The 284,383-nt window shown below is 46.3% G+C and overlaps 2 protein-coding genes and 3 long non-coding RNA genes across 10 annotated transcripts; 4 read left to right on the top strand and 1 right to left on the bottom strand.

The window, feature by feature from the left end:
- Positions 1–14,231: 14,231 nt before the first annotated feature.
- Positions 14,232–20,864, bottom strand: LOC129209810 (uncharacterized). Of its 2 annotated transcripts, none has more exons than XR_008578233.1 (4): positions 20,750–20,864; positions 20,299–20,404; positions 17,866–17,969; positions 14,232–15,643 (listed from the first exon to the last, which is right to left on the bottom strand). It is a non-coding gene; the product is annotated as an uncharacterized LOC129209810 (long non-coding RNA). The 2 variants fall into 2 exon arrangements; XR_008578234.1 differs by having other exon boundaries at positions 20,710–20,839.
- Positions 20,865–20,919: 55 nt separating this feature from the next.
- MFSD1 (major facilitator superfamily domain containing 1) lies at positions 20,920–34,919 on the top strand. Of its 2 annotated transcripts, XM_054835410.1 has the most exons (17): positions 20,920–21,111; positions 21,192–21,244; positions 21,530–21,642; positions 22,005–22,047; positions 22,578–22,645; positions 23,488–23,596; positions 24,725–24,827; positions 25,369–25,467; positions 26,172–26,283; positions 27,264–27,320; positions 27,758–27,914; positions 28,548–28,645; positions 28,977–29,089; positions 29,595–29,642; positions 30,208–30,268; positions 33,421–33,535; positions 33,796–34,919. In XM_054835410.1, the coding sequence occupies exons 1-17, from the start codon at positions 20,952–20,954 to the stop codon at positions 33,853–33,855; spliced, it is 1,569 nt and encodes a 522-aa protein (XP_054691385.1). In that variant the 5' UTR covers positions 20,920–20,951; the 3' UTR covers positions 33,856–34,919. The 2 variants fall into 2 exon arrangements, with proteins under 2 accessions (XP_054691385.1, XP_054691386.1); XM_054835411.1 differs by lacking the exons at positions 33,421–33,535; positions 33,796–34,919 and adding an exon at positions 32,434–33,228.
- An 8,299-nt stretch (positions 34,920–43,218) lies between these two features.
- Positions 43,219–53,466, top strand: LOC129209995 (uncharacterized). The gene is made up of 3 exons (XR_008578278.1): positions 43,219–43,421; positions 47,581–47,716; positions 53,248–53,466. It is a non-coding gene; the product is annotated as an uncharacterized LOC129209995 (long non-coding RNA).
- A 14,769-nt stretch (positions 53,467–68,235) lies between these two features.
- On the top strand, positions 68,236–70,775 carry LOC129210045 (uncharacterized). The gene is made up of 3 exons (XR_008578291.1): positions 68,236–68,885; positions 68,993–69,137; positions 69,635–70,775. It is a non-coding gene; the product is annotated as an uncharacterized LOC129210045 (long non-coding RNA).
- Positions 70,776–88,435: 17,660 nt separating this feature from the next.
- SCHIP1 (schwannomin interacting protein 1) lies at positions 88,436–271,734 on the top strand. Of its 4 annotated transcripts, none has more exons than XM_054835280.1 (11): positions 88,436–88,551; positions 137,634–137,698; positions 138,578–138,658; positions 141,794–141,944; positions 229,370–229,891; positions 262,743–262,861; positions 266,228–266,345; positions 267,004–267,201; positions 267,750–267,873; positions 269,357–269,450; positions 270,936–271,734. In XM_054835280.1, the coding sequence occupies exons 1-11, from the start codon at positions 88,543–88,545 to the stop codon at positions 270,985–270,987; spliced, it is 1,533 nt and encodes a 510-aa protein (XP_054691255.1). In that variant the 5' UTR covers positions 88,436–88,542; the 3' UTR covers positions 270,988–271,734. The 4 variants fall into 4 exon arrangements, with proteins under 4 accessions (XP_054691255.1, XP_054691256.1, XP_054691258.1 ...); XM_054835281.1 differs by lacking the exon at positions 88,436–88,551 and adding an exon at positions 105,145–105,165; XM_054835283.1 differs by lacking the exons at positions 88,436–88,551; positions 137,634–137,698; positions 138,578–138,658; positions 141,794–141,944; positions 229,370–229,891 and adding an exon at positions 251,016–251,471.
- The last annotated feature ends 12,649 nt before the right edge of the window (positions 271,735–284,383 follow it).

Raw genomic sequence — 284,383 nt, 5'->3', positions numbered from 1 at the left:
CATGGCATTAGAGTACTCGTGTGCTGCAGCTGTCCCTGTTCAAGGAAAGAAGCTAAAACCACCCTGCACAGCAGTGTCACAGTCACGGTTTTGACGCCTTAGGTTTTGAGGGAGTTCAGAGGCTTAAATGAGAGCTAAGAGCTTAAAAAGAGGTAAGAGCTTGTAGACCTGGCTCTTTGTCACTCAGGCTGGAAAAGCCTGCAAACCCCTGATGTCTCAGGACTGAGCTGTGAGGCTTTGACCCCATCCATGACTTTCTATGTACTTCCTTTTCCCGCTTATGTTCTCCTCCTTTTCCTGCTTTCTCTGTCAGCATCACTGTCAAGTGATATGGTTGTTTCCTTCCTCCCGAGTGCAACAAAGAGGTTGTGAGTAAACGAGACCCGAGGGTCAGTATGACAAGGACAGAGAACCTGTATCACAAAGCAGGGACAAGAAGGAATTTCCATGGCAATTTCCTAAATTGTTGTCGAGATTATGTTGCTATAATTTGCTGTTGATCAAATGAGACTCTGAATTTATCAAGCATTTTGACTTGGGAAAAGAAAAGCTTAAATGCTGAATAGGTCCAGGTCAGGGCTGGAGAGACGTTCCTAAATATGTACAAACACAGGCATTTGCTGCTTCCCCAGCATTTAGAAAATGTATTTATTTTGGGTCCTGATTTTACGGGGCCCTTAAAAGCTGAAAGTGTGTCCTCTGACAGCCAGGCCTCAAGCTCATTTGCTTCAGACTTTTTGGTGACAGTAAAAACGAAGCTCTACAGCGTGTAACAGCTCAACAACAGGAACCAAAGTGAGTGATCTAACTTGAAGTGACATATGTATTCTAGTTAGCTAGAATGCAGTGCATTTAGGTTTTGTCCTTCTCTAGTATCTTTTTACCTCTCATCCCAGTTAATTTGGTCCAGACTCAAAGAGGACAGTGGTGGCGTCAGTTCCATGTTAGTAAGCCTCTCTCACTCTTCTCTGTTCTTCTTTAGCAAACTGCATGTTATGGTAAATTTCCCAACGTTAAGATTGTGCGACAGTTTGCATCATGCTTATGTTGCATTTGACTTGGACCCTTTAGAAATGGAAATGAGGGTTGTCTCAGGCAGCTGGTCTAAAAAGCATTCCGAGGTTTTCATTTTTCATACCATCTTTTTTCATACATCAAATGCTTGTTTAGAGGCCAGTTATTCCTAATTTGTTTCATATTTGAAGACTATTTCTATATCCTTTGTAAGCATTTTACAACAGACCTCACTGGCTCATGATCACTAACAGATGACTGTAATGTAATACAACGAATTTGGACAAACTTCAGTTTATTTTGTTTTGCAACTTTTCCAGTTATAACTTCAGCATCTTGCTGTAGTTAAAAACAAGCTCTGTTGCTTGAGTGTAAGTGAATTTTTTATGGCCTTTCCTCTCCCCTCCATCAATAATTATGGCTTGATTTTATTGCCAATAATTAATCACAAGAGATTATTTTCTGTGTAATTGGTCTCCAATTTTTTTGCTGGATAACTCAAGCTTTGCATAGGTGATCTTCTAATGCATTGCTGGGCTGCCCTTGCTTATGGTTAAGCATAGGCATAAAAATATGTATGTTGTTTTTACTGTGGCTCTTTTTTTCCCCAGGGAAATTTGGTCTTGAAGGCTTCTGACTATTTTTAAATCTTTCTGGTTATGGATAGGATTTTTTTTTAAAGACAAACATATACCATCAGTGTCAGCTGCCATTCTTGCATGCCCAGGTAACAGAATTTTCCCAATGGATGTTATATATGTGACTCAACACAGACTGTGTTTCCTGCAGGTGTTAGTGCTCAAAATCTGGGATACGTTGCATTTTTACAAAAGGGCAGGCTATGTTAAAGCCAAAAAAGAAGTCTCTTACGTTTTGAGTGAGTGTACAGTAGACAAGTTTTCTAAAAACCTGTGTATAATAGGTGTCAATTGGCCCATGGGGAAGTTTGCTGTATAGCTGTGATAATTCCACAGGGAACTAATAGAAAATTAAACGAGAAGAGAGAAAGCAGTTGAAGCCAATAAATACTCACTGTGACATGAATTACCTTCATGGCCTTTGACTTGGTCTCCTGTTAAACTTACAGGATTGTTTTTGATCAGAATTGTTAGAGCCAGGAAATGAAGAAAGCTGAAGGGACTTGAAAGCCATTACTTAAATGCAAGTTATTTGGATCAGTACAGCAATACCACTTGTCACGTAAGGGACTGCGATATCCGTGTCAGTCAAGAAGGTCTAGTAACCCCTTCTGGCCAGAAACCTGCAAATTGATTGATCCGTTTCCATTATTTTGTATATTTTTATAATGCTTTTAAAATGCATGCCAACATCCTGTAAAGGTGAAACAGTCACAACTAAGCTTCAGAGTTCTCTTTTAATGGCTCCTGTGCTGTTGACAAACTTTTCCAGTAAACAATCCATCAGGACTTCTGGTCTTGTTGCTTGGAGGCTCCTCCAGTTCAGAAGCAATGTTTGATGGTGTAAATTACCTTTGTATTCTCCCATTGTATTCTCTTTCCCTAACGTGTGAAGCAACGTAGCATTTCATTCAATCTACTGAAGCTTTAGTGTATCAAATCAGTAACTTTTACAGCATCAAACAACTAAGTGCAGAAAAAAACCCCTTTGTGCAAGTTTTTAGTTTCTTAACCCTCATCAAGTGTACCAGACTGATGCCACACGTGTCTGGCAGAAAAGCTGCTCAGTGTGTCGGTATGAAAAGTTTGGAGGGTATTTCTTGGGATGGACTTTGCTTGGGGGTTGCTGGGCTAGAGAAATGAGACGGGCTTATAGCAGAGGGCTAAATTTCAGAAATAAATAATGGAATCAGAAATTATATTTTGCTAGAAAATTGGAATATATATGAAATGACCTAAAACCCAAGAAAAGTGAAAGGCCATATATTATAACCAAGGGGAGTAAATCATTGCAGATTATCACCACTGTTATTTTAACATTAAAAGGATACACAGAACATTTTGCTAACCTATTTGGATAATTTTGATTATGGAACAGGTATGGAAAAGGGAAATCTTAGTTTATAGAGTGGCCCCAGCAAACAAATCCCTTACGTGCCCAGTGAGATATAATCACACAGAGCCAAGCGTAAACACAAGCAATAAATAATGCCTATCAATAAACTGAAATCGCAATTCTGCCTTGTAAAACTATAACAAATGGATCTTGGACACATGCTCAGGCCTGTTTAAAAATAAATAGAAATTAAAGCAGCCATTTAAAGATGAAATGCTGATAGGAATACACACCTATTTGATTATTTTGTACCACTGATGGCTGTCACAGAGGAACTCAGCTGAAAGGTTGGGCAGAGCTGTGAAGTCTGGTTACAGTCTTTCCTTCCCTTGCACAGCGCTCGCAGCCACACTGCCTCTCCAGAGATGTTTGGGCAGTGCTCCAGATCCCCAAAAGAGAGGGTCTAAAATGAAGCCTCTAAAGCACTGCTTATGTTAAATTCCTCCCAGCAGATCCAGAGGATGCTAAGCCATGACCCCTCACGCCCACTCCCCCAAACTATTTTAATTTGTTTGTGGCTAACATTTACTCATAGCTGATAGCAATAAAAATCCCCTTGAAATACTGGCACTTTTTTGACACCAGTTTTCTAAAGATTCAATGTATGTCACTGTTAAATAACTATTGCAACAGAAGAATAATTCCTGAAGTGTTTAGTTGCACAATGTTTAAACAAGGCATTAAATATTTGCACAATAAGGGAATGACAGCTCAGTTAGTGTTTTAAATAAGGTGGGGACAAATGAGTGAAGTCTAATGCTAAATTCCACAACATTGTATCACAAACTGTTTTTCTTGCAAGGTGAGTTATTTGAGAAGATCCAGAAGTCACAATTGAGAGGAAACACATTTTCCATGTCTTGCTCACTATATCCTGCCCTTTGTCCTCTCCTTTGGGACCACTGCTCTCTGTCCTTTGCAGTGACCGTTTCCAGGGCTCGGCTCTGCCTGGGAGCTGTGGATGCTGAGCTGTAAGGTCCCTGGCTCCTATCAACGAAAGCCAAAATGGGCAAAACACTGGTAGAAACACATTTGGGGACAATCCTACACTGTCACTCCTGAACAGACCGTTCTGGGCAGACAGACCTAAAAGGCGATCCTGACTTTTTTATTTTTATTTTTTTTTTTTTCATAATTCCTGACATCTCTCAGGTGTTCCCTTGATTAGCTAGGTATGTTATTTAGGCTGGAAAAAAGGTAGAATTTATTGTTAATTCTCTAGTAAGAAGAAGTTTTTTTGCAGGGAGATGTTTCAGACATTAAATGATTTATGTGTGGCATTTTATCTTCACATATTGAATTTTGTACTTACTTTTTTTAAGATTTCCTCAAAGTTAAATACTGTAATCTGTATTTATGTTAGTAGATATATTACCCAATTTTCAGCTCACACCTATAAAGTGATGTGATGACAACTTGCAGGTCCCTAATTTTACTCTTCTGTAGGATTTCCTATGACATGAGATGATGCAGTCCTGAAGCAGGCTGACCATCTTGACAGCAATAAAGGCAGATTACTCTTCAGGACCTTCTAAGACCATATTATGATATTTTTTTTTTCATTGCGAGGCTGATATTTGGTTATTGTAGATACTACCTATGTGACATAAAAAATAAACCAGAACTATATATTTACTCTGAGCATTAGATGAATATGGAATAAAATCGTTAGAGCAACTGTCTCCAGTTGTTCAAGTAATTCATATATATATTAGCTCCTTTACGTACTATGGAAGGGTTTATTTTCTGACCATGTCTCTCATTGGTCAATGACAGTTTTCTTATCATTGCTCCATCTCATGATAATCTCATTTTCTCGGTTCTGATTAGGAATAATTCCTTCTTTGTGCTTTCCTGCATCACCATATGTTCCCAGAAGTTCTGAGAAAATGATCTCTTTCTTGATTAGTCATACTGTTTTGACAAATACGTACTTGTTTCCTCACGTAAGCGTATAAGAACTGTTGTGTTTATTTCTCCACATTGCGTAGTTTGGCTTAATCAGCAGGACGGTGGTGGAGTCGAAATGAAAATCTGTTAGGTTTAAGGATTAAAGAAAATACGGAGAAATAACATCGCTTACAAGGCCCAGAATTCAGCGTGGCCAATGTAGAACTTTTCATGAGCATTATAGTCACTGAAACACTGTTTATACTGAAAAAAATCCAAGTGACAACCAAAAGCTATGATCTCAGCGGCGCCTTTGATCCTGTAATAAGACTGACTAAAAGACTTTCAGCCATTTAAAGCTCAAGGAAAAAAACATTTGTGAAGAACAGTAGAGGAGCACTAAACAGTAATTTTCAGCGACATTAATTCAACTTTCATTGCCATTAAATTTAAGTGAGCTTGTGTAATCTGGCAAACCTCTGCTGCCATGAGCTGAACGCTGCACAACTGCATCACGCTGCAGCAGGGAGCGGGCTGACCACTTGTGCGGTCACCTCTCACTGCACGCCATTGTGAAAATGGGTTTTATGCGTTTGGTCCAACATGCTGGACTAGGCATTGATTTTTAGCCTTTTTCCTTTATATTAGGAGTTTCTATGAGAAACAGAGCAAATGAAAATGGGAAATGTTTTATGTCATGAATAGTCTAAATGGTAATTCTGGTCTGGGAAAACAATCCCTTGGTATATTCAAATGTTCGAGATATTTTATCACATTTTTTTTTAAATCTACACCCTGGTCTCTAATTTTACACATCAGCAGATTGGTAGGTCAAGACGTAAGAATTTTATGGATTTTTACTGATATTTTGCTGATGGGGAATGTAATATTAAATCAGTTCCCCTGGAAATGATCGCCATATTAGTATGGATCAGATGTTTATGCTCAGCTCCAGCACAAACCACAGATGTGTTTGTTGGGGTAGGTTGTTTGGGGGTTTTTTCATATCTAGATCTAGACATAATGGCACTGAGCAGTCACCAGCTTTCTCCTGCAATTTGTAGAACACATTATTTTTCACCTGGTGACCAGCCTTTCTAGCACTGTGTTCGTTATCACTAATGAAATGCATCTAGCTCATTAGCTAAGCTGCTTCTGAAAAGGAATACAACATGATCTGGGAAATGATTCTGTTGTTTCATTAAATCAAACTGAAATGTCAGGGATTTGGGTTTGATACCCTCCCAAGTCTTTATGAAAATGCAATTTATGGCAGAAATCAGATTAATATTCTATATTTTACAGATGCAAATTTGACATTTTCTGTTGGAAGATCTCTGGTTCTCCTGCTGACACTAATATATTCGCACCAAAAGCCTGGGATAGGGTAAATTCTGATCAGATGTTGTATGCGATGCATCAAGCAAAACTGCCATTTTCCTCTTTTGGGGGAGTCGCTTTTTAATGTCAGAAAGTATGTGCTGAAGCAATGTTAGCATGAGCTGCAGGATTGGGCTTATAATGTAAAACTATGTTCAGGGTAGTTTTTTGGATTTTTTTTTAAAGAAAAGGTGCCTTCACAATTGTGGAATTTTATTCCAGTGTTATTAGGTGTTGTTATGATGTGCTGGAGTGTTTGTATCAACATCTCAGATGAAATGATTTGCTGCCAGTTGAAAAGCCTGATGTTATAATCCTCTATTATGTAGGACTGGGCTTCAGATCTGTAATATGTTCACGAACAAAACGTATCATCACATGTATATGAAGCAAAGATAGATATATATATACACACACATGTAGACAGAGGTGTAACCTACATCATTGAAGTATTGCTGTGAATATTGTGTTTAAGATTTCCTTCCTGAATCCCTGAGCACATCTATTTTCCTTTTGAAAGAATTTTTAATTGAGGGTTGTATTCCATGCTTGGTCTTGTCCAAACAAATCTCCTAGAAGATTTAAGGGCAATTCTTGTGTAAAAGAAAAAGGGGGAGGACTTTTACTTCTTTTCTGTGTAAGACATGACAATTATTGCAGTTTTCCACGCAGATAACTCAAACCCATATTTACATTTTGGTTTAACTTTTTTTAAATAGTCCTGGCTGACCTTGCTTCGAAAGGTGAATGTAAAAACAATAGCAGGGGAGTGAATGCTGAGTGTATTTACAGCACAATAATGGGAAATGCTGATGACCTCCCATTGCCACGGAGTCCTTTTCCTTCCCTTGGCAAAACCTATGGCTTGTCCCCACCACTGCACTGCTGGCCTCTGGTTGTGTGAACCTTTTCAGTAAGGTAACTGTTATCAATATTAAAAACATATATGTTCCAGGGGTAACATTTTAAGCGCACAGTGAAATACCATCACAACAGGACTAAGATACACTTTTTAAACACATTCGTTAAGTCGCTGCTTATAACAGAGACACACTAATTTTTAACAGTGGATTTCTCTCAGTGGTGTCTTCCAGTGTCATTTCTAATGAATGTTTGGTTAAATACTGTTAACGCTGACTTTGAATGAAAATATTGCTCATTGTATGCTTCTTGGATTTTTCCTCTTCACATTTTTGGGAAACAGGAGATGAGGTTCGTCTCCTATATATTGGCTTCTATACAATAATTGATCAATTTTAATTTTAATAACTGGACTTTTGTACTGACTTGAGTTAAAGTGTTTTCCAAACTAACTTGATGTAGCACAGCCATGATTTAAATTGAGAAGCTGAATACAATTCCTTTATTGCTGTGGTTTCTGTATATTTTGCTAAGCCATATTCTGGAGGCTCTCTTTAGAAGGTTAAACAGGTATTTTTAACTGTTAGAACTGTTATGCCTCTAGCTGTTTTTCACAAGTGATGTTACAAACTAGGCACCCTTTCTAACTCCTGGTGTAGACAAATAAGACATATTTTTCTTTATGCAACCTTGCAATTATAGAGAGACCCAAAATCCACTGGAATAGACTAGTTTTTGCTGAGATGATACAGATGTTACAATTTAGGTATTTATTCTTAATGAATTACTTTTTCTAGCCTTCTGGATTCTAGTAAGTAACTTTGCATATTTGTAGTGAATGCAGGATTTTAGAAGGAGCAGAGTAAGTTTGACTTAGGCATAAAAACTTGTTTCTTAACAAGACACTTAAAAAGGAGGGTGTTTTGATACTAATATTTCACTTATGAAGGCAGCCTATTGATTGGAAGAGGAAATGCTTGGCAATCCCAGTGAAAGAGTCACAAGTACCTGATCTTACACAGATTTTTGGCAGGAATGATCTAACTACTCATGGTAAGTGTGGTAGAAAACATTTTCTTATACAAATAATGAAGATACCTAACAGAAGAGCGTATCATGACGCGACTTCACTGAAATTAAAGGAAGTTTTAAATGACCTAGAGAAGGTAACAGAAACGTGCTGTTATATTAAGAAAATGTGAGATGGTGGAAGATCAACACCAAAATCACAGACAGTGAGATGGGAATGGACTTGGGGAAGTCATGTAGCCCATCTCTGACTGACTGACTCTCCTGAGAATAATGTTTATTGTTTATCACAGGAACAAGCATGGTTTTGTCAGGATAAAAGTTATAAAAACCTTAACTTATGATACAGCACCTGATTTTGGTCCACAATTTGCGTGACTCTGGTGCGGGCTGCATATGTGTGTTTGTGCACATTTGTAGAGAGATATATATATGTATGTATATATCAGATACTATAGATATTAATTGTTGAGTCTGCAGGTAGCTATATCAGTTTATATTCTTTGTTGGACACTGTACAATTATACCTGCCAATCTAATTCCTCTCTGTTTTGTTCATGAGGTTTGTGCTGTGAGGATTTAGTGTGACAATGTTCTTTTCTAAAAGCCCGCTTTCAAGAAAAAGTCATCAGAAAGCTTGAGAAAGGAACAAAATTTTAGATATGAAAGCAAAGGTACGATCTAACCTATTGAGATATTTACAATCCATCTTGAATATTAACATATAATACTTTCCACTAGTTCTGTGAAGTGTTAAAAAAAGGAATTTTTTTCCCTTCAGTAATTTTTGCTGTGTTTCCATCTGCCAGCAAAGTAAAGAGGGAACATGAGTTCAGGACAACCTTGTTCAGGACAGTCTTGCTGACACTTGAAGCAATTCGGGTTTCCCCAGTCAATCTGTCTAATAAATAAAACCACAGAATTTAAAAAGGTGTTGGATATTTTTGCATTTTTCTGAAGTAGGCTGCGGTAAACTTTTCTCAGACTCAAAGACGACCTGTTTATGAAGCCAGTATGCGTCCAGGGTCTGCAGCAACTTTGCAGTTGTTCATCAGAAAAGGAATTGCAGACATTAACTCCTCAGTTTTGCCCCTGTTTTTTCTTGCTTATCCTGAGCTGAGAGGCGATGACAACAACCAGCAGCCCCTCTGTGCTCTCAGGAGCGCCCTAGGAGGGGCTGTTTGGGAGCTGGACTTTCCATGAACTGTTGTTGGCCTCTATGGCTTATCCTAAGACAACAGCATCAACAGTAAATTGTCACTTCGGGGCCAACATTTAGTACTAACTCAGAGAAACTGCAGGATTGCTGTGGCAGATATTAATAGTAAGCATACAAAATAAATCTTGAAGGAGGAGCATATCTTAGTTTAACAATGCCTGGTTGCTAAATCTATTTGCTGAGTACCCAGTGCACACATAAATGAGAAAAGCATTGCAACAGCACAAAGATATTCTTACCGATTCAACACATCGTGCTGCGTCAGCAAGACTGTTTACTGCTGTTTCTTTTCTTACAGACCCCCCACCCGCACTCTGACTAAGCCAGTTGCTGTGCACATCAAGATCGGGGTTGTATGATTGTAGGCTGAAACACGGTTGTAGGCTTCAGCAAAGGGTCCCCCTTGGCCCCCAGGGAGCCAATTATGACATTTGGACCTCGTTTATTTTTCTGACTTCCTTGAAGATATGTGTTGTGAGCGGTGATTCATCTACCAGTTCTTCCCAGTCCCGTGGGACCTATGAGAGGGTTTTTAAAAGCTCTGTGTTTCTTTTCCATTTCCTGGAAGCACTCGGTGTTTAGGGCAGGTTGCTGGGCTACACGCTGCTGCTGGACACCTTCCACAGCCGTGCCGGGGCCAGGGCTGGCTATCGAAACGTTGTCTCCTGGGCGTAACGTCCGTGACATTATCTCCCTGAAAATCCCAGCGCTTCACGTTTGTAGGAAAATTACTTTTCCTCTGGGGGACACAGAGTGTGAGGCTGTCTGTGGGAAATATTCCCAGGCTGTGAATGTGCTGAGAGCAGCATTGCTTTTTCAGGTGTTGGTGTAAGAAACTTATAAAAAACTTCGTGCTTGTTGAGCAGAAAGTGCAGTAAAATGGGAGCCAGAGCTAGGAAAAAGTGGACTAAAGGCTGAAATGATGTAGGGACAGCGAGGTATGGAGGCAGGAGGGTCCTTTGTGGAAGATCCATACAAAGAGTCACACTTGAGTGAAAGCTTATATTGAGGTGTTTTGTTTTGCTGTTATGTACATTCATGAAAAAGCAAAGCCTGAAATGTGTGAAAGCCTAAACCCAAAGGCTGTGTTTTCTGCTAAAGCCTCTTTTGCAGACTCCCTCTTGCAGGGTTAGTGTTACAAGTGCCTGGCTTTGCTTTCTTTTTCTGTGGGGCAAAGTAATTTACAGTAGCAAGTAACTACCGCTCACTTCCCTTGTATGCAAGCTGAACAGAAGTGCTCTGCATCATGCACGTCTTGTTTAAAGCACCGCTGCTGCCTGGGGATCAGTGCTCCATCCCACCTCCCGCCTGGGATTTTTTCATGTCACAGCTCTGCCTGGGCTGATGCATTTCTCCCCTCCTTTCCTTGCCATAGTGACCCCTCTGATAATCACCAGTTACCAATCTGGTAGTGGTAATAATCACCGATGTAATTTTGTTTTGGGTCAATTCTTCAACAAGGCTTACAGCAGATAGGGAGCTCAGGGTGCCGGAAACGTTTTTCACTTTGTCAGTCAAAATATTTTGGCATGTGTAGTATTTTTAATGATCATAAGGGATCTGTTTGAGTGTACTAATATACCAAGAACAATTTGATCAATGCTCAGCAAGAAAAGCAGAGCTGGGCATAGTAACAGGCAACTTGAAAATATACGTTCTAGGCAAAAATGTATACAAAGCTGAGAAATTCTGATTAGTTTGCAGTGTGACTTTGGTACATGCGAACTCACTTTGGAAAATGAAATTTTTTCCTCCCAAGCGGTGCAGATTTTGAACACTTGACTATCAAAGCTATGTTTTTGCTCAGTGTGAATAGTTGTGATATTTCTTCACTAAATCATGTAAGTCCAAACACTAAAACATCTAAATCTTGTTCAGACATACAGATGTAGATCCTCAGTCACACTGAGGTGCCTTTCAGGATCCAGGACTAAATTATTGGAGGAAAATGTAATCTTTGGGAAGTGTATACATGCTACTCTTGGCTTAGGAATGACCAAAGACAATGCCACTTTTTATGAAATGTAATGACATTAAAAAGGTCATTGCATAATGTTCCTTTTTTTAAAAAAAAAACATATGACCCTGGCTCCTCTGTGTCTGTGAGGTTAGCGCTGTGCCTGCAGCTTGGCTGTAAGAGAAGGAAGCACGGACACTTTGTGCTTGCTGGTGCCACCCCTCCTCCACAGCCTGTACCACAGCAGGGCTTAGATGTGAGTGCCTTGTTCCACCCCTCTCACCTCCAACGAATCTACCAGCTCTCTAATTCCCTGGGATAATCAGATTTTAAGAAGTTATAAAAGCACTAATCATTTGTTTCTTCTCTTTGTGTAGTGATGTAAACACTCCCATGCAGCACAGAAAAGCCATCCAAAATACCACAGTGCTTGGAAAGACTCCGAGGGACGCATTCCCCAAAGAAATTAAGAGTCAGTTCTTGTTCACCAGTGGGTTATATGTAAATTGGATAGCAGGGCATTTAATTGGAGATCTCGGCGCCTAAGTCTGCCCAAAAGCACTTATTGTTTAGAGTGTAACTATAAGCTGGAAGATTTTATACAGTTTGCCAAGGGAAGCAAACTCTCCAGATCTTGTGGGGGGCCAGGATGGGATGTTGTTACTTGGCATCATTCTCAAAAGCAAGATTTTATCTATTCCCTTTCCTGACTTCAGTTTTCTCTTTCCATTTTACATTCCTTATAATTTTACAAAGCAGTATGCTTGGCATTTGTTGTTAGATGTTAGGTATTTGAAATGTGTCACAGCAGTTCACTGCCCTGTATTTTGTTTGAATGCTTTGTGGTTGTGGATCTCATTGTAGATACGTCACACAAACTGACTGCTCATGTTTCCAGGAAAAAAAATTCGCATTTGCTTTCCAGATAAAAGAAAAGAAGAAAACTTTGTATTTTTTTTTCTTCAATTTCTTCTAAACTAAGCCTTCATCTAATGGTTACCACGCAGACCCTGGGCTAGATCTGTGTGAGCAAAGCATTGAACGTGCAAGGGAACTCTGGACAGGGAGCTGGTGTTCCCCCCTCTGGGCAGGCTGCAGAGCACATGGGCAGGGCAGGAAAGAAAGCTGAAGCTGTTACTCATGGAGTATGCTGTCATTTACACGTGGAGCACCTGACAGGGAAGGTCTTGAGCAGCTCGGGATAGACGAAGCCAGTACAAAACTTTCCAGTCCATCCCTCCTAGGCCGATGGGGAACACTGGGAATGTTCAAGAGACAAAGAGGAGTGCTCAGTACTTTGCTGTACAGGCAACTGCATGGTGTGAGCCCTTCTTTGAAGGTTAGTTTTCTCCCCAGAGTCTTGGGCTCTGTTTAAAAAAAACAAACAACCTGTTATAGCTCGGAAGGGTATCGGCATGTCTGAACAGTGTGTAATCAAAACCAAGTCTGCAGGAAATGTCCAGAGCCAGTTCAGTGTGATTGGCCAAGTGAGATGGTGGTTCATATGTCCAGTTACAGTAATTTAAATATTAATGTTATTGGGAATTTCATTCCTGATGGAAGCAGGGAGAGGTAAGGTTGCAGCCTTTCCGTGTCACTGGGGTCAGTTTCTTGTTCTGTTGCCCTACTGCTGGTGTTCAGAGGTGGGTGTAATTTAGGATTTGCCAAAGTTGAAGAAGTTAATATCTAAATAAAACAAGTTGTAAGTGAAAGATTATACAAGCATAGCATAATTTCCAGTAAGAACCACCTCAGAACTTTTGCTTCACCCATTTTATTCATTACTCTCAAATAAGGTTATTCCCAAAGATGTCTTTGTTCTTTTCCTCCTTTCCAAAAGGAATCACCCACATACCATCTATGGATATACACAGAACAATATATGTAATATATACAGAGCATGCAGCATATGCAACAACGGATGCGTGCATGCCACTAAATCATCCTCTCCATGAGTCCCTATGTTGCAGAAAGAAGCCAAGCCTTGTAGGTCTCATGAGAAACAAGGTGTCCTTAACATCAGGTAAAATTTTCCAAGCTAACAGAATGACCTTTCATTGCAACTCTGGCCTAGGGATAACGTTGACTTTAATACACATTTACTCAGTATTGAGTACCTCCGTGTATAGCCATCATGATATGCCTATAGTGCCAGGAAACATTAGTGTAATATTTCAGTTAGTCACCCATATAACTTGTATTTATTCACTTGTCATTTATGTGGAAGAACATGAATCTCCTTGATTTTTTTTTCTAATGCTATGAATAATATTTATGAAGTTGTTTGTACTTCAAAACCACAAGGTAGTGAACTCAGAGATATAAAAATGCAAAGAATCGTAATCTCTAAGGAATGAAAATGTGAAATCAAGTGTTGAGCAAGATGCTTCTAAAGGAAATAATATATTTTCTGAATTATATTACAAGTGATTTTCTTGCTGTTCAGAATAATTTTTCGTTCCCTCTTTGAAGGAAAGTAAAAAAGAAACCTGTGCATTTCATCCACCTCTCCAGCCCCTTACTTTAACAAATGCTTAGGCAGAATATCTTGTCCTCAATCTATTTTTGGTGATCAGTTTGGGAAATTTTTTTCTCCCCTCTCCAGGTAGATAAACTGCTAGTTTCCAATTCTTTGCCAATGAGGAGAGAAGTATGCCTTTTTTTTTTTCTATTCCCTCTTTTTTCTTCTAAATGAGAGCTTTTTGTGATTTTTTTCCCCCCCCCATGGTATCACTTTCTTGGGGTCATGAGACAGAGCAAAGCCTCATATCTCAGAGATAAAGCTCGATATGTAAAGATGACTCAGAATTACTGGAATGATACTGTTTTTGCATTTCTTGGCTCTTTATTTTGAGAGGTCTCGATTCAGTAAGAATATTTAACATAACCATGTCAACAACAGCTATAGAGGTCTAGTTGTTTTTTTTTTTTTTTTTTTAAGAAACTTATAGGTGAAACTACATCAAGCTTGTCTTGATTATTTGCTGCTCATTGTGGACAATCGTGCAAGATCAGTGAATTTTGAGAATTCCTGCAGAAGATGAAATATCTACTTATGCTGTGCCACCTGCTAAAAGTGTTGCAGCCAGAATAGGAATTTACGTAAATGCTGGAGCAATGGAGCAAAGGGGAAGTGACCATAAATCAGGAAACCAAAAATTGATAGCAGAGTGTCTCCTGGAATAACAATTGCTGGATAAGAGTGTATGTAAAGTGGGGTAATAGTTATCAGGGTGTTGTCAGGAAAGAACTCATACTCTGCAGCAGGTTGTACCTAGATAAATAGGACCTCAAGTAGAAGGTTGCATAGCGGAAGAGCTGTTTCCAACAAATACACTCACACGCCAGAAGTGGAAAGCAGTTCCTCAGACCTGGGGCCTAGGAGAGATGGTGAGAAGCGAATTGCACAAAGGTGAGAGGATCCATTTGCAAAGAAAGGACAGGAGTGATCGGGTGAATCAGCAAAGGAGTTAATCACAAAGTTCAGGGAACAACGGTGCCACTGAATAAAGCTGTTTGCTTGGAAAGTTCTGCTCAACTCTGGGCTGCAGCCTGCAGAGAGAAGGCAAAAAAACCCAATCCACCTTACCCATGTCTTGGAAGTTCTCCAGAAAAGTTCAATAACTTGAGAGTGGAGGAAATGCCTGATGAGGAACTGCTTGATGAGCATAAAATACTCAGCCTTGGGGGGAGAAAAAAAGGAGTTTGACAGGAGATCAGCTTTTGGAATGCAAGTAACTGAGGGAGATACATAACTCCGGAGCGAGGTGGGGACACCACGAGGATTTATGCTGCAGCTAGAAAGGGGAGGTTCTTGTTGGGTGCTTCAAATGTATGCCAGCCTGCCAGCCAAATTACCGGGCTGTAGTAATACACATCAGTTTAAGAGCAGAATGACATCTGTGTGGTGAACTATGCACATTGTATATTTACAGGGCTATTAGGGGCATACTGCAAGGGAGTCAGTGGGAAAGAGTTTCTTTCTCCCGTCCCTTTCCGCATTTCTATATGCTTTCATTTCAAAAGAATGAAAAGTCCAGCCCTGGTGACAAAGAGTGCCTTTGCACCGCTTTCACTTGGTCTTCAGCCAGAGGGAGGGAAACAAAGCCCTTGTCAAGGGTGTGAACTTCCTTCATTCCCTGGGCAGCCCGGCCAGCGAGAGGTGGCAGCATGTCGCACCAGCCGTTGAGCATTTTATTCAAAATGAAAGCTTCCTTCTGAAATTGCTGGGCTTACTTATAAAATACTTCATGTCCATCCTGCTGAAAGAAACAGCAGAGTTTTAAAAAAGTTTAAATGTTAAGAGAATGCATCTTTCCAATGATGAACTATCCGGTAAATGTGTTGGCATCTGTAGTTGTTCAGTATTTCAACCAAGCAACCCAGAGATTTTGAAAACTTAGCACTGTTAACATGTAATGCGACTGCGGTGAGAGACAGGAATGTGTGTATCCTGAGGAAAACGTTTGCAGGCACTAAGAGAAACTTGTACGTTGAGCGAAGTAGAAGTGCTACTAGTAATTCATCTATAGTCCTGAAAGCCAAAAGTTCTGAATTCCCTCTTCTCTCAACTGTCGACACTTTATTATTTGGCTCTAGACTCAGATGTATATGCTAAGCAGCCTCTGATAAACTTTTTTTCCTTAGAAGGTTTGTTAGACTTAATAGCTGTTTCCAAAGCAAAAACCACTTTGAACTTCTCCAGGTTACACTTCGGAGAGCTGAATTAAGCTCTGGAGTACACAGGCAGTGCTCTCCTGCAGGGTGCTGAAGTTACACAGCTCTGCTCACTCCTGTCTCTGCTGGGATGTGCAGAGAAAGTGGGAAGCAATCTCTCAGAGCACTGCAATACAGCAACCAAACCCAGCAGCTGGGAAATGAGCCGGCTTCAAAATTACACCTGTGAAGATGAGACCGTGAAAAACAGCAGAAAAACTATGCAGAAATGGTGATTTCTGAGGAAAGCTGCTAGATCCAGGGACCTTTTATAGGAAGAAATCATAACATGTCCTGCAGCCACCGCACTTAGCGTTACACCACTCTGCAGTGCTTTGGCCCGTGTGTCCTCCCTGGAAGCCGGGCACCAGCACCTGCCTGCGTTTCTGCCTGCCCCCGGGGTTCAGGCAGTGAGACAGCCCCATGGTCAGCTCGCTTTGCTCTGCGCAGCACTGAGCACCCACCTCTGTGAAATGTCGCATTGGCAACGAGAGCAGATGGGTCCCCAGGGCATGGAAGCAGCCAGCTGGGGCAGCACGGTCCAGAAAGGAAACGGCACACAAAGGTTTAGAGGTCTCCTGCGTCGCGTTATTTCAAATGATAGCCAGTTCATAGGAAGTTAAATAAAATTAATTAGCAGGTATTTTAGCAGTTTGCTCTGATTCTTTTTTTTTTTTTTTTTTTTTTTTACATCCTGCTAGGTCAGAGTACCCAGGGAGTAATACTAAAAAAAAGCCTACTGAAAGCACTGGCGTGGCTGAGAGGCTACACATCATTAATGATGCTCTCACGTTCTCACTGCAGGTATTTTTTTAGACATTACCTGAGCAGGTTGGGCTCTTAGAGATACAGCCCGGTACCTGCTCGTCTTGGGGAACAGCGAGGGGCGTTTAGTAGTTTGGGGGAAATACAAAGAGCAATCTTTCTTGATGAGTGTACTTAGAAAAAGGAGCAATAAACCCACAATGCTTGGTGCTGTGGTCTGTCATCTGACTCAGCTGAGAGTGGAGGAGGTGTTTCCTTTGGCAGAGTATCCTTTCGAACCTCAGGAGGTTCCTTAGGCCAAGATCTTTGGTCTCAGACAGATTTATGGTGCAAAAATGCTGCTTCAGCCTTTTTCCAGCTGTTTACAGAAATTTGACATGTCTTAAGGAGGTTGTATACAAGTCCAATAATATTTCAGTGAGACAGGAAGAGTACAGGACATGGAGACTTTTATAATAACACATTCCTTACCACATGAAGTGATTAAAAAAAAATGTTTGCATGCCTTTCTGTGACAGATCTTCCGTAATAGGTTGCTAATGCATGTTGGAGGCAAAGCACAAGATTTTTCTTGCAGAGAATGGGTAATAGTCAAATGATGGTGAAGTAAATTTAATCATGTTAAATGCAGTTCCTGCTTCTTTGCAATTCTGTCATATTTTGAAGCATCGTTGCTGAAGACAGTAATAACTTAGAAGAACTAAACTCTGAAAGCTAATCGTTGTTTCACGTGAGTATTTACTATCCAGAGTGTTCAGAGGACTTGATTGATCTGGGCAATGCAAAAAGGTGAGGCCAGAAGCACAAGAATTTTATAGCCCCTATAAAGTACTGTATACAGTTTTTGCTCAATTTTATGCTGTTAAACTAAGCATTTGGTATCATATGGCACTTTAAGTACTTTGATTTATGTGAAGACAGAAATTGCATCTGTAATAAACATTCTAAAGTATGAGTTTAAGAGCAATCTACTGTATTTATTTGTGACATAAACACTCACCTGCAATGCATTTGAGAATCATCTTCGACTTAACTCACACCGCACATTACAGCCATTAAGCTTCAGGCAGAGCAAGGTCATATCCAAGGTGAAGACGGAAGTGACTGGGAAGAAAGGGGTGGCATGGCAAATATTTTGAAACAGCAAATGGAAAAAATAGTCTTTTTCTCCTGTTAAATATTCTGGATACATGAGTATAATTTCTTCCTCTACTATAAAGGGTCCTATGTTATACCAAACACCATAAAGTACAAATCCAGTCTTGTTTAATACAAAATATTTAAGCACACAGCCATGAAAATAACATGAAAAACCCACTGACATCTTTGAAAAGAAATATAATAAAAATGCATGTGTTTCAGGTTTCTGAAAACGCCCTCGAGGATGAATGAAAGCACAGAAACCCTTTGTTGTCCTGGAACCTGCCACGACTGTGCTCCATGCGAAGAATCCTCCCACCATGACATTTACTATTTTGGTATTGAATTAATTACACTCCGTGGAACCTGCTTAAGAGTAGCATAAATTAATAATTTTTAAATTATTTAGGTAGTTTTTTAAATAGCTGAATCCTTCCCATCTTTGCATATTTTTGAATGACAGTAATAGAGCATAGGAGAGTGGCAAAAACTTAACATATCCTTAGGAATGAATGACAAGGCTTCATTGGCAGAGCGGGACGTTCCCACTCATGCATTTATTTTTTAGGAAATCATAGAATGAGTAATTCAGATGGATCTCTGCTCTCCCAAGAGCAGGCAGGAGAGAGGAAAAGATAAAGCAAGACATGTTATGAAATCATGAACTTGAAATTTTCAGGATAACACAGCTCGTTTGGGACATGACTTAAATAAAAAAGACAAATCCAGGATTCTTTAGTAGGAATAATAAAATTACTGTTAGATAACCTCTCTCTATTCAGCCTTTGAGGTGGTGTGTGCTGAACTAGCCTTGTCTCACTGTTTTTACAGGAAAAGGAAGGAGACGCTGTCTTTTTTGTTTGTTACATATCGATGCAACAGCGGCGCTCTGAATTTCTTACCGTAAGGAAGACTTGGACTGTAATGGTACAGAGATTTACATAAACTGAATGGGATAAAAAGATGGGAAAACACTGCTTAAAATCCTACTGCTAAGGTTGCAGAGAGTCAGGATGATATTCTTTGCTGAGCATTTATTTTTCCAGGAATCCTTTGTCATTGTACTTGGCAGCGACAATCTGCCACAATTGTCAGAAGCTCTCACAAATACTTTTGCAGAGTGCATTTTTTGGTCTTTAGTGTACCAAACAGTGCCACAAAAGTACCCAGGATGAAATCCTGATCCACAAGTCAGCTCGAAAGATTGCGGGATATTTTTGTGCTAGTTAATTGAATAATTGAAGTCAACCAAACAAGAGCTTTGGTGAGGGTATCCCCAGAGCCTCTGAGAGCTCTTCACTTGCCATTGCATACACAGCTGAATCTCGTCATAATATTATCGTTGTAAAATCACAAATTGCAGTTTAATGTGTTTACTTGCTGTGTGGTTTTGCCTGTTACTTTGATTATGGGGCTAGAAAGCCTTTTTGAGACTTAGGAGATACAATCTGTTTTACTAGCTCTTCCTTTAGATATCCTCGCTGATAAAATTGATCAAAGGTTACACAAGACAGTTTCTATGGGATCCCTTTGTCAAAGTGCTGGTGGCGTGCCCATGTGAGTTACATGTTAGATTGAACTGAAATTGCTATGGGAGTATTGTCATTTAAAGAACAAAATCCAAGAACTCCTGCTCCAGGCAACGATAAAGTGTTAAAATGGCACCTGAGTGTGTGCTGCTTACCCCTCCTTCAGCTTGAACTACCCCTCTGTATTTACCTGTGCCTTTTGCAACAGCCGTATTTGTGTCCTCGAGGGAAACTAGAGTGTTTGCATGAAAAAACCCACACATTTTCTGCAAAACCCAGAGACCTGGGAAAGCACGACAATGGTGTCCTGGAATAACTGGGCTATTAGCTAGGAAAAAGGCTACATTTTTATTTCCGTACACAGGCTTTCACTCTGCTCTCCAAAGTCTTCCCTTTTATCTGTGTATATAAACTATCTCCTGTTAATTATGGCCCCTATGAAACTGGAGGTGATCTGCACAGCCAGGCATTACCTTTGAGCTCCCTCAAGCGGCAATGAAAACCTCAAGTTTATCGCACGGGCGCTTTTGCCGCGAAGATTTGCAGTTCAAGGCCGTGTTTTTTAGGGGAACTCTAGTAAACCGACAGAGCTGCTCTGCTTTCAACGCACCTAGGCTGGTGTAGGGCAGTTGAAAATGTGACCCCGTAATTATCTTTTGACAGACCTGTTAAAAGACACACATTGAGCAAAAAAGTAAGCATTTTATGCAGTAGTAGTTTGCAGCAGATGCTGCACGCGGTACCAGCGTGTTTTGAAAACTTACTTTGATTTTCTTGAATGGTTACTGGCCAAATTAATGAGAGAGTAGCTGGAAAGTGGACCTCTTGGTTCACAGCACGTCAGGTAAAACTCAGCGCTTTTCTATCATCCTGAAAAGATAAATAAATCCTTCAGCTTAAATAGCTTCTGCCCTCATTAAGAACATATTTTCATCAAAAAGCACCATCTGTCACTCGATGACGTGCACAGGGGATTCAGGTCACCTTTGGTGTAAGAAGGTGACATTTGCAGAAGGCTGGACCTTTTTACAGTGAATAAGTAGCTTTTTCAAGGGTTTGTCTGATGCAGGTTTGTCACCGCTGCAATGCTGGGCACGCTACAGGTTGCTAATGCCCTCCCCATACCATGAGGTACGTTTCAGGGGGGATTTGAAGGAGTTTTTTGCCACTGTTACCTTCCTGTTTTAACTCAGGAAGCCTTGTCACTTGCAGTACCTCACGCTCGGGATCTCACACTTCTCCCGTCAGCGGGTTCCCCGTTTCTCCCTGAGGCGTGTGAGGGGCTTTAGGGCCCGCGGCCGCCCGCCCGGGCCGCTGCCATAGCAACGAGCCGCGGCGCATTGTGGGCAGGGCCCGCGGCCGCTCACGTGACGCGCGGGAAGATCACGTGACAGGCGCTCACGTGACGGCGGCAGCGATGGCGGCGGAGGAGGAGGAACGGGCGCTGCTGGGCCCTGCCGGCGGCGACGATGGCGGCCGGTCTCCGGGCTCCCCCCGTGCCCTGCCTGCCGTCTGCGACCCGCGGCGCTTGCCGCACCGCCTCCTTGTGCTCGCTCTCATGTGCTTCCTGGGCTTCGGTGGGTGGCGGCGGCGGGCGGGGGTGCTGGGGCCTCGGGCGCTGGGGGCAGAGCTCTGAGGCGTCCCCTTCTCCTTGCAGGCAGCTACTTCTGCTACGACAACCCGGCGGCGCTCCAAACGCAGGTTCAGCGGGTGAGTAGCTGCCTGGGGCAGGAGCAGAGTTAGGGAGCCGAGGGGGGTACGGGCGGCGGCCCGGGTAACCCCGGGGGAGCTCGGAGCGGGTGGGAGGGTGTGAGGGGCTGGGTTGGAGGCCCCGCTCTGGTACCTCTCCCAAAGCATCGCTGCGGCAGAGCGGGTCCCGAGCCCGGTCACAGTGTGTACCTACTGCTAAGAGGTTCTGCCGGGATACTTATTCTGTGCCCCTGTAATTACCTTAGGAGTAACTATTTTTTTTTAATTTCCTCCTCCTTTATGTAGGATATGAAGGTGAACACAGCGCAGTTCATGGCGCTCTATGCTTGGTATTCCTGGCCCAATGTGGTTCTTTGCTTCTTTGGAGGTTTTCTGATAGACAGAGTATTTGGAATACGGTAAGTGTGATGTCAGTGTTGTGCATGTTCAACGGAGGGTAGGCTTAAAATGGAGGTGTAGTATAGGTTTTATAATATAAAGTTTTTTCAATTTATAATAAACTCAATTTTTTTTCCACATGCTCTAGAAATTTCTACTGTTATAACTGAGCTTCCTTCCTTTTATGGCTAAAATAAAATGACTTCAAAAATGTCGGTCTGCACAAACTTTTTTTAAGGAAGCCGTCAAGATGTAGCATTTATTATGGGGACCTTTTATTGCATGTCAGCCTCTCTTGTTTCTTTGCTGTAGGTCTTATAGTGTTTTATAGGAAAAAAGAGTCTAGCTATGCATTAAGTGATTTTTTTAATTTGTCTTACAGGTTGGGCACTGTAATATTTAGTATCTTTGTTTGTGTTGGGCAGGTAAGTGCAAATGAGAGGGTGAAGAGTGATACGTGTCTGAAGCTTCTCTACTGGGCGTGGGGAAAAAGCCCAAATAGCTTCTTGTGTAGTAGTATAGGTTTCAAATGGGAGTAGCAGGTGAAGAAAACTGAGAGAACTGTGAATTGTCTTGGGGTAACTGGGAACCGAGGACATCAAAGGATGAGTGAAATAAGGATGTGAAGGAACCAAATGTTTTATCTGTTTGATGTGAAACCACTATGTAGGTGTATTTGGGTGGGGTGTGGTGGTGACACGAGTTGAGCCTCTAGAAGTGTTTTCTGAGTGTGGTTTCAGGGTGGGCCGGGTTGGATATTGTGTAGCCAGCGGGATGATACGTAAGAGATGCAGGGGGAGCAAAGTCAAAAAGCTAGGAGTAGGAAGTGGGTGGGAAGTATTTCTGCAGGTCTGGGGAGGGAAAAGCATTTTTGTTTCTGTTTTGAGGTGGTTCTAGTCTGTTCCATATTTCAAATGTAAAAACCATAATTTCTCCCCAAATGTTTACCTGGCAGGTGATTTTTGCTTTGGGAGCACTAGTTAATACTTTCTGGCTGATGGAGGTGGGCAGGTTCATATTTGGGTAAGTCTAGAAGAGTATATTGTGTGCTCTCTGGGGTAAGGACTGTCTTTCTGTGTCCTAGAAAACCGCTACCATGTTTGCACTCAAACAGAATTGTTGTGTTTTGAGGCATCTGTAAAGTTGAGGCATGCAAGATCTTCAGTTGCATTCCCAGTCTAAGTTAAAGCTAGAAAACAAAAACTATGACTTTGGAGGTCTTATTGAATTCAGAAGTTAGGAAACTACCCAAATAAAGACATGCAGCAAGCCACTAAAACTGTTAGTCCTCTTTTCCCCTTAATTCTTACTTTCCCAAGTAAAAAGAATTGTTAGCAACAAAAAAATACAACAGGTCTTGTACACTGGCAAAAAATGAGAGCAAATGTCTGAGGAAATACCTCCAAGTTGTGAGCGTGCCGCAGCGTAAAGATGTTAGAAAACCTGACCAACTGTGTTGAGGGGTGGGCAGATGACTCTGCTGAATTCAGACTCCAGGGAAGATGCTTGCTTTTGGTTTCATTTGGGTCAGGATCTATACTGCTTGGTGTTTTAATGCAGGAGAGAAATGAGAAGCCGCTGCCCATTGATTTAATAATCTGTAAATGACCAAAGGCAATTACCATTCCTCCCGAATGGCCTGACATGCTTTGTACTCTTGATTGTTCTTAAGGCACTGCAGTTCTCTTTGGATTGTCTTTTAAGACTTGTATTGCTTTGCATATATGCATCACATCTACCTGTACATAGATAAATTTCTCTGAAATGCTGTCATCTTGGTATTGCCAGCAGCTGATGGACTGCTTCCTCGTTGCTTTGCATGTTGCAATTAACATGTTTTCTTTTGTGCCTTCCTTCTTTTTTAGAATAGGCGGAGAGTCCTTAGCAGTGGCACAAAACACGTATGCAGTCAGTTGGTTTAAAGGCAAGGAGTTAAATCTTGTGTTTGGATTACAACTGAGCATGGCCAGAATTGTAAGTGTAAAACTGTATAGCTTTAATTCATAGATGTTAAGGTCTGCGACTTGTCTTGGCAGTGAGACAGATGGAAAGCAGCATTGCTAATGCTCCCTGGGGAGGTTTAGTTAAAATGGATATGAAATTTAAATTTAAAGGTTAAAAATTTGTGGTAAATAGACAAAGGATACACAAGGGAATGGGTTAATAAGACTTCTTAGAACCTGTCAAACTTTTGCAGAAGCCTGATGGTGTTATTAGCACGGATTACTGGGTAGGACAGTCACGGTGCTGCACTTCATCAGACTAATTCATTCTTGGCATATCATAAAACACTGGCTTAACTGGGTGCAGCCTCTGATAAAGGAGTTGGGATGGCTGTGCTAAGAAACTCCCATCCTTTGCTGCTGCTGCAAGATTTTTTCTTTTTTTTTTTGTCCCTTTGCTGTGTGACTGCATCTCAGCTGTGCTGTTTCGGTTTGATGTAATCACTTAAACTGCTGCTAGAGGTGGATTTACACGAATGCACCAGGCTGTGAATGAAGGGAGTGGATACATGCCTCTTCTGTTAGGGATCCTCTTCAGCAGCCTGTGCTATCTTAAACTGCTGCAGGTGTTTACCTTGGTAAAAGAGAGTTAGCTGGGTCTGGGTTGATGTTCAGGCTGTTGCTAATTAGCAGTTGCCTCATCTTGGCTGCACTGTAGTTAACTCTCTGTTGTTAGCTGTGGGACTGCAGCCATGGATCCCCTCCCCAGGGGGAAAAAAAATGTACTTCCTCCTGGTGCCTGTCAGGTGGGAATCCTCTTTGTTTTAACATGTGGTATTAAATTCAATTTGGTTTATGAGCTAATGCAGTGTATGATGTGGATTTTATGGCACTTCTAATATGTCAGTTGAAACACTGTTAGAGTTGCCTAAATTCCAGTTTGTGATGGTATATTATTGTTGCAACAATTAGTTTGCTACAAATGCTGACCAAACCAGCAGAGAATAATTTTATCGTTGTTGCTGGTGGTTTATGTTCCCTGTGTAGTTCCTTATGTGTTTGTTTTAAGCTCTGTTCAATAAACAGTCTGCCTAATGTTCCATTTGAATTAATATAATTGTGAAATACGTTATTCTTCACATGAGTCTGTTCTGCCTAGGGGAGCACAGTGAACATGAATATCATGGGATGGATATACTCTAGAGTTCAAGATCTCCTGGGGTATACTGGTCCCAGTACTCTTGGGTTAACTCTTATGATAGGTCAGTAATGTTTTGAATTGATGTTACCTGCTATTTTAGGCTTCTGAATTTGAACAACGTGCATATGTGTTCATGATTTCTTACTAACTTGAAGGTAGGACAAATATATTTGAGACTGGAAGAGCAATTCAAATACTGTTTGTAGTATCGATGGCTAATATTCTTATGCAGAATACGTGATTACTGCATCTGATAAAATGCTGTGTGATTTTTGTGGCTGCCAAATTCAAGTTTGTATCTTAGAGATGAAACATTTAACGTGCTTTGAGTAAACAGTCTTGAAAAATTTTTGAAAGGTTATCGTGTCAAATCTTGTATGTACTTGTCTGTGTAAAAGTGAAATTTGGACTCCCTTTGGATCTGTGTTCCTTTGCTTTACACCTTACTCTGAGTTGTACGGCTATTGAGTCTTATACAAAAGACAAGCTGGTGCTAAACTTAGTTTGTATTAGATATGTAAAGGTACGCTACACTAGTTGTGCTTAAAAGCCAAATTACTGCTTGAGTCAACAACTAAACATGTTGCATTACCTTCTTGCAGGTGGTGTAACGTGTCTGTTTTCACTGGCCTGTGCATTAATCCTTGCTTATCTGGACAGGAGAGCAGAGAAGCTCCTTCATAAAGAGCAAGGGAAAACAGGTGAGTGGGGGGGGTGGCTGGACCTACCTTGGGCTTTGTTTTTCTGTTCTGGAGCAGACCCTTCCAGTTACTCAGTGCACTCTGTGCATTTTACGTAATTCAGTGGCTGAATTTTAGTTATAAAATACAAAGAGATGATATTTTATTTATAAAGCATGTGGAGAGGCTCCTACTTCACACCAATTTGATCCGTGCCATTGCCACTAGTACTTTGTTTTGTTGGAATTGGTCTTATTTCCTTCAATAGGTGTGCAAAAACCTGCAGCTCTTCTCCATCAGTGTGGTGTTTTCAGTTTTCTGTGAGGGAGAATTCTGACCAATTAAAAATAACCTAAATTTGAGAGCCGAGTAAGAGCATATAGCATGAGGCTTCAGACATGAATTTTGCTAGCGGTTTAAACATTTCCTCGAAAAAGTGGTTTGTGTTTAGTTCTGCTGCATCAGACTTTTGGAGGCTTTAGGGAACTTGTACATCCAGCTTAATGTGGGAGAGACAATTTGTTCTTGACTTTGGCACTGTTGATTTAGGACTTGTATATTCTTAACCGACTCTCACTGTGTAAACTTTTAAACAAGAGAGTAAGTAGTGGCAGGAATATGTGCTTTAGTAGTGACTTGTGATCATCTTAATGTTCATTCAGTGTGGATGAATTTCAGATGCACTTATGCTGACTGAAACAATATTGTCTCTTGCCCTGCTCCAGGTGAAGTGATTAAGCTAACAGATGTGAAGGACTTTTCTTTGTCCTTGTGGCTTATATTCATAATCTGTGTCTGCTACTATGCAGTGGTTTTTCCTTTCATTGGACTTGGAAAGTAAGTGTCTCTCACGTAGTTATTTCCCTTGAATTTGGCTAGGGTTTTAACTAGCTACTCGCAAAGGGAGAGGTGCACTAATATTTAAGAATCCCAGATGGCTGCAGAACCACTGGTCTCCCAGCAAGTCTGTGCTGTGGTTTCTCATTTCTTCTGTGGCATTGTTAGCTATGCTTGCAATACAAATAAGGAACCTCCAAGAGTTGTATTTATCTGCTGAGTTTTGTGGGAAACACCATTGCTTAACATAGGCTGAGGTGTCAGGACTCAAAAGCATAATGCATGCTCCATTTCCTGATTATAACTTGGTACAGATTTAACGCGTGGCATGAGTTTTGGCATGGAAAGCTGTAGTCAGCTGTCATGTAGAATTTTTTCCGTACTCATAAGCTATTGACTGAGTGTGGCGTGGGGGCTTAAACGTAGTTACAACTTTGGACTGAAGTTCTCTGTGCTGACTTTGGTATATGTGAAGTTGAAACCTGAAGCGTTCATGTGTAGGTTTCCCTGTTGAACCACATGATCTGATCTAATAGCTCAATCAAATGGGTTTTGAATATACTTGGAATTAGGAACAGATCTCTTGAGCTCAGTGCATGTTTTACATTGATGTGCAGAGGCCTTACAGTCAGCAATGGAGAGGCCTATTTTTTTTCGCTTGTGCACGTATTCTAAAAAGTCTCACTCTGGTCTCTTACAGTATGCTCATTGCTAATGTCTCATTATTGAGTTACAGGTTGGTTACGTACTTTGGATGTTTTCCCCAAAGTGTCATTTGAATAGTCCATAGACAAAAAATTGTAGAGTCTGATAATAAGCTCCTAAATGCATTATAAATGAGAGTCTGTGGTGGGGTGTGTATGTCAAAGCAATGTTTAAAAGTTTTCTGTAAACGAGGTTCTTGTGTCTTTACTTTGTCTAGCTTAATTTTTCTTTCATGTCATACAGGTGTGGATTTTTCTAAATCTTTTTTTCTTTAGGGTTTTCTTTATTGAGAAATTCAAATTCTCATCTCAAGAAGCAAGTGCAATTAACAGGTATATTGTGGTTGATTTAATGAGTAAATGTGCTACTGCTGTGTGTCTTTGGGTGTGTGTATCTTTGGGCTCTGACCATGTGGGAGGAAGTTGGGGATCTGCTGTTGCAGGTGGTGACTTGCATTTAAGTGGACAGATAGATTTCACATGGCCCAAGGAATAATTGGGAGGTGTGAGTATTTATTTAAATAAAAATGTCTTGGATGCTCACATTGAGGAATTGGGAAGAAAAGGCTCTGAGAGAATTCCTTCTCGGAATTTTGAGTTCTGGAGTCTTTTGTTTGGGTGGTTTTTTTTCTTCTTGGTGTGGTTTTTCTTACGGCCTCACAGGTAACAAGGGAATATGGTGTTTTGTCGGAGGACGCTTGTATTGTTTAACACCTAAAGCTGTCCGTACCTAGATAATGTTCAGTTCTCTTATTTTTATTCTTTTGTAGTATTGTGTATATCATATCGGCACCCATGTCCCCAATATTTGGACTCCTGGTGGATAAACTTGGAAAGAATATCATCTGGGTTTTATGTGCAGTAATAACTACACTTGCTTCTCATATTATGTTGGCTTTTACCTTCTGGAACCCTTGGATAGCAATGGTAACTAACGCTCTGAGACCTATAGCTAAATGTGATAAAGTAAGAAATGGAGTTGATGAATTATTATAACATATTATTACTGTGCTAGGTGCTTGTTTTTCTCCTAAAACTTATTCTTTTGATGTAGTTCTGAAGCTTATTGCTATCATATAATTAAGGCACTTTCAATGATTTTAAACCATCTCTAACATGCTGTATTGGATAGTGTTATACCTCAATAAAAATCTTCGTTATTGATTTATTCTTCCTAGGGCAGATTCACTGAGAAATTGTTTTTGAACCAAGGTTTTCAAGCTTAAATATGGTGTTCACCAGTGTGTCAGGGTTAAAAATAGGGTCCTTGGTTTTCAGGTATTTTTCTAGTGATTTGCAGCATTGATCTCTTCCTCTGGGTAGTCAGGTCAGGCTCTTAGTGCTAGTTAGATAGGGTTTAGTTTGTGGGGCACTCCTGGAAAAAGTTTTCTCTCCTAAATGTGTATGTTTACGTAGACCAGTATTGCAAAAAGTGTTCCTTTTGCTTTTTTTTCCCTCTTTTAGGGGAAAGGGAAAACTGATATGTTAATGTATTAGAACTTTACAGCAAAAATGCATCTCATCAAACATCTGTTTACTTGTTCTTATTTATTTCACCAGTGTTTGCTAGGAGTGGCCTACTCACTGCTTGCCTGTGCCCTCTGGCCCATGGTGGCCTTCGTTGTTCCAGAACACCAGCTGGGAACTGCCTATGGCTTGTAAGTACTTAGGTCGGCCTGTGCTGCTCTACAGTCACCAAGTCCTGATGCTACTGAACCACTGATTATCAAGCAGTTCTAACACATTAATGGTTAATAATTCCTCCAAGCTTACTCTAGCAGGAAGTCTCGTGTAGTTTCGGCATGTATATGTGCGGTTGAGCATGTGGTTGTGGTAGCTGCACAGAAACTTCTGCAAAAATGTGGAGTCATGACTGTCGTATATGCCATAACATATGGGGAGAAGTTAATCTCATTGCTCAGTAGCACTAATGATGTTTTCTTTAACAATAAATTTCTGCACAGTGGTAATCCTTTGTTTATGTGTTAGTATGCAGTCTATCCAGAATCTTGGTCTGGCCATTATTGCTATAGCAGCTGGGATGATTCTGGACACAAGAGGATACTTGTTTCTTGAAGTCTTCTTCAGTGCTTGTGTTTGCTGTAAGTAGTAAAAACACTGAAAATGATTCTGTACGTTCAGGATGCTGTATTAGGCTTTTCAATATTTCCTGTAAGACAGTAATAACTTCTTTCTTACTATGCCATTGGATCAAGGTTTCAACTGGGGCAATGTTAAAAGTAACTCAAGCCTAGTGCAGTGTTTTGTGGCTTTCTTGAAGTGATTTTAGTGCAAGTAGTTTCAGTGTTTGGAAAAAATAGAGTAAAAGGGTAGGTGAATGATACTTTTAAAGGCTATGTTTGAGGGCTGTTATTAATATAACTAAAACTAAAATAACCTTTTCTGAGTTACATGCTACTTATGAGCTTAGGGGAATTTTCAAAAGCAGTTAAGAGATGCTACTGGCAAAAATCTCCTCTCAGTTGTAACTACCATGAAAAAATCTTAGTTGTTGCTTGGTTGTGTATTAAAGCTGTTGTTCTGTCATTATTGTAAATAATTTATAGTCAGCTAAAACTGACGTTGTTGTTGTTGTTGTTGTTCCAGTGTCACTAATAGCTGTAGTCATGCTGTATTTTGTGAATCACCTCACAGGTAAGTGTTCCCAGCTTCTCTTGATATTTGTTTTTATCGTAATTCTTGACGTTATCAAGCTGAATGTGTACAGGTGCTATTGTAGAGTCCTGTGGCAGGTGCTGTAGGTCATGGATTTGGGAACAGGAGCATCTCTTGATGAGGCCTGTCCTTGTAACATCTTCATGGATGCTGTAGTGTGTAATTCCCTGAACCTTGCTGTGATGTTAAATCTCATCACCGGGACAGTGGTACCTGGTCCCTTCAGCTAACTTGAGCAAATGTGTAGGATATTCTGCAGCTTTTTCTAAACTGTGTATGAAACTTGACTGTATATCTACCTGTGAATAAAAAAAACCTTAATTTTGTAGACTTTCCTTCAAATAGCAGTGTTCTTTCTCTCTATGTTTTGAAGTGGTAACTACTGAAAGATCTGGAAGGGATATTAATTTGTTTCTTTCCTTTTGTAAAATTACTCCACTGATTTCTTTTGTCAAGTGGTCTGAGAATTTCTGTAGTGAGGTATATAATCAACTACAAAAAGACCAATTTTAAAGTTTCAAAGTATATATTGCTACTGTTGCAGGTGGTGATCTCAACTGGTCTGCAAAGAAAAGGGAAAAACTGCAAAAAGTAGCTGCAGCTGAGTAAGTAGAAAGAATAGTGTCCTTATGAAGTGTTTAACTTGAAGTAATTAAGTAGGTTACTGTCTGAACTCAGTCTCTTTTGTAGGTCTGCCATTTATATTGAATGTTGTTTTCTTTCTTACATGAAGTAGCGATTGACCACATCTCCTTTCCTGGCACTCTTGCTTCCTGTTTCTCTTTATTAATTTCAGTAACCCCAACTGAGTGGAACCAAAGTGTTTAAAAAAAAAAAAAAAAAAAAGTACTGCATCACTTTTTAAAAAATGTATATGTGTCTTCATTTATATGGTGCAAATATTACCTGGATGAATGTCAGGTAATGCATGAACCACATATTTATTTTAAGCATCATATTAAAAGATAGATCTCTCTTCGGAAGAAACTACGCTCCAGTCACTTCCCCTTCACTTTCAGCTTGGTCCTCTTGCTGTCTTGTTTAGAAGTCTTAGTTCAATTTGTCTGTGAAAACTGTGGCTTGGGTCTAAATTGCAGTGTGTCATAAATGTTACTGATTGCAGTGAAGTTTCCATTTTTAGAAAAAAAAAAATGGGGCAGGGATATTTCCATAAAAAGGAATCAATTTCCTTTAAAAGGAATGGGTGGGCTTAGGGCAGAAATTGTTGAAATAAGCAAATTTTGACAGTGTGTTGTTTGACCAAATGGGAAGGTATCAGTCACCTGCTGTTGGGATGTTCCCGGAGGTCTAGGGCACTGGATTTATCCCCTCTGCACAGTAGAGAGTTTACTTGCTTTTTTTGTTTGCTGTCCAAGAATGCTGAATGAGGGGTAAAAGCTCTTGGTGGATATGGAATGCTTACAAGGGAGTGAACACTGGGTCAGTCTTGCAACTTTCAAATAATTGCCTGGTACTGGGGGAAGAGGAGAGAAAAAGTATTGTTTGGCAAAGTCCATTAAGAGATGTCACCTTAAAGGCAAAAGAAAAGACCCTTCCACTCCCACTTCTCTGTTATCTACTTAACTGTCTAGAAAAACTGCTTTTTTTTTTTAAGTAGACATAATGTAAAGTCTGTCCATCAGACTGAGTTTGGGCAGCCTGGTTTCTGTCCTGATGACCTTGTTGAAGACACTTCTAGTAGTGTCTTGGGACCCAAAAATTGTGTTACCTTTTCCTAGTTCTAATTAGTGCTGTGAGGATTAGAAATAAACGTATTGGAGAATCTTATGTCAATGGGGATGAAGTCTTGGTTAATTTATTGATTATTTCTTTTAAATGTATTTAAAGCAAATGTTTAATTTGCTTAAGGGTAGAACCAAGTCTAAGAAATCTGAGGTTCTGCTCTTCCGATTTGAATTTGTTTTGGTGAGAATGTGATTGAGAACTGTTGGAGAGGGCATTTTGTGACTCTAGTCATAGTTTAACATTTTTCCTGTGAAAGAGTAAGTCAATATGCAGCTATGTCACAGCTTTCAAAATAACATCTGTGGAATTCAAGCTGCTTGTGCGTGAACACCACTGAATCTTTCTCTCTTGAAATGCTTTCTGTTCTGACCTAATTCAGCTCAGTGAGTCTCTTCAGATCTTGAAGTTCATTTGCCTGTAACGTTGTTGGGTTTCTTTACTTTTTCATAGGTAACTAGTTTCATCTGCAAATATTGTACATCTCACAGCTTATATATGAGTTTGTTCCAGATCAATACTTTTCTAAGACGACATCTCTTATAAATGGACTTTATGGATTTCTTTAAAAGTGGACTTGTAGCAGTCCATAGGGTGATACTTAAGTTAGTCTTGAGAAAAATCAAAACTCCAGTCAACAGTGTCTAGACAGATGACTTGTAGTGGGGTGTAACGTGGTTTTGATTCTTGTCCTAATTCGTGGGTTTGTTACACCTCAGAAAACTCAAGGAAACTAAAACCTCACCAGACCTGGCAAGCATGTGAGCTTAGTTGCGATGTGTGTCATCCTAGAGCCAAAAAGTTGCAGCTGGTTTTTAATACAAAGGTGACAAAACCCACCTTGTACCCAGGAGCAGAGGAATTCTGTGTCTAAATAGAGCTGGTCTTCAGTGTGCCTGGCCCGTGTGGGATCTGTGTAATGCTTCCAGTATTTACTGTGAAAGATGGCTTTGGATTGGTGTATGCTGTGGGATATAGTGTCTTAAAACAATATTTTCAGTAATTCTTATTACAATGTTTTTTGCAGAAAAGAAATTTGAATAGCAAATATCATCCAGAAGTGGGGAGCATTTGATCAGCATCATGTCAACTTGAAGAATTATAGTGTTGTTTAGCTTGGTGGTCAGCACTGGACAGTAGTTCTTTGGAAAAGAAACTAACGTGCTGGGGATTTTTGCAGCAAATGGCTGAATTTTATGCTTTGTAACCAGTTTTAACTAATGCCAAATCACCTCTTAATTTGAACAGAATGGTTTTACAGCGTTTTACACTGTGTTTAAGCTCTGTCACTGGAGAGGGTACTCTGCAACCCAAGACAACCATGGTCATCTTAAGATAAAGACTAGTCTAAAGCGTCTCCTATGTGCAGCACTGCCACTTTGGTGGGGGCAGAGGTTTCTTAACCTAATGGCATTTTATGTTCTTTCATTGCCTTACAGAGCTTAGAAACAGGTCACTGTTACTGCCTTTGACACTGTCTTAATGCAACCCACTGTCTGAAGCTGAAGTGTATTTAGAGCTCTGTTTTGTCCTGTTTCGCCTCGAGACTTACGAGGAAAATGAGCGTCAACGCTCTGGTCAAATATTGCCTCTTTTGTAGGAGACTGCTATTAATTCTGAAGACTGCTGAGCAGTCTTTTATTTGCATTTTTGACAATTGATTCTTTTTGTATTGTAATCTTTATTTTAAGGAGCGAAAGCTTGTTTAATAAAGAGATAGTAAAAAAATTGTTACAAAAGCTCACCGAGCATGTTGTAATCTGTGAAAGGTTTATCTTTCTACCGAAGTCTTGCAATCTAAATAAAAGGAAACTGCAGAAAACAGCCTCTCTCCTTCTTTACACTGAATTAGAGTAATCCATATGCACATCTCTTAGTCTCTTTTAATCTGATATCCAGTATTCATCTATAAACATTACAAGCTTTTCATAGTGATTAAAACTAAAACTGCACACGGTAGATGAAGTTGCTTGGGTTTGCAGTGCAAATATCTTAAACCGATTTTCTTTTCCAGAGTGGAAGAACAAGAGAGACTCAGACGTCAAAATGAAGATGACTTGGCTAAATTACAGCCAAAAGCTGATGACTTTAGTTTAAGGAATAAATACCTCTCCAAACTAGGCGCTCAGGTATTAGTAACAAAGTAGAGGTTTTAATAACTAAGAGTAGAACAACAACCTGTTTATTTTAAGAACTCGGCTTATTGTTTCCAATAGCCAGCAAATCAACCTCTGATTAAAATGCTGAATGTGTGCTTGTTCTCAGAAATGAAGTCAGCAATGGTAATTAAAAATCTGATGAAGAAAATGAATCAATGGCTGGCGAACCAAATAACTGAGGAGCAGGCTTATTATGATGCATGATTTTTTTAATTTTATTTTTTTTGCAGCTACCAGGTAATTACTCTTCCTATTTATCGACAATGGCCCACAGAAGCGTGTTGAAATAGCATCTTGCCCCACTTCCAAAAGCAGAAACACACTGAAGTTCCTGGTACACAAAACTTTGTTTCCTGCACTGACCGCCACCACAGCAAAAGCAGAATGATGCACCATAATTTTCTGCAAGCATAGATCCTATTTTTAAAATAGTTGGCTTAAGCTCCCCCTCCACACCATGGGTAAATAACACAGATACCTCTGAAGAACCATCTGGTTGTTTATTTGAACCCATGAGCTATGTGCTACACTCTCTTGTCTAAAATACTCAGTGAGTAGCTTGAGTCAGTAGGTAAGACTTGATCTCTTCAGCGATGTCTGAAATGTGAAAGCTTTGTTTCAATAATCAAATCACTTCGAACCGAGCCTTGAGGTAGGTACGGGTTATTTCGCCTCTCAAGTTGGACAACTTGGTTACCATGTTGGAAATGGTCTGTTTGATTTTTCTACAAGAAAAATGGAAGGAAAGACTACTTTTTTAGTTTGGTCTAAGCAAGTATTTCGAAGGAAACCAAACTACAATTTCAGTGTTACGGTTCAAAAAGTGAATTCAATGCCAGTTCACAGGCTTAGCAATAAACCTCATGTAAGTCCTGATTAATGTGAAAATTGATGTATTTTTAAGAGGTTGTGACTACAAATGGTGAAAAGAGTTAAATGCAAGAACTGAAGTTTGATGTTCAGTGGAAAAATGTTCAATTTCATAATGAAACTTAACACTTTCCCATAATTTCAGTGGAAGGCTTGTTGCTGAGCAGCTAGTTCCTCGTAGCTCCTGCAGATTGCATTTTTCTTTTTGTTACTCGTAAAGGCTCACTTATGTAATTTGGACAAACTATTCCTAAGTAGGCTAATCTTACTTTAGAAGGCAAGAACAGCTGGCTTTCTGGAGCTCTAGGTACACCAAGCGAAGAGCTGCTACTCGGGTGGAGGATAAGGTGCACGGGGGTGAGTGGCCTTTCCTTGCCCGACTTCAGGGAGTCCTTGTGTGCCACAAAATGCTGAAGAGCCTTTGAGTTGCTTGACTGCAGAGAAAGTAATTTATTATAATAAAAATGTTACATTATACCTGTAATGTTTGTTTGCCTCCAATAATTTCAGCAGAACTGCTGGAACTCATGGTCTTAAGGGTTTTTTGAAAAGATACTTTTCAGTAGAGATTTCTTTTGTGTTCCTGAAAACCTAAGATCATCTTCCTTGAAAGAGTAAGCCAGGGCTATTTTGGTTAATAGTTCTGTATTTTGAAGAACAAGCTGGGAAAATGAAGTAGCAGGTTGTGAACTATGCCAGGCTTAGTGCCGAAGAGGCGTAGAGCACCGCCCTGTGATAGCTTTTGTCGGTGCTTTCTGTGCTCCCTTTGAGACCAAAACACTATCAGCTCTGAGAGTGGTTGATGCCAGTTGGTTTATTTTTCCTTGTAGACTTGTGAGTTCTGGGTCCTTTTTAATAAAAGCTTTAAATGGATGATGGCATCTGTATTTTTCTTACCGGTTTAGTGATGTGTTTTTGCCCTTGGTGGTTGTTGAGACTTACGTGTGTGTGTGTGTTTTTTTTTTTTTTTTTAAATAAACATGACTTCTGCTTTTCCCTGAGAAATACGTAGAGTTTCTGGGGAAGTGTAACTTTGAGGATCCAAAGGCGAAGTTTCCCCCAGTTCCCCCACTGATGGGTTGATGCATTTTTCTTTGTTGGGGAAGGAAGGAATGAGATTCTTATTCTTCTGTTGCTCTTCATCTCCTTCAGCTACCTGCTTTTCCTCCAATTCTGACGTGTTACGGTTATAGATAGCTCTTCTGCTCTTACCTGTAGGTCGGCATTTTGCGTGTGACATGACAGACAGCAACTGTGCGCTTAATGTCTTGTTGAAACTTTATTTTCAGTTCCTAAATCCTCTGTACCCTCGAGCATTGTGCTGTGGTGGACTTCTGTAAATGATACAACTTCCTGTGTCATCTCGGCTCCAAATGCTCTAGCCTTGCCTTTCCTTTCCGAGGGATTTTGGCCCATTGATTTCCTTCATGTTGTTTTTTTTCCACTTGTGGATGTGACACGTAGGAGCTATCTGGCTTTTGTTCCCTTATCCCCCAGTAAATTTCTGGTAGGATAGAGCCTTCCTCTTGCTATTGCCAGCCTTTTTGCTTCCAGCCTGGCGTTAGAAAGTCTCGTTTCTGTGTTTGTGCTTCACACTGGTCAACACATACTTCATGGGTTCAGGTTGATCATCAAGAGGAAAATGGATCTTTGAACTGTGAAACGCAGTTTCTTTTTGATAGTGAAAATCGGGTTGTGATGGTTGCAGGAGGGATGCAGGCAGCGGCTACAGCAGCGAGCGGGCTGCCCGCCTTGGCTGGCCGAGGGACTGCTTGAGCACGTGCTGCTGGAGTAATTGTTACTTGGTGATACTGCATGAGTCCTGATCACAGTGAAGTTGGGATGGCTTGAGCTGAAAGCTGCTTGTCTTTATAAGACTGCCTTTTTTTCCCCCTGCAAAATTTCCCTTAATGGCTTCTCCCCCAGCAGCCTGAGCAGCTGTTGGTTGCAGAATGGCTTTCCTGACTTCTTTAAATGCAGAGTTTATGGCTTGGGTACCGCTTCTGGACTGTAATGGTCTGACTAAATCCTGCTGGTGCGTAGGCATGCTTGTCTGGAGATGTTTGTAGAGGCGTTAGTAAATATGGTAGTAAACAGGAGGTCAATATAGTATTTTATTAAGTATATTGGGGCAAATTTGAGGGAGGTGTAACTTATGGAGAATATGAACGATGTTACTCATCTCTGCTATTACTTCTGCCGCTCACATGGGGTACCCCCAGGCATGGGGGACTCCAGAGCTGCTGTGGCTTGTGGGTGGTTCTGTTCCTTTCCATTGGGTGGGGGTTTTGTGGGGGTGTGGGGGTGTTTTTTTGCTTTTCTTCTTTTTCTTCTGACATGTCTTTAGGGGTTATTGCTGGACGTTTCAATAGGCTTTCTCATTTAAAAATAACTGGTTAACATTTCATTGCGCCTCTCACCACTATAGGTGTTCTCTTACTACTTCTGTTGTGCAGATGGTCAAGCAAAGAGGCAAAGCAGAGCTGTTCAGACAAGCTGCATCTCTAACGTGAAAATCTCTGCCCCTAGAAGGTTCGCACTCTGTTCCGTTGGACGGGACAGATGTGCATTGGCGTGAACGGGAAGCCAGAAAGCCTTAGACTTAAGTACACACAGTGTGCTGTTTGATGCAGACCTCTTCAGAAGGAAATCTTTAAAGCCTAGAAATACTGTGTAAATATTTAAACTTGCCATGCATGTGAATCATGAAATATCTCTTTGAAACGTTCAGTAATGCCGTGGCTGCCCAAGTGACAGTGCAGTGCTTCAGGTTTCGTGGTGTTCTCCAAGCATGCAAATGTTTTTGCACGTTTGAGATTTTTTTTCCTTAAACACTGGTCACTAAGAACAGCACGACAAAAGCATTTGTGCCATAAAGATAGTACCTAGAAACAAGCTTTTTATCCTTCAGCAAGTTTTATAACAGCAACAATAGTGAACTGTTCTTCACCCTGAACCTCCCCGAAGGTCTGTCTTTGAGGCGGCCCCGGAGCAAGACAGCAGGAATAGTTTTGTTTGTCATTACCCGTGAGGAACGGTGCCGAAACCAGCTCACGCGGCCCCGCTAAACAGCTGTCAGAAGTGGTGGATTTCTGTTGTTACCAACCTCTCCTGAATTTGAATCAACAGATTGGAAATTCAAGCTGCGCTGTCTCGTCACCAAGCCTCCGTCTGCTGAATGTTAGAGAAAGAAATGGAAGCAGCCTTGGCTGACGGGGTGGTTCAATCTGGATTCCCTGTTTGAGTTCGCCCGTGTTACTGGCGTTACACCATGCTCGGGAGGAGGGAGAGAAAGCAAATGCACTTCTGCCCAGAGTTCCGATGGAGGGGATCTGGAACATCGGAACTAAAGGGTTTGAATTTTGTTTTATTTAAATAAGGAGAAAATATTCATAAAATAAGTCACAGTAGTTCTGTCTGTTTAGTCTGGGCTCTGGCTTGTGTCAGCATATGTGAAATTGGATAGCTGAAGCAGTTACCATGTCCTGGCCATCTGGTCTGTCCTTCTGAGAGGAGCTGCTGCTGCTGTTGCAGAGATGACTTGAAAAACATGGGTTTTAAATTTTCTTTCCCCCAAGTTCCTTAAAGTTGAGTGTTACAAAGAGGTTATGAACAAACCTTGCCTTGTCCTAAGCTTGCTTTCTGCTACCCTGCTGCTTCTCAGGTGTATACCATGACTGCTTTTCTTTTTTTATTCTGATGCTTGCGTGGATGCAGTCAGCCAGTGTCCCAGCTAGATCATTCGTTGTCAGCCTCTAGGACAATTCCTCTTACTCTCGTAGTGTTTTCTAGGTCTCGTATGGCTGGCAGCTCCTGTTGTCTTACCTTGCTTCCTCTGAGTAATTGCTGCTCCCAGCTGGCTTGAAGAAGGGGTGTAACTCAAACGTTGTGGGCAGCGATGGGTCTGCAGTTGCCTGTAGCTCGAACGTGGGGTTGGAAGGGACGAGCGCTTTCTAGGAACAGTATCTCAAGTTGTATTTCTGTTTGGTACCTGCCGAGGTCCGTATCAGGTTCTTGCATGTTAAGTTTTGTACAGACAGTCAAAGCTTGTTCCTATCCCGTGGTGCCCACAGCATTTAAACAAAACGTAAAGGGGTTTGGCGTTGTGGGAGGGAAGAAATCAGAAGCCCCCCATTCCTCTGAGCACCGGGTTAGCTGTTTTACTGAGCTGCCTTTGCAGGGAGAACAGAAGGTTTCTGAGCCAGACCTTTGCTGCAGCGCGGCGAGCGTGCCCTGAGCGCGGCATTAAGACGTGACCGTGCGAACAGCGTGTTCACATTTCTAATTGCCTTATGTCGGGCAAACCCCTACTTCTCGGCTAGCGAACTCCCCAAAACCTTTGGCTCCTCCTGCTGTTGTGATCTGCAGGGCAGCGAGGCTGTGGCTGAAAGTGCTGCGGAGGACAACTCTGTTACCTTCTCGGAAATACGCTACGTGTAAGGTAAAAGCATTTGGTGTGAAGAGTCCTGGATAGCTACGGAAGGGGTTGCTGCCCTTCAGTGAAGGTGCTGATGCAACGGACCCCGCCAAGGAAATAGTAGCAAAGTGGTAGTTGTCCTTGAAGTAGCTTTTTGACGTATACTTACTGTATTTAAAAATTTTGTTACCTAACTAATGACTGGAGATGACTGCTTGCCTCTGCTCTAGTGTCTTCCCCAGTTACTCACTATCATATTTATTTTTTTACAGCTAGGAACAGTAGATGTGCCTTTTGGAAAGCATTTCAGCTTTATTTGGTCACAGCTGGCCCAGGAGGTGCTGACAACTTGCCCCTCAGTCCTTCATAAAAATACTTCCTTTGTTCTTCACCCAAATTTGTCCTCGCTACAGTTTGAATGGTTCGGATCGACTTGGCTACCAGCGGGGTCGGTGTCCCCAGTGATCATCAGACAACGGCAGGCTGAAATGCCGAGGCAAGGAAAGGGGAAACCAGATGCAGCTGGAGCCGTGCCGTAGGGATGGTGGCTGCCGAGGTTCTCGGAGCTCGTCGTGTTGTAGCAGACGGTATGGTCTTGTGGTTTAACAAAGCAGGCGGCCGAACACCACGTAGCTGCTCACTCACACACCCCCCGCAGTGGGATGGGGGAGAGAATCAGGAAAAAAAATAAGTAAAATTCATGGGTTGAGATAAAAACAGTATAATAGGACAGTGAAGGAAGAGAAAATAATAATGATAAAAGAATGTACAAAACAAGTGCTGCATAATGCAGTTGCTTACTGCCCGCGGACCGACGTCCCGAGCCGTGATCACTGCCCCCCGGCCAACTCCCCCAGTTTAAATACTGAGTGTGACATCACATGTATGGAATATCCCTTTGGCCAGTTTGGGTCGGTTGTCCTGGCTGTGCTCCCTCCCACCTTCTTGTGCACCCCCTCGCTGGCAGAGCGTGGGAAGCTGAAAAGTCCTTGGCTTAGTATAAGCATTACTTAGCAACAGCTAAAACATCAGTGTATTATCAGTGTTATTCTCCTAGTAAACCCAAACTACAGCACTGTACCACCTGCTAGGAAGAAAATTAACTCTACCCCAGCCGAAATCAGGATATGTGGTTATGGATAACGCCAGCACGAGCGTAGATCGAGGCGGGCAGGAGCTGCAGGGACACCAGTGCCCAGGACGTAGCTGTGCCAGCAGCAGCCAGGCGCTGCGTAGGGTGGGGAGCGGATGGAGTAGCAAACATTTAGAAACTGGTGGACGCTGATGCAAGCTAAGCAGGGCAAAGAGAAGATGTAGAGCAGGTTGACCACAGCCAGGTTCACCAGGTAGGTGAAGGTCTGTCCTTGGCACGGCAGCAGCTGAGCCACAGCATGGCTCCGTTGAGGAGCAGCCCCAACTGAAAGATGGAGCTGTAAGTCAGTGGTAACAAGATGTTTTTGTAGCTTTCCACGAGAGGGCACAGAGCCTTCCCGGACAGGCTGTTCCCCATTCCCGTCAGCCCCTCCGTTGCTTGGGTGCAGCTTTAGGCACCACGCGCTGCTCTTCAGTTGCTGTAAAGCTCTCCCTGCCAGAAATAGAAACACGAACACCCGGCAGTCATTTGTCACTCTTGGCCCTTGACACCTCAAAGAAATGTGTAAAATTCTAATTAAAGCAGGCACAATGCTCTGAAGAGACGAAACCGCGGTGGAAACAGCGCGTCACTGTTACCACTTGAATTCACCCAAAGCAGCGACTGCTGCAAACGCTTGTTGGCATGCCCTTGGGCACCGGCGCTGTATCGCCAGGGCGGGTAAACAAAGTTTATTGCAAATACAGGCTCTGCCACGCACCAAAATTCCTCTGAGCTTCGGTTCCTTTAGGGGGGAAGTTGAGGGAAGGGCTCAAGCGAGCACACGTTTTGCAAGAGGCAGCGCCTGGGGCTGCTACTAGTTTGGCGTTGCGTGCAGGTTGGTTGAGAAGAGGCGAACGTACAGCTTGCCCATCGCAGCACGAAGAGAACCAACTGGACGGACAGCCGCAGGCAGCCTCGCTCGCCGGGGAGGGGTTTGCTCAAAATGTGTGTTTGCTGCAATCCAAGAAAATACGGATGTGATTTCCCTTTTCTCAAAGGAGTGGGGAAGAGATGGTTTTTGCCTTTCTGATGTCCTCTTAGTCCCATTTGGAAAATATTAATGTGATTTAGGTAGCTTAAATTTTTTTTTAAAGTTTGTACCCAGAAAAGCAAGGGAACCCGGAGGAGTTCATTAGCAGGCATCTTGCTCTAAAGAGGGCAAGGATCGAACCAAAGAAATGACTGAATGGCTTTTTGTTCTTAATTTAGGGAAAAGCTCGGTAACTTCTGTGTGTGGTCACCTGAGCCAGAACTGTTGAAGAGTTTTCTCCTGGCAGGACCGATGACGTGCGTGTTTGGTGAGCCTCTCTGATTTTATCTACCTGGGATGCTGTTTCACACTCTCCTGCCTGGTCATTGTCCCTGCTGCAAAACCCCTCCAGGCATGCACCGGCCCCCGCGCATGGAAAAGGGGTTTTGCCCTCACTAGGGAGTGACGTGAATAACTTAAATATCTCAAAATCTCTAACTCACTGCTTGGCTCTTGAATTTTTGCACCAATTTCTTCATAATCTGCTTTATGTAATTTGAGTAGCTGCTCACCCTCCAAAGGTATAGGGGACATGGATCTGGTCTGGTGGGAAGAGGGGAGAAGTGAGGTTTATCCCAACAAATACTCCTGTTTTCTGGGTTATCTGTCGCTAGAGGTCAGCACTGTAACATTAACATACAAGAAACGTTTTCTGTATTGGGATTAAAAAGTCTTATTTCAAGGCTGCAACTGCTGTCATTCATTTCTGACAGTTATTTACGTGATTTTGGAGGTTGGTTTCCAAAGACAAATATTAAAACCAACAGTCTTTGGCAGGAAGAGGTCGCTTTTATTTCGTATGCAAATAAAATAGGGTAGGGTGACCAAACTTGCCTCTTTATAAAGCTGAATCGCAGAATGGTTGAGGTTGGAAGCAACTTCTGGAGATCACCTAGTCCTGCTCGAGCAATCGGAAACGTGGGTGTCTAACTTTCTGAAATACTGGCCCATCTGTGTTCCCTGCCAGCTGCATGAGGCTGCCGTGCTTTGCTGCTCAGACTCTCCGACAGTTGCCTTTGGTCCAATTTTTGGAAAAAGCGCCTGTTCCCCACAGCTCTGGATAATCTGGTGGAGATGATAACTCCCATCCAGCCCAGGGCAGAACTACCTGAAGCTTCTGCCATCCCACCTGATACGAATGCAGTGATGGCTGCGGCCGTTGTGTCGTCTCTTTGGTGGATGTGCAGCAAACCGTGGCTCCTGGTTCGCGCAACGGGATGGGTGGCACCGCAACTCCCTCCACAAACTGGAGATCTTGACTGGCGGCGCTGGCATCCTCAGCAAAAAATCCTTTTGACCCCAATTAAATGTGTTTTGTGAAGCCTGAAGTTGTGTAATATGATGTAGGGTTTAAATTCTAGCTGGAGTGATCCCGCCTGTCATCCATTACATACACAAAGCAAAGTTATTTAAAACAACTTTCAAAAAAATCCAACCCTCTGGATTGGATGGAGAAGGAAGGAGTGGTCAAAAACATCCTGAAATTTTGCAGTCTAAGACCTAAACAGAGTTCTCCATAGAGAAGCGTTATGTGTGCTCAGTGGTTTCTTATCTGGATGTGTGTGTTCAGGCATGGGGAGCACTGCTGACCCCTTTCATGATCAGGGCTTGGTGTTCCCATCACAAACCCCTCTGATTTTCTGTAATTGCACTTCTGTCAGGAGCTTATTCTGGTCGTACAGTCTTGGTGGGCTGCAGCAGGATAGAGAAGTTTCTGCTGCATGGAGTCTTGGTCCAGCCAGGTAGTGACATCCCAAAAAAACCTTAGTTCTCTTAAATTGACTTTTTGTTTCCAAGCTGGGTAAATTCTTGGTCTTCTCCATTTCCTTAGGAGTGATTCGGTCCACATCCCTTAGGCTGCTGGCCTGGAAGAGTTTGTGTCGGAGACCGGCGCGTTGCTCAGTGTGTTACTGAGCGGTTTTGGGGTGTGTGTCATGGGACAGCTTTGTCTGATCCGGCTGGAAAGGTGCCACTGGAGAGGTTTCATCTGGGTCCTGCGCCTGGACCCGACCTTTGGAGGAAAGCCTACGTATCCGCCCTAGGGCATCTGGGCATTCAGGGCTGAAATCGCTTTGTTCTGGAAGGAAAAGGTGGGGCCTTTCCAGCAAACAGAAGGAAGGAAATAGCTCCTGTTCTGTTTCCTCTGAACAAGCAAATTTCACTCATTCTGGTATTTTTGTACAGCATCTGCAGATCTGCAAACATCAGGCCATTCCTCAAATTATTAAAATCTATTTTACTATAGTATCTTAATTAATTGACTTGTTTACATGTTTACAAAGCTCTGTCTGTAGATATAAACCAGCTGTTAATGTCAGGAACTCAGAAATAGTGGAGTTGGCATCCTGCATTTCTCTTGTCAGCTGAAATGATGATTGAACATAACTGGCCACTTCAAATTAAGGTAAGTGAAATAACTGTCTTATAGCAGCTGGGGTGAGGTGGCTCGCTTGTGGCTGTTGCAAATTGGTGAAAAAAATCTCCGATGTCACTTAAATACTTATGGGAACTTGGTTACCCTAATTAATACTAAAGACTTAAGGACTTTCTTAATTCTACTTTATTCCCAGACCCAGCGAATGTCTTACAGGTGATTGTTATGTTTTTATTTATATTATTTTATATTTTTTAGCTACATATATTTTGAGTTTTAATTTATAACATAGCAGTGGGAACAAATCAACTTAGATCTGTTGGTCAAGATGGGGTCTGTTGGGAATTGTCTCTTAAAACGCCTTCCTGGTGTTCCCCATTGGCCTCTTCCATGCTGGACGCTTTTGCGTGGCTGTTGGGCGATCTCTTCCAGGCAGGGTTTCTGGGTAAATATCTGCTAACCCGATTTTAAACCAATCTTGTTTGGCTTTGCCATTGCTTTAATGTGAACAGGCTGACTCTGGGTGACCCTCGTTTACTGTCCTGCAATTCAGACCTACCTTGAACGTGTGGTTAAGAGTAAAACCTCACTTGTGAGGCGTAGGCTATCGGAAACTATATTGCTTATAAAAAGAGCTCCCAAAAGCAGATTTTCCCAGTCTTTGTATATAAAATTCACTTAAAATAGTTTTTAGTGAGACTAGAGGTGATATCCCAGTGTATGAAATCTGTCAGAAATGATCGATACACATATGAGAAGCTGAGTGAAAATTGAAGGAAAGATATGGCATTGCCAGGCTTCATTTAAATATGAGCTATGCATTTAGATTGATTTATTTTTATGCCAATAGGTTCTGACATAAATATAGTGATACATAATGTGTTGACTATAATGTCAACATTATTTTAAAGCTGACTCAAGGAAAAATATCTCATTGTTAGTGCTGAACTATAGTACTTTGTTCTGCTGAGGGGGGAAGCCTAGGATCAAATAACCTCTTTCTTAAGACCCTTTGTAATGGCTCTTAAAGTGAGTGAGTAACCACAGAGGTGACCTGTCCTGAAATTGTTTTGGGACTTCCAGGACAAGAGCAGACTATGAATAGGAGAAGCGTGTCCCATAGCTCACAGGAGGTGAGGCTGTGGCCATGCTTAGGTTGGCCATGAGGTTGGCCATTAATTTTCAATGCTAATCATCGTTTTGTACCAAGCACTATGCTGCTTGTACTTTGTTAAACTAATGGATTACAAGTCAGTGGGCAAGGTGCTATAGGCCACAGCCCATGCTAAGATGTCAAATGACCTTATTTGAATTTTGCTTTGAGGACTTTAATTTTTTTTGACTTGTTTTAGAAGTACCCTTGCTAGGGGTAGCAACCCTTGCTAGGTGTTTTGAGGTGAAAGGATAGCTATTCATTGAATGAACAGTCCAACGCAAAGGGGATTCATGCTTTTTCTTTGTTCCCTCTGCTCTTTACCTTCCATTCTGAATTTTCCAGGTCAAATCTCTGGATATTGAGGCAAAGTGACCTTCAGGACCAGGTTAATTGGCGTTGCCTGTAGCCACTAGAAGGAAGCTGCAGGCTCGCAGTGGGGCTGCCTTTCTCCATCCATGCTCCTCTTGGTCCCCAGGAGGAATCTTCCAGCCCACTTCTGAGTTAGATCTACTTCTTCCACATCCTTCTGTATTTGCTTTACTTGCTTTGTTTAAAACAAACAATACAAAGCAAAACAAACAAACAAAAAGGCAAAAAAACCCCCCAAAACAAAAAGTTTCTTTTCCAGTAAAAGCACTTTGCAGCATTCAGTTGACTGATGCCTACACCTCAGTGTAGGTATGAGAGCTTGGCCGTGCAAATAACGGTGGTGCTGGCACAAGGCTGGCTGCTGCACGCTGGACTCATGGTGTGGTTCTGCTGTAGCCCGTGAACTACAATGGCAGAGAGAGATTGGATTAACTGAAGGCTTTTCTTCTATTGAGTATATTGCTGCTTAACTTGCATTTAGTCTGCTTAAATTATGCCAAACTCTATCAGTGTAGCTTGTCTACCTTTGCAAATTTTACAAACTTTTATCCTTTTTTTACCCTTAGCATCTTTCTAGAAACTTATTCTCGGGGGGCGTGTTGTAGCGAAGAGGCAAGGCACTCTCCAGCAGTTTTGCTTGGAGCCTGCTGTAGGTGCACCACTTCGGAAAGCCCCCTAGACCGGTAATGCCGAGTTTCTCGACTTAGGTGGGCTCAAGGTGCAGATGTGCTGAGCACCTGCAGCTCCAGGAGTGGCCGGTAAAAGCTCCACCTGATTGTCACCTCTTCAAATCACTGCTAGGTAGCTTCATCCCAGCACCCACAACTCATGTCTACATTGGGTTTAGGTTGGGTTCAGCCCACTGGCGGGGAAGGGCAGTTGTCGGGAGCAGGGGCTCAGCGGAGGACTCGTGGCTCCCTGGCTGCGTGGGAAGCCCTTGCAGCGGGGCCGGGGCACTGCCGGCTGCCCAGGAGAGGGGGGATGCTCAGGAGCGATGCTTCCACCTGGGGCTGGTTCTGCCTTAACCACCGAACGTTGCATTAATAATTTCATGCACGCAGCACTGCATATGACTATGACGGCATTACGGTCACTTCTATAACGCTATACCTATGTGTTTTGTACATCGGTGGCTGCGATGTTTCTATTCCCTTATGAGTTGTTTTAAAAGCGTCAGATGGAGAGTGCTATACACGGATGTACGTTTTTTCCCTTGGTATGAAACTATTTTTTTTCCTTTCTCATTTTCTCCTGTATTTTTTTACTTTCGCTTTGTACAGGCTGCTGATATAAAGGGTTTATTCATGAGGTTAACCTAATTACTGTCTTCAGAAACAAAGCCTGTTTCTGCAGCGAATATCCTTTTGATATCCATCATCTGAATATTGCCTAATAAAGTTAGCAAATGGCCTCCAAATGAACCAAAATGATTCAGTATCTCATCTAGCAAAGAATGTATTATGGTTTTACCGATACTGACAGAAATGTTTAAAATTCTCAATGCATTGCTTTGCTGGTGGATTAATATGCATTTTTTCTGTCTTGAGATGGAAAAACACCATCTGGATTTAATGCAACGCTTACAAAATTGCTGATGTGAGTCTCTGTTAGCTATTTTATAGACACACTGGAGAGTTTACTGGAGACAACTGGAAAGTTCACTTTGAGTAGCTCCGGTACTCGTAATCAGTAACTAAAATGTATTCGTGGAGTTGCAAGACCAAAAGGCATGAATTTAAGTGCCTTCATATATTTTCCTTGCATGGAACAAAGGTGATACATTTTTCATGTAAGCAAAGCTCCTTGGAGTTGAGTATGCTCTGGGGAGATAATTAAGGGAGATCAATATATACGGATTGATTGAGTTTTGACCTGAGTACACACTCCCTGTCTGCGTATCGTGTTGGCCAAGCCTTGGACTGCGTGGCTGGGTCCCTGGGCTGGCTTAGCTGCTGCTGGAGTCATCTCGTGAGACTGTTGGGTTGACACAGGATTAAGATTTCTCTGGCTTTCGTGTGAGTTTTGGGTTACAAGCCTGACATAAAATCCCATTTCAGTCGTTCCTAGTACTTGTCTCAAGACAAATATTCCTTGCTGTGCCCCTTCATTTGTCTTTTCTTTCTGGTGAGAAGCAGAAGTGGTAAGTAGGGAAAAAAGGCAGGTTTTGTCTTTAAAGATCATCATTCTATTAAGTGAATTCTTGGATGTCAAAATTTAGATTTAGCTTGTCTCCTCTGAAGCAGAAACCCAGCTAATCCTGTTAAAGAGCATAACCAGCAGGTTTTGGTGTTCTCGCTGCTGCCGACTTGCTTGGTTCTTGCAGGTATTCATTGAGAAGACTGTGGCAGTCTTTATGTTCTTAATCTTCTGTCTCTACTTGGACTGGAACTTTTGTAAATAATTTAGCTTAATTATACTATATCTTTATTGGAAAATATTGGTTTACAGAAGAACATTTCAGAAAGCATACTGATGAACTGCCTTGTTCCACTGAGTGCAAAATTCCAGCATTAAGCTATGATGATGTTTGATGTGTCCAAAGGAAAATCATTATTTCAGTTACTTCTTAAATAGCTCTCTGGCTTGGAAAAGAGTATTTGAGTTAATGGTAGTTTGGCATCGTTATGTATTAATGAGCTGCATCTGATTTATTTTTTCTGGCAGTTATCCACTTGCACGACGTATCACTCCTGACCGTTCCATTTCCCCCGCTATTGAGTGGTAGATGGTGGATTAGTACCTCGAGCCAACGAGAGAGGCTGCACAGGGACACAAACAGGATCTCACATCGTTTTTAATGGTGAGTTACGGGCTGTCGCGCAGAATATCTGGACACACTTAAAACTTTCTGACGACAACTCTAACAGATGTAAAGGTACGTGTTGTCACTGAGCTGCTAGAGAGGCAGGCTCCTGCTCGACAGATGCTGTTACACTGCGCTGAGTTGCCTTTGTACATATTTTTGTAATTACAAACTTTTTCCTAGCTCCAGTAGTGCTTAAATAAAAAATTGATCCCATGGAATTATATTGCTGAATATTAAAGTCGGTATTTATTTGCAAGAGTCACTTTGCGGTCCCTAATTTGTCCGCGAGAGCAAGGTTTTCTGCTCAGGCTGCAAAATGGTGCAATAAAAATCAGTGATTGATGTTTATTATCAGATTAAATGGTTTAGCTGTGGGGATCAAAGTTATAAATTACAGCCCTCCCCAAGCTGTGATTGGCCACCAGAGATCTTTCGAAGTGCCAGCGATTTTTAATGAGATCGTATATTTTCAAGCCTCTAACAGTATCAACTTTTGTAGTTTATTGAGACTGTGTTTAAAATAACAGCTTACCAGGTGTCAAAAATATTAGATGTGTTTTGTATTTGCTTGGACAAACATCCCCAAGGGAAAAAAAAAAACCCCAAACCATGAGCTAAAAGCGGGGATTTTGATTCCCAAGCAAAGTCTGAGGACTTCAGGAGCGTGAGGGATGTCATCCGCTGGCTCGACACTGGTGTAACGTTTGCTGCTTCTGGTTTTTGGTCGTTTCACTATAAACACGGGGCCTCAACATGCAGCAAATTCAGAAGCTCTTGGGCTCTTCCTCAGGCTGCCGCCCCAGCATGCTGCAAAGGGGAACCATGACCTGGTTATTTGTGGAAATTCAATGTTTTCCTTCCCGGGTGTCACGGAGGGACTGCAGCACGAGTGTGGTGTAGGTTGGATCAAAGCGTAATGGTCAGCTTCTTCCCAGCTGGGAGACTGGCCCCGGTGACACCAACGTTTTCCCCCGCTGTTCATCAAAGTGGAGGAAACTGGAGATTGCTCTAAGTGGCAGGAAAATCTAAGCACCCTAATATTATTTGCTTATTATTATTATAGGGCGTGCCATAAATATCAAAAGCAAAAAATTCAAATAGACATTTGATGAAAGGAATATTGAAATAATCTCATTTTGATTGCTCTAAAACTCTTTATTTGAAAACTAGCAGTCAAAGAATAGCTAAAGATGGCTAAATTATATTTTGCTACTTGCTATGGGAAATTTATAATTGGGGTAAAACCTTCACTGTGAAAGCATTAATCTCAAGTACAGTATTGCAGCATCAAAAGCACACCGCTGGCTTCCTGTCCCCAGGATATTCTTTGTTAGAAAATCATTTGTTTTACTCACAGGAGGTCTTTTTTCTTTTTACATTTAAAAAGTTGGGTCTTTTTTTCCTCGTGGCTGCCTTTACTCTTGGGACATTCTGATTAAGCAGCTCAGTTCAAAAGAGTTTGCGCTGTACGGTTGGGTTTTTTTTTGGGGGGGGAGAAATCATTAGGCGTGCTGTGGGTACCGCAGCTGCTCAGCTGGGGGGGTCTCAAAGCAGGCGCTCTTCTTCCGTTCCTCCTGCATCAGCACATCGGATGCTTTTCCCCGGGCGCCGGGATAAACGAGGAGCTTTTTCAAAGGTTAGAAAATGTTATTTAATGTGATGTACAAGTATGGATGGCTTGATTTGCAGCCGGTCGTGCAGGTGTTATTTCCCTCGTTGTACCGCTGTGGGAAGGACTTGCCCAAAGCCCACCTCAGCACGGCGGGAGCCCTGTTTCCGCACCCTGCTTGGCGCGTGCTCGCGTCAGCAGCGCTGGGAGGACGTCCCTGAATGAAGTAATGCTCGCCGTAATTACGACAGGCTCATCCACGGAGTGAGTTGGTCTGTCGAGTCAAATTGGCCTGGTTTGGGTTTTTTTTTTTGTTTTTTAAAGGCTAAAATGAGCGGAGGCAATCTGTGAGTGTTTGGCGCAGGCAAAGCCTGGTGTGCAGCAGAGATCTGCGCCCAGCGACCGGGCTCTGGCGCGGGGCTGTCGGGGAAGCTGGTGCTCCCTCCCTGCGAGGAGCAGCCCTTGCTGCTGTAATTGCACCTTTACCTTGCAAGCCCTGGTGGAAAATAATTAAATTTCATAAAAGCCTGTCTCGTTTTGAACCCCTGAGGGTATCAATTAAATGTAATAATGGTAACTGCAGCTTTTAAGCAAATATGTAGATTTTTTTTTTTTTTAAAGAAATGAGGTGAAGCACAGCGTGGAGCTGAAGACTTTATTTCCCCGGTCCCCCCGCTGTAAGTACCACTCCTGTAAAGTCTCAGGAGGAGCCATTTATGCCCAAGAAACCGAGGCGGGGAAGATGTTCAGGGGTTTCTTTGGTGGCCAAGGGCAGGTCCTGGAGGTACCGAGTGAGCCCGACGTTTTACGTTGCTTGGCTGGGACACACCGTACGTGGTGACCTTAAACTGCCCGGGCCAGCTAGTGCAGTTCATCATCTAGCATCTTTAGGGGTAAGGCACCATAGATTATTTTTTTTTTTTCTAATGTCTTGTCACTACTTGAATGCACCCTTCGCCCCATGCTCAGATGTGATGCAAGGATTTCTGTACCTCGGGATATCTGCTTAAACAATAAATTAGCATGGACTACAGCCCTAATGCAGAGGTTGGCCCCTTTGGAGAAGGGGATGCTCGTTGCTGGGCCGCAGCTCCGTTAGCAGCGGCATGAGCTGCTTTATGGGAGCATTGGAGAAGCAGCATACACCTTCTGCAAGGTTGCATCAGAAGGAAATAAACCACTGAAATTATCCTAATAAATTATAATAATTGTGCCTGGCAGCATGCGGTAATTTAAAATAGATTAATCTAACAAGCTTTAAATATGAATAAATAATAAACATCTTCATGCATTGGAAATCTTATTCTACTTAATTCTGAATGAATATTAATTACCCCTCATAAACTCAATGCAAAAATCGATCCGTGTGGAGAAAGCACAAGGTATTATGTATACCAAATTGGACAGAGCCCAGATGAATATTCTCATCATCAATTAAAGTCGGATTACACTGCTGCTCAACTCTGTGCTGCCGTGGTTTATATTCAATTTTGTATCCCTCGTTTCCTGGCAGGGTTGGATGGCTGGCTTACTGCGGGGCGGGAGGGCTCAGGAATTACCTACCGTCCCTGGGAGAAAGGAGGAAGCCACAAGCGATGCTTGGCCATCGGGATGGGTGGCTGGTGCTGGCAGCCAGCATCCCCACCTGGGCCACGGCACGTCCTTCATCCCATCTGCGTGCGAATCCCTGGGGCTGAGAACCAGGAGTCTCGCCCCCAGCTTCTGCAGGGATGAATACCGGAGAAAAACTGTCTCTCCTGGCAAAATGACCCCTCGGGCCATGGTGACATAGCAGGGAGGGAGACATGCCATCTCCCGGGTGGTGGTGCGATGCGCTGGTGCCTGTCGTGCTGCCCCTCGTGTGTGCAGAGAGCGGGGATTTCAACTGGAGCAGAGCTGAAGCCCTGCTCGGTTTTGAGTTGGAACATATGGAAGATGGATGAGAGGGAACATCTGCACCATCTGCTGCAGGGGAGCTCTATCCTCCATCCTCGCACCTCGCCGCGTTGCTGTTGTGTTGGGATGATATCCTTCCTTCCCTCCCATCATCGCTGTTCTCCGAAGGCCAGGTCTGGCTTCGGCAAAACGCTTTGTTGAGCCGGAGGCTGCGCTGGGAGCTCCTGCACGGAAATTCCCTCTGCTGCCTCTCGCTGTGCGTGGCTTGGGCAAATATATTTTGCCCGCACAAGCGAGCGCTGGGATCTGGGTTTCGGTGAGCGCACGCTGTGTGCCAGAGCGTAAAACGAGCTGGGGAGGATAACTGGGGTGTTTGGAGATGCAAGGTCACAGCGGGGCCGAGGCGGAGAGCCGGTGGGAGATGGTGCCTGCGGCATGGGGCTTGGTACGGCAGGAGTGATGCTCCTGCAGGAGATCGGTGGGTAAAACTGCGTTTGTGCACGGGAGGGGAGCGCCCAAGGCAGGCACATCGCCACCAGCACGGTCCCGGGGATGCGAGGACGGCGTTTTGCATCTTGGTTTAAATCGTAAAGCCTGGCGGAGTTAAATGAAGGTCATCGGCTGTAAAAAGCGACAGGGACATTTTAAGGCTTATCGTAAAATAAACTGTAGCCTAGAAAAAGCTTAAGATGGTATCTGCTGCAGGCTTTGGCCTCCATTTTAAAGCCGCCTTGATCTTTCGACATGGAAGCGATTTGCTGCCGTTGTACCACGCCTGAGATCTGCAGATACTGTACTTAAATGTGTTTGGAGGCTGCTGGTATCCTCAGGGTTTAAAGATAAGGGGGAAAGGGAGGAGGAAGGGAGAAATACGTCCTTGTGTCTTCCTGAGCCAGGCCAGGGGCTTCTTTCAGGTGTCTATCGAGCTGCTCGCGGACCAAAGTGTGCAGTAAAGGGCAGGCCGAGAGGGAACGGGTGAGGAGCACCGGGGGATGTTGCTCGTCTCCCTGGGGTCTGTTTGCAGGTTTTTCTGGGACTGAAAATTCCAGAACGCTGCTGGTTCGGTCCAATACCTGAAATTAGGTGGCTGTCCGCTGCAGGACACAGCGCATGGGTGGTGGTGGTGGTGGGGATAAAACCAGGCTGGCTGGGGATTGCGCAAAAATCTTTGCGCTTTTCCTCTGCCCACGTTGTCACTCTTCGGTAAGTAGAAAGGTCGTTGCCATTTACTGCGCAGAAGAAGTGTTATGAGCTAATTAAAAAAGCCCATCAGCCCCCAAATCTAAATAGTTCCCATTTCCCCAGGAACCAGCAATTAGCAGATATCTGTCTTGCTTTTACCTACAGCGTAACTACCAAAGAAATATTTTCCCTACTTGCAGCAAAATTTGAGAAGCATTAGCAATCAGCTTTCTGTGCTGCCTTGCATGTTAGAGATGGACAAATACAGCAATGTTTGTTCCGGTTTATGAACTGGATCTGCGCAAGCGTCTCTTCTGAATACTTAATAAAAGTTTTCAGAGACCCTTTACACTAGAAAAGAAATTTTAAATGGAAATGTGAGACCCAAACTTCAACATGAAGTGAGAACCACCCTGGTATCAGCAGACCGGGAGTTAGACTTAGAATATTACAAGAATAACAGATATTTTGAGGAGCTTGAAAATACAGTGATTGTTTTAATGTTTGTATGAATTTGATGGGTTTGTGTATTTCTACTTATGGATATTTTCCGAATTTCCTGACGGGTCTTACGGAGATTACAGATTCTTTGGGTTAGTGCCTTTGGGTTGTGAAGAAAATGCCCTTTTGGTACACAAATGGACTTGTTAAATAAAAGCACTGCGTAAAAAGACGACAAAAGGAGCAGACGACCTATGGGCCAGTTTCCCTTCTGCTCAGAGCCTGCAATAGCATCGTTTACCATTTGTCACCCTAAGGACAAACTCTAGCAGCGACAGGTACACACGTTTTTGCCAAACCTGACTTTTTTCATTTAATACGTTTCCCCAACCGGCAGATATTGCATTTCTGAGGAAGGACGGAAAAATCAGTATTAACATCTGTGGAGCCCGGGCATGGACAAAGGTTCGTTGAGCTTTGGACCCAGAGCAGCAGATGCGTCTCTGCAGATCTCCTCACCCGGGGAAGGTTTCCCAGCCCCTGCCCTGGGGAGCAGAGGGATGAGGGATCCAGGAGAGGAGCAAGCGGCGGCTTACGGAGCATCCTGAAAGGCATGTGCCTGCGGTAATTAATCGATATCTAATATCACCCGCGGGAGTGGAATTGCCAGCTGGCTTCCAGCTGGTTTGTTTCCGTTGCTCTGGTTGCAATGTTTTGTGCATGTTTTGAAGCACCCGTGGCACGGGAGGCAGTGACGGCACCAGCCCTCGCACCAGCTCCGCAGCAACCGCGTGCTCCCAAAAGCCACCGGTGACAAGGGCCAGCAATTTAAAAAAAAAAAATAAAAGACAAAAAGGAGGAGGGGATAGTACACAAAAAGGGAGTTGGAAGACTGGAAGCTTATAAGTTTACCAGTGCCTTTAGAGGATTTTTCGTTGTAGCTTTAAGGCATTAAGCGTATGGCATCAGGGTTTTTTAAGATGGGGAGTGCTGGAGCAAGGGCTGAGTTGCAGCAGCTCACGTGAGCCTCACAGCGTCTGCGCTGCCTGTGAGGCAAACCGGCCAAAGCATGTACAAGATAGAGTAAATTTTAAACATAATTATAGAGTAGCTTGTTTTCATCCAGGGATTTCTGGAAATACCTTAAATCTTGCGGGTCCAACTAAAAAAATAACTTCTTGCCCTCCATGCTAACATGGAGACATTTTTTTACAGCGCGGGGACACGGCTTGATGTCATGGGGGACAGAAATCACTCGTGGGCGTTTTTTTCATCCCGCCCATGGCGGTGTGAGCGATCGCTGCCCGCCGGCTTGGCCCCTGCTTCAGTCGCAGTGCCACGGCCAAGCCACGCTTGCGATGCGACGGGCTGAGCTCTTGGGCTGTTGAGCACAGCCTGCAGCGGGTGACGGTGGCATTGACAGGGCGTCACCCTGAAAGCTGCCTGTAACCCGTCCTGTGGTACAGGGGAGAATTTAAGTAGCAGCAATATTGGTCTAGCTGGGGAGTTTTAAAAGCATTTTTATATAGATCCATTACTAAGGGCTTCAAAGAGATTGCGCTTTGGTCTTCGCTGCAAAGGGAACAAAGTGTTATGAGTTTGCCCTGTCTGGAGAAGCTGTTCCTTTGCCTTGCTGCCAGGCAAGATTTAAATCCCGCTGCCGTATTGCATTGATCCTGCATAATTGCTTTGATAGCGGTCCGGGTGTAAACAGTGAGTAGGTTTCTGTCACTCACGTAATGAAATCACATATATTTTCGCTGTGAAAGAATTTATCCCGCAGCTCAGTGTTGTCTCCCCAGGATGAGGAAGCTCCTCGGTCTGAGCCCGGGCAGTACGAACCCGCGTCTCCCAGGAAAAATGAATTAGGGGGAAAGATGTGGGGAGGGCAGAGGTTCGGGGAAATAAATTCTTTAAAGTATCAGAGCAGTTACTTCTGTTAGACAAGAAAATAACGGGTTATTGCTTGTGTTGTAGGCTGTAATTCCAACAAAACATCTCATGGTTTCTCTTTGTCTAGGTGCCTTTAGTAACACCTGGTGTGATTTTCCTCTTGTATGAGTAGCGGCTCCCCACTTAGGGTGATGCCTTTCACTTGATCATATGTAAATTGTATGGGTTTTGATTAAAAAAAAAAAGTTAGCGGCATCTTTCTCTTCCCTCTCCATCCCAGTCTGCTTTGTGACCAAAGGCAGACTGCTTCTTGCTCCTCCCATGACAATCTTGTATTTATTTAGTTACGTTGCTTTACGTTTCTCAATTTCCAGCAGCGGGTGAGAAGCTAACAGAATTTGTAAGGTGGGAAAAGAGTAGTTTATGAACCAACGATCCAAGTTCAAGAATACAAAGCACATCATCCCAGCTCAGCAAGGTGAGCCTTTGTTCTGCCAGGGCTTTGGGAGCTTAGTTTCTTTTTCCTTTCCTCATATTTTTAAATACACACGAGGCACTTGGAATGGCCCAGCACGCAGCCCGGGCTTCAGCCCTGCCATTGTGCGAGTGGATTGCTCCTGGTGAGAAACTAATTTATGGCACCTGCAAGTTTGTCCAAGAGTTTTGTAGAGATATTTACCCTTTGGCAGAAAGCAAGTGAAGAAGATCCTAGCACAAAAATAAGACTTATAAAGAGCCCAAAAGGGAAACCATTACAAAACTACAGCAGTCACAGCATCTCCACATATAACAAATGCCTTTTCCTTGAAAGAGTGATTTGCAATACAGCATTAACTGTCAAAATGTGTACACTTGGGTCATAAATTCTCAGTAATATGGAGCTCTAAACAGTTAGCAAAATTCACCGCATCTTTATAAACTGTGGAAGTATAGTTAAAGTGTGTATATATATGTATTTTCTGCAGCGCAGTAGTTTCATATGGTTTGATCTACTGCATACAGGCAATTTGCATGTGATTTAGTACAATATTTATGCCAGGCATTTCATGTGGGTCCCAGTAAATGAAGTAGTGCTGGCAATGCTTTTCATTATTAATACCGCTAGAAGTAATGATTTTGTATACCAAGTTGCAGGTTTTCAGCGAGCAGATCCCTAGTTAATGTAATGCGTTTGACCTTCACGCTTAGCGGGGTGAGCTCTGATAGTCTATCTGTTGTGTAATTGCCTTTTGATTATTATTCACCAACCCTGGTATTGTTTAATGGGCAGATTAGTATCTTGCTTGTGAGCTTTGGTTCATAACCACGGCTCTACTAAACATTGTGCTATTTTGTCCTTAGTGAAATCACCATAGTAACATTGCAGGGAAAATAGTGCGCCTTATATTTTTATCCTATGCTGAAGTATCAGGGCTGGCTAATATTTTTTCCTACTTTTGTCCAGCTCTCATCTTCATCACTTGAGGAAGCCGGAGAAGGTTGTACCTTTGGCTTCAAGATGATCGCAGTTTCTCCCGTGGATGTGGATACAGCTGGTCCGTGCAAGACCCCGTGATGCTCGTGGAGCGTGGGAGCCCGTTGTGCAGCCACTCCTTACACCACGCTGCTCTTGATCCCTTGGGCTGACCGCTACAAGCAAGGTGAAAGGTAGTCCTTGCTTCAAACAACTGGTAATCAAACGGCACAAACCCAAACCTTGATTTACGCACAGACGATTGAGAAACCTAATTGTAAAGTTATTTCAGGGTACGGTGTAGAGCACTGGGGTGGCGTTGTGCCCTGGGGGTTTGCTTCCTGCAGCAGGTCTCTGGTCTGTGGGTCCTGGAGATTAATTAATGAGAATGAGCCGTGTTGAAGAAGCATTTGTCTGTTTAGATGGGTGTCTTCGAAGGTAACCTTGCTTTCCCCCATTCTTTCAAGAGGACTAAGTTTAGTTCCCCAGCAGATCTGTGCATTTTGGGGGGAATGTGACCGTGATTTTGTTGGCAATGATTGCTGAGCTCTGTTACCTTCAGGTTCAAAGGCACGGACTATGCTCTTGCTCCCAACGCAGCACACGGTGACCATGAGCATCCTTGTCCTGGGGAGGAGCGGGGTCCGGGATCGGTTGGCCCATCCTGGTGCCCGTAGGTGCTGCGTGCCTTTTCCCCGGTACCCAGCTGTGGGGCTCAGCTTGGGTTTCCCCGCTCACTAAAGCGCACTCCGCTGTGTTACGTGAAAGGAGAGAAAGCTCTTGTTCAGTAATGCATTGATAAGTCAAACTCTGTGATTCTGCAAATAATAATTGGGTTGCCAGTACGTGTTTAAACAAGGGATAAATTATAAGTGGTTTTTGGCACGCAATTTCACCCCTACTGGTCCAGAAACTCATTACAAAGGTAGGAGTGATCGCTAGCCAAGATTTCCAGCTTCCATTCTCTTTCCAATAAGGCTTTATACTATTGCCTTATAATCTTCAGCTAATATCAGCATGTATCATGCCCTAACTGCCACGGGTGATAAAACATTTGACAGTTTTCCGCATCCCTGTTAAATAAAACCCAGTAATGGTAAATCATCCGGAGCAGCGTCGCTTGGCTGGGTACAGAGCATGTTGTTTTTCAGCCTGAACCTCTCTGAGATGTGAGAGGTGATAATGTGCGTTTCCCAGCCCCGTGAAGCATCTCCCCTTTCCCCAGAAATGCTGGGGATGGGTTTGGAAGCCCTTACAGTTGCTATTACGGCCCCTAAGCGAGGGGGATCCTCCTGCAGTGATTTTTTCCAGGGAAGTCCTGCTGTGCGGGCAACCAGCCCAGTGCGGCCGAGCCATGGTGGGAGGCTCCTCTCTGCAAACTTTAATTCCTTCCCTACACCCCCCGGCAAATAGAAATCATCTGCTCTACTTGAGTTGTTTGGCTTTGATATGGAGAAGAATACATTACATGTGTTCCTTGGACTGTGGCTGAATAGTGGGTCAAAACCGTGGTGGTGTTTTTGTTTCTGATCTGAAAAAAAAATGACTCTCTGGGGTGTATGCTGAGAGGTCTCCTACATACGGCTTCCACAAACAGAGCAGAGCTTTGGCAGGGGTTAGAAATCCCTCTTTGGAACGATGATTTGTGACCGCGTTGCTGTGTTATTGGGTTGTCAACTTGAAAGAAAAAATACCCTTCTGCTTTCATTTATTACGACTGGAAAAAAGGGCCCCTGTTGCTCTCCTTGCTCTTGTCTTGATTCATCACGACGTCTAACCCCGAAGCACGTGGGGAAGGTTGGCTGCGTGCTGGGATCTCTGCTGCTCTCCTAAATGCTTCTCTAAGTTATGGGTTCACTTATGGCAAAATGAGAGGTGAAACCTGGTCTCTTCCAGCTGCTTGCTTGGCATTTTTCAGGTATTTATGGGAGAAAACAGAACCCACACCTTTGAGGAAGAAGGCTGGGATATGAGGTTATGGGCTGGGATGTTCCTTGTAGAAATTCAGAGAGGGGGATAAAATGGGCCACTCTGGGCTACCTTTGGCTTGAATTTTTCTGGTCCCGTGCAGAAGAATGCTATTGGAAGACAAGGGCCCAAAATCATTAACAAAAACCATCTGCAGACCGTACGTTGGCACAGATGGTCGTTTTGCTTCAGTTCTTGATTAATCAAAGTCAAAAGTGTGTGTTTCCCTGCTCCTTATGAAAAGAAACTGCTCCGTAGGGAGCATTAAAGCTTGTTTTGGTGCTTGAAGCAAAACCTCTTCTCATCCTGGAGCAGCTTGCTTGGTGGTGTGACCAAGGTCAAGACCGCAAGTGTGGGACGGGGCCGGATGCTGCGAGTTGGGGAGGCAGGGGAGATGCAGCTCCTGTCACAGCAAATATCTGTGCAAGGAGTTTGTAGTTTGGGTTGAAATAGTTTGAGGTATAGATCAATAATAGAAAAGCACTCAATAATTGCTTACTATCAGGATATTTATGCATCTTTGCTGTTATTAAAATAGTATTACGTATTACTCCTTATTGCCTTTCTTTCACTTACTGTTCTTATTGCCTTTTTTGTGTGTTGGTTTTTGGAAGATACATTTTTAACAGGCTGCTTCAGCAAACAGGTGTAAATTGACAAAAGCTCCACTACATATGTATATATGTATAGTATAGTAAAGTGTGTGTGTGTATATATATATAGTAAAGCATACATACTTTTCATTACTTCCTCTTTTAAGCCCGGGTGCTTTGGATTGCTTGCACAACTCAGCATTAGTAAAGTCTCTCCAGGCAACACACTGAAAGAGATTTCCTTAACGTAATGTATTCAAAATGGGGTTTAAACATCCTGCAGAAAAAAAAAGGTACCACGTGTGATTTCATTCCCAGGTCACGTTAAGTGCAATTACATTTATGTGGCTCTGAATCAGTTTCCTTAAATATCTGGGCTATATATTTAACTTCCCAATGAAATGGCTTATGCTGTAAATATTGAGGCCATCCAGGGTGATTAAATATTAAAAATGACATTTAAAGAAAGCCCCGGTTGCCGTGTGAGCTGAGCTTTGCTGGCTTTTGGCAAAGTGCAAGCTGATAGCCAAGCTCTGCATCCGGCCACTGGTGCTTGTTTCTGTGGAAAAGGTGGGGAAACCCCCAGGAACTCCCACCCGGGGGTTAGGGGCGGGTGTCTGAGCCCTCTGTGTCCCCAGGACGAGGGCAACGGGTCCTGAGCTTTAATGTCTTTTCACTTCTCCCTTGCTCAACCAGCACCTAGCAAAAAACTTCCAGCATCGCAGAGGGAAAAAAAAATAAAGTCCCAGGGCGGTCCTGGTGATGGGATGGCTTTGGTGAGCTCAAAGAGGGGGAGAATGACCCTATTTTACTGCTGATGTGCAGGGGGCTTCTGCCTGTGAGCTGGACGTGGGCATGCCATGGGGCAGCAGTTTTACTAGGGGAGCTTCCAAAGAGCAAACCGAACCGAAACACCCCAACCCCCCCGCAGAATGCTGACACCCCTGAGGCGCGTGCTGGCTCCTTGGGCAGGAAGGTGTCTGGCTGTCCAAGGCTCCTCTCGCAAAACGTTGTAGCATCGCTGAGGGCACTGGTGGGGGTCCTGCTCTGCCGTGAGGGTTGTTGAAGTGAGTCAGGCAGTGGGATCGCTCTGATATAAAGCACTTGGTAAATTCAGTCCTATTTCACATAGCATCTCTCCAACAACTGGCATGAAACTCCCGAAGAAAATATACGCATAGAACAATTGCAATGGTCTGTTCAAACGCTGCTGAAAATGAAGCGGATTTAAGGAGAAACCTTAAACCAGCCTACTTGCTTCAGGTATCACAAGGTAATTCATTCCCCTACGAGGAGCGTGGTAATAAAGACTAAAGCTCTCCTGGCCAGGGTTTGACTTCTAGAGGTCAGGACTTTCACAAGGAGAGGAGTTGCAGAGTAATAATTCAGGGAGAAGGCGCTTTACCCGAATACAGAGTCTTTCTATCTGTAATAAAAATCCAGTGTGTGTGCAGCCCTTGGCTCCATTGTAATCAGAATTAAATAGCCTGACAGATACCGTTGATTTTTCAGAATTACATTTCTACTGTACTATTAAATTCCACAACTGACCTAAATGCGAAGGGCAGGGAGGGTGGGTCTGTGCGCAGTTTGGCAGGGTGGTACCCAAGCGAGGGGGGGCTCGTGCAGGAGCAGCTGCGGGCGGTAGGAATGGGGGGGGAGGTTATGGTCCAGCTCAGCTTCATCGCTGCCGTGGCCATAGCGGTGCACCCCAAATCCAGCCTTGGAGACCCCTGCCTGGCGAGGACGGGGGCAGAGGCACCAGGAAGGCACTTTTCTGCATGATCCGGTGACACCAAGTATAACTTTCTTAACTACCCTCTCTGACAAGGCGTACTGTTTGTCAGTCTTGAAATAAAGTAGTATTAAAAGTCAGAAATTTATGGTATCTGTGCGCCTGTGGGAAGGCTGTAATTTCAGGCCACTGATTTAAAGGGATATAAATCAGGAGGGGAAAAATAAATGGAGTAGCTATCAACTTTAAGGTTGCAGGTGACGTGCGTTTTATTTGGCTGGGACTTTTTTGGAGGAGCGTATAGCCATCATTTGCTTTAAGTGGAAACGATACAAATGGATTGCACGCTGATCTCTGTCCGAGTGGAAACGAGCTCCTGTCCACGTCTCATTTATTATCCTGGAAAACCCAAAGGGTCTCTGGAAGGCTCGTCGGTCTGAAGATAAGTTGCTGCCTCTGCCGTCTCTCATGACTCCGAGGTACTTGTAGTTCACTTTGTTCAGCAAGATAAACCTGTAGTAAGCGCAATGAAGGAGGCAGCGCATAAAGAGACCCGTGATGTCTTTGGACACTGGTCCTGTAACTGTTGTGTTCACCAAAGCAGAGTGTGTGGAGAAGACAGAGAAATCTGTGGCTTCCTAAAAAAAACTGACCCCAAACCCCAACAGCCAAACAACCCCCAACTGAAAGGATCCCCAAACATACAAATGACAGCTGTCGTGCTATCACAGAAGCCATGTACCAAATCTGAAAATACCCAGCACAGCTAAAATTCTGAAATAAATTTTACAAACCATGGCAGAGAATAAACAAGTTGGTTTCCTTCCATGTGGGTGGTGAAATTCAATACAGCTCTGCTCATATTAGTGGCTTAAGTGACACGCGGTGAATGCATGCTAATTTTAACTTTCCATCTGGAAACACCGCAAGTTAAATGGTCAAGTGTCCTCCTCACGCTTTATTTCAATAGGAAGGTACTTGAGGGTTTTGGAAACTTCAGATTTGAAAAGACATTTGCAGAGTAGCTGAAAACCATTTACTAAACCAGTATTAATGTGCACGTTAGTCTTACGGATCTACCCATGGAGCTGGAGGTCTGCAAAGCCAGGTGCAGAGGAACGCTCCTCTGCATGTCTGCTGAATCACCTCTGTTATTTGTGACAACCTGGTATGTCCCCAGAGGTCAAGAAATATGAATGTGTGTCCCCTTCAATGGATTCCCATCAGGGACAGTCATGAAGAAGGCCTTTTCGTCTCTCAATTTTTTCCCAAAACCCTGGACGTGTTTTGACTCAGCAGGTGAGTTGCCTCTTAAGTTTATCCACCAATGGTCCTAAGAGAGACTTTTGTAATAAAAGTCAGTATCTGAGATTAGCGAGAGGTTTCGTTTGGGTTCCTGTTGGGTGCCCGATTGTTTTCCAGCCAAGAGCAGGTATTCCGTTTTGGCCTGGATCTTGCACTGGAACATAGGGCTGCCTACAGCTCCTGGTGTTTTATTTATTTCCTACCGCCCTAGCATTGAAGTCATTGAGCCACTCATGAATATGGTGAACAAAATTTTTCATGTGTTTTTGTGCCAAATGATCTTTAGATCTGCAAGAGAACTGTGGGCTTTTTACATTATTGGCGGGGTTGCACTGCACCCTAATCAATCTGCTTCTCCAATAACACTTCCCAAAGCTGGGGATAATATTTCAAAAGCCTGCTCTGAAGTTAACCCTTTCTTTTCGTTGCTTTAGCAGATCAACCAGGTCTGCATACAACCTCAAGCTGGGAACCATGGTAATGTAAGATAAATTAAAGATGATTAAACACTTTCCTGCTTCCTAGGGTGAAGGGCAAGTTGGGACACCACAGCTAACTAGTTGGTCCTGGGTTATATAGGAAACTTGTAGTAGAGGAGGTACTTGAACCCATGTGTGAGGCAAGTGTCCTGTAATTGCATCTTCAGCAGGCTGTGGATAAATCTGCCATCAGTGGGATAATGGACTTGCTTGTTCCCTGCCCTCCTCAGAGAGCAGGATTCAAGGCGTGTGTTACTATGACCACAAAAGCAGTAGAAAATAGCGATTCTTCTTGCTTCCTCTCGTTGCAGCTGTGATGGTTTGAAGGTGGAAGCAGTCTACTGCCTGTCCTCCAGACTGGAAATAACGTGCGGTAGAGTTGATGGACTGACCGTGGGTGTGGGAAGCCCTAGTGCAAAACCTGCTTTTTACGAGAAAGCATCGGTGGAAGAGTTGTTAATTTGTCACTATCGAGAGGCTCTGCCACGTCTGTTGTGCAGCAACGTGGTGCACGTGGTTCCCCCGTGCAAGGGCTGGAAGTCGATGTAGGTTTGTCATGTCTGTGCTTTTAGGAAGACTGTAATGGAAAAGGGAACAGATGTTGTCACTAATTTTTTTTTTTTTTGTTCATTTAAGCTTCTCATCTCAAATGTCAAAGTATTAAAATCTCAGTCCAGGAAGTTATAGTAAGAGAATTGAGCTCGTAAGCAAAATTTTTGCCTTGGCTGCTGCTACGTGTATTTCTCTGCAACTGAATTTTTATTTTATTTTTTTCTTAATGGGACTTGAATTCTACTACTTAACTTTGTTAAAAGAACATCCAAATACAATATGCCCTTGAATTAACAGGCACCATCGTATCCCCCCAAAGCACATAAGTAGGTTGCAATGTACTGCAAGCTTGCACCGGGGGCCGGCTCAGGTGGAGGGCTTGCTTTTGAGTTCTCCTGAGCAACAAATGAGCTGAATGTGCTTGTATGCAAATCTCTTCCCCCGAAGATCCCCTCTGCACCGCATCCACGCAGCTCATCAAACGGAATAGCTGAGATTGTGTATGAGCTGCTGGCCCCTTTCTGCAGTTGGCTGGGGAGATGGTTCTGCAGTTTGTCCCCGGGACGCAGGAGGGGGGTACCACCCCGCTTCTCTTGCACCCACCCATCGCTGTTAACAAGGGGACAGCTGAATGCCACTTTTGGGGGGATAGCTTTCTTCCGTTTGCACGTGTTGATTTGAAAATTTGGTAAGAAGCTGTGCTAACAAGTTTGAACTTTCTAGGAGTGCAGCACAAGGAGAACCTGTTGGTTATGGGTACGTGGGGAGGGGACACGAAACATTCGAGGTGAATTCGGCAAGAAGCCACTGAAACCTCGGAGCTGGGGAGCACGGTGCAGCCTGTGAGACCTCCCCTCCCGACCAGAGGAAGCACCCGCAAGCTGGTTTTTATTTACTTGCCCTTCCCTTCTGAGGTACGTGCGGTTTTCCTGCTCTCTTCAACGCCCCCCGTCCCCTCCGAAGCAGCCCATAAGGCGGCCACGTGTGAGCCAGCCTCGTGCTCGGCTTTGCCAGCTGCAAAGGGCGCTGACGTGTTTCCTTGCGTGGCCTAATTAGCCACAACCCCATGAAGCGACGTTTTGACACGCTGGGAAGCAAGCATCGGTTTTGTGCGGTGAGAAACCGTTGTTTTGCTTGGTCTGCACGCTCGGCAGAAATAAATCTGATTGTCGGTTTTAACGGGGGCTTACTTAACGGCAGACTTTCTTCTGCCATTCACTCCCCATCCACTCCGTGGTACCGTTAAAGGAGAGGCTGAATAACACCCACAAATAACATCTCCCCAAATCTGTGGACATTGCCTTTGCCCCAATGCCACCCATTCCATCAGCCTGGCCCCTGGCTCCTGCCTGTCTCCTGCCTGCGGGCAAGAGATACCGATTAACTCCCTGCTGTTAACTAAGCACACACAAGATGGAAAACGCCAGCTTTATTTTAATAAATGCATTTGAGTAAGTGCTTTTGGTAACACTCAGATATATGTATATTTTTTTTTTTTCTCCTTACAGGGGTCTGTGACACTGCAGAATCTCCTGGGGTTGTTAATATGGTTTAAAAACAAAACTGAGCTAGGTAATAGTATTTAATCCAAACACTGCTATTTTACATGTGAAGTTGCCTCTGGCTTTGTTCCAGTATGAATCTACCTGGCTATTAAATCTGCCATGACTGATGCGGTCCTTATTTTTCAAGGATGCATTAAGGGAACTGTGATTGAAAGACGACATAAAAATTATGTGGTGTTACTGCTGAGATATCTGTGATTATAACTGCCTTTTACATCTTCTGTAAATTCCTGTGTTCGCTGTATTATTTCCCTGCAAGGGTTTGTAAGTATTAAATTAATTTGGTGGCGTGAGGTTCTAAGAAACAGCAGATATTCACATGCCAAGAAAAACTATAAACACGACCTTACCTGAACTTCATCTCTTCCTCCGAAGCCTTGCTCCTGCAGCAGGTGAGACCTAATTCAGGATGCGGTTGTGGGAATGTCGGCTGATTGCAAGAGGAGGCGATACAGCAGAAATGGATTTGCTTTAGTTAAAGTTCATTTTTCCTTCCGTGGTTTCCCTGAAAATCTGGGGTTTATGCACAGGGCATTGCAGACTATACGTCTATGTGTGCGTATGTTCATGTGCTTCGTTTGCTAGCTACTTCTGCGGGGTCTGTCTTTCCTCTGATGGTTAGGGCATGGAGCGGCGCCAGGAGGATGTGAGTTTAAGATGCAAATGATGGAGGTCACTCAGGTGTTTATAAGTGGCTTTCCGACCAACTTCTGCACTGCTGCAGCCTGTTTCAGAAGGGCGATGCCAAGTAAGAGGTGAAGGTTGGAATTGTGTGATTGAAAAATAAGGCAGAAACAGCATCTGGTTTGCTTTCTGCTGCAGCACAGGACTTCACCTCTACCTTGCTAAATAGCTCTTAAGAGAGATTATCATTAAAACCTGGCAGTGACTCAGCTGGAGTACATCTGTGCGGCGTGAAATCAAATCTTTATTTGAGTGCGGAACGCTTGGATCAGCTGACTGCCTGCTTTGTGGGTTAAAAAAAAGAAATCTATAGAAAAAATATTAAATAAACCCCATTTTCAGTGTAAAGCTGGAATGGTGACGGTCACTGCAGCAATTCCTCCTTTGGTGAGGGACCAGGAAGGAGCAGCGGCTGGGTGCCCGGCGCTGCCTCCTGCCACGGCTCCTGTTTGCCCTCGCACTCCTGGGAAACCAGCTCAGGAATCGCGGAATTGTCGTAATCCAGTTTTTCCCACTGCAGGTGCACGTAGAAATACGCCCCCGCTATAGAAAGCCCTTCCCGGGGCTGTTCCTCTTCCCAGGGCTGGATGCCACGAAAGGATGGCTCGGGCTGGGGCGGGGTGACCAGAGCCCAACGATTAACAAATGAATGCGGCAGACAGAATACTTGTAACGAGACACAGGACATAGAAACAGAATGGATTATTAACTAGTCTGTATTTGAATAACATGCATTTTATTGCCTTTGCATGTTTTATTTAGCAGAAATTCTTCTTAAATTAGGAAATTAACTGATGTATTGACTGTGACTATAGATTCTTACATTGCTGGATCCAGTATCCATACTTAAAACAATTCAATGAATTATTATTTTGAATGAAGAATTCTTGTCTGATGGAGAACATAGTGATTTTTTTTTTCTTATCATAATGCCGTTGGGATCAACGATGTTTGCTTTTAAAATATCAAAGCTGCTGGCTTCCAAATTGTGTGCCTACAGGAACGGGAATGTCCTCGGTGTGAAAGACTCTGTAGAGCGATGCTTGGCATGGTCATGCCTCGTAGGGTTAGACACCAAAATCGCACCTTAGGGTGGTTCTGGCCCGTCAGACCTAATTGGCAAGTGCAAATGGAAAACAATAACTGCCAGCAGAGAGCTATCCATTATAATCCCTGCAGTGATCTCTTCTTGGGGTCTGTCCTGTGTCATTGCCTTTCTCCTGTTCTTCATATTCAGTGACAAAATGAAGGGGAAGAAAAGAAAAAGCGGTAAATGATTGAAGAGAAAACAGTGAAATACAATTTTTCTGTTTACACATTCACTAAATATTTAAATGAAAAAATCTATTTTTAGATACTACAGGTTTTTTTCTGTAAGTAATATTTTTTCCAGTCATCTCAATTCAAGTGTATTAGATACAGTCCAAGTAGTTACTGTTCTTCTGCATAATAACAATCTGAAGAAGCTAAAATGCTTGCAACTATTTTTTCCAGCAGAAATAAACCTGAATTTTGCGGATACTGAAAGTTATGAACTTGATGCGTGCAATGAGGCAGAATGCTATTTTTTTTTTTTTAGGCACTTACTCATTTAGTGGTTGAAAACAAGAAGTGATGGATGAACAGTACAGTTTTTGAATAAATATTATTCCATTTCCCTCAATAATTCTTGACCTACTGCAAAATTTCTTGTTGCAAAGATTAGGTCATTAATTATATTTAAAAAAAAAAAATAAAATCCCATTACATGTCCTGTCTTTAAAGAAGGAACATGTGGAAGTGTAGAAGCTTGGAAGTAATGGTTTTAATTTTCACCACGGCTTTAATGCTTCACGAAAGATTTGCTTTCTGTCACCACAAGGCAGACGATGCCCTTTGCTTTAGAGGAGTGCAGCCAACTGTGGCTTCTGTTTAAAGTTAGGAGTTGCTGCCGTTAAACAGCTCTTCTAACACGGATGTGTTACTGATATCTTCTTTATCCTGTTGGTGAGGAAAGATGCAGCTGCCTGGGTTGGCGAGAGGCACGGTCGTGGTTTCTGCAGGTTGTTCCGGGGGTGCTGCGCTCCTGGGAAGTCACTCAAAAAGCCGGTGGTTCATCCAAAGCGTTGGCTTCAGCAAGACCGCGCTCATGCATGTGAGAGAGGCTCATGGGTGTGCAAGAAATGACATGGTACGTGGTCGAGGTGTGCCAGACGTGCTGTTTGCACCAAGCAGTGCTGCTCTGTGCGCTCGGTCCCATCTCTGAACCCAACGCTTGTTGAGATGAGAAGACCATAGTTTGCTTGCCATCAAAAAGACACGTTTGAAGAGGTGTCCTCAGCGCCGTGAACCAATAAATGTCTCATGGGCTACAGTGCTGGTCAACAGGATGCCGTTACGAGGAACAGCATGCCTGTCTTGGGATCAGTTTCAGGAGGTCTGTCTCTGTGTAAACACAGTCTCTGGCATTTTCTCCTTCGCTAGGAAGGACATAAGTTTCCTTCTGAGACTCCCCAGGACTCCACAAGCTTTAATGCACATTAAAAATGCATACGTTTTGGATTCCTGCTTCATCACCTTGTCAGCTGCTATTGAGCTGCCATGGGGAAGGGGAGGGATGGTTCTGCGCGTGTCAAGCAGTCGGCTAAAAATGCCTCGGCTCTACGGGGGGTGCTCTGAATGAGGGCTTTGCAGTGCAGCACTAATCGCTTTGGGAGGAAAGATTGAACACTCTTTAGCTGGGAGGGAAAATTATAAATACAGATATCAGAGCAAACACATTTTTGATGACAGAGGCTTTAAGACCCCTTAGAGGCAAGAGATCCAAGTCATGATAGGGTGCACCTTGTCTCTGAAATTAATTGCAGGGCAAATGAGAGGGAAGGCTAATGTCTATGGAGTCCTTGGTGTAACATATCATTGCTGAATTCCTGGGAAACATGTAGCACTGTCTTAGTAGTGAGCTTCCAAAAAGCTAAAAGGATTAGATTGAGGGAGAAAGAAGAGATAAGAATGATTAGGTAGCTGAGGAGCCCGGTGGAGGGGGTAATTGCTCACTGTAGTTGAGGAGGAAGATCAAAAGAACTTGACATGACTACTTGACATGACTGCTTGACTTAAAACAGTGGGAGGAGTTATGGAGAGACTTTAGAAAGAGTAATTAATAAGGGAAAAATTTCTGTCTGTTTTGTAGCTGGAAGAGGTTGTTTAGACATTTAGTTGGTCCAAAGACCTTTTACTCTTTTTCCTATAGAAAGGCAATTCACCGTCCCCTCCAGTCATAGGTAAGAATTTGGTGTAGGACAGTTTGGCTGCTTGCTCTTGCCAGAGGAGCAAGTCACGCTTTGTGGTGCATCAGCTTATGGAAGACCATATCAAACTACATGCAAACTACTAAATTATTATTTATACCCTAATTACTTATTGGACCAAAATTATAGAATTGGGTAGGTTTGAAGGTTGGAAAAGAATGTTACAAAAAAGATGGGGGAGAGAAAGTTCAGGAAGAGGCATACAGTGGGATAAAACTTCTCATTGACACTTTCAAGCTGTGGAACTGCCCCGTGAGAGTAGCATGCTCAATTAAAGGCTGGAGTTCGATGTGCTTGCTTATGTTGAGTAAGCACTCTGATCCTGTTGATCACAGCGTTTAACCACCGTAACGCTCTCACCTTGCCCCTTTCACAAAAATATGTTCAGATCCTGTCACTGAAGTATTACTTGGGAGTACGAATGCTTCCCTTGGTGCCATCAGCTGTTCCCTCAAACGAAGCCAATATGAAGAGCTTCCAGTGCTTATTGCCTGTGTCTGGAAAGATCTTGTTTGAAGGTAGATTGCTTTAGACATTTTCCCTTTGCAATGTAAGAACTTGCTGCCTTTGAACTCTTTGTCTTCGCCGTGTCCTCCTGGCTGATGGCACGTATTCACCTCTGTAGGTTTGGACCACTGTGGTCTGCACTCGTATTTGTGTGTGCTGAGGCATGGAGATGGCCCCAGAGCACCCAGCCTTCTGCCGTTGTCTCCTCCCAGCTCTGAACAGAGGGTTTCCTAAACGGTTTTCTAACAGCAATGAGTGAGAAGGTCAGTGAGATGTGCCCTGCACCCTATATGTGTGTATGGATGTACATACATACACCTACACAGAGAAATCAAGACAAAGGCCTTGTATGTATGTAGATGTCTGTGTTTGTTTATGCCTATAGATACACATCAATACGAACCAGAAGTCATCCTACAAAATGACTTCTGTTCCCTCTTGGCAGAGCTTCTGTTCTATCTTTTTCTCTGTTCATTCTTTTTTCCACGGCAGCCACCACGCCATAAGAGCTTTCAGAGACGAGTGTTGCACTTCGGGCTGGATGGGAGGGTAATGAGGGACTTGTGTAGGGCTCCTTCTGGAGGTGAAAATCAAAGGAATAGCTAGCTTTTTATTTCCCCAGGAAAGGATTTATGCACATTGTTCAGAAGACAAAGGCAGATCAGTAGATTGGGGATGATGATGGTATTTGAGATCATAGCTCGACTTTGGATGCTTATTTTCCTTTTCCTTTTTTTTTTTTTTTTTAATGTGATAACAGAAGAGCCGCTTTTCTGCAATCCTGGTGCAGAGACAGAGGGTCGTGGCTGCATCTACACCTACTCCCTTCTGAGGATAAAGCACAAGGTGACTAACAAAAAGCTGTATCACCCACTTTTTGGAGCTCGAGCGCGCACCTTCTCGAAAAGCCTGCAGAGCCTAATAATTCATTGCACATTTTTACAGATCTGACTTGCGTTTTTTCTGCTGTGGCAGAATGGACAAGCCGGTGCTCAACCCCCCAAGTGATCGGGGCTTCAGGCACAGGTCGGGGTAGGCAGCGGGCACCCAACAGCATCCGCTTCCCAAACTGCCGCCCCAAGACCCCCCCATCCTGGAGGGGTGACAGTGCTCGGGGCGAGGAGCCGCCGTACCTGTCCTCAACATGCATGGGGCATTGTGCGAGCCTGCCTTCCTCCATCCATCCCTTTGGATTCAGTTCCCGCACAGCAGCAAGACCAGGGCTGTATTACAAGCATTTAAAATTGTGAAAAATTTTGTCGCATGCATATGTATTTTTAACGGCTTTGAGTTCGGTTTTGGGGGTTGAAATTGGTTTCCTACCCAAGGTTTCAGCGCTCTGCTTGACTCAAGCTGGCCTGGGAGCCTCGACTGGCATTTGCAGTTACAGCATTCTCAGTCGACAGCAGGAGACCATTTGCATGTTTTGCTCTCATTCCTTCCATCTTCGTGTCTGGAAAGCAGATCACTTTCTGGGAAACGGTAAGTGGCACTGAGAACAGCAGAATAAAGAAACTGGGGGCAGGTTTTCTCCGTTCGCAGGAAAAAGTTAATAAATGATCTGACAGGATGGAGTGGTATGAACATAAGTCCCTTTTGATCTTCACTGCTGGCTTACAAATCATGTGAATTTAAACAAACTCGATTATACCTCAACCTATTAGTGATACGTGCTGTTGTTACAGGTCTTTTGCATTTCTGTTTATAAAGCCCTATTTAACATACAACAGTCAAACTGTCATCAGACAGCCAGAGATTCATTGTTCAAACCACGGTTCATCACATATCTTGTATCTTCCTAGACACTTCTAGGTTTGTATACGAATCTTTATTGTTCGCTAACGAGAGTTGTGGGGATTTGCAAAAGTGAGATCTCGTTCACCTTGGCATTGATGAAATGTCAGTAGCAATAAATACAGCACTTGTTTCCTTAACGAGTTAAGATACAAAGGTAAAATAAAGAAGCTGTCACAATTTTTTTTGATACATGAATTAACTTGTTATTTAACGTTGCTTCTGTACGTTACCGTCCATGGCAATTTCGGTTCGGAAGCATCCATAAGCATTTTAATGCAACCCAACGCCCAACTATCTCTTTCTACAGAATGAAGCATCTATTTTTAAATAGAGTCTTCCATTTAAATTCTATCGATATTTGGTGTAACCACAGATTGCCCCTTATCTGTATATAATCTTCAGTCTGTTGGCTATGGTACTTGAATCATGTAGTAAATTTGAAAACAATTAAGTATTGCTATAGCTGTTAGACGATGTTGGTCTTCTGTGCTTGACTTTGGGGAGACTTTACCGCTTTGTCCGTGGCTCTCATCCAAACCCTTACAACAGATGATTTCGTATATAATTTTTGTGAGGGATTGTTCAACAATACAGGCACAGCAGGCTAGTCTGATGGTGAAATGATAAAACAGTCCCCAGAATGAAAATAATAATAATAAAAAATAATCCAGGGCTCTATAAAGAAGAAGCGGTTGTACTGAGAAAGGGCAGATTCTTCACTGTAAATATCAGAGCTGGTAGAAAGTCAAGACTATAGTGGGTAATATGCCAATTGTTAATTTTAAACAGGGCTTTAACTACTTGGCACTCCGTGCTGGTTGCCGCTCAGTGTCCTGGGGATGGTGGAGGTTGAGGGAGATGCTGAAGAACGTGGCTGGGAGCAGGTCCCTGCCGGGCAGGGGCGGGGGGCCAAGCTGGACAGCCCTGGAGGTTCTCATCTACTCAGAAATTAATTTTTGGGGTAGTCACAGGGGAGTGTGAAGTCAAAAGTTAGCATTTTAGAGTAAACGTGGAAATCCGTGGCTTTAACTTTAGTTAGGCTTTAGGGGTATGCGTTATTCAAACTGCTGCTGCGTAGAGAATATGTTCAATAAAATGGTCAGAATCCTGATGAGGATAAGCCTGAAGGAAGCTCAGCTGTGGATCCTCATCCAGGTTAATAGCATCGGCCTCACCTCTAGCGAGCTGTGATGTGTTTCCTCACAGTTCGGAAGCTGAGCTGGCTGCAGAGTCCGTACCGTACCGTGGTAGTGTGCAATGTCTGCAGCAGAGCCATGCTTGTGTTTTGGACTACTGCCGTTAAGTGCAGATGGAGGTTTATTACCATTTAAAATAACAATAGGATGAAGTGAGAGTTTATCTGGGGGTTCGTTATTACGTGCTACCATGGATGGAGAAGTATCTCGCTGCAGTGCAGCAGCAGGACCGCACAATGGCTTTTGTCCCAGGATGTTTCATGGTACGTCGTGAGGCGCAACCCGACGCATGTCCTCCTTGGCGTGTGACTTATTGAAATTCATTTGACAGAGGGAGAAGAGGAGTAATTTCAATTAAGGTGGACAGGAAAGACAATTAGAGAGACTGGATCTGAACTCACATTAATTTGTGGGTGTGTGTTAATTTCTACATTTAGTGCTGCGGCTTACCCTACTTCGTTTTCCCCATCACGCCAAGGAGCAAGTGTTGAGCGTGATGCTGGGCAGGGATGCGGGAGGCGAAGGCACCGCGTCTCGGCCCCGGCGGGGTGCGAAGGCAGCAGCGAGCCTTGCCCGGGAACTTGCCTGCTGGGGGGACCTGCGTGGTCACTAGTCGTACTGTGTGCAGGGCTGGTGTCCGGCTGGCGTCTGCGGAGGTGATAGGGCTTAATAAAACGTGGTGGGTTTCAGCAGCGCGCCGTCGCACCGTGCAGGAGTACGTGCGTTTTTGTAAGCCGCTGCTCTGCTTGGTGGAAGCTGCTTAGCAGCAGGTTACAACTTGGGATCTGAATTTTAGTTCAAGGAATCAAAAGAGGCTCGGGGGATGTCCTAATTTGAGATGATTACATGTTGTTGAACATCAAGCGAGGTTTGAATTAGAAAAGATGTTACGACGGCTCAAAAAATGTCTTATCACTATTTTTCTAAATTAGAGCAGAAATTGCAAATTTTCCCCGGGTGACGTTTAATTTAAATAAAAAAATAATAAATTCAAAGTTTACTCATCTATTATTCTGTAAAACAAGGTGCACTGCATTGCTCACATCTGGCTTTGCTCTGATTGTATTAACGAACTTGTTGCCAGTGTAATACAAACACGTTGACGGGCGGGCAGAAACCTTCCTGCCCCGCGTGGAGCTGCGGCCATGCGGCAGGAGATTTTGCTTGGAAGGGGAATTCAAAATGAGACGTTTGTGGCTAAAAGTTTGAACCCCTATAGAGAGGTGCTATGTTTTTTATAGGTTTATATGCAAATCAAAATACTCTATTTTCACCCAGCTGAAATGATGATTTTTTTTTTTTCTTAGCCCATCACGTAGTACGTAGTAACGGATTGCCTCTAGGAAAAACTATCAGTGTTGTGGTGTGAAAGCAGTCTCTTGCATTAATCCAGACTGATCTATATGGATTAATGTATTGATTTTAGCCTTAAATAATGGGAGAGTTTCTTGCAGGGGTGATGCGTACGAAGAGATGTGCAGAAGCTGGTGGTGCAAAGGTCTTTGTTCAGTTTGCTAAAACTCATTATGGTCTTTCTTGCATAATCTGGTATTATGCAATTTCATTAAAAAGAAAAGTTGAGTATATCTAAGGGTGGTTCCTATAATTACTGAATTTCTTTGAAAACTCAATTAAGCAGCCATCTGGCCTAGGGATTTTATTGACCTGTCACTGGCTAATTATGTTGAAAATTTAATCTTTTATGATTATCATTAGTAACTGCCCAGTGCTCTGAAAAAACCTTTTTGTCTCCAAGTGTTGCCATCTTTAAATTTCAGAAAGTAATGAGGGGAATGTTTTTATAGCATTAGAGGAAATGTTCTCTTAAGAGTGAAATCCAATATATTATAAATATAATTGAAAAGCACAGCAGTCAGGAAATGTGAAAGCTTGTTTTTGAGAGCCCTGATTCAGAAAACACATGGAAGGGGTTGAATATGCATGTTCTTTCCCACAAAAATATCTTGAGACCGCGGGATTCGGGGTCGGTACTTTCTGTGCTTTGGCAGACAGGGATGTCCCGTGTCCTTCTATGTGTCCCTTCTTCACAGAGTGTGTCCAAGGTCGTGCAGACGTCTGCAGGCTAGAAATGAAGCCAAACCTGCAGACCAGTGTTTTTGGGAAGAACACCGTTGGACTGCGGTTGTCATCTTGATTTTGTTTCATGCCTGCATGCTGTCGGTACTTCCCCACGGCTGCCAAGCCCTCGGCCCTTTGAGCGGCACCAACTATGTGAGCATCGGCAGATCAGCTTGACGAACCCTTGCGTGGGAATAATGAATCTACATGTGAAGTATGAATGGAAATTCAAAGTATGCTGAATTTTAGGTGATGGATGAGAGATGCCCAGCCTGCCTATTCTGCCGGAGCTGCCGCCCAGGGATGCTGGAGGGACGTGCCACCACTCTTCTCCTGTTCCCTGGTCTGGGTTTTGTCTGTGTGAGCTCCTAACACCCCTTTGGGTTGTAGCCTAAACACGCGTATCAAATCCTGCCCAAGGGGAGTGAAACCCCACTCACGTCCTGGAGCTGGAGAACCCAGGCGTGACTCTCCCTGCCCATCCAATACATCCCATCTTACAGCATCGCTGGGTCAGCACAGATGGTTTTGGCTTTGGGCAGAGTCTGACCTGTCCCCATCAGTCACCAGGAGACAGCGTTTCTTGTCTGGGACACCATCTGGAAAGCTCCATCCCCCCTTTCACTCCTTTGGCTCTGATGATTTTCCGTCCTGCCCTTGGAGCCCATGAAGAGTTCCTCCATCATCTTGCTATTAATTATGGATAGTATGCCAACGTTCCTGAGTGTAAACCAATTAAAATAAATTACATTCAGGTGGGCATCAGGGCATATCGCTTTCGTTTCCCTGAAGCATCCTCCCTGGGGATTTTCTCTGCCTGTCTTGCATGGAGAGCTTCCCGTGGCATCATTTTAAATGGGATATTTCCACTCTTGGTTATTCCTCAGCACGTGCCTTCTCTACCGCTGCCATCGTTTTGGAGGCACATCGATGTGAGGCAGCTGATAACCATCACTGTAGAGCCTGGGACCGGCTGGGTGATAGAGGAAGTTTTTATGTTGGGGCCTCCACAAACAGGTGGATTGTGGCAAATTATTAAGCAAGGAAAAATATTTTCCATCCCGCTTACCCTTATCCAGACAGATGCTTCTTCTGTATAAGCAATAATTTATCAAAGGAAAGTACTGTGCTAATCTAGTATCATTTGGTAAACCCATGTTGCGTTATATCCCATTGTCCAGCCTTTTCTTGCCTTTTAAAATCTCTTTTGAAGTCCCACGTATGTTGGAGGTCAGACTATATCAGGTCCCAATCACTTTTCCTCCGTGGCTTAGAGATAAACTGTGCATTTGAAATTCTTCGGTGGAATAGGTGGAAAGCCTCAGTTTACCAGATAACAGTAGGAAGCATTGAGTTCTGGGCTTGGTTTAGGATATATTGGATTAAAAAAATGTTTACCTATTAATGACTTCTTATCCACTGGAGTCCTTTAATATCAATTGCTATTACCAAAGAAGTACTATTTTATCTGGGTTTACAGTTAGCCTTCCTCCATTGGCTCCTTAGTGCAGCTAATTTAGCAAAATTGCATTTAAATGAGTCCCTGATGAGAGACCCAGAGTTCACATTTTTCTTTTAATAGACACGTTAGTCTTCCTGCATGCTAAAATTCCATAAACGGCTCTTTACTCTTCGCATGCGAGACAGCTATTATATATCAGCCAGTGCATTATATTCCCGGCCTCACCTTGGGGAATTACCGAGTAGTCATGGTGCTGCTTTGAGCTGAAGGACGGGCTTTTTAAATTGGATAATTTATATTTATATAGTGGTTGGTGTCCTTTATCAGAGACGTCTTGTAAAAAAGCTTCTTTCAACAAAGTTAATTTCAAAAAATAAATTAATTCAATACAAATAAGATTATGTCTTTCTTCAGGCTGAAGCCTTTGAAAGTTAAATTGTTTTAATTTTGGGCTTGCTGTTGGCGGCCTATTACGTAGTCCTGTGAAATCCCGCAGTTGATCCGTGAAATACTGTAGCTGGTGAAAATATTGGGATGTTGCAGGGATTCTCTCCTCCTCAACCTCAGTCTGACTTCTGTGAACACACCTCTCTGGCTAGAGGTGAAAAAACGTGTGAGCGCGGTGGGTAACCGTGTCCTTTCTCTTCGGGCAGGGGAGCTGCAGGTGGCAAAGCCAGCTGGAATAAAAGGAAGGAAGCCACAAAGTCCTCTGCAGGGTTTTGCACCGTTTCACGTGTGAGAAGAGCATCTGCTCTGCAGGCGAGTGGGTCTGCGGCAGCTCTGGTGCTGGTTTAGTAGCAAAAGTTTTAAGCCTAATTAAAATATTCCTCTTATTCCTGCCTGACCAGTAGAAGTCTGCAGCTGCTTTTTGGTGCTGGGAGGAAAAAACCTTGCTTTTCTCTAACGAGCTCCTACTCACAGCAGTTTGAGCTGGATTCTGTGCTTTGTGGGGTGGGATATTTTCTGGGAGTTTAGCGCAGTGATCTCAGCGTGGACCCAAAGTCGGTCCCTGAACCAGACCCACCTGTGCTGCAAGAACCAACCTTTACTGCAATATTCTTAATTCGCTGCGTGCTCTGATGAGCGAGAAGAACATGGTTTGGTCCTGATTACTCAGGTGCAGGCTTTGCCTTGCCTGCAGGAACGTGCAGAGGAATTCGCCTTTTATAGGTGAAGAAAAAAATAGTTGGGCAGTTGCCATCCTGTTTGCACGAGAAGAGGGGCTTTGCATCCCCACAGGACATATTTTTTTTCAGATGGCCCTTGGCAAACAGAGGCAAAATGATCTAAAAGGGGCAGGTTGTTATTTTTATTTTCTATCTACAGTGGCTTACATTCAATTTAGTAAAAAATTAAGAAATAACGTCAATGAAATATCTTTTTCTTACTTGTGACTACAACATCTGTGCTATTGATTTTGCAAATCTATTCACAAAGTTCTCATTGAAGGCAAGGTGCGCTCTATTCTGTAACATTTGCAATTTTAGGGGCGGGGGGAGTTTTTGCCCCAGAAGCTGTGTTTCTGATGCACGTGAGAAGGGTCACCGGGGGAGGACGGAGGGGTGATGGTGGGACGTAATGGTGATGCGGGACGCTGGGGCTGGGCAGGAGACAAGCCTGTGTCCCTTCCTCATGCCACGGACACGCTTCCCACAAAATCCAGGCTTTGAAACGGGAGTCTCACGTCGGCGCATCAGTTGTGGAAAGAGGCGCCCGAGTCCTTCCTTACTCGAAAAACACAAGTGAAGGCAAAAGGTGGGTACAAATGCTACGTTTCTGTTAAAATTAATTTTATTTGTGACACGAATGCCATATTTGGCACAGATTGGCCATGTCAAGTCCCCCTGTACCTCGAGGTCACCTGAGCGGTCTCTCAAGGAGAAAACGCTTAAATTGTCTCTGTAACGTCAAAACCTCTCGGGCAGCTGGTAGAGCTGCAGCAAATGGTTTGGCTGCTATTCCTTGCCCAGACAAAAGGGAGGTATGGATCAAGAGAAGTATTTTATGAATTCCTATGAATTTTGTTTCAATGCTTCTGGTTGGGAAAAATTCTACACAAAAGGCTTAATTTTGATATTTTGAAGGAAAACATTGATTTATTTTGTTTTTTCCTGTTCCCAATTGTTTTATTTCTAGTGTAACCATCCTACAGGTTAAGTGCTGGTATTGACCGTGGAGTTCTCGTGAACCACGTTAAACTGGCTTTGGCAGATGCTGATGTCTATATTAAAAAAAGAAAATACGACAACATCCTGCTGCAAAGAGGGACTTTGCTGGTGTTGCCTTCCCTGCCCGGTGGGTTTCTGTAACAGCCTCTGGTAGCCCTTTATGGTTTAGTTACACGTTGCCACCAGGACGATTTGTTTGCAAGGCTGGTGCCTGCTGCTGCGTCGATGTCGAGATCTTTGCGGCACCGTGAAGATGACGCCGATTCCCGCAGCGCAAGGAGCGCCGTTTGCAGGGCACAAGCTCTGCCGCTTGGCATGTGCTCCCAGGGAATGCAGATGAATCTCCCCTGCTCCTTATTTGAGGGGTTTCCTATATATCTGGAGTACCGTGCTGGCAGCGGGGCTCCTTGTCGTGGTGCACCTTTTGGAGGAGGCTCCCCGTCGATGCCCTCCAGGCTCCTGCAGCAGCGCATCAGTCAGGTCCAGGCGCAATTAGTGATAATCCAAGGTTTTACGTTGTTTAGACTGATGCAATCTTTTAAATTTTATAAATCAGGAGAGACCATTTATCTTATTCCCCAGGCACCACTAATGACTAATTAAAAACCATAATTAACTGGAGCAAACCCATGAGAAATTGCAAGGCAGCGGAAAGGCAGCTCCCAGCCACCTGGAAGAGGCTTTCTCCCCGCACTTGCACCCGGAGGGCTGGCCTGAGCAGGGGGCGGACAGAGGAAATGTAATCATCTTTTTTTACTGTTTTCTCACAACATAAAGGATTAGTATATAAATAAGATGATTAATTTGTCCAGATGAATTTTAGCTCAAAATTCAGAAAGGCTGATGCACTTCAGTTGATAGTACTAAAGCAGTAGAGCCAGCGAGCAGACCTGCCCTGAACGGCGGTGGATACCCACACACGTATACGATGATGTATATACGCAGTTATTCAAGGGCTTTGTCTCTCACCAGCAGCCAAACCCTCACGACCTTTTATTAATGCACCACTAACATTTACCCACACACAAGACTTCGCGCTCCCTCGCAGAGCTTTGGTCTTTCAGCTGGCTGTAATCCTGCCGCTCCTGAAGGCACGGGCTGGAGAGGGCATTTTAAAGAACTTGCATCACGTCGGTAGGAAACGGGACGGTGTTTTCAAGTTTTTCCATTCATTCCTACTTCAGAGTGACAGATGCAATGCCTGGATTTGATCTAAGCTCTCTGGGAGTCAGTCAAGATTGGGCTTTAAATGAGCAAGGGCATCTCGCCGAGTAGCCTATGGAAAGACAAATGTATTTTCCAAGCGCTTTCACTCGTCTTGCACGGTGCAAGGACGTTCAAAATAAACATTTTTTTTTTGAGATAAACGAGTTTCTAAAATATATCATTCTCTCAAAGTACTGTCAATCATTGCTCTGGAAAACTTCTTGAATGAAAAAAAAAAAAAAAAGCACTGTGAAGCTTTAAATAGAGCAGGATTCACAATAAAACCAGAAAGGGGAAGTATAGCTGAAATAGGTCTTGGGCAGGTTAGTTAATTACGAATGACAGCTAATGAAAGGGAGAAGAATGACAGCACTGAGTTTAAAGAGGAATTAATGGGAATCTGCATTATTTCTGCTCCTTTTCCTGGGCAGGCTGGGCTTTCACCGTGCTGCTTTGCTCTGGGATCGTAAAGGGGGTTTTGTCCTACAAATTTGTTTGTTTTAGAAAGGAGATGTTGAAAATGTACCATTATTTCAAAAAATGTGGAGACTATAGTTGGACCAATAAATATATAGCAGACTGAACCAGGAACAGTATCGGGGACATGGCTTATAAATTAGCCATGGTATTAGAAGAATAATTAAGCAGTATTTACTTACAGTTATATCCAATAACTTTTTTTATGCGGTGATTAATTAAATTCTAAGATTTCCTCATAGTCTCCGCATATATTAAACATGGAAATTAATTTTCTCCAACAACTCATTAAGGTCCTGAAATGCTGTGGATTCCACTTTAATCAGTTATTCTTTACTTTGCATTGTAAATCTTTACATGCACATCAATCAGAGCTCCCAAACAGAGCCAGTGGGGAGCTGCAAATTATGGCCAGAGCTGCTGAGCTCTGCTTCTATACAGCAAATTCCAGCTCTGTGTCTTTTGAGAAAATACAACCACTTCCCACTTAAACCATTACAATTTTTTTTTTTTGAACATTGGGTTTTAGTAATCTACCGGGTTCGAAGGGGGGATTTCACACCGCCGAAACGCAGGCACTGAAGTCAGCCCCTGACGTGGGTGGGAGCACGCAAAGTCATCTCCGGGTGCTTTCATGCCCAAATCCAGCATTTGTCAGGCGTTCTTATGTGGAATGATTTTATTTTAAAATAATTGTTTAATCATAAAATCTTATTCAGTTACACAGCTGCTTCTATCTCATGCATGGAATAGGTGATTTCTCTGTTTTCATCCAGACGAGGAAATCTGAAGTAAAATGGGAGGTCTGAGAGCGATGAGTCCTGGGGGAGCTGGGATTTGGGCTCTGCAGCCTGGGCGCATCGCATCCTATCAGAAAAGGTGGGGTCCGGTATGTACCGCTTGGCCCCCTCAATCCCCTTCCCCAGGCAAAACGGGAGATGACACCAGTGTCTTCATTGGTGCGAGGAAACCGCATTTTCCAGGCTTAAAATGAAACCAGCTGCTTTGAAAGGAGTTACAGATTCATCCAGATACCCCCACGTGATAACGCCGCAGCGAGCCGCAGCCAGGATCCGTTTCTGTTGGATAAATACGTCTGGAAGCGACCGAGTGCGTGCGGGATGAGACAACTTCTGCTTAGTACAATATTTGAATTAGACAGTTCAATAATTGCATTCTTAAATATATTAAAGTCTGTTTCTTGAAATTTGGTGAAGGCTGTTAGAGCCGTCCAGTAGCTTTTGTTTGGCTGTAGTATCTAAGAGTTGAAATCCCAGACAGATACAGTACGAAGAGATTGCTGAAAATTTCCAGCAAGTGTTTCTGCACTAATTAGCTCCCCAGAGGTATGAGATTTGAGCAGAGGGAGCCAGCTTTGCTCTTCTTTTCCATTGGCATTCAGGGAGAGTAGAGCTTAAAATCTCAAGCCATAGCTGATGGCCATAAATGATTAACATGCTATTTATAGGATACCATTTCTTCGGTATACAATAGGCACGTTTTAGACATCCCTTCAAGGCTCTTAAAACCAGATTACAGCCAAAGACTGCTTGTTAGGTCCAGCGCTGGTCAAAACAATTCAACATCTAGCCTTACAGTCTTGTGAAGATGTATTGGCAGAGCAGATACGACACACATCCCGTCTGATGATGTCAAGGACAGACCTTACAAATCCCTTTTCTTTGACAGGTGACGGATTGCCCTGTCCGTGGCTCGGGAGGAGTTGCCTGTACCGCAGATACGCCCCGGAGAAGAGGGGTGAGATGTGCCCAGCTCCTGCCCTGAGAGCTGGGGATGCCAAGGGGCATCTTGCTCCAGCCGGACCACCCTGCTCCAGCCGGACCACCCTGCTCCAGCCCTGCCCAGTCAAAGCACCGCGGCTCCTGAACCACAGCAGAAATACAGTTAACTTCAGCAGATGGGAACTGCTTCTTTGGAAAAAGCTGGTTAAACCATATTGTCCCTAGTTTAATTATATGTATATACATGTATGGCTGCATATATATTTAGTGTTAGCTCTGTAGACCACATTGCATGTCTCTTATCTGGCTAATTAGCTGGGTGAGAAAAGTACTCCTTTAGCTTTGCTGATTTAATTCCTGCTTTTAAGGCTATTTACAAAAGGGTTCACAGGTATTAGGTGAGGCACAGGAATGCAGGAACTCTTGGGTTTGGGCTGACTGGCTGTCTTAAAATCTGCTAGTCGGGAAGAGAGCCCTCATTATTTAAAGGAGCAAATGGGAATTAAGCAGATTGGATACAAGCAACTCGCACAGACCCTCGCTTTCACAGCTATGGCTGTTCGCATCCATCCTGCTCTCCCAGGCACCAAGCAGGAACCAGCTCTTCTTCCTTTCCATCTGCTGTCCCAAGGCCGTCCATCAAACGCTTGCCGCGGCCGTGCTGCTGGGCCATCAGCTCGTGGGAGCGTGGGGAAGGGCAAGCACGGCTCCCGGGGAGAGCAGAGCGGCTCTTCCTGCGCGGGGAGGTGGGGAAGAGGGGCGGAAGCACAGGACACCAAATAACTTCATGGAGAACTGGGTTTTGGGGGTGTGAAGAAGCACCGAGGGTTGGTTTTCTTCTCTTGGCATCAGTCTTTGGAGTCAACCGAGAGGACTGTAGTGCCCAGTGGGGGAACTGTCAATCTTGCCAGCTTTATTTTGTGCTGAAAAATCAGAGTTTCTGGCTGAGAGCAGATGCATGTGTACCCTTTGTGTGGCATGGTGGGAGGCGATCGTGCAGCCTGCTGGGGAGGGTTTCACGGTGCCTTGCCTGTGGCTTGCAAACTTTCTTGAAAAAGGCTTTGAGATGGAATTTTTGGGATGAATTTGCTCTTTTTTTCCCTTTTTTCTTTTTTTTTTTTTTTATACTCAGGTGATAATGTGGCAAGCTTAACTCTTGTGAGGCATCATCTGCAGCATCTGGAAAATGTCATACCTCCGTGGTGACTGCAGGGCAAAGAAAGTCCATCAGGTTTCTCAGTAATTCTGTTCATTCCTCCTTTAAACAAACTGGGTGTTAAAAAATCAGCATCTTCGCAGTGGCTGTCAAACAGCAGTGCTCAGGCTTCATTTACAGGAATAGGTGAATATTTATTTCCTAATTCACACAGTTGATTATGAAATTAAAAAAAAATGCTCTTAAAAACTAGGTTTGCTGTAGATGGAAAGGAGAACTCTCACTGCCCTGCGTGGAGGGGGGTCACCCCACCTGCGAGGGGCTCAGAGGGTGCAAAGTCCCCCGGGACCCCCAGGCAGGGCTGGAGGGAGGGCATGGGGAGGGGAGGCGGTTCGTTCTGCATCGGAGGGAGCTGGCATCATCATAGAAAATAGATCCTCCTTGCCTGATCTATAATTAGCTGACTTTGAATTATATGAAACCGCAGTTAATTTTAATTTCTGATAAAAATTGGCTAATAAAAATCGGATCTTTTTCTAATGGCGCATTATTATCTTACAGATAGAGTAATTCAGCTTATTAATTATTCCAAGATACCCAGGGCTTCTTTTCTTTAAGAAGAAGAAAATCCACATTTCTTTTTTTTCTCCGTGATCTTGTCTAGGATTAGTGAAAGCTGTCGCGGTAGGTCTCGTGTAACCGTGTTTTGCTGCAAAGCCCGGTTTGCCATCCCTCTCTTGGAGGGACACAGCTTGCGGCCATGGGATGCGCAGGGTCTGCCAGGAGGACACGAGTGCTGCGACGGGGTCACGACAGCCCATCCGTGTCTGGAGGAAGAAGCAATGAGTGCCATCAGCTGCCTAAAAAAAAATTGGGGCTGATGTCCAGGCAAAAAACCTGACTTCCATGAGGAGCCACCCAGTCATAACACGGCGAGGCGAGAGGAAAGTCCTTTTCCCTCTCCGCGCGTGGATTTGTGCATGAGATGGCTCATCCGTGGTAGGCAGATGGTTCAAGATTGCCGTTTACTTTGCTATTTCTTTCTTCTTCTGAATTGTCTTTATTTTAGTATGTGAAAAAGCAATGATGAACAAAACCTCACAAACCTGGTTAAACCCAAATCCTTCTGACAGAGCGTATAAAACGGAGCTGGCTGTAGCGCAGCAAGCAGGGGGTAAGCACGGGCGCGTCAGGGCAGCTGCAGCTCTGCCCGAGACCTTGGGTCCTCTCTTTTTTGCATAGGCAAATGACAGAAATGAGAGCTGGGATCTTGATAAAGCACGTGGCTCAAAGAGAAGTTTTCTGGTGATCTTTTTATTTATGGGAAAAATTAAATCTTTCTCTAGCCAATATTTTCCAGATTAGATAAGCACCTTTTTATGGACATAACTTCAGTGTTATTAAAAAATGAGCATGCCTGGAAATCAAAATGTGAACCAAAGACTGAATTTGGAAATGGTAAGGTCAGTGGAAGCTGCGGGGGGGGGGGGGGGTGCAACGTCCCTGGGATGTCCTGGGGAAAGGGGTCCGGCGCTCCCCGAGCCCCTGGCACCAGTCGATCGCAAATTTTTGGCACTGGAACTGGGTTTTGACAGCAAGGGAGAAGCGCAAACGACTCATTTTCATTCGTTAGTTATGTACCTTATATTATATAAGTCTATACAAACGATACTGCTCTCTGCAAAACTGCTCAAAGAAGGGAGACAGAGGTTTCAAGTCAATCATCTGCTATTATAAATCGAAAGGAACTTTGTCAAGTGTCTAAAGGCAGAAATCCAACGCTCTGAGAAAAAAACCTCGGGCGCACATAAAGGACGTGTAGCAGAGACCTTAAAGCCGTTTCAGGCCAAGGTGTTTTGAGTTCTGTCTTTGCTGTGAGAAAAACAATTGCACGTCAAGCTAGATGAAGAAGTGCTGGAGCTGGAAGTTCCGGCTGTGCTGGCGCGGTTGTTGGGGCACGCTGGCTAAGAGAAGTGATGTGCACAGCAGGCTGTCAGAGAGAAAATACAAAACCAGCAAACCCCCCCCCCCCCAGCCTCAAATGACATTAGCTCCGAGCAAAACATGCTTCATCAGCTCGGCAACTTTCATCACCTATTGGCAACGATCCCTCTTCAGTCACAGGGAGACAGAGGACAAATTAAAAAAAAAAAAAAAAAAAAGAAGTAATCTGCTGGGCATGTGATACATTTCAGACTTTGAGTGCAATATGTAATTTAGGCAGAATCCAGCTGAGGAAAATCCCTTGTACAGCTCATACTCACGCGCTGGTTCTCTGCTACCGCTCCTTCCTCTGCGCAGCCCCTCGGCGCCTGTAGCTCTAACAGGTTATGACAGGTTCAGCACCTTCCCAGTCAAAAAAAGCGCGTGTTTCTTTTCACATGCCAAAATATTTGACAGAAACGGATGTTGTAAATGCACCAGTGTAGGCTGAGGACGGGATGCTTTCCAAATATTTACTCGTGTTCGTTGCGAGGTGATGCTGGGTCCGCGTGGCTGCATCGCAGGTGGCAGGGACTGCACGTGGAAAAGTCTTGTGGTGCAAAGAAGTAACTCGGTGAGTTAGTTTTGCAAAAGGCAGAGTTGTTTGTGTTGGGACAGCTTTCGTCCCCAGCTCTCCCCACGGTGTGGAGGGATGCTTTAAAATTGATGGACTCTTGCACAAAACCCAGGAACATTTTCCCATGGTGCAATTACTCCACGGGTTAAATCCTGCAAGCGATAGGAGAGTCTTTTTAATTTCAATCCTTAGCAAGGACCATTGATCATCTGGTCTGACCTTTTCTTCATCACAGGCCATTAAGCCTCACCCGGGTGCCTCTGTATTAAGCCCACAGACATCAGTTAGACCAAAGCGTTGCAGTCCTTGAGAAACTCCCTGTGCCACAGGGGCGCGAGGTGCCTGGAGGGGCAGAGAACTCCTCAAATAAGATGTATTATCCTACCGTTCCCAGGTTTCACTCCCTCCGTGCAATCAGAGATTTCATCCGTTTATATAACCCCGATGTGTTTTCTTAATTTTTGATGAGGTTGCTTGCTAGATGGTGAAACTGTCTGCTTTGGTCTTTATGTCATAGAATCATAGAGTCATAGAGTCATAGAATCTCCTGAGTTGGAAGGGACCCGTAAGGATCAGATCTCCTGCCACAGCACCGAGAAGGGCTGGGGGGAGCCGCTGGTGTTACAGGGGCTGTGAGTGAGCAAGCGCAGCTATTGCTTGTGGTTAGGGTGGGAGAATTATTTTAATAATATGGATTATTATTATTTAATAATAATTTTAATAAATGGGATGCAGGAAGTGTGATGCAAATCAATGCCGCCAGTGAAAATACCTCTCAGGTGAAGGTAAAAGAAGATGCATGGAAAAGCCAACTCACCACAAAAAATATTCCAGCAAAAGATGGGTTAAATTCAATGAGTTCCAAACTGAGAAAAATAATTTGGGGAGAAACTGAGGGAAATGTGGAGTGTAAATGGGTGGTAAATGAGCACGGAGGAATTGTTAGAAAGTCAACATGGATTCACGTTAAAACCCACAAACGCGAGAGGTGTGAAAAGCGGATGCTGTCCCCCGCCTGCCTGGCTCCCTCGGCCGTCCCCATCCCAGGGGCACGCTCCAGGGCGGCTGCTGCCAGTACCTTTCTCTTCGTTATTTATTAATAAATAAGGGAATGGGGCTTTGCTGCCGCTTTGCGTGCGAGTCAAAGCAGGCTTGCTCTCCGTTCAAGCACTGCAAGCTCGGTCTGGCCTTGGGAATTCAAACTTTGTTCTGTTTCCTACTAGCTGCCAGCAACGAGATCCCCGGCCGAGGAGCCGGTGGGTGACTGTGCTGGTTGACCAGGCAGACGAGGAGACAGCTCGCCCCGCTGCAGCATCCCGCGCTCTGCCCCGAACCCCCCCAACCCGGGATCCTGCCGGGAAACCCTGCGTGGGTTTTAACCCGGTTCCCAGGTTTCAGCCGACGCTCGCTCTGTCGCTGCGTCAGTCTTCAGTTTCCGACATTCATGTTGTCAGCCTGCGGTTTGCTTGGTAATTTCAGTCCAACTTGGGGGGAGAAAAAGGCATCAGCCCCGTGGTCAAAGTGGGGCTTGCCAGCAGCTTTAGACAAAAATGTCCAGTATCAACCCGAATGCAATGGTACGTGCAGTCTGCAAATCGCCGCTTTTGCCTTCGACACGAGTGGTGCCTGGGACAGTTTCTTCATGTCCCGAAATGCCTGATCTTCCCTACTCCGTTACAGATACCGCCTTTAGCTCGTACTAACGATGCTGTTAACAGCCAGGTTATCTAGCAATACAAATACCAGTATTCCCTGGTGCGAAATGCAGATTTGCAATGCAAACCAGAGAGTAAGTTTTGGACAGAGTCCTCAGCTTGTGTTTCAGGAGCTGTGTTGCGGTGGGTTGGTTGTTCAGCCACCACCAGGACACCTCCTCCTTCCCAGCCCACCCGTGGCTTCAGTGTGCGTGTCCGTGGGGAAGAAACGGGCTGCGATGCTGAGCGGGACGCGCAGCCAGCCCCAGGATCTGCAGCATCCCCAGCCAGGATGCTTTGGCCCGGAGCTCCCCTCCAGCTGCAGCGTGCCGCCGCCTTTGGGGGCAGAGGGTACGAGAGAAGAGCAATGGGATTATGTGGAAAACGCCTTTGTGCTTATCCGGATGGCAGATGGAGGTGGCCGGTGATTACCAAACGCAGCCACGTTCCCAGCGCCGGGGCAGCGGGGACAGCCTGGGCTCCGGCAGCCGCACGGTGCCTTGCTGAACTCGACATCGACACAGCTGGGCACAGCTGGCGCCTCTCGGCCGCTCCATCTGCAGGGCTGGAGCTGAAAACTGGAGATGAACCAAATGCTGTAGCGTCACTGACGTTAAGGGTGTTTCTGCTTCTATATATCCAGAAATAGGTGGCAAATATTTTGCTCTTTGTCATGGAGCTCTTCTGCCTTCCTCGGCATCGCCGTCTGTGTCACTAATGAATTCTTGTTTGTTTGTGACTGTTTGATTTTCTTCCCGCAGAGGACTGATTTATTAATAGGAAGAAAACAAGCAATAAAGAATCCCTCCAGTTATTTAGCTTAGCTTGACTTCGTACTCTTCTTTGTTAGCTAAATTAAAGCAATCCAAAGCTACAGGAACCTTACTTCTAATTTGGAGAGCTGTAATTATTAGCAGCTATATTTACCAAGACACCGTCTGAACTTGTAACCAGATTTTAAATGAGTGCATTATCAGGGTAGGGAATAAAAGAAGCTGAATTCAGTTACGCGGTTTAACCCACACTGCGTGGAGCCTCTTTTCCCTTTTTATGCCAAGAAAGTGTTTATTTACAAATTTTCCATGAGTTGACATTCACTTTGCATACACGACTGCAAAATATCTAAACACAGCAGACTGCACATCCCTGAGACGTGCTGGAGCCGGGGTTCAGTGCAAAACATCAAAAATTAAACATAATCACTACCAGCATTTAAAAAAAAAAACCCACCAATTTTTGCATTTTCCGCAAATTCAGATTTAAACACTTTCTTAGTGATCGTGGTTGCTTACACCTTACAGAGTCTTTTGACCTATGAGAAATTTGCAGCTAGCAATATTTCTTCCTTATTTTTTATTATGGACTTGTTTATTTTCCTTCTATTGGCTGAAAAATGCATAAATGTTTGGACAAGTCTAGTCTCAGTGTGTTGCCACGTGCTTGAAAGCATCTGAATTATCTCTGTAAAATGTCTTGTAGCTTCCTGGCAGTACTAGGACCAAACCTAAATAAATTTGTTTATGTGTCTAAAGCAGGTTATAAACCCCGGTGAATCCGCTTTGATACATAACAGGAGTTGCCACTGTACCTCTGTGCCGGGTTTAATAAAATTCACAGCGAATAGCTGACAGAGTGAGCCATTTGAAGTTTGTGCTGGCACCTTGGCTTATAGATACACGTATATGTGTGTGTGTACATACCTACCACGCTGGTTAATTTTCGATCCAGCATTGTTCCTAAATGAGCCTCGTAAAAATCAGCTGAGCCGCAACCTGCACATCTTTGCGCAACGATTAGAGCAGGATCCAAATCCACCTGTAAATTCAAGTTTCCCTTCATTTCCATCGCTATACGTCTCTGAATGACAGCGAATTCATCCCTGCGCTGGAGACTTGCCAGAAGTTTCTCATCTTGCTGTCTGTGGGCTGCTCGCTCCCGCTCTGGCTCTTTTTTTTTTTTTTTTCTTTGAGGTTTTTCTGATGCCTATAGAGTGAGCTCAACTCAAAGGTTTGCAGCTTCGCTCTCGCCTGCTATTCTGTAAGAGCCAGCCTGGGCGCCGGTACAGTCAGGAATAGTGCGTGAACGTCGGATTTCTGCCTTATTTCCCTGCAGGTGACTCGGAAACTTCACAATGCGGCTGGTAATGTATTTCATTTTCTAAATAAATACTGAAGCGTTCCTCTTGTGCAGCTTTGTCAGCTTTTGGATAGACTGGCTTTCTTAGAACTAATTAAATGACGAGATGTCGGGGGGTGGCGGATGCCTACTGGGACATGGATGCTGTTTGTTTTACTCGCCAGCCAGAGATGTACAGGCAGATTTCCTCAAGCAATCTTAAATCAAGCAGCACTTTTTCCTTTCAATAAGGAGGCTTGAACAAACACAGAGCAGCAGACGCGATTCCTAATGCGCACAGAGCTGCAGTAAGTTTATTAGGGAAACCAAAAATTTAAGGCTGTGTTATGTTGTCAGCTTGGAAAGGAGAGAATGAGCTTCATGTGCTAACAATTTAAAAGCGTGTTTGAAAGAGATGCCTGAGGATTCAGAGGGCTCTGCTGAGCAGTGGTCATGCTGCTGTGGCAGAATTTCTGTGGGTTTAACTGCCCTTTTCTTTTTGCTCTGCAATTATTGGGAAAGACCGCGGCTACGGTTCATGGGGTAACCCTCCAGGGCTTTTCAGCTCCGGAATTCAGCGGGCGTTTCAGCTCCTCTAAGCACAAGCCCTTGAAGAGGTGCAGATCAACGCAGGGCTCCTGTAGCCAAGAGTTCGGCTGTTTGTCAACATGTGAAATCTCCCAGCTTTTGTCGGGTGCGGTACGGGCAGCGTGCTAGATTCGTATGAAGTCATCCAGGAAACGCTGCGGGGACCAATCCTGGCTCTGACAGTGGTTAAAGGACTGAAGTAATTAATCTCAGATTGATTTTTTTTTTTTTTTTTTTTTTTTGGCATTCCTAACATAGTAGTTGTGACAGGCAGAGATTTAGTTCGGGGAGGGTAGTTGTACGTATTTAGCATCAGCCCTCTTTTAAGAGCAAATTCTGTCTGTCTGCCTTTAGCAGGACTTCCCTCAAGAGCAGCTTGTGCAGTGTGTTATCTTTACACCTGATGCAAAACTGTACCTCAGCTCAGCACAGTGCAGAAATAGCCCCCGAGGCTTTTTCATTTTCTTCTGCTTCCAAGCAGACCGCTTAAATGTTGTATGCGAGCTTACAAAGCTATCCATCAGAAGACAATGTATTGAAATGACTATATGTAAACACCGCGGGGTAATAAATAAAACGAGGTGCTATTAACTCTGAAGAGATAGAGCGGAGTAACGTGCTCCTGAGACAACGCATGGGAGTTAAAGGGAATTGTGGTTGGTAGCTCAGGCATTTCACGGCAAGGTTTCTGACGCAGCAGGTGAGGATACATCCTGCACAGGCAATTCCTCACCGCGCGGCATCCGCTGCTTCTCTTAATTCAGTGGGAAAGGAGGAGGAGGTTTAACGTGTCGTTATTGATATATCTGACACGGCACAGAAGATATGGCTCTTAGTTCTCGTGTGGGTGGATGTAAATAAGCAAATATTGAATTATCATTTCACAAAGCTGAAATTAATCTGAGCTTTTATGTTTTCCAGGACAACTTGTCAGACAATGTAAACTAATTTGCTAAATTGCACAGGAAAAAAAGAATGCGTTAGGAATATCTAATTTACGGAGAGTCGAATATATTTTGATTCCTTTTATTGCCTGTTTCAAGTTTTTCAGCTTTCCAAAAGGCTAGATAAGCTCTATAGGTAGTCTTCTAAATTAAAGACAGAATTTACCTTTGTAGTAAGATGCTAGGATTCACTTAACGTTCACCGCACAGCTCTGTAAAGCCTCGCGCATTGTGTCAAATACTTTTCTCACCAGCTTGCATTTCGAAGTACAGATACTATAGGAGACCTTCACTTGATTTAAATCTCTGGTCTCTTAAAATGCTGATTTTATGTTACTTAAGGGTCCTTTGCGTTCTTACTCTTGCAGTTTTTGAACTCATGTAATCTTAATAAAACCGAGGAGACTATTTATATGCCCAGAGGCTAGATCATCTGTTTTGTGTTTAAAAGCTTGTATAGACCTGAAATACAGAAATGAGATCAAATGCAAGGAAAACATTTGTACTTATAGTAATTTCCCTGGATGCCAAAGAAAATACAGTAACGAATGCCCTTGTTTGTTAGTAAGCTCTCTGAAGGTGACGTCTTACTCTTTCAGAATACCTGTAACTATTGTGCAGGCTGGTAACTGTGTGTAAGCTTCACAGTAAAACCAATATTTAACACTTTTTACATCTGAAAAGCCTGCGTTGTAGCATCCTGGAGTATTAGAAAGGCAGTAACTCAGGTGGGTGGGAGAAGTGTAGCCTCCAGATGTTGTCCCAGGTCGCCGTGCTGTCCACTGAGCAACGGGGGCTGTTACCTGGGTCCAAATACACTCCTCTACAACAGGTTGGATAAGTAAACGCAGTATGCAAAATCACCCGCAGCAACGCCAGGGGCAACATGAAAATTTCTCATGAAACAATGATGTCATGGGGACTTTAACTGGAGTTTGGTCATGAGACAGATGGAGTCAGCTCTGCTCTCCCTGGATTCGGCAGAAGGCAGATGTGGAGACAATCATCTCATTCAGCAGGGTCAGATCCTTCGAACAGTATATCATGTGTTTTTTGAGAAAAAGTAGCGTTTGGGGAAATACCTGCTAGGCAAGGGTAATGATCAGGTCTCTTCTTCAACATCTCTATAAGAATGGGAGAGTCAACTGAACTTAGACAATACTTCATTTAAAGGTGCGTCAAATAAATGAAGATAGACGTGGCCTAAAATTGTCCTTAGGAAACTTGTGAACGGTGATAAACTGGTGCTGGTAGAACCAGGCTAACGTGACATGGTTTGTATGGAGACGCTGAAATGGGCCGTTAGACTGGACTGAACGATCCAGACCGAGCTGTTGGGAGACAAAGTGGAAAGAAGCTCCCAGCCTGTACGACCGGGTGCGTTTCCCAGGCATTCTGCATGAGGGATGTAGAAACCCCCTGAAGCAAAAGGCTTCAAAGCGGAGGCAGGTACCTTTGGAGATGGCATTTCACCCCGAGCATCGCCTCTAACAATGTCAGTCCTCCTGCCCACCACGATGGCTCGGACGAGCTGGATCCTGGGAAGATCCTAAAAGTGAAATTCATATAATTTGACTAAATGGGAAAGGGTTGGGAATATAAACCACTCATCGGTCTGGAACTCTGTAGTTTTCAAGGGAGGGAATTGCAAAGAATTATTTACCATGGTAGGAAGAGATGTAATGAGTAAGACGATAAAGGCATAGTTATGCTGAGTATAGGCAAATTTCCCCGTTGTAGGGTCATTTTTATGGTACACAAAATAACCTCTACAGGGAGCCAAATGAAATCTTACTACTTAAGCTCTGAAAAAAGAGCTGTCACAAGCCCTGTGCCCAAATGAATATGGCACACATTGGATCGGGTAACTGGATTCATTTTAAAAAAAATCTCTATTACCATTCTGTGGCAAAAGGAATTTGTAGTAAAACTTGAAGTTATTTTCAGAATTCAATGAGGTGTTTAAATAGGACTATTAAATTATGAGTGTTTAAAACACCTATAAAATGTGGGTCTTCAACAGGATTGTTAAATGCAAAGCATAGCTGTGGTGCATTTCAACATCAGCAACGCTGTCCAACCTTTCTGGCAAGAAATTAGCACAATAAAACCAGGAGAACATGGTGAACTTCTCCAGTAATTCTTGCCCAGGACTGAGAATATTGTATCTGATGTTCTGTGCGAGCCAGCTGGATGTGGAGATTGGTGCAATCAACCCACCGTGCCCAATTTTAACTGACATATCTGAAAACAGCTAAGCTACTTAAATGCAAAGGCATTTGCAGGAAAGCGCTCCTGAGCCCTTGGCCTCTCTGAGGGGTGGCAGCACGGTTGCCAGTCACTTTATGGAATTACCCGAAAGTACTTGTAAAAACACTTTGTGGTAGCGGTACAATTCGCAGCGGCACGAATCCACCGCTCCCACCAGCAAGAGGTTTTGTTGAACTTTCTCTGCCCCAATCTCCCCTTCCCACCCAGGCAAACAGCAGAGGAGCAAGAGGAAATTAAATGTGTTGGTGGTCTCCGAGCACGTTTCCTTCCCGGGAGGTTTAGTTTTTGCAGCAATTCTGAGGTTTTATGAAACACTCTCATCTTAGTCCATTGAATACTACCTCAGTGCATTGAGCTAAAACTAAGAGAAGCTTCTGCTGCAGGGCTTTCTGTTGTAATTACTCTTATTGCTGCACCTGAAATACCTGTAATTAGCCCCAGCCTGGCTGGCTGAGGGTGTAGGAAGCCAATTACTGAGGTGCCAGCATCTCCACCCCAGTGGGGTGGGAGCCAGTGCTGCTCCCTTCCTTGCCTGGCCCCTTGGGTAGGAGCCAGTGCCTCCTGGAGCAGGGAGAGGGCAGGTTTGCCTTTCCATCGCCAGATGTTAGAGCTGTCCTCTGCCTTCTGTTTCACCGTTGTACTTGAGTGGTGGTCGGAAAAAACAGGTAAGAGAGTGTTATTCCTCTTCTTGGAAAGGCTGGGGACGTGAGTGCTGTGCCTGCTTGCAGGGGAGGGCTCTCCTGCGGTTATTTGTCTTTCACACTTGCACCTTAAAGGAAGGAATACTAAAGCGTGTTGGGGGGGGGGGGGGTATGTGTAACTTGTCATGTAGAAATAACGCGCAGACTCTGGAGAGAGAGGGCTGCTTCTCTCAGGTGCTCCCTGCCTGCACGGGTCCCGGGTGGGTCTGGCGTGCCATTGCCTTCATGCCGTGGCTCTCTGGGAAAGCAGGCTTGCTCCCCAGGTTGTGGCGAGGTGGGAGTGGGAAAGTCTGTTGAGATGCTGTTGGGCAGCACCTGCTTTTCTGAGCAGGCAGGTTACAACCGTGTTGGCTACGCAAAGCTTCTGTGACTCCCTGGACTGGACTTTGAGATTGTGACCTAAAGCTGAGTTACCTCCACAGAGCCTACGGCCAGCGCGTTTCCTTTGGTTAGATGTCAGTAACGCGTACCTGACCTGGCCTCGGCTGCGGTACTGCTTCCAAATTAATGACTGATTGATAAAAGTTTTATACGAGGGAACGGGCAGCACTTTGTAATGTTGTTCACATGGTATGTTTGTCTTCCTGAAGAACACAAGGAAATATTTTTCCTTGGGGACAGATATTTGCTAAACTCCAGATTTGAGAGGAAGCACTTTGCCCTGATCACAAACTGGGGAAAAGAGGGGGAAAAAAAAAAAAAAGCCTTTTGTTCTCAACTATACCAAATGCACAAAGCTAGTCTGTTAGTGTGCGCTGATGCTGGGAATGTTGCTCTCGTCCATGCTCTCCATCCGCTATGGCCTCGTGAAGGGGTGCTGCCAGGGCCTCCTGGGCATCGATGGGACTGAGGATGGTCCCACCACAGGTCCTCCCCGATGGAGCAAGAATCACCAGGGACGAGCTGTGACCAGGTCTGGAAGGGACCAGGGGTTTAGCGAGGGAAGGGTCTGAAAGCTCCTGCCTCTTGGTCCAGAAGCTACATACCATTTTGGTACCTGGAGATGGTGTGATACCTGTTTGGTACTGTTCTAGTGAAAGATCCGTGGTACTGGTGCTTCCAAACCATGAGTGCTGTCAGAAATTTTCTGATATTTTTACAGAACACAGTGTTACAGATGGGTGAGATGGGGTGCAGGTATGAATTGTGATCTGTAGTCCTGCTGAATCTTTTAGTGTGGGCAGGGCTGGGGCTGGAAAGCTCATGGTGGTGAGACGTGGCTGCACCCACGCGTGGGTGGGTTTTGGCCGTGCCCGACACTCCTGCCAAGGGAGTTGGGTCGTGACAGTAACAAGGACACAAAGGACACCATGATATTCCATCTGGTGGTGTTCTGCTCCAAGCCATGGTCATCCTGCTTGGCGTATTTGGAGTGCCAGCAGCGTCTCTCATCTCGTATCTCACGTTGTTCTCTGCTGTTTCTCTCTCAGTGCTGAGCAATGGCAACCGAGTTTGGGAGCTTGGCTAGCGTTCCCAGCGGCATCAGCTGGTGTAAGGAAGGATGTTAGCTCTGCTCACAAACTTGCTCTCTCCCACAAGAGGAAAAATAAACAAACACACTGGGAAGTTGAAACAGGTGATTTTTTTCCCCCTTTAGTTTCAGGGCAAAATATTTTTAATTTTCTGTACTAAAGCTATGTTGGGCAGTGCTGTGCCTTGTGGAAGTGTTGCAGGGGTTACCTGCAGCCAAATTTAATCGTAGATAAATGAATGCTGTTTGCAAGCTGCTGCACAGTAATGTTTGAGTGAGATGTGATGTGGTACGGTACTGTAAAGCTTTTAATCATCTTTGGATACTCTTTTGAGGGATGCTCTCCATAAAATATTAGTCCCTGCCCTTCAGAGCTTCAGCTTTCCTGCTGGGTAAATTGTACGGTAGGAAATATCTATTTCCAGGGGCTCACAATCAACTTCTACTGGTTTGAGAGTAAGTCGCAAGGACTGCGTGTCTCCTGTCCAGAGGCAGGTCTGGTTGCAACTGCTCAGAATGGAAGCTTTTACTTATAGAAAATATAAGTTGTTCCTAGTCCAACAGGAGTGTTTTGAGAAACTCCTAAGGAAAAGGTAAATCAATTTGTAAAAAACTGAAAGATACTTTTAATTTTATTGAAAGAAAACCTAACAGACTCTCTTGCAGGATTTTCTATGCTGGCTTTGTTTAAGGAACAGAAGCATCTTTATACAGTGCTGGAATACATTAAAAAAAATACAGTTTCCAACACCTCACAACTCTGATCTAATGATCAGAAATAAGGAAAGTCCTTCTGGAGTGACTTACCCTCCACCTTCCGCAAGTCCTACCATACGTTCATCCATGTTAGGAGTCTTAACTCCGGTGTGTTAACTTAGAGCATCTTGCTTATTCTTGATAAGCACGAAACAAATTAGGGCACGTTAACAGCTACTGCAGCCCTGCCTCAGATCGCCTCTTGGCAGATATCCTCGCATCAGTGTCTGCAGTGCCGGAGGTAGCTGAGCTCGATCTTTCTTTTGCCATCCTGGGCGTAATCCCAGAAACATTAGGTTTGGAAATCTTTCAGCAGAAATGGCTGGTGATTACGCTAGCTGCCTGTCAACACGTCCCTCGCCAGGAAGCAGCAGGAATAACGGCCACGCCTCAACAAATGGCCTAACGAGACGAATGCACGGCCATTTGGAAACAGGGTAGGCATGAGTGCAAAGCAAACCCAACAGCCCTTGTATTTCCTTTTAGACCCTTAACACTCTGTTTTCTTGCTCTTGGTAGACCAGTTTTGAATAAGCAACTACTACTGGTGGTGGTACTTGAGTACCAGTCAGACACTGGTGTTGCGGGAGGAGCTCAAGGGCTGATGATGGGTGGCCTTTGCTAGTTCCCGAGCTGACCCATCTCTGCTGGTATGATGTGACGTGGCCAGCTCTCCCAACAGCCCATCTTGCGTAATGTAAGATATTGCAGGCTTTCATATTTAAGCCAGGAAATAAATGACTCTTATGAAAGCACAAGAAAAAAAAGTACCTAGAATGCAAGCTCAAAGGATGTGGAGATTAGCAGGGCATCACAACCTGTAAAACAGTGAAGGGCAACCAAGGATGTTCCTGGTGAGCTATTCCCATCGCTGACCTGTTGGTACCCGCTCCAGACAGGAGTGGGTCACGGTGGACGTGCCTCTGTCACCAGCTGTAGGACTTGTCTTTTCCTTCTTGTTTTCACATCCTTCTCCAGGATGAAGCTGCAGCTGCAAAGGTCACCAGATGTCAGATGCCGCAAGTCGGTGGTGTTATCCTTGGAAGAAAATTGCATCACTTAAGCTAATGACCAAATGGCATTTCTCCTCTGAAAAATTACATACCTGGGCTCTCTAGGAACACAGAGTGCACAGCTTTGAAAGCAAAGTCGTTCCTAAGGCATTTTGAGCGATGTGATTTAGTTAACCTACTTCCTAAAGCACAATTAAGTGTAGCTGAATAATGGCTGTATAGGGATGACCTTTCCTCAAAAAAATCTGGTCCTCATGCATTTGGTATTTCACTAAGAAGGTTTTCACAGCAGCTAGCATATGGTCAATGCTCAAAGAGCTACCAAAGTCATTCCCTGAGAGGGTGGGCTACTCTCCGCTCTTGATTTCATCTCGGCCGCAGAAGGGTTAGCGTGCGTGAGCTGCTGCCAGAGCATCCTCCCTTCAATTCATCAGCTTCGTGGAAAGCAAAGGAATTAAAATCTTTGGAGCTCTGACACAGTTTGAAGGCGTGGGGAAGCAGGGGTGTTTGGGAGCGTTGTCTGGTCTGTAGGTATCTGCTGGAGGGGATGACAGGCAGAGCGGCTTCCAGGTTTTGTGGGCTCGGTTTTTGATGCTTTTTTTTTTTTTTTTTTTGCTTTCCCTTCCTCTCCCCCTGTTGTAAGAGGATGAGTGAACAGATGTTCCCCTTTTGTATGTTCCCAGCAGTTCATATCTTACTCTGGTTTCATATCAGTAAAAGTTTGGTCTGGTTTCTGAGTACTTTCAGGATGCAAAATTCTTAATTCATCCCTTTCTTTTCTGTGACACTTCCACATCATTTCTTAATAGAACTCCTCTACTCAGTGCAAGTGAACAAGTTTTGAAATGTTGTAGTCAAAAATGTGACCTCAGCTCTGATTTCCCAAACTGGTGGGTCGTCTCTGAGTCTCTAGCGTGAATCCCAAAGGCAGGCTTTAGCATAGCTCTATGCCATCAAAAAAAGTACTGAAAGAGCAAAACCTGAAAAGGGAAGATTGGCTAAAATTGCACTTTGCAGATTCACAGAGACTTTTGCATCCGATCTGCTGGCGGGGTCAGATGAGATATTGTTGATGCATCAGTATTAAGAAGAGCTTGCTGTTTGTTTTCCAGCTCCACTTTTCACAGAAATATTCTTGCTTCACATTTTTGATGAAAAATGTATTTCTGGCTGCCTGTGTTTGCAGAGGGTAGCTTACAAACGTGAAGCCCAAAGGCTCAAAAACCCCAAGGCACATAACGCACCAGTATTTACGGCTGTTTAGAGTCACTCTTTTTTAATTGTTTCATGACATTTGGTGGTTTGGTTTATGGATTTTGAATTACAACATGCTGGTTTTGAAGTATCTTGCAAATTACTAAAACTGGATCAGATTTTGTAGGTTAATAGTAAATGCTATAAACTGCCATTTGAAAAACATTAATTTTTTTAAACATAGAATTATCTCAAAACAGGATTTATAAAATATATTTCCTCCCATCTCACAAATTACTTGGAAAATATTTAAGGAAAGAAGAAATAGAAAGTAAAATTGAAAGCTTTGATGTCAGTTTTTCTCTATTTTTATCTTTCTCCTCACTTTTTATCTCATTCCCATTCCAAGTCTTTCATGCAGTGACTGAGGACAGCATTCCTTGTCCTTTATATAAAATGTAATAGATGGCTTATTTTTAACTATTTTGCTATATCGTGTAACCATCTAGATTTACCAGCCACTATGTGCGTTATACCGGCAATGGGCAGTCTCAAGGAGAGAAAAAAAAATAATCTTTCTGTTCTTACTTTCTTTTTGTTTATTTTTTTTTAAAAAAACCTGTCTTTTACTGAAGCCACAGGCTTGGGGTGCTGCACTGGCCATTGTGCAGAAGTGTCCCCAGCGCAGCGGTGGCAGCAGTAGCCTAGATCCCAAGCAGTGGTGGCCGGGACAGGTGACATCCTCTTAGGTGAACCTCACAGTCCAGAGGCTTAGGTGGGCTCACATCCTTCTGTGGTAACCTATCCATCACGTTGGCCTTTCTCCCTGTACCTCTAGACCTGTCTTGCCCTTGGCATACTGCTGAGCTGTATGTTCTTCTGCCAAGGAGCTCCTAAGCTCAGGTCCCATTGAGTGGGACTGTATCTTCTGGTCATATTTGAATTTGCCACTTTTCAACGAATGCCAATATTCAGTCTTGAAAGCTGCTGGCCTACTGTCCCTGGGTACCACTCCTCTCCATCCTCTTTTGGGTGGGAAAATCTCCAACGCTTTCTCTGCGGATGAGAAGTTTTCTCCATAGCCTGGCCAGTCTGGTGACTCTTCTGCAGGCTGTTGCTTCTCAGTGAAGGAACCTGGGCCTAATATTCCAGCTGTAGGAACGTTGCTACTAGGTTTGCATGTAAATCTAATTATAGCCTCCAGTGTCTGTTGCATTTTGCTCATTAATGGTAAGTTTAATCTGCTCTCAAGTTCACCAAATTTCAGCATTCTTTACGGTCTTCGTTAGGTTTGACTGAATATTAGTACCATCTGCAAATCTTGCACCCTTGCTGCTCATCTGTTTTTCTGTATCATTAATAAGAGTAATACTATGGAGCTCTGTCAAGCTTTTTTCAAGCTGTGAAAGTTTTGCTCATTTTATTCCAGAATGCTACAGATATGTCCTGATATTCAAGCAGGGAATTCATTTACACGCCATGTATAGCTCAGCTACCCCTCAGCTACTGCCGTTTTGTCCCTCTTTCAGAACACTATTTACACTTAAAAAACAGTTGAACAATATTTGTCTAAACCAGTTTATTTAAAAACCCAATGTAAACCAGCCGCTTTAAGAAATACATAGATGCTTCAGAGGAGTTTCCTGTTAATACTTTAAACAGCTTCAATTAACCTGTTTTTAAAGCATTTAAAGTGTTTTATATGCTCATAACTGAATAAATGAGCAGTTCTTTAAGCAAGCTTTTGTTTAAGACAATATCTGCAGCTTGCGCATCTCCTGTAGAAACACACAGTTGCTGGGTGAGAGTAATTTTTAGGTCATGCTGCATTTGTGCTCCATGGCAAAGAGTCTTGATTCTGGTAAAAGGTTCCTGGATTTTAGGCATATCTTAAAGAATTTATTTTCCTTTAGCAAAAGCTCGTTGCACAAAGGTAATTTGGTACCAGCAGTGCTCCTAGGTGGGCAACTTTTGATTTATATGGAAATAAAAGTGGCAGAGCAATACAATTTCCTACCTCAGGAAGCATCTCCCCTGCCGTTCTCTTGTCATTCTGAACGAGGCCACTCTCGCTGGTTCTCACGGCGTACGCCGAAGCGCTCAAACCCCTTAATGTTGCTGGCCCTGTGGCATCTGTACAGAACTTGAATTGTTCACTTGCCAGAGCTGATGCAGGGCTTTGCTTCACGTGGGAAACACGTGTTGTCGTTGCTCTCTGGTCCACGCATTGCTCATCGGAATTTCACGTACATGCATGTGATACACAAGGTATGTAAAGTACCACCGTCTCCTCACCGTGTGAGAGGGAGCAGGGAAAAAATAATTCTCTGAACTCAAATGAGCAACAGAAACTCAAAGGCTTGTTCTGTCTGTTCTCATGGAAAGTAACGTTGTCCTTAACAGTAATGTGGATTTCTCTGTTAACCTGAGCAGGAACAGGCCGAGGCAAATGCTGAGAGCATTTAAAATTCCCTTCCGTATATTTAAAATGATACTACGAAAGATCTTAGCATGAAAAAAAAGTGTGTATTTTTTGATCTTAGGATTCCAGATTTACTACAAAATTTGTCATAAATCACACAGCAGCTGAGTTATCTTCCCACTTTCTAAGAGACATACATCAACATCGAGCCAGTCTGGCATGTCCTACCTGTTTTCATACCACAAGAAGAGGTAGAAGGTGCTTTGTATAGCTAGGCTCGTCTCTCAACTATGAAAGTCTTACTGGTTTCATAGACTGAGTGGGATTTTTGCCCTTTAAGTTCTGTATTTTCAAATGTAATCAGAATAGGTAGTTAAAAATAGTTAAAAATAATTACCTTCAGCAATACTTTGGTTGGATGCTAGCTCGGTATGGTTTTGCATCTTCTCGTGGTGTGATGGACAGGAAAACCCGGCTGGGTGAGCAACGGATCTGCCCTGTGGCTCATCCCTCGGGAGCCAGCAGACGCCTTTTGGAGCCCTTGCTGGGGCTGGGGAAGGCTTTTGGACAGCCCATCGTGTGTCCACTACTTCTGCTGTCTCCTCACCTTGTTCACCACTCTTGCTTGGGAGGGAGCAACCTGACTTTATTCCAGTCCTTTCGCCTGTTTATTTTTGTTCTCTTGCCTTGGATGAAAATTGTTGGTCAGGGCAAACGCTGTCTTCAAGACCCCGTTTCATACAGGGAGGGTAGCTGCCTTTTGGGCGCTACTGTAATGATTGCTTTTTGTTTGGTTGTGGGGTTTTTAAAATTTTTTTTTTTAACACTTTATTTTAAATCCACAACAAGAGATCCTGGAGGCTATAACTTCCTATTTGACTAGGAACCCAGAGAGTATAGCATTCAATTTTTCTAAGTTAGCACTTAGTTAGGTGCCTAAATTTTAAGGTAATATTTAAATAGTCTACCTTTTTCTTTTTCCTCTTCCCAAAACATTCCGAGCTACTAGCCCCTCTCTTCTTTCTATGGGGAACACAAGAGGCAACCCGATAAAGCCAGCGGTGACTGATGGGGCGTTTTCCATCCAGCAGCAACGTGGTGGTCATTGATCTGAAATGTGGGCAGCGGCATGACCGCTTCCAAGCAGTGATGGAAAATCCTCACTCGCAAAGGAAGAGGTGTAAAAGCTGGCTGGGAATGTTCGTGGGTTTTAGGCTCAGCAGAGAGTCAAGGGGTGTACGTGAGTGTAAACCCCTCTTGGGTCGATTTTTTTGGTGTTTTGGCAACCAATTAGATTTGTGTCAAACTCCTCACCCCGCTGGTGTTGCAAAAATGGGATCTGCTTATACATAAAAATAAAGACCCAAACTGGGTAAAATTAAACCGGAGTGTTAAAACTGAAATGTGTGTCCCAGGAAAAATGATTGATCTGAAATTATCCATTTAAAAACATTGCTGCTAATTGAAAATGATTCTCAGTGGAGGCCTGAGTTAAATGCAGTATCACAGGAAGCATGTGCACGCAAAATGTAACTAATTTTAAAGTGACTGTGACTTTGGGCAAACTTATCCTTTCATGAAATCTGAAAGGAAGGTAACATCATCTCTTCCTTAGTACAAAGAGCACCAGCAAATTAATGTCACTGAAGCAGAGAATTTAATGGCTGTTCTGCAAATTAAAAGCTACTTTCTCCTTAGGTTTATGATTTGAAGTAACGTTCCTGAGTGAAGTGTTGTAATTAAAAGTAAAACAGAGGCCTGAGGATGATAGATGTGACCCGCGGCGCTCGCATGCTGAGAAGTCTGTCTAATTTTTCCCCAGCAGAAGGTAGATGGGAGATTCATCATCAGGGCAGCAAACGTATTCAAGCCGGGGTGGGGGAAGCAATTACATAGAGGCCTGTCACTATGAGAAGCCTATGAATATTCTTACACCAATTTTAATTTAAAATATTGGTTTAATTGTCTGTTGGGGAACCTCGTGTTCGCTTCATAAGCAAAGCAATGAGTTGGGTGATGGATGTGCCCCATCTGACTGGGAGGTGTTCTTCTCTGCAGGAAGACGAAGTGGCCTAAGACACTGAGTACTAGCGGTGCCTGTCACAACCCTAAACATAACAGCATTAAGTAATTTAGCATCTTACATTTATAATTGAGTGCGACCTATCCGGTGATCTCTGACAGTGTAAATTGTATTGTACTAGGGCAGCTCAAACCAGTGGGCAAGATTAATGGTCGTATAATGGGAAGAGAAGTCTGAAAACACTTTCTTCATACAGAAATTAAGAGGCATTAATTTAGATATAAAAGGCATAAATGTTTGAAGACATTGGCTTGCTAGGAGTGATAACATGTACAACAACAGCACTTTTCAAGTTTATTACTGTTTTCAGTATCACAGATGGCTGCAAATTGTAGGGCGCTCTTCTATTGTGTCTTTCCCCTCTGCCAAATTAACAAAAGAATGTTAAATCTTGGCTAGCCTTAATACGGTGCATATGTTAACGATGGAAATTGCTTCATTGTGCTGCTAAATTGATGGAAGCAAGACAAGACGTGGGGAAATGTGTGTGTTTTAGTTGGTACTGGGTATTATTTTGGGATTCAGACTTATGTTCTGTACATAGTGGGGCTCTCTGGAAGATGAATACATTTGCATTTCGTGTTTGCCAGCACATTTCTGTTTTGAGTGCTTTCATGTTTCAGTTGCTACTGGGTATATTTTGGGACAGAAACTTATGTTTGGTATAAACTGGAGCTCTCTAGAAGGTGAATAACTTCATATTTGGCAGTAGGTTTCTGTTTTGAGTGATTGCATCCCAACTGGCCACGCAGACACACATTTCTGATCAACGTGTTGCTCTGAATTATAAAGAGGCGGTTGCCCTCGTCTCAGCCTGGCTTCTGGTGACTGGAGAGGCAGACTACGAACACGTCCTGGAGATAAAGCAGGGCTACAGCATGCAGGAGCTTAGAGCTGGCCGAGCCCTGTGTCGCTTGTTGTGGATTTTGGAAAGTGTGTAGGTGAGACGAGGGACTGCAGACAGACGAAGAGCATTCTCCTAGCTGATGGGTTTGAATGCTATGGGGAGGTCTTGTCCTCTGAGCTCGTCTCAATGACAGCATTTGTGTGGGGGTCACTCGGGTCATGTTTTGGAGATCCCAGTGTAATCTTTGCTCTTCTGGATGCTCAGTTAATGAATGACTTTGGGGTCTGAGCAGTCACTCGTATCTGAAATCTGTAAGTATATCGAAGTATTCCCCAGTTCTTGCCCCCTGCTCCCTGCTCCAGACTGTGTACCCGAAATGAAGGAAAAGCTTTGCTCTTGGTCTCTCTGCACCTCTGATTCCACTCTGTGAAGTGGAAATTGCTTCCACTGCTTCCCCAGGCTGGATAATGAAATGCCCTGATGATACTGCGATGAGCATATACGAAAGGCCAGAAAAAAAGTAGCGATTTGGACCGAGGTTTGAAATGTATGTGCAAAGGTGTTGGTTCCCTCCCCAAACAACGAGGGGAAAGCAAGCTGTGTGGAATAGAATATGACTTATAGAATAAACCAGCTTTCTGTGGTATAGTTTTAACTTTGACAGACTTCATCCTATGGAATAGGGTAGAGGTGGGGTAAAGTTGAGTTTCATAGAAAAAGTACCGGGAATGCATGAGAGGGCTGAGTGTTTGGGTTAGGGTACGTTAATTTTGGCAATTAATTTGGCATTTAATTCTGGCAACTTAAATGCTGACATTTAGCGTGACATCAATTTGTGTGCTATACATGTATGTTCTAAGACCTTTTTAGTCATCCCAGGTTTCCAGGCAGGGAGGGGAGTGATATCTCTGCTACTCCCAATCTATTTTGCACCTCGTTGGCAGAGGTCACTGGGCCAAGAAAGCATTGCACCTGGCAGATTTTGGTGGTCAGCGTAACTTTCTATCCTTGCTCTTCCAACAGTGTGCTCTTAGTAGTTTGTGTATCAATTTGCAAGGAAGATAAGAAATTCTTATATATCCATATATATAAAAAAATTTTTGTAGGGACTACCATATGATACGGAAGTCTTCCCTTGTAAAACCAGTAGAAACCTGGATATTTGTATTTTCTTATGAACAGACCTGCCTCTGCTACTGGCAATCGTTTCCTACTCTTACCTACCCGCGGTTTAAGTAAAGCAGACTGATGTGAGAGCATAGCCACCTTGCTCTGCGTTGGTTTAATATCACTTCTGTGTGGCTCAAGTTGCTCTTATTGAAAGTCTGAAATTATGTGTTTAGTGCTTCCTTTCTGCCCATTTTAGGCTCAGTAGGAATAATTGCATTGCCTTTGTCCACAATTTCTTGGAGAGTCAGCAACTGGGATTTCTTGGAGCCAGTCCTCTTTACTGCTCAGCAGAACGTAGCTCTGGTGTTACTTATTCTGCTTTCGAGCCGTTCTGTAAGGCATTGTGTGGCAGAGAGGCACAGGGAGGGATGAGAAGACTCCAGGATTTTCTCATCGTGTTGACTTGCTGATCACGTGGATGTTTCCATATCTGTGCCCGTGTGTGTACGTACAGGTGCATTGTACAAGTCTGAACAAATGCGTTGGTACAGTTCCCCCTTCAAACCCCATCTGGAACGGGTTTGTGATGATCTCCTGAAGATCCTGAGATTTTTTTTTTCCTTAGTGTTTATTTTGAGCTGCAGTAATACGGTTTGCCAAATAAAGACCGATGCACTAATCAAAACTCAGTATAAATAGGTTTCACTGACAAAATATTTACAGGGAAGTATATGAAATTTTCTTGGAAGTTAACAAATTGAGCTAAAAATTAAAGCTGTTTTCTTTAAATAATAAAGAATTGAACACGCACTTTGTGTAGGGATGGTAAGGAAGAAGAAAATGACTGATGCTGTATTTGTTTCAGCCTGCTTGGAACACAACCTCGTTTGTATCTTTTCCTTGCGAGAAAATCCAAACGTGTAATCAGCAGCTCTCCTTGACCTTCTCGCAGTGGAGTAGCCGTCCAGCTAAGCCTGCTAATGGAGTTCACTTTCATACAGTAATGTTGCTGTTTGGAGCACGCTCGGATATGAATTATGGCTGTGAAGAAATCTTTTTCTGATTCAGCTCCTCCACCTGCGGAGCTGCCCTGGGCAATCGCTGAGCCCGCAGCCCAGCGCCGCTCTCCAGGGCCACCTGTGATCCATCACCGTGCACGGGCACCGCCGAGACCTCAGTGCGAGCAGCACAGGGAGCTGAAAGAAAAACCCGCCGTGTGTTGTGATATAATTTATGCTAGTAAGCAGATTTAAATTATGTAAATTACTGTCTGCACTGAATCTGCCATCTGGAAAAAGTTATGCATACAAAAATCTGTCGGGGCAACGTGAGGGACAGAGTATCATTGAAAAGGGAGAAGGGCTGATGGAATAAAACCAACCTGCTCTGGGAAAATTTATTCACCCGCTACAGTCCAGTGGTAAAGCTATTCTTCTGTAATAGCCAGTTTAATTTAGTAGGACTGAAACAATTGTCTAAAGCTGCTTTGGAGTTTGAAGGCTTCCTTGTTATCAGAACCAGATAAACGCTGGTTAGGACGTGAAGAAGGTGCAGGAGGGAAGTGTGGTCTATCCAGAGCTGCAGGCGTGCACGGGCCGGGCAGCAGTGTAAGGGTAGGTGCAGAGTGGATGAGATCTGGCTTAAAAATGTGTGGGCAGAGGGATAGGTTCTGCAGCCATCCTACCGTGTAACGTTTCTTGCAGTAAATGAGAATTAGAGCGGTAAAAGGCTACAGTGTGTTAGCCGTCTTTTAGGTCAGAGCAGACATGTCTGGTTTCTTCGCTCCCAAAGAGAGAGCTCCCGTGAGCCGGAGGAGCGTGCGTCTGGGAGTTGCATCACCTAATGACACGTGCTTTCTAGGCAATGCGTTCCTTTACGCGCAGGTATCGCCTCACCTTCTGCTCCCAAGACAAGACCTCTGCAGAGCACGTTACAGAAATCAATGTTTGCGGGGGACAGGGACTTGTCGGAGTACCTACAAAGGCAGAGTGGTGTTCTTCATACACACACGAATAGTAAAGCCTCTTGGCTTTTCAACAGACCCGCTTACACGTTTCAGCTCAGCCACTTTTGTGTGCCTTCAGTTTAAGGAAGCAGCAGGCTCTCAGTGATGTGTCATTCATTACAAGTGTGGCACAGTACGTGTATTAGTAATATTCTATAAAGCAGAGCAGTAATTACAGAATGCTTTGTCAAATTTTATTATCTGTTACTACAAAGTATTGTGTGCGCTATTACAGGAACTTAGAGAGAAACCTTACTGACTGCACGCCTATTAACTCGGTAGGCACAGCGTTTAATTTAAAAAAATAACAGTTGGAGACTGTCAATGATGCTCCCATAAAAAGTACGCCAGCTTCTGCTGCAATGCAGAAGGGAAACAAATGGTTCCCATTTAGACTTGGCACACTGTAACCCTACAGAGCTGACTTACCATGATAAACTATTGTCATTGAATTGTATTCCCACAAGCCATTACTATAGCCTATTTAAAAAGCGTAACGCGATCTCATGTATTTCTAATTATTTGTGAGATGAAGGGATAAACGCTTCACAGTGCTATTTTTTGCTTACCATTCTCATAACTTGCAAAGCAGCTCCGAGTGCCTTGCCTCTTTCCATTACTGTTTATTAAACTGCTCTTTAATGAAATGGGTCAGCAATATTGCGAGACACCGAGCTTTTACCTTGGACTGAAAAGTCGGTATTAATAGCTTGGGAGGGCGGGCTGCTGGACAGTGAAGGAGCAGCATCATTTTTTGAGACAATAATGCTGGTTAAATTGAAGATTACAGAGTTCTGAGGAGGAGAGCCTTTGCAGCTTGATGTTTTAGCAGCCTCGCTTTTCGCTGCGTACACTCATTTCTTTGAGGATTAGGTTGTACATTGCCGAGCTAATGGACTGGCAAAGTTGGTCTCTCTTTTGAGGCAAGCTTTGAAAGGAGTGTCAGTAAAGCCTGTTGTGGTGGGGATAATGAGTGAGGAAACTCATCACCCCGTGCTGCGAGTCACTCAGACCTTCTCAAAGAGCTGGGGCAAAACGTAACTGGTCAGCGGGAGTCACGCAGGAAAGGACTAGAGGGATAAATTGATGCTGGTGGCAGAGTCCAAACTCTGGGTAGTAATTCAAGCTTAGATTCTCTGGTTCATCATCTTTGATCCTTTAAAAAGACCGGCAGCAGTATTCTCCACTGCTAATTAGTTGCCACCATAGTTCATGTTCTTACAGTATGGTGTTTCCTCCCGGATCCCGTCCTAGGGCTGCTCTTCGCCGCCGGGACTGTTGCATGCAGCACAGGGCACGCATTCTGTTCACCACTTCCTCCACCCTTATTGGGGATTTTGGGGTTGGGGTTTTTGTGTGTGTGTGATGAAGTTTTTTGGTTTTGTTTAGGGGTTTTCTGTGGGAGTGGTTTTTGGGGGTTTTTTTTTGTGGGTTTGTTGGGTTTTTTTGAAAAATAAAAAACCAACCAACTTTCTTCACAGAGAAGAATCTGTAGTCTTCACAGGCAGTCCTAGAGGAAGGATGGCTATGCCTATGCTCGATGCCCCTAGGATCCTTTAGAAAACTTCACCTGGGAGGAGTAGCTGCAGCACACCCCCTTTGCAGGCTACACGAGCCCAGCTCAGCACCCTCTGCTCTCTGCACTCCTGGACAGCCCTTATATCTCAGCTGCCAGGAAGAGACGAATGCAAGTAGAAAATGGGGCCAAGATAATGACAGCTGTAAGGATAATCAGTGACCAGAGCCATTTGCCTATGGGTGTGGTGGGTCCTCTTTTTCTTGAAGTGCCCCCGTTAAGGTTTGGTACCTACCAGAGGTGTCTTTGCTCAGCCAGGAGTTACGTTCTTCAGTGCTGGAAAGGATAGGGGGAATTCCCTGTGCTGTGTCAAACAGCAAATGAGACTAAGCAATCAAAACTGCTTTATGTCCTTAAAATTTCGTTATATGAAACTGCTATGAACGGATGGCTTGGTGCTTTGGTGTAAGAAAGAGCAGCCTGTTCTTCCAGCTGGGTCGGTCTCTGGATTCTAGCCAGGCGATGGTCTCAAATGTGCTTTGAATATATTTTCAAACCTTATAATATTTAAATAAAAGGGTCTGATGGGATAATAGTAGAAAATCTTGTTCTACCCATGAGAAGAATCAGGCCCAGAACAAAGCTCCTCCATCTGCACTGTAGACAGGGCTGCCACTCCAAGGGGTCTCACAAAGCCCATGCTACTGATATTCAAGTTCTGAAAATGCGCAACAACCTAATGTGCGATGGCAAGAAAAGTAATGACTCTACTGTAGATACAATAAGTATTGATTAAATGTATTGTGCTGCTTCTCTGGTGAAATTAGAAAGGGAAAACATAAGATTTAAATAGAAATCCATTTACTTTCTCAATAGCTTTTACTGCCCCTGTGCTAAATTTAGTGATAATTAAGTTCTCTGTGTTTGTAACAATGTGCTTCCCTCTCTTGGTAGCTCTTTCCCGGTGGTCAATCCTTCTGCAGGAGCACAAGTGTTTCCCAGTATCACGTAGTATTGTAATGAGCAGTAGTTCTTGTTATCCTGTAGTATGGGGGATTAGTCTGAAACAAATGATCTGAGTAACACCTCTTTTTTTTTGTTAGAGGGTTTGGGTTTCCTGAGTAGGGAAGAAAAACTCTTCTTAATACCTTATAAAATACCTTCCCTTTCCTCTAAGGACCCAACAGGAAAACTTCTGGGTATAATGTTTATAATAGAGATTCAAATGTTTGTATAGCTCCTCGCATTCTGTTATGAAAGCAATAAATTACAAAGAATTCATACCAATTTTGCTTGGAACCTTGACTGATGAGACCAAGGCTTCCTTTTGGTAGTTTGCCCTTAAAATGGTTTTTTAATCACTAAGCAAATTTACAAAAATACTTCATCCCGGTTGTAGTTGGCTATTTTTGGTGCAGAGATGAGCTTGGCTGCACTCAGGGGAGCACAGCAATTCTTATTCACCTCTTAAGAAACCACAGGTCCCCGTGTAAGGGAGCATCTTAAGAACATTTTGGCTTTTTGGTTGTTCCTGGCTGCTCAGGAGATGCTCCTGGGCTGGAGGCATCTCCCCACTCCCTTCCCCAGTGGGAGAAGGTGCTAGTGAGGCTTGGGTCTCAGCAGAAGCTTCTTGGGTTGGGATTGCAGTGCCTTGGGGTCACAGTGCTTTTGCATTTTGGGTGTTGGCTTCCTTTGCCTATAGAAATGATCTGCCCAGCAAGGGAGTGCTCAACCAACCAGAGAACACCCTTGCCTTTGAGGGCCACTTGATACTTCTAGGCTTAAGTCCTAAGTTTAGGGCTTATGTTTTGTGGTAAAGCTTGTCATGCTTTACAAAAGAGTCTTCTGGAGAACTATTTGCTTAAAATTCACCCAGCCCGTACCTCCCTTTGACACCAGAGAGCCCAGCACAGGGGCTGGAAGGGCTGGTTTTCCTTCGCGTGGCCGGTACCCGCTGGTATGGCCAAAACTGCCCCAGCAACAAAACGATCTTTGCAATCTTCCAAATGATGTGTGGGCTGGCTCTGAGAGATTACATAGTATTATTGATCTGACCTTTCCTTTCCTTCCCGTGGCCAAAGTTTATCCTCTTGTAAGGAGTTTTCTGTAGAAGTAGTGATTTGACCTTTACTGCTTTCAGCAATCCATGATAAATGAAGCAGATGAACACCCAGTGCCAACATTTGCTTTTTTTTAAACCCGAATCTCCAGATTTTGACAGATATATCCTGTTAATACTGCAGTTCCCAGAGATACAACCATAGCATTAAGGCAGCATCTTCAACTTAACATTTATATAACATTTCACGATAGCTTCCACCCTCACCCCACCATACTCACACACACAAACTGAATCTGTAGGGATGTGACCCTTTGTGACTGTTTGACCTTTTCTTCAGCTTTTCAGTCAATAAAGTTCACTTCTGTGACCTTATTGTAGCTTGGCAGTGGTTCCGTGTTATGATAGTGGTATTTCTTACATTCTTGTAGTATTAAACTTGGCAAAAATGGGATGTTGCACATTTAGGCTCAGCTGTGAATGGTCTTTGGTGTAATGGGCTAACTTTAAAAACTGAAGGCACTGTAAAAGCACCTTGAAAAGAAGAGATAATCAGGCAGGTTCTTTCATGTGTGAACCTAAGGGCTTTATCTTGCTTTTTGATGACAGAAAATTTCAAACTTCTGGTGAATTGAGATTTTGTCCTTTCTGCCACTTAGATGGAGGAAAAACGCAGACATTTAAAAGCAACGTTTCTTGCTGTGCTCTTTTTGCCGTTTGATGCTTGTGAGTTTAGTCATACTCATTTTTGCTCTTGGGAACCCAACATAGAGGCTACCGCATCCTTCATGGCACAGACCTGTGCGGTGATTCTGGACAGCGAGGAAAGGGGGTTTCTTGTCACTAAGTATTTAGGTTTTCTTTTACTTGGAAGAATTACTGCAGCATTTTTGTTTAGTTTGGAGAAAGGGTGGATATGGAGCTCCATAACAACATTGTGTTAGTATTTTTCTAATATAGCTAAGAAAGAGCCAGCACCGGTGATACTACCCCTTGGGGTTTTCACTGAGTGAAGAGTGGTGTGGATTTGGGTGGGGGTGTCTTTTGTTATTTTTTTATTTTTTTAGCAGTCCAAAACCTCAAATTACAGCCTCAGCTTGCACACTGTGATAATAGTATTGCATCTTGCCCAGCAAACGAAATGACGGTCCCAGCTGCACAGGATATTTCAAAGTAAACCCACATAAATGTCCTCTGGGCTATCCAGCTTTGCACACTGTGTGAAAAGCTTCAGTCTCTCTTCTCATTGACCAGCCAGGCTTCACTTAGAGCACAAATTAATGGGCTTATTAGTGGAAATGGAGACTACGTGTTCTGCCTGCCTGATTTACTAATGATCCTCAGGTGTCTTTCTGCTGATCCCCATCACGTAGTGAAAGAGGTGGGAAGTAGTTACAAGAATATATTAAAGTAGGGGCATGTTTTTTTGTCTTTGCCTTGGTCACTGCTCAGGGAGTATGTCCACCGTAATCCTCTGCTTTCCGTCAGAGAAAACGTTGCTCAGAGTGATGGTGTGGCTCAGAGGTGATGGTGAGGGGAGGCTTCAATGTCCACCAGCAGCTCTAGCCAGTGCATCGAGAGTGGCCCAGGGCAGTTTTATTCCCAGAGCAGCTCCCATGCCATCGCTCAGGATCTTAATGGGACTTAGGGGTTAGATCCAAATCCACATCCTCGAAATGGTGACAAACCTCAGTATTAAAATGAATGGACTGGTTTCACCTTTCCCTGCTGACACCATCTGGGGCTGCTCAGTACGTGTAGTTCTTTTGTTTGTGAACACTGTGATTTGATTCCGCCTGCCCCCCTCTTTTTCATCTGATCTTGTGATGTTTGGGAGATAGGGCCTTAATTTCCTGTCCTCTTGGGGGGAAAAAAAAAAAGCTTCCTAAGAATGTATGTTTTCAGGAAACTGGGAGTATGAAAAGGCCCTATCTGCACTTTTAGTCTGCAACAATGCAGTCACAAATCTCAAATGAGGAGAGCAGAATTAACAAACCAAATCAAGCCAATATTGTATAATGTGGTCATTATTAGCTGAAGATACTGCGGTTCATGAAGTCACCTTTAGATTTCACAGCAAGAAAATTCAGTGGACCAAGACAGGATGCTGCAGAAAGCCAGCAGGTCTGAAGGACAGGCTTTTTGCTCCGTGATTGCAGAATCAAACTTCACTGGTATGTCTCAGCTGGGATTATTTGCTATTAGGCTCTCAGCTGAGGAGCAGCAAGTGCAGTTTTATCTCCTAGGGAAAGCTGTAACCTGTTTAAAAATGTCAAGTAGTTATAGTCTTGCCAGACTAGGCACTCCCACAAAGTCAGGGTTGGGTGGGGTTTTTTCATATGTATAGTTTTTTTTCACATATATATATATATATATATATATATATGAGTGGTCCCTTGGCAGGTTTCACTTATTCAATATTGTAGAAATAGAAGTGTTGAGGCTGGGAGTTGTGTGTCCGGGTAGAAAAGCTTTGAGGAGGAAGAGCTTTTCAAGCTTTTCAGGATGGTGGAGCCACAGAAATTACAAGCTACAAAAATTTTATGAGATGTTGAATGAGCTTTCCTGCCAGCTCTGGGTCAGCTCAACAGAGCTGGATAAAACTGTTGCCGGCTGAGGAGCAGGGTTAGGAAGACATAGAGACTTTTGAAGAAAAGATCAATTTTAGTCTGCCTACAATGTTTGTGGTTAACTTATCCTCACTCTTGTCCTTTAGAGCAGCAAGTCTGCAAAATCAAAACAAAATCACCCTGGAGACAATCTTATTTCCACTGTCCAGTAAGCATCAGTACATGTATACTTATTTATTTTCTTATTACTTGAAAACTCATTAACAATTAGATGCGAACATTTAATGCATGTGTCTGAGGCTTGGGGATCTGCACCCCTGAGAGGAATCTGACTGCACTAACGCCATGACTGGTGTGATTTTAAGAGATGTTCTGGGGCTCCCTCAAACCCTGTCAATCCACAGGACGTCTAGCCCTGCCGTTCCAAAGTCTCGGTGAATCCTGCCCAAACAAACAAACAAAAAAAGCATTGATAGAGGAAGGCTGTGGGAGGAAGCCCTGTGGCAGACTGGGCTGGATGGGGAAGGCTGGGGGTGGCTGGAGCTGCTGGAGCCCCGTGCTGGCTCAGGGCTTCTGAGAAAGGATTCAGTGTCTTATCAGCCCTAGTGAGTCTGTTGTCCTTGCTATTTTTTTTTTTTTTTTTTTTTTAAGACTTGAAGCTCTGAGGTGAAATGGGAAGCAGTCTTAGCACAATGTGCAACAGAAAGACAAGTGATTTCTTTTTTTTTTTTTTTTCTTTTTAATCAAGCAAAGCAAATCCAACAAAACCCCTGTGGCTCTATCTGATTGACGTTGTCTAAACCCATAAATATCTACAGCTCCATCACCTGCAGCTTTTCAGTAGGTGCTTTTCAGCACTGCAGGAGTGCTAAGCCTTACACTTGCCAAACGAGGGCTTACACACTTGCTTTGTCCTGGAGGGTTTTTTCTCTCCCTCCTGTTGCTCTCACCTCAAATAAGGTCTGTATGGGTGGATTTACTTGAAGATCACAGAAGATTTTTTTTTTATTTTTTTTTTTACTGCTAGTACTGGTTAGTCTGCTAAGCATGCTGATTTATGCAAGATGCATCAAAATTTTCACTTGGATTTTCTTGGTATTATGCACCTATATAGCTAGAAAGTTAATTCCAGTACAAATAGTAGTCTTTCTTAAGCTACTTCTTTCTCTCTTGACATTATTTCCAAATGCGTGTGTTGACAAATAATTGGTAAATTTTCTGTTTTAATAAGTAAAATGCTCTATTATAACATCTTGCAATTTGATACGGCATAAACACGTGCGTAAACATGAACAGCATACCATGACTTAGCAATGTAGGGTCTTAGATTATTTAAACCTTGACACCCTTGTCCAAGGTGACATGTTGGAATGAACAAAAGAAGGTATCTCTAGGGGGGAAGAAAAAGATGTTTCCACGTGGCCTGTGAATTTGTTTCTCCAAGGCCTGAAGATGACTACATCTGTATCCCCTTTTGGGCATGACTTACCCTCCACCATGACCATGTAGTTGAGCCTTCAGTCCATGTCTAACCTCAGCCTGTCCCCACCATGCCCAAGGTGCTTCTCTCTGTGCCTCCCTCCGCCCCAGGTCTCCGCCAGACCCGTGGTGCCTCTTGCCAGGCCCTCTCCAGCTGAACCGTGCAGAGACCTCTGCAGTCGTGCGGTCACAGAGGGGTTGGGTTCCATTTCTCCGGGGATATTCAGAATATTACAATATTATTCTTGCACTTTTCTCAGTAACCACAGTAGTAAAGCAGGGTATTGGAAAGAACGTGAAACAAAAAGTCATTGTTGGTCTAATAAATCAGGATAAAAGATCAAGACCAAAATGAAGACTCACACTGCAAGATACCAAAAACTTCTGATGACACTTCAGCTTCTGCCTCGAGCAAGCTGCGAGATTAAGCTCTAAATTTGCTTTTAAATAGTTGTCGTTCTTTTCTGTCTTTCAGGGCTAATCTGTTGGTGCAAATCTGTTTCTTGATGGTAGAACTATAGGAAAAATGCAAATCCTTAGACAGCCTTTTAAGTTTCTAGAACAGTTTATTGGAACATGAAAAAGAATAATTCATGTGTAGGTGGGGGGAAGAGAATTCAGACCTGAACAAAGAATTTTTTGGTGAGCTTTTTGGCTTGCATGTGCAGATGTGTGTGCACGTATGGATATATGCTTGGTACAAAGGCACGCACAGAGGAAGTATAAATATGTGTTGTGCTTAGACATAAAATCAAAAGACAATTTCAGGATGTTTCTTATCAGACCTTTTCCCTCTCTGAGGGGAGAAAAATAACCCTGCAATATTACGTGATAATACCAGTAGGAATTTTATTGCGATAGTGGATCAACCACACCGATACAGATCTGGTGATAAATGACAGACTGCATTTTCCCATCATGCTTAAACCGGTCTCGAATCTTGACTTATGACTCTGGGAGCTAGCTCGTAGTTTTCCTTTCCACTTGCTTTACATAGCTCCCATCTTCTCACTGTACAGAACTGCCATTTTCATAAGCAAAATCAAATTCACTCTTAAACAGGTAAGGTTGTGGGAGGTTTTGGGTTTGTTTTTCTACCAGGCTTGAAGTAGAATATAGAAAAGTGAAATATGTTTACTATTTAAGGTCTGGATGGTTAAGAAATAATTTTTGCCAGGTCTTTGAAGTCTACATTTCTGTTAATATTAAAACATTTCTCTTAGACAAATGCCGAGTGGAACAGATACCTCTGCTCAGGTCGATGAATAACGAAGCAAGATATCCTTTCTCCCTTTGGAATTCCGAATTAGAATAAGCATCATTATCGAGTTGTAAACTTGCCATTAGAAAGTATCAGTGTATGAAATGGCACTAGGTGACAAACAAGATATTTTTTTTTTCCTTTGAACCACGTTCATAAAAATGTAGATGTCTTACTAGAATCTGATTTCTCTGCAAGCCTGTCCTGAGAAATGGACTTTTATTTCCAGATTAGGTCAATAAGTAGACATAGTTACCATTTTGAAGTTTCATCTTTGGACAATACAGTGGCAATAAGCTTTGAAAATTGCTGATATTTGGAGATTTATTTACTGCCGAATCACCAGTCAATGTGCTACCTATTTTATCTGAAATTTTTGTCCTTCGATGACTTTCTGAAAAAAGAGGTGACTAGGGCAGTGAAAAAGTTTCCCGAGGATGCTACGTTATTGGGGTAGCGAAGGTGGATGGTTGTGAAGAGTGGCTCTATGAGCCTGTCACCAGGCATTACATTTGCGGATGAAGTTCACTATGGAGAATGTAAATTGATGTGTATGTGGGGGGGGGAATAAGTACTTCACATATAAAATGATGGGCTCTGAGCTGATCGTTACCACAAGGGAATGAGACGTTAGCACTGTAATAGATATCTTGATGAAAATGTCAACTCCATGCTTGGGAGGAGTAAGAAAAGGAAATGCAATCCTAGTCGTTATTAGGAAAATAACAAAGAACGTCCCGATGTCATCCTGATGTTGCTGTATGCAGTGGTGCCCCTGCATCCCAACAGGACAGAGCAGAGCTGGAAACACTCGGAAGGAAGGCAGCACGCAAAAGCAGTTGTAGAGGAGCCTCTGCACGTGGATGAACAAGCAAGGGCTCTTCAGTCTGGAAAAGAACTGGCTGAGGCTGGACACGGTAGATGACTTATAGTTGTGATTGCAATGGAAGGCACGAGCAGGATCAATCGTTCGCGGCCTCTTCCCCTAACAGGGCCAAGGCAGACCCCAGTTGGCAGGTACCCAACTGAAAATGAGGTACTGGGCGATGTCTCTTCCTTTGGTGTGTGCTTACAGGCAGTTACCCCTTGCAATCATTTGGGTCTCCCGTTCTGATAACTGGGCTTGAGCAGCTTCCTGTGGTGTTTCACAACCATGTGAACAGGCCAGCCTCACAGCTTCTCAGCTGGGACGGGTTTTTTTAACTGTATATTTTCTGTTCTGAAATGTGTTTGTTACTTGGGCATCTCATGTAGGGAAAAGAAACCAGTAAGAGTCAGAAATAAAGCTATTAAACCATAATGTATGCAGCTAGAATTATGTTTAAAATGTGAAGGTGAGCGCATTAATTTTCCTCCAAATTAATAAAGAATAGTTTTCAACCAAGGATATTGTATGCATGCCAATCACTTTTTTTTTTTTTAAGGACAATTTCACAGAAATTAAAAAAAATTGAGACAGCCAGTTCCATAACCAGAACATGACTCTTTCTCTAGGTAGGAAGTAAAGTTCAGATTTTTAGAGGTGAGACACTTTGGGTTCATGCGAAAGTGTTAATTTACATAAGTGAAATCACTCAGTAGAACATTCAAAGAACATGAATGAGCTTTTCCTGTTGGCAATTATAACAGTAAATATAAAGAATGAAATTGTTTAGATGACTTGTTCAGTGTCAGTTTGCTCAGCATTAAGACTTATTAACAGGGAGGCCTAGATAAGGCAGCTCTAGTAATCCAAATCATAAATTATTAAAATTCCCATTAAAAACATCGAGCTAATATTTGGAGTTATACTAGTGTGCTGGGGAAACTCCATTAGTAAAACCTCCTTCATTGCAGTGATGCTGTCTTGAGCATACATTAAGTAAAGGAAAGTCAGCCAAACTCTTGAAGGCATGGTCCTTCAAGTCCACAAGCCACGGTACAAGCAACTGTCACCTCTGATGGTGCTTGTCCCACTTACTGAATTTAACTGCTGGGAGGTATACAGCTACTTGTGAATATTTTTATTTAATTCTCCCTGAAGGGAAGACACTCCTCCAGCAAAAGCCTATAGAAAGAAGCTGGGTGAGTAAGTAGGGTGGCTTCTGGGAAAGACAGAAATGCCCAGAAAACAAGAGCTGAAACTGTGGTGAATTGTTGCTGTGGACACGTAGAGGGTACAGAGCAGGAACTGCTGGGTGTATGGAAACCTTTCTTTTCAACAGACCAGTTGGTATGAAAAACCAGCATTTCCTATTGCGCATCGTATGCGTCTGAATGAGCACACACCCCATAAGGTTGTTTTATCAACCTCATAAATATTCACCATGACAACCCAGTCTCTAGAGTTGTGAGAAACTGTGAATTCATTTTGGGAATTAATGTTGGTTATAATAATTTGAGTATGGGGCCCAAATACGTAAATAGTCTCTACAGAATTGTGATGCTAAAGCTGTTTGTCGCTTGTTCTTACAAAGTACCAGTTATGCCACCTAACAGAAGTGAGGGGTTTCTGCTGGCATTGTAATTAATGGAAATTTGATCTGATCCAAGAACCGCAAAGCAATTAATTTAGGGGAATCTTCCTTTTTCCATAGCATTAAAGAGAACAGAGCTTGATAAATAATTTCTCTGAAGGTGACGGTCTATTAAAGTTACCTGCATTTGGGACTCTTGTCCATGAAAGCAGTTTTTCCCCATTAATTTTCATTAAGCCATTTTATTCACACAAGTCCAGAATGAAAGCAAGCCATATGCAGCCAAAATGATGCTTGAAACTATTTAAATCCATATTTTTTTTCACTTTGCAATGACGGCTGCTGGAGTTCATAAATTACGTCTGTCTTCTGAATGCATCTGCTTCCTGGTGGAGAAACCCAAATTAGCACAAAACTTAATTTGTATAAAGATATTTCTAGTTAGATGAAGTTCACCTTCCTCATTATGGGGGGGGGGAAAGGGGGGAGGAAAAATTATTTTCAAATCTACTCTGAAGACCTTTTTGGTGTCCTGGCCATAAATGTTCTTGGGTTTGTTTTTGTCGTATGTGAGAAATCCTTTTTCCCATTGAAAGTGTTTTAGAACTTGGTTAGTTTCAAAGAGGATGGAGATGGGCTGTACCTCAGAGCGCTGCTGGTTTCCAGCTGGAAGGATGCTTGTGGGCTTTTCGGCTCACGCTCAAATCGCCCTGACTTTGCTGGATACACAAGTCCATCACGTAATATTTGGCCAAGGGATTTGGGAGTTGTAGGGCTATGGGGTGGACTGATGTGCAGGTGCATGAACATAGACAATGGGATTTTTCTAGGGAACACCACTGAAATAATGAAAATGGCTTTGCTCCTCTAAGAGCCTATATGCTGATAATTATCCTGGTGCCGAACATGTGACGAGTTTAAAAGCCTCCAACCTGAGGACAAGTGCACTTGGGTGGAAGCACTGATGGTGTAATTACAGCGAGAGAGGAGCGGAGATTTGTGGTATTTGCAAGGATCTGCACAGTTCGTTGCCCCAGGAGGACAGCACGGTGCTGCAGAGGACGACCCCGTTACTGTGTGGTTGATGTAAATCCCAATTCCTCTGCAGCAACTGCTTCTCTCATCCGACCAGGATTAAGGACCTGGAAGAGGTGCTAGCATTTCCCCTAAAATGAATGACTGTTCAGTAGTTGCTTTCCACATGTAATTTTAAATACATGGGATTTCTACATATATACACACTATCTACAAAATTGTGCTTTAAAAAGAGTGTGTGTGTGGTTTTTCCCTTTCCTCTTTTCACTTGATTAAGGGTTCAGAGGAGAATTCGCAATTTCTCATAAAAGGCATAACGTGAAATTCAGGATTTAGTTCTGGGCAGAGCCCTCCCAGCCTCTTGGGAGAGCATGCGCGAGCAGCTCTAGGTTTTAACACAAGGAGGAGGGCCCTGGAGTCCCACGGACAGGCATAACTTAATCACTGTGGCTATGGAAAGTGAAGCATAAATCATTGGTTTAAACTCGCGCTTGGGTGTTGTTTCTGATGATAATTTAAATCTGCTGGTTTTTGTAAAGTGTAGGTCAAGGGAGGAAACTTGTTTTTAATGAGTCGCTTAATAAAAATGGGCTTCTACTTGTCAACATAAAGAATATTTTAATTCAGAATTGCAGTGCCTTTTGCAGGGCTATTTATATTAATACTTGCTATGCAACAAAACTAACTCGGATAAATGGACAGAATTAGAATGTCTTATTTTCTCCTAAGTATCCTTAATGCAAGGGCCAATTCCTTCACCTTGGGGGAGGGAGTGAACCTCAACTCCAATAAAGCTCCTCCACTGATGCACGCAGCATGGAGCCGTCTCCTCCCGTACACTTGTGCATTCAGGTGGCAGAGGCTGCTGAAATGACTCGGGTAGTCTTCACTGCCCTTCATTTCTCCAAGTCCAGCTATCACAGCCAGAGGAAGGAGCATGTTGTATTTTTTTTTTCTTTTGAAAAGCAGCATCAGTGTTGTTCACCTTGAGGATCCACCCACAGTAACTGGATTAAGATGGAGCTTGTACAGATGTCGGGGACAGTTCCTAGAAATAATGGTATTAAAGGCTCAGAACAATATTTTAATCAATATTCTTATATGTCATGTTCAAATTAAATGCTGGAAATGCTTTTTGACATAAGTTTCTCTGTTGTGTTTTGGGCTTTGGGATTTTTCTCTTCTTTCTTTGATCTCATCCTAATTCCTTAGGAGAAGCTATCTTGTAAAGAGCTATGAATACTTGGGAAGAGAAAGACTGGCATTATAAACATGTCAGGGTTTCCATTTGCTATTTTTTCTTTTTAATTTGCTGATATCATTAATTGATCTGCAGCTGTCAGATGCAGTTATACAGCCTGCAGCACTGATTTCTTACATCCAAAGTCATTAGGAATGTGTGTGGGAATGTTTTGGATTTCTTCTCTAACCTAAGGTGATCTTTTAGCTACCATAATTGCACCGTCTTCATGGTTACACACTTTTGTTGGCAGAATATATGGTTTTTTAACATTTTCTGTGTTTGGTTCTGTGTAAAAAGTCACCATGTAGCAAATAGCAAAGCTGAAGACTGACCATGAAGGATGCGTTTCTCAGTATCCAAAAGCGTTTTGAAGGAGATGCGTTGTCTCTTCATGCTCCCTCTGTGCTAAGCTGAGTGGTCTGGTTGGCAGCCGCCGATGGGTTTGATGGAAGAAAGCTCTGTGGGTTGGGTGGGAAGTGTCTGAACAACTGAGGAGGTGGTAACTGAACATGATGAACCTCAGCACCCACAAAATGGGCTGTTTCTAGTTGATGTCTAGCCAAACCACCTAGGACAGGGTGAATACATTGTGAATAGATAACATTGTGGAAAAACTTCTTGGGGAGGGTATGGTTGGCTCTCTCCTCCAGAATCTGGGGTTGACAGCAAGTGCAGCTCAAGGGCTGAGTAAACCTGGTTGATTACCCAAGCCATGGTGGTATGGGCACATGGACAGAGGAGGGCAAGCAACCCAAGCCACTTGTCACAGTGATACCTGACCTTGAACCCAACGCAGGGACAGACCCATAGCTAGCTGCAAAGTGTCAGTCCCACTGCCCTTGTGTAGAGAGTAGACACAGTCCTTGCTTTCTAAGGAGAGATCTTAAAAGACAAAAAAAAAAAAAAAAGAGGAAAAAACCCCACAAAACAAACACTTTTTTTTTAAAAAGTAATGGATAAGTGTTTCTGCATACACAAATACCATTGATTTGCATTGCCTAGGAAACCCGCAGCAGTTTATCCAGCAGGTTCTCACTACGTGTGCTGTGGTGGCACTTCATGCTTAGGTTTTTCTCTATGTAGTTAAATCCACCAACAGATATTAAAATGGAGATGACCCCCTGTCTTTGAAACTTAGCATCAAAGTGGAATGACTGTGTCTTAATTTGGAGGTGAAACTCCCACTGGCTGGAGTTTCCTTGCGGGGGTGGAGGAGGTTACGGGTGCTGGTGAGGGCTGAGGAGCCGCAGGTGAATTCATGGAAGGGTCATGGAAGCAATCATTGACTTCATCTGTAAATAAAGACCCAACAGCCTATTTTTCAAAATGTTGTTGAAAAATATCCAAAGGCATATCTGCGATTTAGAAATCCAGCATATGCCACAACATCTCAGCAACAGATCTGGGCAGTGGAGTCATATTTCTATAGACGTTGCATAAAAGTAGCCATAGCAATGCTAATTTGTGTGTTGTCTAGGGAGCAAGCACAGATCGTCAGAACAAGACTAATCTCCCTCTGTGTTTTTTCTAATAAAAAGGAAGAACACTAAATAATTAACATAAACAAATGAAAACTAATTTGCCAATTTCTAATTTTTACCCAATTGCATGATCCATGTTAATGAATAATTTACAAGTCAGAAATGAATATAAAATTAAAATATTTCTCTGGGGTCTGCTGTACATGTTATCTGAACATCCTATCTGACTGTTCATTTTTATATATATATATGAAAGAGTAAAAAATAACCCCAGAGAAAACAGCATTCAGCATGAACCAGGCTGTAATAAAAAGAGCTGCAGACTCCAGAGGTTTTACCATTTCCTTATAGACCTGGGATCATTTGTCTGAGGCTGTTTTTGAATTATTCATATAAACTGTAGCTCTTTGCTTTCAGAGATTGAATGCGACCAGCTTCTATGGTATGGTTTCACATACTGCTTTTTTGTTTGCATTTAAGTTGCTGGGGTTTTTTTTTGTAGGGTGCCCTTTATTCAAAGGCTCTGCTGGATGCTGCAGGATTCTATCAGCCACACATTAAACATTAAGAACCTGTATTGTGGTTAATACTGAGGGTTTCACACAGCAAACAAGGCAGCTGGTGGGAGGGTGAGCCAAGGAAACAAGGGAATGTAATAACTGAAGAGCTAATAAACCTTGGAAATAATGCCGTGGTTCTGCTCTGACTTTGGAGTGCTACCACCAAGGAAAAAGTATGTATTATTTTAGCTCCAGATGCTACATGTTTGCTTTAAGAATCTTCTGCATGCCTATGCCCCGGACCTACGTTAGGCTAACAGGACATGAGATTGACACCAGTGCCTCTCTACTAGCGTTTCAGTTTGGATCAGGAGACTGTCTTTGAAACAAATTTCCTGATTGCCCTCCCTTTCTGTACTTGAACTCAGAACATCTCGCACTGCGCAAACAGTATTTGTCATGCCTGGAGCTAAGCTGAGAGCCATCGATAGGTGTTTGCCCCTAGGACTGGGTTGTTGATAACCCCAACTGCTTATCAGACTGTTGGGTTTCGCCATGCAGATCTGCTCCTTTTCCATACCCCTGCTTGTTAACACAGATATCGCCATGGGTCACACCAGCGTGTTGCACCACACCTTCAACCTCCCCATGAGAAACCTGCGATGATACAGAGGGGTGCAATGTAGTTACCATTCCTAGCCCTGCACGTGGCTAATCAAGTCTGAAGATGGCAAAGAGGGAAGGCAACGTTTTCCTGGCCCTATCAGAGCTCCTTAGATCCTGAAATACAAGTGTTGGTTGCTCACTTTATAATTAGAAGGACATATTTTGGGTGTAGCTGTCTGGGCTGGATGACTACGTAAGGCTTTAAATTTTGCTTCCGTCTTAGGTGGGTTATTTTCCTCTAGTTTTTCTAAGCAAAACTGAAAATGTCAGTGTCTGAATATTTTGCTAGTAATATTCTGGTCAAAACCAAGGCAGCTCTATGGGATCTTATTTTTGAGGAGGGAAAGGATTTCCTTTGGCTATCTTCATTTTCTCCTCAGTAGCTCAAGGACACAATTTTCCAAATATTACTTCAACTTCCTTTTAACCCTCAAATAGCAGCATCCTTATGTAAAGCATTGTGACCTTGTTGTCATGAGATCAGCAGCATTCAAAACTGGCAACCAGCTTAAGCCACCCCTCCGTGCTTCACTTGCATAGGGTCAGACGTATAGAAAACTGTCCTGTCTCTCAATTTTCAACTGTTTACTAGCTCTGCCAGTTGTTGAGATGAGAATGAAGATCTAAAGCCAGGAATAATAACAAAGAGTGGAGAGTTATCTAAGAGATTAGAGAAGATTAAATGGAAAAGAGGAAACGCTGGCTTATAGTTGAATTCATGTGGTTTACAACCAACGATTCAACATGATTCATCCTGCAGATAAAGAATACACTTGGGACGAATTCTCTAGGGTCCAGGCTAATTAGTACATTGTCTGCATTACAGTAACAACCCTCCAGAATCTGGACTTCAGCAAACAGCTCAGTAAATGTAGCCAAGCTCCAATAGGGATGTCCTTGGCTCAATGCTTTGGAGCGATATTAGAAGACGTGACAGAGCCCTGCTGTGTATCCTGATAGTCGTACTGTGATACGGAGATGCTATATCAAAGGCAGTCTCAAGAGTACTTGCCAAGAGAAAGCACGCTTTGTAGCCCACTCCTGCAGCACCAGCTGAAGGTTTGTGCAACTCACCCTAGGAGAGTCAAAAGCGCAGGCTTTACTTCTCATAGCGAAGGCCAAAGCTTGGTACAGATAACACTGAGAATGAACTTCAGCATGTGCTAGGAGTCTTCCTAATCCTGGACAGCAATTTAACATGTTTTCCCAAGTCCTATTTAATGTGAACAAATCTAAGCAGATGCTCAAGTACCAGCTGAAGCAGAAGAGTTATTTGCTGGTTTTTGTTTGTTGGGTTTTTTTGGGGGGTTTTGTTTGGTTGGTTTTTTGTTTTTGTTTTTTTTTTTTTTTTTTAAACTGGAACCTTTGTGGTGGTTAGGTGTTCAAATCCAAGCCAAGTAAGTTAAATTTGCCTTGAAAACCCTCCCAGCATACCTTCTTCTGGGGCTTGCCTATGGCACAGTTCTTCTGTATCTTTCCAGGGACCATTGACCTTCCTGGGAGCTCTTTTTGCAATTGGTTTTGTATTTGACATGTCAAGGCTGATGAAAAACGTCCCCTGCTCCTCAGTCCAGCTCCCTGGATTACAAGCTCGCACTCCCTCCAGCCCCCCTTGCCACCTCTTGGCCCACGGTGCCAAGCCAGGCTTCTCCCCACCCCCTAAGCTGGAGTGCTGCTGGTGAACAACCCTCTGAAGGTACCTGGAGACCTGAGAAGTGAGTCTCACGCGCGTGTGTCTGGGCATTTGAGTAGACAGTTCTCTGGGGACTCGTAGCCTGTTATTCTGCATTTGGTATTAGGAGGTTTTGGAACATAATAAAGGCAACAAGAATAGCCTTTACTTGGCAAATCGCGTTCTGGTCATGGCTAGGACACGTAGCTGACTTGCAATGGATGGGATAATGCACAGGAATCTTTTCTGAATCTTAAATGCATAATTGGTCATCATGTGTTAGACCCCAACACAGCAGGTCGCTGACCATGACAGAAGGTACAAATGTTAACGTTTATACTAACGTTATAATGCAAAGGTGTTGCAAGGGAGTTATGCAAAGGCTTAATATTCTGTGTTAGAATTGCAGCAGCAGCACTAATAACCAGCTCTTAAACAGCTTGGAAAAGCTAGTACAGTAGCAGTCTTTAAACGGTAACGTCCAGTTACAAAAGTTATGAGGAAATCTTTTTCTTTGTGGTCTGGAAATGTGTTTTTTTTCTGACGCTTTTCAAAGAACCATAGGCCTGTTCAGAAAAACATCTGTGCATGATTGCAAGTACTCTAGTATTTTATCATTATGTGCTCAATTGCAGCAAAATCTTTCGAGTAAAAAAAATCCTACCAATGCTATCTCCCGCTTGATAAGCTCCGGTTGTGAGAAGCAGACCGAAACGTTTGCTGGGCAAGAGGAGGAGAAGAGAGCTCTCCTAACCTGCAAATGAGTTTCATTGGGTTTTCCCTGCTGATGGGTATCAGGTTAGAAGCATAACTTCTGGAAAAGCACTTGCAGCTCGTTGTAGCCAGCTATTTCATTGCCGCTAATCAGATTTGTAAAGTGCCGTCCTGATGTTTATCTGCTCCAGGTGAAAAGCATCGCTGCAGCACAGGGGATGCAGTTGCTAAGCAACCACCTTCAATTAAAACATCTTTTAGATATCTGCAGTATAAGAGAAATTAGATTTAACTCCTCAGGAGCTCAAACAAGAGCAACCTCTGAACCTAGCAGATACTGCCATAGATCCCTCCTCCTTTACATCAGCGGTTGCTGTCACTTTGCCTATAATATAAAGCTTGGGAGTGTTATTTTATTTCTCGCCAGGTTAGCGACGTGACTCCTGCACGCGCTTGTCACTAAATATTTCTGGATTTCAGACATCTTGCTAATGTCAGACAACTCTGAGGAGGGAGAGAGGTTTGAACCAACCGCTGACCTTAGGATGAACTTTTCAAAACAGGTTCAAGACGAGATCTTGAAAGGAGTTGTTACCTCTGCCCATCACCACCGCCTGCCTCTGCTCCATCTGTCCTGGTCCATGGTGGTCATAGCCAGGCCTTCCTCTTGCTCCGAAGGACACAGCACGGACAGGCTGTTTTCATGCTCCGACTCTGCGAGGCACACCTTCACGTAAAAGCTTGGAAGCACAGCCTTTGCTGCCTACGCGGCACAGACGCCTTGGGTTTCCTCCTAAATGATGTTTATTGGGAAGCGCTGTCATTTTGGGGAAGGTAAAGTGCTCTGAAGGATGAGGGGGGACTGGAAACACAAGACTGAGAGGCTTTTTGTGTTGGAAAGTTCAATAGTGTTAAACTCCACAGATCCTGTTTTCTAATCTCCAATACCTAAATTTTGTTGAAACCTAATAGGATCTGAATGTTTTTTCTCGTATCCTATGAAAAACCACACCTCAGCTGTTTCTGTCCTAAGATCCCAGGCAGGACCACAGCTCTGTTTTGGGAGATGCTTCACGGTATTCACATATTTGACGCCTACCTCAAGCATTTTGTTAGTGCCTGCGCAGGTTTTGGAGATGCCCAGACAAAGCCAGATTATTCTGCTGCTTTTTCGAAACAATCTCTTGACTGCTTTCCTGGATGAAAGTCTCCTGAAGGTGATAACATTGGAAGCTTCTACATGCTGGATTTTAGAAGCTGATACTGAGAAGTAGAAATATAGAAAAGCTGCAAACATCTGTTTCATTATATTTTTACAAGGTCCAGTGCCTTCACTCTTTCCGCTCTTTTGAAACACCTAATGCTTAGCATCCTCCAGCCCTCAAATTACATAGCAGAAATAACTTGAATACTGAATAGCAGCAGATATTTAGCATAAGCTGTGAAGTAGCTAAATCCTAGCTTTTTACATGAAAGAACTTTGTATACCTTTTGTGCTCTTTTAGTACTTGGGGTTTTTTCTTGCTCTGCACAAAATAAAAAAGTCTGCATGGTTGCTCAGCTGCTGACCAGAGTATCCCACAATTTGCAACTATATTTAATTTCTATGCAGAAAATGAGATAGGTGGGTTTCGATGGGTATACTTGCTCTGAAACCTGCTACGTTCTGTGATGACTTTTTTTTTTTCTCTCCAGGATTCATATAGCTATAGCTAATGTGCTAAACCCACAACTGAATAGTTTTGTAATTTGCCTCTGAGACTAATCTGTGGCCATCTTTTTAATGGGATTGTAAATTATCTGCACTTTATAAAGGGACTACAGTAGACTGAACAATTGTGTTAATGACTCTTATCAAGAGATTAACTAGGAAGGCAGGGTGTAGAAGATTAGATTATTTCACCTGTGAGATTGCCAGGGGAACATCTTTATGACTTGTCTAATTAGCTCGGTACCATTTTATAGCGGTCCCCAGCAGTGCTACAAAAGTTAGAGGAATTTCTGCTGTGATCCTCCTCTTAAGTCGCACTGTGGCTGTTTCCAATTGCATTGGGGTGAAATGCCAGCACATAAACAATCTCTTTTTGAAAGAGCTTAAAATAAAATCACTTAGCAAGGTGCTCAGTGTATATGAAGCCTCACGCACTGTTCTGCCAACGCGGAGTCCCTACCTTGATAAGTTTACTGTCCAGTTTGCACACAGCACCTGGGGACTGCGGAGAGGAAACACAGAAATCCCTGCTAAATTGAACTGATGAGTTTTGTAAGAAGTTATTAGTTGGAGCTGGTGGCTCCTGCAAGAACAGTAGCTGATCAGAAGCCCTTGTTGACTCCCTGACTTACAGCTCGGCACTGGCAAGGTGGTTAGGATGTACGGACACAAGGTGCTCTTAGCTCAGTCCTAAAATTCTATCAGTGTTGGGATCCACGTGCGGGCCATGGCGTTTGCTTTAGCATAGGTAGCCCTTTTGCTAATGTCCCTACTGATTTAATTGGCCTGTGCGTGCCTCTTAGCGTAATTAACCCATCCTTAAAATGGATATGATGCAGATTTACTTCTTGAGAGTGCTGAGGAAGCTTTATGGAACTTGCAGTTAGATCCGTACAGAAAAATGCGAGTCTTTTGTTACTGCCTGACGTCTGGGATGTAACGTCGGGAGTGGCTGATGCGGGACGTTGGCTAGGCTGGATGCAGGGTGCTGTCCTGCTGAAGGATTTGGCCTTGGAGGACTGTTTCTCTCTTTCTGCAGCTGTAATGATCTGTATGGCTGAGCAGGTGCTGCCTGCTAAATATAAAATACTTTGCATTTGTATTAGAAAATATGGTACTGTATGATGAAGAGATGGTGGGGATGGAAAGGAAGGTAGGGCAGGGATGGAGACTCATGTGACTTGTGCTTACCGTCTCTAGCAAGCACAGCGCAGCTGGCACATTAATAAGGGGGTTGCTGGTTTCTTGGTGTGCTTGCATAGTTATAAGCATCAGAATGAGTGAGTAGTTTCATTATTATCAGCATGGAAAAGCTATTTCTCATGTTGAAGACAAACACAAGAGTGTTTGGTGGAAATTACAATATACATAAAGATTAAGACCCTAATCAAAACTGCTCGGTATGTAGTTCATCACAACAGAGAAAATAATGTTTATGTGAATGTATGTATTCTTCCACGAGCCTAATATCTGTAGATGCAAGTGCTCTTCTCTAGGGTTCTCGACCAGAGATTTCACGTGGCTGATGACTGCGCTGGCGCCTCTCACTCGTGTGCCTTGCAGGAGAGGGACGATGTTGGTGACAATGTCTCAAACACCTGAAAACGGGAGCAAAGCACAGTGAGCTGTGTGTTTGGGCTGGATGGGAACCGGTGGCACCTTCTGGGAGCCAGTGTTGCTCCTTGATGCTCTGGCCAAGAACAAAGCTGCCGTATAAACAGCAGTTACGTGACATGGAAAGGCTTGTTGAGCCACGCCATGCTGTCCTCATTGTCCTGGCACGGGGACGCCTGTCCTGCCCAGGGATGGGTATTCCCCTGCGCACGGTGTTGGAGGGCAAAGCTTCCTGGCATTAAATCCCGCAGGTGCGTTGTCCGAGCAAAGACAGTCGCTGTGAAGTTGATGGCTTGGGAACCATTGTGTAAGTGCTGTTACAGTGCAATGTAATAGACGCTTGTGCGTGCTTTCCAAAAAGTGACTTTTGGTTGTGGACTGAATACATATTGCTTGGCCTAAATGGGACTTTCAGAAATGCAAGTAGTGTAGAAAAGCATTTCTGTAATAGATGCGTGATTTATTTCTTTTTTACAGTAACCTTCTGATTCCTAAACTAGTTCATCAGTCTCTTCTTTTGTGAAAATTAGTAGACAGTGCCACATGCTGAAAAGCTGAAAATTGGATTAATATATTTCTTTTCAGTTTTAAAACAGTCATCTGTTGTTGTCATTAGAAGTAATAGGCTCATGAGCTATAAAAAGAGCTGCTTGCTTTTTCTGGGGGAAAAAACCTCCCCTGGGAGTTCAGAAGACGGATCTGTCATGTCAGATTTCCCCCCTGCTTTCCCCTTCCTGGCATGCTGAAATCCACACTGGCTTGGTTGCAATCTCATCATATTTCTCTCAAAATTAAGCTGGACTCAACTCCAATTTGCAATGAAAACCTTAGAGGGAGATGGAAGGTGGTTTTTTTTTTCCAGTGGGTTGGGTGCAGATTTGTGTTCTTAGTAAAGTAACTGTGAGACCAAACCTCTGGTGTCTCTTTAGCAGGCATAGTTTTGCAGCCCTTCAGTCAAAGGGTGAGGTAATGGTAAAGAATAGAGAAACTTGGGCTGTTGGTGACACTTAAGGACGGACATGTCTCTTATCCATAAAAACATTCACCTACCATTCCCCGTGTAATTTGGCCGATGCTGTTCTCTCCAAGGTGCAGCTTTTGTGCCGTAAATCAAAACACAGCGCTAGGGTTGCCATTTACTTTCATTTCTCAAAGATTAAAGCACCACTACGCATGAACCAATACTGCATTGGAAAGCTTCATTTCTTCTGAAACATGTTGTTATTAGGCTCTGCTGCCCTCTCTGCAGTGCAGTGTTCCCAGGTGGTCAACCCTGGTGAGCTTTGGCCCCATTGCCTTCATGGGTCTTCCAGTACTGGACATGCCCTGTTGGGATTTTGGGGCTGCCTTTTGCTATCCAGGACTTGGAGGAAAGGCTGGTTGCTCTAACGGTGGGTGTGGTGGCATTTGGCATGCTGAAATTATTGGGTTTTGTTCCAAATGGAAACTTGCTTTTGAAAAAATCAGTGATTCCTACAGCACGTTGATTGCTGTCTTGACCAGCTCTAGCTCTGGTGTAGGTTGTTGCCGTAGTAAAGGCAACGTGTAATGGACAACGTGTAACACACTTTCTCTGCTTTGGTGAAGCTGTGGTGGTTTACACCAGACTTGCGCTGTCACATCAGGTCCCATAAAAATGGCGTTAAAATCCTAGATATGGTTATAGCAACTCCTCACCTCATAAGTGAATCATGTAGTGCTTGCTGCCACTTGTAGGGCAGCTGTCATATCTGACTCCAAAAATGTCTGGACTTCAGTGAGAAATTGGCTTTCTTGCCATGGATTTGAATCCCAGTGTGTGTGTATATATGTGTGTGTATAAAGATTTTTTTTTTTTCTTTTTCCCTTGAACTATAACCTACGAAATGCTTCCTTTGCTGAGTCTCCTATAGCACTCATGTTACTCCAGACCTTTTCCTCGGCGTTCAGACTGGCTATAGTTTCAGAAGCGCTTTGGCGACAGAGAAGCCAAGATGTCGAGAGGTTTCATTCTCTTGAGTTGGTTTCCTTGGCAAAAGTTAAAAGCTTGTGTATTTCGAGGCAGAAGCGGTGCTGTTGAAAGCCCTGACCGCAGTGACAGCATCAGAAAGAAGAGGCTTTTTAAAAGGACTCCAACTTGCCTTTTTAATGGCATTCATCCTCGTGCAAGGTTTCCAGAGCTGCTGTAACTATGAAATAATGTTCTGTAGCCATGGTGCGATAAATTACTCTTCCCGAGGGCAGAGCTGAAAGAAGGAGAAGAAAACAATTTATTGGTATCACGGAAAGTAGAGAACAGCTCAACAGGTCATCCTGTGAGCACTCCCGTCCCCTGGGAGATATCACCAGCATTGCTGCGTTTCCCTTCCCACTGTTCACACCTGCTTATGAGAGGAATTAATATATCAGCTGTCCTGGGCATCCTTATGTAGCCGGGATCCTAGCAAAGGATCCCAGCTCAATTCAAATATATGAAAGCCGAGATTTTCTGCTTTTGTTCCCTATGCTGGGTTTACACTCAGTCAATGAATTAACTGCTCTAATAAAGCTTTTCCTTCTCTGCCTCGTTAGGTTTTCAGGGAAAAGACCAAGGGATGTACCTACAGCCCAACATTGGTTTCCAGCTTCTGAAACCCAAGCCAGCCCTGAGCGGGTGGCAGGAGCAGGGTGAGGGACACAGCTACACAGGGTTGTTGTGTTGGGTCACACCATGTGACGAACAGCACAGGGTGCAAAAATCAATCCGGAAAACATCAGAAGTGCTGGAGTACTTCTGTTGTGATATTTATTTTTTTTCTTCTCTGTTACATTCAAATGATCCCAAACTTTCACCCGTAGCTCCATCCTGAACTCCTATAGTAAACCTCAGAAGTCAATCTGAAAGCAGGACGAATCGGCACGAAGATTTCAGAGTACTTGGACAAGAAGTCCTTGAGTCAGAAGGGATTTCTCGGTGCTAGCACTGTAGGTAATGCTCCACTGCTGCATGTGTGGGGACATTATAGATATGCACCACATGTGAAGGATGGGGGGGGGAAAAAAAGACTTAGGAAAAAAGCAATGATAGAACAGATTTCTAAACACACCAAACTGAACAAGTAAGAAGCCACAAAAGACTTGTCAATCAAATCACACAGTAAGTAGGACCTAAGGGGACCTTTGGAAAATTAGACCATATTCTGTAAAGATATTAGCTAGTAAACTTACAGGAAACTTGTTTTTGAAAAAAAATCACTGGGAGTTGGGCTGTGCTGGAGAGCAGTGGAAAGCAATGTGCTCCTCCTCTTCGGAGAATAACCTAGATTGTAGCAATTGGGCTCTACAAGCATAACTTGATTCTCAATGAACTAAGAAAACTCATACTGAGTGAAGTATCTCTTGAGTATCTAGAATGATGGAAAAATGAGCAACAAACTATGGGAGTTAATTGCCTAATGGCTACTGTTCCCATACGTGCTCCATTGATCAGCTAGAAACCTCGCTGCAGCACCAGCACGTGCTCGTTTGTGCTGAACAGCCGTGACGCCTAACGTTCATCCCAGTGGCACTCTAATTAATGGTAACCTCTTTCCAGCCTGAAGTGTTTCAGTGATGCTTGCCCTTTGTTTCCTACTCTTGGCCTCATTTTCTGTTCAGTGTGACACTTTCTTTCCTTGAGCAGTCCTCAGGGTTTGGTTGGCCCCTTCTTTGGCTTATTTGGAAAGCCGAGTGCATGGACAGAGCCGGCACACGCTTACCCCGTGCTCATCAGGAGCAGTGTTTGTAGCAGAGGGACCGTGGTCCCCCTGCAGTGAAGGTGAGACCTGGAAGGGAAATACAGGCAGCATTTGATGTAAAAGCGATAGAAGAGTCTGAAATATTGCTATTCATTAGCGGTTAATAACCATATTCTATTTTAACTAATCAAGACCAGAGCCCTGATGCACAAGCAAAAACTAGGAGCTGTTCCCTTCCTTGAAGATATCGTGACCCAAATAGATGAGATGCACACCAGAAAGGAGGTGGAAAGACCTAAGGTGCCATTGGAGGTCAGTGGGAGGCTAGGATCCAGGATCCGACCTGAACATCCATGTGGTAACTCACCCATTTCGTATTTTGTTTCTAAATCTGAATGTGAAACTCGTTTAAGTAGGTTTAGGTAGCTCTATTGATGGCATAATTTTTGTAAAGTATCTGGCAAATCGCTCTGACAGCTGTGGATCGCAGAGCCCCTGTAGCTATGTTAATCTGGTGCAGTTAATGGACTTTTCTTGAACGTTCGTAGCTGAAGTGTTCAAGGTCCCTGTTGGGTTGCCAGAGCAAATAAAATAGGACCTTCCCCCTCCCACCCCCAATATACAAAAGCCGCTATTGGCTGGCATGTCTCTTTGTTCCGAGATATGAGGCGGTTGTCACCATCTGACATTTAATTACCAACTTTACGGAATGCTCAGTGTATTCAGGGCGTGGTGTTAGCTTTTATGTTCTGGCCCCCGAGATGGGATGCAGAATGCTCCATATCCCTGAAATGGGAATTAATACAGACGGTCTCGTGTCTGCCCAAACTGGGGCTCCTTGTGCCTCTGCTGTACCCCCATACTGAGCACACAGGTGCCACCAGAGATGCTGCTTTGGGGACAACCCTCCTGTTTTGTACCAAGAGGGAACAGGAGTTTTAGGGGGCTGCTCATATAATCCAACGTGTTTCCCATGGGAGCAGCCCCTCCATGCTGGTATGAATGGGTGTCCAAAATCATCGCGAGTAAAAGCCTTCACCGCAAAGGATCCTGATCGTTTCTATCCTCTTTAGACTCATTGTATCCTGCTAAGAGGCTTAATTAACAGACTGCTTGACGGGCCTTGTCAGACTGAAACACGGACTCTACATCGTTTAATACAGGGGCCATGGTCTTCCCTGGGAAAACAGGGCAAAATATAAATGAAAATTAATAAAATGAGAAAATAAAATTAATAAACCCCAAGATGTTTCATGGACATGAAAAGAGTGTGTGTGTGGGGAAATGGTAAAAATGGGAAACAACGACAAATGATACGGGTAACAGCAGAGCTGGGCGTAAGCAGCTCAGGACAGCATTGGCAATGGACTGCGTTCAGTAACCAAAAGCAGCTGGGCTCTTTGAAAAGCAGCTGAGGCTGCTGCTTCTGTGCTGGAATACGAGCGGCACATGGATCAGAGCTGGAGAAAGGTGGTTTAGCACGGAGCGTGCTGTCCCCAGACTGGTGTGATGGACTGGTAGAGGTGAGGAGCATCAGAGAGAGCTTCTTCATTATCTTTCATCCACCTCTGATGACCACAGGATTGGAAAACGGCAGGAGGTGAGAATGTTTAAGCCTGTAAATTGGCTTCCTGATAGGTGACAGAAAGAGGCATCAGGTGGCTTTGATCGGAGGATGGATCCTGCACGGCTTCTGGTCTTAACGGCAGCAGGCATTGCCGTATTCCTGGCTCCAGACCGCCTTCGGCTGTGCTCGCCCTGCTCCTGCCGTCCCTTCGGAGGCTGTGCTGGGAAAGCGATCGGCTTTGCACGCGCCTGCGTCAGCGCTGTGGAGAACAACTCGTATGCTCGCCTTTAAATGCCGTGGCCCTGGAACGGTGAGAAGGGCTAACGTGTTCGCTGGCAAGAGCGGCTGTGAAAGCTCCAGCGATCTGTATCGATATTTCCAAATTAAAGCTCTCAGCACTGACTCCCTCCCTGCGTAGCACCAGCAGGCTGATGAGATGTAGCTCGCCTTCAAGGCAGTGGTTGGGCTGTGCTCTGCTCCGCAGCATCTCACCCGGGTGCCGTTGGGCAGCACCGATGCTCCGGCCCCTTTCGAGCACCCTCCCTGTGCTCACCAGCACCCCGCAGCCCAACGTGAAGGGCGCGTCCCGCTCCGAAGGGACGAGAGGACCCGTGCCACTCCAAGGCAGGGTGTCTCTGGTCAGTGTGGCCTTTCCGCACCAGAAGAGGAGGATCTCAAACTGGCACTGTGGTGTTTCATCAAGCGACTTGCAACGAAGGGGAGGAAGAAATGCACGTAAGTGCAAGTTCTTCTGCGTAAGAGAAAATCAGCATTCAACAAAATTTTGATTAAAATTTGGAAGAATATCAATGAAATAGAGACGTACCCAAAGCTGTTGTGTTTGAATAACTGCTACATTCACTCTTCATTATAAAATGGAAAAGCAAATCTATTTTACTGCTATTTTTGGGATGTGGTTCTCCTGAAATCGAACCTCTCAAGAAGCACTGCTGTATGTTTATTCGGCACCAATTGACAGACCTCTTAAGCAGAGATACTCAAATGATAGCATGCATGTCCAAAAAAGATTTTGAAAATTAATTTTTAATATGTGGTCTCTACTCTGATTTCTCTGTGCTAGTCTAAATGTATGGGTATAAACCACTCCACTGACCTGAATGGAATATTTCTGGGTACAGCAGCAGAAAGAATTGTTGCCTGCTACTGAAGGTGAATATTTATCTAGCTATGATTTAATGTCTGCAGATTTCTTTCCTTAGAATTTGCACTAATAACAGTTTTTTTGAAATGGACTTCTTGAAAAGGGATTTAGGGACTAGTGCATTCAGATTGTTTTAGATTTCTGCTCCTCTGCATCTGAGCCTGCCTCGATGACCCCATATCAGCTGGCTGCTGTCATCTCCACAGCTGGTCAAACGAGAGGTGACATTTCTGTGCAAGCCCAAACAAGAACGAAAGTCCACGGCAACCTCTGGGTCCCTCCGTTAAAAAAAAGACCCTGAAAAACTGCTGAAGGCAGCTGGGTGAGGTTGCTAAATCATTGCACTGGACACGCACCAAGAGAGCCTGTCCTTGGGCTGCGTGGGGCCAAACACAGCTGATTCGCCGTGGAAAAAGGCAGAGGCCCCCAGAATCTTTGTGCTCTACCTGTAAATCCTGACAGCAAAGACAAGCCAGGCCTCCGCAGCCTGCAGACTGTGCTGGGAGCCAGCTCAGTGCAGCTTAGGACAGCGCTTTTACACAGGCAAGAGTCTATAGACCTGAGCCCCTTGGTCCTCTCTGTCCCGCGAGGTTACAGGGTTTCCTGGCGGTAATTAAATCATTGCAATAGCCTAGTTTCCTAAAAGTACAGGTCTACAGGCTGAAAAAATAATTAATGCATAAATGGAACGTACACGTTAAAGACTAGAAAAAGACACTTCAGTTTGCTCTTAACACCGATCTTGCCCGTCAAGGTTTCATTACTTTTTCTTCCTTAGGTATCTACATGTGTCCATAGCTACCCAATTGCTATTAATGTTTGTATTCAGCTGAAGGAGGAAAACGAAAACTGCAGTAAATTTTACAACATGTTTGCATTATAACAAGGTTTATAGAGGCTTCGTAATCCATCGTGTATTCCAACAGAAGTATGGATCTCTTCCAGTTTAATTTTCTGAAGTTCGAGTTTGCAGCTGGGTCACTCCTGGTGTAAGCTGGGAGCTGCATCTCCTAAGGCCGTGGGTTGGAAGAGCAGCATCCCGGCTGTCACTGCCACCCATCAGTTACCGTGCCGGGGGCTGAGGGCAAAGCTTCCAAATCACTTTCTGTGGGCAGAGCAGCATAGCCAGCTTCATAAATTTTGTTGCAAGGAGCAATAATCAATACTTCATGGTTAATGACGCAAAACTGAAATTAGTATAGATTTTATGTCTCCTCCTCTTCCCAATTATGCAAACATTACTATGGCCCTTCTGTAGTTGCCTTATATTACGGCTTTTATAAAGACTGTCTGGTGATGTTTAATTGAAAGACTGAATAGTCAAAAATGTCACAACCAATTTTGGTTTTTACTTTTTTTTTTGTTCAGTCTTCACCCTGAGGTTAATAGAAAATGATGTCAGACACAAGAAATGATTTATGTAAGTCATGCAGGTTTTGTCACCCAGAGCTATATATAAAGTCAATTGCAAATTGTTTTCACATTCTAAATTACTGTACATAGCTCTGGGATACGATGAAAAAATGACCAGCGGAATAACATGGAAAAAGAAAAGGTTATCTTCTGAACTGAACTGTGCTTCAAAGAAAACAATTTTGAAGGTTGCTTGTCTTTAATATGCCAGAAGAGGATGTTCCTCAGAGCAGGCAAAAAAAAAAAAAAAAAAAAAGAAAAAGAAAAAAAAAAGAGGAAGGCAAAAATAAAAAGAAGTTTCGTGACTGGATTATTTCCAATGGCTGATGACCAGCACGCAGCAGCCAGGCCTCCCGAATCGCACGCAGTGCTTTATCAGCTACAGCGTGTCCGCAAAACGGTGCTACAATTAGAGACCCAGAGGGGCAAGGACTGGGGAAGCATCTCACTTGTCGTCTTGACAAATCTAGTTTATGCATAAAACATATTTTGCAGTAATAGTCCTTCCAAGGCTGGGAAGACATGAAAGCTGTATTAGGAGTAAATCAGCTACCTGCTGTGATCTTGTTTCATGTCGAACAGGGTAGAATCTTGTACAGGATTAAAAAGTGCCACGTGAAATTTCTCTGTTTCACAAAATCGGCTTTATTTGGGAAAGCAGAAGGTAGAGCTGGCTGATCTGTTGTGCTCCTGAAGATTGCAACAGTCTTATTGGAAACAAAAATCTTTGATTCATCCCCAGGTCAGATAAGGTATACAAGATGAAAATATCCTTGGTTTGCCTTTTTAATGTTCTAACTTTCCTGGGAATATCTGTATGCATGTAGGTGTGAAGTAAATTACCCTCCTTCCTTACTCTGGGTAGCTTTTGCTTTTACATTTGATTCCCAGCTTAACACGCTAAAAGCAGCCATGAGTTAACATCTTTGTGTTTTGCACAGGCTTCTCGTTTTCCAGTGTTGCTTAATTATCAAGCAGTTGATGTATAACCACAAACCTGAAGGCATGTCCCTGCATCCTGGGCCGGTGATGCTCATCCTCCTTGCATCGCGTCACAGGGATGCACTCTGGGGGGGTTCAGCATTTGCCTCTCAGCCCAACTTCTGAGGAGACTGGGCATGCGTGCTCTGTGCCTGCGTGTCCCAGCGATGCCAGGGCACTCTGTGGGATTGTGCCCTGCGAGGGGATGGAAAGTCCAGCCCAGGAGTTGCGTCCCCTGGAGCACGGTGCTTCATTGCAACCAAGTTCTCCTTCACTCCTCAAGTCCTGCCCCTTCCACACAATAAAACCCTACCAGCCAGATACAATTTAGTTTTTTAAGCCATATCTCTGTGCTGAACATCGTGGGTAGATTTTTCCTGGGAGGTTAGCATGGATGCAGGGAACCCCAGCTATGCATCTGCAGTTACATCTGTGACATCTCTGCTATTGAAACAGGGTCTGATGCAAATACCCTGCTAAAGGCATCAGGCTGTAAATCTCAGCCAGTGACTCTCTTAATTACGAGACTGAATGCTGTTTGATTGCAGAACAAAGAGAAGTGTCTGAAAGTACGAGCTGATGCTCACTTGCCTCTTACCAAGACCATCTCCTCTGAAATCAAAGCAGCCACACACCTAAGACGTAAAAGAATCCTTTCCTCTTTTGCTCTGCCTATTGTTTTCATAGGTTGGATATTTTCTTTCAAACTTACCAGCTGGACGTTAGTGATAAATCTATTGGTTTCTTTATAGTTATTTTGGATATCTAAATTTGAAAGTAACCCCATAGACATTACCTGAGGACCTGCTTTGTTTGGCGGTTGGCTCACAATGTGTTGAGGGCGACTCTCCAATGTCAACCAAGGGCTTCCCATAAGCACATTGAAATGTTTTTTCTCTCCTTGTAGGAAGAACTCAAAAGGCTTCAGCACACCTTGGAACAGGTCAATGATGGCAAAGACTTGCTTCAAAGGTAAACATGTGATTTCCGTGATATCTCAAACACGATAAAGTGAAATGGCTTTTATAGGGCAACAAGCCCTTTCTGAGGGACAGTCTCTCTGTTGTAGACTGGTTTTCAGTTGGTAATATACTAAATATTCAAGATTTTGTATGTTTCCCATAAATGATTCTTATTTTTAGTTACAGGAGGATAATTTCTGAAAACTGCTGCTGATTGAATGATGTAATTAAGTGTCCAGTAAAGTCTCAAAATAACTCCACAGGTTGGGGTCTAATCTTACAAATTTTCATGCGAAGACCTTTCATTCATGTCACTAGTCCCATCCAAAGCAGCGTCCTGAGATGTTTGATTTCTATCTTCTAGCATTTTAAAATTGCTTTCTCAAAGTGATTGGTTTGCAGCACAAATTCCTCGGTCATCATTTATTACAAAGAATTTTTCCTTCATATTTCTGTATGGCTTTTGCTGATGTAATTCATTTGCTACCGGCATTACCATTGTTACTTTCCATTTTACTCTCCAGCTTTTCGAATGTAGCCCCAGGGATGAAAGTTAATTTAGCGAGAATATCTATTATATTTGCCAGTATTGTTTTATTTGCAGTGGCTTCTTTGCTGGGTGTGCCTGTCTCTGGAGCTATGGCATCTGGAAGGCTTAGTGCAAGGACTCGGGCAGGCTCCAATCTGGAAACTGGCTCTAAATTGGTACTTTTTGTTAACAGTCAAATGGGGCTGGAGACAGGGACCCAGATGCCTTCCTCCAAAGACAGCGATACCTTATAATAAGCAGCTCTTGTACATTCTTGTCAAAATTTCAGAATTAATTCGCAGTGATTGCAAAAGCATCGTGCCGAGACACATTAAACCCATTTTCTTTTCTTTTCCATAGCCATCAGCTTGCCATGGATGAAGAAAATAATATTGAAAAATATCACATCAACTTACAGCCCTTGGAATCAAAAGTGAAAATGTAAGTAATGACAACTGTTGTTTCTGCCGTTAAATGCAGCTGAGTTTGTCTGAGTCCCAGACTGTATCCATCGTGGATTTCTGTGTAACTTTAAGTATAAAAATTTTGCAAGGTAGGTAAGCTCTTCTCTACCTTTAAGCACGTGAACATTCTCTTCAAATTGAGTTTCAAATGCTGAACTTTAATGCTGCACTAATTTTGTCATTTCCTCTGTGAAACTATAGACTATCTGAAAATCTGCCAGATTTTTCATATATACAGGGAACATTCTGATGGTGGGGGGGGAAGTATATTACAGAGCAAGCAGAAGTCTCCTCGGTGGCATTTTTCACGTCTGACACGAAGCCTGGTGAAAGCTCCTCAGGTGTCTCACGGGACCCCTCTGCAAGGAGCAGTCCTTGGGCGCGCGTGGGGATGGAGCCGTAAGTCTGAGGGCACCAGGGCTCCCGGGCTGGGGGTGCAGCTCAGCTGCCTGGCGCTAGGAAAGCTGGGTTTGTTGGGAAGCCCGGCAGTTGCGACACTCAGCCAAGGCACATAGGTGACACCTAGCTGCACCACCTGGAAGGAAGAGAGAAGCATCACTGTGTTCTGGTAATGAACGCCCCAACTTCCAAACGCAATGATTCTAGCCTTTGTAATACATTGTCCACATGTTGTAGAATTTACCGTGGGGTCAGTTAGTCCAGAAGGCTTGACCGTGCTGTAATACACCTGGTAATACGGGGGGGTATAACTTAACTTACCCACACGTCTATCGGAGCAGAGGACTCCTCTCTGTGCCTCTTCCAGCGTTGTTCCTCCGGCCCCGGCGCAGGCATTAGCTCCATCCAGCTGGCACCAACTCTGCGCTAACGCAGCGCCCCTGGACTTCCCAGCAGACAGCGATAGTTTAACATGGCTTCGCTGGCATCAAAAAATATTAAAATCGTTATGCTGAAGCCCCCAACTACTTCATGGCAAAATGTTGCGACATCAGGCACAGCTTTACACAGAGTTGTATGTGTCGCTACATTACATACTGAATTTCACTTTCAGTTGAAAAGCTGCAGCTAACTCGCTATACAGGATGTTAAAATATTAATGCTATATTAAAATATTAAAAGGACGTGAAGTTTCAAATTAAAATCCAGCCAGCATCTTTTAGTCATGCAAATATAAGCCAGATGAGAGAATAAATTTTCAGAGAGCTTTCTAGAAGGGTAGTTATGACTTAACCTTGGTCCAGTCTCAAGCTTTAAAATAGAAAGCACATGTAAATATGAATATGTAAATACTACTTGTATATATTATGCAGTAAAGCTTGAAACTGAAACAATGCAAAGTGCAAATGCTTGAGGTGTGAAGATATAGGGGTTTTTAACACAAAATGTGTTTACTGAAAGCTCTTCCATTGGCACTCGCATTTGGGAGCTTTGGTAGATATTTATGTCCATTTTAAAGCTGTTGTATGAAAACCACACAGGACTTAACCTACCTGACTAGCTCTGAAGCACACCTATCCTGGCGAGGCTGTAATGAATGCTGGTTTGTTTCTGATCTGGTATCCTTCTAAAAAAAAAACCCCAACAAACCAAAATACATGTATTTGATTTCCTCAAACTTGAGATGTTCAAACTGCCATGTGTGCTGGGAGCGTTTCCTGACCAGGAAAAATTACACGCCAAGAAGCACTTCCCACTGCCTGGAGTTCCCGCGCTACGGGCAGTCAACAAGAAGTTGTAGGTGTCCTGGTGTTGAGCTTTGTCCTCCTCCTGTGAAGCCAAGTGGTTGGCTGTAATCAAACGCCTCTTCATGGTGTCTGGGCGCTAAATGTTGTTCTGGCTTGTGGAGATGGGAGCGTAAATGCCATCTTAACTGTTAGAAAGGCAATGTAAAAAAAATAAAAAAGAGTACTCCTAGGACAAAGTAAATTCATGCCAAAGGCTTTGGCCCCTTTGGTTAGAACCATAAAGCCCACGGTAAGGTCCCTTCGGGAAGGAGCATTGCCCTCAGCACTGCCCCAGGGTGCAGGCACCGTGGTGGGAGCAGGGCCAGGTGCGGTTTGGGTGTGGGACCCCTTCCAGGGAGCACCCCAGCAGCAAGGCTGGGTGCTGAGCGTGCCAAACCCTTCAGGAGCAGGCAGGGTGGAGGAGCGCCGGCTCCCACCCGCTCCCCGCGCAGCCTCCCGGGCAGAGCAGCACAAGAGCTTTGCACCACTTAAGCAAAGGTCAGGGTACTCTAGCTGATTAACAGACACACTGAAAGTTTTACTGACCTGATATCCTCACGAATAAACTCTCCATTGCTTAAAAATCCTAAAAGGAGCTCTTTCTAGCTCGTGGCACTGCAGCAACACCGCTGAGTCTCAGGTCAGAATTTAGCCCTACTTTTCTGCAGAGTTCACAGATCATCCTGAGCGTGCAGACCCCCATGTACGTTGAGTTAGTGCCGTTAGTGTTGTAAACACCGTTTGAGTTCCCAGCATCTCTCCTTGGCACCTTCAGAAAGGCACGGGCGGTCCGGCACTGCCACCTGGTGAGAGCCACCCCGGCCTCCAGCTCCCCGGCTGCTGGTCGGCACAGAAAATGGAATTTCTTTACAGAATTTCACATCAGGTTTTAGAAGCTTGGTCCACGTTTAGAGTTTGGCAGCAGAGCTCGTACCGCAATTCCCACACGTTGCTTTGGAGGAGGTTTTAGTCCCCAGCTGCCCAAGATAGAGGAGATCCTAAAGGATGCTGGTCTAGCTCTGAATTTCCAGCTGTATCTGCAGTATAATCTGAAAGCTGATATAAATGTAAGATGTTGAAGGGTGTTCATTCTTTTAAACAGATAATTGCATATTTCTATTTTGTTTGCAAGATGTAAGAGAATTGCCGAGTTATGTGCAGTCTCAAATTTAAATCACTTCTCTAGGCTTGGGGATGTGAAATAAAGAATTGCTTCTACTTCACAGATACCTCAAGTTATACTAGTAGGTGCTAATATAAGACCCACAGAAGGTAGTTCTGCATGATCATTACCCAAATCAGAAAACAAAGTGCACCAAAAAAAAAAAATCACCAAACCTCACCCTTTCAGTCAAGAATATATATTTTATAATCCTTTTTGTTGCTGCATTATCCCCTCCAACCCCGTGCCTTGGTGTTTGCCTCAGTATCCAGCGAGCATGGCGTGAGTACCTGCAGCGCCAGGACCTGCCGCACCAGGAGCAGCTGGACAAGCGCAGTCCCTCCCCGCCGTCCCTCTCCTCGGACAAGATGAGCAGGTCCATCAGCATGAACACCTTCTCCGACAGCAGCACGCCGGTGAGTACAGCGTTGGGGCTCATTTTCCTGCTTACGGCTTTTTGTTGGGTTCCTTTCTGGGACTTCAGATAAATGAAGGCTAAATTGTGGGCTAATCATGAAAGAGGGACTTTTAGGGGAGCAGTCGTGTCTCAGATGAACCTGCAAGCAGATGTGAGATGTGCCTCTTGCAGATAGAGTTGAATGTGTGAACTGTGCGTGTTAGACTTGGATCTCAGCAGATATCGCCGGTGCTTTTGATGGGAAAAGGTGCTTCCAAATGGTGGTGTGTTCCTCTGCAGGGATCTTCATGTGTGTTTAGCGGTTTGTGTTCACACACACACACACAAAAAAAAATTATGGTGCTTTTCCTACAAATAAATGTGATTTGTAGGTTTTTTGTTTGTTTTTCCTAAAGGAGACTTAGAGAAGTTGATCTAGGGATTAAAATTGAAATTTGATTTTGGAGTAAATATTCATGCCACCTTGAAGACTGAGTGACTGGAGGCTGTACTTCTCTTTTTAAAGTGACTAAACTAGAAAGCCAAATACAGGGACATTTTTTTGGAAACGTGGCTTTGTGTCTATCTCTGGAGTGGGATCTTTTAGGTCAAAAAATCAGCAGATAGATATAGAGCCTGTAAGTATTGCTTTCATCTTTGTGTCAGAATACATCAGTTTTGAGGAAACTGTAGGCTGGACTGTATCACATAATTCAATAGCTTAAAAAAAAATAATACAGGACGGAGAAGTTGCCACGGTGTGTGTTAGACCAGCTAAATAACAGCAGGACGTGTCCCACTGTGTGACTGAGGTGTGCCGGAGAGGAGGGAAGGGATCGTTTGGACCCTTGCTAGGAGTGCCTGTTGGTCAGCTGCGGGAAGCTCTGTTGCCACTCACAGGACAGCATTTGGTGGCTTCTGAATTCACTGCAAAAATCTACAAATCATTGCTAGCGGAGTTCTTAAAGCAGATGGAGCCTCTGTGCAAGGAAGAGACGTTTGTTAGTCTAACTGCCTTCAGCTGCAAAGTTGGAGCAATGCCACCTAATGCAAAGCACGCGGCAGGCTCCCAGATCCGACAGAGCTTTTCTGGGCTAACAACTCTGGTCTTGGACTTACAGGGGCAATTTGACCCTTTCCTCCATTGAACCAGGTTCAAACTGAAGCTAGGTGAGCTGTTTCCAGTAGCTATTATTTTTGTGACACCGTGGTTAGGCAGGCTGCGTTAGATTTGACGGCATTTAATAAAACGTTACTGAGAGTGCACTGTTTTATTTTTGGATGCCTTGTGTTCGTAGATGGAGACCAGGATGATAAACTAGGTTGCAATATTGGGTTACACACTAATGTCTCGTGTATTAAACGAGTTAGGTTCCTCTAATGAGAGACATAAATTTGGATATAAATTTTTCTTCTGCCGTTGCCATTTGTTGGAGGCCGGCTGCCATGCGGGAGCGCTGGGCCAACCGCTCGGCCACCACAAGAGGTCCCTCGTACCCTGCGCAGGGAGGCTCCTGGATGCTCTCCGAGGTTCTCCATCGGTAACCTAATCTGGAAAACGATGCATTTTCACCGCTTTCGGGTCTTCCGGGGTAAAATTAAGTACATCTGGGAGTTATGTATTCGTGGGAAAATGAAGCTTGGACGCTAGAATTGCTACTTAGTATGTATTAATGCAACACCCACTTATCTCGCTTCTGCATCCTACTTGTTTAATGTAAAGCAAGATGGGAATATTTTCTTACATTTTCTAGTGTCAATAACTTTTGCAAAACCAGGGGACGTTTCTGAAGGCAAAGGAATCCCTATCTATTTAGTGTGCCCTTGATTATTGCAATACCTGAGGCTGTGAGGGACCCACGTTTTTATGTGCAGGATGGTCCTCAATTCTGAGATGAGGCACTGTGACTCCAGGCAAATGCTGTTGTACATTTCAAGGTCCTCACAAACCATTTAAAACCAAACCTACTCATTTAAGATGGTTTTCTGTCTTCATCAGAAAGTGCTGTGGGCATCTTTAGAGTTGGGAGCAGATGAAGGAGGTGAGGAGAAGCCTTTAGTGTGGGAGCTCAGCAGGTGGTTGAAGGTGTGAGATCCGGCAGGGAGGTGTCGTATGGGAAAGGTCTGAGAACAGCTACTGCCACAAAGCAAAAAGACAGCACTGTCTAGGGCAGTTTTCTTTCCTGATTGATTCTGATGAAGTAAAGCAGCGCTGGCCCTGTGTGGATCATGGTCTCAGCTTCTGCAGTGGGTGGTCGGGTACATAGGTGTGCGCACAGAAACGCCACCAGCCCATGTGCCTCGCAGAGCTGGGCTGGGTCATCCTTGCCAGTCCTGGGACACATATGCTAAGGTTAGACTCTGATCTAGTGCAGTCATGTTTCTGTGTGGTACACATGTGCCTTCCTGATGGTAAATGTCACATATTTTTGGTTTGGAATTGATACCGTCAGACTTGGGGCAGGGATAAAGCCAGAACAAAACAGGGACAATTAACCTTGAACTGTTGACGTTTGAATGGGAGAGTAATTGATTGTCTTGACTAAATAAAGACTTGTGCAGAAATAAATGCACCATTTGTACTTTGAGCCATGTTTTCTGCTCTAGTACAAGGTAAAATTAAGGAAGGAGAAAAAACATCTGAGAGAAGAGAAAAACCGCTGCTGGATCCATCTGTAATTTCACAGTCTCTAAGTTTTGTGTTTATAAGACCCAAGCTGGAAGCAGGGAACGGGAGTTGGGGAATAGCCAAGCAGTCAAACACATTCATTTGCCAAGTCCTCAATTTGGTCTATATTCCAGAAGATGACCTTTGAAAAATGGGGCAAATTCATTATAATGTCATTTCTTTTGCATTAGTAGTGTTGCTGGTGCCCTAAGAAATATGCCTGTGTCTAGTCTTTGCATAAAAATATGCTGTGCTGAGCAGTATGGAGTCCCTCTAATTTCCCTTGCTGTCTGGCAATCTTCCTCTGAAAAATTTGGAGGAGGGAGAAAGACTGAAATTTGGATGCTTTGGAGGTTTTCCCATTGCTTTGTCAGAGAAGTAGAAAGCAGCTAGCATGTCAAAATAAGTTAGCAATAAGCATTGATGCAGAGGGGAGAGAGAAATTTATGAAGTATTTTGAGAAACCACTGTCACAACACAGCTACTTAATTCAGCTGAAATCTAATCCTGGTTTTCAATTTCCTTTCCCAGCACAAGCTTCCCGGTGTTCAGCTTTGCTGGATCCTCAGCTGGATCTTACATACTCCTGGGGGCAAAAAAGTAGTTGGCTACTTGAATAATGAAAGACTGAAAGGGTCTCGTGCCCAAAAAATAAATGAGAGCCTAGGGACTACCAAATGCATGTCCCTGCAGCAGGATGGGTATCGAAACTGTGCACACCAAATATCTATTTATACCAGCATGTGGGACCAGCAGTTGTGGTGAGGTGGAATTTTGAGACTCTGAGTTGGATGCATAATACCTAAATCCAAGGTTTATTCAGACTGTTGGGGACAATGGAGTGTGTCAGCATGTGCAGTCTGCAGCTGGAGAGTTAAGAATGATGTTTGGTCATTTGCAGTTGAAAGAGAAGGTCTTTGAGCTCATTTCCACTATTACTACAAACCTCCTGAGGCATTTGTAAGGGAAAATAAGGAATTAGTAGGACTGAGAGAAGTCAGAGTTTGAAAAGCATTTTTCCTCTCTTGCCCTTGAAACTTTCCCATTCTAAAAAATAAGACAAAACGTGCAAACAGGAGTTAGCAGTGATGGCCTGAGCATTGACAGTAGCTGTGCATTCCTGATGTGCAGGCACTAATTCATTTGTAATCATTAAACCTTTGTGAATTCATGAAATATGACATTTCCTTCTTGTCCTAGCCCAGAAAATAACTACAGAAACACAAAGCAACAATTTTAGAGTAACTTTAAGGAAGAAAGAAGGGGACATACCAGGAGCAGTTCTTACTCTGCTTGACAGCAGCGGGGACACGTTCTGGTCAGCCATACCACAACTTTCACGGTTAGCAGTTTTCATATCACTTTGTTAAAGCCATTTGGTTCCCATGAGATGGGGATAGCTAGGCAAATGGGCTTTGCTTCTGGCCAGCGTGAGATGCCGGCCATGTAATCAATCGGTTCATCACCGGTTCATTGATAGAGGATGACGTGAGCTCTCCTTGACTTGCTGAAGATCATGTATGGACACCTGCAGCCTGGGCTAGTGGAGGGTGTCCCTGCCCATGGCAGGGGGTTGGAACTAGATGATCTTTAAGGTCCCTTCCAACCCAAACCATTCTATGATTCTATGTATGTCTTTTATGTGTTTGGCTTCCAAAACCCATAGCTTAGCCCTGCTGACTGTGGTTACCGTATTTCAGTTCAGAGAGGCAACCTAATTGTGTGACTCTAAGACTCAGAGGCTTGATAAATCATTAATTATGATACCTTCGAATCACGTGTTTGAACTTGTTTTGGCTCAGATAGCTGCCTTCATGACTGCAGAAAACTGTTGCTCTTAAAATTAAATACTGATGCGAAACTTGTGAAATAGAAAAGGAACTACTAGATTAAGGAGGGAAAAAAACCCACAATTGAAATAAGTCCTTACTGCTGCTGCTGCTTCCAGGTCTCAATAATTCCCAGCAGCTCTCCTGTGTGAAATTTTGTCTTAATTTTATGGCAAAGAAACAGTGTCTTCTGGACTGTGGGACACTGAATCCTTGTGGGTACTAAAGGAAAAAGACTATTCCTTCAGGCTTGGTTTATATGCCTCTTGCCCTTGAAGCCTGAGCATCTCATCTCAGTAGCATTGCATCACCGTTGTGCATGCCCTTTCGTCAGCTGGCTCAAAGGTGTCAGGTAGTAAACAAGGCCACAATTAACTTTTTCTGACTGGCACCACCTTTGTCTTCCTCCTCCTGGCTTAAGGGTTGGTCAGACTGGCAACGGAGGAAAACAGATAATATAATTCGAACTCATGATGATTGATCACAGGTACCTTGAATAGTTCTAGATAGTCGGAATTCAGGTGTTCTGTTAATAAACTTAAACATATTTGCAAATAATATAGTTTAAGAAAAACAGAAAGATTGGTAAGTCTTTTCCGGGATGTGGTGACTGAAAGAGCAAGATGAATGATTACTGTTCTGGAAAATTACTTGGGGAGTAACAGACACATCTCTTGCAAAAGTTTTCTGGGTTTTAGGCATATTTTTATGCTTAATAAAGTACACTCAATTTGATCTGAATATTTGTCACTGAAAATAATCTTCTTTGAGATTCACATCCAATCAACATGTATTTCTGCTAAAACAGCATTAATTCATCTGCCATGACTCTGAGACATAACACAAGGCACAAAATAAAATAGGGCACAATGAAAAGCAATAAAAATTCCCTGTCAGATATGGAGAAGGAAGGAATAATGCAGTGTACTTAACAATCAGAAACTCACAACCAGAAAAAAACGATACTAAACCCAAAATATTATATACATTGTAGAGTTGATGAGATCCAGAATTTAACTTCTTAGTATTTGAAGGTAAACTTTAAGAGGACAATGATCTGTGAACATTCGCAATGAGATTTCATCTCATGTTTTAAATAAATTGATTTTCTTTTAAAATGTCAGGCCAAATTGCCTGCTCTGTTGCACTGCTTTTATGTGGATTTGACTGTGACTCATAACTAGTAATGTCCCACCTGAAACAAGAACAAATCCTCTTTTCATTTGGCTTTCTTCTTTGTCATAAACTACACAGGCCAGTCCTAAGAGGGCTCTCACAAAGGCTGCCACTACCCAGGTCTTAAGACGTGTATGTGTGCTCAGTGAAAGCACTGTTAGTTCCCTAGACTCCTGCCAGAGTGCTTATTACTCTCTTAATCTGAGAACCTTTCAGGTAGATCAAATCATCAGGTAATGGGTCATGCTTTCTCTTTACAAATAGATAAATCATTCTTGACATTGGGGTAAAAAAATAGTACACAATGTTCCTTCGGGCTGGCCTCCCAGTAGAAAACTGATATAATGGGCAGAATGGCAGAGAAAGGACATAGCTTGAGTGATGAGATGGGAAAGAGACTTTTCTTGTTAGGCTACTGCTTTGTAGGCTAGCAAAGAAAGGATTTGCCAACTGTGTCTGCGTACTACAGGCAGTTTCCTACCTGTTGGAAAAGACCTGCTGTCACTTGTTTATCAGATTATCATATTAGGAACACACAACCAGTATCTGTACTGTCATTAGTTGACTTTGTTTCCCTTTTGAATGTTTATTTTTAATCAAAAAATTAGGAGCAAGACAAATAATAGATTTGAAAATAATGTTCTCCCTTATAGATATTTCTTTTTATTGTGTAGAAAGGTGGCAAAACTTACATTCTTATGTGGTGTGTGTGATGGAGTTTCTGCTTTTTTCCCCCACAAATAAACAAGTGCATCTATAGTTACTAAGAAAAAGAGATGATTTCAGATATATCCCACTAGCTTGTGGTTGTGTTTATGACCTGTTTTCATGATGACATCATTGTGTCTCTTTAAATGGTTCAGTCCAAAGACATAATCTATGAAAGCCAGAGAAAACCTGATAATCCTCAACAGACAAGCAAAAGCTGGTGTGAGACATACCTGCATCCAGAGTTCTTATAGAATTGCTGTGGGATCTTGGTTTGTTTATTTATTTACTTATTTAACTTTAATCTGAAACATTGGCATGGAAAAAAAATTAATTTGTTCTGCTCTGGACAGAAGTGGCTTCCACTGTGCATGATTTGAAATTACATGTCCAGGAGGACGTGTTTCCCCTAGCAGCCAGCTCCCACCCTGCTATAACTTCTGAGGAAAGAACGGCAAATTTCGGGGTCTGATCTCTACCGGGGGTGCGGGGGCGGCGGCGCCCCGGGCCCTTCAGCACCGCGGACAGCGGCGGCGCCCGGGGCCCTTCAGCACCGCGGACAGCGGCGGCGCCCCAGGCCCTTCAGCTAGAACGCTCGTTTTTCACTTGAGCGCAGTGCTTGAATAGGTTTCTTTCCATGAAGAAATAGTCTTGTAAGAGCTATAAACATGTGAAACATGCTTTTCCAAATGCGACCATACGGTTCTTTTTCTACCCTTTCTCCACTGGTTGATGGCACAGAAAGTAACAGCCAAGGTCTTCCCCCTCCTCCCCACAAGCTGGATTAGCTGCAAATATAACATAAACCAAATCCACATTGAAGACCAGATTCCTGTTTTGTCTCACAAGGATACTATTGACAATAAAAGAAATGTTACCTCACGGTAATTACAGCGTCAAGTACCTGATATTCATTCCCTAATAATATTCAGGACAAGAGCAATGAGCACAAACTGAAAGACAGGAGAGGTTCCATCTGAACATTAGGAAATCCTTTTTTTACTGTGAGGGTGACCAAGTACTGGCATAGATTGCAAAGAGAGACCGTGGAGTCTCTGTCCTTAGACATATTCAAAAGCCATGTGGATGTGGCCCAGGGCAAACTGCTGTAGGTGGCCCTGCTTGAGCAGAGGGATGGGACCAGGTGACCTCCAGAGGTGCCTTCCAACCTCAGACATTCTGTGATTCTGTCAAGTAATAAGTAGGAATTGGAGTGAAATAGTTGGACATGGAGCATAATATTGAATCAAAGATAATACAGACAACTGCAAAGAAATGTTTGCAGCTCATTCTGCTCATAATTAAGCCTCTTATCTGGCTGGATTTCTTATCTTGTAGCTTGGGGAATTTGGCCTACAATAAAAAAACATTTCTACTTAGTAAGCATTAGCATATAATTTACTAAATTTGCTATTGGGGGGGGATTCTTTGTAAAATAGCAAAATAAAAAGATGCAAAGTGTTTGATTTCTTTATAAAAGTTTTTTTGTACATATACTTTAATAGTGGTGCATATGCAGTTTTGGTAGCTTCCACCTCTGATGTTGTGTGTATATAATTTTCTGTACTACAAATTTGAAATAGTAATCTTTTTATACAGTTACTACTAAAATCCATAACTACTTACTGAGGGCAGAATTTAAGTGACTATTTTTCATTAAATCATAAAATTTACAATGTGCGACTACTCACACTGTGTGGGCGGGTATCTCTCCAGAAAATCAACAGTTCAGAACATTTTCTTCATAACTTGCAAACTTCTGTAGATGGAACAAAGGAAAAAAAATAGCCATGCTGTTACCACATGCTGCTCACTAAAAATTGTTTAACTCTTTGATGGCAGTTCATTTCATTTTCAGCTATTACCAGTCCTTTAATAGATGCTATTGTTAAACATTGAGTCTTATTTGGATGAAATATATTCCTTTGTTTTAGTATAAGTTACCTCTGGTGATCTGGGGCTGCAGTGTAGCTTGAGAGTTCAGAAATGTGGAGTTTTCTAAAAAAGAGTTGGAGACAATCTCATGTGTTTTCATATTTAAATTGTTCTACCAGAAGTTGGCACCTTTATGGCTTAGGAAAAAATGTCCTGAATGCTTTCTAACATCATATATTTAGAAATCTTGTCACCTCTAGCTAAACTGATCGTGGCTCTATATGCTGCAATGCAGTGCTATTTAGAAGCAAGAAAAAGGTCTAGGGTAGAACTTAGGCTCTGCTCATGGCAGGTTTAAAACCTCTCTTGACTTAACGCAGACGGAGCCCAGCCCTCCACGGCCTGTATATGGGGGCAGGACATTGGAATTTTTTGTATTATTATCAAAGTTTTTAAAATTTAACATACAAGATTGAAGAGGTTCTTTCAGTCCATTAATTCATCCTTTTTTCTTACACTGATGGAAAGTCATACATCATTCTGCCTGACGTAATTTAAAATAAGACATTTCCAAAAGAAACCTGCCTTTAATCAAAATGCTGCCTTCAAGATTTAAAAGAAAGGATTTGTGATAGTGGTATTTCCACCCTAAATGTTCTGAAGGGGCTTGGACCCTCTGTCTTATGGGCAGATTGTCCCCACTTGTAGGGAATCGTATGAGCGTTCATTTCACTCATTTTGGAGGCTAAAAAAAATTCTGTGTATTACAGCCATGAGAATTTCCTGTTTCTAGCTATATCTTGCCTCAATGGATTTCACAACATACTGTGGTTAAAACACTGGTATAAAAAGGGGAAGCGGTAAAAGGCAAAACCAGATGCCATCAAACCCCGTGCCAGATGGTGCACAGACTGAAGAGAAGGTTTGCCCTTCTCCCATCTCCAGCACTGACTCCTTCAGTTATCCGGTAAAGCTGTGGCTGTGGTATTCTGCACCTCAGTGCCACCCTGAGCTGTAATTGCTGCTCCGACACAGGACTTGTGACATGATGATGCAAAACGTGGAGATTTTTAGTTCTTACTAGATCATGTCAGTGCCCGCCCCTGAGCCTGGTTTCCCCTAGATGCTCTGAAGCTCAGCTCTCATAGCTGACTGAAGTTGGGGCACCAGGAAGGAGGTCAGGGTAATCGAACCTGGTCTTTGGGACATCCCTCCCCACTGATAGAAAAAAACTCCTTTTCTTTCACCACAGCACGTGTGCGTTTCCCCCCCGCCCCCCAATTTTTTCTCCCATTCTATTCTTTCCTACCTCCCCTTCTTCTTGCTACATCCCTGCAGTAACCCCCTGCTCACACCCTCCCCCGGGGTGAAACTGTGAATGTGTCTTAATTTGCGTGTAGTGGAGGTACAGTAAATAGTCCTGCCTCTGCAAGTTATGCCTCTTGGTTGAAATGACAGCCCTCATCTAATTCTTTCCCCCTAATTCCATTTGTGGTTTTTGTCTGGAGAGTCTTTTCTGTTCTGTTCCTCTGTTCCATCTGCTTCAGGACTATACACCAACCTTGCCCTTATGTCCTGCTTAGAATAAATAGAGAGTACACTGTAATGCGTTACAAAATAAAATAAATTAAAAAAACCCCACATTGACAAAATTAGGATTCCACGTTTGGGTTACCAAAAATACCTTCAACTTTCCAAATAGAATTCCTACCTTGTCTGAGACTGAGCCCAGGACTGCTCTGGTGAGAGGGATGTGTTTGAGAAAAATAGTATTTTTCTGAAAAGTAGAATAGAAATTTTAAGTGTGATTTTGTCATGAATTAGTAATTAAAAATATGAAAGCCTGTTGCTTTGCCTTCACTCAAGCTAAATATTACTTCCCTTGGTTTTCTCTATGGCTGGTTGGTTACTGAGAGTAAATACTAACCTATTAGCAGCATTTGTTCAAGCACGCACCAGTAATCCCATGTAGTTTTAAACAGACATGGATTAAGGTAGTACACAATGCGAGCTGGGACTCAAAATAGATTTTTACCTCTGGCAGTAACCAGGCGGTATTAGCAGGAGGGTGGTAGTTTGTTTAGGTGGAACTTCACCAGCTAATATAATTTGTGATGATTAGCAGAACAAGCTCTAGTGCCAAACAGAAAGTGTGACTTGATTCACTGCTTATGAATCTGTGACTCAATATTACAAAGAATCTCAGAGACATTAATTGTAATAAATGTATTAATGTTCTTAATGATAATAACATTTTATATATTTGCAAACCAAAGTATGCTCTAGCACAATACTGAGGCCTGTGCCAGAAAATCTCGTAATTTTGTTCCGGAAGGTCAAATGAAGAATTGTTATTATTTCTGGTTGTCTGGAATGGATTAATCATAGAACCATAGAATGGTTTGGGTTGGAAGGGACCTTAAAGCCCATCTAGTTCCAACCCCCTGCCATGGGCAGGGACACCCTCCACTAGCCCAGGTTGCCCAAAGCCCCATCCAACCTGGCCTTGAACACTGCCAGGGAGCCAGGGGCAGCCACAGCTTCTCTGGGCACCCTGTGCCAGGGCCTCAGCACCCTCACAGGGAAGGATTTCTGCCTCACATCCCATCTCCATCTCCCCTCCTGCAGCTTCAGGCCATTCCCCTTGGCCTGTCACTCCCTGCCCTTGGCACCAGCCCCTCTCCAGCTTTCCTGGAGCCCCTGCAGGGACTGGAAGGGGCTCTAAGGTCTCCCCACAGCCTTCTCTTCTCCAGGCTGAACAACCCCAACTCTCTCAGCCTGTCTCCATGGCAGAGGTGCTCCAGTCCTCTGACCATCTTTGTGATCTTTCTCTGGATTTGCTCCAACAGCTCCATGTCTGTCTTATGTTGGGAACCACAGAGCTGGATGCAGCACTCCAGGAGGGGCCTCACGAGAGCATAATAGAGGAGCAGAATCCCCTCCCTCGACCTGCTGGTCACACTGGTTTTGATGCAGGTCAGGACACTGTTGGCTTTCTGGGCTGTGAGTGTGCATTGCTGGGTCATGTTGAGCTTCTCATCCCCCAACACCCCACGTCCTTCTCCTCAGGGCTGGTCTCCATTCATTCTCCGCCCAGCCTGTAATTGTGCTTGGGATTGCCCCGACCCACATGCAGGACCTTGCACTTGGCCTTGTTGAACTTCATGCAGTTCGCATGGGCCCACCTCTCAAGCCTGTCAAGATCCCTCTGGATGGCATCCCTTCCCTCCAGCGTGTCAGCTGCACCACCCAGCTGGTCGTCAGCAAACTTGCTGGGGGTGCACTTGATTCTGCTGTCCGTGTTGCTGACAAAGATGTTGAACAGCGCTGGTCCCAATACCCACCCTTGAATGCCACTTGTCACTGGTCTACACTTGGACATTGAGCCATTGACCATAACTCTTTGAGTGCAACCATCCAGCCAATTCCTTATCCACCCAGTGGTCCATCTGTCAAATCCATGTCTCTCCAATTTAGAGACAAGGATGTCATGCAGGACACTGTCAAATGCTGTGCACAAGTCCAGGTAAAGCCCTCACAGCAAAATGAATCCAAAACTAAGAGATTTATGAAATAAAAGCAGATTTTACATAATATGAAGGTAGTAAGATGGGAAGGACAGGTCCAGTTGGGAAAAGATCAAGTGTTGAACTACTTCTGCCACCAAAAGCTCAATTTGCTTAGCTGTCCTTCCTCCCTTGTGTGCTACCTTCAAAGCTGCATTCATTTTGTTCAGTGATGTATTAAGATTTGGTTCTAAAAGTAGAACAAAATCTTTTTGCAGCTTCTGTGTTTATAGGTCCCCACACCTGCAAATGATACTTGTGCTTATGCTGACTTTCCTCAGGTGTGTTTTGCACCTGCAGGAGCGAGGAGAAGAAGAGGGGGTGAAGGGGACACCAAATTATTTAAGACAGTGCAATCCTAACAAAGCTACACCTAAAAGAAGTGAAGTGTTGGTATGGGAAACACTCTTTTCTGTAAGGCTGGCTTCATGAATCTGTGAACAGCAAAGGAGACGGGGAGCTGTCTGATAAATATTTACAATGTGATTTCTATATAATGTAAAAATGCAAATCTTTGCATTTGCTCTTGAATAACATCGATGGAAACATAATTAAAGATGAGCAAGACAAATCCAGCATTGGGATGAAAAGGGCTTAATTAGAAATCAAATGTTTGATGATTTTGTGAGAAACATTAACGCTGGTGGGCTATAAGATAAAATTTGAAATTAAATGAACACGGAAACAAATGTTATTTTCAGTTTCTTTAATATGCTTCAGATAATCTCAGCTCCGAACATAAGCAGACAACACGCAATGCTTCTGGCCTAATATGACATTTATCTTTCGAACGGGGATTTTATGTAGCAATAGTTCTTGTGGTGAGTTTGTGTATATATGTGTACATACACATAATAATCCAGAATGACGATGTGTGTTTAACTCTCTTACCGCTAGTGTCCCATGGGGCTTTTAAATGCTGGGATACAAAAGGGCCATCTCAATTCCTTTCTGCTGGCGGTAGCAGAACACCAACAGATTTCTTTTTCTTTGTGTTGTGTATATTGAATGTTGACTATCCATGTGGTTAGTCAATTTGATACGTTGCAGCTTAGTAGCAGCAAAATCAATTCAAAAATTATCTCAGTTGATGACAAAATGTCTAACAAGACATTTCTGAACAATGCTTCTGTGGGAAAATTCCACGGGGATATGGTCCCTGGAGAATTGAAAGCAATTTCGTTGTCCTTCTGGAACGAGGGCTGGCTTTGGTGTGATGGTTCACAACGGGATTACCCTGCTTGGTACTGATGGTAGGTCTTAAAAGCAAGAGGTTTATTTCAGAACTTCCACTTCAGAAAATTAGGCTGAATACTTCATAAATGTTTTCCAAGACAAAGAATTAGAGAGAAAAATTATCTACAATATCTCATTTATTCCCATGGCATGGAAATTCCACGCTCTGTCTTTGGCAAAGCCAGGGCCCAAAAATTAAAATAGTAATGAAGAGTTTTAATGGTTAATCAAGCAGATGGGTGCAGAGCAGAATCGGATCGTTATAGAAAGTTCTTGGAAGTTCTCTCTATAGAAGCATTTCTCCGCAGCCCTGTGGCAACATCTTGAAAAATCCAGAATTTCATGTATCTGAGGAACATTCCCCAAATTCACACTTCACCAGTTTATAAGATGTTCTATGCATCTGTTCTTTTCCTTCTCTGCGTTAGACTTCTCACATAGAACAGGGCCAGAGCTGGGGGTGGCGCGGGGGTGTGCCTTGCTCTACGGTTGTTTGCCAACAGGCTGGAGCGCTGGCAGCTGGGGTGGTGCGCCTTGAGCACTGACAAATGCTCGATGCTCAGTGGCCAGTGAGTCTTGATGATGGAATTTGCAGCCTCTCCGGGGAGTGATCTCTCTCCCATTGAAAATGGTCTGATTTTTTGCCTTTAGAGCTGAAAAGACCAGGTCTTTTCCTGCTGTTTAGGGTGTGCAGCTAAAATACACTAAAAGACGTAGTTACTAATGAGACTCTCTGAGGTCCCAACTTTGTACCCTGGGTGTGAGTGACGGTTTGAGGGCTGAGCATGGATGAAGAAAGAACACAGCAGAGCACGCTAATCCTGGCTCCTAGGACATGTTGGGGAAGAGCAGGCCTTGGCAAATTCAGAATACAGAGATCTGTCCCTCCTCGTGTGTGGGGACAGCGCTGCAGAAGACAGAGGTCAGACAGGCAGATTCACAGAGACAAATATTTGAGCAGTGCAGAAAATGAGAATGCCTTTTGAACGGGAAAGAGAGGAAAACCCAAAAGCTGAGCAGAGGTTTTCTGTGGTTTGCTCTGACCTGGCAGCATCTTTCAGGTACCACGTCCATTTATCCCTACGCCCCCTTGGCCACAACTGCTTTTCTCATCTCATGCATGGGGTCTGTTACGGTCTTCCTCCAGCGACAGGTACAAATTACTACAGAGGAGATAAGATTGCGGAATTGTTTTTCTTTCCAGCAACCGCTGTTGCTGGTTAACTTCTCCATCTATCAGTTGTGTGGGAAGAGTGCATGCTGGGATGTCTCCAAGTCCAGATTGTTTGAGACTGGGTGATTTCCAACCACAGGTTTTCCCTGAGGCAATTAACTTCACTCACTGAAATTAATTATATTCTCATGTTTCCAAGAAAGGGGAAAAAATGTAGGAAATCTAAGAAACAGACAATACAGCCACGATTAGTAGGACCAGAAGGAATTAAATGTATAAGATATATGTAACAGAAACCTATTAGTGTGTAGGGAAAACCCTAGAAATAGCCAGAGCCATCAAATTATATTAGTGGCTGTATCAACACTGAAATGTGGCAGCATCACTTTAATGGTGTCTATTACAGAACAGTATATCTTTCCAAATATATTCAGTTTATATCCTCCCAAAGTGGAAAGTATTTATTTCTGCTCATAAAATAAATTTTTCGATTAAATATACTGGAAACATATATTTTTACCTGAATAAATACTAACTATTTTAGCTATTTCTCTCACTGCTATGAATTTAAGCAACCAAATAGCAAACATCGTCCTGGTCTTCAGGAGATTCTAAATCTATTTCAATAACTACATTTTTTGAGCCAGCTTGACTGCTTACACATACGAAATGACTTCTTAGGGTCAGCTAAAGTTCATTAGTAAGACATATATGACATTTTAGGAGGGAGAATGTGCTGAACAGTTCTGCCAAAAGGAATACATTTAAGGCAAAAGCTCTTATTTTCTTAGGCAATTTCTCTCAAAGTAGTGAATTATTTCACATTGGGGAGAAAAAAAAAAAGCGCCGTTATAATCTTAGCAAAGGGCCCAAACTGGAGCAGCGAAGCGCCTCGTCGTTAATGATTCCCTCCCCATCTGCTCTGTGCACGGCGGAGGTGAGCCCAGACCACACGGGCAGTGGTGTTCGAGAGGGAGGTTGGGCAGCTCTTCCTGCTGCCCAGCGGCTCAGCACCCCTCCAGCACCGCTCGGCAATAAACAGGATAAACACCGCACAGAGCAGCAGAACGCGGAAGCTGATGTGATCGGCTGTCCCCAGCGCAGCGTAACTAAACCCAAATTGACTTTCTACGGACAGCGGTTTAGAAGCCCTGAGTACTTTTGCAAAGATCTTAATTTTAACATTAAGATGATACATGAACTTGCCATATGGGAATTATCAAATCTTAGTCATAACTTGGATTTTTTAAATGTAAATTACTATTTGGTTGGTTGACCTCTTAATGTTCTCTATCCATTTTTCCTTTGGTCAAATTCCAAGAACAAATTATTTTATAAAATCAGCTTGATCCAGACTGTCTGTCAGTTTTTCTATTAAAAATGATCATATATTATTTCTCTGTGCCATTAATGTGCGGGAGAGACTCATTTCCAAATTGAGTTCTTGCACAACTGGGTGCTAATAGTAATAGTTTTGTGAGCGGATCCTTCCCTGAGGCAATAATATTTTATTTTTTTTACTTCAATGGATTAAGACACAATTTTCCGATGTGTTTGGTCATTGTTTTGTTTGAGGAGTGATACTGCGGATATTGGAGATGAAATTCCCCACGTTTGGTAACACTTGTCATGGATACTCTGTCACAGATGGCGTGGGTTCAAACAGCATCAATTTAAGGACACCGTACCCTCTATACCCTGCATATGATGCAGCTTCCCAACGCGGAAACCAGGGGGGCAGCCCCAGGCACGTGGGGTCCGTGAGGGACGTGGCAGCCCCGGGGAATCGGCTGCACGGAGGGGAAAGCAGACGTGGGCATTGTCCTTCTTGAAATAATGGAAAGAAATTAACTTTAGGTAGCTGAAGAAGTTTCGCTCCCAATGATCTCATTTGTTTGGACGACGTAAGCTCCTATGTGTCTTTCTGGTCATGGATTCTTGGGTGGATTTAACATAATTAACGTGGCGGGGATCTGAGCAGTTAACATCAGGAAATACATGAGTACAGGGTATCAAAAGAGCTATAGGTGAACTGTAGAATATTGCTGTAGTATATTATATTTGACATTTTACTGCTGTGTCTAATAACGCATTCTTCACATCATGTGCAACAGTCATGTCGCTTCATTATTTTAAAATTTAGAAGCTTTTGTTTTTCAAACTAAACCCCATGTTTCCAGTTCCTCATTATGGTGCTGGTTTAATTGCATTACTCCTCTCATTGTGAGATTGAATATAGCCATTCAGCTAGAAAAATGCTGCTAGAATAATGTAAATGGCCAAGCTTTGGTCTTTCCAAGGTATTTAAAATTCTATTGCTGTTCCCATAAGCCTCAGACAGTGGATTATTTTTCATGGACAGACAGTACATCCTTCTCTTGGGGGTTTTATGGACAGACTGTATAAAAAGATAACGCAATGAATGGGGCACCTGCCATACTCTATCAGCTGCCTAAATCAGCTGTTTCAGACAGAAATTCAATACAGTAGAATATGTTTCAAATAGATTTTCAGGTACAAGGTATAACAAAGAATTTCAAGAGTATTCTTGATACATTTGTACCAAGATAGCTTTAAAGACATTTATGTTGCTTCAATAAAGATGTAGTTAAGATGCTTTCAAACCATCTTCAAAATAATAAAATGACTGTGATACTCTGAGGAGCTAACAAGAATATCATATTATTTTTATATTTGATTATGATAGTGTCCAGAAGTCTGAGATATTGTACTGCCTGTTGGATAAAATATTACTGGTTTAGTGAGGAACAAAAGAGCAATTTGAGGACGGAAAGGAAGAGAAGGTTGTTTATGCAGGAATAAAATCCTTCCTGGTAATTTTATTTTTATGCAAAGTAAGTGCAATGATGAAATATAGAGTAGCACGTCATAATACTTTGCATGCTAACTTCATGGTATTTCCATACACCGCAGTGCTGTTTACCCTAGCCTGTAAAAACCTGCTGCGCACATTCCTGAGCAGCCCACAGTGCTTGTGGTTTATATTGTCTCTTGCGTTTAATTTTGCAAACTTGGAATGAAAACCCAAAGGTTAAATCTTGAAGCCAAATTTCAGAAACAGACTTCCTACCTCAAAGGAAATTGCAACGCAACACGGAGGTGCTATAGAGAATTCAGCGGTTTTAGTCTGGAGGTGTATTTGTTGGCATGCAAAGCAGTCAAAATTATGACGATGGCTTCTCTACCAAAGACTGGCAAAGTGCTGTAGACAACAGCACTGGAAATCCTGGTGTGACTTCTTGCCCATTTGGTGCCCATTTTGATGTTTCTCCTCTGATGGTAAGCTATGTTCTAGATTTTCTTCTGAAATAATTTTAAAATTAGCTTCATAGGGTGGAGTTACATCGGTGGTTGTTGGGCAGCCCTGGACATCTGTCTGCCTCTTCCCATTTCTGAGCTTTCTGAATTTCTGCAGAAAAACCCCTCCAACCCACTTGATTGAGACATAAATCTTCTCTAAAACAGCATGGCAAGAATCAGCGAGGCTCAGAAGAGCTTAGGTTTTGCACGGACAAATCCCGGTTTGTCTTTTCCATTTCTCTATTTCCATCCAATATGTTTGATCCTGATACACTTAGTTGTTAAGCGTATCTTCAGGAACTCCTTCATTCTCTTCTAATGAAACAGATGTTTTGCTGATCCTTAACCCAAATGAAAGGGAATCAGAGAACCGGTACTTTGTGCGTGAATCGTGACCTTTCAGGAGAGACTCTTGCTCCCTCCCGGAGAAGGCTTTGTGGGGGCACTGATCTGCAAATCCGAGCTTGAACCACCACGTTATTAAACATCCCAAAACCCAACTTGATGCTGTAAAAATATCCCAAAGTTTCTTAACTCGCTTTCCAGGAGGACGTTTAATGATCCAGAAAATTAGGAGTGTTCACATTTTGAGAATGAAGAGATATTTTAATTTTAAATGTTCATACTTTATTTCCCTCATAGCTTTTAGCACAAGCATAGACGTTTGCTCCTGAGCGCTGCATGTGGTATAGATTTCCTTTCAACTGCCCTTGTCTTCGGGGGTATATTTCTGCCATGCCTCTGTTTTAGACCTGACTTTCTTAACCAGAAAAGCATTATTTCATGCATTAGAGGGCATGCACAACATGAGATTCTGTATAATCACGCCAAAGAAATCAGAGGCTGTTACTGAATCCCTCTCACTATGAAAAAAGGAATGCCAGCCCCACTGGCTTTCAATGAATTTATTTTCCAGCATCACTGAAGGGCATTATTTGGGTCTTCTATAGCATCACTGTCGTTTGTCTTAAGCCTTTGCCCCACAGTGTAACTCTTGTGTGATTGAATGGTTGATGCCAACCATGTAAAAGGTCCTGAGAATTTGTGGAATCCTTCTGGACACATGAGCCTCACTCTAAATAATGCTTTATTGCATCAACGTGAGCATAAAGCTATATTAAAAGAGAGGTAGAGTTGTAGAAAGCGTTCACTTAAAACGTGTCCAAATGAATCACGTCTGGGCAGGTTTATTTCAGCCTGTGCGTCTTGGTTTATTCTCAAACTGGGGCTCTTCAAAGAGGGATTCTTTTTTTTAATTATTATTTTCTGCAAGTCTAGACTCTCTGTACGGTTGGGTCAGAAGTCATTTTTATCGTAACCTCATCTTTTTATCCTTTTTCCCCTTAATTAGGACTAAAAAGCAACTTGAGTCCAAGTTTGGCATTACAGCTGTTGTTTCGCCCCGCGTAAGGCGTAGTTCAGCGCGTCCCCTGGTCACTGAGCAGCACAAGCCGTGGGGACGAGCCGCGTTTCTAACTCCCCCAGTGGCTTTGCTGCAGTGCTGTTGGGTGGGCATTCCGGATCGATTACTGTCTCAAAGCGAACCCTTACCCTCTTGGCTTTTTTTTCTTTTTTTTTGCTCCTCCCATGCGTTTTAAACACGCGCTGTCCCCTGCGTCCCAGGCTGCCACCCTGTGCTGAGTGCAGGTGCCTGGTGTTAAGCAGGGCACCCGTCAGGGACCTGGGGAGGGTGTCGCAGGGTGTCGCTTATTCGTTTGGCTAAATAACAGCTCTCGCCTCAGATAAGTTTAGTTTCTGTTGAACTTCATTTGAAGCATGAAAAGTGCATGAGTTTTTGAGAGTTAACCTTGATGTAAACGATTGGGAAATGTAGCTATATTTTAATAGAAGTATTTATAAGTGAGAAGTAATTTATAATAGCGTGAGCAAGATGTTTGCCTGTTCCATGTAATCTGCGTGGACACGTGCAAACACAAAGATACCTTTTTTTTTTTGCATTTTCTTCCTCCTTTTCTTGGAAAGTTGACATGTAATCGTGGAAAGGATTAGAGAAATGTGCATGTTTAAAGAAAGAAAATATGCTTTGCATTAAACTTCATCTCTGTGACTGAAACACGCACGACCTTTTTGCTGAAATAAGCTCCAAACAGAACTGGTGTGAATAACATTCCCAGACGGTGAAGTGGGAAAAAAAAATAGCATGTCTAACTTTTTTACCTTGTTTTAATGTGGGTTTCATCTCCACTATTGCAAACATCATACCCATACCACTATTAGTCTAAAGAGTTATTACAGACTATAATGTGGTGGTATCTTTTATGAATTATTTTAATAGGCGATGGTGGCAAACGGAGCTATACAATCTTCTCCATGTGAAATGTTGGGTCAAGAGTTTTAAGTTTTAATACTTAAATGCCTGGAGCACCCTCTCTTTTCAGCAAAACATCTTTACAAACTGATTTGTCGTGCCTGAAGGAGGGTTTTGCAGATATATCTGGATCTATGCGAAAGCCACGGTGACAAACGGGCATCTAATGCACGCTGCTCTCCTCGCCCACTCTCCCTGTGAGCCTCACCGTAGCCCAGACGCAGAATTTAGCTCAGTGCCCAACTTTTATTCCCAGCTTGATCAAAGATATGCTCAGTCCCACCTCATTTCCCTTCTTGATTTTACTTTATGTTTTGCTGCAGCTGCAGGATAACTTTCTTCTCTGCTGCCCGAGATCTGGAAGAACACTGGAAATACAGTTTTTAAAGTTTAATTCTGTGAGATGGGATAATGCCAGGTTAAATGTTAACTTGCAAGGGTGTACCTATGAAAATTTAGGGCTAATTCAATAGATTAAGTACTGGGGGGGTGGAAATGGTGCTGTGCATCAACCATAATTCAGCCAGCCTAAGCTGCAAATAGAGGTGGAACTGAGCACGCAAACATCGGTGAACAGGAGTACCTTGTTCAGCCTCTCTTCAGTGATTTCTAATTGGTTTAAACCCCAGAATTCTTATAAATTTAAAAATCTACCTAGACATTTATGTGAAAGACAAAGAAGAGAGTGTTTTCCTGAAACTGTTCCGAAATAGTTAGAAAAGAGGGACTTAGTTTGTTTGCAATAACAGGCTTCCTTGGCTTATGCAAAAGTGAAGAAGTTAGCTGTTTGGAAATAATGTAAAGAGTTTATGTTTCATAATTTTTCTTTATTGCAGAAATATTTTATGCAAATATTCAGGGTAGGAAGATGTTGCCAGATGGAAATGCAATACTTGTGGAATTTTTCCTGGCACTTTTGACAGAATATATAATACCGAATGGCTTTATGCTAATGCTTTGCACTGGAATTCATATTTTATAGCTACTTTGAAATGCAAATTTAAAAAAAGGTTTCAAAACTGAAAACCTTGCCCTCTAAGAAATACAGTAGTATGCAAAGAAGTATTTAGCTACGTTAGCTCCCAAGTCTTGCCACGGCTGGTGTGTAAGAGGATGATCTTTACGCTACGAAATGTGAGCTGGAAATCTTAAAATGCCGCCTGTCCCGCAGGGACCTTCTGCTTTGCCGGGCAAGTGCCATTGAATCGAGCTTTTGAGAAAAGTCACTTCTTTCCAATGGGGCTGGAAATATTAAGGCTCCAAGGGTCATTGTAAATACCACGGAATTAATGTGTCAGGTAGTTAGCAACGCCCCGATGGTAAAACTGCTTCCCTGGGCACACGGGGTCTGCTCACGATGACCCAACGTGTAGGATTGGGGGCTCAGATACCAACTAACCTTTCCTATAACATTGCAGCGGCAAATATCAAGATATCAGAGAATCTAATTTCCTATCAGTTACATCTCCTGTGAGTTACTGCTAAGGTAAAGTTTTATTGATAGTCATAGAAAAAAATAACAACTGCAGGAAAGATAAAAGGCGACAACGCTTTATCCACTCGCAGCTCAGTCCCATTTCCACATCTTTCCATTCTCCTCCTCCACTCGTAACATACTAACGCGGTCAGATCTGGTTCAGGATTATTTACACCCTCACATAAAAACTTCTAAAATTAGCAGGAGTTTATGCAATGACTGCAGTAAATTTTCATGTAACGTAATGGTCCTTAATCCTGCCCAATTCTCAGGTCCAGATTTACCAGAGCAGCTAAGGGCTTTGTAGCCTCTGCAGCAGTTATGGTATCCTGGCCCCTTGCCACAGCATCACCACCAGTTCTGGCACTAGAAAAAGCTTAAATCCTCAGTGGTTAAAAAAAAAAAAAAAATTATTATAATCCCCAAAGTGGAAATCTACACATAGCACCCAGCAGAGCAGAGTGAAAGTCTGAAGGGTGCTGACGGAGATCCAAGACTTGGGGGATTTTGGACAGGCATTCAGCCACTGCAATAAATTATAATTCATAATCTGCTAATACAGTGCCAAATCACGGTTGCATTTTCAGTTTAATTTATAAAACATGTATTTCACTGATGTGTAAGGGGTATTTTACACACTGGAAATATTAGTGTTCATTGTGTTCGTGATTTGCCGTTTCAGTGTGGTGCAGTCAATTCATTCGCCATCAATGAGCATGCCAAATTAAGAGCTGACGGAAACGAAAGTCTGTAAAAGTGAAAGGAGCCATCTAATATTCACCCAGATTGCACCAAGTCTTGAAAATTGTTTTTCTGGAGCTGAAGTTGTGAACTCCATGGGCCAGATGCAGAATATGTACCAATTGCTTCAACATAGAAACATGATATATGACAAAATATGTTCTGTATTTGTTTTTTTCTTAGGAGTCTTAACAGTGGAAAAAGCTGAAGTTGTGTTTGAGTTGTTTCATAATTTTTTTTTAAATTTTTTTTTTTAAATGGAAGATTATTAGTGTATTCTCTGCCAATCTGCAGATGAGGAGAGGATAGGGAGCTGATTTAGGACTCGATAGCTACCTGCAGCCACAGTACTCTCAGAGTACTCGCAGCATCCCCGGTCGCTGAATCCGTAGTGGTTCGTTTCCACGATCATGGTCTTAGGACAAAGCCAGAATTCCTGTTAATTCTTAAATAGCTCAGATATCAACGGAAGAAAAGACCCACATGGTCATTTCACGGGGTCATTTCAACTCATTTTTCATAGCAATGTTTTACACATCTGATCAACCTCAGCTAATCACGAACGACTTGTGCTGCATCCAACACATTTGAGGCAAATTAAGGATCACCATCTGGCAAAAAGATTCCCTTAAAATTACTCTCCCTTTTTAATGGAAATATTCTTTAATTAAAAACAGACGTGTCAAGAAGCGTTGTGTGAAGATTATTTTAGTGACAACAGTTTTCAGTTTTGGAGGAACATGTGCACCAGGAAAGGATCTCTGCCTTTTCTTTTGGGTAACATTGTGCCAGCTCAGGACAAGCACGGAAATAGCATCTTACGCTGTATTACCACAACATGGAATATAATCGGTGACCACTTACCAGAACCCAAACTAAACAGAACATTAGGGATATTATCAGTAAGAAATTGTATTTCTGTGTTTTGTAATCTTGATCTCAAGGTTGCATGAGGTTAAAAGTGATGGGGACGGATTCCCAGTACTCAGACTGGCTTTTTAAGGGTGTAGCTGCGTGGGGGGGAAAATGTGCTTTGGACACAAATTGCGCACAAAATTATTAAGATTGTGCGACATTCACAGCAACCAAATGTGGGGTTTTTTACACATTTCATTAATCATCCACATGCACAGTGGCTGCTGCTGCCCACTCAAATAATAACTGTACATGCAAATTAGGCAGCGAGATAAATGTGTGTTCTGATGTGCACAATTTTCAGAAAATCCATTCTCTTAGCTCTGAAGCTTTGCAACAAACCGCCCATCTCAGGCTGGCACAGGACGTGGTAAGGAACATCAGTGGTAGGGAAAGCACTTAAACGTGCATGCATGTGTTTTTACGTACGGGAGGAATACACCCTCTCACTTACGTGTAAATTACTCTTCAGCAAGCCATAAAATACTGATCTCATCTCATCCGAATTTTAATGTACCAGCGTTTTGTGACTGACACACCAAGAGGGTCTAGGACATACCAAGGCGCGTGTAATATTGTCCTCTGAGCGTTGGTAAAGGCAGCCGTACTTGAGCAGTACAAGTACACTTTCGAACGTGCCGTCACTCATCTTTATCTCAGTTGGCCAGTCACTCATTTCCCAAGTTTGCTGGGCCGTGGTCATCGCGGCGTTAATTAATGGTGTACAACTCAAAAGACAGGCCAAGGCTGATGGGGAAGGGAGGTTGCCGACGTGCCGTCAGAGCAGCGTACGTTTTTAAGGCAAGTGCTTTGAACAGTTATCATCTTATTTTAACAGTTCGTTTCGAGAAAGACTAAAATATCCTTAGCCGCAGTCGTAACTTTATTTATTGTTGGTGACACCAGAGTCATGAAATAAAATGACCTAGATATCATAGCCTTGAAACAGATTTTTAACAGCTGGCAGATGGGATTTATTCATTCATAAAATGCTGATTTATAGTGTTTGGGGAAAAAATGCCAGAAAAGATGAAAATCCAATTCGTCCATCAAGTATCCTGGTGAAAACAACAGATCTGCTGGTGAGAGAGAGAGGAGTTAGGGTTGTTAAAAGCAAAGCTTTTACAGTTTAATGTTCATCACCATAGCTGGCGAGGGTTGTGTATTCAAATGACCCTCAGCTCTCGGACACCTTCCCTGTTCTTCCTCTTGTGCCAATAGTATTTCTTGTTCCCATTTCGGGAGGACAAAGCTAATAAAAAAAAAAAAAGAGCAGGAGTAATTTTAGAAATATTCTGTTTGAAAATACTTTCTATTTAATAACTTTGGACCTTCAAACTACCGAGATATTCAAACACCAGCGAGAATCTTATTCAACTGACTTCATAACTTCTGTTTTGAAGGCATTTTATCAGTCTTAATAAAAAAATAATTAAAAAAAAATAAATCTGACCCTGGAATTGAAACTTCCTTGTATCCTTTCATAGTGAAGATTTTACAAGACAGAAATAAAGAGTTAACTTTCTTAATATGGGTCTCTCTACTGGTCCCTGCCCCAGAATTTGGAAGTACAGCCAGCCGTAGCAGGTTAATTCACACTGCTGGCTTCAAAAATGATAGCACTGACCGATACTGAGGGGAGGCTGAGTGGAGCTTAGGCACTAAGAAAACCCTACATTCACCTCTAATTTTATGGTGGCTTTGTGCCTGATGCTAATGGATAATTTCTAACTTGGTCGGATGCTGTTTTTCCATAAAAGTATTGGAGCCCTTTCTTCTCTCTTCCATAAAGTTCTGAAATACAGGGCACGAATCAGTGGCATTACCCACCAATAAAAATCTCTCTGTAGTTGAGCAGGCTGACGAGATGACTCAGAGAGCAAGAAAGAGTTGTATCAGAACAGAGTGAGCAAAAGGCATCCGTCTTGTCATTTTTACTCAAGCAAGTGATATTACGTGTCATCAGACTGTGCTTTCTGAAGAACTCTGAAGTTCATTTACCAGGTGCAGGCTTTGGAAACTTGGAAACTGCCTTTGGAGCCCATTTCCCATCCCATACCTGCCACTCTCTTCCCTGCCTCCCTTAGGGCTCACCTTGTCCTATACCTCTCCGCAGGTATTTCTTCAGTTACCAGAAAGTCAGCTTGGTAACCAAAACTAAAGTACGTAGGAGAAGCAGAAACTGATGGTTGCGTGGTCTTCAGGGAGGCTGGGATTTTAATCTACTTGAATATGTTCATTTTACGAAGATTTTAACCTTTTCTCTAGTTTCCGTTCACAAAATATTTCACTATTTCCATTGTGATTATTTCAAAGTTGCAAAGTTTTGTCTATACTACGTGAGCACTGAAGTCACAGTACACCAAAAAAAGCAAAAGGTTTGCCTGTGATGTCCTTTCAGTAGGCTGAAATGTGTTCTGCAAATTGCTTGGAAAATTGCCAATCATGAAAACCCTTTATAAAAGTGAGTTTAATGGAAGCAGCGCACGAGCGGAAGAGGTTTGAGTAATTCCGATAACAAAAGTCCCTCCTCACAGGCCAGAGAGCTGCAGTCAGGAGCAGCCAGCATCCCACCACTGCCCTCGCTCCTGTCCACCGGCTCCCTCGCAGCCCGGGCAGAGGGACGCTGCGGGGTCCGTGTCTCTAAATTTGCTCCTGGAGGTGCTCTCCAGCCAGCATCCCCCTGGCTCCACAACTCCGTGATCCTTCAGAGAAACCTGACCTTTCCCAATGACTAATAGCTAAACTGCCTACACTTAAGTGGCTAAATTAAATGATGTGAAAGCCTTGCTCAGTGCAGCTTGGTGATTAGGACAAAGAAGTCAGAACTGGAAATCATTGCTTATTAAATATTTCTTACGTGCGGTAATCTCAAAAGACTGAAGGAGATCAGCAGACTGGTGTGGAGATGGAGAAGGTGCAGTGAACCTCTCCTGATCCTAGCCGAGAAGCCTAGAAAAATGTTTCCACAGTGATACTAAAATCTTAATAACCTGTCAAACGTGCTGCTCAGAAGACATTTGGAATGAAAAATAGCTCCAAGATTTCTAGCTGAACAATGCAGAGTTCATTATACATCCATCAAAAGCCAAAGTGAAAGTTAATTTACCTCAAGTCATGCTGCTGATGAAAGCCAGTGCCTACTTTTTAATTTTAGAGGAGAAAACTGGTAGTTTCTGCCGTGGCTTTCTAGCTGCCCACATTTATAGGTACCACAGCAGCAAAATCTGAGCATGGAAAGATAAATCTAACTGTGAGCGGCCGAATACTGGAAGGTGTATTACATCTAAAATACGTGTTACCTAAACACAGACGCTGGGGGAAAAAAATTAAATAAAAACAAAGCCCTGCGGACGACGAGCGTGAACTGCTTAATCGGCCCGACAGATCTAACTGGAGAATTACACCACTCAGGCAATTTATGATTTTTTTGTACAATCCGATTAGGAAAAATGGATCCTATAAAATACAATACACCAGGAGCATGCAGAAGAGAAGCGAAGCACCCAGAAGTCTGCATCAAGAGGGCAGTTGTGTAGCACGCCCCTAAACCTCACTGCATCTCCCCAGCGGCACGAGCCCCACAGGGAGGGCGGCCAAATCTCACCTCATCGATAACCGGGTGAGTCGGCCCCGGGAGCTGCTGCTGGCGTTCGAGAGAGCCTGGACACCCGCGTTGTTGGTGGTTTTGGGTGTCCTTCAAACTATCAGACAAATACGAGTTGTCCTCAGGGAGTTCGTCTCTGAAAATAGGAAATCCATGCCTTTCCTAGCGTTAAGCTCGCTCAGGTGCTCTCTCAAGCTTTGCATTTTTGCCCATCAGCATGATTGAACTGTGAGCTGTCACTTTATTTGGGGGAAGCTGATGTGGTCACAGAAATATTCTTGATTTTCTTTGTGAGTGACATCTTCATTTATAATAAGGGCTTTTTAGCAGGCCTGCTGTTGAAGAAAAGATACATTTTCGATCCAATTGGAAGATGGTTTCCGTGAGAAAACTAAAGCTACGAGTAGACGCCGCCCCTTGGTTATCCCACTAAGAGCAGCAGCGGATCTCTGAATGCTTCAGTGCGGTAAGCCACAACGATAACTTTTGCGAAGGAAATCTTTAACGAGGGTTGTACAGACAAATTGATGACTTACCTTTTCGTGTAATTAAAAGCTGTTATCTCTAAAGTCTTTGGCAGAGAACAAATTAGGTGGGCACCTAGAATAGGAGAGAGTCGTTACTCTTAAAACAGGAGGCTACATTTTTCAAGTGCACAAGCTGTTAATTAGGATGTGGAAGCTAATTTCACGAAATGGGGGAAGCTTAAATTAAGATGTTTCAGCCAGAGATGAAATGAGGAAATTTGAACTTCTGAGAACGTACAAAAAGCACATTATGGCTGAGGCTGGCTGTGCTTTCTCATGAACCCCCAGTTCCCAGGAGTTTCCTCCAGAAGGACGTGGGGATGGCCACCCCGAGGGGCACGGCTTGGTGTGAGGCCACCCAGAGCCTCCCCGTGCCCATGAGGGCACCCAAAGGAAAAGGACAAATACCCAGCGCAGGGTTTCTTCCTTTTTTTTCCCCCACCTTTTTCTCACCAGCTTCTGATTTTCTTCTCCTGAGGCTGTTGCTCTCTATTTGTACACATGGCACACAGAGAGAGTTAAACATAAGATCAAATCTCTTATTACAATTCTTGTAGGAAAGGTGCAAATTAAGGGCTTGTGCTATGCATTGCATGTGAATGACAGATAGATCCTGTCTTTGGCCTTTTTTTTTTAATAATGAAGATATTGGAGTAAGTAGCTGATTTAGTTCCAGCACGCACAGTATTAGGTACAGTACACGTTATATTCCAGAAGATAAAGTACAGCTAGTGATGACTCATCCCCACTGTTGCAATAATTATAGTTCAGCCAGGAAAGATGTAACAGAATTAATTCAAATATGTTTAGCCTGAAGGCATCTGACAGTATTTAGAAAACGTGTGAAATGTGTTTTCTTTGGGAAACTTTTTTAGAAAGAAGGCTTTTTGTAGCTTGACTAATCTGAGTGAAATGACCTAAAAAAAACCCCCCAGAACCAAACCCAGGTTCCCAGGGTGCCCCAAACACCCCCCCCAAGATAGCCCAAGGGAATGGGGCACCGTCCAGGTGTACTTCGCCGTGTATTGCGTTGTGTGGTGGAGGAAAAGGAGGAGGAGGCTGACCCCACTTGTGCCACATGGACTGGGAGCATTTCCCACCTACCCAGCCCAAACCCAACTATTTCTGCTGGTTTTAGAGGGGATTTGCCATCCTCTGACCACAGTTGTGAGCAGCAGCCTGGGGTGGGCTCTGCCTGCATGCCCGCCATGCAAGTACCTAATAAATACAATTAAGTGTCTAATACCTACAAAAGTCTTACCTCCGTGCTGTGTATTTTTGTGCTAGATGCTTCCCATTTCCTACATAAATAGGTTGATAACTGTCTTAGCTTTGCTTTTCATTAAGAGGATCTTAATTACACAATAGTTGGAGCACAAAGCCTTGTCTCATCAGCCTTCAGACAATGGCAAATGGTAATAAAATGTAGTAAAGCCTTCACTGGTATTGTTTACACATTTACAGCAGTGGTTGTGCTCTCCAGCGATAGAAAAGGCAATAAATAAAAGCTGTTAGGATTTTTCTTCTCATTATCATATAATTTTATAGCCCTTGGTGTCTTAACCACCCATGACACCACTCCTAATTACTGGAAATAACAACTTTTAACTCTTCTGACTGATACTTAAAGCTTTATCTGGGATCCCAGTGGGCTCAGACACTGCTGCTCTGTGGGGCACTAACCAGGGCACGATCCCAAAAGTGGGTGAGGCGAAGGCACATCTCTTCCTAACAGCAAGACCAAGCCCGTGCGGTTGGAAGAAGAACCCAGAAACAGCGTGCAAACGTGCAAGGACGTTCATGTTGCCGCAGAAGGGGTGGGAGAGCAGGATGCAGTGGGGTGCCAGGGCACGGCACGGGGCAGAAGCAGAGTTTGGGTCACCCGGTGGCATGGCGATGGACAGCTATTCGTAATGTCGATGGACGTATGTAATGGGGAAGCTGATGGCATTGCAAAATGCACAGCGAGAAGGGAGACGGTCGCATTCAGGGCGTTACTCAAGTTTAGAGAAGCGTCTTGGGGAGGAGTGGCTGCGTCTTGTTGCACACAAGGGTCTGAAACTGAGTGCTCAGCATTTACTAGCTGTCCCTGGAAATGAGGTGGAGGAATTGATTTTTAATGAAAAATAGATTTTCTACCAAGCAAGCTGGTTTCTGTGTATATTTCCCACTTTCTGTCGAAAATTCAAGAACTGGCTGTTTTTCCACATCTTTTAAAGAAAAGTCACGAGTGCAAATAAACCCCCTGTTGTTGTTGGCTTTTCTGTGTCTGCGCGCAGTGACTGGGACACCAGAGTCCTCACTGGGGTCTCACTGCACCAGAACCATAACGCAGGGGAAATATCTCGACCCTTCCTTTTCGGAAGGGACGGCAGCAAGCTGGTCCCCCTCCGCGCAGGCAGGTGCCGCTCTTCCCGCCTGTAAGGATGGGCAAGGACCTCGCTCTTCTTTTTTCCACTGACCATATTCTTTCCAAATTCTTTCATCTCCACTCTTCCCTGGGAAGTCTCCTTGCCTTGAATTTCAAGTAATTGTATTTGAAATAAAATTTTGAGATGTTTTCAACCTGACACCTTCTCAATTTAAGTCAGGGCCCTACGCTGGAAGAAAGGTGAAGCCTCCATCAGTTCTCCTGACAGAAGGTAATTCTTTGTCAACATAAACTCATCCTTAGGTCTGTTTTATGGCCGACGAAGAAGATCTGATCATTCTAATTCATTGATTTGTTTCCAGCCTATCTGTGACTTGGATTTGATCGCTCTGGCTTTCCATCTGAGTAAAACTGCAATGCATTAGCCAGATAATAAATTTACTTAAATGTAGATTTATTTATTTAACCTTCTTAAAATGAAATCCAAGGAGAAGTACCCAGAATTGATTTATTCAGCCATGAATCATCAACTCTGAGCTTGCTGATTGCCCTAAGGAGGAGAAGTGCAAGTCACCAAGCTCTGCTTCCCCGGGACCCCCCACGAGGTGACATCATTTGGGGGCAACGGTGACATCAATGCAGCCGCCGAGCTGCAGGGTCAGCCTCACGGGCTCTGGGGACTCACCAAGTTGCACGGGAAGAGTTGCACTTACTGTCCTCTCCCTCCTTCCACCAGCCTGGGCTGGGCACGGCAGGGGTCTTGTACAGGGGACACGTAAAATACTGAGGTTTGGTTTACCTTGATTTTGTGGGAGTGGGGTTTTTTGGGGGATGTTTTTTGAGGTTTGGGTTTTTTTTTTTTTAATTTTTGCTTTTCTGTCATGTTCCCTTCTGCTTTATTCTTCCCTGCAGTAGGTTCCCAGGGAATGTTACATATGCATAAACAGAAGGGAGGCTTAAACCTGCAAAGCTATGTGAAGCGCATTTTACTTTTACCTTTCACGTAACCAGTCGTGTCTTTAAGTGTAAAAATTGTTATAGACCAGCCTGAGACAGACAGCGTCATTTTTTTTTTTTCTGGTTTAAACATCTCTCAGTTATACAGTATTTTATGAAAAAGTGATGCTCACTAGTCAACACGAGGAATGTGGATACATACTTTAAGGACTTTATTTTAACTATCATGCATTTAAATTGTTCCATTAGAGTGGACACGCTCTCCCCTCTGCCAATAAAGATCAGTCTTAAGAGAGCAATGCAGGCTCTTCAAGGAATTATTTTTGCTCTTTCAAAGTTTAATCTGCTACTCATTTTATGAAAACAATGATTTCATACAAATGAAGCAGCCTTCAGTTTAACCTTTGTGGCCATATATTTATTTTCTACAATTGCCATGTGATGTTAGTATCTGTTATTACAGATTTACTGAATAAATGAGTTAGCAGCAACCTGATCAAGCCCTCAAGGCACCGTATGGATCCAGTCGTCTTCATTACCTGCCTTCCATTGCTCTCCACCAGCCAGCAGCAGGCACAAGGACACAAGTAGCTATTCCGAGCATTGAAAAATAGAGGTGGGGAACACAACATTTTCCCGCAATGGCTTTTGTCCACGTATGTTAATAACAAGAGCTGAAATAGGAAAAGGCAGGACATTTAATGCCAGATGTATTCAGTCCTGCTCCGGTTCTAAAGGATTTAAGAGAATTTAGAGATAAGTTAAAATATTAAAAGCCTCTTACTATAAGTTATATGATACTAAAAATATTAATACCTGAAAAATCTCTCTATGAAAGCCTAAAGCAAAACTCTTTACAAGAGGTAATACTAGTGGGACGCTGAAGCACGACTGATGCCAGAGACTGACCATATTCACCGTGTTCTCCAGAGGACCTAAAATCTTCCAGATGGCTTGTTAAATGACAGCTGGGAGATGGCTATGGAGTCTCTTTGAACTCATCACGGCAACACTTATTTCTATAAAAGAGAACAGGAAAGGAAAACAGTTGATATTTCCAATTGCCACTTATTAAGATGTGAAAACAGATTAAAGCGGTTGCTGACAGAATCCAGTATTTAAAAAAAAAAAAAAAAAAATCACACCTGCATAAATAGCATTTTCTCAATAACGGCAAGAGACTGCCAGAGCTGTTAAGGTTGGATGGATAAACCGTACACAACAGCCCAGGATCCAGGACCCCTCTCAGACTTTGATGATCCCACTCCTTTCCCTTTATGTTGTTCACAACAATTAGCGTGAAAGCGATGTACAAAGCCCAGCGAGACTTTAAAAAAACAAATTGCTAATGTAAAACTCCATAAAAAAAACCTTCTGAATTAAGGAGATCAAAGTAAGATTTAGTAAAATAAGGGCAAATAAATTTTTGTGTTCTTTTCATCATAATTTAGCTCAAATGGTAATGGGTGGGTAGGACCTCACCTGCCCAGCCCAGCGTCATATGTAACATGTTTCAAGACACGCATACCTGCACGCGCAGGCACGTATACACATGCTCACACACCCCCCCCCAATCTCCCTAACAATTTATTTTATCCCTCAGCTTTCAGAGAAATTTTAAAGTCGCTTAAGACGCTCAGTGCACATGAAGGAATTTGTGCTGTACCAGCCAGCAAGTGTTTTAAAAAAATAGGTGTCTGAACGTGCCCATGCCCTGAAGGTGCATATCTCTGTGGAGCTACGGGAAATAGTACCCAATTCGTTAGACTTTGGGGCTCTGGCAACTCCGGGAATGCTAATTATTGTGCATCCAGAAAATGATCTAATTGTAAGTCCCATTTCGAAGCTCATTTTCCCTCCATGCCTGGTAGCGTTAGCTTTCAGACAAGTATTTTGTTAAGTTCGCTGCACTTCGTGCTTGAGACAGCTTGTCTTAAGCCAAGCGAAGGTGAACCTGCGTGCTGCTGGTTTACGGCGCTTCCCAGGAGGTTCGTTCCAGATTCAGTATTCTGGCTTTTAGGAGAGCTGCTGTTTGTAGAAGTGGAAGCAAAGCAGCCTTTTCCAGGGAAGGTGGAGGGCATGGCTGGAGGTCCTCCATCAGCGGCTGGAGGAAAGGGCTGGCTCTTCTCTTGGCCTCTGCTGCTGCTCACCTAGCCGAACTCGTTTAGAGTATTTTGACCAACAAGTCAAATATTCTCCGCTGGCTCTTCTGGCCATGGCTGGTTTGTTCTGGCTGGCGTTAGGTGAAAGGCTGTCCCAGCAAAGATGTCCTGCGGTCTTCTGTTTGTCTCCATCTGTATCGAATGCAACACTCATCTTTCCTGTAGTCCTCCCTGCAGCACAACAGCATTATTACTTTTTCAATTACCCAAATTTTCTCTTTCTACCTAAGAAGCTATTTGGAAAATATATTTCTTTTTTAAGTATCTACATCTCTTGGCTTGTAGCTCTAATTACGAACAATGATTTGATGGGGCAAGTTAAAATGATCACTGCGGTGAGTGAATTGCAAGGTTCAAACAGCTCTGTCTTACCACCTGCAGTAATTTCAAAGAAAGAAAGCGTAAAATTGCAGTAAGCGCTCATTTCCATCACTGTAAGACACGTGGTGGCACCCTCTGCATTCTGCCACTGAACATCTTCATAGCAAACAGGGCAAATTTCACTGTGGACACTTTCCCCGTGATTTAACCTTGTCCAACATCAGCCCAAAGTACTGAATCATTTTTATTTTGTTTTATTTTTAGAAAAGAGTGCTCTTTTGAGTTGTGGTGCGATGGCATGTGCTGACCTTTGAATAAGAAGGATTAAGGCAGGAAGGCTTTGATTATTGGCTGGCTGGTTAAGCTGGAACATAAGATGTGGTCTTGTTTATCAGGGATGATACAGATAAGAAGCTGCAAATTTGATCGCATGGCAATAATTTGAAAACAAAAATTCATCACCAGAAACCGTCTACTTTTGACAATGTTGCTATCGGTCTGTGTCAGCATGGAAATGGGACCATTCAAAACCTTCCACGTGTGGGAAGAGAAGAGGGTGAGAGACTGAGATCCATCAGAAAGCCAGAGCAGCCCGGGGCTGGGGACACACGCACTGGGTACACGATGCAAAGACATCGCTGCAGCGTTGGCTAGGGTGGGACTTCACCAGAAACCTCCTCTTGGGCTGGAGAAACTTCCTCAATAGCAGTTGATAGAGACCTGCTTTGGTTCACCATAACAACTTTTAAAGAAAGACGGTGAAAACTTCCTTGCTCACCTTGACTCGCAGACGTCTCCTCTTCTAGCAGGAGCAGATGTCTTACGGCAGCCTCTTACGTGCCCAGCCAGCCAGGTGAAGCAGAGGTGAAGCAGATGACTCCTGTTTGCATGACAAGGGCTTCTAAGCCTGTTCCCTAAGTGATACAACCTGACAGCCAGGAAAACGAGGGAACCGAGTGTCGCACTCTGTTAAAGAAACCAAGTAATATTTTTAGAGAGGTTAGCCAATATTAGCACTGCGTGAAGTACAGGCATGGCTTAGGATGTGTCCCAGAAAAACAGGAGATCTGGGCATTTACTGCATTTGGGTGCTATCTGATTTTCTCAACTCAGGCTTTGGACCAATGAATGCGTCTGCAATTCAGCAAATAAATCTGGGCAAAGCTGGTTAAACAGACGACAAGCATTTAGTCGGTGCTGTTTATATGTTATTTTGCCAAGGATGGAGCAGAATTTGGGGCTGTCTCTGCCAACCTGCTCCTCAAGCAGAGATGAGTGCTGGGGAGGGTAGCACAGAGCTGAAACCAGGCAAGTTCTCTTGCTTCTCCTTCAAAACTGGTCAAGGATGGAAAAGACATCTTCCAGGGAGCTGAGGGGACCGTACAAACAGACATGAAGTATGATCGATGTTTCTTTCCAAATTATAAAATATAAAAACAAACAAAAAAAAGAGAATGAGAAAAAGAAAAAGGGGGGGCGGGGAGGGAGAAGGAGGAAAGACGACATATATGAAGAGTTATGACATTTCTGTTGCCGTCTACCTTTGATTTTCAGACTAATTTGTTTCCAAGGGTTATGAGTTTCACTTAGATGGAGGATTTGTATTAAATCAACCTGATGGTTTTGCCAGGATCTTTATTTAAAATCCTACCCCTTAAATTATACAGCAGTTATGTGACAGAAAGATGATTGAATTAATGAGGGATTATTACAACATTCTTGATTTGAAAAATTAGAAAACAACACCTCCCTCTGCCCCCAGGAGATCTGGCTGTTTCATTAACAATTAATAGAAAAAATTGACACTGCAAGAGCTGCAAATCACACTTACCATGAATAATATAGAGAGTGTTGGACTCAAATATATTTAAAGCATTTTCCCATGAACCTGCCAGCTCTCATATGAAAAACTTCTCTGTCCACCTGCTATTTTGTCTGACAGTGCATGGAGAAATGGAAACCAGCAAAGGAAATTGTCCTTTCCCCCCCGCTCCCCCGTGATAAAAAAGTCATTACCATGAAGACCATTTATCTTTCTGAACAGATACGGTATTGTTTGTTGAGTTTCTTTTCACATAACTTTCCCAGGTAAGGGAAACTTAGGGGTGTCCTGAGATACACTGCTATCTGGTTTTATTTATCGCTTAAATGATAGCGAGCGTTTCGCTGAAGCCATTCAGCGCAGACCTGAAACTGGTTTCCTCTGCTGTAAGCTCAAATAATGAGGTGGCACCAGCACATCACACTCACTCAGCTGGCTTCTCTCCTTATTCTAAGCACACTCGGAAAAGTTCTGCGGTAAAATCACCGTTAAATTGCCAGTTTGTGTGCCAGTCCTGCCTGCTGCAGGCAGCTGGGGGGATGCTGCCCACCGGAGAAGGTGTGCTCTGACCTGCCAGGAGAATAAAACAAATATTATGTGTTGTTTGGCCAGATGCCCTCACACTTTGCATTAACCCCAGAGAATTGCATCACTCTGATAGGAAAGTCTGACGGAGCAGTAGGAGTAAAGCTGCTGTTGAGGTCCATCGTTATTTTGGGGATGTCACCTGATGTTTCTGGGCCCCATGTTGGGATCTAGTGGGGCTTCCTCCAGTCGATGGGAACGGCGAGGGACAATTCGAGTCATCTTTCTTGGACATCTTTTAGATGCTCTAGTGCAGGTTGTGTGTGTCAGCTGTGAGGGTGAGCTCCAAGGAGCAGAGTTACCGGTCCCCAAGGCCAGACCTGTTCGGGCAGAGAGGTCCAACACGGGTGAGGGATGCCGGGGGGTTCATTTAATTTGATTTTTCATGGTATCAGTGTATTGCTTGCCTTTTCTTCATACTTTATCTGTTCTGCCATGCAAATAATTTCTAGTATCTGTCAAAGGAGTATTTATTAGCACAGATGTGCTGCCCATATGCAGCTGCACTGAAACACCCAGGCAAGGGCTATGGCTGCAGTTCTTCCCTAAGAAAAATAACTTCATGTGTAGAAAGTGGTGCTGAGAGAAGACTTTGACAGAGCAGAGCCTTCCTGGGAGATTTTAAAAGGCGTTGGGCTATCTTCACATTACTTCTTTTTAGTTGCTCAAGTGCAGTAAGACACGTTTTGAGTAGATCACACAAGCATAAGCATCACAAATTGTAAAGACGGTGACTCTTCCTTATCCCTGCCATAAGCGGGTCTGCAGTGGCTGTTGCAACAGCAGAAGGCAGCGGTACCATCAGATCCCCAAACCCACCTGTGCTCTGACAGAGGAGGCACAGAAGTGATTGAAATTTAATTTTCTCTTGGATCCTGCGGAGGGACAGTGCTCAGCAAAGTTTCTGTAGAGAAAACAGAAATTTGGCAATATTGCCAAACGCCTCCAAAGCCCAAGCCATGTCCATTGAATATTGTGAAGTAGCTCAAAAATCTGTGAATGAAGTGTTCCGTAGTTTCAGCAATAAGTGTTGCTTGTTTATTTTCAAGACTTCCACTGACGAACTTAAGAAGGATTTAAAAATATTTTCCAGCCGCAACTTTTACGTTTATCACGTTATTAAATTACCATGGCCCATGACAATGTTTTCATTCAACACTTTTAATGGTTGACCATAAAAATGGCAGTCAAGAATTTTTCCAGGGAATTCCTCATGGAGCCAGCTCATACTGATGCTTGGGTCTATCAATACCTGGGCATGGTTCATCAATACCATTCCCTTGAGACGTTCCCCCCATCCTAAACAAGAGCTGGAGGCACTTTGAGTACAATAATAACTCTCCTTAAAGGAATAAGCTATAAATTAAAACACATTCTGCACATACACACACCATTAATGAGCCACATACCATGCCTGGAATAAAAAAGACTCCTGACTGATATAAAATATTTATTATATCGAGCCTCCAGGCGCCCGTGGGTGGGGAGGCAGAGAGGAGCTGGTAGCAGGTAGGACCTGCTCGTGAGCATCTCCCTGGCTGGGAGGAAGAGGGGGAAGGAGGAGGTGGATGAAGGGCTGATGTGTTCACCCGCAGCGCTGCTCCTCCCTGCCACATCCACACGACTGCACATCTATCTGTCAGTATTTATTCGGCTATTTTACGTTCGACTGAGCTGGTGGGTCAATTAAAAAGTTATAGACTGCTTTACTGTAATTCACATTAATTAAAATTAGACTGCTCCATTCCTATGGTATTAATCATAAAAAAAGTAAATCAATACCATAGTTCCACTTCAGTGTGGTGGCTGGTACGTTTAACTTCTCAGAGGTTTCCCTCCCCATCAGAGTCCCTTCGAGACTAGAAATACCACTTTTTAGAGCTGCTGCTTTCCCGTGCATCATTTTAGCAGCCTCAGAGAGGTAATACGTGTGTCCCCGCCGGCCTTCCCCGGGGAAGGACTGCATGTCAAAACAGCACACAGCCGCCTCGAAACTGCTCCTTTCCTTACTCCTCAAAACTCTCCCATTTCAAATTAAATAAAGCAGCTGCCGAGTTTCCAGGCTGCTGCACCGTGGAGCCGCAAGACCCGGAGACCCTGCCTGGGAGCTGACAGCTGAGCTTTGCCAGGATTTTCACTTTACTGGTTGCAATGCTTTCAGAAAACTTCCTTTTGAGTACATGTTTAACAGGATTTTTAGGGGTTTTTTTCCTGGAAAAGATTAACTCATTCAAGGTTTGCAGCAAATATTTCGAGCTGCTCGTATGAAGCAAAAAGGGGAGGTAAAGGTGGTGGATGGAGATGCTGGCGAGATTCTTGGGGTGCAGGGCTGGCAGGGGAGAAGGTCTATAAACAGCTGAAGAGCAAATATCAGATCTTTTTGAAATGTCGAAGCAAGACTGTTCAGCTCATCAGATGCACCAGTCCTGGTTACAGGGAGGGTGCAAGGGGGCGTGCGAGGCGTGGAGGGAGAGGAGACGCCGTCCCCCGGCTGCAATCCCCCCGCGGGGCTGGTTTGTGTGGTCTGTTGTATGATAAGTGTAGCTTTTAATCAGGAGACGTGTAATTGCATTTAATTAAGACCACTGCCTTCGGTAATAGAAAGCATGAAAATAGTAAATAGAGAAGTCAAGTGCAGATTGAACCTTGAGCTATTAAGTGGTGAAATGATTTAGTGGAGCACCGGCTTTAATAGGGAAGCCTGTTGGATTTATAAGGCATTTAAAGGCAATTGTTTTCTGGCAGGGTAGCGGTGGGGGTTTAATGAGCTGCTCCTCAGCTGGAGCAGAGACATCCCCACCTGGTTAGTGGTGTCGGTGATGGAGGTGCTGATTGGTGCCGTGATGGTAAAAGTGCTGCAGCAGGAGCCTGTGGGCTTGATGAAAAGTGCTCCTCGTGAGGGGCTGCGATTCGGCAGCGCTGGGGGAGGTTGCAGGCTTCGCCCTGCGGAATAAGAGCGCGTCTCTGGAAATCTCAGGTATGGCTTTACGTTCCTGTGTATAAATTAACCTTCCTGTTCGGGGCTGTGCTTGCTGTGTCTGATAGGAAGGAGGTGAGGCAAAGGGAGGAAAGCCCCTGCCTCTGTAGCAGAGGAGGGGAGCTGCTGGCAGTGCAGCAGCTGAGGAAATCCCCTGGCCGCTGGGAGCGGGACCTAACCTGGGAAAGTAAATACCGGATGATCCAGAAGGTGCTGGCAGCAGTGGAGGCACCAGTTCGTCCTTGGTCAGAGAAGGGATGCTGGGGAAGGAAGGGGGTTGTGGGGGGTGTGATGTGACCATCTGTAACCCCTATGGAGCTCCCCTTGTGAAGGAGCTCGGGAAAAGGCTTTGGAAAGAAATCCTGCCTTGCTTGCACCCTTCCCCCTCAGTAAAGACGAGACCCTGATGGTGGCTGCGGGACTCGCTCTCCCCTTCGGGCTCCTGGCAGGAGAGATGGGTCCTGACCCTTCGGCCAGGGCACCCCCAGGGCCCCCCTGCTCGGGGTCACGGCGAATGCGTCGGCACGTAGGCAGGATCCCGCCCGTCCAGCCTTGCCTAAAGCGCTTAGCTGAAACAGTTTGCAGCTTCTTGTGAGGGATGAAACGCGAAAGCGCCTTCCAAATCTGTGCTTGTAAATCAAATGCAATGGGGCTGAACCGTACAGTTGCCCTCCAGCCCCAGCAAGAGCACACATGTGTTCTTTGAGGATCAGATGCACTGCAGGTACAGGAGAAAATGATAACTCTAATGACTTTTTTCTATTTTCACGTGTACAACACTGATGTTAAGCAAATACTCCCCTACTTAACAATTCAGGAGGTTTCGGAGGAAGCCCTACGTTCCCTCCGCCGCAGCGGAGCGTACCTGCATTGCTTTATTTTTCGAGGGTCTCGCTAAAAGGCTTTAAAACTTCAAGTGCAACAGCACAAGCCCTGACTTCATGCAACCTAGGGGTAAAAGAAGTAGTGAGAAGCAGCAAGCCTGTCTCTAACCCGAAAGACAAAGTCCTTGGGGAAGAGGTTATACCGGGGCAACTGGAATTGGTAACACGGGGATTATATTTGTGCATCCAAGAGGCACAAAACAATTGGTCTACCAAATTCCCTGTTTGTCTAGAGTCTGAAAACGTCTCTTTTTGCAGTGACAACTGGAAGCCGAAGCAGAACAAGCTTCAGTCTTTTAGTGGAGTCTTGGGCGACGTGAGCCTGCATGTTGCTTTCCCGAGTAGCTTGTCTTTCTGATAGTCGTAATGAAGACAATTAAGGCTGTTTTCTCCTTTGTTGTTGTTGCTCACAGTATGGCAGGAGCGTTTGAACGGTTCCCACAAACAAGCTTTTCAATCATGTTTATTGTTCCTCGACATTCTTTACAACATCTTAAAACTCGCAGCTGCGGAGCGATGCGGCTGCCCTGCGTGTCGAGTCTCCAGTGTGCTTCGGGTTTTATAATGCCTGTATTAGAGCTCAGCGAGTTAATTACTGTCATTAGAGGTTATGGCTCAGGAACTGCTAATCAAAAAAATGGCCATGAAATGCATGTTCATTTTTTGCCCTTTTTACTATTTTTGGCCCGTTATTGCAGGGGAACAGCGCAGCGTGCATCTCTCTGCTGTTTCCAGGGGTTTTTGAAAGAAATGAAGCTGTGCCTACAAATAATGATTGTGATTTTAAGAGGCACAGGAGCTAGGATGAGGAAATCAAACGTGTACAGAGGGATCTTTTAGGAAGAGAAGGGTGCAAGTCAGCAATATTGTGAAATATAAATCACTGTATTTTAGAAGTGAGACAAGGACCCATAGTCATGTCTGGGCCTGACATGCAGATGAGAACATTAACTCTTCGTTCAGCAAAGTTCAGCTGCAGAGAAAATGATGTTTGCATATTCAGTGGCACGGACAACTGCAACTTTTCACTGGGAAATAGGCTGTCTGTTGTAAAAAAGCAGGTTGTGCTCCGAGCTGGTGCGCCCAAGCGCTGGGGATTTAAAACAGGCAAATGCCATAGCGTGGCGGGTGGTGGTGCATGAGGAGAGGTGGGGCAGAGAAAGGACCGTGTGGGGGTTTGGGGCTAAAGATGGAGAACTGCACTCAGACCTTCCCATTTGACCGAGCACTGCGTCCCAGCGGGCTGAAGCCCGTCCCTGTGCCTTCCCTGGAGGTGCGTGGGACTCTGGCCCGGGGTGGCCAAGCTGTTGGCTGAGCACTTTGATGGGCAAAGGGGTCAATCTGCGTGCAGCTCTTGAGCAGGTTCCTCTGCAACTGTTAGCAGGCTTTGGGAAAACTGATTGCAGGAACTTTTCTTTAACCCATTGTCAACATCTGGCCTTGAGTAGAACTGCCAGGAGCTCACCTGTAACTTTTTTTTTTTCTGCATTTATCACTGCTTCAAGCTCGTGTTCCTCTGTACCAGCCAGTTCTCCCAGGGATGCAAATGAAAAATTCAGATAACTTTTGAAAGCTTTGCTGCTGGCTGTGACGCGTTCCTATAAATTTTCTAATGCATTAAGTTGTTAGTGCATTAACTGTGTACACCTTGAAGATGTATTTTAACGATGATTGTAAATCTCTGGAGCGGATCAATGTTATTTTGAAATCCGGTGTCTTTGACGTGTTGCCATGTGATGGTGCGGATGTTCCTTACAATACTAATGCACAGGAGCAGCCAGGCTGGGTGTTGCTCTTATTGAAGTCGGTGAAAAAAGAACCATTGGTTCTAGAGCCAGAAAGATGCAGTCTTTAAAAAGATATTTTGGGGGGAAATCTCCTCATTTCTGCATTACAGTAGATGCCTAATATTTTCTCCACATGAAAGAAAACTGGAATAGTTATTTACTTGCACATGAAAACTGGGGGCAGTTATGTGGAGGTTAATTCAGCTCAATCTAATCACCCGTACCAGAACCCAAAGAATTCAAGTCATGTTGTGCAAAGTACCCCCTCTTTGGAGAGCCAGCGTCCCAAGTGCACCAGGCTGGGGATAAGCATATGTGCTCTTACCTACGGATCATTGCTTTTAGACCACAACAGATGTTATTTAAGAGACTTTTCAATGACAACATATGTAGATTTGCCTGTGCGATATTGCAGAAAGTCTCTGCTGTGTACTAAAGAAGTCCCAGCGATATATCTAGTGGGGGAAATAAAGTAAAAACTTTACTAGGAAAATACTATAAGAATTTATAAGCCCAAATATAGTTCGTAGATCGGTGTTTAAACAATGGTTGTTATGTACATGCTAATAAGATGTACAGCATCATGCAGCTTCAAATGGTACAGAAATAAAATACACAATGCTAAACAGGCTGCTGCTCTTAAAAGATCTTTACTGTTCATTAAATTATCTGATGCTGGCATCTAATGTTTCGGGATCAATGATACTCCGGACTGCATTTGTGCTGCTATTAGTTTTGGTTACTGTATTTCCTGTGAGTGAAATTTATACTTGTGCTATGTTAACACCATTTTGCACGCCTCTGCGCCTGCCCAGGGACTTGGATCAATTGAATGAGAGAAGCCTTTGCTAGCTCATTGATTTTTTGGTTAGCCAAGCCTCTCTGTTTACTCTGTGTCCAGGTATGGGTCTAGCGTATGCTCAAGGAGTGTCCATGGTGTAGGCTTGCGACTGCGATCAGGTACTAGCAACGTGTATGTGATGGAAAAATGAAAGCTAATCCAGTTCTGTGGTTTTGGAAGGAAAAAGAGTAAAAATAGTAAGTGGCTCCAAATAAGAACTTGGGGGTTCAGTTCGGAGCTCTTGCTGCTGTGGGTTTGTGTGGTTCTGCTGGCATCAGGGCTGTGCGCTCTGCAGCCCTGGTCTCCACCAACTTGCTCAGGACTTCAACTCACTCACCTGAACTGCAGGCAACCACCCAAATGCAGAGTGGCCGTTGTTGCTTCAAAACCAGGTACTGCTCTCTGCAGCTGGACCGCATCTGTCCTCAGGCAGAAGCGCTTTGAGTTCAGAACTGGCCTTCTGCTGCAGAGCAAAGTGACTTTCTGGGTGCTGCTGATCTTGCCACTGAGATGTCCTTCAGGAAAGGTAGGACACCTTCTCCAGCACAAGCCTTTGGCCCCTTCTGGGGGGGGATTCTGCGCATAGTCCATGAGCTCGCCAGCATGCAGGCAGTTGCTCTCCCACCTCATTTGAAAGCTGCTTTACAGGAGAGCAGTGATGGCACGTGCAGCCAAACCCAGGGGCTGGGGTCATGAAGAGCTGTCTGGGGGTGGGCTGGGCAGTGGGACACCTCCCCTTAGCTGTGTGGCTTGTGAGTCAGATAAGGACCCCTCGTGCTTTGACTACCTGTAAAACTGAGACCAAACTCCTTTCCTATGAGGTGGTATTGTCATAATTACCCAGTTCAACTCTTTTATATCAGGAAGAAAAAAGTATTTGGTAAACATGGCTTGGTTAGTTCTTTGGGGGGTTTCTTAATCATTGAAAAGCAAGTAGTACATATCTCTGGTCATAATATTAACTCCAACTCAGCATAAGCCTCTGGCATCCCTGCAAGGCAGGAAATGGCACACCATGAAAACAGGTCCTCCTGAAAGCGGGGAGAGCACTTGATGACCTCCAGCCCCAAGCATCGCAGCGAAGCAATCAAACCACGACATCTAGTTGTGGCCTTCTGACATTTTGTAACTGCTCGGTATTTATTTGCAGTATCTTTTCCACTAAAGTCTGTTGCTAATGTTGCGTTGATTGGGTTAGGGACCTTAAAGAGGAACCAGATTGTGTTAGGTTGTCTGGGGAAGCTGAATGGGTTTGTAGCAGTGTGGGGTCTTTTTTCTTTTAAATGCACTATGCTGCTTTTTCCTCCAAAATATTGAATTTCATTTGACTTTCGGGGGCACCAGCCTGGGTTTCCCAGATCTAAATTACCCTAGAGTCAAACCACTGAGGGACACTACAGCCTCCACGCAGCACTGTGCAAGCTCTCCCTCCCCGAACAGGCTTTTCTGATGCTGGAGGAGAGTTAGTGGCCATACATGCAAACACTTTACCATGCGAAATGTCCTGGAGCAAGTAAGTGGAGGCCAGGCAAGATAAATTCTCTGTCAGGCGTTTTCATTAGTAACTTGTGCCCATCTCTGCAGGATGAGAAGGTCCTGTGGGATCCTGCCGGGTGGGCAGTTACGTTGCTCCCCCTTCATCTCGGGGCCGGGATGAAGTGGCATTCGGCAAAGACCCTGGCAAGCCAGGTGGAAAAACCAGGAGAGCAGCAGGCAGTGAGGTCTGACCCTTTGTGGGGTGACCCTTGGTAGGGACAACCCTGCTTAGGCTGAACCTGGGGCTCATGTGGGGGTCATCCCTTGAACCTGGGGGAAGACACCCAAGTGCATCATGCCTAAAATATCCACTGGGGAGGGAAAGGTGGGGGCAGGAGAGGAAGTGGGGGGAAAAAGCACCTTGGTTAAATCACTGCAAGAACTACCCAATAAGTGGTTTCAACAAAGAAATGTCATGTGTAATGTGGGCAGAGAGGAGTATGCAAGCTATAAGCTTCATAAAATGCTTTACTGCCAGGTCCACGTCTGTGCCAGAGAGGGGTGGTGAACTCCTGGCATCACACCTGGCACTGCAAGCTGGGCTGGCACCACCAGGAACGGGCAAAGCGCTAGCCAAGATACACTTGGCAGAAGACACTGGAAAAATCGGCCTTTCCTACTCTGTGCTCTTGTTGTGGGGTGGACTCACAGAACGATGTGTGATTAGGATATTGCATTTCCTGCACTAAATGGATACCGACAGGCAGAAACTGAATAAAAGAAGTCTTAGTCATGCTGACTACAACTGCTCTTTCTACAGAGCAGTTTTGGTTTGGGGCTTTTCCTGGATTCTTTGGAAAGTCTTATCCATAACTTGTGCACGTGTATTATGGTATTGGGTCTAGAGACCATATCTGCTATCTTTTGATGGCTGTAGGATTCTGGTTCTTTAACTCAGGTGAACTACTACTGAGTACATGCAATCTCCTCCTCCCACCCCCATAATATGGGAATATTGGGTACCTCCCAGGGCTTAAAGCTTGCTCACTGTCATTCTTCAGAGCCTTCAGTGTTCAGAAGTACGCACGAGAAAGCGTTCCATTGACAGCCAGCAAGCACCCGTGCTGCCCAGACCTGGCAGCTCAAGCCAGAGCCGAAATCACTCTGTAGCTCAATCCTATTAAGAGCACACTTGGCTTATTTTTGCTGTTCTTTATTACTAACACTGCTAGAGGAAAAATAACGATCACAGCAAATTTTTTTATGCCTCAGTTGCGCTGTGGTTTTATTAGGACAAAACCCTGTCCCTGCACCTTTCATGGGGCCGCGTCCTCTGCAAAGCTCTTGGTGAGGGACTGCCAGGGAAAGGAGAAACATTGCCACAAGGTCCGATTTTAGCACCTGCTTTTTTTTTTTCTTAATTTATTTTTAAATAGAGCAGATCTTGCAAAAGTAATTAGCTTTCCTGTGATAGCTCTGCTGCTGTTCTCGGTGCTCCCATGATGCTAGGGCTCATCTGGAATAAAAAAGCAATTTGGGGCTCAACTGTGTGTCTCAAGGGTCCCTTTTTGTATACACTTATTACACTAGCTCAACAATTATGAATTTGGGCAACATTTTAATTGCATTCACTTCTCTGTAAGAAGTAGTGTAGAATAAGCCATACCACTGATTAATTTTACAGTTTGATTAAACTGTGAAAAGCAACATTTTTATTTTAATCATGCTGCACATATATTTGCATACATTCACACGGACCTTGCAGTGGGAATTCAGTGAAAACCCAACATGAGAATGGCTTTTGAGGCTTTACACTCGTGATGATCCAAGCGGTTTTAAAAGCAGCGGGGAGGGCGTAGAAGGGTAGCTAAAAATCAGAAGAGTAGCGTCACAAGATTGTAATTATTGATTGTCCACTAAAGGATATGTGGTGTAACTCGTACCACGGGTGGTAGGCAGTGTGCCCCGAGGCCAGCTGTGTGCCACGGGATGTAGCCAGCCCCCTCCATCTCACTCCTGGATGGTGCCAGCATCAGCTCAAGCATTTAAGGATTCGGGGCCCTGGGTGGGAGCAGCCGTAACATCCTGGGCTGAGAAACCCCAGGCTGAGGGATTAGGTGTCTGCACATCAGGTTTGAAGAACCCATAGGAATTAAGGAACCTACCTGAACAGCACATTTTTTTTAAACTAGCTTTCCTCTTTTTCTTTTAAAACACAGCGATGGCTGTGGAACGTGCTGTTCCGCTGTGGGGAGCAGCAAGGTGGTGGAGCAATAACCCCCGGCGCCGGGGGACCCTGGGGTGACACACGACGGTTTCAAAAGGGTTTTTAATCTCTCTGAGAAATGAAATCCCCACAAAGCGTTGCAGGGGATGGGGCAGGCTACAAGTTTATTGGCAAATTCACCATTCAGGCTGTGGCCTCTCCTGCATGCCCCGAAGCACCCACTCACCTGCATTAATGGAATTATACCTACAAAGAAGGGTAAAAATGTCTCTACATGCTGAAATTACTCGCATCACGCTGATGGATATGCCTCCAAGGAAATAAACAGTGGTTCCAGGAGTTCAACTCCTGTTTTAAATTAGATCTACATAAGCAGATCAAGCAATTAGCTTTGCCTGCAGCTTCTCCAATGCTGGCATTCTCTCACTTGCATCTTAAAATTTTGTTTGGATAATTATTCCGAAATAACAGGGAAAGCAAACCACAGGCAATTAGTTTGCTCTTGGGTGTATTGTGGGGGATAGCTCACAGAGAGGACAAAATGCTGCCGTAGGGCTGGGAACAAGAAATCAAGAAGGATGGCCAGTTCAGTGGTGGCTCCAAAAGCAGTGGATTATCTCAAAAAGCAGTGGATTATGTGGGCTGAAAGGACTGAAGTCTTGATGGTCTGTTTAGTATTTTTCCTAAAAACAAAGCACACACAGAAACATGCTGCCTGAATAACTTAGGTAAAATGCTACAGTAATGTGTGTGGCCGTATTTCCCGTGGCTTTGCTGGAAATACTCCCCAAAATCTGGCTGGTTCTGTTTATTGAAGCAGTTTATTTGCAATCACACCATTGGTTATATCAGGATTTCCACTGAAAAGGGGTTTGGTTTGTTATTTGCCTTTTTTTCCCCCAGTGTGTTCCCTGTTTCTCAGCTTTTCTAATGCTGCAGGTGTGCTACCAGCCCTCTCCCCTCTGGCACTGGGGATGGCCGGTGGGGTGCCCCATGGGATCCTCCTGTTCCCAGGGCAAACGGGGGGGGACATCCCTGTCCCTCACCTCCCCTGCAGAGCCAGCAGTGGGGGGCAGACCGTTGGTCCCCATGTGTGGCACGGGGTTGGGGACAGCCCGTTGATTTAGGACGTGTTTATTTTGCACAGTTGATTTCTACCTTAGAAATGGGCTCGACAGCAGCTGGGGTACGTGGGTACCTCCCTGAGCAACGCCTTACGGCCCGTTCTGCTTCCTACCGTTGCGAGAAATCCCAGCCGCGGTGGGCTCCAAACTTTTTAGTGTTTCAGCTGGACCCACCACCATTCCCATCCCGCTCCTCTGCGTTACAGCAGCTACGCGAGAACGCGCTACAGCAAGCGCGGCTAGCACCATCCGTACCCGAGCACAGCACTACAGCTTGCAATTAACGGCTATCCAAGATTCGTTAATAAAACCATAGGTTTGCTTCGTCAGTGCTGCTGAGTGATGTTACCTTAAAAATGCAAATTAATGCGTCCGCTGACTCTACTTTTTAGAGTGGAATTGAGCTCACTGATCACCTGAGTTCACCAGCAAACTAAATATATCTATTTGACTGAACCTAAGAATAGATCGTTGTAACATTAGGACAGAAGGGAATATGCATTTACAGTAGGTATTTCTTTGGTATCTCACCATGTGATAATTTTATTATACAGGATGATAATCTCCTTGATTAGACTTACATCATCTAAAATCAGTTGTTTCTTTCTGATTAATTATCCCGATAAATACAAGATAGGTTGCAGAATAAATTAGTTTTAGTATCAGAATTTTATTGCCTTTAAATATTCAGTACTCCTCTGGGCTCAAGCTGAACACCTTTTGCCTGTACGAGGTCTATGCCTCTATGAAGTCACTCTGCATTTAAACATTATTTTTGTTGTTAACTGATTATTGTGAAGTAGGATTTTTTAAAGTTGCTCTGTTTTGATCCCTGGCGGGGCGGAAAGAGCTGTGTTCCCAAAATTACGAGAGGATTTAATGATAAAACGTGCATCGGTAGCAGAAAAATCACACGGCTATATGCTGCTTCGATAACTTAAGGGTTTTGTTATGCTAATAACCTAGAAACTCCATAAAGAATTTTCCTTTGCAGCATGGATCTCGCCTGACCATCTGTAGCCAGGTCCTGCTCGACAGGGATATAGGTTATTACCTGCCTAAATGGCCTTTTCATGACTTGAATTGTTTTTCATGCACTCATTAGCTGCAAGCTAGAAATAATATGAGTCTCGCAGGCTCTTGCTTTGCTGGCACGCTGCTCTTCTCCAGGCGCTGCCCAGAGCTTGCCCGGGGGACTGGATGTGGGTGGAAGGGAGCAGCGGTGATGGCTCCCGCAGGAGACATCGACTGTCTCCTTTGCTCAGTGAGAAAGTGAGAACTGTGGTGCAGTAAAGTCACCTCCTGCTCCCCACTAACACGTAGCCAAGCCAGTCCTACGGACGCGTTATTCTTCCTTTCAAAGCTGGTCGTACGCACTGCTCAGGCAGGCAGCTCAAAGTTCATCTCCCTCTCTGCTGGCCACCACTATCCTGGCACTGGCCATGGCTGCCTGGGACCTCCCCAAAACTGGAGGCGTTGCTGGCAAGGCAGGCACGATGTAGGAGCATGTAGGACTGAGCAGATGCAGCTTGCAACTCTCTTCCCTTCCAAGCGCTCTTCAGTGCAGCTCTTTCAGAAGGGCAATGAGAGTGAGCTCTGTCGTGAGTTATTTGCCCTGCTTCCCCAGCAGGCAACTGAGCAGGTGAAAGGAAGGCCATGAAGTAGGAGGACTAGCCAAAGAGCTCCACACAAAGCTTTTTCCTTTCTGAAGCTGGTCAAAGTAGTTCATGGAGAACTGGACCCAAAATCTTCTTGGCTGGCTGGGCAGATGTGTTGGGTTTGCGTGGCAAGGTTTTGGTAGCGGGGGGGCTACAGGGGTGGCTTCTGTGAGAAGCTGCTAGAAGCTCCCCCTGTGTCTGATAGAGCCAGTGCCAGCCGGCTCCAAGATGGACCCGCCCCTGGCCTAGGCCAAGCCCATCAGCGCCTCTGTGATAACATAGTTAAGAAGGAAAACAAAGGAGTTAAAGGAAGCTTTTGCAGCCGGAGAGAGGAGTGAGAAGATGTAAGAAACTCTGCAGACACCAAGGTCAGTGCAGATGGAGGGGGAGGAGGTGCTCCACACACCAGAGCAGAGATCCCCCTGCAGCCCGTGGTGAAGGCCATGGTGAAGCAGGCTGTCCCCCTGCAGCCCATGGAGGAAGGGTGAGGGGGTGTAGAGATTCCACCTGCAGCCCGTGGAGGACCCCACGCTGGAGCAGGTGGAGGCACCTGAAGGAGGCTGTGGCCCGTGGGAAGCCCATGCTGGAGCAAGTCCGGGCCGGACCGGTGGACCCGTGAAGAGGGGAGCCCACGCCAGGGCAGGTTTGCTGGCAGGACTTGTGACCCTGTGGGAGGGACCGCACGCTGGAGCAGCCTGCTCCTGAAGGTCCGCACCCTGTGGGAGAGACCCCACGCTGGAGCAGTTTGCTCCTGAAGGTCCGCACCCTGTGGGAGAGACCCCACGCTGGAGCAGTTTGCTCCTGAAGGTCTGCACCCTGTGGGAGAGACCCCACGCTGGAGCAGTTTGCTCCTGAAGGTCCGCACCCTGTGGGAGAGACCCCACGCTGGAGCAGTTCGTGAAGGACTGTAGCCCGTGGGAGAGACTCCATGTTGGAGCAGGGGAACGTTGGGAGGAGTCCTCCCCCTGAGGACAAAGAAGCGGCAGAGACAATGTGTGCTGAACTGACCGCAACCCCCATTCCCCGCCCCCTTGTGCCGCTGAGGGGGAGGAGGTTGAAGCCGGGAGTGAAGTTGAGCCCGGGAAGATGGGAGGGGTGGGGGGAGGTGTTTTAAGACTTGATTGTATTTTCTCACTGCTCTACCCTGTTTTGCCTAGTAATAAATGAGATGAATCTCCTCTCTACATTCAGCCTGTTTTGCTCGTGACGGTAATTAGTGAGTGATCTCTCCCTGCCCTTATCTCGACCCAAGCCTTTTGTTAGACTTCTCCTTCCCGTCCCGCTGGGGGAGGGGTGAGTGAGCGGCCGCGTGGCACCCAGCTACCGGCTGGGCCTAAACCACGACAGGAGACCAGCAGAAAGTCTTCCTCCGTACCCACTTCTCTGAAGACTTAACACCTTTATCTCCCCTGGTCCTTGCCTTGCGCTGTACTCTTGCTCAGGTGCCTTGTGCTCCACACACATTCGCGTGTAGCATCCGCGACTGCGGTGCACTAGGGGATGGTCTGAACCCACAAGCTCTGAGCTCCCAGAGCTATGACAAAAACCAGTGTGCAAATCAGGTCACTGGTGCCTCTGAAAAATTGGTCCCAAGGGCTTGAATTAGCTACTCGCAACATAAAATCGTGTCATAAGATCACCTTGCTGGGAGTTTTGCTAACAGGGAAAACAGGAGTTTCAGAACGCCTAACGCAATCGGGCTTTTTTTCTCTCTTCACCCTATGGCTGCTGCAAATAAGGGAGGAAAAAAATCAAGACAATGCCCTTGATGTTCAGAAAAAAGGAACCCATTAATTTTGAGTTGTATCAGTCTGAGGAAAGGGCAAAATGACACCGTGGAAGACGTAATTGAAGAGATGAGCTCTGGTCTTAGCAGAACTGCTTGTGGTGTCTCTTTAACGGCCATGCGACTAGAGCTGCTGTTGGCTCTTCTCAAAACTTCACCAAGAACAAATGACTCCAAGAATTTGTTGCGAAAGAACCTAATTACACTGACCTACCATGTAGCAGCTGTAAGAATAAATGTCATAAAGAAGGTGAATTCAAACTGTCTTCCTCACAGGTATGGCTTAAAATGGATTATCTTTTTTTTTTTCCACTGCAATTTTAATACCTGTTAATTATCATCATATGAGAAAAATGGCTTCCTACTCACTGAAATTAGAGTTTTAATTAAACATTCTGCTGCTCCTAGTTAATAGGATATACACTTCACATGAGGGGATTAATGCAATACTTTACAGCGATCTGCATACGAAAAATTTAAGTATTGTATATATGAGTCTTTATACTCTACAACTTCTAAAAAAAAATGCTCTTTTTTTATGTTTGCCTTTCCTTCCTTTTTTCCAATTAAGTTACAAGCCCTAGGCATGCTTAGTAATGTACATTTTTAAGGAAAGATAGACAATTAAGCCCAATATATCTTCTTTGCAATTTGCCTATGGAAGGGGTGGTGTGAAAGCCATTAGGAAATAAAGGATTTAGCATATGGAGATACCTGCGCATCGCAGCGGGATCCTGCCCGGCAGCTGCAGGCGTATGGCTTTATGAAACGAGGCGTGCACTGCTTTCTAGAACCATGGTGGCTTCCTAAAATATACGTCAAGAATTCATAGATGGGAAGAATCATAGGTGCCAGGGAAGTCTGGCAGGAAGGCACCCTGTTCTCTCCTCACATCTCTACTCACTCGCGTGGTAAGGAAAGGAGCGTATAGTTTAAATGCCCAATTATATTTAAATGAACTTATAAATAGCCAACTTAAAAATCTGGGTCTTTCAAATTTTATTTCATACTTTCAGTGATTTCAGACAACAAGGCAGAGTTCTGAACTCAATGGCCAACACACTTGCCCCCCCCAGAAACACGGTAAGATAATGTTCTGTAGGAGTTATATAGTTACACTGAAACCTAATTGATTTAGATCAGTCTTAATTCATCTGCTGACCAAAACATAAAGCAGGATTGGAAACACCGTTTGAGGAAACATCTTAGTTCATAAAGATAAAAGCCAAAACGGAGAAAGTGTGAGCAAGCTGTGCGCAAGAGAAGTGTTTTTACGGAAACCACAAGCTGGGTGAGAAGGTGTCCACCTCGGTGTTAATAGGGAGAGAGGAGAAGGACATGGACTTTGGTTTGGGTGGGTTTTATCCAGTTCGGTGATGACTGTCACATCCCTTATTGCCACGTGCATCCTTGGCACCCTGTTGCTTACAACTGATGGTAAAGACTGTGCAATATTCTCTGTCATCAAGTACTGTTGTGATAAACTTGGTTTTTAAATGGGGTCTGCAGCTTCCCAAAGACCTCAGAGACCAGAAGATACCATTTCCAAACTCTGTCTTGGAAAAAGTAAAGATAAAATGCTTACTTCCGTGTGGTCCGTAGGCCGTGCTGACTGGGGAGCGTCACGGCAGGCTGCTGGGCAGTCCCGGGCTTCTCCTCAGCAATTGCCCGATGATTCGCTCCACCCATTACTGAGTGGAGCCGGCAAACATACGCTGGCTCTGGTACGCATTATCAAATGCAAAAGATGAATCTTCCAAGGGCTTTCATGTACGTTTGGTTTTTCACCTGCGTGTGCATTCGCAACAGAAGTCTCCTTGCTACTCTGAACAGATTTGAGTTTGGTTACCGGGGAAGAACAAGGTTACAATGGCCTCAGTTTGTGTTTGAGGGTGGAAAGTGAATTGTGCTCATTAAAACTCCAGCTGGTGGTTTCCTTGGTCTGGATCCATGTTGTGGCCACCCTTGCAGTGGACGGGGCGTTTCGGTCCCGCGGTGGTGGTTGGGCTGGGCAGCCCTGCGTGGTGTCCCAGGGGATGCTGCCTGTGCAGGCAGGGTCTCTGCCAACCCCGTTCCCGTCCCAGTGGGTCAGTAACTCTGTAGTAGTAAACACCAGCCTGCAGCAGATGTTTGAAAGCTGTGGCTACAGTAGACGCTTACTAATTAATATTAATCTTAACCCCGCGCAAGCGGGTCGTATGGAAGCGATGCGGGTCGGTATGGAGCTGCAGTAGGGTCTGTCGGTGACTCGGTAGTTCTCAGCCAAGTTAGGCTTTTGAGCGAAAGAGCGCGGTACGCACCAGTGCTGTGGGATGCTGGAGGTAAAGCGGCCGTAAGATGGGATGGGGACAGAGGCAGGGGTCTGCCCTGCCGCTGCTGCAGAGCCTCATCCATGCTCTGAAAAATTGGGAAGAGGAGCTGGCAAATCCCATCTGCAGTGGGACGGGGAGGTACAGCCGGAATGAAGCCGCTCTTCCTTGCCACGAGGTGCGGTCAGAGATTTAGATGGAACTGGCAGTTATCAGCTCTAAGCGGCAGAGTTTAATAGAGGAAACCGTGTGTGGTATTACAGCAATTCATGCTGCGTTCAAGTGATGCAGAGTACAGAGGCCAAATCATTTACCTCTTGAGACAAATTATTCAATGTTATCATTTGAGTGACCTGATCACGTGCTGCCACGGATCAAGGGAGATTATCCACGTTGCTGTGCAAACAAATTAGGGATCCCTCTTTGCGAGAAAACATATGAAACCACAACATGTAATTTATATATAATCAGAAGTATTAATACTAAAAGCTCTCTTCGATTTTTAGAAAAGGGAAGGATGTGTCATATCAGCACAACTGCTTTACCAAGATGAATTCAGGCCAGGCCCAGGTTTTGTCAGGAATGAAAGATCAGGATTTTTTTTTCCATTTGTGTAATTCCTGAGATGGATGACCACAGCCAGGTATGAGCAGAGCTGCTGATGGCTTGCCTGGTGCTGATGTGGATGTCCACGTGTTGACCACAGCTTCCCGCAGCGCTTGGGGGTTTTTTCCACCTCTGATTAAGTGGCTCCTTTTATTGGCTCTTGCTCAGCAGCGTACAAATCAGATCTGTCTGGATGCTGCACCTGGGAGTGACTGTAATACCCCAACGCTGTTTCCTCTGTGAAAGCCACAATTTATTGCACTGAATATGCAGCCTTGGCAAAGGAGCGACAATGCATTTAACAACTCCACACTTGATTGTATCGGGAATTCCTGTGGGAACATAGAGTACGGCACTGTCTGCCGCTCTTCTGCGTGTGCCCTTGGCGTCTTGTTGTATGAAGATATCAGTGGAGCAACCTCTGACCCTGGGTAGTAATATAGTTCTGGGCTAAACAAATTAGCCTCCCAGCATTAGTTTAAAACATCAGATTTTACCCCGGTTAGAGAATGAAGGTGCTTGCACTATCCATTTGAGATGCTTTCTGTTTATTCACTTTACCAAAAGGGAGCTGGCTCCAAACAATCTCTCTCCTGAGAGTTGCTCACATGTCCAGCTGGACCAGTTTGCTCTATTTTATACCTATGCTATAAAAAAAAAAAAATCACCAAGTAAATGCAAAGGGAGGTAAATCTATAGTCGAAGCTTATGCGCTTGAACAAATGCTGGTGGAAACTTTTTCTTGTAACTCCCTGGGCTCTGGTGGTTTGGAAAGTGCCCATCGGGTGGTGGAAACTGCTCCTGAAACACGCTCCTCTCCCCATTTGGGCTGGCGTTCCCAAAGGCAGTGACAACAATTACAGCTACAGAGCAGGTCTCAGGAGTCACAGCTAGTTTACTCCTCCCACCACCCCGCAGGCTGGGGGGTCCCCGTGAGCCCAGTGCTGTAGGACTGAAGGCACCCTGGCTGGGTGCCCCCCAGGACCCAAATATCATTACCCCATCTTACCCTGAGACCCTTGGACTTCTCTGTCTGATTCCCAGACTCATCCCTGCCTCGTGCGCATATCAAGCAGGGCTCAAGTTCATGCAATTAGTGCCGATTTAACGAAGGAGCCATCTGTGCAAAGACGACTGGGGTGCATTTTCCTCGGAAGAATCTATATTATGTATTTAACCTTTCTTGTCTGGCCTGTTCCTGGGGGGCAACCCACGTCAGCCCTCTGCGCTGCCCAAGCACAAGCCACGAGCTCCAGCCGTAAGGGCGCTGGGATGAGCAGCACCCTTGCCGTAAGGAGTGCTGCCTCGTTACAGCTGGGTGGTTAATTGCGAACAGAGCGATGGTCCAGCGGGACCCTACGGGTGTCCCCTTATCTCCCATCCACCGTGCCCAGCCCCGAGCTGGTGGCACAACCATCGCGACTCTGCAAGCTGTCGTTTATGGCATGAGCTGCTGTCTTACTCACACCTGCGATGCAGGTGAATGAGTGTTTAAAAAAAAAAAAAGAGGAAATATATTTTGTGTAAACACTCGCATTTTAATTTTCCTTTAATTTCGTAAGGCCTGTTACATGTTTATCAAGGCATGTAACAGCTTTGTGTTAACAACACCACGATGCATCGTTAAACTTGTGCCAGCTGTTCCTACCCTGGTTCCCGGTGCTGACAGCCCTCAATGGCTCCTGTCAAGGCGGGGGAATACACGCTCTGCTTTAATAACCAACACCAACGCCGCAAAACAAGAAGCGATAACAGAAAGACCCTGACGCATTTCTTTGATAAAATACTGCCCGGGAACTTATTAGCTGAGCGTGCAGAGGAACACCTGATGCTGAGCAGGACACGCAGCAATTCAGAAAGGAAGGTTAATCCCAGGGATTGAACTCTCTCATGTCATTGCTGATGACAAGGTCATTGATGGTTTATGAATCCCAGCTCCAAAACAAATGCTTTCTGCAAAAAAATGTTTAGCAAATGCAATCCAGCCTGTGCTAGGCACCAGTGCGTTCCCGTGGGATACTGCCCAGGAGCTGGGGGAGAGCGTGGGGCAGCTGGAGGGAGGAGATGCAGCATGCTGCGTGCTCCAGCATCGCCTGGGGTGGGAGCCCAGGGCTTGCCTGCAGTAATCGGCTCCAAGGTGGCCTCAGGACCACTTCTGTAGGAGGTCTGCCCAGTGACTCTGGGCTCTGCTGGCACGTGAAAGTTCATTCCTGCTTGTTTGGGGTTTTTTATGCTCAAAAAATAAACTGGCTATTTTCATGGTATGCCTTTGCATTTGTTGAAAACCACAAAACCATGGTTTTATTTAAACATCGGTTCGATACTGTGCATGTACCAGTACCGTAACGAAGTGGGCAGGTGCAGGAGTGGAAATCTGTCTTTCCACGGTGCTCTCAAAGTGCAGACAGGGAAGGCTGTGCCCTGGCACACCGCTGGCACCCACCTGCAGGCTGGGGGAAGGACGGGCTGCACACCCCAGGGTGACGGCTGGGTGAGGGAGCACCCACCGCTGGGAAAGTGCACCAGGGATGCACAGCCCAAACCCGGGAGCTCCTCTTTGGGTGGCAGCCCCGTGCCTGAGGTTTTTTTGGGTCCCAGCTCCTCCGGGGCTCCCTCACATCAGGTGCTCGATGTTTGCCTCTTCCACTCGGGCTGCCCCGTACGGTTCAAGAGCTAAGCGGGGCGTGAACTCCTGCAAGAAGCTGCCATAGGAGATGTGTTGGAGGGTATATTAGGGAGCCTTAGCAATGTCCGATGCCAGTCTCTGCTGGCAGAAAGGCTCCAACCCATTTATTTAGGGTGACATCAAGCAGCCAGATGATGGTAAATTAACAGATAGGTAAAATTACCTTGATGTCATGGTCCCTTAGGGGATTAATTAGCTCGTGTATCACTGACAAGACAGAGTATCACGAGCTGCCTCAGCTGCTGTGAGTCATACACGCTGATTTTTGTTGCAATTTTTGCCCTGTAATGGCTGGCTGAGGTACCCGGCGTGATGGGGAGCGGAGCGGGGGGCTGCCAAGTCCTGGCCCCGCCAGCAGCACCGCTGGACGCTGAACCCAGAGACTTTGTGAAACCAGCTCAGACACATTTATACCCTTTGCTTACGTGCTGCCAGCGCAAAACCTCATTACAAGAGGTTCAAACTGCCTTCGCTATATTATGAAAAAGAATTCGATGTCAGTGATTTGGTACTTCATGAATGACAGCCAATTTGCACTCGCCCCAAATACAAGAATATATCATATTTACTCTAACATACAATAACGGTATATTTTAGATATAGCTCTTACACCAGCGCCTGCTTTTCTTAGGGATGGACACTGGACACTCAGAAATCATTGGAGGGCAGTGTAAGAGTTTGCATTCTGTCTGTGATTTAGGCTCAACAAATGAGCAAGGGGTTTAAATTTATACTCACAGAGACAAATTATAATCGGTATAGTCTGAGTTTCATCACTTTCTGATATATTAATACTTATATATTGTTCTGCAATTCAAGGTTATGGTGTGAAGTTAGAAACTTTGCTGTGAAATCTATTACAGAAGATGACTCTGGACCGTTTCCTCTAACGGGTGGGAAATGGCTGGTTTGACCCTGAGGTTGGCGTTTCTCTCCCTTCGGTTTAGCGGCGTGAGAACGGGCTGTCTGGCCTGCGGTTGGCCGCCGAAGGAACCCAGGTGACTGGCTTAGACCAGTCCTTAATGTTTGTATTAAAGATAATAATAAAACCATCATTACTAGCCGATAGGCAAGGTTAGGAGTTTGGCATTGTATTTTATTTCTGTTTTCTCTTGTTCTGGTGAATGCATTAGGTTTCTTATCCCTTTCTTGCCAAGTCACCTCAGGCCTTCAAAGGCTTCTGTACAGAAGCTGGTGAGAAAGCTTGTTGCCTTCCCTAGCTCATGTTTTGTGTTGCAGCTGTGGCAAGATGGAGAGGAAACGGCAAATTAAAAAGGGATGGCAGATAGGGATGGCTACGGTACGGCACTAATATTGCATATTCGTTCAGCTGGAGGCACACACACATCCTGACGGTGCTGCCAAGGTTCTCCAGTGGTAGGATGACGGGGGCTGCGCACACACATGCCTTGCTTTTGCTTTTCAAGCACATAGACCATCCAAGGGAGAGACAGCCCACCAGCCGCCAGTGCCGTTTTCAGTGCTGCACCACTTATGCTTCTCCCAGCGATGTCGGGCAGCATCATGTTGAAAACAGTGTCCACGGGTGGTTGCCCACCGGTATCAGGGTTCCCAGCGCTGCCAGCGCTCAGCTGGTGGTTTTCCCTGATGTCTCCATTGGCCATAAGGAGATCTTTGGCTTGGAGAGGCTCTCTGCAGATGGGTCACCAGCACAGGAACCGTCATTCCCAAGGCATCAACGCAGGCTTTCACAGTTGCGATTCTCTGCCTCGTCTTATTGTAACCCAGCCATGGGATTTTTTTTACAGAAGCAGCCTTTGGTCCAGACGCTTTTGATACTCATGTGCTCACCCAACACGCATAATTTAGTAGTTGGTATTTTTTTGTCATGGAGTAACTAAAATATCTGCAAAACTGTATAATGTAATCTATAGAAACTTTTTAATTAAGCTTAAACCTATTATAAAATAGACATAGCATTAAACACAGAGTAAAAGTCAGCATTGCTGGAAGCCATTATGCACTGCTATTGGGCTCGTGCAACACTTGCTCCAAAACTCCAGTCACCTTCCCCTTAAATTCCCCATTGATTTAAAGAACTTCCTTTATTACCTGACAAGCTTCCTCATTTTCTGCATTTATTTTGATTTTGTAGAGCTTTCAGCCATGCCTTTATTGCTGCTGAGGAGTAAAATATCTGTGATAGCCAGAGCCGTAAATCTCCCCTCTACCCGGGAACTATATCCTCATGACTATAGATCACCTTAGTTATTGCCAAAAAGTGCCATCATATCACATTGCAAATTAGGGGGCCGAAAGACAGGGCTTTGATTATGCCGATTATGTGTGTCTGAGGAAAATCCTTTACTCCCCAACTCAGTTCAGACAGTTGGACAAAGTTCAGGGAGAAAATCAGAAATTGATGGTCGGTGACGGACATCTTTCCTTGGTTTTCTCCGACGATAAATCTCGTGAGGGGAAGGGTGGTTGCCAGCACAGCCCCTCGGGTGCAGGAGCAGGAGGTCGGGGCTTGCGCCATGCCATGGGCTTTTGTCCCTTGGTGCAAGGGGTTTGGTGCTCACACCCTGGCAAACAGCTTGCTGAGACCTCATGCGTGGAGGGGGCCAGGCACGAGAGCTCCTGACAGCCATGGGCAAATACTGCCCGAGGCTAATCCACAGCCTTTCGGTCACTGCAAAAAGGAAAAAGTACCCAGCTGGCGTCCTCGATGTAACGGTACCCACCAGCAGCAGCACTGGGGATGCCCCAGCCCCGTCCTGAGCCCGGTTGCATCCAGGGGACCCGCTCGCACCCCGTTGTGCTGCTGTACCCCCTCCGAAACAGCGAGAGCCCGGAGCTCTTCATGAAGCCTCTCTCCGTGATGGTACAGAGCCAAGAGCCAGGAGCGGGGGCGCGGGAACACGTCCCGGCGATGGCTGAGACGCTGCAAAAGGCACATCTCATCTGTCCTCTTCCGTGCAAAGAATAGCTTAATTAACGGTGGCTTTTAACAGGGATGATTTTTAGTCACCTCATTGATATAAATAGAGATCAAAGTCCACTTTTAATGTGAAAACTGTAGTGAAACATATGTCTCTTGTAATGCTGGAAGTGCAGCAGAGGAGAAGCAGCCGTGCCGCTGGTGGCCAGAGCTTTGCTCCTCGTGACTACAGTTACACAGCCCCATCCTTTAAGCCCTTCTTTTCTCTCTGGAACATTAGTAAAGTAAAGAAATATGAATAAATTAAATGCAATATTAATTATTTACCAATCTGAAGCATCTCTTCCTGCTTTTTCAGAACCCAGCGTATTCCCCTCCGCAGCACAGCTCTATTTTATTTTTTAAATTATCTAACATTTCCTTCAATTTTTAATTCTCCCCCACTATTTAATAATTAATGGACTAACTTTCTCTTTAATATCTTTTTCCAAGCAGTGCTTAGAGAGAGGCCTCAGGGACAGGCGCAGCAGGCGAGGCAGTAGCCCAGCACCCCGCAGGTCTTGGTCTGATCCTGCCCCTGGTGCTGGTGTCCCCTCTGCCCCCAGCTGTAAAATAACTTTATTTTTTACCCTGTTGGTGTAGTTTTTCTGGTGGCTCTGCTACTGCATGGACCTTCCCCAGTCCTTTTTTTCTGTTGGTCCAACTTCTTCCTTTTATCTTTTCTTATTTTATTTTTTGGGCTGCTTTATCTTCTGTACAACTGCCACTCCACATTGATTTTTCTCTTTTTTTTTTTTTCTTTTTTATCTTTTTAAGATCCTTTCACCTCATTTTTTACTGTTGACTCTACTCTTCCAGCACAGTTTTAACTCTTGCTTTGCTCGGTGTTGTTTCCCATTAGCTAGCCGTACTGGAGATACTTTGCAGCCAGCATATTTTCATGATATTTCCAGATTTTCAACAGCAGATGGACCTAGAATGCCAAATTCTGTGGTTTGTTTTATTTTTTTCAGTGTAGCTTATTTTTGTTTGATCAGGGTGTATTCTGATCCTTGAAAACGAAAAATTCTCTCTTGAATGATGCTTCTTTCACCTTTTCTTAAAACCTTCAAGGAATTTCTTGCCCTGTATCTCCTCCCAGAAGGAATCCCCTGTGGCTTTAACGTATCCCTCAGCAACTGCAATGGCCAAAGATAATGTAGAGCAAATATCTTTTAATAGAACTTTCTTTTTTCCATGAAGGAGGCTCGCAGGTAGCGGTTTGTACGCAGTTCTCGGATGCTCATCTAACACCGTATTTTACATATACCTACAAGAAAGCCTTGTCGCAGGGCACTGAGGACACCTCTCCTGGGATCCGCTCCTCCGCGTGTCAGCCTGAATTTCCTGTAAGGAAGCAAAGCATCCCAACATCTGTGGTTAGAACTTTAAAAGCTTCCTTTTAGGCCACTAAGAAAGAGGATTTTAGCATTCCAAATAGGCTTACCATTACCTCCGAGAATATTTCCCCCCGACGGGGAGTAAGCTTTCCAGGGTTTGTTAAAGAAGCAGCAGATCGTGACAACTCGAGATGTAAAAAGGTGGCAGGCAGCGCGGCGTTAGGGGTGGGAGGTCGATTAGTCTGTGAACGCTTCAGCAGTGGGTTGGCTCGGAGAAAGGGAGACCCTTTCCTGCCCCCCACCTCTGCCCCGCTCGCGCCCACGGAGCCGATAGAGACGGAGATTGATGTACAAACTGCCTAAGGGTGGTGCTTTTTTTAATAAATCCCCGTTTCTGAACTTTCTGAAATCCTCTCATTGCTAGAAATATTTCCAGCTTTTTCTCGGATGATTTATAGTACCAGAGGCAGGGTGGTGCGGAGGATGACCTGCGCCGTGGCTGGCCAGTCGCCCCACGGCCGTGCCTGGGCTGGTTTGGGGTGAGCGGGGTCTGGGCTGCTGACCATCAGGGACCTACGTGGGTTTGGGGTTTTTGTTGTTTTCATTTGGTTTAGGTTTTCTATTTTGGCTCGGTCAGATTGGAGCATAATAGAGAAGTATCTTGGTGTCAACATCGTGTGAACACAAATAATTCAAAACCCACCCAGGAAAGAGAAAGCCATGATGTTAGAAAGCTCCTTAGAAATCTTGACAACAATGTATTAAAAGGGCAGCTTTGCCTTTGAGAACCAGTTTTCCCACTTGTTTTTACAGCCCGTGCCCCACATCGCTGCCGGGGCAGTACCTGGTGGCAGCAGGGAGGGGAGGGACGCGCTGGGAGGGAGGTCTGGTGGGGAAGCACCAGCCGCGGGAGCCCTCCGGGCAACACGTAACCCAGGCAGGCAGTCCCTGCCGCGCTGCAAACGCCTGCGCTGACTGTGACAAACCCTGCGTGAGCCCCGGCGCCCTGTAATACCCGCGCAACGGAGTGGGCTGCGCGCTTTAGCCATATTACGAGTATACTTTATTCATAAATTCAAATTATACCCATTTACATACCAGATAACACATAATTGCGGTTTAATACTTTTACATCCTAATACTGTTACAAAGGACAAAGAATTATTAGGATCTTTCCCCAACGATCTCTTTTGATGAAGAAAATATTAGCTGGGAGTTCTTGGCATTAATTCTGAACGGCTGATATTGATGGCTTACTGTAGGCTCAGCTTGAGCTGGCAAAGAAGATATTTCAAAGCCCAAAGCAATACAAAGACATGAAAATGAAGTGACACATACATTTGGAAAACAGCTTGAGAATAGCTCGGAGAAATAAAACATGGCTTTACAAGTTAAATCTCCCAAGGCCTGGAAACGCTTAACCCCAGCCCATTTGTATTCGGCATCCCTGGATGCCGGCACTTCACTTGCGATCAGATAGGCAGGTGGGTCTGTGCCGGCAGAGGATTCCGTTCGCTTGGGATTGTTCTTTATTACCGTTTTAGCAGAAAGCCTGGCTTCATCTCTACGAGTAGACAGAGGCAGCGATTCAGTGTGAGTGCTCGGAGCATCCTCCCTCTCACGGGAGGCAATGCCGCTGCCCGGCGTGTAACCGTGCCGTAGTCTCCTGCCCACTGGCAGAGGTTGCAATGGAGATGACACGAAAATAAACGGGATGGGTATAATTCTCAGGGCCTGGGTTCCCCGCCGCAGCACCAGCACTGCTGTCCGAGCCGTGCTTTCCCCTCTGCTACCACAGGCCGTCGTCTTCTGACGCTTGGTCCCCTCCGCGCCTTGCAGCTGCTCTAAAGGTGCAGGCATGGCACCAAGCAGCCCCAAAACACAGAGACCTTGCCCCAAAATGGTGATTATTGCCCAGCGGGGCTTTCAGAGCCTCCCCGTTTGCTGCAGGAACCAGGCAGGGTGAGGAGGCTTTAAGGAACGGAGGGCTTGTATCCTTGCTATAGGTTATACTCACTCTATGCAACCTGTTTCCACGTCCGTGTTCGCATACGTATTTTCACTTCTCTGCTTTACCAACGGTAAGCTGCTGCACAAATTTTAAAGCTAGCAATTAAGCTGATTCAGGAGTAGCTCATTCATCAACACCACATACAGGGTCTTACGGGTTTCACTGCGGCCACACTTTCCATCCAAGTCCCTGCAGGGCTGGCACTTCACCTGGAGCCACTCTGGTGTGAGTACTTGGTATAGCACGGTGAAGAAACACAACCCCCTCACCCCCTCCTGAACAGAGCGATAAAAATACTGAGTTTTGGTGCCCCAGCCTGGCCGGTGTCCACCCAGCCCAGGGGTGGGCTTGGGGCACCTGCAGCTCTGGTCTGGGGTCCGCCACGCCGTCGCTTTGGCCTTTTCACTTTCTTGGAAGAAGAAATGGCATTTCAGACAATTGTATTTCTTTCTGATAAGACATTGAAAATCAAACTTCTGATTAATTGCAGCCTGGCATGTCAAGGTCTGAATAGATTCCTAACATATTTTATGCTTGAGGAATTAGACTGAGCTCGGTGAGTGTAACCTCGGGGAAGGCAATCTGAAAGCGGGGTTATGAAGCGATACCCATCTTTCAGCGGTGACTGCTGTCTATCACCCTACTGGAGTTTAATTAAAATGAACGATTGAGCTGTTACTGCCTGAATAACCATGCTGACGCTGTACTCTTCTGGAATTGCTTTATCCCAGCCTCTGCTGTTTCCTGGACCTGGGGCCAGTGAGTGGGACAAGCAAAGGCACTCGCTGGTACCAGGGGGCCGTGCCCAGTACCGGCCGGGGCAGCCCCAGCAGCAGAGGAAGAGGAGGAGGCAGCAGCACAAGGGGCTTTGCGGGCTGAGCAGCCCGCTTCAAACACCACGCAATTCTGCATGCAGAGCAACTGGCACCGTCTATCAGGTTAATGAACCACAGAGAGGATTTATAAAGGAGCCATTACTTTTTTTTTTTTAATGCCTTAATATTAGTTTTCATAACCAGCCATTATCGCCAGCTAATAACTTGAGCAAATAATTGATCTGTCTTTTTGAGGAGCTTTTCTCCAGGCATCTTGGGATGCTGTGTTAAACTGAAGGTAGAAACCTCAAACAGGGGCGTCGCCGCAGGAAAACCACCTTACACGGAGAAGGAAATGCAGCAGAGGAAGGGTGGGAGCGCTGGGCACCCTGGAGCAGCGCAGTCTGGGGCAGAGCGGGTGCAGAGGCACTGCCCAGCGCTGCGGTGGGGCTCACCCCTTTTACCACTGGGACCTGCGCCTGGTGCGCGCGGTTCCGCGTCTGCTGACGTCCAGCTGTGCAGAGGAAGAGCGGACTGCGTGTTGCAGGGTAGCCCTGCTGCAGGCTGTTGTTCGCTCTGCGTGGGCATCGGCTCCTGGGAGCAGCTCCCGAAGGACAGGAGCTGGGGTGCCAGCTCCTTCCCAGCAGGTTTTGGGTTGGAAGCGTGCCGTTCCTCTCCCTTGTTCCTTCTGCTGGTTCCTGCCCGCGGGCTGCAGAGCACCATGGATGGGCTTCTCGGTTTGTCACGGTCCACGTTGCCATTGAATTTCCTGGGATGGGGAGCTGCTCCCCCCCAGAGTTACGGGAACAGCCAGGTTACACCTGGGCAGTCCCGAGCGCATCACGGCTGCATCTGATACGTGTCTGCGTAACCTCATCTTAAACCTGCAAACCTGTCTGTAAGGGGTCTGTCTCTAAAGCTACCCGTGTCTATTTGAATTCAGCGGGTTTTATTTTAGGTCAGGCCTGTTAAGTAAATCTCTCTTTCAAATATACACCGAGGGAATAAACAAAGCGCCGTTATGGTGGCGTATTTAAAAGGCTGCCACGCTAAAAACAATGTGCTACTGTGAACCACAGTCAACCAGAAATAAATGGAAGCATATAAACAGAGCTTGCAATAAATGTTAATGCATTTTAATCTGCTCTACTACCTACCTGCCAATTAAATTTCACAATACGCTTGTAATAATGAAATAAAGCATGGCAATAAAAGCATACATCAGAGTTAACCCTTGAGCGTCTGACAGAGGGAGGTGTGGGAAGAATGTGCCCTCCACCACTGACCTGGAAACGTTTAACACGAGCCCATGGCTATGCAAGGAGACAGCCATGCTGAACTAAACCTTCTAGGCAAATTGTATATTTTTAATTACAAAATTATTATTGCTGGATTCTAAAAGCCTAAAATGGATGAAAAAAATTCTGCCAACTTTGAAAACTCTGGGGAGCTGCATAATGACTGGTGCTAATTATATAGCTCCAACATGAGCTGAGCGAGCAGTCTGAGAAGGCAAAATTTTAAGTAAATAAAAATGACTGTGGGATTTAATTAAACCAGAAGGAACTGCGTGAAACCCATGAACTTTCTGTAGCTGCTTGTTCTTGCCAATACCACGTGTGGCAGAGAGAGGCTGGGAAGGCAGAAATAGCAGGAGATGAGTTTTTGTCTGTCTTCTGTCCCCCCCCTTCCCTTAAACGTGAGCAGCAAAGGGTGAGAATTTATTTCAGGTGGTGCCTGGGCAGGACAGCAGGGTCTGCTCCCCCGTGGGGGGTCGGGAGAGGCTGCTGGCGGGAGCCCCGGAGCACACGCTGCGGCACGGAGCTGCGGGTACCGGGGTCCTTGGCAGGGGGACGCTGGTGGAGATGCCGTGGCTTCGCCCACCCGCCTTTCACTTGGTGGCACCGCGGGAAGGGGAACACAGCCGGCGTCCCCTCGTTCGGGTGGGGACAGCAGCGATTCAAATGGTTTCTAGCAAAAATCGTGACTTGTTTCTGGGTGACTTAGTAAGGCAAGTTGTGCCAAATTTCAAGTCTCTAGCAGAAGGTTTCTGGGATAACGCCATAAAATGCCTCTGGGGTAAACGCAATCCCAGCAGCCGGACTTCCTCGCAGTGATCATCCCCTTGACGCACAAGCGATGTCCCCCGTGACGAGCCCGGGCCGTGCTGCCTCTCTCCTGCGGCTCGGGGGACGCCACGTGTACCAGCCCCGCGGCAAAGGAGCCCAAAACGCGGGTGCCCCCTCGCAGCCCTCCCCTCGGCAGGCCCAGCACCGCCGGCTCAGTGGTTTTAAAGGTGACTTGATAAAATACGTATGCAGAATTACTTCAGGGCAAGTCCTCCGAGCTATCAATTTATGCCAGGTTGACTTAGCGCGGCCCTTTGATTAAAGAAAACTGAAATACGATGCAGGTTTCCTTCGGCGATTGTCCCCTGAACGCTGACGTGGGGTTTGGGTGTACGTTGGCAGAGGTGCCGGTGCTCGTGCGGTGGCAGGGGTGGGTGTGCGGTGCCTGGTCCTGGGGATGGCTCGGCAGCCCACACCTTTCTGCTGCCTCCCGCACGGCTGCCATCCTTTCTTCCCCTCTTTCTGCGCATAAAAGGCGAGGGACGGATGGCGCAGGAGGTGGGAAGGCTCTGTGGAGCAGACGCTCTGCATGTGGCTCCGTGTCCTTCAGGCTAACCTCAGGAAACCCATCTCCTCTGCGGTGAAGAGCAGTGAGCGCAGAGACGGCGAGAGGCAGTCACCACCCAAATACCACGCTGCGGAGACAAGCAGCTTCTTGCAGAGGCCAGGCCAAGGGTATTGCTCAGGTGTCTTCTAGATGTCAGCCAGAACTTTTTTTTTTTTTTTTTTTGCCTTTCTCTGATGCCTTGGTGATGGGTGAGAGTGAGGACCGTATCATCAGGTGCTGGGACCACAGAGCGGGGGAGTTTTGGGTTGCGTTTGAACAGGCACAAAGAAGGAAGAGAAATAGGAAGAACTGCTGGTCTGGGAGGAGAATATCCTGGGTGAGATGGCGAGGGCCATGGCGGGGAGAGGGGACCGCGGGCAGGTGAAGCGGCACCTCGCCGCGCGCAGGGCACAGCATCCTGGGGTCTAACCCACCCTGCCGGCTTTAACGCAGGAGCCTTGGGGTGAAACGACTGCCTTAGAACTGCAGCAGCGAACCTACGTCACCTCACGGTGGCCTCCAGCTCTCGGAAGAGGTTTCCACCTCTCCCTTGCCCCGTTCCCCGTGTTCCCACACCCCCCCAGCCCCAGGCACGTCCCGATGCTCGGGCAAAGCACGCTGTTGGCTTTTCCCCAATGCGTCTTGCCCGAGTTGCAGCTCCCCCGGCCCTAAAATATCTCTGCACCTGAACATTTTGCTGATGGGGAATTGTGTTGGTACAGCACTGCTTCGCTCCCGGGAAGCAGCACCAGCCCCGAACACAGCGCTTCCCACCCAGGCGTAATCAGCGCATTCATAGCCTTTCTTTGGGTTACTTTCATCCTCTTCCGCTATTCCAAATTTCGCGCAGGCTCCTCATTACCCTGGCGGTTAATAGCAGCTTCAAATGCAAATCCAACAACACAAGGGTGAAATTGTGGTACACAAAGGAGCCGGGCTCCTGCGCCTGCCTCGAGCGCCTCGTCCCACGGCTGCGGAGGCAGCAGCAGCCCCAGCCAAGCGCAAGCACAGCCCCGCAGCTGCCAGCAGCAGGGAGACGGAGACAGGCTCTCTGCGGGGGAGCCGCGTTTCAGGGGCGCGCTCAACCCAAAACTCAGGCTTCCTTGCTTGCTTAGAAAAATTAACGAGAGTAGAAATGTTTCCCTGTTTTTTTAAAAAAATTTGAGGGTTTTGGTAATTATCGCCCAAAACAGGCTTATAACTGAGGGGTTCCTGCGCGCAGCAGCGTTTGGGTTTGCCCTGCTACACGGAGCCCGGCAGACACGGGAGCTCCTCCAGCACCCGAGGGGGAAACGAGGGGTCCAGGGGGCTTCGCACTGCTGAATCCATGCAATTACTACTTGATCTTTTAAATTATTTTTTATTCATTATCTTGACTACCTCGTTAGCCCCCATTGCGCAGGACAGCCTCCCAACTCCCAGCTGCTCTGCTCCGCAGAACCGCGCGGCTGCAGGTGGGAATTGCTGCCGCCGCTCTCCGGCATGGCATCTCCCCGACCGTGCTTGATAGCTTCTTCAGGACTCGGGCTACGCAAATAATTTGTGGTCTGCCACAAAGCAGCCGAATGTTATTTGCATCATGAGATTAGCTCAGGAGCCTGCAGCATCCTCCCGTGCCCAGCCCACCGCTCCCTCCTTGCTGGAGGCACGGCGACGGGCTCGCAGGCAGCGCGGGCTTTGTGGTCTGCGCATGTGGCTGGGAAGGTAACGTGCTTGTAGCTGCCCGAGCGATCGTTTGGGGGAATGGGAGCGCTTGCTGAGGTGCGTTCAAAGGATGGGTACGGGGAAAGATGACAGCGCCAGCATCAGGAAAAACATCTTAGCTGCAGAGATGTATTTGTTTGCTCTCTTAAGAAATTAGCGGAAATCTATTAGCGAAAGTCCTAATCCCGTATTGGAAAGGGGACGTTAAGCGACCCATCGGATTGCTGCCGTTTGGGCTGGCCATGCCTGTCGCCCGGGGGGGCCGTGGGTGCTGCCGGCTGTGCGTGGGACGGGGCAGCCCCAGCAGCTCCGCACCTCGGCTGCAGGCACGGTGTCTCTGGTTTGGACCCGATCCCGCTGCCACGGCGTCTCTGGTTTGTACCCAATCCCGCTGCCACGGCAGGTGCCGGCCCAGGGAAGGACCTTGCTACTACTTTATGTGTAGGTCACTGTAATTTGTTGGGAGCATTCGGTGAAAGGTATGAACTGCATGCTAGAAAATACTGAAATATGTCATATCTTGGTAAATCAGGTGCCACAGAGAGAGAAATGAGCCAGCACAACTGCCACTCAAATTTAGATGGATTCAGGTTTCAAACACTTCGGCAGCAGGAGCAAGCTTTGCTCTTTGTGTGTGTCCAACCCGCGTGTCCCGCCTTTAACCACGTCAGTAAAATTAGCCACGCCGGTTAGAAATTACGTCTCGGTTCACAACCAGTGATTTCAAAGATCCCACGAAACTCTGAGAAATAGTTTCCTGGAGTTTCAGATCCCAGAGCCGGCTCCTGCTCGAGCCTAGGACAGCCCGTCCTAAAGTGCAGCTTCACACTTTCAGCAGCAGTAGAAGTCAGTGTAAATGTTTACAATATTCACTTCTTTGCAAAAAAAAAAACAAACCCCACAATAATTTAGTAATTGGGAAACGTGTAGTAATTTGCCGTATAATTATGGGCTGGAGCAGGCAGCCAATGCTTGCATATCTTAAGAGCAATGTGGAATGCCAGCACCGGACCCGGTGCAGAGCAGTCCTGGCCGGGGGTCCCTGCGCCAGCCCAGCCTCGCCAAGGGCTGCAACACCCGCTGCGGTGCTGCGGGGAGGATGGGTGCTCGCCCGGCCCTGAGCACCCACCTGGCTCCCACCGCGCTGCCTGATAACGCTGCACATCAGCTGTGGGTTGGTTATTAGCTGGAAGATAAGACACGGTGGCAGCCAGGTGCCTTTCCCCCTTCTCCTTTCATCTGCGCAGCCCCGACTTAGCGCTAAGCCCACCTCAAGTCCAGAACATAATTTAAGGGATAATGAAAGCAATGAGTTCGGGCTGCAGTTTTATTGGCAGGAGTTCCCTGCTGCTGAAATGTCATTTCGCTCTTCAGATAACGGGACAGAAATTTCAGCTCTTCCACCCTTGAGTCGAGCAGCGGGAGCTGAAAGCAGCATCACCCTCCCGGTGAGCAGCTAATCGCTCCATCCCACGGTCAATCCGTAAGCGGTGTCCGTGGGAGAGGAGCGGACCCGAGGGGAGCCGGGGGCTCGGCCGTTGTGTCTGGGGGCACGGCTGGGCTCCACGCGGAAGGGATGAGGATCTTCCAGGCAGTTTAATTTGTTTCCAGGCTCTAGGGCAGGTCTGGGATCGCTGCTAACTGCATCGTCGGGAAAAGCTTTGGGGACAGATCCTGGGATCCCCGCCAGGAAGCACCGCGGGGAGCAGAGCCCGTCCTGGCCACCATCATCCAAACCACCACAATTTGCCATCGGCTTTACTTAAAAAGGATGCAAACAGATTCTTCTATAGAGTTCACAGCACAGTTGTCTTCCTCGGGTTTTTAATGATGCTGGAGCCTACCCTGCCTTCCGTCACCCGAGAGGCTGGCGAGCTGGGAAATACTGCCAAAAGCGTGAGCTCCAAACATGGTTTGCACTGCTTTAGCTAGAACCAGCCAGCACTATCTCTGTTCCCGGAGCTGTTAAAGTGGTATTTCCCACCAGGAAGGGCGTGCATTGGGATGGAAACATTTATTTTTTTTTTATTTTTTTTTTTTAGGAAATTAAATGGATGTTAATTAATATAGCCACGATTGTGTAATTTTGAAAGTGGCGAGTCGTGTAGGAGAAAAGATAAAAGTCCAAAAAGATAAAAAGTCATGACATATTAATGATTGAAAATGTATGCTGGAGCTGGCAGAACAGAAAGTATTATGAATAATTCAAATGAGACAGGATTTCCCTTGCAAGGTCGAGGCATGTAAAAGGGAAGGCTTTTGGAAAGAGCAGCATCATATTCTCCCGGCGTTGCCGAGAGATCTCCATCTATCCAGAGGGTTAAGACAAGTTCAAGCATCATCTTGTCGTTCGGAGAGGAGATTATATTGGAAGCAATTGGCACCGTGGCTCCTTTGGTGGGACATGACAGCTGCTGGGAAGACCTAAGCCGGAATCTTTGATGCCAAATGAATTAAAAGTCTTTTTTTTCAACTCAACTGGCAAGTCCTGGAGGAATGGCTACCGGCAGGCAGGGGAAGGAGGGAGCAGAGCCGTAGGCAGCCGGCGCGGGGCTCCACCTGGCCCGACAACTGCTGGGATCTCACAAAATGGCTTGAAAGAGGAGCTCAGGGTTGAAGATGAATGTGAGTACACTGCAAATACCGGATGCTTTCAGGCTGCGCTCTGCTGTCACGCTGGCCGGTCTCTTTTTTTTTTTTTTTTTTTTTTTTTTTTTTTTAGCCACCTCTGTAGAAACACAGTTCGGGAGACAAATCCTTTAAATAATATTCAGTCTGAATGCCCGAGAGCGTGACTGCCCGTCTGGCTCGCCACCTTACAGACAGTGTTGCAAACTAAGGCAGTAGGAAAATTGGGACTTGAGCCCTTTTGATATAATGTGGGTATAAATTAAAAAAAAATCCCGTACCTTGTCTGAACGAGCTCAGACACAGCAGGATTTCTGTAGGCACTGGGGAGAAAGCTAAAGGACAGTAAAGAACTTCTATGTTTCTGATTTCAGACCCCCAGCTCAGCGTGAGCCCATCTCTTGCTGCTTTTCAGCAGCTTGCAAAGATATTAGGGGACACGCAGCAAAACGTATTAGGCAGTGCTTTGCATAATCAAATGTACTGCAACTCCCGGTCTGAAGCGTTCGTGGGTGCATCTGCTATTAACCAGCAGCAGCTACAACGTAGATGTGTTCCAGGCAAACCTACCGGATCCTTGAGAGAGATCCTAATTCATCCTAAGTCAATATTTTTAGCCTTAACTTGCTTTATTTGATGAATTTTACATGGACTGGTTTTTTTCTTAAAGAGTATATAGAGAGAGGGCAGTAGACAGGTTTCTTGCTGTGACCTTAAGCTAGCTTGTGTGTCTGGAAATTTTAAAGGAAATTAGTCCAGCACCGTTTTTAAGTTGTGGGCATTCGTGGGTGTAAGTGGGACCCTGCAAGCACCTAATTGCCTCCCGGGAGCCCGTAAGGACTTGGCTATCTCATTGCAACGCATTCTGCTCGGACAGGCAGAAACCCACCTGCAATTCCCAGGTGCAAGGGGCTGCAGACATTACAGTTGTTGCCGGTGTTTGGCTGCGTCCGTGACTCAGCACCTCGAAACAGGCAGCTGCCCCAGCCGTAGGTGTGCAGAGAGGATCAGGAGGCAGGCAGGAGCCCACGGTCGGGGTCCACGGGGCTCCCCAGGGGTGTGCAGCCCCTCCGCAGCACAGCGTCGGCTCTGGGGGTCCCTCCCTGTGTGTCTTTTGGGGGGCTCTGGCTTCAGATGCTGCTCTGCACCAGAGGCACCCCCCGTTCCCCCCCGCCACAGGAGGGAAGGAGCCGTTCGGCACGTATGTGTTCTCTCTGATACGCACATCCCTACCGCATCGATGGGAAAGCACCTGGGCATGGGCAGAGCAACAAGCCCTGCCCGGGAGAGGGGGTGTCCACCCTGGGCTTGGGGGGTGCTGGACAGGCAGCCCCTCACCCGCTTTCCTTTGGGTCTGTTTTAAACAGGTTTTGCCAAGGCGCGCATTCGGCTCCTTTCAGCGGGGCGTTAATGATTTGGGCTCTTGAATCTCAGCTGGGTCTTCGGTGTCTCAGGGGGCCACAGCTGCAGAACGGCTGAGGTCCCGTGGGAGAATCCGGTGCGTGGGTACTGCTGGCCATGCTGCTAAGAGCCACAGGAGTGATATTTAATTTGTTTTAATGACGCAGGCAAGACATATTCACATAACCACACTCCCACTAACAGCTGGACTATTTTGAGTTAAATCCGTGATTGGAAAACGTGGCTCCAATCTCGCTCACGGGGAAAATGCTGCTGCCTGTGCCTCTGCCCAGCGCGGGGAAGCCAGCAGGACCCCCCGGCGTGGCCAACCCTCCACGACCGGGGAAAACTAGAATAACTCTTGCAGGGAGCGGAGGAAACAGCGCTTGGAGACTGAGCCCTGGCAGGACTGTGCATGGAGGGGAAGCCTTGCTGTGCGTGGAGGAGGAGCGATGCTGTACCACTGCCTGGAATAATCGTGCGTGCCCTCACAAGCAGCCTGCCCGTCACTCCTCTCCGCGTGTGATCCCTGGAAAGACGCACAACCAACCTGCAGAGATGCGGGGGCTCCTAGGCTGTGTTTGGGCAAAAGCCCAATGGGTGGAGGCTGCAAAGCTGAGCTCTGGTCCTGAGTCCCTGCAAACCTGCTGCGTACTCTGGGGAAGTGGCATTTCTCGGGCTCCTGACAGCATGCCTTGTCCCTGTCCCTGCTTCGTCCCCTGTGCCAGACGTAAGGGCACAGAGGAACCAACGTTTGCCAAGAGTTTTCTAGAGCAGGAGAAAGGGCTGGCTGCTGCTCCTCAGCCATGGCTAGCATCCCTGGGGGGGGCTGGCGGTCCCTTGGGGCAGAGCGGTGATTCCACTGCTGACATCAGCACGCCTAGGGTGGAGAGGGAGAAGATGTGATGGTCCCTCCACCCGAGCCGAGAGCCAGCCCCAAGGGAGCGAGTCCCCCGGGCTCAGCACGGCTCTGGCCCCGAGGAGCCATGTCTGAGGCGGGAGGCAGGCGACGCTACTCTGTCCACCCCGGGACTGTCCAGAGGCATTAATAACCACAGCAAACATGAAAAGGAGCCGGCTGTGAAAGTCACCCCTAATTGGATCTGTAGGCAGCTATGACTGTCCTCTGCCTCGGACCTCCTTAAAGGGGATCCCAAGGAGCACTGAGCACACAACCATGTCAATAAGCTTACCCTCTCGAAATGGGAAGAACCCGGTGTCGTGTGCTGTCTGTCTGTCCTGCCTCAGCCTTCAAGGGTTCTTTCCTCCCAACCCCACAAGCGTTATTTTAATTTTCTCTAGCCCCCAGCATCCAAGAGCCGCGCACTTATTAATTCCCGTTCAATTAATAGCTCCCCTAATCTCATTCTGAGGCTAATCTCTTTCCAATTGTGTTGCAACGTAAGGATTGCACACGTTGTGTTTCAACGAACGTGGTAAGGGGAGGAAGCTGCCTGTGCGAGGAGCTGCAGGCAGACCTGCCCCAGGCACACGCGCCTGCCCGCACTCCTGCATTGGTCCAGTTTTTCTCGCAAAGCCTCTGGGCATGGGAAACATGAGAAATATGGGAAAAGCAGCTTCTGGAAAGAAGTGTTTTCTTCAGCCATCCTTGCAGGGCATCCGTGTCGTCAGAGCTGGGCAGCCTGGAGCAATCCTCTTCACCGCAGCAAACCCTGGGCTGCCAGAATTGCACGTTCTTGGGTGCCAGCAACATCCCCGTCTACCTCTGCCCAAAGAGCTGCAAAATGCCCAAAGCAGAGGAGGGAAAACTCTCCTCCTGTGGTGTGTAACAATCCTGAGCTCTCTTAAAAAGCATTTGGGACAAAGCAGATGATTTTTAAGCATCATGTCCCTTTAGAGGCGCACACAATTTTATCCGGCAGTCCAGTGGAAAGCGCTGGTTCGTGCCTGCCAGGGCAATGCCCTATTTAACGCAGCCAGCCTCTGTTATCTGAAGTTCGTTCTCATTACTTGCTGGGTTTCGCTGTTAAATGGAAAAGCTATCGAGTGTGCTAAAACTTATAAACGAGTTATTCAAGGAGCGCAATGATAAGAGCGCCTGGGGCGCAGGGCAGGGTGAGCCCGGCTGGGTGGCAGCCGGGGTGGGTGCGCGGGGTCCCTCTCCCTCGCTGGGCTGGAGGGAGGGAGCAGAGGGTGCTACAGCTCCAGTCCCATCTTGTCCCGTGCGCGTTCGGGGGAGGCTTCTTGCTTTTTCCCAGAAGGAAAATCATTGAAAACGACTGAATTCTGTGTTTAAAACAAGCAAACGAGATTTTCCTTTGAGAGCAGTGCAACTTTGACACCCCAGAAATCACATTCACACAAACCAAGGTACTCCGCGACCGTCTGTTTGAAAGAATAAGTGTAGATTAAATGTCAGCTTGGAAGAGCGACAAGGGCTAGCTTCCAATTTAAAAAACCTGTTGACGCTGAAGCAACGCTCGGGCTGTATTTCATGGAGGGTTTGACGCCATGGATGGGAAAGGCATTTGGTTTGGGGGGCAAAGCGAAAGGTAAACTCCAGCCACGCCGCCGGCTCGGGGGGCAGAGGCAGCACCAGCCCCAGGGAAAAGCAGCTTTGGGCTTCAGGAGTGTGTCCCAGGCTCTGGTTTACTGGGCACGAGCGGAGGCACTGGGGACCAGTCCTCACCACGCTGGGGTGGCCGGAGCGGTCTGTCCTCCGTCGCGGGGACGGTGCTGAGCCAGTGCCGCTTTAAGGCACTCGTCATTTTTCTTTTTTTTCCCTGCGAGTTATTTTAGGCCATCTCCTTTCTCCCAACCCAAGTAGCCGTGCACTAAGCATGCTCAATTCTCCCTTCCTCCCATAATTAATAACAAAACCTCCGGTGAGGCTTAGCCGCTGGTGTTAATTGGAGCACAGCACGGGCGATGGCAGCCGGCGCCAGCCTCGCTAAGAGGATTATTCACTTTCTGTTTCACTGACTACCAGTTCCACTGGGAAAACCGGTGGCACGAGGCCGTCGCCAAAGCCTGGGCTGCAGTACGAGCCATGGGGACATAAACATCCACAGCGGTGACACGCTACGCTGTCCTACCCTTTATATAGTCTGGGTCGGTCTCGGGAGTTAACTCCAGGTTTTTTCTTCCATATAATGTAGGCTCAGGCTTTATACCGCTGACAGGTACTTGTGTGCCTTGGCTCTGCTGCCCGCCTTTCCTGCAGAGGAACGCAAACGTTGGTCCCACGCTTTCGTGCAGCACAGTCAGAAATACCCAACCCGCCCACTTGGCAGCTCAGGAATAGCTGGAGATGGAGTTTCTGCCTTGCAAGGGTCCTGTAAAACAAACAGACAAAGCTCTCAAGAGCTGAATTAAATCTACCGCTTCTTCCAAACTCCTGTGCTCGGTATGGTGATTATTAGGGCATTTCAGCAGATACAGTTGGTTTATTCAAGGTATTATCCTGCAGTGACTGTAGGGAACTGAATCTGCCCTCTGTTTGGGAGCCGGCCCCTCCTATTAGACACGGCGTAACCCCAATGCCCAGTGCTGAGCCCAAACACCAGCACCGTATCTCCGTTTTCGGTCTACGCCCTGAAGCCTTGCTGGGAATAGGACTAGGGGGAGACGCCTTCAGCAATAACATCTCTCTCCATCATACCGAGAGCTTTTCTTCTTCGCTGCATCACAGGGCTCGGGTTGGCGAGTACCGAGAGCTCACGCCAGTGATAATCCTCTTCGTGGCTGCAAGCAGGAGACCTCCTCTTGCCCCACGGACTCCGATGAAATTAGAGGACTATACTGCCTGTCACCATACCTTGTGCAGCAGGCAGCACGCTGTTGAGCGTACATAGCACGTGTTGGCCGTGGCAGTGTCCCCTGCACATCTTCTTGCAGCCTCCGGCTCCCCGTCCCCAGGACCGGAGAGGATCTGCTTTCCCATCCCAGCGCAGGCGAGCTCAGAGCTCCCACTACCGCCCGCAACCTGCCGGAGCTACAGACCTGGAGATCACCCCTGGGCGCTAACAATCCAGCCTTTTCATACGTACCGTGTTGTTCCCTCTGTGATAACGTAGATCAGGCTTGCTCTGCCCCGCTGCGTCGTGCCGGCGTGTCACTGGTGAATGAGCAGCCAGGAGCCGGCAATGCCATCGCCTTATGCCTGAAGCTTTGCCTAAGTGGGTTACAGCCCGAGAGCAGCTAGCGATACCTCCGTTCAAACAGCGCCTGTAGCAGAAATAGAGCTTTGCTCAAAAGTAATAGGTCATGGCAATTTGTTTTCTATTTTTTTGCTGTCTTACCCCGGCATTCGTGCGCTGAGTTCAGCAGCGTCCCTCTGACCCGCCGCTCCGTAACGAGAGCTTTCAGAAGCAGAGCTTTTCGATTTTCGGTTTTCCTTGGGGAAAAAAAGAAAAATGCGTGTTTCTCTGTCCCTGCAAATGGTGAGGGCCTTTCTGCCGTGGAAATGGCTTTGGCCTGACGCCACGTGCAGAGGAGGGGAAGATGCCCCGTCTGGGCAGGGCGGCTGAGCCACAGGCACCCGGGACCCTCCAAATCCTCCCCCCAGCCTTCAGCCCTGCGTGTGAGAGCTTCCCATTCCTCAGCCTTATCTAAAACCCCTTCAGCAAGAGTTTCTGTACTCATCCTCTGGGATGGAAGATGGCTTTACCGGATCAGAGGGAGCCGGGACTGTCGGTACCCACGTCCTCTCTGCTGTCGCCAGTGCCGGTGACGTCTCTGCACGCTTTCCCGTGCCTCGTAGCCGCTTGTAGGCAATGCTTTCACCCTCTGAAATGGGCAGAGGATTGTTTCAGCCATTAAATTCAGCCTCAAAGCTATCCCTCGCTTCACCTGGCTTTTACCCCAGCGCCCACCTTCCCACCAGCACCAGTCAGGATTATCCTGAGCCTTCCCCAGGGGAGGGGACAGGCTCTGGGACAGCAGGAGCTGCTTAGGCTGGCAAGCACAGACAGGATCCCGGGAAGAAGCAAAACAAGCGAGGCTCTGGCCTCTCAGGGTAGGGATGCCCACCGTGGCTGGAGGACAAGGCTGCTCCCATTAAGGATACACTGCAGTAATTGTTTACTTGCTTCATCGCTTCAATTTCCAGTACATAGATATTAAATAAGACTCCTTAGAGGAGAGGAAAATAAATTCTCTCAGAGAATTATGTTCTGGGAGATCCTATAGAGAAAACAATAAATTCATCAGATGCATTTTGTAAAAACAATTAAAAATAATTTAACTTGACACCCATAGCATTAAACGAGATTAAGAAAAGCGGAAAAAATGGGCTCACCATTTAATAAGATAATTATATTGGGTACATTATCCCTTTCACCTTTTCGGGCTGCGATTGCAGAATATTCCTCCCACCGCCTGCACCCCACGCACGCTCCCACTTCTAGCTTTGCTTGGGGAATAATGCTCCCGGGGCAAACCCATCGCCTGTGCGCGCTGGGGACCTGCTGCCAGCCACGCTGCGGTGTGCCAACAGCCACCCTCCCCACCCATCCCAGCTCCAGGGACGCCTGTCCAGTTGGCAGCACGCAATAAATTATAGATGATAGAAATCAAATTGCAGACCAAGCCCCGTGGCTCTCACAGCAGTTCCCGTCTCCGGCGCTGGGTCGCGCAGGCACGGCACCCACCCCGGCTTGTCCCTCCCCGTTTCTCTGGGTACCGTCAGCCCTAGGACTCTGCCCATCGCTCAGGGCTGGGGAGATGCTGTCCTCATCAGCAGGCCAAGGGAAGAAGAAAGGTCACAATCTCTGCAGTGCCCGCAGCAAAGTCACTACGTGGTCAGCGTCCACCCTCGTTGCGATTTTGGGGCTGGAAAAGCCAGAAAGCGGGGCCGTTTGCCAGAGCGAAGCTGCGCTCGGAGGCCCCAGCCCCGCACTTCAAGGCAATCAGCTGAAAAGAGCAGTGAGTGATGGGACCCAGGCAAGACAAAGCACGTACAGTTGCTTTCAGGCTAATATGTAGATTTATGCAGAAAACAAATATAAAGAGCTGCATCTGTTGCAAGCGAAGTATAATTCATCATCAGGGAAGAGGGCTTGTTTCCTCGCAGCTACATTTGCTGTAGTTACATATTTTATTTTCCCCAGTTTTGCCTGTCATGTGGATTTGGGTTGTTGGGGTTTTTTTTGAAGTTACATTTCTTACTTTGAATACAAACGAGTACCAAAATACTTCCCAGTGCCGGGTGACCGGATTCCCAATGTGGTACATTAGAAATCTATGCCCATCAGCTTTTCGGTATGTTTTGCAAAACCAAGCGGGTAAAAAGCCAACGCTCAGCCTTTGACTGAGTGCGGTGCTGTTAGGTGCGATAACGGATAAGGCTTGCCTGGCCTTTCCGTATTTGCAATCTGTTCAGTCTCCTGTGACCCCAGGGATGACGGGGGGAAAGCTTTCTAACTGAAATTTGCCCTCTAACAGGCGGCTGTTATGCATGCACGTATATTTTGGCAAGCGACTCTCCTTCGGTGCTTAAAAGGAAGCTGTGGCCGTGCAGCTGGGGCTTCTCGACACCCTTTGCTCCCTGTTTGGGCTCCCCCGTTGCCCCTGCTGCTATGGGGCTGCCCCACGGGCGCAGCGCCCTGAGCCAGGTTTCGAGGATAACTGCAGGGAGATGCTCGCTCAGCCCCAAGCCACAAGAAATGGGTCGGTGGTCTCGGTGATACCCGTGTCAATACAGCTCTCATCAGGCGAAGCAGAAAGGAGAGCAAAGCCGGGGGGGGGAGGCACGGAAACCCACCCACCCCCCCCCGTGGGCATCCCACGGACCAGCCCACATCACCAGCACTGTGCTGCCTCTGGTGAAATAAATAATAGGAAAAGCTGCGGAGGAGAAGGGAGTGAAAGGGAGTTCAGTCTCGTCCCTGAAATTTAGAAGGCAAAAAAAAAAAACCACCCAACAAACTAAGAGCAGTTCATTCTTAGTCTGTTTATTGAGCCGTTATGTTAATATTGCATTGCTGCGAACGGCTGTATTAAGCATATCATAAATCATTAGAGAAAAGCAAAGCAGCAGCATGTACTCCGGTAAACCTGAACTGCATCTAAATGTCTATGGGCTTGTAAAGATGCAGGGACAAAGAAATAACAGAAGATAATTGCCCTTGACTGGAAACTGGGAATCAGCAACAGTCGTAGACTCAACATTAAACGGTAATCGAGCAGATTGATGGAACCCAATCCCACCCTTCGAAGGACACCTGCAGCCAGATCTCTTTCAGCAGTAACTGCACCTTCCCCTCTCCCAGCGCACAGGTTCCCTCCATGTCCTGGGCTCTGGCTGCTTTAGGCTGGGCCTATTTAAATGTAACCTGAATCTACCCCTGAGCTGAACTAAACTAAACTAAACGAGCGGTGAAAGGACAGTAGAACTTCTTGGTAAACATTATGCATGGGAAGAGAGTGCATGACTGCATAAGAAATATCCTGACTTTATTTTCCAAGCCATTTTCCGTGACTCTTGTTCAATAGGTTTGGTCAAGGAATGATTCGGTGTAAGAAATTTATGGTCCTAGAAAAAAAATCTCAGCCCTAAATCAAACAGTGGGATCCCCCAAAAAAATCCCAACAAAAGGTTGGGAGACATTCCTGAACGTTGATTCTTGCTCTAAATGTTACCAGCTTCAGCTCAGCCAGCTGGGACGAAATCTGCTGCGATCCTGGTGGAGCTGAGCGCTGCCCTCCCTGGTTTTGGTAACAGCTACCTTCAAACCCCGGCTCTGATAACCAGTGGCCCCGAGGCAGATAGCGCTCTCCTCGATGAAAGTTAATGAAGGGGCCGATTCCTGCCCCTGTTCCCGTGCCGGGACCCGCGGCTCTGCGGGGCAGCAGCAGTTACACCCACGGGACCGCGGGCAGGAGGGGGTTCCGTGCAGCAACGCTGCAAAACCTTCTCTGCACGGGTTGAAATTCCTGAGTTAATGCATTTAGAGTAACCAACACAAACACTGAGATGTGGCAGTGCTGTTGTGGACTCCTGCATTTGAAATATTTCAGCTATTTCCCTACTTGCATTCCTTACCCACGTGCCTGCGAAAGCAGTTTATAAATAGGCTTTTTTTTTTTTTTTTCCACAGCCTTGATGATTGCACCGAATTCCCGAGGCCTTTTGCCAGATAAGGAGGATCCCTATTGACCTTGCTTTTTGTTTACCCCAAGTGTTTTACTGGCCCTCCTGTGCCTGCCAGACGGGAAGGGGCACAGGGAAAGCAGCGCAGGGACAGAGAGCAGAAGGAAAGAGGAATTCACAACCTCGCCGAGTGTCGATCAACCCCAGCAATGTGTCCTTGCTGGAAAACTATGGGATAGCAGGCATATTTCTGGCTTGGTTGAGAGGAGGAGGAGGGATGATGACGATCGGGTTTCCTAAGGCACCAAGCACATCTGCATCAACCCATCTCAGCTTCCCGGCCCTGGCCCCCGAGATGCCACGTGTCACCCCCGAGGACAACGGGACAGTTGGGTGGTGTCGTGATGGGCATGGCCAGGGCAGGGTGGAGGAGATGGATACCCACACCAGGAAGGAGAAGGGATAAGCAGAACTCTTCATCAGGAGATAACCACTATCGGAGCAGTCCTTGGGGAATGCCGGCACCAGACTGCTAATCTCTTAATTGCAACCCATTTCCTCCTCACAGGGTATTTTTTGGTAATTGCCTTTAATGCACCTTTGTTATAGCAATGAGGCAGTATTCGCTTCCTACTGATTTCAGCATAATTTCAGTTTAAATATATTCAGGTGGTAATCCCCGTCTTGCCGAAGCAGTGATAAAACCTCTGGTGTGTGTATCAGCACATTTCACAGCGTTTGGGAATAAAATTAGTTATCCTGGCTGGCCGGTTTGGTCTCCTGAACGACAGATCTCAAGAGATTTCAGCAGTTTTCTGCCATATTAAAATGGTCAAGAAATATTTTTAATTTAAGGGGATTTTTTTCCTTCCTTGTTTTCTCCTTCATAAGCCACTGAGAAGCGGAAAGGTGTTGCGAGTGCTTCTGAAAAAAGAGATGTGCTCCTTTTTTCTTCTTTCCCCACCATTATCTTTTTGAGTATTCCCAGATGTCAGGATGTGAATTTGTCACTGAGTTTGGTCAGAGATGCATATAAAAAAGAGTTAAGATACGTAAGAGAGGTTGTTTAAAAATCTCGCCCTTTTTCATCCGCTGGGTTCACGTCACGTTGCCCTTTCATTCATCCTCCAGCCCACAGCAAGTTATTTAGAAGAAAACCACTTCGGACAGAGGCTTTTTTCTAATTCTTTTGAAGTCGTACAAAGGATAGGAGGCGTGGGCCAGGACACCAGTAACGGCCATTTTTGCGGCCTCTATACAGCTGCAGCGGTACAGATGTGCCCGTCGCGCAGAGCAGCATCGGGGGAAGAGCCGGGGGGGGTCTGTGCTCCTCCCAGCCCCAGCAAGCGGAGGATGAGCCGTCCCAGCAGCTTCTCCTGCTGTAAAAATCGCATCCCAGTATGGGCAACTGGGGCCTGCCAGAGCCAAAACAGATGAACACGACCTAAGAGGGGATTAGTTTTGAGACGCTGCCGTTATCCCTCTCCTCCACCTCTGTTACCTCCTCTGCCAGCATAAGAGCTTTAACGAGAGCGTGATCGCTCAGACTCTTGCTGCCGCGTGCAAATTCCCTCCCCCTTTACCCCCCCTCTAAATTAAGCAAAGGATTAATTTGCTAAATTTAAATAATTAAACCTGCAAATCCAAACGGCAACGTACAGAAACAATTCCCACAAAGGTTTTGCTCGCAGCCACGACGTAAGCTGCCCCGTGCCGTGCCCCCCCCTCTGCCCGGGGGGGATGCAGCCGGCCAGACCCCACGTCTGCGCTGCGCCGGGCTGTGGGTGAGCGCCCGACCCTCCTAAGGTTTCAATGGAAACGGCGTTATTTTCCGGTTCGGTGTTTCAGGGTGGAGCGTGTTTGGTTTGCTGCTGGAGTCTCCGTCGCAGAGATGCACAGGGCTGGCCGGGAGCCGTGGAGCAACACGGCATCCTCGTGCTTCTGTCTCCCGAAGCCAAACCACCAGGGTCGTGGCCCGTGACAGGGATAATCTGCGTGTGCAGGGATTGCAGGGCGTTGTTTGTGATTTTTCAGAGAGGAGGCAACCTTTGATGTATGAACAAGCCGCAGTAAATCGGTAAAAAGACGTCTGAAACACCAGACGCAATGCAAGTTTATATCGCATGCGGCGAGTCAGCAGCGTGCAAGGGCGTTTGGCTGCTAGGGCTTTGACAAGTTTGTGAAGGTGCTGAGGACCACACCGCACGGGGCTGGAGCCGGAGCTGCGGCAGCAGTCTGGACGTGCACCCGCTCTTCCAAAATATTTATCCCTCTGAAGCAATCACAGAATTTCTGTTCCGATCTGTGGACCGTTTTCAAGTATTTTTATCACAAGGCTCTTCCCCTGCTACTCTCAAGCCAAAGTAATCTCGTTTTCTTCCTTTTCTGGTTTTCTTTACTGGGTGGGGATGTAAGCTGCCTGCCCCAGGGGTCACGCAGCACTTAACCAGGGCTCGAACGCTCCCTGAACCCAAAGCGCTGAGCAAAATCCCGTCCCAGTGCCCGGGGGGAGAGCACGGCCGCCTCTTCCCCTTCACTTGGGACCAGACGATGCAAGAAGCCCCAGCTAGGTGTGCCCACGGCTGCTCCCAGAGCAGCAGAAATCCCATGAGGTGGGAAAACCTTACAGGTGAGACCTTGTGGTCAGTATGAGAAAAGTTAAGGCGGGTAAAAAAATAAACCAAAGCATCTGTGCCTGGCTGCACGGCTGAGCAGGAGACGGCAGAGACGCGGGCACAGCCTGTGGCACGCTGCACCAAGGACAGCTGATGGAGGGAACAGCACCTCTCGCACGGGTATATTTATAAACGCATTACAGTCATCACTTCTGTATGAGTGATACATTCATTTTCCCAGCAGCATTTGAGCTTAAATTTGACCTTTTTTCATTCCCCTGCCTACTGCGGAATTTATTTTAGAGGCACCAATATGCCAGCTCGGTTGTGTCTGGGGCTCCGAGCATCACCGGGGAAAATAGCTAAATAACACCAACTGCAGCTGAACACAACGAGGACAATACTCCACCGTCCCCAAGTTGTGGTTCCATCCTCCCGCAGTCGTCCCCGGCCCCTCCAGTAGCTGGTGGTGGGACTTCGGCGCGGCTTGTCCTGCTCTCTCCCACGTGCTGCAAGACGTGCGTGGGAGGCTGCCACGGCTCGGGCAGGCAGCGGGCCAGGGCTGCCTTGCACAGGAGTTCGTTAAATCTCTCCAAGAGAGCCCAGAAAGCGTGAGCAGTACCTCCCAGCGCGAGCTGGGGGCTTGGCTGGCTGCGGGGGATTAATCAAGCAAAGCGTACTAATAGGAAACAGCGACAGATGTCAAGCGCGTGGTGCTCCTATATATAATTTGGCCTTAAAACACAAATTCATGAGTTCCTGTTTGCTTTCGTAATGTTAGAAGGTGTCTGTCACCATGGTATCTGCGTGCTGTAGGGAGGACAGAACCAGGCTCTCCTCCACACCAGAAAAAACAGGGTTTTTTCCTTGGAAATGGTGTAGTGCCCATCCTGAGCTGCAGGGAGAGGCTGGGGGCTGTGCATGGGATGGTGCTGCCGAGGGACACCCCGGATGGAGGCAGCCTGGGGGGCTCTCCTTCCTCATCCTCCTCCCCAGCTGGTGCTGGAGCGGGGCCACGGTGGGTTGGGGACAGCTGTGGTTGGGGACAGCTGTGGTTCCTTGGACGGGGAATATTTACCAGGGCGGATATTTTAAAGATGCCTCAGAATTAAGGCAGTGATGTGATGGAAGCCAGGGACCTTTTTGGCTCCTGCAGGCTAAGGAAGAAGAAACCACAGCTATTGCACTTGGCTTACGCTTTATGCAAAAGCTGGCAGATGTGTTATTTGTAATGAAAGATTAGAATACCTCCACGGCGAGTTCAGCCAGCACAGACCCACCAAATGTCTGGCAGAAATATTTTACAGAAAAAGAGGAATGGGTAAAAAAAAGAGCTCCTGAAAAAAGTTTAGGGGCCAGTGAATGTGTTGGCCACCTGATTTTTGGAAGCCTACACTCACTTGTGTGCGCGCTGGGGTCCAACGCAGACTCCAGGCAAAGGCTGACAGCCTTTCTCCTGCCCATGGGATGACAAAACCCAGAAATACTTCCAGAGGGGTTGTACCAGGAAAAGGAAATGTGCAGTGATCTCAGTGCAGTCCTTTTCCTTTTTAGGGGTGGTGGGAAGCATAAATTCTTGGTGTTCGGAGGAAACTATGCTTTCCTGTGCTATCTCGGGGCAGGTAGGTCAGCGTCATCGCCCTGGCAAATCCCCACCTGCATAGTGACAGTGGTCAGCTCTGTGTGGAAGTCAGTTCAAGAGTAATCCCCCCCAGAAACCCCAGCCAGACTTTTAAGGTAAAGACACGGTTTCCTTGGACCAATTGCGGGTCTAATTTGGGGCTCTCAGTGGGCTCCCAGGGTGCACACGTGAGAACAGCAAACCCAGTTTCAAATGAAAGTACCTATAGGATGCAGTTTTGTCCTCTTTCCTTACAACGCAGCCCAAATTGAATTAGCCCACCTGGAGATCCTCTGGTTGGGGTTCCCTTAGGAGAAAGCACTTTGGAGAGACTAAATCAATGAGCCTGGCAGGAAAGACAGGCTTTCAAAGCTGGGAGAAACCCAAGCTTTTTAAAAAGTCACAATCCAAAAGCATTTGGTTAAAAAAATATCAGAGCAAATGTCAGCATTCGCTACTGACTGTGCTTCAATCCATCACGAGCTGCTGCCTTGAGTAATTACCCGAGGACCGGCTGATGCCAGGAACTCACCAGTTTTCTGGGGCAGATGGTCGACGTGGTCTTCTGCTCCTATTGGAAACCCTGCATCAGACAGCATGGCCTGTGCGGGGCTGCCTAGGGTTTGGGGGCTCAGGGCGGAGACGAGGGTGCTGAACGGTAGGTGAGATGAAGACCCAGCTGGCGGAGATGTTCTTGTACGTACGGATTTGGATGGTGTCTGTGTAGGCCAGGAGAAGGAGGCAGCTGAAGAGCGGTTGTGACTCCCCTGCATCCCTGCCTTCCTCCTTCCCCGACTCAAAAGCTTCTGCAATTTAGCGTGAAAGACAGCACACGAAATGCATTTTCGAACAGGGTTAGAGTAGTGCCAAAATGGTAAAATGAAATAAGTTTCATAGCTTATGATAATAAGCAAACAGGCTTTTAAAACTGCCCTGCATTCATTCAATGAAAGTAATAACTACTTTTATTTTTATGATATATTTCTGTTTCAGAACTAACTCAACATGCCTTGTTTGTATTAAAACCTCCTTTGCACTGAATGAAATAACTGTAAAGCACATTCTTTCATCTACAAGGGCTTGTGTTCGCACTCTTCACCCTTTAAAATTCATATGAATTTCAAGTTTTTCATTGCATTGGAGAAGCAACCTATTTGATGTAGGCTTGTAAAAGAGAGAAATTACATATGTGTTTTGAATAACAATATCTAGTTTCTTCTTGTGAAGGGTCGAGTGGAAATATACTCTCCATGTATAATTAGAAATGTAAAGGGCTTACTACAAGATTAAAAAAGATTGCAACTGTCTCCAATGAAAGAAAGAGTCAAAAAAAAAAAAAAAGAGACACTTAGAAAACCATCAAACACACGTATTCTTGTATTAACCTCATGAGGGATCGCCATCGTTTGAAGACAGGGCAGCAGGCAGGCATTTGCAAGGTCTGGAAGTATGGAAAAGCGGTGCCGGGGAGTCAACCGTGTTGGGCTGAACGATGGTCACGGTGGCTGAAACAGCCTTATTCCTCCCGGAACAGGCAAATTTGCAATGGGAGGTGGCTTTCACCCACGTTGTTCCCCTCTGGGCATCGCAGACGGGCACTGCACTAGGAAATTCAGTGTGATACATGGGAGGGGAGTTCTCTCCGTGAGATGTTATCAAGGCACTTGTTGCATCGAAGAAAAGAAATCTTCCTAATCAATCAGGCACTCCGTGACATCCTATAAATAAAGCTTTCCACAGCCTGCGGCTGCCAGACTGGAACCAATCAGGCAGCTCCTCCGCTTTGCTCAGCAGATATTAGCTTAGGGTGATGGTGATATTCAGAAGAATTATGCCCTACAAAGTACGTCAAATACAGGTATGCAACTGGCAAAAACTTTTGCCAATGTAATCGATTTCCAGGATCAAGGCTTAATTCTTGCTCCCTCCTGTCATTTGCTGGAATGATTTTATAACTGAGTCACGACCGCAAGCACCGGCAGCCTGGCAGGCAAGCAGGGATGGTGCGGGGAGGAGGGAAGCAGCCGTGACCATGGCTGCTCTTGGTTAACGTGAGAGTATCTTGGGTTAATCCTTGCTGGTAACCTGGAGAGCACCTGGTAGGGACTCTTAACCAGAGAGGTTAATAGCACCTTGGCCAAGTAAGCCATATTACTATTTCCCGGGTACCATAGTCCCATTTTATTCCTCCCAGGCTGTGGCTACAAGCCACAGGGTCTCCCACCCCACAGGGCATGCTTAGATGGGAGAAAAGCAGGTGCCTTCACGGCACCTAAAACATTTCAGCCCGAGTCTGTGCCCTGACTCCCGACAGGTTACACCGATGTCTTTTCTGTCTGCCTCACGGTGTCGTTTTTCTGGTACCCAGCATGAATTCCTGGGATTGAAATCATGACCTTCCGTGGCACTCGGTCACTGCTGCAAAGAGATGAATGTTGACTAAGACTTGTAAATCAGCAGAGTAGGCACGTCCTCCCCTCCCCGCTCCGCCGGTGCAGGACTGTAATCTCCTCGGGATGAACAGCTGCATAGCAATGAGTTCAAAAGTCCCGGGGGTTAACTGGCTGCAGATGTTTCCCTCCTTCCCCTCCTCCCTTTTTACCCCATTTGGAAGAACTGACAAACCCAGGCTGGAGCGCCTGTGTGCAGGCAGGGCACGGGCAGCGCCGGAGCAGGGAACTGCAGAGGACAGATCCCCCCAGCGCTGCCACGCCAGATCTGTACACAGTCACCGGGTGTCTGTGCCGCACACGTGCTCCGGTGTGCGCTGGTGCTTGGCATCACCCTCTCCGTCCTACGCAACGGGACAGTTTTAAACCCCACGCAACCTTAAGGATGCGTTTCTTACATAGCTTTCCCTATTTCTGCCAAAAAAATAAACTCGCAATCCAATTCAATGTTTGAATTTAATTATAATTAAGACTAGTTCTCCCTCTGCCAGACCCCGGGGCTGTAAGAAGTTTATCACCCCCACCGTATCTGCTGGGTTGGGTCTGTAGGTATCTGCCACCCGAGGCTCAGAGGCCGGTTGGGTGCTGCTGCCCAAATACCGCGCTGAAGGTGCTCTTCTGTGTAATTAATGCTCTCCATTTCAGCCACGCGACCTTAAAAGGTCTACTTTAAATGAATTTGGGAATGGGAACATTTGCACGTTAAACTTGCCTTCAGTGACCCAGAATATATAAACTAGATTCGTTTTTTTAGCAGAGTTATTTATAGGCCACCCCTAACTAGTTACTTTAAATTACTACGAAAAAAGGAAAGAAATTGAGAGTGTGAGAAGCGGTGATTTGTACCGTGCGCCTGTGTACGTCCCTCGGGGTGCGTGGCGGAGGATGCCACTCGCATTGTAATTAACAACGAAGCCTCCCCGCAAACCCGGGCATCCTAAGCCTGACGCAAAGCGATGGCGAAAGGTGCCACGTGCCACCCCTTTTCCAAAAGGAATTTTTTATTTTTTTTTCCTTCCCGTAAGAGCTGTATTTGCACGGCACAACAGCGTTTTCCACAGCCCCTGCGCGGCAGAGGCCCGGCGCTGCCCGGAGGCCGCCTCTGCCCGCCCCGCAGCCAGCCCTGCCCGCAGGCAGCGGGCCGGAGGGGCCGGGCGCCACCGCGGCGGTTCCCCCGGCCCGGCCCCGGCTCCCCCCGCGGCGGCAGCGGGGAGCGCCGCCCCCTCCCTCGGCCCCGCCGCCCCGCTCCTCCCCGCTCCCGCCCGCGGGGGGCGCTGCGAGCGCGGGGCCGCCGCCGCCTCCCGCCCGGGGCCGCCCCGCGGCGGCGGCGGCAGCGGCTCCGGTGCGCGGGGGCGGCCCCGGCGAGGCGGGCGGCCCGCCCCGGGCCGGCGGTTCCCGTGCCCGGCGGGCAGGGCCGGTCCCGGTTTCTCTGACGCGGCGCCTCTCGCTTCTCTCCGGCAGGACTCCCGGGAGGATGGGATGGATTTAGGGAGCGACGCCGGCAGCAGCCGCTCCAGCTCGGAGTCCAACTCCAGCAAAGCCACGCCGTGCTCGGAGGGCAAGTCCTCGCCGTCCCCCAGCAGCCTGGACCTGGCGGCGCTGGAGGACTCGGAGGAGGAGGAGGAGGACGGGGGCTACCTGCCCTCCCCGCCGGCGCGCCGGGACCCGCCGCGCTGCCCCGCCGGCGATGCCCGCTGCCGCGCCGCGCCCGTCCGCCGGAGCGGCTCGCCCGCCGCCGCCGCGCCCCGCCGCCCCGCCGCCGCCCGCCCGCGGCCGCACCAGCGCCCGCCGCCGCTGCCCCCGCAGGAGCGGCGGCGCGGCGGGGCGGCGGGGTCGGGCGGGCGGCGGGCGCGGCGGGGCGGCGGAGCGCAGCCCCCGCGGGAACCGCAGCCGCCGGCCATGGACTGGGCGGCCCTGGAGAGGCACCTGGCGGGGCTGCAGTGCCGAGAGCAGGAGCGCGGCCAACGGGCCAACCCCGCCTCGGTGAGTCGGGCCGGGCGGGCGGAGGAGCGGGCGGGCGGGCGGTGGGCGCGGCTCGCCCCGGGGCGGTGACTCGCTGCCCGGCCGCGGCCCTCGGGAGCTCCGCCGGGGGAGCCGGGCTCGGCGGGGAGCGGGGCGGGGAGGGGACCGGGCTGGGGGATGTCCTCCCGTGGGACCGGCAGCCGGTGGCGCTGGGGCGGTGTGGGGTCGCGCTTCGGGGAGTGGGGGGGGGGGAGGTAAGTGCCCCCCACCCCGGTGCGGCGGTGCGTCCTGGGAAGCGGGAGAGCGGAGGAGGTAACTTTCCCGGAGCATCTTCGGGCAGCGGCGGGGGGGGGGTGCTGCCCCGCTGCCGGCCCGACCCCGCGGCTCCGGGGATGGGGCAGCGGCTGGTGCCACCACCGGGCCGTCCTCGGAGGTGGTTTTCCCTTGGAGAGGCTGAGGGATAGCAGCCTTTCCGCTGGCCAGGGGCAGCGGCAGACTGGTGGTGTGTGTTCTTTAAGGGGTGATGAGAACCTGGCGTCAGCCAAGATGAAACCCCCGAACGTGTTTTTACAGAAAGCCCTACAAATTGTTATGCGATCACGCTATTTACAGACTGGTTTAGAAATTGTATGTAACTTCTGAGATGCAAGCCGCAGCGATGGTTAGATGAACAAGCACTGCACACGCGCCTGTGACGCTGCGCCGGTTGAGACTCTTCCATAATGTATGAATTAAAAGGAATCTACAAAATCTCCTGAAACTGCTGCAGGAGCCCTTGGATGTGATGACACACATGATGAGAGATGTGTGCCTTGCCACCCACGCCCTACAGCCTCGCCGCTGGCACGCTTGATTATTTTTTTAATGATTTTTTCTTTCTTTTTTTTTTTTTTTACGGCATTCCATTCCCTTACTTCCTGTGAAGTCATCTGGCTCAGGGAGGTGGGGATTTCCCCCTAAATCCTTGAATTACAACGAATTGATGAGAAATCTGGGTGGGTGCTGGATGTGATAAATAAGCTGACAGAGCAGTGGGACAGCTGCCACGCAGGACACTTTTTCCAAAGCCTGAATGTTGTAGCCTCAGTGCCCTGAGGAACTGACAGGTAACATCCTTAATTACAGTCATTTGTACAGAAATTCAGCTTAAAAAAAAAAAAAGCTCATTTTTGCGGTTTGGGAGCTTATTTCTGCAGTGTTATCTGATAAACTCTTGCTGCCCCGAGCTGCTGGCAGCTTCAGCAGGGCTGGAAACTCTTTGCCTCCGGGTACATGCTTAACCAGGTGAGATGTCACCTAAGGAATTTTGCCTGTTCACCTCTGTAAGGATTTTCCTCCTTCATCCTTCCGTTCCCTCCTGCGAGCACAAAGGCACTAGAAGGCATTCGTGCCTGCCTCGTGCCCTGACTTGTCCTGCCGAGAGTCGGGGTTTGCAGGTTGTGCGGCGCAGCCCGAGGGATCCTTGGCAGCACACGGAGCCGGTCTGAACCGCGACGGGCACCCAGGTTTGGACATCGAGGAGCCCAGCGCCTTGAAAGCATCTCCCGTGGGTAGGGCTGAGCTACCAGTGCTCTGACACTCAGACTGGAGTGTCCCGCTGTGTAGATGTGAATTTTTCACTGTATGTGGCCCTGGAGAGACTCTTTCCTCAACCCTCCACCCAGCCAGCGGTTCTGGAGGCACCAGAGCAAGGCAGCTTTCGGTTTGCCTTCCCAGCCTTGTCTTCGCTCCTGCAATGCCAGGATTCCCCTTAACCTGGCAGACAGGGAGGAGGAGGAGGAGGAGGTATTCCAGCTCTGCTGCTTCCATTTCCCACCTGGGACAAAGGGAAAGGGCTGTTGGCAGCAGCCCACACCCCTCTGGGAAGAGGCATTTCACCCGCCGGCCAGCTCGGAGGAGGTGTGAGATGCGTCCCGTGGTACTGCAGTCCCCTCGCGCACGGTTTGGGCTGTGTCTGTAGCACCCAGACCTATGTCCCGTGAGCTGCGCGGACTCAATATCTTCAAGGCTCACTGAAAGGAGATTGAAGAGGAAATCTCTTTTTTTTTTTTTTTTTTTCTCCTGCCCCTGACATTTTCCTGCGGTTCAGTATCTTGCTATTTATAACAAAACCTTGCCTAACCCTGCTGGAAGCCCAAGTGTTTGTAAACATGAAAATCCTGAAGTGAAACCAGCCAGGAAGCAACTACAGAGAAGATGGACTAGCTTGCTCCAACTGCTAGCAGAATATATTAGAAAAAGGGAAATTTCAGTATCACAGGCCTTGGCTGGTGTAGTCTGAAACGATCTCGTCACCAGGGATGTGACGTGAAAGCAGCTGTTGCTTTGAGTGGAAGTGTTTCTGGGGCTGCTTTATGTTATCAGGAATCCAGCATCGATGTTCTATTAAGAAAAATAAAATCCTGAGCAACTCCTATGGAATTAGAGAAATAGTTCTTTCCGCAGTCGGTACCTATATTTAGTTGCTTTTTATCGTGCTCCAGGAGAAGGCAGGGCAGGTGTGACCCATCATGTCTCCGTGATGCCTCAGCTTTGCTGCCCAGCTGGTGCTGTGCTCCTCACCATCAGGTCAGATGTGGTGCTGCAAGAGGAACCCTGCCTGCTCCGTCCCTGCCTCCTGTCCCTGGCTGGCAGCATCCGAAGCTGGATTTAGGAGTTTCTGATGATCCCTAAGCCTGTGGTGACCTGTGCTGAGTCCTTGCTGAGGGATATTGGGTCGGGCTGGAGTCACAGGAGAAGGAAATTCGAACGTCTAAGGAAACGCTAATATGGCTTTAGGAGGTTTTCTCAGCAAGGAAGTTCTGGGCTGAAATGCACGGAGGGGTCGAGAGGGCTGCAGCTGGACCAAATAAAACGTTTAGGCTGAAGAGGGACCTTAGGTCACATCTGTACATGCAGAGATCTGCCCAAAGTTGCTGGGAAGGTTGGAGAAAGTGGACATTAATGATGTAGGAATGGCTGGTGTTTAGCTTTCAGGTGCAATTACGCAACACAAATGAGATGTGAGGGCCCAGGCTGGTTCCTCAGGTTGCAGACAGGGTAAGCAGCTGAGAAGCTCCTACCAGGAGCATTCCGGAAGAGGCCGGTGACTTCTGCTTGGTGCTGGAAAGAGAACCACAGGACCAGCTGGGCTGGATGGTGCTGGGCTGCAGGTCTGTCTGTCCTGGCCGTGCCATGTCCGTGGGCAGGTTGTTTGCAAGATGTGGGCTTGCTGTGATGCCACCCAGGTCCCTAGCGCCGCATTGGTCTGGTGGCTCCGGGAGGGTTCACGTGGGTCAGGTACCCATGGGAAGGTGGTGTCTAGAAACAGAGGATGTTTCCTTCCTTCCCCACAAATGAGAGTGAAATGACTGTTTCTGGAGCTGCAGCTCGGTCGTGCCACAGGGCCTGAACTTACTCCATGATGTTACTGCTCCCTTTGACTTCACCCAGCTGCTGCATCGCTTTGTGGGGCCTCATGCTGTGACCAAATCTGCTGAGAGACGGGATCGAGGCACTTAAAAATCATGTTTGGAAGCCACCGATTTCAGGCTGCTATGATGGGCTGAACGTTTCTTGCTTTTGACCCAGACCAGCAAGGCCAGGTGGGCGCTTGCACCATGCGGGTGGCAGCACGGTCCTCCCACCTTCCTGGGTGCTTTTTTCTTTTGGAGCAGCTCTAGCTGCCTGCGAGCCCGCTCTGACACACACAAGCTCAATGGGTTGCGTTAGTTGGCTGGACCTTTACCTGAGAGAAGAAATGACATCTTTTCTGAAGGCAGTTGATGCTTAGAAGGTTCATCAAAAAGATGCTCGGACCAATCTCCTCGCCCGGCTGCGGGAAGCCTGCTGCCCCTGGTTTTTTCCCTCTGCTCAACTCCTGGCTGTATCTGAAGTGGTAACAAATGTGCCGCAAGATGATTTATGGCTTAGGAGCTGTTGAGGTGCTCGGGAAGCAGCGGCGCTCTGCTTGCCGTTTCACTAATGGCTCTAATAAAATCCAAATCAGCGCTAATGGTTTTAATATTCTTTCCATTGCATCTCTGAGGGTGGTAATTACAATCAATAGGATGTATTTTCTGAAAATAGTAGCTGCAAATTCCATAGTCAATTAAAAAAAACCACTTGCAGGAGAGGAAATGGCTCAGCCAGCCGACTTCCCTCTGTACAGAGACTTGGGCGCTTGTGACAGCGTGTAGATGGATGGCACTACCAAATGAGTTTTGCTGTCCACAAAGCAGGCTTATTGCAGGCAGTGGCGATAAAAGCTCATCCCTGCAGCCTCCAGGACTTCTGCAGAAGACTTCTGTCTGGGTAAGGGTGTCCTGGAGTTTGTATTTTCCCTTTTCATCACTAAAATATTCCTGCATACACTGTCGAGACAGACAGCTGCCCGTTATCTGGTACCTTTGGCAGTATGTATAGCAGATGGCACGTCAGCGCTGTCTGCCTAGACACGTAACTTACCCTCAGGCGCGCAGGCTCGTGCGTCTACAGTGCGTTAGGAAGTTAAATTTGTTTCCTTCTGACTCGTTTGGTCCTCGAGGCTGTCTTGAGTTAGTGGAGGTGGGCACGGCGCTCCCGCTCCCTTCAGAGCTGTTTGATCGGTGGCCAGCTGCCTGCGGAGGTCTGTGGACTGATTTGGGGGGGACCCTGGAAGGCAGCGAAGAAGAGCCCGAGGTGGTGGTGGCAGTCTTAAATTCACTGTCTGCAGGTTGGGAAAGTTTCAGGTCCGCGTTTGAAAGCAGTTGGAAACCTCTGCAACAGGCTCTAAGGGCTACCGCTGGAGACACCAGAGGCTAGCAGGATGGAAGTTGCCATGGACCGTGTGCATATTTGTTTCTTCTGCCTGTGGCTTTACTGGTGTCTGCTCTCATGGCTGCTGAAAATTTGAGACGAATTCGAAGTATATATTGCAGTGCGGGATGAAATCTTGAAATGATTTAATAATTGCCCCTGGGTAAGGGTCTGCGTTTGATGGAGCAGTAGGGCAGCTCTGCAGAGAGACCCGGGTCAGAGCAGCCGTGGTGGAAGGAGAAATGTGTAGGCCAGGTTGGCAAGAGGGAGTAGAGGGATGGAGTGAGCAATGATGCTTCCGCGCCTGACAGGCGCTTGTTAAAAGCCCCACGAGAGTTTTGGCGTAGCAGGGCTGTCGGGAACGCGGGCCAGGATGGAGCGCAGAGCCTTGGTGTTGCGCGTTGCAAAGCTTTGGTCTGCCTCGGCGTGTTGTCCCCTGCGTGTAGGGAGCAAACATTTGCTTGACAAGGCTGGCAGTGAGTTTGTTCTCACTTAAGATAAGTACTAATTGCTTGATTGAGCTTGCTTAGTGTTAGGTTCTTCATCCCTAGATGATGTTCGATGCTGTCTCAGCTGTGAGTATTGTAGCAGGGAGTAACGCTCAGGGGTTTAATGCCTGAAAGCAATTTTCCCCAGGCAAGAGCTGTCAGTGCATTAACTTCTGACACGCTAATTTTCAAAATATAACTTCTGGCTTGCAGGAAATCGCCTTTCTGTCATTCCTACAGCATAGAGGCCCAGCAAGACCCTCTCTCTCCACCTGAGAGCTCTTTTACCTGTTTGATTTTGGCCATTTAACTCTTCATCAGGCAACTAAAGAAAGTCAAAATCATGATGAGAGAGGTTCTCCGGGGCAGTACAATTTTCTTAAGGCTTAGCTGACATAAAACCCAAACCTTTTAGCTGTGGAAAATACCGTAGCTTCCATCAAACCAGGAGTTTGTGTTTGCTTTGTGCCGGTGTGCCCCCAGCGTCCCTGGGCGTGGGACCGGCAGGGATGTGGGCGACGCGTGGCTGCTGCGTTCTGCTGCGGAGGAATCAAAGCGGCACTGTACTTTGGCCACTTTCCACCCAGCTCAAAGGTTAGATGGGACTGGCAAGATATTAATGGTTCTGCCAAAGTGAGCAATGTCATTAAGCTGAGAAAACATCTATAGGTACTCTGAAGTGCTCGTTGCTTGAAGAGCGTTGGTAGTCACATAGATTGGAGAGATGTACATTTGCTGCTTCTGAAACTGGGCCGGGCAAAATGCGCACAATTAATAGTCTTGAGCAAAAACTTTATCTCCATTGCTGCTGCAAAGGCTTTCATTAAAGAAAGTGCTGAATACATGGGGTGACAGTATACGGACTCTTTTTTGATGAATGATTCGCCTTTTGGAGTACCCCTATTATGTGAATTCCTCTGTGCGATGGACCCCAGCGAGCTGGCAGTGCTTCCCAGTCGACTGGTAAGTGAGCGGTTCGCATGGGATGCGGAAATCGCCGAAACAGGCGGAGAAAGTTGGGTTGTTCTAGTGCTAATTGTGGTGCAGGCAACAGCAAATCTCCCGTTAACGTGCTCGTATGCGATGCTGAAGAGTGCTCTTCGTGATGGTGGCTATATAAGGCCGCTGAGTATATTTTAAAAGACTATTTTTGGTACTGGGTATAGTAAGCGGCAAACGCGAAGGATTTCCAAAGAGAGAAGTGAGCCTTTATGCAAGTCAAAATTTTTATCGTCTCGGAACATAATTTTGTTGGCGTAATCTTGAAATCGAGGGATTCTGTAGTCTTGTACCCCTCCCCTGCTGCGCCTTCACTAATACTTTCAAATTCCCACTTAAACCGAAGTGAGTGTCTCGGGGTGAAATCGCAGTGGGCAGCAGGAACACTTATTTGACGGGATAATAATTATGTACTTACGCATCTGTTTCTTGCATATCGTCACTACGGAAGGGCAGTAGTTACTGCGGTTGCACTCTGCCTGGCAGCGGGGTAGGGTGGGGTGTCTGTCCCACCTGCCGCTGTGGAAAATAATGCTATGTGGAGAGAGAAATTATACGCAGGGGGTATTTAAAAACCGTCTGAAGAGAAACTGCAACTCAGACCGCACTGCAGATCTGCCGGGGAGCGCTCGAAAGCCAGGCTAGCTCCATCCCAGCAGCGATTGCCGGAGCTGCTGCTGACAAAGCCTTTCAGGAACAAGTATTAAACTCCCCAGGCCCTCAAACTCTCGCGGGCGCTTAGGAAAGGTAATAAAATACATAACGAGCAGAAAGTGATAGGGTTGAAGTCTAACCAGGCGGAGATTGCTGGAGGAACTGGAATGGCAAGCGGGGATTTGCTAAGCATGGAGCAGCCCCTTCTGCCCCGCTGGCGTTGATCCTCGGGCAGGCAGGAGGGCAGGCAGGAGGGCAGGCAGGCAAGTGGTCCTGGGTCTGTGATGGAGAAATCTCTGCCCTTTTCGTGATCCAGCATCTGTAGGGCAGCACCGTCCTCGACTCCAAAGCTAATGGTTGTTGGACAGGGACCCCAGGCATGTCTGCTGAAACTCCCTATGTAAATATTTTAAATAATAATCCAAATACACCCAAAACCTTACCAAGTGTGGTTATATTAATAACAGAACTGGCTTAGCAGCGATATGGACAACAAAAATTGTTGTGATTTATTTCCTTATTTTTCTCTGCCTGGATTTAAGGTGGTTTTGCATTGACTGGCTGCTGGTTGGAAAACCAAGCACAATACTTGGTTATTTTTTTAAAGTTTGTGTAGAAACTGGAAAAAACAAACTAGGTTCTGGCTGCATTCAGGGCATCATTTCTCCTACTCCTAGCAGGAAAAAAATCAGTACAGTTAATGTCAGTGGCGTAAAGCCGGGTGCCTGTCTCCTGCAGAGGCAGGTGGGCTCGGAGCGCCTGAGCCAAGCAATGCTCCTGCGCTAACCTGGCATTGTAACCAGCGGCTGGAGAGAGATTTTCCAGGCAAAAGCAATCCGTGCTTTAAATAACTCTGCAGTATTCTTCACGCAGCATCGATATGAGTCGCTCCAGAGCGGAGATGCCGCCTGAAGCTTGCGTGCTCGCTGTCTGCACCGCAGCCGTGTCCTCTGCTCCCTGCGCATTTCTGACGCTGCCGCGTCCCCTCCGGTAGTGAAACCGGGCATCCCGTTCTCCACCGTGACTTTTGTTATCGGGGGACAGAACACCTTCGCATTCAGTGCCCGTGGGAGTGAGCGTGCCCTGCCCGTGCGCAGGCAGGGCGGGAAGGGCAGCGGGATGCATGGCTGTGATGGGCAGGCAGAGCTGTGGCACGCTCTCGCACCACCGATTTGCTGTGCCGGTGCACGGGCGGGCAGCTCGGTATTTATCCGTGCGCAAACACGCAAAACCCAAAGGGGGTTTGCAAGGGATGCTTGAGATTTACTCTCTCGCCTTGAGAAAGCAAAGGATAAATAGGCAAAGAGAGCTTCCCTGTGCCGTGTGATCTAGTTTGTAGGCGCTTGTATGGGAAATAAACCATTTACCAATATTTTGGCGAAGCTGCCTTTGAGAAGGTGAAATAAGCTTTCTGAACTCCAAACCAGTTTGTAGTCAGACACTGTGTGACTTCCCCCAGTGAAATAAAACTTTTAGTGCCTTGTGTTAGGAGGCTTCTGTTTGGTAACTGTTTTACCAGTACACTCCATTTACTGTACTTACAGCATGGCCAGGATGCGGTGGTGCAGCCCAAAGGAGGTTTACAGGGAGCACCATTTCATATTTGGTGGGAAAAATGGACTTTTATGCTGCTTTTTGAAGGGAAAGCCTCCGAAATTCCCGAGTTAAGTTACAATATTTAGGTATAACCACCACTGGAAGGAAATCTGATTTCCCAGTTTCTCCCAGTGACTCAGTACAGGTGTTTATTTTCTAAAACAAAGAGCTGCTTAAGATAATCACATCATCTGATCAGTTTAGCATTTTCCAAGGCTGGCGAGTTCCTGTGGCTAGGGGCTGCCGTCCCCGAGAGCCATCCCCCAGCCGAGCACCGCAGGCGCAGGGCAGGATAACACTGCTGAGGAGTGGCTGCAACTTCTCCAGCAGCGGGGTTTGCTCTTTTTTGGCCGTTAAATCTTCAAATAACTCCACTTTTGTGTGAGAAGTTTCCTTAGCTGTAACTAAAAAGGATTTGAAAATATTTCTTCCAGCTCGCACGCTAAGCTAGATCCGCAATCAATCCTGCTTCTGTAAGCAAAGCACTGATGGCTTCCGTGGAAAATGAGTCTCCCTCTTGCAATTATCCGCAGTTGTTGCCTTAGACATGAGGTGCTCCGTAATTGCTCTTCTCTTCAAGGGTTTCCAGCTTTTTCAAGTACTTGTATCATTTTGGGGCGCTTTGTCTTTTCCCTGTCGCGCCTGCGGAGTCATTTGCGTCACCGAAGTGGTAGATCTTATTTATATCGCCAATCTGGGTTTCCTGCTCAGTGATCTATAGATCTCCTTTAAATGAGAAAATCGCGCTAAGGCCATTTATTTCGGCTCGTCCGTGCTTTGTTAAAATGAAATCCGAGCGTTCCGCTGGGCTGGAGGAAATAACTGCGATTCAGAGGGGCTGGGGAGGAAAGGGAAGTGCTGGGCTGAGATTTAATCCTCTCTCAGCTGGTAGATGGCAACGCTAAAGAAAGAAAGAGAACTGTATTAAAGTGCTTAATTCTTTATGCATACAAAAGCTGCTAGTATGTACAGTCCGTGGGGAATTGAAATGCTTTTAGTGAGTTATTAAAAATTTAATCTAAACTTTTTATTTAATGTAATTCCTATATTGAATTTATTAAAGAGGGACTTGGGGAAATATCAGAATTCTGTACCCGAGTCATGCGTGGCGATCCTCTTCTCTGTCTCCTTTGCCTGATAGGAGGTTGATGATAAACTGTTCTTAGTAGTTAAAAAAAAAAAAATTAATCTGCGAATCATTTTTCCTTACTGAATTCTGTATGCTGTGCATTGGCATTAATGCATAATGTCCAATAGCTTAGCATATATCCCGGCCCAGTCTAGCTGGCCCTTTCTTTTTTCTGCTATTATTTCTCAGGTTGAAAATCATAAAGCCAGCTTCTAGCTGTGCCTTGCAAAGATGAGAGAGGCCTTGTCTTAGGAGGAAGACTCTCAGCATGTTACTTCTGTAGGCTGGCCTGGGAGCTGCTGGGAGCAGCAAGGAAACATCCTGTAGCCTTGAAAAAAACATCTCTGGGACCTTTTCCAGTTGTCTGAGCCTGGGAAGGGCAAAGTAGGGGAAAATCAGGGCATGCGCCTGCAGACGAGACCTCTGGGCAGCCTTGTCCCCCTCTTCTCGTGGAAGTTTTTTTAAAATGCATCCTCAAATGACCAAAACGGCTAATATTTCCATACCTTAATGACATTTAAATTGCACACAACAGTTGCTCAGGAGCTTATCCAGTGCTCCTCCCTGCACAAAAGCCAGATGAGCTGTGCCTGTCGTTTCCCAAGAAATATCAGTCCAGGCTGTCTTAAGACGTGTGGACTATTTTACAGATAGTCCCTTCTGCCCCTATATACCATATTGCCATATACATATATATATTTTGCTTGCTGTTCCCCAGCCCTCTGCACGGCTCGGTCCGATGTGAAGCGGAAAGCTGCGTTACCCCTAGGGAGCCGCGCTGCCGTTTCAGGATGGCTCCAGCACCTCGTTCGCGGTCCCTCCTGCCCTGTTATCTGTACGCTTCCGTACTCGTGAAATGATTTGGGTGTGGAATTAGCTGAAGGTTAATATCATTGAAATTGCTGATACTAATAATAGATGCTGGAGAGCTGCCGCGGCGTCCAAAAACTCTTGCGAGGGTTTCAGTGTTGAGCCTTTAGGAAGCCACGCGTTAACGAGGCTGGAGCTTGCAGCCGGTGTTGCGTGTCGAATATAACACAGTGCTTAAGGCATGCCTGTTAATCGCTCTTATTTTTATGTTTTGCACTGGACCAAACAAAACTGGAATCAAGGCTGGCGCGGTCTGATGTCTGCGGATGTCCCTCCCTTGATCCCCAGGGACAGCGTTCCAGCCCAGAGGCAGAGCCAGCTTGCTTGAGGTAGTAACTGTAGCTTTATTAAAAAGACTTTTCCTTGTTAAAGTACTGTATTTGGAGGAAAACTAGTAAACATGTAACGTAGCACATGTCTGGCAGAGACATAACAGCTTCTGGTAGAACAAACTTTCCACCGTGAAGGCCACCAGCAGTATCTCCGTGCCTTGGGCACGCTGCTGCTGTTTGCAGAGCGGCGATGAGCGTTCCTTGGAGTGACGCCCCCTGCGGCACGGCAAAGTGCTCCTTTGCTCCCCAAAGCGGCGCCCTGAGAGCCAGGGGAATGTATTTTGTAACTGGAAGCTGCAGTTGCTTTGCTGTAGCGGCTAGTGTTCTCATCGCCGTCTCTTTTTCCCCCCGCGGCTCGGGTATTTGATGCTCCCCGTTCCTTTTCTCCCTCGTACCCTGAAAATCAAGCGGTGCCGGGGGCTTCAGGCCAGACCTAGGCTCTGCTCCCTAGATGAGGTGTCGATACAAGCTCCAGCACAGCCCCTGCCACCCCGGACGACCTCCTACAGCCCACGTGCGACATGCAGAAACGTAGCCCCGAGCAAGGACAAACAAAATGCCAAGTAATTGCGTTTGTTATAAAGAGCTTGCCTTCGCCCGCTCCGGGCTGGTGCACCGGTGGCTCTGAGCAAACGGGGCAGGTGCCAAAGCCAACTTCTCTAGAGCAGCCAACCACCACGAAGAGCGAGGCCGGGCCGCGCAGCTTTCTCTGACCTCCGGCGGCAGCCCTTCGGGCCAAAAGACGGTTTACCTACGCTCGGGAGAGAATCGATGGAGAGGAGAACCACAGCCAGCCCGGGGGAAGGTGCAGGGGCGTGGGGACGCCGTGCAGGCTGCTTGCTGCAGAGATGCTCCTCGGCGTGGAGGTGCCGGTGAAGGGGTGGCCGCGATTCCTTGGTGGACAAACCGGGCTCCTGCCTGGCTGTTGCTCCACTTTGTGTTAAAATGTCATTTATTATCCTTCTGCTCTGGGCTCGCAGCTCCCGGCGGAGGTGATGGAGAGAGAAGCTGTGCAGCAGAAAGCAAACACCTTCTCTGAGCGTTTTCTTTCTGTGAGCAGCTCTTCCCCAGCTCCTTTTGCAATGATAGTTTAGTAAAATCCAAAAATGTAGAATGTAATTTCTCTGTAGAGGGAGTCTGAGGCCCAGAAACAGCTTCCGCTTAATTGCAAATCGAGAGGTTGTGCTGATACCTGATTGCTGGGGAGTTCCTGAAGCTTTGGAAAAACATCACTGGGCTTGTTTGCAAAAGGTAGGGCTTAGTCCTAGAGGCGCCTCAGCGTACCCTGGTGATGCAGAAGTGTATTGGTGGATTTATGACATTAAATGCAAAAGTCCAACATACCGCTAAATGCAGAGGCCGCGGTAGGGCACGGGGTGGAACGAGTACTCCCGTTCCCCTGGCCAGATGCAAGGGCTGAAATGGAGCCAAGGCAGGGGGGTTATTTTTCAGCGCTGCTCGCTTTTCTTCATTATATTTGACTTCTCGATCGTCTTCACGAGTGTTGAAGTACTAAAGCCTTATTTCACCGCTTAATTATCATTATTCTGTTTAAACTTGAAAATTACATTGGAAGAGCGCGCGGAGCCTGAATGCATTGTGTGTGCGTTAGCTCTGCTGGAAAAGGGGCTTGGAGAGAGGAATGCTGTTTGGGATGAATGTGATGCTTGGAGAAGCTCAAAGACAGCCCCTGTCATGAGAACAACTGGTTATTCTCTGCGTTTTGGCCTCGGGAACAAGAAGCCACTGTGTGCGAACGCAGGGCTGCTGCGCGGGGATGGCGTGCTGCTCCCCGCTCCCAGGTATTCTGAGCGCCTCCAGGGATTTTCACGCTCGAGGGGCTGGAAAGCTGCAGGCAGTCGCTTTGCTGGGCTGGGGTGGCCAGGTGGCCAAGCCACGTGGAGGTGTGACTTTGGGTGAGGTGGCCCTGGGACGTACCCTCAGCACCCACCAGCCCCCAGCAGAGCCTGAGCGGCTTGGGCGCAGCGCTGCTACACGTCTGCTAGGCTGAGGGACTGGACGGTGTCGCCTGTGTCCCCCTGGCAGGGCGATGGTCCTGCTCGGTTTGGTGCCGGGATGCCGTAATTGCAATTAGCACCAAGGGAGAAGATGGGGGGAGTGGGGCTGGTGTGGCCGAGCGCTGCTGGGGGCTCCCACCAGACTAAGCCGTGTTTGATTTTGCGATCCCTCCCTTGTCCTGCGCCTTCATCCCAAGATAAAACACTGCACGTTTCACCTTACCCTTTCTGCTCATCCAAATTAATCCCCCAGGAGCAAGCGCTGCCGAGCCCTCCTGCCGTCAGTGACTCCATCATCACTCAACTCAAAGCTTCACTTTTGACACAAAGACGGTGTAAGTTAAAAAAACCCGCAGAACAACCTATAATAAACCCCTCGCGTGCCTGTCTGCCAATATTGGTCCAATTCCAGCAGACACCCTAAAACGTATCACCTTTATTCATGATCTTTATTCTGTTTAAAGCCTCGCAGAAAACAATACGCTGTATTATTAGAAGCTGGAGGCTGCCAGAGCGGCTCCGCGCGGAGGGAAGGAGTGCCGGAGGCAGAACAGGAGAGGGGAAAAATCAGATGGAAGAGACAAGAGTCGTTCTCTTGCTCTTATATGGTGCTGCTCTGCCACCAGGCAGCAGCCCCGCGCGGCTCCCTCGCTCCATGACTAATAAGGCTCAGCTGGAAGCCACCCTTGCTTATCCTGTTATTTTTAGCTTTTTCCAGCCTCACGCTCAGTCTGCCTGCCCTACCGAAGGGTATAACTTCACGTCTTCTTTTAAATACTGGTTTTGCAGCCCAACGGTCTCTCGTGGAGGGCTGTGGTGTCAGGCATGGGCAAGGATGGGGTTTCTTATCGCTGCTGGTATTGGTTTTGGAGCTTGTAACTGATACGCATTGCAAACCGTGCCGTGTCCATTGAGGGTAATCAGCTTTCTGACCTACAGGCTGCAGCACAAGAGGATTATTTTTTTTTCTTTCTTTCTTAAGGGACGGTGGGTTTTGGGAGTTAAACTCAGAAAAATCATCTTTACATCTATTTTCTTAAAGGCTGAAAATGTAAAACAAACTTAAAGCAAGAGCCGGGCTTTACTTGCGTGGACCTGGGTTTGTTCCCACACAGTAATCGCATCCTTCCGAAACGCCCTGATCCCCGCGGAGCAGGGGTTTGAATCTCTCTGAAGGCTTACTGATTTTTGGAGAGTTGGGTGCGTAGTATAAGTAGCCCCCCCCCAAAAAAAGGAGCGTGTTTCTGCCAGGCTGTGTGAGTAAGCCTGAAGTTACGGACATCAGACTTGAGAGCGGTGTGAAAAATCCCCTTCTGTCTATTTTTATCCCAGCCGTGACTCAGAGGGGGGTTGTTGGAGCATTTAAAGGGCACTGCTGTTACCTGTTTGTATGAGTATATTCATATTTATGGTATTTGGCTCTGTTTGAAAAAGAAACTTAATTTCAGAGTGAGTTTGTAGTACGGTTTGTTTACTTCTTCAGCCTGCAGGTCCCTGCTCTGTGCTTTTACCAGCCATTTTGCAATTAAAATGAGTTGCAATATAAAGCCAGCCCATAAATAAGCCCTCTCAGCCGTTCCCTGCCGGAAAGCACGAGGGGAATGGAAAGGGATAGACGGGCTCGGGGCGACCGGTGGCATCCACAGATGTTGTCCTCTGACTCCCGTGGGGTCAGTGGCGTAATTTATAATTGATAACTCGGCGCCTAATTTTTGTTATCGGATGAACGTTGGTGCAGCCTGTTGGTACGCACGATGCTAACGGCAAATGAATCGCCCGTATTGAAATGCAGACTATACCGCTGTCTGCCTGCCCGCCTGCGTGGCCGGACTGGAGTTTCAGGGACTTTGCCACAATTAAGAGGGCTTCATATTTCATCCAGAAATTGCTTTTGGCCCCAGACCAGTAATTTAATGGTCGCTAAGCGCTGAATGTGGGACATGGGATTGCTGTACGTGCTTCCGACTCTGTGTTTCCATGTAATTCCTGCTGTCCCCAGTCTGAGGAAGCTGAAGGCCACCCTGTCCTTCATCCTCTCGGGGAAAATCTCTCTCTTCCCCTTCTTCTCATACCAGTTTTTTTAGCTCTTGTCTCATCATTTTAAGAAAATGGGTTAATTCCTCTCCCTGCCTGCTGTTAAAACATAAGGGCGTGTAATGGGGGCCCGATGCAACTTGATTTTTTTTTTCAAATACAACAAATTTATGTTTGAAAAATGAAAATGAAAAAATAAATGGGGGAGGAGGGCCAGGAAGGCCTGCCTGCAAGCCGCACGCAGCAAGCTTGAATGCGCTTCACAGCGAAGGGAATTTGAAAACGCATAACTGAGTTATTAGCTCCGTTAAAAACTTCTGCCAAATTTGTTATCAAGAGAGATCTGCCGAAGATGCTACTCAGAGCTCATGCATCAGAAGAAATAGCTTTAATGATTTGGAGTTATTCTCTATCAATATTTATATGGCTGCAGATTTGAGAATCTTTTATGTAAGATCTCAAATGTTTTTTGGGAGCTGCTGGGTGCCTCCAGCTGCTGCCAGCACCCCCTCACCCCGGCACGGCTCGGAGCAGAAAATGGGTGTTTCAGCCGAAGGCGGGGGATGTCAGCGGGTCCCCCCCCTGTATTTCAGCCGGCGGCGTGGCCGTGCCGGGCGCGGATGCCCCGGCTGCCGGTGCCTGGCTGCTCCTGGCGAAGGCAGGAGGATGAGGTCGGGCACAGCTGGCGCGGGCAGCGCGGACACGTCTTGGTCTATCGGCCGGCTGGGGATGCTGCTGGGGCTGCGCTGTCCCTGGGGCCGGTTTGCACGTCGGCTGCGGGGAGAGCTGGTGGGCGAGGTTTGATTTTGGTTGGGTTGAGGCAATGTGCAAATAAGAGGCTAACCCAACCGGTGGTTTATGCCAGCTAACCCAACCCCTCTGCTTTCGTTGACCGTTGGGTCTCCTGCACGGCACCCTCTGTGTGTACGGGCCAAAAATGCTGGAAATGGTTTGTAGCTGATGGGATTTGCTACAAATCCTCTCCCACATGGGACAGAAATAGCGCTGCAGAGCAAGGTGGATTGTAACAACTTCGTTTATTGATGCTAATACAAAAACTTACACGTTTACCTTGTCCTGCTTTAAAGCTCAAGTTCTCCATAGCATTTTGCATACCATGAATATTGCATTTCCAAAAGATCGGCTTATTCTTAACAATATAAATAAAATTGCAAGGAGGCAGCCGTAGCTTTTCTGTTGCTATCTCCCCACCCTCCTTAGGAGCTGGTAGATCAACTGGTTCTCCGTTCATTAGCAGTAAATACTTGGTGGGCTAGCGTACCTACTCGTCATCAGACCGCTTGTAAATTCTCTATTAAGCGCGTGTGATCCAGCTTATAAATTGTACAATTGAAAATTGAGCCTGTGCAACGGTATCAGCGAGTCTTTCTAGATGGGTTTCATGGAGAAGTTTGGATGTTTACCGTGTGTTTTGTCACTTTGATATCACCAGAAAGCTATAAATACTTGGGTGACTTAACATTATTCACTCCAATTCCCCGTAAAGCACTTGACATCCTGTGCATCGGAGGTATGAGAATGTGAAATTACTGTAACCTTCTGCTCCGTGTTTTGAGGGAATAGAAAATCGTGGTTTGGTTATGTAATGGCAAGGATGCAGTCTGTGGGACGTGGAGAAAATCGACATTTTTGGCTGAATCTCTTACCACTAAAAATGGAGCACGGAGCTGTTAAAAGTGAAAGATGCGCACTTCTGGATCAAAATAAAAATACAACGGGTACCCCTCCTGGTGCTCCTTAATTCGCCGGTCACGTACGCGTTCCAAAATAATAGTAACTCACTATTGAGGGGGGTTTTATCCCTGCGTTTCCCTGTTAATGTCATGTTTGGTCTTCAGAGGAACAAGAGGAGTTTTATTCTAACATTTCAGCACGCGGGTTTTTATCCTAAAAACCGATCAGTTGGTACCCCCGGGCTTCGGGAGGGGTTTGTAAAGCTGCTGCTTGTAAAGGACTCCAGAAAGCTCTGTGGAAGTGAAAGGGGCATGGAAGAGGGAAGGGCACTCTTTGGATTCTTAAACTGCCGGAGGTTTATCCCCTCGCAGAGAGGAGTTACGCGTCCAGAATGATGGAAAACACCTCAGCATCACCTTCCTTAAATAAAAAAGTAATAGTCTAAAGCATTGTGTGTGAATGTAATCCAAACAAATACTCCTCTTTCCAAGCAGATGTCTAGTATTAACTGATTAAAAAATAATCTTTTTTTTTTTTCTTGCTAGATTTAAACCCTGGAAAAGCTTTAGCTTGGCTTAAAGAGGAACTAAATCCATCACCCTCAGTAAATCATTGGCAAATAAAGCTGAAATCCTGTGATACCGTGTATAATTCCCAGTTCCCTGCAAGCTTGCTGTGCTGGGGCAAGCCCATGGGCTCGGGGTCAGCAGGAGCATCCCGGAGAGGCTGGCGAGGTTCACTCGGGGCGGGCTCCCTGCCTCTCCCTCTGCTAGTGATGCAGAATTCAACTCCTCCCTCATTTCTACCCAGTACATAATCCAGCTATGTATTTATCTTGGGATTTGAAGGAAAAAAAAAAAAAGCATATTAATTTCAACTAGCTTTTTGTATCAACCAACCGGGTTGGCCAATACCAACCTGAAAAATAAACTTTTCCAGCTCGACCTGGTAAGGCCCCTCGAGGAATGACTGTGGGCAGGAAAAAGTTTCTGGTGTTTCGTGGGAGATAAGGAGACCGGAGGCTAGCCTGCCCCGAAGGACCGAACGCTGCCCTGACCCTTTGCTTTCCCCTTCCGTAGCTTTTGGGCTGAAGCGCCGTGTAAGTCCTTGCAGCTGGTGGGGTTCAGGCACTGAGCACGGGACACGTGTGTGTAAAAATAAATGTGTGCGACAGTGAGAAATGACAAACACGTACGGAAAAGGGCTGTCTGTGGCTTTCATGTGAGTAATGTGTCCGGGCTCCTTCCCTTCCCTCCCACGGCGGCGAGAACGTGCCCGGCTCAGCTGCCCTCTGTTCCCAGGCGGTGTGAACAGGAGGGTTTGGCTTTATTTTTTTTGAAGGAATGTTTTTCCTGAGTAGGAATGATGATGGGAGAGTTGATAACCTCCGTGTATTATTCCCCTCTCCCCTGTTAATGATTTCCTCGGGGCTGGGGCAGAGGCGCAGCAGCCGGGGAAAGCACAAAGGGCTGCGATGGGGCAGGCAGGGCCAGCCTGCCCGGAGGAACGGCGCTGCCCGCGTTTGCCACCTTGTGCTGCGGTGGAGAGGACCTGGGTTTGGGATGTGCTGTGGGACCCAGCCAGGGGACTTTCTGTAAGTTTAAAAAAGGAAGGGGGGGGGGGGGGGAAAGCCAAAACTAAAAGATGCGTACAGAATCAGAAATTACGTATTTACCCCAGAACTGGGGATATCAGGTGTTTTCTCCTTCTGTAGATGGATAATTAATGAAATCCTGGTGTTTCACTACAGGAATTTCAGTATGTCTGGTAAAGCTGCATCTTCTTTCTCTGCGGGGCAGCTGCCCCGGCAGCGCGTCCACAGGGAGTAAGTGGAGGGATGCTGCTGCCTGCGCCGTGGGACTGAATTTCTTAGGTCCTCACCCCTAAAGCCCTGCAAGTGTCCGGGGCATCAGGAGTGGTCCATTCCTGGTGGCCCACCTTAACCACAGCACAGGCCCAGACTGGGGGACTGCTCAGCCAAGATTGGCCCTGCCTTAAGCAGCATCTTCCCAAACCCTCTGGAGGAGACCTGGAGTAGGGCTTTTGAAGGGAAGTGTTTCGTGCGGGTGTCCCCAGCTTGGTGTCAGACCCCCTGGAGATGTTCTCCAGGGCTTTCTGAACCACACGTTTCTAGTTCAGAGCTGGCGTTGGGAAAAGCTTTGGGAAAACTTGTCCAGATCGTCTCCTAACTGGTGTGAGACACCCTAAGTTATGGGCAAAAGGCAAAAGGAGGCAGTGCACGTACACCCTGGGTTTCTCCTCCCAGCTGAGAGGGGCTCTTGGGGGTCCCCAGGGGTTTCCTGGTGCTTCCCGTTGGGTTGTGCCTCTGTGGAGAGCAGCAGCGCGTGTTCGCTGCCTTCATCCAGGAGCGCAGTTTCCCATTGACCCACCTGGAGAACTGCCAGAAGCCTTTCACTCAATTTAATCACTCATTGCTTTAATTATTACCTGCCTGCCTGCCTCATTTCTGAATGGGTAATCGCAAATGGATACAGAACAGAGGAGCAGATCCCGAGGTTGAGGTGCCTGGTGCTTTCTGCCGGCATCGCAGGCTCACGTGGGGCTCCCTGCCCTGGGAGGAAGAGCCTTGCTTGCAAACGGGTGGCTTTTCTGCAGCAGGTGACACGCTAAGCCGAACGTAGCTCTCTGTCAGGTCATTCTGCAAAAGGAATAAGCTGTAAAATAAATTGGGGGGGGGGAGCACCCTGTGCCACACCAGATCCGGGTGCGGGGAGGTTGGTGCGGTCCCCATCGGGGATCTGCTGCGTGCGGAGCGGCTCTGAGTCACGGCTGTTATAGATAGACCCGTGCGTGGGAGGTGGGGGGTAATTTCAGGAGTTTTCCTTGTGATGCTCATAATAAATGGCATTAGAGATTATGTAATACGTGGAGCTGCTTTCAGCTTGCCACAGACACTTTTCCAGAGCAAGGCCAAGATTTATGCAGTATATTGAAAAGTGGGGATTTTTTAATTTTGATGTTTGGAAATAGCTGCCTAGTTGAATGGGATTCTTTGCAGATCCAGTAAAAAACAGGCACGACTTCATCCTCTCTTAAAAACTTATGCAGAATTTTTTTTTTTCCTTTTTAAACGAAAGCTCTATTTTTTTTAAAGCTCTGCTTCTGTAGGGAAGAGGGTATCGGGGAGGAGGGTTGGAGCTGAGGTGGCTCTGGGGGGTTTCTCTCCATCCGTGCCACCCAGCTACTTGGGGACCCGAGGGACTCTCCATCCACCCACGGCTGCTCCAGCCTGTTTGTGCGGGTGAGGAGCTGGGAGAGCTGGGGCAGGGCGATGAGCCTACAAAGGCCTTTGTTTCTGGAGATGCATCTGGTGCAGGGAATCAAATCTGAGACGCCCTCTGAGCAAGTGTTTCTGGGTTTCACAGACAGATGCATTTCTGAACTTCGCCACAGCTGGCTGCGACCAGGAGCAGAATAAAGCCCTCTTTGCCTCACGAAGGACAGCGAGGCACGGAGTTTCTTTTAGTTGCAAGCCAAAGCGCTATTGCCTGCCTGGGTGAGAGTGTCCGAGTGTCCGAGTGCATGGTGCGAGCCCAGCCCGTGGCACTGCCGTCACTCTCTGGGTGTTTCGGTGCCCCGTGGGCCAGCCTAGCCCCAAATTCTTACAAACAAAGCTATCGGGGTACGTGTTATTCCTTGGAAAACGAGCGGTGAAGTCGAACTGAGCTAACTTGAGCTGAGAACCCAGCTCTCAGCAGGTTGCAAATGCAGAGAATTATAAACTATCCACTTGTCCGGCCATTCTTTCCAGTCTCTCCTATTAAAGACTTTCAAAATAGAAAGCAAAATTAAATTTGGTTCCCTCCATGTGTCAGGCCTCCAACCTGAGCTTGCAAACAGAAGTTTGACAATCTCACAGTGCTATCTTGGGATAGCAATGGAGTGTTCTCCAAACAGCAGCGAATTCCTGCTGGGGGTGTGATGCCGGGGAGGGGGGGGGTGCTGCGGAGGGGCTTCCCAGCCCTGGGACATGAGGGCTTCACTGGCCCCGGGCTGTGACCACCGGCCCAGCCCACCCAGCCATCATCCCGCAGGAAGCATCTGCAGAGCCAGCGCTGGATGTTTGCTTGATCTTCACAGGCCTTTTCTTTGGAGAAATGTGATTAGAGAAGGACCTGTCGTGGTGGGAGAAGGGCGTTGGGGCGAGCGCAGGCATTGCCTCCATCCGGACCCTGTGCCCAAAACCAGGTCGCATCTGAGGTGGGGGCCCAGCCCAAGCGGGTGCTATGGCAGAGGGCTCTGTGTTCGCTCCCGCTGCAGGGTGGAGGTATAATGAGCTGGAATGTAGGACAGAGCCTTTTCCAGAAAAGATTGTGCTATATTTCTGCGGCAGAGGGTAAAAGAACAGTATTTGACAGCTCTTATTTAACGGCTCGGTGTCTCGCAGCGTTTCGGGGAGGCGATGCAGGCAGCCGCGATCCCTCACCGCGCCGGAGCCGGTTCAGCTGCGGAGCGGCCCCGTTCCGGTAGCGGGGCCGGGCGCTGCCGCAGACGGAGCGGGGGGGGGGGGGCTGGAACTGCGGCTGCTGCCTGCCGCAGCATCGGGCTGGGGGGGAACTTCCCAGCCGTAGCGCAGTGTCTGGGGGAGGAGAGCATTTGTTTTTCCCCCTTCCCCGCCGAGCAGCGCGGAGCCGCCCCCCCCCCCCCTCTTTGTGCCGCCAGTGCAGCCGGGGGCGGGCCCGGGGCCCCCCTCCCGTGCTCCCCTCCCGTGCTCCCCCCCCGTGCTCCCCCTCCCGTGCTCCGCCGGGGCCGCCGCTGCGCAGGCGGAGCAGCGCGGCAGCATCCATCTTACCGGCGGGCGGCTGGCCCGGGCTCTTCCCATCCTCCTCCTCCTTCCCATCCTCCTCCTCCTCCCCATCCCCATCCTCCCCCACCCCCGCCGGGGCCAGAGACCCCGCGGGGCGGCGCGGCGGCTGCGAGAGCTGCCGGCTGGGCGGCAGCGGCGGATGATGCACGGAGATGGTACACCAGGAAAACTGCTCCTACCAGGTAAGGGGCGAGCGCGGCCTGGCCCCCCGGCTCCGAGCTGCCCCTCACCCCGAGCCGGGCCCCGGGGACTCGGGGGAGGTGCGGGCAGCCCGGCTCCGCCTGCTCGGGATTCAACCGTGGGCTCCTGCCCCCGAGGCATCCCGGGGCTTGCAGCCTCGGTGGGGAGAAGCCGTCTGCCCGCGGGGCTTTTGTGCTCGCCATGTGATGTTCCGCGGGATGCGCTGGCCCGGAGGAGCGGCGGAGGACGGGTTTGTCAGGCAGCTGCCTGCGCCCCCCCGCTCGCTGCCTGCGCCCCCCCGCTCGCTGCCTGCCCCCCCGGATGAAATTGCTGCGTGTAAGTGAGCGAGCTGCGGTTTTGCGTTTCTGGAGTTGCCAGAGGAGACCGATGTAAATTTTAGAAGAAACAGAATATTTCTCGGTGCTTTCTATATTTATGTAAACGTGAGAGCTGACCTGCAGGATAATCATTTTCAGATGCGGTCTCGTCGTGGTTCGTGCTGTTCTGCTAAATAATCCATGCAAGAACTGGCGATGGGTTTGGGGATGAGCATTTCCCTCTCTGAGCACCCATCGCGGCCTCCCCCATCCCTGGGGGGCCCTGGGGCCTGGCAGCAGCGCTGGGGGAGGCAGCACCCGTAACAGTGTTTGCTGAGCAACGTCAGGATTGTTTTAGCGGGGCGAGTGAGAGCTTGGGGTGGGCTGTTGTTGTGGCTTCGTTTCCTTCTAAAGAGATGCTGGGTGCTGGTGGGTGCACCTGCACGGGAAATGGCATGTTTAGGGCTCAGTGGTACAGGCGGGTTATTAAATGCACAAACGCCCGTCCGTCTGCAACGGCGACGCTGAGATGTGTTTGCGTACGTGCGGCGGAGTGTGTTTTGCAAAATCCCCACCAGGCATTCCCGGCGGCAGAGCTGGACCCTCGAGAGACAGGGCTTTGCCCAGGACAGCGGCTCCTCCTTGGTTTCCTCCACCACTGCATTTCATTCAAACTTCAGTCTGTGTTTTAAAACAAAATATCTCGTATTGCAAAATATATCATGAAGGGAAAAGATACCAAAGCATACGTATGCATAGAGAGAGAGGAGTTGAAAATATTTTTCACTGAATGTTTTCAATCTAGCAAATGCTTCTGGAAATGAATTTCCATTTTTAGCTCCTATCCAAAAAAAAAAAAAAAATCCTGGTTTTTTCAGCCTCCGTTTTGGAGGATCTGATTTTTCTGCAGCTCAGAGCCTGTTGCTCTCTAGTGTCTTAATAAATGGTGCCATTGTTTCCGTGCAGCGGATGTTTTCCCAGCATACTTGTAGGAACGCAAGGGTTAAAGGTTGCGCATTGTTTCCCGGGTGGAAGCTGGTCCATGGCGGTGGGCGAGCGATGCCGAGCGATGCTGAGCTGCGGCTGTGGCGCAGGCCTGGCCAGCATCCCTGCATGTTAATGCACTGGGCTTGCTGGGATGGCAGCGCTGCTGCCTTTTATCTGCTTTAATCTACTGGCTTGTTTATGAGTTGGTTCCTCTCCTCCAAACCAATAAATATTAGAGTGAAAACAGCCAGAAAGCATGCAAATCGCAGAAAAAAGTCTGGAGAAAGGGTCTTTCAAATGAAATCTGTTTCAAAACCTTCCTACGACACTGCAAAGATTAGGAGCAACCCCAACCCCCTCCCAAACCCGTTAACCTAAAGGCCAAGTTTTAATCCTTTTGTGGCCGGCAATCCCGGGTTTTGGATCAGACTGGAAGCCAGCAGCGATCGGATTTTGGTGGCTGCCCAGAGCGCCCGGGGGCAGCAGGGTGGCAGTGCTAACGCTGCTCTCCTCCCTCCTTGCATCCCCTTTATTTGAAGCTGCTAAATAAACTAAAATAAACAAAATTGAGGAACACACCAACACATGGGGAAAACTTGAAAATGTGGGGTTTTTTTGAGAAATTCATCAGAAAAGCTCTGACATGACCACATCGTGGCTGGGACATAAGCTCCACAGCAGGGAGGGTGCTGGGGACCGGGCGCAGCGCAGGTGGGTACCGAGGAAGAGGAGGGTATTTCTGTTGTATGCTGTGCCTTTCCTTGAAAGCCCTGTTTCACACCAAAAATGAGCTGGCACTGCTGTGCTCTGAAATGCAGGTGGCCATAGGTCCTCCTGGGGTTTTGGATGTAGCTAAGTCAGGTTCATCGCTTTGAATTTAGGCCAGGTCCTCTGTGGTCAGGAGGTCCCAGCATCCGACGTCTTTCCCGTGGCCGCATCCTGAAGTCACGCAGGCTGCTGCCACCCTTCGTGCCATCTATTTTTCTCTCAGTTATTTCTCTTCTGCTGTTTTATACTGATTTATTTTCCTATGCCAAACATTTTATTTAGGGCTCCGTTTTTCTCCTGCAGTTTGAGAAGAAAAATGTCAGCTCGTGCGCATTGGGTAACGTTTTGTGAAGTCCTGAGCTCACGCAGAATAAAGAGCCAGCATGCAAATCCAGGCCTTAACACAGAAATAAAGGTTTTCTTCTACCGTGTGTATTAGCGGTGCTTTACTGGCCTGCAGCCTTAGCCAGAGTTTCAGTTTGTTTTGTAAATGTGTATTTTCAGCGTTGCCCAAAAGGTCCACCTTTGCATGGAGCAAAACGGGACTCTTCGGGGCTGTTGCCGGCTTTGTCTGTGTTTCTGTGCCGCTGCTGTACAAATGGGCAATGTGTCTAGATTTACATCATCTCTTGGGTTGATTTCTAATGCGCCTTTAAAAACGGAGAAACCCCCCGGCACCCGGTGCCCCTGCCTAAGGCAGGAGCCTCCAAACAGGCAGTTACCCGTGGGAACCGGTTTTGGCTCCGTGCGCTGGCATCAGTCACGGTCTGAGCTATCTGCTGGTGGGAGGGTCGCTGTGGAGATGTTACCAGGCTTTACACATGCAAAGAAAATTAAAAAGAAAAAAAAATCTGATGTGAAAAACGAGATTTTATTTGCTTAGAAAGAATTTCTTAGGCAGGTCGGGGCATGTGGTGCACCCGTCTCAGCCCCGTGTGTTCTCCTGGGACCTGGTCTGGGTCAAGACTTGACTCTGCTGCTCTGGTGATGCCGGGTTTGTGCGAGTTTCTTGAGGAAGGTCTGTTCGAAGGACCCCCGTAGCGGGGAGTGCTGGTGTCGCTGGGGCTTGGGGAGGTGCTGGTGTTGCTGCGGGTCGGGCTGGCTGCCCCGGGGATGGACCAGGCAAGGCTGGCCAGCACCCGCCGCTCCCAGGGTCTTGCCAAGCACCAAACCATAGAAGTTGGGCCATAAAAGTCACAAGCTTCAAATATGAAATGCTCATTAAAAAAAAAATATATTTTTTTTATTAGGTTTCTTTTGTTTGGTATCTTTAGGGTTTTGTAGGCTTCCGTGGCATGTAGAAATACCAGACTGTCATCATCATTTTCGTTAAAGTGAATACAAATTCTCATGGCAGAATATAACCCCGAGAGACAGGCCTTGGAGAAGACCTCAAATGCCCCGAAACCCACCGTGGCGCGCTGGCAGAGTTGGAGAGCTGCTGGCCCGGCCTCTCGCCTGTGCCGGCCGCGCTGGAGGGATGCTACACCGTGGTACAGCAGAGGAACCTCGGTTCGTGAGGCCGAGCGCGCTGACCCTGCGTCACAAACCGATTACAGTAAAATAAAATAGAGCCTGCGTTATAGAGAGCTGAGGCTGAAGGCCTTGTTTAGGCAGAGATCAAAGCAAAAAAAGCTCTGCGAGGTAGGTGGAAACACTTGGTGCGCCAAAGCATCTTCAGAGGGAGGACGTGGTCCATCTCATCCCTAAACTGGCAGGGACTTGTTGTAAGTGCCTTGTGCTAGCTGCTCCGCAGAGGAGGGGTGCTGTGCTGTGAAGGGGCTCTCTGAAGAGATTTGTTCCGACCTTTACAATAAAATAAATGTTTTGTGAAATCGTTCTGGCAACTTGAGATTTCTGTGAATCTGGAAGTCGTCTCAATACCCCGGCCTGAGCGCCCCGTGGCCCTGAGGACCGGTTAGGCAGGGAGGGTGCTCGGGGTGCTTTCACTGGGCTTTGCTGGGACTTCAGGGCTTTGATCTGCTGACCTGGGGACCGGTGGGGTTTGGGAGCTGATCCCCAGCAGAAAGGGGGGGGTGTGTGGTTTCCTCCCCCAATGGACTATGCCCCAACAGCATTGAGGGAGTTTTTCATGGACTCAAGCGAGCGTTATATGCACAGTACAGTTAAATTTAGCTGCTTGCTTGTCCATAGGCACTCAGCGCGTGTTTAAAGCACATAAAACTTGATGTGTCCTATTTCCTCGCCTTGCTTAAGAAGGACTTGAGCGCTGTGTCTCCGAGCGGTGCGTTCCCCGTGGCGCTGCGTCCGTGGCCACACGTGCTCCTGCCGCAGGGACCCCCCAGCCGACCTGCTCCAGATACGCCCGTTCTGAGCTTTCCCTTCACGCTATAAAAAGCACAGCAGGCTGAGGTGGCCGCGGCCGCCTCTCCCCCATGCCAGCATTGCCGTGGGCTGCCGGAGGAGCCGCAGCAGCGGCTGTGGCCACGGAGGCCGGTTTCCTACTAATGCGATCAGTAGCCAAGGAGTCCTTGGCTACCGATGCCAACATGGAGCGTACCTGACAGCGTAGCCGCCGTCATTGCTTTTGTGTTTGTTTAAAGCCTCTACGCACAATAGATGGGGGGGGGGGGGGGTGTTCCAAGCACAGACCGGTTGCCAGAGGGACAGTGGTGGGTGTTTGTTGGGCAGCCCGGGGCAGGCAGCGGCGCTGCCCGTCTGCCCGCGCTGCCCGTCTGCATCAGGCGGGGAAGGGGCTGAACACCGAAGGGTTTGGTCCCCGTGCTGAGACGACCACAAAATTAATTTGGCTTGTGTCTTTGATACCCAGAGTTCAAACTGGCCTTTTCACTGCTACTGGGGGGTTGGGTCTGGTACTGGCCACCGAGGAGGGCACCCAAATATGCCTCCCGCAACGGTTACAGGGGTGCAGGGGCTCCCAGCCGTGCTTCTTAACCAGGTCTGTTTTTCTCCTGGTGCCTCGCACGAGGCGGCCGCTGGAAGCGAGGGTTGCACTGGAGACCGAGACCGGCTCTGGGGATGCCCCTCTGCGAGGCAGGTCCTGGAGCATCCCGGCTCAGAGGGGACAGGGCAGAGGTCAGCTGGCCTGAAAGCTGCAGCGGGGAATAAAACTTTTTTAAAAATGTGGGTAAAAAGCGCTAAATATGTTTTTGGTAGGCTATATTGCTCCCTGCCCTTAGGGGTGACGTCGATGTCAGTTTGCAGAAGAGGGGTTTGCACGTAGCGTGCGTTCGCGCAGCATCCCCCCGCCGCGCGCTTGGTACCACGGGCACAGCGGGACGGGGCTGGGGCTCGCTCACTGTCTCAGGCAGGAGGTGTGGGGACATCCCCCTCCCGTGGGCGAGGGCAGGGTGATGAGGCAATGTCCCGAATCGGAGGGGAAGTGTGTGGCAGATTGCAGGCTCAGCCCCACCCCCGGTCCCAGCCCAGTGCTCCTGGCCACCACATCCTTCCTCTTGGGCTGTGGGATTTTTTTATTTTTTTTTTTCAGATTTATTGTGTCAGGATCCATCCCCACAGCCGGGAGAGGAAGTTAATTTAGCAACGGCAGGAAAGGACACAATGAGTCAGCGGTGAAGGGGAACTAAAAATAATTAAATATCCAGAGAACAACTTCGTTCCATTTGGGAATTATAGCTACAAAGTATTGTCCTGGGACAAGAATGGAATTAAACAATCCTGTTTGTTATTACTGTTTTTTCCTGAAACTTCAGAGTGATGTAGTGCCACGATGCAGAATTCGTATGTTGTTAGAGCCGGTGGTCTAACTGGAATGTACATTTTGGGTGAAATGATGGCAGCATGACTTGGGTATATCATTTAAACATGCAAACTTTGTAGGGCTATTAAAATTATTCATCTAGCATGCAGCGTAGTTGTCTTGCACCAGAAATCAGTACTTTTGTTGCTGTTGTGCCACGTTTTGAGGATCGGTGAGAAATTGTGGCATAAATTCCACCTTTGTAAGGATTCCCTCCAGAAATGCCCGCCCCGAGCGCGTGAGCTCTGCCTCTCGCTGCCCACCCACGGCTGACCCACAGCAAACATTGCACACCGTGATGGGCGCGACGCGGCTGGGACCTCGGCAAGGACTGAGCAGGATTTGTGTCGTGAAGCCTGATTCTCCGGACGGGGCTGCTCGGAGGCACGAGCTGGAGCTGCAAGCGGTGCGGGTCTGGGGGCTGCAGAGCCGCCCGGGAGCCAGGGCTGGGGTGCTCGGCCACCCCTGAGCAGGGACCAGGCGGTGCGGTGGTCACCGGGCTCTGCAAGCCCACGAGAGGGGTGGCAGGTTAGGGCCGGACGTCTTTTTGAGCTCTGTCGGTTAATTCCTAGAAACTTCTTTTTGCACCTGAAAAAGCTGCTTTAGCCAAGAAATAGCTCCTGGGGGTCCTTTCTGGGTTTTTTTTGTGTAAAGAGGGGAAAAACCCCTTCATCTTGTGGCCGACGTTGCTGTGACTGCCCATCCTCGAGCGGCTGGGCGAGGGCTGAGCACCGCTCCGGCTCTGCCCAGGTTCACTGCCCCGGCCGCAGGCAGCTCCTCCGACCTCTGGGATTTCATTGGGATAACTTCCACAGCAAAATCCCCGGGAGAAAGCCCCTTCCCTTCCTCCTGCCCCCTCTAGCTGTGACTATGCCGCTGGGCTTGGATTTTGACATCAGACACCGGGTTTTTTCCTGCCCTTGTGTAGCCGGTGAGGGCTCCGGGCTATTTTTATCCGGCGCTGGCAGTGGCTGGAGGAGGACGCGGCTTCCCTGGCCCACGCAGCCCTCGCCTCCCTCTCATCAGCTGGCCGGGGCTCCGGCGCTGCCGTTGACTTTATTAGGGAAAAGCAAGGTGCTCCGGAGTGGCCGGGAGGCGAGAGGGGCCGGGGAAGCATCCCGCCCCGGGGACGGTGGGCTGCCGCAGGTCTTGGCTCCGGGGCCGAGCACTTCATCCCATGGTGCCGACCGAAGAGCAGAGGAAGGACTGAGATGCCCCGGTGGGAGCGTTTCGCCGGCCACGTGAGGACCCGGGAGTGAAGGAGATGAGTCAGGAGGGTGATGGTATGGGTGACGTCATCAGGAAAGCAGCCGCGCCGGCCAGGGAGGGGAGTTATAAAAAGGTAAGGGACAAAAAGGAGCCTTTTGTCTGCCAACGGTCGCCCTCTTGGCAGGAGGGGGACCCGCCGAAACGCTGCCCAACACCCTCCCAGGGCGCTGGGTTTCGGGTGCCAGGGCAGGGAAGCACTCGGCTGTGTTTAACGTGCTGGCACGGGGCAGCAAACCTTCCTCCCTCTGCGTTTCCATAGCACTTTACGATAAAGAAAATGTAAAGAGCTGTTTCCAAATGCGTTCTCGTACCACGAGACCCCTGGGTTTTAAAGCCACCTGCCATGTGGCTCAAGATGTATGCAAGTCTGACGTGGTTTTGCGTTCACCAGCAAATCTGCCGTGAAGAAAAAGGAGATAAAAACCAATGCTCTGTGGTTACAATTTCTGTTTGCGAACCTAATAATAGCCCTTGTGCTTTACGGCGATAAAATAAGGTGCTGCCTATGGGTCTGGAAATTTAAATATAGTAATTGTCCATGGCTGGTAATGACAGACCCTGGCAAAAATAGCTTCGGTGGTCTGGCCGTGTCCCGGCCGGGGCCAGGCATGGGCTCTGCACCCTGTTTGGTGCCGGTGGATGGCCCTGGCATCCAGCCTCCTCCGCCTCGCTTCGTTTTAACCCCTCGCATCACCCAGCAGTGGCACTGCCCGGCTGGGATGGGGTCCCACCAAAGTGCTGCTGGCACCCGTTAATCTGTAATTCGCTGTGTAATTAGACTCTTCCCTCTCCAAACAGGCAGCGCCGTAGCAAAGCACACCCGGTATTCGGTCCGGGTTTGGTACCCATCGATACAACTCCAGAGGTGCCATCGCCACTGATTCGGAGCTGGCTGTTCTACCCGAGGTGGGGGGGGTCTCGGGGCACGGCACGGAGCCTGGCAAATCACTGCTACGCCGCAAAGCCAAATAAATCTTCCATGTGCGATTTTACGTGCTCTTTCGGGTGATGTCTGTAACGAGTAAAGGCTGCTGGTACAGGTGCCTGCATTCTAAATAGTGTGGTGGGGTAGGTGCTAAAAAACCAGTCCAGCTACAACTTCTTAAGTGATATATGGATACGATATGGACACGTACGGACACGATATGGACTTTGCTTGATTTTCCCAAAAAACTGCAGAGATCTTGTGCCCGCAGCGCTGCCATGGGCATCTGCTCTCCATCCTGCATCAGGTCGGTCCAGGACGGGCTGCGGCATCGGCGGTACCTCCGTGTGCCCCCAGGGATGGGGTTGTGTGGGAAGAAGGCGCGTGTTGGCTAAATTCAGGCTTTCAACCAAAAATGGGGGGAGGTTTTGGTGTCAGGATGCCACAGCGTGTTGGGGACGGGTGGTTAAGAGCACAAATGGTTGTGTAGAATCTGCAAACACCGGCGAGGAGATTGCGATAGGTTTGTAAAGAGCAGTAAGTGCAGCGAGCGATGGGCTGGGGAAACAGCGTCTGCGCCTGCTGAGTCCGCCGCGGGGAAAGTCTGAACCTCTCCTGGCAATTTTCCTTTCCTGGAAGGGTTGTGTAAAGTGTTTTACATGTAGGCAGTCAGGGCTGTAATCTGACATTGTGTTTTTATTCGGGTACTTAAACAAAGGTAGCTACTGAGCTTCCGAATTGGAAGGTCAACAGTAACAAGGAAAACATTCGCCCCAAACTGGTTTGCCTTAAAAATAAAAAGCAGCCTTTTGTTTAAAATAATTGTCTGAACCAGACTTCAGCTCTACAGCAGCCCCCTCTTTCAGAAATACATATATTTTTTGATTCGGTGTCAAAATAACATATTTAAATAGTACGGGTTTATATTTTTCTTGCATACCTTTGCATTTTGAGTATTTGATCCATTATTTTTTATATACCAAGTAAGTATATTTGATAGTCAAAAAACCCACTTGCAATTTTCCTTCTCAATTTGTAGTTTTCAATACCCAACTCGGGATGTATAATGCAGCTGTTGGGTAATTTATCTAAAGCCTAAAGTCCAGTTCCCTTAGGTATATTCTATTTCTTAGTAACCGTTCCCTATGTTATAATAACAAATAGGACTCTTGAGTTCTTTATGGTCATTAGCCTGTGTCTGGTTTATAAAATGGGCTATTCGGAGCTCAGTCCTGGGAGCGGTGTTATTTAGCATCCTCAGTAATGACCTGGTGGAGAAAACAAATTGCGCATTGATTAAATGTACAGATGTCAAACTGGGAGCAGTTGCCGTCTCGGTGGGAAATGGACCAAAATTTAAAAAGATCTGGAGAGACAGCCCCATCCGAAAGGGGTAAATATGTGAAAGCGTGCTTGTATTTATGGGTATTTTAATGGAAAGAAGGGTAGTTTTCAGCACACGCGGAGTAGGTGGGTGTGCTGCTGAGGGAGGCAGCGGTCCCAGCTGGCGTGGAGGGTGGGATGTGCCGTCCCGGCTGGGCAGGAGGAGGTGGGGATGCGCTTTGGGCTCCTGATTTCTGTAGGAACACGAGGAGAATCAGAAGTAGGCAGGAAGATGTGGGAGAGCATCATCAGAGTTGGAAAAAGGGGGAGGATAAATATCCGTGACTTCATGAAGTATCGGTGCGCCGAGGGATGCGGCTGGCAGTTGCGGGGCAGACACCCGCGTGCATCGGAAGATGGGCAGCACGAGGAACCCGCGTGGACATCCCTGTCTCTGCTTTCAGTCCATTAAAAAAAAGTTCTCTTATTTTTCTCACTGTGCTGCCTTCGTTGGCAGGGCCGGCTATTTTTTCTTCTAAATCTAACTGCCTCTGTGCGATTGAGGCATCGATTACTGAAACCTGAAAAAACAAAGTGGAAAAACATAGCTGGGTGGTCTGGGTCAAACTTGGGAAACCAGGAGCTGAACCCAAAAACTCAATACCGCTTGATGCCGTGGGGGTTATTTTTCATATTTAAAATATTTTAAATAAAAGAAGTTAGGTTCCAGATGAAGTGTGTATTTTGGTAAGCATTTGACAATATAATGGGCAGTCTGATAATGTAACGTATGTTGTCAGCGATGGAGTTGGAATTAAATTATCGACTATTCTAAGTTAAAAATTTACATTTTGTTATATCTCACTTCCTTGTATCATAAAAGGTGCTTTGTTTTTAGTTAGGTAAAATATGGGAAGCACAGTTGTATTAACAACACGGAAGCAGCCCATGCTTGCCTGCTATGTTTTCTTTTGTTGCGTATTCTTGATCGGGTATTATGTGTTATTTTAAAATTAAATGTTCGAGGGCTTCAAAATGTTCCTTCTGTCAATAACTTGATATCTTGTATGAATTTGTCGTCAGCGTTGGCACATAAGCCATTAGTGACGGACAGCAGGATAGAACTGGTACTAATTTTGAATCCAGATCTGTGATTTTCCTTTATTGCCCGTTGATTACACAGTCACCTCCGTAATCGTTGATCGGTGATCAATTTCAAATCACTTTGTAGCTCGCCCTTATTCAGAAAAACATACATATATATAAAAATACATTTTAAAAACTGTGGATCACTTGATGGCAATGGTAAAAACTGCATCTCTAAGGACGTTGGCAGAAGGATCGTGTAGTTTTGGAGACCGCTCAGGGAAGCAGAAGACGCTAACGGTGCAAGCGTGGCCTCCGTGGCCGTGTATGAATATGGGTACAGCTGGGTATATTGGGTATCTAGCAGAGGTGGGTGTGTGTAGTCGTGTCTCTATCAATGTGTGGAGAGCGAGACGCGGATGGGCTATGTGCGGATGGGCATCCCTGTTGGGATGGGCTATGTGCGGATGGGCATCCCTGTTGGGATGGGCTATGTGCGGATGGGCATCCCTGTTGGGATGGGCTATGTGCGGATGGGCATCCCTGTTGGGATGGGCTATGTGCGGATGGGCATCCCTGTTGGGATGGGCTATGTGCGGATGGGCATCCCTGTTGGGATGGGCTATGTGCAGATGGGCATCCCTGTTGGGATGGGCTATGTGCAGATGGGCATCCCTGTTGGGATGGGCTATGTGCGGATGGGCATCCCTGTTGGGATGGGCTATGTGGTCCACCCAAGCATGGGAGAGAGTTTGGGGGGTGCTGGGCATCATGAGCGTCACGGTGGGGCAACGCTGCTTCCTGCGCACTAGCGTGACCGGCAGCTTCATCCTTTCTCGTTGCCCTTCCCTTTCAGGCCCAGAAGAATGAGCGGGAGTCCATCAGGCAGAAGTTGGCTCTGGGCAGTTTCTTCGACGATGGCCCGGGACTTTACACCAGCTGCAGCAAGAGCGGCAAGCCGAGCCTCTCCTCCCGGTAAGCCAGGCGGCCTCGCAGCCCAGATCCTCTCTGGAGGCTGACAAGTGTGAGATGCCTCCAGTGGGACATCCTGAGACCCTTCCCTTCAGAGGATCCCTCGGTTTTTACTTGCAGCCATATTCTTGAATTTTCCTTGCTTTAGAACAACATCTTATGCTCCAAACGCAATTGGTGTCTGTTAGGTAAATAATTGTAGGTGATATGCTACAGCATCGGGTTAAAACTGGATAGAATCGACGTTTAGATGCTCAGAGGATAAAGCAAATGAGCTGAATTTTCCTGAGTTCGGTTTCCTTCAGGTTTTCACTCAGGATCTGTGTCCTGAACTGAGCATTGCCTTTGGATTGGGCAGACCAAGAACGGTGGGGAAAGGATCACGAGTGCACAACTGGAGTTATTGTCATGAAAATAGTTGATTCATTTTGTTTTCCAAAGAGTTCTTTACGTTGAGTTGCAAAATACTGAGAATTTTGATGTCTGAATGCCTGATTTAACGCCAGCCGGGCATGTCGGAAGCAGGGGAGGGCTCAAGGATGGTCCCAAGGTCCCGCCAGTCCTGGGTCAGGCAGCGTGGTGATGGTTGGTGAAAAACCACCAGTTTGTGAAAATATGTCTTCCTTTGGTGGCTCAGGAGGTGGCAGCAGATCTGATGCTCATAGCTAGCCCTGGTGACAGCAGGGCAGGGGAGAGCAGTCAGGGCTGCAATTAATCTCGCACACAGAAAGCACTGAGAATGAGAACAACGAGCTTCAGCGCGGCTCTCTGCATCCGCGCGCTCCGCGCAGGCTCTGCTCGCTGGACGCGGCTCCATCCCTGGGGCTGGGACGTTGCGTAGCACGGACACCTCGCTTACCCTGATTTTTAAAATTTCTACATCAAATATACTCCAGAAGGGCTTGTTTATATAGGCAGCTGCTGGGAGTAACCCATGGCACTTGGAAAGCATCGAACGCCTCCCACGTGGGGAGTGAAGATCTACCTGTTGCCATGGTGTGGGAGAAGAAAAAAGTCTTAGAGAGGCATGAAACCAGGAGGAATACTTTTATTACACCAGAGAGGTACAATTGTGAAATTAAATTGAACTGCAAGTCATTTGAAAGGGAAAACAGTTTTGCTCTGTGTAGTTACAGCTAAACCAGGAGCCGCTATCTTGTAATTATAGCGCGGGTCTAATTAACGCTGCGCGGCAGGGTTTGGCAGCTGCGCCACGAGAAATTACCAGCTGTACCTGAACGCTTTGGCGTTTCGTTAATATTCATAGTCCGGGCAAAGCATTAGTACTGCACGCTGCCTGTTAGAGGACCTACAGGAACCTTTGCAGGACCGTTGCTCTCATTTTTGTGCTTGCATATGAGAGAAAACTCTGCTTGCATATGAAATAAAAGGGCATAAATTGCTGGGCTTCAGGCACTGGGGTGATGCTCTCAAAAAGCGCGTGAGTCGCAGCCCCGCGCTTGCGCTGCCTTTTCTGTGCGATGCAATTTTAAGCCGTGCCGAGGGTGCATCCTGCTCCCCAGCCTGGGTACCCGTGTCTGTCCACCGCGGCTTAGAGCTTATGCAGAATTATAGAACAGAATCACAGAACGGTTTGGGTTGGAAGGGACCTTTCAAGGTCATCTAGTCCAACATCCCCCTGCAATGAGCAGGGACATCTTCAACTCGAGCAGGTTGCTCAGAGCCCCATCCAACCTGACCTCGAATGTTTCCAGGGATGGGGCGTCTACCACCTCTCTGGGCAACCTGTGCCAGTGTTTCACCACCCTCAGCGTAAACAATTTCAATTATTAATGCTATCTATTTTATGGTAATAGTGACTAAGAAATTCCACTAAAATAAATGGAAAATAAGAGTCTGCTGTGCGTAAGTATCGATATAAGTCTCCTCATTGGGAATGAGGAATAACAGGCAGCAGAACGTGTCGGGGGGGCTTGCCCCACCTTCAGCAAGCAGTGACGGAGTATGATGCACTGAGAAGGCTGATAGAGTTGACCCCAGAAATCTCTAGTTTCTGAGGATAATTTTTAATGAATTTGGAAGATGAGCAAAGACTGAGCAGGTTTTGTAGGAGGCAAATAGGCCTGACCCTGGAGTCAGGTGGGCGAATTGTCCTGGAGGGCCTGGGGCGCGTGGGTTTGGCTGGTGGCTGCAGAGCTGCTCTGCAATGTGACCATCAGTGGTGGCTTGCACAGACGCCCTTTTGTCCAAAAAATCCATTCCCTTGTTTGCTCTCGGAGGCTGGCCTGAGCAGAGGGAGCCGTGGGGTCCACCTGGAGCTTGGTGTGCCACGTTCTTCTGGGGCCATCAGCCAGCACCGGTGAAACGTGCGTTACCTGCCTGATGACGTGCTCTGCAGTGGCTTTGGGGGATAACTATTATTTCAGCCAAAACTGGGATGCTCTCAGCTGTAGAAGTGCTTTTCCCTCTCTCAGCTTGTGCTGGGGTGCCCCAGCCCTGATACACTGCGTCCGGAGAAAATTATTCCTGGGGAGGTGAATTTGGGAGTTTTTAACCTGTCCAGATCGGGTGTGGAGGGTCCAGAAAACACAATCACCATCTCTTGCGGTACAGTAGTGCCTCTTGGCCACAAACAGGCTTATTGCCCTTCTGAATCATAGAATCCTAGAATGGTTTGGGTTGGAAGGGACCTCAAAGATCATTTAGTTCCAACCCCCCTGCCATGGGCAGGGACACCCTCCACCAGCCCAGGTTGCCCAAAGCCCCATCCAACCTGGCCTTGAACACTGCCAGGGATGGGGCCTCCACAGCTTCTCTGGACAACCTGTGCCAGGGCCTCACCACCCTCACGGTAAAGAATGAATTGTTTCAATCACTAACACATTATTTCATATAATAATAATTATATTATTATTATTATAATACCTAATATATAACCCGTGATGACGAAAGCCCTGCAGCATCGTGGCAATTCTGAAGTTCATCAGTAGATGGTGGTAGAAGCATTACCATCACCCAGCTGCTGAGTTTCCAGTCCCACGTCAAACTGCCGCTCAGAAATGGCAGCGCTGGGCAGCGGCGGGAGCTTGCCCAGAAATGGCAGCGCTGGGCAGCGGCGGGAGCTTGCCCGTGCCCTGCCGCCGCGGGCTGGTGGTCCTGGCTCAGCTTTTGGGTGGGGGATGACCATCTTCTTGAAAAAAAAAAAGTGAAAAAGTTTATATTTTCCTGTAGCCAATACAAGATAAGGACAACAGCATCCTTTCAAAACGCAAATGACTCGCTGCTGACGGTGCTCCAGCTCTTTGCTGGCACACCCCATCGGCACGGCAGGGATAGCCACGGGTTGCCGGTGGCGGTGCCGGCGCGAGGGGGCCACGGCGTCACCCACCTCTGCCTTTCCCCCCGCAGATTACAAAGTGGGATGAACCTGCAGATTTGCTTCGTGAACGACAGCGGCAGCGACAAGGACAGCGATGCCGACGACAGCAAGACAGAAACCAGCCTGGACACACCGTTGTCGCCCATGGTAGGTCTGAGAAGCCATCCCACAGAGGCTCCAAGCAGGGAAACCGTAGGGGACAATGGAAGCTGATAAAGAGCTGGTCCTATTAAAAGAGCAACGCTAAACCCCAGAGCAGCATCTTCAGGCATCAGAAAGAGAGATGCAAGGTGCCGAGGGGCAGATGGCACATTGCCTCTGGCTGGCACAGAGCCGCTGTAGAGCAGATGCCTCCAGGTGAAGGTGTTCCTTCCTCCTTCCTTCCTCCCTTTCTTTTTGGCTCTGATAATTATCAGGGCATTAATGGATACGCAGTGGTATCAGCCTCCACCAGCTTTCCTCTCCTCTCTTTTCCTTTGTCAATATAACACCGCGGCCCCAGATGTTTTCCTCCAGCTTAACCAGTCTGTCCCTTCAACTCCTACTGATGTGCTTGGCTCCTCTTCCCGTTTAAAGCGCTCAGGTTGCTATGAATAGTCAAGGGGGCCTATCTGGGAATTACTCTGATTTTTAAAGATAATCCTGTGGATTACAATAAAATTTAAAAAATCTGTGCTCTTCGCCATTTCTGTAGAAATGATACCACTTGTGAGGGCACAAAAATATGTTAAAGTGACAGCAAACTTCTTTGCTGTGGCACGGTTGGGGCGACGGGGCTGTAACGGCTGCATGTCTGCTTCCCTAGAGCAAGCAGAGCTCGTCCTACTCCGACAGAGACACGACGGAGGAAGAGTCGGAGTCCCTCGATGACATGGATTTCCTCACCAGGCAAAAGAAACTCCAAGCTGAAGCCAAAATGGCCTTGGCTATGGCGAAGCCTATGGCCAAAATGCAGGTCGAGGTGGAAAAGCAGAACAGGAAGAAATCGCCGGTAGCGGATCTTGTAAGTGGGGTCTGTGGGACGGGGCGTGGGGGTAACAACAGCCCTTCTGCTGTTTGCTTTTGCGTGTCAAGACACGCTCATGGTGCTTGTAGATGTGCAGAGGAGCAGTGGAGACAGGGACCAGCTGTCGGGAGCCGAAGGGTCGGCATGGGTCGTCTTATCGGGGCGTTGCGGGAGCAGGATGGATGCAGGGAATGAGATGCTGAAGCGTGAAGGTTGTTAGTTCTTGAGGTTGGCGTGATGCTGCTCATCCTCCAAGTTGCAATCTGCTCGTCCCATCCCATCCCATCCCATCCTGGAGCGCTCCTGCCTTGGTACGACGCCGCTCGCCGTAGCCCTCACCTCCCTTTACGCCCCTATATTGCTGGTGCTGGTGGGTTTGCAGGCTTGGGTCAAACGTTGTATGGGTGTTTCGGCTCAATTTGGTAATCCTGGTGGAGTCGTTGATACGTGCTTGTGAGAGGGGGATGCCAGCAATGTAAACTGCCGCTGTTCAGAAATACAAATAGTTTGAAGGAAACAGTAAAAAATCGAAAATTTCTTTTCAGCTGCCACATATGCCTCATATAAGTGAATGCCTGATGAAGAGAAGTTTAAAACCCACTGATCTAAGAGACATGACTATCGGGCAGCTACAAGTGATAGTCAATGATCTCCACTCACAGATAGAAAGTAAGTGATACTGGTTTAATTATTCTTTGGTGTGTCCCGCTTAATTTAGAGCAGTTCTCCAGGATACACATGTTGATATGTGTAATAACATGTTGATAACTGTGTAATAACATGACTATGTGGAAGAGGCACGCCACAGAAGATGAGATGGAATTCTCTCCAGATTTGAGTGCTTCAGCCTTTTTCTTTCCTTTTTTCAGTTTCTCCTAAAGCGCTCGCTTGGCTCCGTCAGAGAGGGGGTTTGTAGCATTGTGCCAGCACCTAACACCCCACTTGTAACTCAAAACCTGGTCGGGTAAAAAGAGTCTTGGGAAATCTGCCTGTCCTGGAAGCACCCGCCGTTCGTGGCTTTATGGCTGCGTCTTCACGTGACGCTACGCCATGGCATCAAAGCCATCCATACGTGGAGAAACCCTCCAGTTTAACAGACATCCCGGGGTAAATCCACTCTTAGAGCGCTTCGAGACGTTTGATGGGTCCTCGCATTTGCCTGCCGGGACAGTGCCCCACCGCCTCATCTGTCTTTGCTCTCCCCAAAAGATGCAGGGGTTTTTTTTTTTCTCCCCGTCTTCCAATTAATTAATTAATTAACAGTTTTGGGAGTAGACCTCTCTGGTGGCTGTAGGCCAAAAAAAAATAAAGGTTGGTTGGGAGCTGCTGTGCTGCTCCTTCCCTGCTCGCGTCGGTTAAGCGGCATCCCTTCTGGAAGCAGCCCCGCCGAGGGTGCAGAGCTGCACCGTTGAGTTGCGATTTGTTATTTTGTGCTGCAAAGGCCAAAAAAAAAAAAAAAAACCCAAAAAAAACCCAACTGCATTAATTAGCCTTCACTTCAGAAAGCACCCAAGCGTAAGTGTTAGTGTCATTAACGCCAAGCTCGCTTCCCAAGCCGAGGGGGCGTTAAAGCAGCGTGGCTGAACGCCGGCTCTGGCGGTGAGACGGGCGGGTGCAGCCTGCCGGGGAGCAGGTCAGTGCTTCGCATGGTCCTTCTGGTCGTCGTCTTCTTCCTCCCCGCTCTTTGACACAACCCCGAGCAGGAATCCAAGGTCAGGACTATCCCCCTGGAGCAGAGGGGCCGGCTCGGACAGTGACCCCAGACCAGGGTGGGTGTGCAGCGTGTTGTGCCTGGCCGCGGGGAGTTGCACCCCTAAACCCGAGGCTGCCCGGGCGAGCGGCTCGGCCGCTTGCTGCAGCCTCTTTCTTGCTCTTATTGCCCACGAGCGAGCGCAAGCTGAACCAGCGGGACTCTGAGCGCTGAGAAATTCAACTTTATTTTTGCTGCTGCAGTGAGCTGTTTCAAGAGAGAAACTGTGTGCAGTGACAAGGGGGTTACGGTTTATCCTAGAAGACATGCACCCTCCAGGGAGGTCCCTCCTGGTTCTCCACACCAGCTTCCATGTTACGTGGTGGGGAAGGATGATGTATGGGTCCCAAACTGGGGTTCCCCGGGACATCACGCACTCACCCCCTTTCTCCCCGGCACCAGGCTTGAACGAGGAGCTGGTTCAGCTGCTGCTCATTCGGGACGAGCTGCACACGGAGCAGGACGCGATGCTGGTGGACATCGAGGACCTGACCAGGTGAAGGAGGCTCCTCGGGGTATTTCTCTCTTCTCGCAGGTCCCAGCTCGCCGTCGGCAGCGTGTAGGGGTTTTCTTTTAGCAGAATTTCGGTACTAAAGCTTTTGCCATCCAAGGTAGGTAGAAGGTAACGCTGCTGGCTGTAAGGGACGTGTTTCTCTGCCACGAAATGTGTGAGGAGGGGAGCAGGGCTGGGCGGGACGCTGCCCGCTCCTCCGACACGAGAAATGGAGGCACTCGGGTTCTGGAGCTTTTCAGCAGCTTTCAGGAACTCCCCCAACGCAGGTGTTGGTGCGTGCTCTTGAATCGGTGTTTCCCTTTGCGAAGGCTGCTGAAAGCCTGGGAAGGAGTGCTGCTGCAAACCCTGGCTGGGGAAATACAAGCAGCAACCGTGTCACCCCACCCCTCTCGCCAGCCTCCGCCGTCAGGAGGACTTGACTGACAGGAGACTTTCTGAATCCTCTTCAATATTAATATTCAGTAGCCGATGAACCGGAAAGCCTTGCAGAATATAGGTATTGTTTGCTGAAGGACTCCATCTCCCAGGCAGCAAGGTTTAAAGAGGCATTTTCCTTTGAGATAACTAGTGATGCGCTGCAGAAACATTAAGAAGTATTGAAAGCTTTTTTTGGGGGGAAAAAAAACCTGACAGAGATGATACTGGTTATTGTCAGTGCATGAAGCTGCAGTTTCAGAACTGAAGCATTAAGCTTGCAAAAAATACAGCCTAAATTTGTTTCTATTTTAAAACATCGTGGTGCTGCAGAGCAGCTGGTTGAGATTTGCCTGGAAAAAGTTTCCGCCAGCTGGGGTGGCCATGAGGGATTTGGGGAGCAGCTCTTGTGCTGCCCGGGGGACGGCGGCCCCAGGGACAAGCAGGCAGGTTGTCACTTCTGCGTCTTGCGAGACACCGTCACTGCTTCCCTTAACGAAGAGCAAGTGATGAAAGGGGGAAGATTTGGGAGGGGGACGGACCCGGGTCAGCAGCCAAACACCAACGCCGCCTCGCATCGATCTGTTTGTCATCCTGCGCTTCGGGAAATGCTTTGCTTCCCGGATGCGAGTAACGGCCGTTTAGTAAATGTCATTTATTTGGAAGCTGGTCGGGACGGTGGGGGCTTTGGTGTGCGGTGGGAGGCACCGGCTCTCCACACCTCGGCGTTGTTCGGGGGCGAACGCCCCGGCCATCCCTGCAGGCGGGGGGGAAGCCAGCCCAGCTGACCCAGAACCGCTCCGGAGAAGGGTTTCCTCTCCCCTCCGCCACCGCCCCACTCTCCTCTCGCCGGGAAGGAGCCCGGGCAGACACCAGACATCCCTTGCTCAGCGCTTGGTTTTGTTTTTTTTTTTTTTCCCCCTCGGGGAAACGTTATTATTGGGTCGTCGCCAGCGCGGGGCGGATGCTGGCTTGGAGCACAGCCCCGCGTGCGGTTTGGCTTTCCTCCTCTCCTCGGCGCGGCGACTAACGCAGCTTCTTCCCTCCCCCCAGACATGCCGAAAGTCAGCAGAAGCACATGGCGGAGAAGATGCCGGCAAAATGAACCCCGGAGCCCCGGGAGCAGAGCTCGAGCGAGACTTCATTTTGCTTCTGTGTGTGTCCAAGCGCTGATGTCCACGGTGGCGCACAAGAAAACCCAGTGTTAGTCATTGACCATGTCTGAAGCTTTATGTCCGGTGATTGGCCTCCGCTTCTTAATTTATTTTAATTTTTTTACTCGTGCCACTAAATATCAGGCATTTTAATAATATTATTACAAAAAATGTACAGTACTTATAACATTATAAATCATGGGTGAGAAGAGAGGGTAGTTTAACTTTATTTTTGTTTGTTTAGAGATTTTCGGTTGAATGATATTTTACCATTGACTACTTTTTTATTCTTCACTGTAGTTTTAAAATAAAGAAACTGTACTTGACGGTGCTATACAAGTCAAAAAAAAAAATACATGCCTGCCTCGTAGTGAAGTTGTAGCTTTCAGTAATATGTATATTTTAATCAGTTTTCAACATTTTGTGAATGTTGACTACCTGACATTCATTTTTAGATGTGCTATTAACATTCGGTTGGATTCAGAGAGTTACCTTGAAAGTTTTATGTATAAATATGTAAAATAAAAATTAAAAAAATTGTTTCATATGATACGTCTTTTGTTGCCTAGTGGTTGACTTTGGTGATGCACCAGTAATGTATTCCTCGAACTAAATGTGCAATTCCTAATTTGTCATCACCAGAAAGAGCCTTTTTTTTTTTTTTTTTTTTTTTTTTTTGCCGATCACATGAAATTATGGAGAGAAGACAAGATTTTCGTAGAGTTATTTATTTGTAAGTTCATAATGTATGTATGACATGGACTTAAGAGATTCTTATATAATAACATTCACTGGGCCCTACTATTGTGACTATTGTTAGAATCAGCAGGCACATACCGTAGATGTTTTTGGGGTTGTTTTTTTTCTTTTTTTTATATTTTATTGTCTGGGCTAAATATTTAAATGACTCACCGATGTCAGAAATAAAAAAAATTCTATGTTAAAAATCTAAGCAGCATATTAAATGTATTATATATGGTAATTACTCACCTCTCTGCCTTTGGGCCGGGCTCCCCGCGTTCATCAGCTGAGCGCTGGTTGTGTCCTCCTCTGCGCGTGCTGGGGACGAATAGGTCTGTCTCCATCCCTCCTTGATTCGATTTAATGCTGAAACAGCTCGGCCGTCCCCTTCCTAAGGCTGCCCGGCCGTAGCTGGCGGCAGACGCGTAGGTCGCGCACACCAGCTTTTTACATTTTAATTCTTTTGTCCTCGGGGGCAAATTCATCCTAGCGGAGGGGCTGGCTAATGATTTATTCAGGGTGTTTTCAGAAAAGCATGAGCTGCATTAAAATTTCATCCCCCGCCAAGAATGTATTTTATAAAATGACTTTTCCCCCCCCCCCCTTCTCGTTTTGCAGAAAGCGCAGGTTACGGAAGCGTCAGCCCTCGGCGGGGTTTGGTGGGGCCGGGGCGGGGGGTGCTTGGTTTAACTTAGGGTTGGTTTTCTTTTCCCAGGAGTTGCTCCTCGGGCTTTCCATCGGACAGTCCCTGTCCCCCAGCCCCCGTGGGGGGGGCCGCGTCCCGTGTCCCTGCCGGGCAGCGTCCCTGAGCGGGGACTTGTGCAGAAAGACGCGGGGATGGGGTGGGCTGGAAAGCCCTCACCTGCAGACCAGGGACAATGTCGATTCCTCGGGTTTTGCTTTTTTTGAATCTATGCAGGGAAAAAAAAATAAAGACAGTGGGGGTGCTGTAGTTTCTCCGTAGCTCTTGGTTGGCTCGATGCCATTGCCTGCACGTGGGGAGACGTGCTGGGTTTTATATTTCTGCTCTGTAAAATGCTGTTTGCAGTGCTCGGAGGCCAAAACCGTCCCCGCGGAGCTGGTGTCTCCGGCAGAAGCGGCTTTTTTGGGTATCGGTGAGGAGGTACCTGCCTCCGCATTTAAAGTATGACCAGCAAAGGCCTCAAGTCCAAAAAGTTTGCTCTCAGCTTTAAAAAAAAGCCAAAAAAAAAAAAAAAGCAAGAAAGCCCCCGGGTGCTCCCAGATGAACCCCGTGCCCTCCGCAGCTGCCCCCGGCATCACCCGCAGCATCGCCGCCGCCATCGCCCCCGCCAGGGTCCAGCTTTTCGGGCACCGGGGTGAGGCAGCCTGGTCAGGCTGGAGTTTCGTTCCCTTGCTAAGTGCCTTTAACTTGCTGAGGAGAACTAGTTATTGCCGTCACCTGCCGCTGGTTTTCCCCCTTACATCCGTAGGGGGTCGGCTTCTTTCAAGACAAAGCGTGTTTCTGGGTAACTGCATCTCCTGGGCTCTGTGTCCCGTGTACCGAGGCGGCGTGCTGGTGTGTATGATGGCAATGCTGTGGAATTAATGGATTAAATGACGTTTTTAAAAGAGAAAGGTGTTGCGTGGTTTCTGAGCTGCTGCTGCCGCCCTGTCACAAGCAGTATTTATTTGGTCAGCTATTCCCTTCTGGGCATCAGTCCCACTTTTTGAGTCTCCTGTATCCTCCTGGGTGGGTTTTTGGTTCCTCCTCCCCTTGTACCTGCCAGCAAACGTAAACCGGCTCTTACGGGATGCCAAACTTTGCAGTGTTTTCCTTCTGCAGGCTGCCCGCAGCTCGCTGTGTGCAATGGGAAAAGTACCTCCCGAGACTAGAAGTTACCAAAAATACCTGATGCAGTCAGCAAAAACACCTTCCCGCCCTGCATACGCGCGGGGCGATGGGAATGGGGGGCCTGCAAGCGCCTCGCATTGCCCAGCCTGCTGCCCTCTGCACCAGCCACACTTGGCTGTAGTTAATTTTGTGTATCCGTGGGGAATAGCTGCTTCACTCAGGGTGGGATTTTTTTTTTGGGAGCCCCATCCTTGAGGAGAATTTGGGGGTTTTGTTCTGCCTTGCTTTTTATTTTTTATTTTTTTTCTTTTTTCACATTTTTCTTCCATGAATGGGGCATTTACGCGGTTCCACTTGGGACTCCCGGTATCAGTACTGTAACCCTGGAGCCAAATTCCCCAAAGGAGACTCGAAAGGCTCTTGGTCAGAAGGTTGCTTTCAGGGGGTGAGCTCAGCAGGGACAGTAATAAGCAGCTTCTGTTATGACAGCGGCCGCTGCTCCGCGCCGGGGACCAGGATTCAGCATCTAACCATGGGGTGCCTGAAGCAATCCCCGTGCCCGGTGCCCCTCATCCATATTGGGGGGGGGGGGGGGGGAGAGAAATACGTTCATTTGGAGAAAACATTCAAATGACTAAAAAGCCAAAGGAAAGCCCAGAGATACGTTGGGTGGGCTGGGGCAGGGAAATGCCCACCCATGTTAGCTCCTGCCCGCGGTGATGCTGCCTCCGGAGATCAGCGGGCCCCCAGCAAACACGTAGCGAGTTCATCGCACGGGGGGAGCTGAAGGCAGGATGCAGGGGTGTGATAAACGGCTGCAAATCTGTGTTGTCCGCTCCGGCTGGCCTCACCAGCTGGGGCCAAGGGAGCACAGCGCAACGTGCGTGAAACCTGTGTGACACCCCACCACCACCACCACCACCTTCTCCCCGCCTGGCACGGCACGGCCCTGGGGCTTGCGCGGCCCCGTGGCACCCAACCTGCTCCACGGGCACGGCATGGAGCATCGCCGCCCGCACACCACCCACGGCAGGTCCTCGCCCCATGGAGCCCCGGCGCTGCCGTGCCTCACTGCTCAGTGGAGCAAGGGACAGGCACGGAGCTTTGTGCAGCTTGGAAACGATTTCGGAGCTTGTCTTTTAGATGTTGGTAGATTTTTTTTTTAGGTTTTTTTTGTTGTTGTTGTTGTTGTTGTTGTTTTGGGTTTTTTTGCATGCTGCCTGAATAGCTGGGCAGGAAAGGAGCTGCTCCTCCGCACGCCATGTCCCGGCCCCATCACACTCCTCTCTGACACCCCTTTCCTCAGCCACTCTTGGCCAGCCGGGGGAAATTCTGCTTACTATTCCCTGCCTGCCTCCAGCTGCTCTCACAACATAACATTTCTTAATTTTTTTTAACTCTGCCTCTTGGTCCTAAACTCATCTGTGCTTGAAAAGCATGACATTGCATTGGGGGGAAAAAAAAAAAAGAAAAAAAAAAATCATTCTGGTGCCTGAGATATAACATCCCGCTGACGTTAAAGCAGCCCTCGGGAGCAGAGACGTGCTGCATGAGCCAGACGCTTCCTCTCAAACAAACCTTGCGGCTTGGGTTCCCCTTTTATGTTTTTTGTGAACCCACCCAGCAACTCCCTGCCACGGAGGAGCAGCGCTGGTACCGCCATGGACTGTGAGCCTGTAAAAGCATGGAGGAGCATACACGCAGCCTTTTACTTTTCTTACTTCATCCTTCAAAGGAGAAGCACTAATGAACTTTGGAGAATCGAGTCGTGCAGATTCAGCCGAGAAGGGTTTGGGGGGCCGGGGGGGCTGCCTGTGAGGTCCCTGCTCCCAGCTCAAGGACGTTCCCTGGCGCTTTGCACCGCTGCCGGGGAAGGCATTTAGCGCGGAGGAGCTGGGGTTTTACCTCTTTAAAGCAAACCCGTCCTTGCACAGCCCCGAGGGAGGCTCAGCTTTACAGAGGGCATCCCCAAGGAAAAGCCGTCGAGGGGGGCTTACGGTCCCTGCTCGCTTCCCTGCAGAAGCCTACGCCTGCTCCCGGGGAGTTTCTCTTCCTTCTTATTGTAAAGCAAAGTGAAACCCATGTGTGCGGGACCCTTCGTCCTCCTCCCGCTGCCCCAGAGGTGACTGGGGACACCCTGCACGCCCGGCAGGGCCACCGGCACCAAAGTCACCGGGTGCTTCACCAGCAAAGTACCAAGCAGCTACAGCAGCTTTCCTTGGCCGCAGTCGGTAGGATTAGCCCTTTCCTCTTCACTTCTGTCAACCGTCGGTTCCTTCTTAGCGGTAAAATATTATTATAAATTTTTCAAGTCTCTTGACTGTGTGGGAGGGGTAGGATCTATGCAAAATAAATGCCCCCAGTTCTCAGTGGTGCAAAGGGCTCTGACCCATCACAGACTCTTCTAGTTCATAACTTTTAGCGTCTGATGCCAGGTCGGGATGCTGGCTCTAGTGCCGATGGAGCGAGCGCCACGAAAGACTGGCAGCAGAGCCTGGCCGCTGCGCTCATCGCCGCGGTGCCCACCTACCCCTCGGCTTCCCAATGACAACACGTTTGGGGAAGAAACATGCCTTCAAAAGAAAAGTGAAATAGCTACGGCTGCATGAAAAAAGGGAATTGCAGGGTTTCGCGTGGATCTCTTGTGCTGACAGCCTGCGGGCAGCAGCCGTTTCCAGGCAGCCGGCTCAGCACTCCTCCTCTGCCCGTCAGTGAAACTGCCAGCAGAGCTGTGGGAGGAGGAATTTTCCCAGGTGTTGGTCTCAACCCACCCTGGCGGGAGGGCTGACACCCCCGGGCAGGCACTAGTTCGGAAAACTCCCATTGGACACTCAGGTGGTTTTGCTGGAGTGACCGGCGCCCACGGCTGCAGGGGACTGACCCCCCCCGAAGAAGGAATTAGAGCTGGTGAGGGGCTCTGCAGAGCTCTGCGGCTCCAAAACCACCTGGAGATATTTTTTTAGGGGAAAAGAGATCCACGTCACTGTGTCGGACCAGCCATCCTGCACCTTCCCGCTGCCTTGGAACATGAGGTCTGGGCAGAAAAGGGACACAAGACCGTGTCCACGCACAGGTCAAGAGCCTGCAGCAGGTGCTCAGCCCTTCACGTTTTGGGTTGGAAGATGTGCCCAGAGGTTGTGCAGTCATCATATTTGGGGTGCCTTTGAGTCCAACGGCATGCCAGCAGCCTGCACGTTGGCACAGCCCACTTGGTTGGGTCTCCTGCGGGGCCAGCAGCCAGATGCAGCCATGAGCCAACCGCAGCCACTGGGCTCTCGGTGCCTTTGCCCAGGGAAGGACAGCACCTGGCAGTGCCACAGGCCCCGTCCGCACGGCACACACAGGGTTTCTTCTTCCCCAGGTTTGAATTCGCTTCTTGTAGTGAACGCCCAGCTCCAGCTTGGGGAAACAAGACTGACTGGGTTGTGGTTCACAGTGCCCAACGCACGTGCTCTCTAGTGACTCCATTTCATTTTCCGCACTCTGTATAAAATCCAATATTACAATTTTTTTATTTTTTTTTTTTAATCAAAACCATGAGCGGATACCTGTGGACAGCTGAAGACTCACTTATAGCACTGCCATCCAGTCTCTCCTCTCCATACCATGTCTCCCCCGTGCTAGCAGTAAGCAGTTAGCTGCCGAGCAGGGGCTGCCCTGGTGCTGGGCCATGCAGAGCGGTCGCTGCTGCCTCGGCCTGGGAGGAAAATACCCGCCCTGAAAGTACCAGCTCTTCTGCTGCTCCTCGCCCAGCCTTGCAGCGCCCGCTCACCACCGCTCGCCCCCGTCCAAGCCCATTGCCCCCGTACCTCACACCTCAGCTGTGACCCCGTCCCCAGCACACCGGTTCCCCTCTGCAGGATGTCCCTAGGGTGACGTCCCAGCCCAGCCCCAGAGCCACCCCGCCGTAGGACACAGGGCTGTCCCACACTTACGTGCTCAGCAAGTTTCTTTACGAGCAGCAGCTTCCTCTTCCAGCAGAGGAAGATCCAGATGTCAGCCGGCACGGAGCGAGCGGCGAGCCCGGTTGCAGCTGGGTGACTGAGCCCTGTTGTCACCCCCGGAGTCCTTACGGCTCCACAACTATGTGACCTGCAGCTTCTTCGGTTCAGCTGCGAAACCTTTGCTCCCTGCCAGTTAGGGCTTCGTGGCGTGGATTGCCTAGCCAGCTTGCACAGGCTATGGTGAGAGATAACAGAGGTTCAAACACCCACGACATGACCTCGAGGGAGGAATCATTACAGGAAAAAAATTAAACCCAACGTGTCTGAGCAGAGCTCACAGCTTGCCAAATTGCTCTTTGTAATTTCAGAGAGCTGCTCCTCCCGGGTTTGGGTACCACGACTGCTCCCGGGTGTTGGAGGAGAGGGCTCTGTGTGCTACCCCACCTCAGCACCCTCGTTAACGGGGCCGTGATGATGAACGAAGCCTCGTCGCGGCCGAGGTGAAGCCAAGCACAGCCAGGGAAAGCTCCCGGGGCGGCAGCTGCTCCTCAGCTTGCGCTGAAGCGGCAGATCCTCACGAGGGGCTGTCGGTGACACGTGTCAGGGTGCCAGCCACCCCCTCCCCATCCCCATCCCCACCCACAGCTGGTTCCTGCCCCCCCCACGCCGTGACAATAGGCTCCAAGCACAGCACCACCGCTGCAGCGCCCGGGGTCCCCGTATCACACCCGCGTGCTCGTCCCTTGGCTCTGCGGTGCAGCCGGAGCCGCCGCGCTCTCCCAATCCCAGGGGGATTCCTCTGCCCAACGCGCAGCACAGCCCGTCCCCCCGCCACGGCCGCCCCCGGGGCTGGTTTTGCTTCGTCTGCACGCGGGCAAGGTGCAGCTCTCCACGCTCGCTGGCAGGAGTGGGCCAACGCGCGTGGGTTCCCGGGACCCGATGGGGAGTCTGCGCCTCTGAGCAATCCCAGGGGCTGTGGGAAAACAACTGGAAATAACTTGCATGTAGTTATACAGCTTCAAACAGTTTAAATGTGATGTTCCTTTCATGCTGTAATCAACCCAAATCCCAAAATTTGTATTTTATTCTATTTCTATTTTATTCTATTTCTATTTTATTCTATTTCTATTTTAATTATTATTTTAAAATTAACCCAAAATTTGTTATATCTACATTTAAAATAATTTCACCATTAAATACCTTAAATCTCTGTTGTGTGACCCATATTTTTAGCCCATCGACCCCTTGCAGTTAGCAGAGCTACAGCCACGGCCCAGCCTCACACCCAGCGCGTGCGGTGCGAGAGGGGCCGAGGCAGATGCTGCACTTGGCACTGCCAGCTTTCTTTTGCCGATGCTGAAACACACAGCCGGATGCGAAACGAGTCGCTAACCCACCGCAGAGCCCCTCGTTCGTGTTTGGTGGATGCCAGCTAAAGAAAACCAGCGCTCAGGCCCTGAAGGGCTTCAGTCACCCTTGTGCTGGCCCGCAGGCTGGAGAGCAGCGTTGTGACCTCTCCCGGGAGAAGTGACATCACACAGAGAAAAAAAAAAAAAAAAACCGAGCTGATATGGCTTTGTAATGATTCTCATTCAGAACAATCTGGAAGGCGAAAGAAAAATATTTGTTTGAAGAACTTGCGTTGAAACACAAGCTGTGATTGTGCTGTGCGATACCGCTCTAAGGCAATAAGGTGATTTTGCTCCTGGCTGGGTCCCACGCGGCGGCAGCGGTTCCGCCACAAGCACAGACAGCAGTCGGTTCCTCCCAGTGCCCCTGAACCCCCGATTCACGGACTTCTGCAATCCCTCCCCCTTTCATTTCTGAGGGTGAGGCAATCTATAATTTGCATTCATCAGAGCTGCGGCTGCAAATATCTTCAATGTTCTCGTTCGGGATGATTTTAAAAGCCAAAGGCTGCTTTGCCCGCAAGGTGCTCGCCTTCCCCACACGTTCAGCAATCAGAGCAAGCAAGTCAGTCCATGTACTTCCATAATTACTTATTTCTTCAGGAATTACTGCTCACGCAGAGCATCATTTATCCTGAGGACCCATAAGCATACATGAGCTGGGTGCTCTTCCTCGGGTAACTGGACAAAACCCCTCTATTTTTTAGGTCTGCCCTTATCTGCCCTGCTGGGAATTAATCTCTGGGTACGGCTAAAATATAGGAATAATCTTTGGCCTACTGAGGGCAATGGGTATTCAATGTATTCGTGGTACTGAAAGTTGGAAGTCAAACGGCACTTGTTCACACATGTAACCTGTGTTTACTCACACTTTACTCACACGTGTAACAACCACTCCCGCACGTCGGCTGCTCCAGTCCCTCCGAGTGACCTTTGCAGGGTCCTGGATGTCCCTGCCCGTCCCTCCACACATGCTGCCTGTGCCTGGCAGACAAAACACCGCCCTGCGATGCCAGCAGTGCTGGGTTTCACCCACAGAGAGATACTGGTCTCTTCTAATAATTTCCTTAGCGGAAACAACTGTTTCCTTTCCCACCTTTCCCACAAAGCCCCAGGGGCTATAGTCTCCTCTCAGGCTAGGCTTCATTTCACTGAGACTGCTTTTTTTTTTCTTATGTTCTCCAAGTTACAAAAAAATGATTAAACATGTCCCTGTACAGCAACTATCTGACAGGAGAGCGCTCAACCCAGAGGAGAAGCGGAGTGGGGAGCCAGCGATACGTTCCCTCCCATCCGTACGGCCCGGCGCAGCATCCTTCATCCCGGCGTGAAATCCTGGGCAGAGCGTTCCCCGGGGACACGGGTGCTCAAAGAACTCCTACCAAATACATGTTCTTGGGACTGGAGCTTGGTTCCCTCTCTCATCGGGGAATGCTCTAACCGTGAGTCATGGCAGAAGCTCTCTGGGTATCCCCAAGCACTCGAGACTCTGACCTGTGCATCTCAGTAAGTACTCTCGGGTATTGAATCATCAGCCAGCTCAGCACCGAGAGCGCAGACTCTTTCCCCATCCTGCTGCTTCACGATGGAATGAAGGGTTGAATCCATCACTAATGTGATTCAGATAATCGCGTTGCATCAACAAAATGTAAAAAACATCACACTGATGCATCTTCTGGCCAACCAATATCAACGCTCCTGGTTTTCTTCCTGGGTGCACCACCACTGCCAGGTGAAACAGCGAATACAAAACCTGCAAGAAGAGAGCAAAATTATAGTCACCCATTCCTTCCCCCACAGCTGTCCTCCTGCCTGCCCATCAGCATCTGAACCCGCGAGAGCTTTTGCACCCACAGACAGGAGATAAAAGGGACGGATGAAAGAACAGGAAAAAAAAAGCACCCGGAGATGAGAAACGCTGCAGTGGGTGAAAACAGAAAACGAGAGTGAAAGAGGGATCGCCGAAAGCGTCAGCAGCCTGGCAGTGCTGTGCTCAGCAGAGGTCTGCGCTCCCTCCCCACACACACGAAACCACGGGCACCAGGCAATTACTCACCCGGGTGTTTTCAGGGCTAGGGGAGCAGAGAAGACGAGGAGACAAAGGAGGACCTCACCAGCATCCTGAGGTCGCAGGGTGATGGGCAGGAGAAGCACCTCTGCTCCGTGCTCTGATGGAGGGACCAGTGGATGACCAGGGTGCCCCAGCCCCCAGCGCCCACTCCTCCCTGCCCTCTGCACTGCAGCACCAGCCAGCCCTCGAGGGTCCTCACGGGAGCTTTTTATCTCTATGAATGTCATACAACTTTAAAACAAAACCCACGGGGCAGGGTTGATGGAGAGTTTTAGCCGCATCACCAACCCTGTTCCTGTGGATAAGGGTTCCCGGAGCGCGCCCACATCGCTGATTTTCTGTAAAGCCTCACGAGCTAAGTACGGCGACCCCTTAGAGTGACAGTGCAGAGACTGGTGTTAACGGTCCTTCAGTAGAAAGCCTTGCAGTTACCCTTGCAGTAAACGCAGCCAGTTGATGACGATGGGGAAAAAAAATCAGCTCCTAGATCCAATTGAAAAAGCTGCTGAAAAACTTTTGACATAAAAAAGCATAACCCTTGTCTTATCTCAGGCATACATTGCTTCAGGAAAAAACCTTCCTTTCCTCCCATGTTCTAGGATGCTCTTTGAACAATCCTCTCATTTCAGTGTGAGAAGTTCCCTGCCCACAGCGTAACCATTCAAAATACCTGTGTGCTTTTTAGGGCGCTACGGCACCCACCCAGCAATCATCGCCAGCTCCGGCCCTTTCCCAGAAAAGGCCGTACCCTGGCAGGTACGTTGGAGCCTGAATTTGGGGGTCCCCAGTCCAGCTGGCCACCTAAGGACACAAAGCTGCCGAGCTGCCACCTCAAAGCCAAGGGCCAGAAAGCCACAGTGAAGAGCAGAGATGCCGCGGTACGTGGCAGGGTCACGGGGAAAACCGCACGAACTCCAGCGATGGCTGGAAGAGAGAAGAGCCAAGAGGTGCAGGTGACTGACACAGGATTTTAGGGGTTGCCGTGCTCTGGCTGCCGGTGCAGGAGAGCCACTTCAACTCAGAAATAATATTTAATTATGTTTCACTCAGCATGAGCACACACTTAGGGTTACGTATTTCAAGGGATTCCTCAATGAATAAGCACCAACAGCCAAAAAAACCACCGGGCAGGATTCAAGTCTTTGCTTTCCCATTTTATGGAGCCATCGGTTCCCAAGATAAATCAGAAGCAACGCTTCTGTCAGTGAGGATATTTTGGTGAGATATCTGACCCCAGATCTCCCCAAAAAATCATCCAGAAACAAAAAATTTATCCATGATCAATCCTCTATATGTTCTGAGAGCGGTAAATAGTATAAAAATTAGTTTTATGTACTGAAGCATCCAGAAATCTTATTCCACACAACATTTTGCCGTTCTTTTTATGTAGCAACTATCTACAATTAACTGTCAGCCTAGCTGTGACCTAGTCATACTGCAGCTTTAATTTATATATGTATATAATTATTGTATAATTATATATATAATTATTGCATTATTATATATCATTATAATTACGGGGAATAAGCCTCTCCTACAAATAACCCATCTCTTCCCATTGAAGATACGTTACAAGTTGCTACATGACCTTCATGAAGGGTTTGGGAGCTGGCCTGCTAACGAAGAAAATTCATTTAATTTGATATGTTACAGGAGAAATAACATCACTCAACTGGAGACCCGGTTAGGAAATATCCCTCACCACCCATTTCACCACCGCACGCAGCTGACGACGGAGAGGACGGCGTGCGATGTCCATGGCTCCACACGTAGCTTACTCTGAAAACAAGGTGGTCTTCACGTAGCTTGGACTTCGAGAGCAACCATGAAGATAAAAATTAGATTGCCGTTCGCAAGAGGGGAGCGAAGGCAAGCCAAGACTGAAACAAAAGGTTAGCGCCGCAGCGCCTTGTGTCAGCACGCATTTCCAGGAACCTCCCAATTTTTTAGAACAGTGTGGTTGGAGAAGATCCTATTTCTCATCACTTGCATATACAGTCCTCAAAACTAAACTGAACTGAGGGGTTTGGGGGTTTTGGTTTTTTTCTAATTGGGTTTCTTTATTATCATTGGTTTTTCCTTTCTTTTTCAAATAGGATTTTTAAGTAGCCTTTTGGTTGAGGGCAGTGTAGCCAGGAACACAGTTTCACCCAGTCTTCGCTACAATAATGTTACAGGTTTATAGCTAGACCCAGAATGGTTCTTATTTTTCTCTGGAGATAAATCTCAGCGAGAGCAATTTATGGTTGAAATAAAGCCAGCGGAATTACGTATGTAAAATCATACATCTTCTAACAGTTCTAACAGACTATGGTAAACAATTACTGCACTGTATTTCTAAATGCGTATGTGATATATCCCTATCTTTGTTGCTTTAATAACAAATGCATCATTCCACCTGTACAATCCTTTGTTTGCCTGGTGAGATCGGAACCTGAGATCAAGACACAAGATGCAATAAAAAGGACATGGATTTTTCAATTTCAAAAGGACTTGCTGTTCACTTTTGGGTGCTGCTGACGTAGAAAATATTATCACGTCTAACTCCCCAAAATAATATTAATATTAGATGTCGGACTGTATATAACCACTAAGGAACACCAAAGCCCAGCCCATAGATCTACAATTATTCCCATTTTGCAGCTAAGGCAGAACGACCGTTAGTGCCTGGGACCGGCGCAACCCCGATGCTGAGCTGCGCTTCTTCCCCGTCCTCCGGGCTGGCCACAAGAGCACGCCTGCCCTAAGCAAAGCAGACACAGAGCTGCTCGAGGAGCAGACCACGCACAGGAATTACCGAGATGCTGCTTTCAGAGTCAAGACTGGTCAAATATAAGATGCTCTGAGACGAAGGAGGCAGACAGATGGATGAGGCAAGGAATTAAAACCAGATGTAACGTCTCTCCAAAATGAACGTATCATTAGGACTTTATTACCTCATTGCCAGGACCCAGCAGTTAATATCTTACCCATCACTTTGAGACAAATCTCAGTAAAAAGTTCCTTACCCAGGAGTGAACTCACGTTCAGTCCACGACCAAAACACAGTTGCAGTTGGGCAGAGAATACAGATATGGTACAATTCGGGCAAAAGGAGCAGAAACTGGCCAGGCTCAACTCACTGCCCATCCAAACCAGCACAACCACCGTGTTAACATCGTGTTCAGCATCTGCCCCGGGGACTTGCACCGCAATACCTGTGCGATTGCTGCTCCGGGGGGCATTTGGGTCTGCAGAGTGTGACTACAAGTGCTGCAGCTTCGGCGAGTCTCTGTATTTATCGCCTCTGATCCTGCAATAGGTGTACAAGGATCCTCAGCAGCCTGGCACGGCGAGGACTTCAGCTTCAGATGCTATCAGGAAAATAAA

This window comes from Grus americana, chromosome 9 (genome assembly GCF_028858705.1).
Source record: "Grus americana isolate bGruAme1 chromosome 9, bGruAme1.mat, whole genome shotgun sequence".
NCBI lineage: Eukaryota > Metazoa > Chordata > Aves > Gruiformes > Gruidae > Grus > Grus americana.
Note: the sequence above shows the minus strand (reverse complement) of the source record. Positions and strands in the feature narration are given on the sequence as shown.

Excerpts from the sequence above, each read along its gene's own strand:
- MFSD1 (XM_054835410.1), top strand. The coding sequence starts at position 20,952 with ATGGCGGCGGAGGAGGAGGAACGGGCGCTGCTGGGCCCTGCCGGCGGC. Across the intron at positions 23,597-24,724 it reads AACTGAGCATGGCCAGAATT|GGGAGCACAGTGAACATGAA; the intron begins GTAAGTGTAAAA and ends TGTTCTGCCTAG. Across the intron at positions 24,828-25,368 it reads TGGGTTAACTCTTATGATAG|GTGGTGTAACGTGTCTGTTT; the intron begins GTCAGTAATGTT and ends ACCTTCTTGCAG.
- SCHIP1 (XM_054835280.1), top strand. Across the intron at positions 137,699-138,577 it reads GGCAAAGACTTGCTTCAAAG|CCATCAGCTTGCCATGGATG; the intron begins GTAAACATGTGA and ends TCTTTTCCATAG. Across the intron at positions 138,659-141,793 it reads TTGGAATCAAAAGTGAAAAT|TATCCAGCGAGCATGGCGTG; the intron begins GTAAGTAATGAC and ends TGTTTGCCTCAG.